General features: G+C 39.3%; 8 protein-coding genes across 13 annotated transcripts; 4 read left to right on the plus strand and 4 right to left on the minus strand.

The window, feature by feature from the left end:
- The first annotated feature begins 39,772 nt into the window (after window positions 1-39,772).
- On the plus strand, window positions 39,773-45,841 carry ric3a (RIC3 acetylcholine receptor chaperone a). Of its 2 annotated transcripts, none has more exons than XM_086288023.1 (6): window positions 39,773-39,983; window positions 42,040-42,257; window positions 42,378-42,453; window positions 42,598-42,694; window positions 42,844-43,052; window positions 43,216-45,841. In XM_086288023.1, the coding sequence occupies exons 1-6, from the start codon at window positions 39,866-39,868 to the stop codon at window positions 43,980-43,982; spliced, it is 1,485 nt and encodes a 494-aa protein (XP_086144149.1). In that variant the 5' UTR covers window positions 39,773-39,865; the 3' UTR covers window positions 43,983-45,841. The 2 variants fall into 2 exon arrangements, with proteins under 2 accessions (XP_086144149.1, XP_086144159.1); XM_086288033.1 differs by having other exon boundaries at window positions 42,895-43,052; window positions 43,216-45,837.
- tub (TUB bipartite transcription factor) lies at window positions 45,759-106,368 on the minus strand. 3 transcript variants are annotated; one of them, XM_086287988.1, is made up of 12 exons: window positions 106,113-106,368; window positions 65,984-66,035; window positions 61,367-61,529; window positions 58,693-58,830; window positions 56,555-56,710; window positions 55,627-55,748; window positions 53,455-53,646; window positions 53,163-53,275; window positions 50,031-50,145; window positions 49,147-49,245; window positions 48,847-49,018; window positions 45,759-48,211 (listed from the first exon to the last, which is right to left on the minus strand). In XM_086287988.1, the coding sequence occupies exons 1-12, from the start codon at window positions 106,166-106,168 to the stop codon at window positions 48,078-48,080; spliced, it is 1,512 nt and encodes a 503-aa protein (XP_086144114.1). In that variant the 5' UTR covers window positions 106,169-106,368; the 3' UTR covers window positions 45,759-48,077. The 3 variants fall into 3 exon arrangements, with proteins under 3 accessions (XP_086144114.1, XP_086144123.1, XP_086144133.1); XM_086287997.1 differs by having other exon boundaries at window positions 56,555-56,707; window positions 106,113-106,363; XM_086288007.1 differs by lacking the exon at window positions 106,113-106,368 and adding an exon at window positions 78,040-78,724.
- A 1,468-nt stretch (window positions 106,369-107,836) lies between these two features.
- Window positions 107,837-136,328, minus strand: rras2 (RAS related 2). The gene is made up of 6 exons (XM_086288046.1): window positions 135,773-136,328; window positions 114,132-114,219; window positions 113,838-113,940; window positions 112,187-112,295; window positions 111,399-111,517; window positions 107,837-109,897 (listed from the first exon to the last, which is right to left on the minus strand). Exons 1-6 carry the CDS (start codon window positions 135,872-135,874, stop codon window positions 109,810-109,812), a joined length of 609 nt encoding a protein of 202 aa, XP_086144172.1. The 5' UTR covers window positions 135,875-136,328; the 3' UTR covers window positions 107,837-109,809.
- Window positions 136,329-138,854: 2,526 nt separating this feature from the next.
- copb1 (COPI coat complex subunit beta 1) lies at window positions 138,855-147,347 on the minus strand. Its single transcript, XM_086288060.1, has 22 exons — window positions 147,194-147,347; window positions 145,592-145,744; window positions 144,954-145,183; window positions 144,621-144,790; window positions 144,425-144,539; window positions 144,216-144,308; window positions 143,980-144,117; window positions 143,720-143,839; window positions 143,399-143,506; window positions 143,136-143,282; window positions 142,872-143,017; window positions 142,617-142,713; window positions 142,372-142,532; window positions 142,146-142,266; window positions 141,820-142,047; window positions 141,159-141,338; window positions 140,679-140,823; window positions 140,452-140,571; window positions 140,185-140,330; window positions 139,874-139,963; window positions 139,434-139,589; window positions 138,855-139,098 (listed from the first exon to the last, which is right to left on the minus strand). The coding sequence occupies exons 2-22, from the start codon at window positions 145,680-145,682 to the stop codon at window positions 139,039-139,041; spliced, it is 2,862 nt and encodes a 953-aa protein (XP_086144186.1). The 5' UTR covers window positions 145,683-145,744; window positions 147,194-147,347; the 3' UTR covers window positions 138,855-139,038.
- Window positions 147,348-150,923: 3,576 nt separating this feature from the next.
- On the plus strand, window positions 150,924-153,525 carry LOC147339049 (uncharacterized). The gene is made up of 3 exons (XM_086298919.1): window positions 150,924-151,073; window positions 151,271-151,363; window positions 152,308-153,525. Exons 1-3 carry the CDS (start codon window positions 151,002-151,004, stop codon window positions 152,620-152,622), a joined length of 480 nt encoding a protein of 159 aa, XP_086155045.1. The 5' UTR covers window positions 150,924-151,001; the 3' UTR covers window positions 152,623-153,525.
- A 3,795-nt stretch (window positions 153,526-157,320) lies between these two features.
- On the plus strand, window positions 157,321-205,125 carry pde3b (phosphodiesterase 3B). Of its 2 annotated transcripts, none has more exons than XM_086288081.1 (16): window positions 157,321-158,374; window positions 190,692-190,742; window positions 192,615-192,863; window positions 193,065-193,216; window positions 193,871-193,971; window positions 194,075-194,294; window positions 194,409-194,494; window positions 194,648-194,808; window positions 195,350-195,484; window positions 195,886-195,997; window positions 196,121-196,234; window positions 197,251-197,450; window positions 199,568-199,771; window positions 199,941-200,102; window positions 200,457-200,715; window positions 202,217-205,125. In XM_086288081.1, the coding sequence occupies exons 1-16, from the start codon at window positions 157,487-157,489 to the stop codon at window positions 202,417-202,419; spliced, it is 3,297 nt and encodes a 1,098-aa protein (XP_086144207.1). In that variant the 5' UTR covers window positions 157,321-157,486; the 3' UTR covers window positions 202,420-205,125. The 2 variants fall into 2 exon arrangements, with proteins under 2 accessions (XP_086144207.1, XP_086144198.1); XM_086288072.1 differs by having other exon boundaries at window positions 157,322-158,374; window positions 194,645-194,808.
- Window positions 205,126-205,960: 835 nt separating this feature from the next.
- On the minus strand, window positions 205,961-209,650 carry cyp2r1 (cytochrome P450, family 2, subfamily R, polypeptide 1). Its single transcript, XM_086288093.1, has 5 exons — window positions 209,272-209,650; window positions 208,398-208,539; window positions 207,660-208,292; window positions 207,213-207,542; window positions 205,961-207,050 (listed from the first exon to the last, which is right to left on the minus strand). Exons 1-5 carry the CDS (start codon window positions 209,488-209,490, stop codon window positions 206,854-206,856), a joined length of 1,521 nt encoding a protein of 506 aa, XP_086144219.1. The 5' UTR covers window positions 209,491-209,650; the 3' UTR covers window positions 205,961-206,853.
- Window positions 209,651-218,692: 9,042 nt separating this feature from the next.
- On the plus strand, window positions 218,693-222,386 carry calca (calcitonin/calcitonin-related polypeptide, alpha). 2 transcript variants are annotated; one of them, XM_086298941.1, is made up of 5 exons: window positions 218,693-218,741; window positions 219,158-219,249; window positions 219,534-219,665; window positions 220,842-221,023; window positions 221,867-222,386. In XM_086298941.1, exons 2-4 carry the CDS (start codon window positions 219,164-219,166, stop codon window positions 221,002-221,004), a joined length of 381 nt encoding a protein of 126 aa, XP_086155067.1. In that variant the 5' UTR covers window positions 218,693-218,741; window positions 219,158-219,163; the 3' UTR covers window positions 221,005-221,023; window positions 221,867-222,386. The 2 variants fall into 2 exon arrangements, with proteins under 2 accessions (XP_086155067.1, XP_086155058.1); XM_086298932.1 differs by lacking the exons at window positions 220,842-221,023; window positions 221,867-222,386 and adding an exon at window positions 220,252-220,804.
- Window positions 222,387-288,358: the final 65,972 nt, after the last annotated feature.

Below are 288,358 nucleotides of genomic sequence, written 5' to 3' on the forward strand. Positions count from 1 at the left end.
TGCGTTCATGGTGCAGACGTAGTTGCAGTATTTTACATGTAGCTAGCTGTGGAGTGAGCATAACATCAGTAACATTAAGTATCAGGTGGTTTCAAGTGCAAAATCCTGAACTGTTTCTTCACATTTTTTCACAAAATGTGTCTCTTGGCGAAAGGTACGTCTGCTGTATTTCTCAGGATGACAAAAAACATTTATGTGACACTGATAGATGTAACAAAGGAGGAAAGTTACATTTTATATATTGCACATTTTAATCATACATGTAAGTAGGGACTGATGGGAATTTAGCGATTCCTATTCCGTCATCGATTGCACTTATTGCTTTGACCCCTTATTGATTTGAGTTTTCACTGGCTCTGCTTTAAGAGTCACCACCATCTCTAAGCATGTTTGTCAAAGAAATTACATTCATGCAAATGAACTGCATGCTGTGTGGTCAAATGTCTGTGCATATATTTTGATCAGTGGTCATTACTCGAAAAAAGCCACTTGTATTACGCATATATTACACAGAATACTTAAAGGTACTGCAGTACATTACTTAATTACTCTCAGGAGGAAGTAATTTGTTACACTACCTGTTATATTACTTTTGCCTTTCTCTGTAAAATGACCTTACCCATATGGAAAATATATATATAAATCGTATAAAGTTTGTATCTGTCTTGTGTGAAACTTGTATGAAAAGCATACAAGAGTAAAAACAGATATAAGACCCCTTGAAAAATTATATAATGAAACTTGTATGTTTTGGATACTTACTAAAACAATATATGAAAGTAATGTGAAAGTGGCCACTTTCATGAGTAAATCATGTAAGCCTTATATGATTTACTCATGAAAGTGGCCACTTTCATGAGTTAAGTCATATAAGTTTTTACTATTTCTTTTCCATATGGGTATTGTCTCATAATTACCATTTATCTGTATAGACAGACACACACACCAACACAATCCCTGTCCTAATGAGAACACGCATATGATCTTTCTTAGTACTTAGCTATGAACACAAAGCCGACAGGAAAAAAGCAACAATGAAAACCAGCACAAAGAGATTTTAAAGCGATCGCCACGGTGATTTTACTTTGGAACATGAACAGGAAGAAACAGAGGCTGCAGCCTGACTGCTCATCACTGCTTTTGTTACCTGTGAAAGTTGAAGTTCAGGTCATAATTGACTAAACTTTTAAATAGCTCTGGGCTCTTTGTTAGCTTAGCGTTAGCATGCTGTTTGTGCAAATGCTTGCAAAGAGCTGAAGTTCTGTTAGCAGCATAACATAGATGTTTCTGTCTTGAGTTTCCACCTTAACATCGCACTCTTGTCCTTTAGTGCAATAAAAATAAAAGTAATACCCATATCCACACTCTAGACTAAGGCAGTGTTTTCCTCGAGGCACACAGCCAAACTGTGGGAGCCAAATTTCTGGCTAGGTTGTAGGGGATCACATACTTCTTTCACTCAGTGACATGCAAATCCAGTTTATTACTTTTATGCAAAGTGTTTGTTCTGGATTGGGTAATATTCTGTCTCTCTGAATTAAAATGAAACTATCATAAAAATCTGAGCATGCTCATTTCTTTGTAAGTGAGCAAACATACAAATTTAGCAGGGGATCAAATAATTATTTCCTCCTCTGTACCTGATGTTTTGATTTATTATGTTTTTGTGAGATATCTTGCAAAACAAATTGAAGTATACTAATTCGGTGTTATTCAAATGTTGCATGGAAATACCAGTTTAGTGCAGACTACACTGGTTAGTATGCAGTGTTGTGATGAAGTTTACAGTTTTTCACTATGTTGGACTATTTGCATTTGGGTTACCGTTACTGGGCTACAATTTATATTTCAATTCATATTTTGGGTTATTAGATTGATTGCTTGATTCATTGCTGATTATATTTACTAATATTCAATTAATTCTACCTTTTATGCTAGCTATATAGTGTTTACAGTTTGGAAATTGACCATATAGTTCACTGCTTTTATCTTCTTGAATTTGGTTGGCTACATCCACAAAGAGCAGTAGATATCAGAGTAGCAGTGCCACAGATCAGTTGATCCCAGTCTGTACACAAAGAAAAATCTACTGGAGCTAACAAAACAAATTATTATGTCACTCCTTTCTAAGTAATTCTTTCCCCCAAAGTGCAATAGTGCATCTGATCTCCAGGTTCCCCCACCCACCAAATCCCAATTTAACCCCTTCTTGCAATCAATACTGTGCCCCAGATCCTATGCAGACATGTAGATAGATCCTATGTAGACATAGATGACGAGGTCCTGTGTGTCACACTCTGAACTTGCTATTTTAATCCTACAAATCAGTCCACAGTATCAAGTTATGTATGATATCCTCTATAACATACCAGGCAGCTAAACCGTGACCTTGTAGCATTAAATGTATTTCTCTTTCCAAGTTTTTGCATATTAAACAAATGTTGAATTCAATGAATAGTGACATTATGTAACTTTACAATTGAATAGATTGCATTATAATCAAAAACTTTATAGGGATACATACCAGGCCTTGAACTTTTCAGTCAAATTAAGGCTTTTATTGGAGAGATTTTATTGGTTTGGATCTTATATTTAGCACAACTAAGTATAATATCCTGCTCTACAGGCTGTCTGCCTCAATGCTACATTTTAGTCCATCGTACATGGTTGTTTTAATAACTATTATCTGTTGTAGTTCTGTTACTGTTTAATCCATCAGCAAACACAGATTTGTAGTTGTTAATGAAACTCTGGACAGGCTACAAGATAAATGAGTGATAGCAAAGTAGATTTCCCAGTCGTCTGAGATATACAGTATATTGCCTCAAAGTAAATACATCAGGATATATCTGCTTGTTAAGCAGCTAAACCCGGTGATCTTCACAGGAGGTTGAGACTGTTCTTTTTTGTTATTGAGGTCAATTTGCTGAGACATTCTTTAGAAGTATGATCATTTATTAATGTTGTTGGTTACAGTGCTTACAACGTTTATTAGACCACCTGTCATACACACACACACATTTTAGAAATCTGTCAAACATTTTTAAGCGGGCACACTGGACTTCTCTGAGAAGTCAGAAAATTAATAAAGCATAACATTCTACTAATAAAGCAAACGAATGCAAGTAAATAACTGTAATTTGGCACATTAATCAAAAAACAAGAATGTACTATTTTTCCTGCTTTCTTGTAGATCAGTAAAATTGAAAACTCATAATAAAGATATCGTTATCTATATCTTAACATTAAAAATATCTGTTTGATTAAAGAGCTTGTGCATACTGCTGGGTTTACAGAAACATAATGATGAAAATTATTTTGGTAATTACCAATACTGTTGATTTAGGGCAGCTCTGGCATTGTTACCCTCTGTACATGGTGCAGTTAAAATATACAGCACACTGAAGAAGTATAATAAACTTTAAGGGTTTTCTAACCCTACAGACATACACATCTCTTGCATCTCCGTATGTGACCTAGCACCTGTGCGTGTGTGTGTGTGTGTGTGTGTGTGTGTGTGTGTGTGTGTGTGTGTGTGTGTGTGTGTGTGTGTGTGTGTGTGTGTGTAGGTTTCTATCCCTTCTTGCTTTTTTCCCCAGTTTTTTGGGAAAGTGAGAGAAACATCAAGATCAAGTTCACACCTGCAGCAAATTTGCATCAGTCTCACCCACGCTTGTTGCCATTTTCATAAATTTAGCCAGAATAAATAGCTATTTACCCTTTTATGTTTCTTTCTGAAACATAAAAGAGGCTTCACAAGCAAAGACTTGGCTTCCTAAGAATTCTGTCAGTAATAACAGCGGCCCTTTACTCTGCCTCAGTGACAGTAGCGAAAGTTCACATTTTTTTACATTATATCCAGAACAAATTCCAAAGCTAGCCCTGCTCATAAAGAGCAATTATTCTGGTGGCACATAGTTACAATGAAATCCAAATGAGATCTCTGTAGCACTGACATACTTTCTGCTAGCAGGTACAGGATGCCTCATATATGATTAATTAATTGCGGCAGCCTGCCATCTGTGTTTTAACTGATTAAATAGCTCACAAAGTGGGATGCACCTTTTGATGTGAACCTTTGGGGAACTGGCTCTGTCTTTGTATTTCTACCTTGATTAAGCACAATACTCCAGCACTTCCTCCAGCCCCCTATTTCAAAGTCTCTTTAATTTGGGAGGAAAGGACACACGAGCATTTGGGATGCTTTAAAAAGTTGCCATTTCCAGCAGTCGAGCGGCCGTCTCTCCCTTTGCCGTTTTTTGTTTTTTTATAAAGTGAATGTTTCACACAGGGCAGGGCTGGTGAGCAAGCATCGAGCTTTCAGATAAAAATTGATTCCAGTAAATTCTCACCTGAGATCCATCATGGTGAAAGGCTTTAAAAGGTCACACATGTAATAAGTTCCTATGGTCTCAGTACCTCCAATAATAGGCCTTTAGTCTGCCATGGAAGGCTGGTATATAGAAATAATTGAGTAATCTGTGGACCATTCAATTCAATCGTAGGACTCAGTGACAGTGCAAGGCCTGCTGGTCTGTGAAGAGGTTGTTCTGGAGAGTCTTTCGGCTGGCAGGGAAATGGTTTGTCCCCTCAAGCCATGCACCTCCATCTTTGCAACAGAACAGGGGGTCACTAACATTTTAGAGGCTCTTTCAGGCCCAGATTCATGTCAGCATTTCAAAGGGAAAGAGGGAAGAATGTGACATGGCAGATAATGCCTGAGAGCAATAATTAAATTAAAACAGATCTCTAAGTGTTAATCTAAATTAACATGCACCCCCTGCATACAGTAGTAGCAAAGTGCATATAGGAGAGTGGAAATTTCTCTTGTGCAGCAGTACATACATCCTGAGTGCTAGCTAATGCAGTCTCGCTTGCACGCTATACATAAGTAAAAAGAGAACACCTACCACCAGTTTGAAGCATCAGTTTCAGCATTATTGCCATTGCTACCTTGCTTTTGGAGCCAGAAGTAACCCTATTTGAACAAGAGGGTATGAAAATCTACTAACGCTAGGAAGCTTAGTCAGAACGGTATATGCTTACACTGTATGGGTGCGTAGCACAGACACAGATTCCTCCAAGTCACTGTCTCTCTGTCTAACTGACCACACTGCAAATCAGATTATTTGTAAGATAACTGCATTATAAACATTTACATAAACACCACACAAAGGTCCAGTTCAGTGACTTCACTTTGCTGATCCAACCAACAGCTAGCAACCTAGTTAGCACCCACTTGTCACTAAAGCGTGCCTCTTATGACGCAGTTAGCTACAGCAACCAGACACTTTATTGGACCGCGCTGTAAACATATTTATTTTTGCTGCACTGTGCGGATTTACTAACTTTCGTGGCCTTTCGACATGATGCAGTTGTAAGTGCTTAATGCTGACTTTATTTTTCAGTAAAAAGTAAATACATTTTACAAAGTGAAGCACAAACTCCAACATCTGAACATGTTTGTCTCTCCAAGAATTCAAGGTAACAATATGAAAATGATTTCAACCGTGCTGATGGCATAAGCCTTCATGATAAACCGTTTCTATTGATCAAACTTTTAACTCCTATAAAGTACGAAGGCATACAGTAGTAATGATTTATCACAGCAAATTCTTAATGATTGTTGTGAAACAAAATCTATCAGCAAAGCTCAACTACCCAGGTGTCCGCTTCCTTGTCAGTCAACTCTTTAAGAAGCAGCCAGTTAGATCCACAATATGTGGATATGGTCTGCTAATTTATCTACAGTCTAGAATCTACAACAGACACTGAGAGTTTTGGATACTGGTTTAGGTTTATGGTTATGGATTGTCAACAAAGGAGAAGGGCACAAAACATCATACTCAAACCTGCCAGCGAGAATGAGATAGAAGATGATGCTGATTTGTACACAGGAGTGCACATGCACATGTACAACATCTGTTATCATGCAGATAACAGATGTTGTACAACAGGCAAAGCTGGTGTGAAAAACATATACATTAATTTTGATCAATTTGTTCAATAATGTATTACAAAATCCATTGTAAAATATTGAAATTCAATATAAATGCATGACAACAGCATTATGTTAAGGCTTCAGTTAATGGCATTCATTTGTTTTGTTTATTTATTTACTGTCACTTGAGTTCATGCAGGGAGAGGGGGCATTTAGGATTTATTCTGAGTAAATTAAATCTTTATATACTGATGATGCCGCACACTTCAGCAACAAAGAGAAGACAAATCTCTAGTCCACACTTTCAAATATAGTTCAGTCTTTAAGGCTGTCTTTGACACTTCATTCAGAACCCCCGATTCCAATGTTTAACTTTCTCTGTGTTTCTATTTATTTAAATTGTGAAACTGACTACAAAATGTCACGTTAGTAATCACTTTTATGTGTAATTTGTTTGAGGATGTCATCTTAAATCTTAATCATAACTCCACAGTTTTCCCTTCTCCTCAGGTTAAGAGCCTTGGTGTCATCCTAGACAGTTCACTTTCCTATAAATCTCACATCAATAATCTCACCCGTTCTGCCTACTTCCATCTACGTAACATTAACAGATTGCTTCTTTCTCTTTCCACCCAGTCTACGTCCATTCTTGTACATAGTCTTGTTACCTCCCGTATTGACTACTGCAATTCTCTTCTGCATGGTCTCCCCCAAAAATCCCTCCATAAGCTTCAACTGGTTCAGAACTCTGCTGCTCGCATTATCACCAGAACCCCCTCCTACCAGCACATCACCCCTGTTCTTCAGGAACTTCACTGGCTCCCTGTGAAATTCCAGATAATTTTCAAACTTCTTCTGCTCACCTTCAAGGCCATTCATAACCTCGCTCCTTCTTACCTTTCTGACCTGTTAACCACCACTTGTTCTGCCCGTTCACTTCGTTCTTCTTCTTCTATCCAGCTTACTGTACCTTCCTTCCGCCTCACCACCATGGGAAGCAGAGCTTTCAGCTGCTCTGCTCCCAGGCTGTGGAACTCTCTGCCCCCTGAAATAAGAAATATTGGTTCTCTCCCCCAGTTTAAATCCCAACTCAAAACTCATCTGTTCAAATCTGCATATTCACTGTGAATCCACTGTTTGTTCATTTTATCTTGTGCTTGTATTTTATTGTTCTTATTCTGCCATTGTTTTACTAAGTGTTTTATCCTATTGTAAAGTGTCCTTGGGTGACTTGAAAGGCGCTCATAAATAAAATTTATTATTATTATTATTATTATTATCTTTTTTTCTTAACTCATGGCTTCAAAGATTGAAAAAGGCCATTTTCATGCAATTTACTGGGGTTTTTTTTAGTGCAACTGTAAGTATTTTAGTATAGTAATAAATCAGGAGGTTTGGAGTAAAAGCTCCCGAAAAAGTCAGAATAAAGGGTTGTAAGCAATTGAATATACAGCAACATCACATCCATCTATCTTTGAGTATCTATGTAGCTCTGCATCCTTTTGGTATCTGAGAGAAAAATGGGACAAATCTTCCCGTGCACTGTGCTGAATTGCAAATGTGATGGCTGTCTTTTAATTAACATCTTTTAGAAGGGTAATTTGTTGACTACAGATATTGTAGTTTTCAATGCAGCCATATTACCATGCAGCAGCTTATGGCAAAGACTGTCCAATAAAGCTGCCTTGAGAAGCTTGCAAACTGCAACATTTCCACAATAGTCTTAAGACCTCATTTTATTTTCAGCAAAAAATTGGTTACCACCCATCTCTCTCTCTCTGTCACACACACACACACACACACACACACACACACACACACACACACACACACACACACACACACACACACACACACGACAGATTTAGAAATATGAATTAAACCAGAACAGATGGCCCTTAAAAGTAAAACACAGTAATTCAATCTGGCTAATGGGAGGAAAGCCACAAACTGCTCCATTCTCATTTCTTAGACTGAGAAACTCAGCTGAATTGCTTCTACAGCTTTAATGCTCAATTCCTCTGTCATAGTGTGTTTCTGTGTTCCCCATGCATATTATAAGACATTTAAAAGGAAAACAGTGTATATTTACTAGACATGCCTCACCATGTGCTCAGACAGGAGCTATTAGTGCCTAGACAAAGGGGGAAATGTATCGTAATTGATTGTTACAAAAGATTACCCTCTTCAAGAAAAACATCGAGCTTTTCAGAACTGCATTTGATGCCTCAAAGTGCTGTGCAAACAAGGCTCTTTCAGCGCAACACATTCATGCTGACATGCAGTTTGCAAAACAATTACCATGCGCTGTTGTTTGATCTTTGTCCCCACTTTGGTTCTTTATAAGTGTGACTACAACTCACTTGCCAACCATGCGGGCAATCACGACTTCCATCAAGCGATGTCAGTTATAGGAAAATGGAATGCATATTTCCTACACAACTTCGAAATATGCAATAAGGAGTTGCTTTCACCGCTGAAATGATGTAGTTAAAATGATAATGAATTGCTGTTTGAAAGTTCTGGATGCATGTGTTTCCGTAGTCATTTAAACCTCACAATGTGTCTCCGCCACTAGGAGCATTAAATATTAAATCTTAAATATTTTAAGTGTTCCAAAACATACATTAGGTTTGATGCAGAAAAGCTTTCACAAAAACAAACAACTGCTTAATCATCAGTATAGCATCCAGATGCAGGATCAAGGCTTTTTTAGGGACTCTTAGAGGATGAACGAACCAAACATTGCTTAAGATGGACCATGATTTAATTTCACTCTTTTTTTAAATAAAAAAAATCTTCACTTATTCTCGAGTAACCAAATATATTTCCCCTAATCTTTAAAAAATATATATCAAATCTTCATTATAGGAATTACAACAGTCTGAGTAGCTGATCTGATGGGAAACGATGAAGGGTAAGTACTGAGTGAAAAAGCGGTGATGGGTCATGAATCTGGAGTAAAGTGGCAATAGATTGGACACTTCTAGTCAGTCTTTGGAGGAAATATATTAACCTGCTGGGCTGCATGCAAACTTTCCAACCTCATTGTTGACAGGTTTTATGAGCCTAATGCACTTTGTGATGTATAGCATAATAACCCAGTCTATGACTGTAGGGCCTTACTCTTAATATCGGCCGCCGAGTGGATCAGGCAAAATTATTGTAATGAGACAAAATTTCCATACAACAGCAAAATGAGTTCATTACTCTAAGTTATATTGGTGAAGTAACCAAAAGAAATTGATGGTTTTATTAAGCTAGAATTGAGTTTAAGCCATAAACAGAATTAGGCAAACATGCACACTGCAAAATATAATAATAATTATATTCCTCTTATCCAAAAAGGTTATCAGAATGGCCCCGGCTGTTCCTTATTCACGGCTTTCAAACTGAGGTGCTGTTTTTAAGTGCGGGACAGCGCTAATTTCTTCTCCCCGCAGCTTCCCAGCGCTTCATCAGGACCTATGGAACATGCATTTGCATGCACGTGACACGTGATAACAGGCAAAGCAATTTAACTAAACTGCCGTGTTATTCGTATGCTACTTCATGACATCAGGCTGCCTGCGCCCCCAGGCAGTTCCAGAAGAACTCAAAGATGTAATCCCTGTGGTACATCACGGGTCTGTCTCCAAAGGGAGATCCTATAGGCATTCATCATCCTCAAGATTTATTTTTAATTCAAAACAGTTTGGGGTGAATTTGTGTGGAAATGGTTGAGCTTCAGAAAATAAAATCAAAACAAGCTGGCTTGATACAATGCAATAAATAATGCAGCGCGGGTATACAAATGTAATAACAATCACATAATTAAGATAACAATTTACTTTTGCAGTCCATGTATCTATTAAATAAATTATAAGCACTCATTCCTCCCATTTCTCTCAGTAGCCGGCTATAGTCTCTCGCTGTCCACAGAGGACTGCTTCAGTGCATCCTCTACATCAGCTGATTATGCTATCTATCAAGCACAGCTGTCACTGCCCCATTTAAACCTTTGTCAAGTGCATGCATGCAGTGCAGCCTGCACCAAACCAAGTAATTGCACTTTTGTAATCCAACACCTGAACATCTCTTACGCTGCGCATTTCTAAAAAACAGAAGCAAAGCCGCTCTTACAGACCAACATTTTGGGAACTGCGTTGCATTAACGAAAGCTCAGGGAGTAGCCGTGATGACTAACGCACGCTTGTATCAAAACATTCGGACATTGTTTTGTTTTTGTCGCGGTTACAGCGAGCTTAAAGAAGGAAAAACAGATGCCAGCTGCTTTTTTTTTTCTTGTTGCCAAGGCACAAATAGGATGCTGGCAGCTACAAAGATTCAATTATAAAAAGTACAGAAAATAATTAGAAAAAATAATAGCACTTGAAAAAAATCGCCCCTCCAGAAATTGCGCATAACAATAAATCCGTTAATTAGCTCATTAATATTCAATTGGGGTCAGTGGACTTAATGGAACCTTTTTCATGGGCCAAGGAAATGTTTAACACTCAGTTTTTCCTCTGCCTGCTCTCATTATCAACTATGCACAGGCAGGCCTTATCAGTCCCCCAGATGGCGAGGAACAATGCAACACCATTATCGTCTTACAGCAGCGTGTGTGCCTTGTAACCGGTGTGTGCCTGGGACAGTGAAGTATAGATACTGAGGCATTTAGTGTAATTGATATGTGGTATATATCGTATTGTTTAGGCCTGTTTGTTTGCTCTGCTGGTATTCAAGGCGAGAGAAGAGGCGAAGATTGATTTTCACCGCAGCCACTCCCGCTCTCACCACAGGTCACAGATAACTTGTCAACGCAGGTTTTTAGGCTGGTGTAAAATGCATCAAGGCTAAACTCTCGTGGGCATAGAGGAGGATGGGGAGTTTCATCTCTGCAAACACAAGCCCTCTCACTGTCGTTACCTTGTGCATGAGACAGATGTTTTATTCAACAAGTACATGGAATCGAGAGATGTCCGAGTAAGCCTTTTTGTACATCTGCTCTGTGAGGCTCCCGGTCCAAATGCTTTTCTGTTTAGCACACATTAAGAAATGTAATTCACAGCACTGCTAAATATGCTTCGTCTTACAATTGGAAAATGCCGGCTCATTATTTTGGTTCCAGTTTCAATAACCATCTCAAGGAATTTTGCCACATCTAAATCTACAAAGAGTTAAGTGTCAGCTTATATATTTTTTTGCTGTCAACAACAACAATCGCTGATTTAGTGACAATTACACTTTTAAATTCTAAATACTTACTATCAGATTAAATATACAGGTGTGAATCCCACTAATTTATACTGTTTGTTACCATATACTGCGCCGATATTAGCTATTTGCTGAGATATCGGTTTTGGCATTTATAACTGATGATAAATCAAAATTTAAAAAGTAAAAAAAGATGTGGGAGAAACACCCTTTGACCATGTTATGAGTATTCATTGCATAGTTTGTCCACTAGAGGGCAACATCTCTGTGTATTTGTTTGGAACGCTACTAACAACTAGCTGGGCCTTGTACCACAAAGCAAGTTCAACATATCCAGGATATCCCTCTATTATCTGGATTCACTTCACAGGAAGTCGTCAAACGAAGCTGGTTATTAACTCAATACCTAGCTTGGGTGTGCTGCTTTCCAAAGTAACCTGTTACTAAAATCACATTACATTGTTCAGTAACACATATTTTTATTGCACAAAAGGACAAGAGTGCGATGGCAATGTGCAAACTGCCTCCAGGATAGAAACAACTGAATTATAGAAAACAAAGCATGCTAACACAAAGCTAGCCAAGAACCACGAGTAATGTTAAAACTGCCATGCCCAGCCGAGCAGCCACAGCCTGATCTTCAAAAGGTAACAAAGGCAGTCATAAACAGAATTGTTGCAGATGTTTCACTGGCTCTTAGTATTTCAACTCTGTTTTGTTTTCACAACTAAACACTAAAAGAAAGAGTGCGCGTGTTCTCATTAAGACAGTTATTTGTGTTAGTCTAGTCTGAGGTTTATATTGTTAACTGGTAATTATGGATCATTTATGGAATAATGTGAAAATAATGTAAGAGCAGTGTAACAAATTATTTTTTCCAGTGAGCAAAAAGTAACGTAAGAAAATTAACAAGTAACATGTAATGTATTACTTTTTTAGAGTACCTAAGTAAAAAAATCTTGGTCAATATATTGGATATTTAAATACCCAAATATCTGCATAAATCTTAAAATCCTATCAGCTGGGTTTTAATTTAAACACATAAAAGCATTTCATCCTTTCTAAAAGCCTCTATGATTGATTTTATCAAGCCAGTCAATCTAATACTGCTCATCAAAAAACTCGCCATGTCCCTGGCTCTGCTCTCTTTCTCTCTCTCCATGCATTATATATATATATATATATATATATATGTATATATATATATATATATATATATATGTATATATATATATATATATATATATATATATGTATATATATATATATATATATATATATATATATATATATAAGTTTCTCAAACATTCAGATTACTTCAAGCTATTTTCACCAACATACTGCATCAACCTATCATCAAAAAGCAGGCGAAGATAGAACCACTCATGCATACACAAATGACTGTGTCAAAGTCTTTGCTAAAGCCAAGTTTAATTAACGTAGGTATGATGAAAGCGAAGTTGTCACTATAGGGCATTTCAGCCCAATGACATTTAAAATGCCTTTGTTGGGATCTCTTCCAGAAATCAAGAAATATGCTAGCAAGGATTTTACAGCTCTGTGATTTTCTGAGCAAAGTAAATAATGCAATCTGTTAAGAAATCTTCATTCACTGACAGTCAAAAGGGAAATTGATGCAACTTGTTACAAAGATTCAGTGCATTTATTTTTTTTTATCAGCGTTTTCCATAACACTGGTGGATTAATGTGCCTGAATTCGGAAGATGAACCGTGACATCGTCATTTTCCATTAACGTGCTCCATCTCATGTATCCATCATAATATCTACAGTAGTTGAATGTCAACCTTTTGAAAGCCAACATTTTCAGTCTCAGCCAAGGTTGTCCCCTTTTAAAAAATAAGGCAAAACATGAAAGCTGAGTGTTTGTTTTTGTCTCTGTTTGAAGCAAAGGTTGTAAAATTTCACAGAGATAAAGGCTATTGCATTTGTTTTTAACATGTCAGTTTATTGACACCTTTTTCACAGTGAATGGAGGTTATTAGAAAGGATATATATTGCTTGAACAACTTCAGTTCAGTGGTGCTGAAAAGTGAGGCTGGGATGGACTGGTATGGCTTAAAAGAGATTTTCCACATCTTTTTGACAACTAAGTGAAACCAAAGAAGGCAGCAATAATATTAAATTTCCCTGACAAAAACAATGGAGGTAGCAGGGTTTCACAGTAAAAGCATTTCTAAACAAATAACTGACAATGGCTTTCAGCTGTGAGAGCTAACAGAGCACAATGGCTCGGACTGAATGTGCTGAGTGTGCGAGGGCTATCCCACAAATGGAGGTGATCCTAAATCATGTGCTTAAAGGTTGCAGCTTGAGAGCCAAGGTGTCATGGATAATTCCCACTCAGATATCTATAGCCTTCACTATCTCACCCCCACTCCCTCTCTTCTAGCTTTACTTTACTTCTGTTAAACAGACAAGCTGCCATGCTATTGATCCCCAGCCTCCAAATGCCCACCCCCTCCTACTCAGGCCCACACATGAGGGCAGTCACTAAACCTGTGGGCAAAGGGAAAGAGAACACTCCCCACTGAGTGCAATTGGGATTTGAGAAAGTTAAACACTTCTCAAGCACAAAATTCCAGCCTGGGCAGCAGAGAGGGGATTCTGTCCGCAGGCCTCCTCACACTTACCTGATCAGAAGGTCAGCCCCATCATCATCGTTCTTCTTGCCCATCTTGCACTCTCGTCGCCTTTCAGTAACTCTTGAAGGGCTCAGCTTTCTCATTTACTTCAAACACTGCTGTCAACAGTTTTTGCTGCTGTCCTTGGCTCTAAAACCACACAGGGTTCAAATTTTGAGAATGACACACTTCGGGAGCAAAAGGGGGGATAAAGAGGGACAGCAGATGAGGTCTGACAGTTAAATATTGAATATAGTTTGACAGACAACACTAAACCATAAATAAAGCTTACAATAATTTACAAGAGTTATTACAAAGGGTAAAATTATTCACAAAGATCTAAAAAACAACCTAAATTGAATATTTCAAGAAACCTGGCACTGAGTTAAATATCTACTCAGCCAATCACCTGGTAGCAGCTCAGTGCATTTAGGCATGTAGAGAAACCTTGTTGATGGAGAATGGCCACACTGCCTTAAGCAGACAAGAAGACAGCAGTGATTCAAATAAGCCACTCTTTACAACCATGCTATGCAGAGGAGCATCTCTGAATGCACAACATATCGATCAGATTAGCTAAGGCAGCAGAAGACCACTCCTGTTTGCTAAGAACAGGAAACTGGGGCTTCAATTTGCATGGACCCACAAATATTGGACAACAGAAGGTTGGCAAAATACTGGCTGATCTGATTTCTGCTGCAACATTTGGATGGTAGGGTCAGAAGCACGGAAGCATGGATCTAACCTGTCTTGTGTCAATGATTCAGGCTGCTGGTGGTGTAATGGTGTGGGGGATATGTTTTGGTACATTTTGGCCTCCTTACTACCAACTGAGTATTGTTTAAACTCCACAGTACCGTATTGTTGCTGACCATGTCATCCCTTTATAACCACAGTATACCTATCTTCCGATGGCTGCTTCCAGCTCAACTCAGATGACCTCCACAGTCACCAGGGCCCTGTGCTTCGTACGTCGCTTACTACATCCAAGATCAAATGAAACATCCAAGACCAAACCATCGCGCTAACCGTGAGCGCGCTAATCCGGTTCCCCGAACACACCTGCTGTTGACGATTAGTACAGCTGGATGAAGTAATGTGCGATCACTGGGTGCCGTAAAAGGGGATACGCATCGATAGCAGAAACAGTGATCGGCAACCCTCTGATTGGTCGGCGAAAATGTCGAAGGAGTGCGCTCGGCTCGGTATTTTTCGGCAGCAGAGCAAGAACTCCTGAGTGAGGGATTTCAGGAGTTTCAGAGTTAAATCAGAACGCAAGGGAACACTGCAAAGGCTGCAAAAGCAAGGAGAGAGGGCTGGCAGAAAGTTGCTGACAAATTAAACTCGTAAGTAATTTAATAATAATAATAATAATATATTGGATTTATATAGCGCTTTTCAAGGCACCCAAAGCGCTTTACAATGCCACTATTCAGTCACTCTCACATTCACACACTGGTGGAGGCAGCTACGGTTGTAGCCACAGCTGCCCTGGGGCAGACTGACAGAAGCGAGGCTGCCATATCGCGCCATCGGCCCCTCTGGCCAACACCAGTAGGCGGTAGGGTAGATTTATTATATTACACTATATTATCCAATATTATATTACATTATATTATATTGTTATATTATATCCTCTTTCACATTAGAGCCACAACAGGACCCACTAGAACATGGGAACAAGTAAAAGTGAAATATAAGAATATTCTATAGAATGGTAATATCTATCACTTATATTGCTTTTCGTCTCTTGGAAAGAGACCCTGAAATAATCTGTTTGTTTGTTCATAACAGCAACCAAGAAAAGGGCAGAGCAAAAAAAGACAGGTGGTGGTCCTGCAACCCCTCGTCAACAAGTTGGTTAAGTGAATAATACCCTCACGGGGAAATCGATATCTCTCAATGAGCACACTGTCGCGCTGAGCTAAAGGATCCTGTCTGTCCCGCAATATACGCTGAATTCTGAGGACTCTCCTTATCAATCTTGCACCTTCCGCAATGGGTGGCTCGCGTAAACGGACAGGACATGGCTGCGACAGGCTTCCCAAATCCACCTTGGCTTTTATAGCCGTGGTCTCTCATCTTGATTACACGAAGTAATTTACAATTACTACTCTGAAATATGAATTACATCTGTAATAATCACATACATGTAATAGAATGTTAATAGTACATTTCCCTTTTTTAGGGAATGACCTGTATGTATCTGTGTGACATCAATAAAAGGATCAGGTGCTGCATTATCTTTAGTTACATTGATGTTATTTATTTATGGTGAAACAGTGGTGGAATATCGCTGTTGCTTTCGTATAAATGAAGCGGACATACCTGCGTGGCCGCGATCTAATCCTGTTTACATAAAGTGAACCTGCTCCCGAGCAGGTTTACGCTTACGGCTCTGTTGCTATGACAGCAAGTCCCGGATGAGCTTCGGGGAACCGAACGATCCAGGATCACGCGAAATCGTCAACAATCTAATCCAGCTAACTTACTTAGCGAGGTACGAAGAACGGGCCCCAGGTCTTAATCCACAACATGTTCTCATCCCAACGCATAACATACCGACGAAAGACAGGGTTAAGATTAGGGTTAGGGCTGGCATGGACGGCTGGTGCCTGTGCTTGAAGCGTGTCTTACCGCCACAAGCAGCATTCTATTGGATTCAATTGAGAATCCATGAGGAAGGGTACCTGTCGCATTGCTATGAGATGCCTAGCGGCGTGACAAATCGTTGGTATGTTATGCGATGGGAATGATAATGCTCTGTAATCCAATAGATTGAGCATAAACTTTGGGATGTAGTGGAATAGGATATTAATATAATGGATGTGCAGCTAACAAATCTGAAGCGACTGTGTGATACTATCATCATATATGGACCAAAATCTCTGAAGAATGCTTGTTAAATGTTCAAATCATGCTAATGCTAACTACATAGGCTTGCTAACACATAGTTACCATTCATTTTCTGACAGCGCTAACAAAGGGTGCTTAAATGATTCTCTGACTTTGTGAAATCTAATAGTTTAAGTCAGCTAAAGGTAATCAGCTGCAAAATGTGGGACTGCTATTCCTTCCAGTGGGCGCTGTTTTCCAGAGTTTAACATGTGGCACTCAGTCTCTAGGTAAAATTACTTCTATAGATGAACCGAAACCACCAAAAACACAAAAGATCCCTAGTTAGAGACCATACGGAGAAGGCAAACAGTGTAAAAATCTGCCTTATCAAATATGTAGATCAGTCTGCTGTGGCGACCACTTGAGAAAAGGGGAGCAGTTGGAATATTTTGGCAATTTTGGACTCTGGCTTACAAGTTAAACAACATTGACACAACCAGGACACAACACAAAGGCTAGAACCAGGAGGAGCCAAAATATTTTCCATAATAAATGATACAGGAATAACGGACACTTGAATATGAAGACTGTAAGGGCCAAGGATCAAACCCCCAACCTTCCGAATGGTGGTCTACCTCCTGTCCGTGTAGCACCCTTTATCTATGTAGACCTGTAGGTCTCAATGTGACACAACCTGCAATAGTGAAAGGAGAAGCATTTAAAGCTCTATCACCACTACAAAAACAGCCTCATGTTTACAAGAACAAGACAAGCACATTACATTCAAACAATGCAGCACTGCCTCCAATCCTGTGCTCTCTTTCACTCACTACATCTCACCCCCTCGGGGTTAGCAGACCTTCCTTCATGTTCAAAGATTATCTGTTAATCCAAAATGTGCAGGAGCATGAGACGACAGGAAAGGGACCAGTACCCTGGGGGGGTGAGGGAGGGATGCATGGCTTTATTTGTTTGTTGGCTTTCATATTAATCCATTGGAACACAGCGCAGTTTCCCCTCTTTTCTGGGCATGTGTAAATGTTTTAGAGCCATTAAATGGAAGATGAAATTTTCAATGGATAGCATGTAAAAGTATTAATTGTAAAGACCATTATTTGGTGTCCATGAGGCTGAATCAGCTTAGCCACTCCATTCCCCCATTTGCATACAAAATGCTTTATTTTGGCAATCAATGAAAGTGCTCCACTGTATGTGTGGCTTATCACATGCTTGCAGGAAATGGATTCCTTAGCCATCTCGTTAAATTCTGTTGATGCAGAACAATTTGAAACATGGCACAGGCAGCAATGACATTTAAAGATGCCTCGGCTTAATTATATTTTGCAAACATTTGGGCTGTTTGTCCTCAGGGATAAAGCGCCTCCACTACAAAGTTAACTTGTTAATAATTCAAAATGAATCTCTCTTTTTGTTGAGCACCAATCATTATCTCCTATTAGTGCTGGTTAAGGGCATTCAAGGTGCCTAAAACACACAGGGGAGGCATGCTGCTATTTAATACTTAAAATGAAGTGCATATATGCGACACAATGAACTTTGTAAATTTCAGCAGTAAAAATCAAACCACCTGAGTAACTTGAAATTTTTAACCTCTGGCAGCATGTTGAAACTTGTCTGCTGTTTTTTAGTTGTGATACTTCTCTATGCACACTAAGCAAAGAGGAGTAAACGTGAAGTCACAAAGCACTAATTGTAATCTTCATCACTGCACTAGTCTGCAGATCAACTCCATGTTATGAAACAACTGAAAATTGTGTGTTCTGCAGAGAAATATACAGAAAAAGGGTCACATATGAGAGTAAAGTCATTGCATTCAAGTGCAACATGAGTCCACATGCAGATGAATGACAAATTAAATAAAAAAAAAACAATGTCTTAGTGTCTTAGTGAAACACCACACTACATTAAGATATTCAGACATGCAGAGTCCCATCTAACACAAAGGTTTAAAGTCTCTCTAGACTTTGGACCTTTGTGTTCAGCTGGGTTGAGATGTTGTAACCGTGAAGGCCACAACATATAATTCTTGTAATTTTTAATTCTCAGAAAAACAGTCAGTTACCCCGCGTGCCATCTGGATGTGGATGCTGTCATCGTGGAAATAAAGAGACACTTCATCACCAGATAAAGGTGATAAACTTTGTACTCATGTGTGGCGACCCTTTCCTCTGAAAGGGACAAATGAACTGAAACTGTGCCAGGAAAATGGCACAGCTGTAGGATGCCTTCACCATTGGGGTCAAGGAAACTGCTTTTTTTTTTCTCCTTTCTTTCATCCCAGAAGAGTTTACAAAGAATTTATTCACATTTAATTAGTAGTTTAGTTATTATCATGCTTAAATCGTCTGCATGCTTTCTGACCACAAACAAAGAAAAAGTCCCTTTGGAAGAAGAAACCTGGTCTTGCTCCATTTCTTTGATCCACACCAGGTTTTGATCAACAACTTTCTCAAAAACACAAGCTGTTTCGTCCAATCACAAATTTTAACTGCATAAAATCACCAGTTAATTTACACCACAAAACAGCCAAAGAGAGAGAAATAATTTGTCACCCAAATGCAGAAAGACAACCCTTATGAACAAGAGAAAGGGATGTTAGCTAAACTTAGCAGCTTTAAAAATGCTACTTTGTACAGTGTGCTCTGTAGGCAAAAGTGCTCGAAGCCTCTTCACTATCTCCTTCATCCTGCCATCTAAGAGAAGGTTGACACACAATATATAACATACAGCAATAACAAGACCATTTTAAACATGTTGCAAAATGAACAATTGCCTACTTACTCAAAAGAAATTTAACAGGCACATATTTTGAAAGCTGGTTAATTTACTTTACCAAAATGTTATTACAATGTTGTGCTTTTACTTTGATAAAACAAGACATCTAATGATAGGGCTTTAAGAATTTTTGACGATCATCATTTTTCACACCAGACATTTTGGCTTGTCATAGCAGGCAAAGCAGAGGTCTAACATTAAAACCAACCTGAGTTGGTTCCAGAGTCCTGGTATGTGCAGTCTGGCTTACTGGCATGGCTTACCCAGACAGGAACTAAACCATGCTAATGAAATGCATTTCACTTGTGCCTTTCCCATTATAATAAGTAAAACTCTCTGCCCTGTTAAAAGTCTATTCACTCATATACATTTTTACATTATATATAAATGGCATACCATGATATCATTGCTATAACATTGCACCTTTGGATTCTGTAGTGCATTGCCCTTTGCTACATGTTATCAAAAAATAAATCTAGTATCTAAAAAAGGAGCTACTTCAACACCCTCCAACAAAGCACAGTGCTGAGTAGTACACAGTAGTGCAAGAAAAGTGTTCCAACTAAAGGTGTAAGGCCAGGATATAGCAGGACATATTAGCAGCTGGTGATGTGTGACCCAGATGTAAACAAATGAATCGACTGAGTGTCGCTGGCTGCACTCATATGACAGAGCAAACAAGAAGACAAGAAAGGTAGAAATATTTTCTCAGGTTTGTTGTGTGACAATATTATGCAGTTCCTGAAGAGTTACAAGACTAAGGTACTTCAGTTAGTACAAAGCTAAAGTGTTAAGCAATCTTGTTATACTTTTAATTACAATTTCCAGGAAAAACACTGCCTAGACTACTTTTGTGCTCACATTTGACTTATACCATGTCACTGTTATTGCTCTACTGCTAATTAGAAAAGGATGGAAAATGCCCTTAATTTACTTACAAGCTGGTGCCTGCATGCAAATGGAAAACATCAATAAAACATTGTTCAGTATTTGTTTTTCTTGCTTCATCAGGAATATAGTTATTGCAATTTTCCTGAAATATCATGATACAATTTTAGGTTATATTCAGGTTGCATTGCATGTATGACTCTCAATAACCATGAGAGCCATACATGCAGATACTATTGTTAAAATGTTCTCATGCATGTTAGTAGGTTTAAAAAAAAATAAGAGTACAAAACAGCTGTGAATTTGGGCAAAAAAAATAATTTGTAGGAAATTATTACTATTTATTCATTATTAATTATTTAGGAAAAAATAGGGATAAAATAGGGAAAATAAAACTGCAGCTCAGCCCACAGTGTAATTTAACTAAGATCAAAAATAACAGAGAATACCTTCGTGTTTGTTGAGCAGCAATTAGGCATGGCCCAATCCAGCATTTTCCAGTTCCAATCTGATATCTATACCAATACACTGTGTGTATGTGTGTGTGTCTGCAGTTATCAAGTACCCACGCAGTTTTAAACAAATAATCTGTATCTCACTGTGAGAAGAGACTGATATCTATTCTTTTATGTGCAAGGAAAAATCAAGCTTAACTTAAGCAGTTTTACTAACTTATGAAAAAGAAATGTATATAGTCAAATTATAAACATTTACTGAGTTTTGACATTGATTAGTGAACTGGCAAGTGAAAGCAGGCCGACTATAAATATAGTGATATAATAAATAATGCACTGGTGTTATTCGTCCAAGTTATTTACACTCGTCTTGCTCTGGATCAAAATGAGGATCATTGGAGAGCAACGTGTTGTTACTAAAAATCACAGTAGTTTTTTTTCTTCCTCCTCACCATAAAATTACACTAAACCAGCATCTTTCTAGCTTAACACCTTATCAATGGATACGGTCCCTGACCAAACATGAAAAGAAATAAGCTAAACGAGCCACGGAGTGAGAGAGAAAGTCTCATTAACATTGGATCTTTTCAGTTTAGACAATTTTATTTATATAGGTGCTTCACACTGTAAGGTAAAAGCCCCACAATAATACAGAGAATACCCCAATAATCAGAGGACCCTCTATGAGCAGGCTCTTGGTGACAGTGAGAAGGAAAAACTCCCTTTTAACAGGAAGAAAGCTCCAGCAGAACCCAGCTCAGGGAGAGGAAGTCTGGAGTTGATGGGAGGAAGACAGGACAAGAGGCACACTGTGGAAGAGAGCCAGAGAGCAATAATAACTGATGATTAAATGCAAAGTGGTGTATGAACAGACAGAGTGAAAAGGGTGAATGAACTCCCCAAAGGCAAGACTTATTGCACCATAACTGAGGGAGGGTAGAGGGTCGTCTTATTCAGCCCTAACTAGAGGCTTTATCAAAAAAAATAAAGTTTTAAGTTAATCTTAAAAGTAGAACGGAAGAGGGACCTGAAAGCCTCAGATCCACTTTATTTTCTACTCTAACCCTAGGGACCACAAATAAGTCAGCAGCCTCAGAGCGATGTGCTCTTTTCAGTTACAACAGCTCACTTTTCAGGGTGCAGCAACCAAAAAATAAAAATGTCAAATTGGTGTAACACCATAAAATTTTTCTGAATTGCTGTCCCTCTATTGTTAGCTTCTTTAAGTTATGTTACGTATGTTAGCTTTGCTAACGTTTGCTTTGCTGCTCCAGTGAGGAAGGACAACATAGAACTGAACGGAATGGATAAGATCCATCACTAATATATAATCCATCTTTCTAGGCCTGTGTTCAGCCAGTATCTGATCCAAATATCAGCTTGGTACATCCCTGATATGTAGTTGACAAAACAGAGCATTTTTGACATGAATACCATATGTTAATGTTATATTTAAGATAAAAAAAACCCCAACAAACTCATTATTTTCTAACTAGTAAACAGCTTAACCTGAAGACACTGCTTAATTCTGCTCAGCAGCTTTGCTACTCTGCTACATGTGCTGCAGAAAGTGATGAATGTATTGCAAACAATGGATTCAGAGCTCCTTCACTGAACAAGTAAATGCTCAGTAAACGACCTCCAAGGGTCTTCTTCTGCAATATTATACTATTATCCATAGAATAAATCCGTATTAAATGACACAACATACTCTATATGCCGAAATCATTATATCTGAAAAAAAATTAGGCAGTGCTATTTCCTCAAAAACCAAATGATGTAGATATAACTGTACCGACACCGAAAAAAATTAATTACTGCAAACTTAAGTGCATTCATCTGGCGTGCATTCATTAGGAAGGACTAACATTCAAATCTCCCAGAGAAAGAAGTTTTCTTCATGCCAGTCCATAAAAGCAACACAAATTTAAATTGCATCCCTTAGTGATATTGTCTGTCCTTCTCATACTAATAAATTAAGGTGTGCAGACTGGCAACCATACAACTAAAAGACAGTCAAGGTCTGGCCCGTATTGTAAAACATGTTTCGACTCCATTAATTCACTTCATTCACTTTTCACAACTGTCTTTGCTCTATGAATATACCGGATTCAAATTTGTAACACTGTGTCCTTCATGACACTCAAAGCCAGGTGCTTCCCCATCAATATCAGAAAAAAGAGGAAAAAATTAAACCTTCTCAAAATATATACTGTAGGAGTGCTGTGATTTAATATACTGCCATAAGCCCTTGCTCCTACACTCGACATGCAATTTGGAAATAAATTGACTGATTTAGATAGAGGCCCAGGGAGGAGTGAAAAAAACTGATGTAAACCTGGCTCGCTACTATTGAGTGAGGTGACATTGCGCAACAAATCACTTGCATGAATAGAGAAAGAAAACGATTTCTATTTCTAAAAAGTAATTTTGTTTGGGAAAGGTGTGTTGATTGCCATGTATGTGAATCTATTCCTCACTCGACTCGAGGAGCCTGAACATTTTATAAAAGTCAATGTTATATTTGCTGTTAGCATAATAATCAGAAAGGCCAGACTTTCATCCAAAGAATAACAGAATCTCATTTATTCCAAGTGCATAATAGAAGGCCAACTGCAACAGCCTATCTCCCATTCTTTGTATATCTTGCCATGCAAGAGCAGAAGTAGTTGACTTTTATAGCAGCAGAGTCCATTGTGTTTTAATTGAACCCAATGAAGAATAATTAAGTAATTAAAGGTTTGATAAGAGAGTGGCACAGTAAACAGATAAAAGACCAATGCTGGTATTAACAGTGCTGTCAAACTGGGAAGTGAATTGGACATACCTCCAGTATAGCTTCACCAAAAGAAGACAAAGCATCAAAGACACCACCCAAAATAGGCCAACAGGCTGTATGTCATTTCTTTAAAGAGCTTGTGGCTGTGAATATGCACATGGTCAAAGTTAAAATTTAATACTTCCCAGCTGGATTTTGGGAATGGGAGTGCACTCTGATATTTTCACCACTCTGACATTAGCGGGTTTTATTTTTTGAGTAATTGCACAGCTTGATGTGTACTCAGGGGTTTCCATGAGAACGATGAAAGTCTTATTTCAACAATGCTGCAATTATGGGGAAATATGGAAATACATTTTGAGTCAGTTCACAGCTGAGTTGCCTGGAATAATAGGAATAGAAAACAGAAACAGGGAACAAGGGTGAAAATGGCAAATCGAAACTCAACTGTCTTTAAAATACCAGCCGGTTTATGAGAAAGAATCCTTACAGCTAAAATCCCTAATACCCTCAATGTGTCAAATGCTGAAGCATGGCCACATTACCTTGAAGTAGTTTATGGTGCCACAATTTCCCAAACAGTGGTATCTGCTTTATTCTACATACAGCAGCCATAATCTCTGTTGGCATCATATGCTGGTTGGCAGTGATAATCTATAATCCATTCATCCAGAGAGGGTACACAAATGCATATTTGTTTCCTAGGATTAAAAGCTTATGGAGGGTGTATGGCATGGCCAATAATGTTCATCCATGCCAGCTATGTCAGAATTTTTAGCTTTACTGTTGATGCAGGATTCTTTTTTAAGTCACAAGTAGTATCTGAAGTATATGGACACAGAACAGGGACCAAACGGATGCAATACTTCAAATCAAAAGAAAATATTTTGTCAGGAAAATATTGCTTTTGGTGACAAATCTATGGGGATCTGCATAAGTGTTAAGGAAATAATCACTGCTAACTTGAGCTGCAGTTTGAAGGTCACCAGGACTTAGTACAAGATAGAAAAGATCTATGACCCTTCTTTGACTGAAATGAAGCCACACTACACTGCTGAACAAATACGATAGTGAGAACAAAGAAGACAACTGCAAACACCAACTATGGTTTCAACACTGACATTGCAGTAAAGTCAATCCATGTGATGCACTACAGGCTACTACTTGGGCCTTAATGGTCTGCTCTTGAGTGGTAGTAAAAGTACCTTTTCCTGGTGGCTTTTATTAGGAATTTCATTTCAAATATTTTCCTGCTGTGTTAAATAGTTTATATTTCCATGTCTGATGCTAGTCATTAATCTAATCAGGGCTCTAGAGTGCGACCAATTTGGTCGCAAATGCGACCAAATTTTTCAGTGGTGCGACTAAAAATAAATATTTGGTCGCACAGGTGCGACCAACTGTTCCAGTAACAAAAAAAAAATCTCTGTAACTCTCCGTGTGGTCAACAACAGACACACATTATGCCCCTGTCGTGGACTAAACCAATCAGAGATAGTCAGGGGCGGGACCTCTCTGATTGGCCGTGGTCCAGTTGAAAGTGCAGGTGGAAGAGAGAGGTGAGTAGCTTGAATAAAGCGATATCAATTCATTAACGGATTCCACACAAAGACCTAAACACTAGTGATGTGCGATACCACTGATTTTCTTTCCAATCCGATACCAAGTAATATTCAGGGTGGTATCGACGATACTGATCCGATACCGATACTTTGTACAAAAACGTATTTTATTTATTGTATCTCAAATTATAGCATCATAATGATTACAGGACATCAGATTACTTGTTCTTATCACTTAATAATGTAAGGTTCATTATATAGAAATAAAAAAACTGAAGTTGTGCGCTATTTGAACACCTTGCCTGCCTGCAGCACTAAAGGACTCCGTGAGAGACGTCTGTCTTGCCCTAGCAGCACCTGTCCTTCTCTTCAGTTCGTCTCAACATAAGCTCGTCATATTCTGTGATATGATTTACTCTGACGTGTTTGACAAGGTTAGTGATGTTGCCACAACCATACATGCCAACCCTCCCGATTTTTCCAGGAGAATACCGAATTTCAGTGCCCTCCCGAAAATCTCCCGGAGCCACCATTCTCCTGAATTTCTCCCGATTTTCCAGGACAACAAAATTGAAAAACCATATTGCAGAATTCATAGCGCGGCCAGCCAATTCCAGTTTCCAACAATGGTGGCAGCGATTTAGTTTTAATATTACTCTTATTTCCCTTTCTGGGTCGCAAAAAAACTTTTAACATATTTTCAGGTGAGAATGTAGCTGTGTAAACTTCAAATATCTGAGCCGACCGACACATCATCTTCAAACCGCCGTGGTCTTTTGCTACTCGGGTTAAACATGATATATAAGTCACTTTGATAACTTAAAAATGTTATTGTTTGGCTTTTTCAGTGTTTTATTTGTTCGTGAGTAAATGGGTTTGGCTGAGATTGAAGTTATTAGATTAGATTAAATTAAATTGAAATTTATTAATCCCTCAGGAGGGTTCCTCCGGGGTTTTCATACAGCTGAATAAACGTCAAACAAAAAATGATTAAACAGAAGTGTGAGACGGTCAAGAGATTACATCAGTGCCCGGTTATATGTTAGATAGCAAGGAGCAGACAGCAGAGTTTCACTCCACCGAGGGAGCCTGTGACGTACTACCCGGCTTTCTTTAGACCGCGAAGGCCGGGTCCTCAGGTGGAAGCAGCCTCTGAATTTGGACACCCCCGCTGTTTCCGGACCGGCCAATAATAACGGTGACATTTAACGTATTTTATCCGATAAATAAACCCTGTAAAATGTATTTAGCCCCCCCAACAGCCCTTTTCCCTAATATGGCCACAACACCTCACTCTTGGAGCACTTTTTTGCCACATGTATCGCAAACCACGTCTCAGCTGTTTGTGTAGGTAAAATACGTCCGCACATGACGCTCAGCCATTGTTGTGAGTGCGCACGCCCAGTGTTGCCAACTCCTCAGTAAGGAAAATCGCCATTGGTTGTCCTAAAAGTCGCTAAATTACGCCATCGCCTAATTTGCATAATTGGTCATGCTAATGTAATTGTAACCTACGCTGTTGGAGAGAGAAATAACATCGTGGAAGAAACATAAAGTGAGCAAAAAACGTCCGAAATGCATTTAGAATTTATTTAGAACTACAAATTAAATTTCTTTTAGCAATTATTGTTTTTTAATGTCACAATTCCAACCCTGCTCCTTTATCCGGGCTTGGACCGGCAAAAGTGACCCAAAATAGGCGCTCTGGTGGAGTTACTGTGTGTGTGTGTGTGTGTATAAGTAGTTTTAAATCTTGTGATCCACAAAACAGCATAACAGTAAAAGAAGAACTGACTGCATTACAGTCAGTGCGGGAGCAGCGGCTTCGCTCATGCGCAGTTCATTTGCAGTTTGGACGCACAGGTGTGAACGTCTCCTGCAGCTGGGGGAGGACTATCCTCCGCCCGTGAGCGCTTTAGCACGGGTGAGGTGCCCACGGCCGCACCGCTGCTTGTTGAGAGTAAGAGCAACACGCCCTTTCACGTCAAAAAGTCGTCATAAATAAGTCGCCAATAACACCAGAAAAAGTCGCCAGATTTGTCGCTAGTTGCTTTTTAGAAAAAAAAAAGTCACTAAGGGGTCTGAAAACTCGCTAAATATAGCGACAAAGTCGCTAAGTTGGCAACACTGCGCACGCCAAGGGGCTGCGAGACATTTATACAGCCGTATTTCGCACATGACTATGAAAGGCGGAAGAGGAAGTAGTTCCTTTGAATGTAGACAATCCGAATGTTATAGTTTCTTTCCACTGTGTTCCTGTTAATGATAAACTACAAATTTACTCTAAATTACTAAAATATCGATATTTAATGTGAGAATCGATTCTAGAACATAAATGGCTGGTATCGGAGGAATCGATATTTCAGGATCGATCCGCACATCACTACTAAACACGGAGCGGACCCAACACATCAGAATCAGCTTCGTCTTTCTCGGCTTTCTCACCCGACGGCCTGAACACGGACACGCTGTCGGAGCTTAGCGATTCTTCGGGTCCGCGCTGTGTTTACGTCTTTTTGCGCTGATTCTGAGCTGCAGGTTTTGCCTCTCTCCAACCAAAATTCACCGAGCCTGCAGCAAAAGAAGCAGCAAACTGCGCTTCACATTTGATCAATGTCGTCATGAATTCCCTCTGACTTTTGCTGTTTTGCTTCCACCACGATAAAAATCACACTTCCTGCACAGCTCTCTCTCTCTCTGTACTTCAGGAACAGTTTCCCGTCTCAAATCTGTTTTCTGCATTATTCATTCGCTTATTACCCACCAGTCTAGCGTTGTTTACAGCGCTTTTTCTTTTTTCACTTAAATGACCTCGGACAAGAAAGCCTAATTTCTGCTGTTCAATACTGAAGAAATTTAAATTTCTTAAAATTATGCAAAATTGCAGAATATTTTTAAGGTTATCTGCTATAAAAAGCCAGACCAGGAAAATCTCCTTCATGTTTTCCTGTGTTTTATTCTCAGTTACTTTCACACAAAGGCATCTGCTGTGATTTTCACAATTCTGATGAAGTCTCATGTGTATCAGTACTGATAAATGATCAGAATTATAATATTTCTGACTGTCTGAGGCTAAATTGAATCAAATCAGGACTTTGAGAACCGGAATTGAATGGATTATAGAAATCAGTGATGATACTCAGCCCTAGTGAGCAGCCTAGGCCTGAGAGAAGTGGATGTACTGTAGCTGTGGGTAATAAGAAAAGATGAAAAGAACTATTGATAACTTTTTTGTTAAGTTAAGGCCTGATCTGTCTGAAATTCATAGCCAGTGCTCTGACACGGTGCCATCAATATTTGAATGCTGAAAAAGCACAGTGTATCCAGAAAACACATTATATGCTGCAGTAAATGCACTGCCCAAGTGTCCCCTCTCCCCACGGCCTTTCAGCAGCAGACAGCAGCAAACAGGTCGTCAGAGGAGGCCAAGATGATGATTAAGTTTTTAACATTTTCTACAATATTGACAAAGCACTTTAAGCACAAGTTTGTTAGTTAATAATTTAGAAATTAATATTGTCTGTATGGACTTCCCCCCCCAAAGAAAGTGCACATGTAAAACTGCGGTGTTAAGCGATGCGGTTGAAAAATTTGAGTGCGCCTAACTTTTGTGCCGGTACGCCTAAATTTTTAAAGTTAGGCGTACCGGTGCGCCCATGTCAAAAAGTTAGTCTAGAGCCCTGCTAATATATAGGTCAGGATATCTCTACCAATGGCGACTGAATAACATAGATTGATAGATACACAGTAGATTCTTACTGCCTTTCTTATCAGTGAGACAGGCCTACTGCAGTAGCTGCAGTTGTTGTCATCATTGGCAGTATAAAAGATGGCTACCATAGCTACCATGACATCACCCTTTGGTTTCTGAAATGCTGTTTTTCAAGCCCCAAGTTGAGCATTTCCAACTGGTAGGAAAAAGAAAGACGCAACAAGAAAAGGGCAGATCTGACTGTGGCTAGTCTTTGGCTAATGGCTAGCCAGTGAATGTGCAGTTTCACATCACAGACAAACCTCCATGAGTCCATAAACTCAGCAGGAATGTATGTACAGAAGTCATGAAGTCATTTATCTTTTGACCTTAGTCTTTTTGCAACCAGAGCTAGAGCCATCTGATGGCCTTCAGACAGAATGCAGCTTTTTAGGCACTTCCAAAATGGCTTAATTTTTCCGACCTGGAAGCTACGTCCACGTTTGATGTTGTCTTTGATTGTCATCATCCATTGTTTTCCTGTGTTGTAGGTATCCTTCTTGTTGGAAAAGCAAAAACACTTATTTTTGCTGTAGCCATTTTTGTAGCTGCTAATTAAATGGCCTGTATTTGTATAGTGCTTAGTCCATAAGGACCCCAGAGTGCTTTACACTACATTCAGTCATCCATCCATTCACACACTGGTGATGGCAAACTACATTGTAGCCACAGCTGCCCAGTAGGCAACAGGGGAAGTGTCTTCCCCATGGACACAACGACTGAGACTGACCAAGCCGGGGCTCGAACCGACAACCTTCCGATTACAAGACGAACTGCCAACTCTTGAGCCACGATCGCTCAAGTACCAAGTACCATCACATTCTCAGGATTGTAGTGCTGTTCACATTCCTAATAATATATCACTAACAGCTAGGTCAACCTAACTTAGATTTGGTCAAAAGCTTTCACCAGAATCATCATTGGCAATCTTGATTAAAAATTTCTGGTAAACAAAACATTCATGACTAAAATGTTTTCACAAGTCCTCAAGTTGCTTCAGTCTATCATTTTAAAAGGAAAAAACGTGAAATGTTTACCAAGAGGCATCCAGGCAGAAGCAAAGAATGAGTGCATCACTGAAACTATTGCAAAGCATTTTTACACAGCTATAAGTAAGAGCCGGTGGACTATTTTATTATCATACTCATGTCAATCTCGTCTTGCACAGTCTGAAAGAAATGTTGTATTCTGAGGTTATTTGGTAGACAACTGGTATTTTTTCTTTGAACACCAGTGGACAAGAAACCCATATTGAAATAACTTGCTTTCTTTACCTAATCAGACGATGGCTTGTTACATATATATATGTATATAAATATATAAAAGCTGTATTAAACTTGTTGAATGTGAAGAGCATCATCTCAAAGATAAAACAGATAACCTTGCATCGCAAACAAGATGTAGGCCAAACTAGGGCTGCCACGATTATTCGACTATTCACGATTATGTCAACTATCAAAATCTGACTGATTTAATAGTCGACGCATCTAAGATCACTCTGCTTTGTAAGATCACAAAAGACGCAGGAATAAGTAGTAGAATTTTAGAGTGTGATAACGGGCTGAAACAGAAGATAGCAGCACTGCATGTACAAGGTTACCAGCTGCCGTTAAACCCTGAAGAAGAAGAAGTAGCTCTGTCCCAGAATTCATAGCGCAGCCCAGTTTCCAACAATGGCGGCAGCTAGTTAGTTTTAATATTACTCTTATTATTCCTTCTGGGTCACAAAATAAACATTTAACATGTGTTCAGGCGAGAATGTAGCTGTGTAAACCTCAAATATCTGCTCAGTTTATCAAGACACCACATATTTTTAAAAGCGCTCCGACGTTTTCGGAGACGTCTGTTACCCACTAGCTCGATAGCTAGCCGGGGGCAAAGCTCACTAGAGCCCGTGAGAACACCGGACTCCCGGCAAATCGTTTTCAAACCCACCGCCGTCTTTCGCTACTCAGGTTAAACATATATAAGTCACTTAGATAATTTAAAAATGTTATTGTTTGGCTTTTTTTAGTATTTTATTTGTTCCTGAGTAAATCGGTTTGGCTGAGATTAAAGTTATAGTTTTTACACAGCTGAATAAACATCAAGCAGACAACTAATTATCAGAAGTGTGAGATGCTCGAGAATATACTCCGGTGTCCCGTTATATTTTAGATAGCAAGGAGTTTATAAAACTTCACCGAAACAATCTGTAAATTTCATTAAAATTTAATAAACTATCATCTTGTCTTTATTTTTAGTTAGCACAGACCTTAAACACTTAAAGCTGTAAGCCAATGATCGTTATATAAGAGCAGATGCATGCTGGTGCAATAAGCTGTACGTTTTACGTCCAATGGATGATGATCTGATTAGTCGACTAATCGCAAAATTAATCGGTGACTAGTCGACTATCAAAATAATCGTTTGTGGCAGCCCTAGGCCAAACAATGCTTCAATCTGTACCGCACTTACAGCTAGAAAATAAATAAATAAATGAATATAGTGTAGCTAAAGGTTCACAGGCACAGATTCCTCTGGGTTACCAAGGAACAGACAGGACACCCAATTTTAAACACCTCTTAATAGCTTTTTAATTAGCAATTGGCTCCTTGCCAGCCGCAATTGCCACCACATATTCGTCAAACTTGGGGAGGCAATCTTTCACACTACCTCCCCAAGAGATGTGCTGGCTATATGGATCTACAACACACAAAAATCAATTCTCATTGTAATTCTAATCAATTGTATCCCCAGTAAAGGGATTCAAGAATTTGTAAGGGGTAGCTTTGTAAGTGTTTACCCCAACAATTAAAAAGCAGTGGAAACAGCAGCATCCCCATTTTTATAAGGGTGATGCTTAAATCTTGAATGTAACCTTGCCTTTTTCTGTGTTTTTTAATCTTGTCTTGTCCTGTCTAAATATGCCATGTTTTCCTCAGTATACGATCATACTGTGTGGGAGTAAATCAACATGTAAGTAACACATTTCTATTTTCATTAGAAATGACAAACACTGTATTTCAGTGCAATTTTTACCCTGCTTCAGTTCAATATTGAGCCATCCACTTCTGAATGTCTCCCGAGATGGTTATGATGACAGTCAAACCCCTGTGGGTTTTTAGAATTGCATAATAGGTGGAGCTGCATAACATCTGCATAATAAAAAGTACTGACAATAAGTCTATGCAATGGCCTAAATTTTCAACAGAGAACTGAAATTGGCACAGAAAAGCTTCATATGCCCTCAACACCCTGACCCTAAATGTTTTTAGAGCAAGTGACATGTCCAACAATAGTTAAAAGGACTGCATGATTAGCAGTGCAGAATACATTACTGAGGTCAACAAATCAGATCAAAACCTGTGCCGGAATCAAATTACTTTAAGCATGTTGCTCTTCTCCATTTGGTGAAGACAAAATTCTGAATAAATTAACTAAAACCATTATTTTCATTTTGCAATAAGTGATCCGCAATAAATGAAGTATGACAGGAAACTGAAACTCATCAGAGTTCTAAGATATTAACCCATTTTTCCATGCTAGAAATCAAAATGTTCACTGCTTCCTTCAACAGAAAGAGACATGGGGGCCTGGTGCACAACTGAGCAAGATGACAAGAACATGAGAGGCTCTAGTTTGAGAAAAAGTTGCTTCCAAGAGCCTCAACTGGCACCTTTATCAAAATGTTACCATTAAAAAAAAAACAAAAAAAAAAAAAACACACAGTCTCAACGTCAACAGTCAAGAGGTGACTCCTGAGTGGTGTAACAAGATTAATGGGTTACCACAGTATCTAGACCTACAGCCAGTTTTCAATGTCATGAAGGTGGCTTTTCTTTAACCTGGCTACATCACTATGGTAACTTCTCCTGAAGAGCTTATCCTCAGGGTTTTATTGAAAACTTTTATAAAATGTGCCATATTAAAATTACTTAAACAAGCTTCTGATCATTTTTTCCCACAGATACAGACCGACAGAATGTGTAGGTTAGTTTTACAATGAATGAAGCCAAGCAGAAAAATTAGAGCAGCACATATTGCTGGGTTACATCGATCCTGTGATGAATGTGCGTTTACTTAACGTAGAATATGCATAAATGTTTTTATGCATGTCCCCATTTTACACTACTGAGATCTAAATAAATGCACACAGATTAGAAAACTGACAAATTTTTATTAATATGTTTAATTAAGGAAATTAATTTCACTTTTATTTGTCCAAAAATGAAGTTTATGTCAATATCAGATCTGAATGCAGTTCTTTAATATCGTGTTTAACATGATCAATTTCAAAGCTAACAGCTCTAATGTGCAACTGTCACCTGAAAAAAAGACAGAGCAGTAAGAGTGCACTGAGTGCTAAAAAAAAAATACATTAATACGTGAAGTGAACATTTTTTGCTGCATTTCTCAGTTGCCTTATTTGCAAGCATGTTTATCTCAACATACTTGAGATAAACATACAAGCACCTTGTTTTACGTGAGCCCACATAGATACTAAAGCAGGAAACGTGGGTTAACAAAGAAAGCTGTTAACCACTGACGTGATGCCTAAAATCAGCCCAACTAGCGTGAATAAATATGCTGAATTTGCTTCATAGTACGCCCCACAGGATGTGTCAGAGAGAAATTAAGACAAGCAAAAGAACACACACAATGGGAAGACTGGAAAACCATAACATCAGTGACACAGGAGCTCATGCAGGTCACAATCCAGCATTATTCATAGATTACTGCCCATAAAACAACAAACACGACCTTGACCTTGAGCACAATGTGGCTGAAGATCTATTAGGTGATCAGTCTGTGCAAGTTTCACTAAAATCTGGTGAGTAGTGATTTGTGTGAATGTGGAAAGACTCCCATGGCATAAGCTCATCAGACGTTCACCTGGATAAGCTAAAAAAAAAGTGATGTTGCTAGAATAATATAAGTCTGAGGTGTTTGGGTCAGAAAGAAAAACATTTGTGAGACTTAAAACAAATGAAAAGATGCGGGAGGAGGTCATGACACCATCTTTCAAGGAAAAAATGTGATGGTTTCAGGGTTCTTTGGTGTTGCTGAAATGGAAGATTAGTACGGGATAAAGGGATACAGCAAGGACAGCTACTGGTCTGGTTTTCAACGCCATGCTATGCCATGTGGACGATGTTTGATGGAACTAACTTCCTCCTACAAAAAGGCCCAAAGCAAACCTCAAAAGTATGCAAGAACTAATTAGAGGAGACAGTCAGCTGGTATATGAATGTGTGGCCAGTGCCTTTACTAGATCTTAATTCCAGTTATAGTTTAGTTAGTCCAGTTATATATTATAAGTTATTATTTTGACTAAACTTTCCATTCAATTTGCAGCTCATTTGAGGAATAAAAGTAAGAGACTTAATGAAAAAGGTGAATTAAACTTTTGGGTATTAGTGTATAACATAAATCATTTATTTGGCCCCTGAAGGGATTAACACATTGATCACCATCTTAAAAAAACAAAAAAACCCTTTAAACTCTTGATCAAGCATTCTGTGAACGATGGGAAGTGGGATCATCTCCGCAATGGTCTTCGCTAATAAGTCCCATAGGTCCCTCCTACACTACTTGACCTTTGTCCACGTCCATTCAGTATTTATTCCAACACACTTTGCACTCTGCAGCCTTGTGCTGTTTGATTCTTGTTAACATAAACAGTTTGACTTCTGTGTGGATCTTATAGAGTGATATTGTTTCTGCATATTTTCTCTTTTTAACCCTTATTAACAAGGTTAGCCATCTGTTTTACAAAGTCGACCTATTCTTCTATGCACACACCGCGTACAATAATATCATCAGTCGGGTTTGTTGTCCTTGTTTTCAGCTGTGTGTCATTCCATCTTCTGAAAAAAAAAAAAGGGGGCCTGAAACTGTGTGTAAATGCATCAACAATACGAAAACATCCAAATCAACTCAAATTTATAACTAAACATGCAGCTCACACAACAGTATTCAGACAGCTGCACATATATTTGTTTTTCAGACACTTTCTTGTCCTCTGTATATTTAATCTGAATTGCGCCACAACTCAGATGTGTGTGTGAGCTTGGACTTTAGGTGTTGAGACCAAAGTGTACTGCCACACAGGAAGTCAAACTAAATGAGCAGTTATGTGTCATTCCAGGATTATTAATGACAAGCAAGGGCAAATGCCGGTGGAGAAAATAAGGAGATTATGATCAAAAGCATCCCGTGTTATTTGTCAAACATGGTGCCGTTATTGTTATAACTTGGACAAGTAGGGGACCTGGCAGACCAGCACCTACTGATGATTTTAACTAATTAAGAAAGCGATAATATGAATATAGAGGTACACAGGAGTATTGTGTTGAGCCAAACTCAGCAAGACAAACAACAAAGCTTTTCAAGCTAAAAAGGTGGAACATCCCCACTTGGTCCAATCAACTGCAAAGATTTCGATCAAATTGGGTGTCTTCAACTTGCTGAAGATCTGAAAAAGACAGAGGGACTCCATGACAAGCTAGAGCTGACAACGGCTGGTCTGAACATCACCCCTGAGCATACGCAGTGTTGGGCGATGTCTGTGGGATACAGACGGGTACTGACTAATGGTGCAGACAGAAAGTTCACACCAAAACATCGATGGTGTAGTAGCTTATCCAGTACATCATTCTTCAGAATTCACAGCTTATTTCCCGTAAAAAGAAGACCTACTAGCTAACCACTGTGTGCAAATTTTAACCAAAATCTGACATAGAAGTAGCATGGACTCTTTTGAAAATGGAAAAGTGCCCATAAAAAACAACAAATGTGACCCTGACCTTGTGCAGATTTCAGGTGATGACCCACTGGGTGTAAGTTTGAGTAAATTCTGACAAATACTGTTGGATGAGTAACAATTCTTATGAACTGCAGACAGATGGACAGCAGGACAACTCATCAAGGCATAAGCTGATTGGTGCCTTGACCAGATTAACTAAAAATGAAATTGCATTTTTCTTTACTTCGTAATTGCCTAGCAACTTTTAAAGCTCCGAACTTGGAGCAACATGTAATGAAAGGATATGTCTTTTACACAAATACTCGCCCAAACCTACTAATTAAAGCCTTCAATAGAGCCTAAATGTGCTTAAATACAGAACTGTATAAAAAAAATGTCAAAATACTTCTGACTACAGTGACTTCAAGAGCTAAACTGGTAAAATCGCAGTATGAATTAAACCTAATGCCAGAAATCGTTGAAAAATATTCATAAGTCAGTGTAGCTGATCATTGGCTAATAATCAGTCCTGCTTTTTTTCACACTTACAATCTTAAACCCAACAGACTGAAAGACTGAGACAAAAATACCCCCACCCCTTCTACCCCACAATAAAGCAGCTCTCTCACTATTAGAGTATAATATCACAGGATCTAATTAGAATACTGTGTGTCTCCTTGTGCTTTGTTTACTGTCATGTGAGTCATTAATGTTCAGTTTGTACTCGGTTGATGATGCTCTTTGTTTTATTTTTAGTTTGTGCTGCGCACTGCGGACAATTAAGTTCCCAATAATATAATTTATTAAAGGCATACAAAACAAAGCTATAATAAAAATGCAACGATTGCAAGGTTTCGATTAACACGGTCCTAACAGGGTTCCCAGTGGTGAAGCGATGCCCTGCTAGAGTCGGCAGGAGCACACGAGCTGAACCATCTGCACTGAGCTGCAAATGTGGTAAACCTGCACATGGACTTAGTGGGTGGAAAAAAAAAATCAATTTTGATAAATCCTCCTTAGTCACTACAAAATTACAAGACAAATCTGTTGAACAACATAATTATATATCATATGACAGTTGGGAGTCTGATCTCCTGTCTTACACGTACCATACCTTTGTACCTGAGCCTACACTGCCATCTGCTGCTTTATGATTTAAAATCACGCCAGAGGCCCTGCAGAGTGGGTGGGGTGATAGGTCATGTGTTGCATTCAAGTTCTATTGTAAAAACCTAACCTTCAAATTATTGATATATTAAATCCGTAAAGGACTAGCACCTCCTTTATTTACTACATTCGTACTTTGGAAAAACGACTTGGAGAGATTAAAAAGATCAGGAATGAGATTGTTTTCAAATGAAGAAAATATCCTTTAGCCAGCTTCCCAGTTCTGGAGCATCCTTCCCTTGTTTCATTGCCCGATGACCTCCCCTTTACCCTTAATCTAGAGGTTTTACACATCAGGATATATCAGCAAAGATGTGGTTTGACGGTCATTAGAACAGGTTCAGGGTCTTTTTTAGGGTAGCCCTGAAAGTAAGCTGTACACACAGAGATCACCCTCCCTGAGTTCTGATGTATACCCAATCATATTGGCCTGGAATGAGGCCTAAAGTGTAACAAAAACCACTCAGATCAGAAAAGAGAAACAAGGGTTACTGCTAGTAGATGTCCGAGGGTAAAAGAGGTTTTGTATGCTCCTCAAAGGGAATGAGTGGTTTCATTTACTTCAGTTTAAAATATAAATTTGTTTATCAAATGGCAAGAAATAACAGCTGTGCTTACCTGCAGAGTCACCCCTAAAGACCCATTTTAAGCCAAGAAAAACCCTGCAATGTAAATGTTCCCCCTTTGCTTTTACTATTTTTGCATTAAAAATAATGCTTGTACAATATTCTTGTTCAACAGTATCTACTATTTGCTGTTTGTATCATAAGTGTGTTTTTCTTTGCTCTGTTCTCTTAAGCTTTTTATCCTTGTTTCTCTTGGTTTCTCCAGTAATGGCTCTAAATGTTGTTCTTTTAAGTTTTATTGCTTTTAATGGCTGATTTAACATCTGGAACATTCAAAGTAATGTTGATAAATGATGTGAGTTGTCTCGGGAAAAAAGACCAAACAAATAAACTAATGTTTGTAAGTTTTGCATTTAAAGCTTTCATTAGGAAATAATTATTCAATATTGTAATAAATTGCATTTGGCGCTTTGCATATCAGGGGTGTAACCTCTTGTTGTGGTGAGGTTTTATTTCTTTGTTTTTATTCAACTCTTTACTTTTAATGGAATAAGGCACAGTTATTGAAAAATAGAGGGCAGTCAAGTGAAGTAAACATACCGATTCAGTGTCATTTGCCGCAGTGTAACACCATGACATGAATTTACTAGATCAATATCGATGATCAAGCGTGGCGCACCTGCAAAACACTTGTAAGCTTATGCTTGCTTCTCTCAGTCTGCCACTCTTACCAAATATGGGATACAAAAACATGGCTGGAAACACAAACTGAAACCATGATTCCTAAAACTGTTGGGATACTGCATAAAATTTCAATGTTAAAAAGGAATGGAATGATTTGAAAATCATTTGCAATAAAACAGAGGAAGAAATATCATGTGCTTAAAGTTAGAAAATGCACCATTTTATGAAAAAAATAAGGTCATTTTGAATTTGATGGCAGCAACATGTTACAAAAAAGTTTCGCTTCTTATACCAACAGTCGACAGGAATGCTTCCATTCTTCTCTGATATCAGATTCTAGCTGCTCTGCGGTCCTGGGTTTTCTTTGTGGAGTTTTTCATTTCACAGTGCACCAAATGTATTCAGTTGGTGAAAGCTCTGGCCTGCAGGCAGCAGCTGCTCGCTTCTATTCTGAAGCCATGCTGTTGTAATAGATGCAGTATGGGGTTTAACATTGTCTTGCTGAAATATACAAGGCGTTCTCCGAACACGTTGTCTGGATAGCAGCAGAACTGACGGTAAGCTCCCAGATGTTTAAGCTGCCAGTTGCATCAGCACTACTGCATACCCACACGATCAGACATGCGAGCTTTTGAGTTAAGTGCTGATAACAGGCCGGGTCGTCCCTCCCCTTTTTAGTCTGGAGGATGTGACGTCTGTGTTTTCCAAAACGAATTTAAAAATTTGACCCATCTGACCACAGGACAGTTTTCCACTTTGCCTCAGCCCATTTTAAATGAGCTTTGGCCCAGAGAAGATGGATCACGTTTGGCTTCTTTTTTCATGTTAAAGCTTTCACTTCCGTTTGTGGATGGCACGGTAAACTGTGTTCACAGACGATGATTTCCTGAGCCCGTGCAGTAATTTCCATGCCAGAATTATTCCTGTTTGTAATCCAGTGCTGCCTGAGGGGCCAAAAATCACAAGGACAGAGATTTCTCCAGATTCTCTGAATATTTTGATGATGATACGTAGGCCTAATATAAGTGATGAGATTAAATCTTCACATTGAGAAACATTATTCTAAATTGTTAGAATTTGTAGACACAGGTTTTTGAAGATTGATGAACCTCTGCTCATCTTTACTCCTGAGAAATTCTCTAAGATGCTGCTTTCACACCCAATCATGTTACTGACTTGTTGCCAGTGAACATAACTGGTTGTAAAATGTTCCCCCTGTAGTTACATTTCCAGCCTTTCATTTCTCCCTTTCCCAACTTTTTCAAGATGTGTTGCTGGCTGCTATTAAATTATTTTAAAAATTGAATATTTGTCATGAAATACTAAAATGTCTCACTTTAAACATTTGATATGTTTTCTATGTTCTGCTGTGAAATCATTCTGATTTGACTTCTTGGGAATTGGAACTGTAGTTTCCTGATATTCCTCAATTAGAAAAGCACTGACTGGACTCTCACTATACCACCAACAATAAGCAATGACATACTGTGTTTTCTTACCTTAAATCAGGTATTTTTTTTGTTATTAGTTTAGTAGGATTCAGATCCAAACCTAGTCTGTCAGTTTATGAGATCTGGGCCTATGTTTGAATGCTGTAGGTGAAGATACTCATATTTAGTCAACAATAACAACAACAATAACAATATTAATATTAATGAGAATAATAATAATAATAATAGGGGGGTTGTATTCAGTCTCTGGAGAATTTCAACCCATCTGCTGCTCACTTTTTCAAACAGCACTTGAATGCAGCTGCTCTAATCTGGTCTAATCTGGGCAGCAGCATCACCAGATGAGCAATAACATCTGTGGATACCAGCTTTCCCGTTCAAGTGAAATTAACGCGTTGCTGTCGTTTTCTGGAAGAAAATGTCGATAACAACTTGCCAGAAGGTTACTCTTATATCATGCTCTGTTCTCTGTGTTTCTCTCTTTCTGCCCAGGATGCTTTTGCCCAGAGCGAAACAGGAGATGGGGCAGCCTGAGGGTAAGACGGCTTATCAGATCATCATCCATCCCCATCCTGCTCCATCTCCAGTGTTTTTTGTGTCAGTGCTGCTGTTGTTAATGCCAGCTGTTACTCAGTACAGACCATGCCAGGCACAGAGGCCCTATCCTTCATAGTCCACACAAGTTAGCTGAAATCTTACACTGTACAGCGAGTTAAAAAAAAAAAAAAACTGCATTCACCATATTTTGAAGAACAAATAATTTGGTTGTTAAAACCCATTTGAATCAGTTTGACCATTTATCTAAATCTGAAACAAGTGATGTGTTTTTGTACGTTTCCCATCGTGTTAAGCATGAGCGGCTGTGTTTACAGAGACAGGTGTGCATTGACTCCAACAGACAGCGCCTTTTCAAAACTTCTCATTGAAGCAGTTAAAAAACATTCACAAGAAACACAGTATGTGACTTATTTGTTATTTGACTTTAGCCTGATATCAGTTTCACACAGTCACGAGCAAACACCCAGAGGTGCTGTCAAAACGGATCAGTCATCACAGCAGGGGCATCTTATCAGATATAAACTGGTAGTGATTTCACACTAGACCATAAACAACTGGAATTTTCAAATCTAATAAGAGGAAAATTGGTGACCTTATACGAAATGTGAACATACTACAGTCAAAAATAGAAAGCTACTGTGGATTGCACGTTATTCTTAGATATTATTTATATTATTATTATTTAGAGAACAAGGAATGTGGTTAGTGATTTGGTTTTAGACATTGGGGCACAGTTTGCTTTGCTTTTCTTACACATTTTCACAGCCTAATAACTACAACTTGCTTTAGGTTCACTGACTGTCTTCAGCTAAAAGCAGCAATGGGTGGTTACAACATTTACCCAAACAGTAACCAATGCTGGCCAACAAACAACCCAAGGAGACTAAATATTTCAAAATGTTCCCAGGCAGATATTGACATGGCAGTTTTCCAGACTACTCTCTGTGCTGTGTTTCGCCTAACTGCTGTAACTGAGCCAATTTATGCCTGCTAGCAACCACTGACTGTATAAAACAGTACAGTCTGTGCTAGCACACGAATATAAAGCTGCAAACTTTCCACACAGTTTCTTACCTTATTAATCCAAACAGAGACCCTCTCTCTTCTTTACAGCCACATTTAAATGTGCCCAGTGTTAGGGGACGCAAACATTTAGCTGTTAGCTAGTTTTTTCAGTGTGTTGTGGCCAGTTTTCACCTCTGACAGGTGAGACCAGAGCATGCTAACATCCTCATTTTCTTGGAACCAGATGTGCGCGCGCGTGTGTGTGTACCTTCTCACTTTGCAATTTTTTTTCCGCAGGCCGATTTTAACGAGCGTCCCAGTCACATCTTCCACTTGTAGTGCTAGTTAACTCCCAGATGGGAGCAGCAGCGAGCTTGATTTGACATAAATGCTGAAACATGCTGAGCATAAGCATCAGCAGGTCTGTGTTCCTGCACAGAGGAGTGTCAACATTCTCGAAACAGGCTTCTGAAAAAGCAATAACTATAAATAAAAACAAATCCAAATGTAGGCATTTCATTTTACCCAGGGCTTTCCTGACTGCTTTGACCTTCTTATGTTTTTGACATTGTTCTCAAATATTGATCTGATCCCCATGAATCTCTTCACTTTATTTGTTACAAATTGGATCTCTTTTATGAATAATAGTTAATATAGAGGAAAAAGTGTTCCCAAATGGGCTGGACCATCCAGTGGGCATCATAGGAATGTGTCCATGGGTCCATGCACAGTTAGGGGCCAATCTAAGAGGCATTAGACATTATCATTATAAAACACTGAAATGTTCTGGCTGCTTTATCTAATTACTAAAGAAAAAAAGAACGAAGCCTAACTATGAAAAAAGACACATTTTATGGATAAATGTTATCAAATTAATCCAGAGAATAATAGCATTTAAATAATCGTTAAGTAAAATCTAATTAAAGATACTAAAAGTTTAATGGCTGAGGATACATTCCCCGTGATATGTTTTCGGGGGAAAATTGCTTTATTGATTCTTATTAATTGAATGAAAGACTATTTTTGCAGTTGGACCTGGGTTCTACCCTCCCGCCATGCACAAGCTATCAGTGCCAGAAGACCCAGAACAGTGGGACGTGGACCCTTCGTTTTCAATGACACACAGTTTGGAGGCAATGGCAAAGGTAAAAGGCATCAGACGAGGCAAAAAGTACAACCTGATGACTCAAGTGATACCCTTATATGGCTTTGGGATCCTTCTTTACATCCTTTACATTATACATAAGGTAATTTTAATTTCTAGAGCTTCTATATACTATTTGTTATTAACTTCATGCAGAGCTATAGTATGGTAAATGTAACTGTATACTCAATTAATCTAATTATAATCATGTTTATGTTCACAGCTGACATGTAGGGGGAAGGCTAATAAACCAGGGAAGAACTCTGCAGTAACCGTGGGAACCAGGAAGAACACAATAAGTAAGAGAACTACGAGAAATGTAAAATCATTTTCTTCTTCTTAAGATTGAGGGGGATACGTTTTTTGACGTGTCCAAGTGTGCATTGTGTTTAGTGAATTATATTTTAACATCAAAACAATGTTGTCCCGTGTAAATTGTGTAGTCACTGCTAATGAGCTTGCCAGGCTGCAGGAGAGACTTCTCCAAACTGAAGAGATGATGGAGAGGATTGTGTCCAGGAGGAACAATAGTTCTGGGAGGTGAGACTTATTTATTCATTTATTTTTATCTGCTTGTGTTTTACTTCCAGTAGCACCACAACAACAAAGAAACTGTGATGAATTAACTAAGTAAAGACAAATAAAGAAGAAGTAGTCATAAAATACATTTGTATGTATTTGTTTTATAGAGCGATATACACAGGCAGGGTTACTTTACTTCACTCTGTGCTGCTCTCTAGTGGTAGACGAAGGAGGAGTAAAACCACCACGTCAAAAAAGGAGGAGAAATTACTCAGGCAGCTGAGACAGATCACACAGCTTATTCAAGAGAGCCGATTGGAGGGAGCCTCCCCAGAGATGGAGGCCGAGGAGGTCCCATACGGTGCAGACTGGGAAGGTGCATCTGAAATGTCGAACTGCTCCCATTTTTTGCACAATTTGCATTTGCTCAAGTTGTTACAGCCGTGAAATGAAGTGCATTTTAAATTTGAGATCAAATCTAATCTCTATCAAATCCTCACAATAAAAATCTGATGAAGTCTCTTTGAACACCAATGCAGGTTACCCAGAGGAGACCTACCCAGAGTATGATGAACCCTGCCTCAGACGTGGGTTTAAGACGGTTAAACTAGAGGAACCCCCCACACAGCCCACCGCTGAGGCCCTAGCAGAGAGGATGGAGCAAGAGGAGGAAGAGGTTATGGCAAGGAAACTTTCCATAGTGCGAGAGGAAGAGGAAGAAGATGAGGAGGAGGAGGACACAGAAGCACAAGATGATGAGGATGAAGAGGAAGAGGAAGAAGAGGAGGGACTAGAAGAAGCTATGGGAGTAGAGGAAGACATAGATGAGGAAGAGGAGGAGGAGGAGGAGGCAGAGAAAAGGCAGTTGCTCCGTCCTCCATCATCCCAGCCGGGTCCTGAAAGAACGACAACAAGAATTGGTTTGGAGGCGAAGAAAGAGCTGCAGTGTAACAATAGCGGGAAGAAGCAAATCAGCTTCAGCGAGCACAAGGATGTCTTCCACTACCCTAAAGAGGACACTTACGAGGATGGGGAAGAGGACAAGGAAGATCAGATGGAGGAGGAGGACGAGGACACAGAAGTGGAAGAAGAGGAGGAAGCTGATGAAGATGACCCAGTGATGGAGGCAGAGAGCCTGCAGTTCAGCTGTGATGGCAGTTCAAATCCAGAGGAGGAAGCAGAGGAGGATATAGAAGGCAATATTTTAATGTCAGCAAACGTGGAGGGGGAGGGTCGAATCTATGCAGACACACCCAAGGAAGTCGGGGTGAGCGGCCTGAGGATGCGGAACAGGAGGGAGACATAAGGACTTTTCCTGCTTCTCAAATGCGTTTGAAAACAGACAGTGAACTCAGACTTGTGTTACTATTACTTCCTTATATGTTTAAACCATAAAATCCAAACTAAACAGAGGCATGCAGTTATGTTCTTAAGTGATACTTTTGTACAAATAAATGTTTCCCTTTACCACAAGCACCTCAGATGACTGCAATGCATTTTGTTTTCTATTTACATTCACATTTCCAGAACAATTACACCCCTATGAAAGATTTAAAGAGGATAATGGTACTTTTTCATTCAGAATTTCACGGTTTCTTCTTTTAAAACCTATTCAGTACATTTGCAATATGTTAAACGCTACACTCAATGTGTTAACCTGTTATAATTTTAAAAGCTGTCCACATCCACGGTGTTCACCCTCACAGCTGTTTTCACTTCTTTGCCTGATTAAACCACTTTTTAGGTCAGCGGAGATCTGTATAACAGTGCTCACCCAAATGTTCAGTCAGTCAGGTTAATTTAATCATCTGTGTGGGTGTGAAAAGCCTTTAATTTAAAGAACTGAAGGGCAAGTCTCAATTAAATCTTGATCTTGGCACCTGAAACATTTTGTTTCGCACAGTGTGAAGCTTTCTATCTAAGTGTGTGTTTAGTTTCCACTGCATGTTTCCAGAATGAGAGTGTGCTTAATGACAAACATGGAGACGCACAGATGACAATGGGTCCAAGTATCATCCTGATACTAACAGCAGTCAGGGTGTCGTTACCTAGGCTGTAGAGGTCTGTCCATCCCTCCATGGATATGCCTCCCCAGACCATCACTGACGCACCACCAAACCAGTCATGCTGAATGATGCTACAGACATAATTACAGACAGGGCCAGGTTCGAAAAGGGGCAGCCAGCTGCCGTGACCTGTTGGTGATGAGGGGAAAAAGAGAGCAAAGCACACAAAAATTGAGTACATGATACAAGATTCAGTCATTTTACGATGTTTTATTTGTATTGACTGCACCTGTTTATGCATAATTGGGTCACTCTACTTTTCAGTTCCATCAGTAAAAATGCTAAATTTGGGGATTTTTTCTTAAAACAACTTTGTTAACTCATTCACTGCCATTGACGTCTATAGCCGTCAATGGCAGTGAATGAGTCAATGGGTTTAACTCATTCACTGCCAATGGCTGGCAGTGAATGAGTTAACATAAACTTCAAAAGACAATGTAGCAGGAAATCTCAGCAAGTATTTGGGGTTTTTAAATGTTTTTACTAATGTGTTTGATGATTTACAACGAAATATTTGGTGTGTACTCAGAGGTTTTATGGTTAGAGTATCTAATCCAGGTTGATTAGAATAAAAGTTGGTCCAATAAAGCAAGATCATTAGAAGAAACTCAACATCATTTATTGATATACACAATTCAATTATGGTATTTGCCAATTAGACTCTGATGGCCCTTTACAGCAAAATTAATGAAAGATGAGCAGTGCGACTTAAGGTATGCCGAAGACAGCAAGCAGAAAGATGATTGGACGACAACGTTTTACGGTACGGGAAGGTGGAAGTGATGTAATGAATAGCAGTCAGACACCTGAGGAAGCAGACAGATGAGTGAATGCAGATATTCCTTCTTGAACTTACACCTGAGCTTTATCACACACCTGGATTTGTAACCAGAAAAGTAAAGTATTGTAACAGTGTTTATTTCTTTGTGTAATAAAGACATGACCATGTTCTATGATCGCTGTACTAACTTCTGAAACATCTGGATTCTTGAGGAAACAGAAATCATATTTTGGAGTATTTTTATGTAATTTTATTTCTTTTTTCCATGAACAAAGGACTGTGTACCACCAAAGTAAATTGTACACCATTTACTGTACATTACAATGACAGCACTAAAAACAAAGTGACAGAACCTCTGGCTCTTGGACACATGTATGAAAAGCAGACTTTACAGCAAGAGTATCAACAGTTTTAAAATAGAAATTTGAAATAGTTAGAACACAGTTGAGTACAAGAATAGCACATTTGATAAAGATTTGCTCAGAACCCACAGTAACAATAGTGGAGATTATTCGTCACCTCCATTCAGCATTTTTTTTTAATGGTCGTAAAATACAAAATACCGTCATATATTTGAGAAAGGATACTGCCCCATAAGGAGCAAGAGGAATAATAGTTTGAGTAAAAATATGAACAGCAATAAACTACGTGATGTAGAAACTTACTGCCAGTCAGATGAGGAATGTATCATACTCCATCTCAGTGAAGCACAGAGCTAATTTAATACATAAAGCAAAAGATGGAAGATGCATCGAAGCTATGGTAGTTTCACATTGTACGAGTATGTCTGTTGGCAGTAAGTCAATTTCTGTTCGGTACATTTTCCAAGCAGAGATCAGAAGATACCAGCACAATCTTAGTGTCACGGCTGGGCAGCTGGTGTGTTTAAGGTATGGACCCAAAAAGCGGACGTGAGAGAACTGAACTAAAGTTAAACAAAAGGCGAGCTTTCATTTGGGCTGACACAAGAATCAAAGGCGAGAGGAGGACTACATAAACATAAATAAAGAAAAAAACTTAACTCGACAGCTAAGACTATAACTTTGACTAAGACTGACATGGGGGAAGATAGGCAGACGACCTGACAACGAACAGTAAGAGACAAATGACTTAAATGTGCACATGAGGTGATGAGGGGCAGTGGAGACACGTGAGGAAACAGGTGACTAGAATGAACATAATGATGCCACAGGAAAATGTAAACCTAAATACAACGGGCATGGAAACGAGACTTTCAAAATAAACAGAAAACATGACGAGACGCAGACATGACAACATGAAGGACTAAAACAAAGGTGCCAAAACACAGGGGGAATCTACTAAACAATGAACAATAACAGCAACCTAGCATAATAGAAATTAACTAGATAAGCTTAACTAGAACATAAAAACAGTGAAACTAAAAACACTGAGCCAGGACCGTGACACTTAGGCCTGAGTACCTCAGATATCTGCTATATATCTGTTGCCTGATTTACAGTATTATGTAAATAAATAGCCATCTATTTAGTGCAACATGTTCTGGACCCTAAATATAATTTTAAGTTAAAATCTTAAGATGCACACTTATTATTATCTTCTGAATGTTGTGCAACCTCAGGCATTGTTTTTCAGTCGAAATGAACTTTCATTAAAGAAAAAAAAATTCTAAGTAGCTACAGAGAAATCCTCTCGGTGTATGTGAGGAAAGCAAAAAACGCAAAGACCAATTCAAGCTCAGCTCCTTTTACGGCCAAGGTGTAACACTGGAATTAGTCTTCAAAGGCACAATAAAGTATGTACAGCTATAGCTCATCCACCACAGACTTCAAAGTAAAGTGCACCATCATCCTACACATTCACGTATATGACACTGTGACACAATATTGTATATGATACACAGCACTGTGTAACATGCCTTTCCCCTTTTCATACCTCTAATTTTTTTTTTGTTTTTACTGTGGATACAAGTGATCTTCCTCTCATGACATTTAATGTGCTTGCAGTTCCGTGGAACGATTACAGCAGAATTTGTTGCAAATGACAGCAGAGAACATAAAATGTGCAGGTAATAAATATGTCAATAAAATAAATACATTGTGACATGCATGTTATTATTAATTCAGTAAGTATATAAGCAGTATCCATGCTCGAGGAAGCGTGTGACTTTGTGTTGGTAGACTACATAAACCCAGTCAACTTTTTTTTTAAACTTACTGATGTATAACGGTTAGTTATAGTTCACAGATAAAGAAATGTTAAATTACTAGAACTACTACATAAAGAAACATATTTATAATGCCAGTGCAGTACAAAATGACTATAGTTATCAAAACAAATGAATCTGATTTGGAAAGTGGATTACTCTTTGTGCTTGTTTTCTTCCACTGACAAACACCATCCTGAGGTCCCACCCCACCCCCACACACATACGTACACATAAGTTAAGTCCCATAAAGCATTTCAGGATATGTGGGACTTCCAAGGTAACGGGTGATCTCAAATCAGCGATACATAAGCAGCCCTTGTTGAGACAACAGGAGGAGTTGTTATCCACTGAACTTCAGGCTGGAGTCTATTCACAAGCTAACTTGCTGTCAAAGCTGGAGAGGGCAATAGCAAAGGCTTGCAGGGCACACATTGGGTAGTTATAGTCCATGGTGAACACATCTTCTGCCACACGGCCAAACTGCATCACAATATAGTCAGCTGCAGAGGGGAAAACAAGTAGGAAACAGATTATGTCTAAGCTGATTTGAAACATTTCCCCTTTTTACTGTTTCTTCACAAAACTCATAAGTACCTATTTCTTTATAGCAATATTAATACAGATAACTGACAAAATAAGCTGTATGATGTAAAGTATAGTGTAAAATAATCTGCCCCTCAGCAACAGTTCCACTAACTTTCTATAGTTTCTCTTTGGCTGCTTTTTCACTCATTTTCAATCCAGTTTTTGTTCCTTTCTTTGGAACTATGAAAAAAGTCAAATATAACACAGTATGATGGGCAAAAAATTGTATTTTATGCCAGCAAGTGAAGCAGTGTGGGATCGTCTCAACAGAGAACAGAACAAAAGGCATCCAACATTCAAAGAAGAGCTTTGAGAGTCCTTCAAGAAACCTGGAAAACTATTCCTGAACACTCCTGAAAGAAATTCTAAATCTGTCTGACAAGTACCTATATGTAAAATAATACTGTCTAATTTAATAGCATCCACAGTATCAGGTTATGTGGCTGTCTCAAACAGTCATTGGGTAAAACAAGATTATAAAACAGAAACAGACCTTAGTCTTTAGCCTTTGTTTAGTATTTAGAAATGTTATGTGTGGACGAAAGCTTACGGTCATTGTCGTGAATAATTTGGAAATTCTTAACGGAAGCCTGAGTGACTCTGCCGTGGAAGTTGAGCACGTAGGACTGTGTGTCATCGTTCCACACAGGCGTCTTGTTGTGAAGTTCAATCACACTCTCTGTGTTCTTGTTCTGCCACCTGGCCAGCAGTGACTCATGATCCTGTAATGAAGAAGAATAGAAAAGCCTTGGACATGGACACCATATGTATCGGATCGATTAAATAAGTATTAGAAGAGGCTGAACTGGTCAGAGCAGCTGCGACTACTGAGAAATTGGCCAACACATACATTTCGTGGCCGAATAGAAACTCTCTCGTGGTCCATGTTCATTCCAGGAATGATGACACTCATTTTTCGAGGCCCTTTAAATCCTAAGACATTGGTTTCCTACATTTAAAAAAGAGAATTAAAAAAGATAAACAGATCACCTCTCAATGCCCTTTCTTAAACAAATGTTATCCTAAGGTGGATTACTGAATGTTATTTCTGGATGCAGTTACATAAAGCTGTACTTTTCAAAGCCTTAGCTTTAGCTAATATTTGTCGTTTTGCTCACTGCCATCGTAGGACGACCGGCTGACGTCCATGTCATTTCATTTTTGACCTATTTTTAAACCATGACCTGGCAAAATGTAGCTCATTTAGTTAACCTTTATTTAACCATGACGCTCTTTTTCAAGGGAGACATGGCCACATCTCAATTTTAAACACTGCATCTGAATTTTTGCAGTGCGTTGTACTGTCATGTATGAGGTTGTTGTGGGAGGTTTTTCAGATCATATAAGTACATTTCTCATGAAAACAGATGATCAGTTACTATGCTGACAGTTAAGATATTTGCTAACTATGGCTATTTTAATTTCCTGTTTATGTAGCTACTTAGAGCTTGAATCACAGCTTGTGCTGCAAATAAAGGATGCACAGTGGTTGTCTGCTGCCAGGGCTTAGACAGGGAGGACAGAGCTGCTCCATTCACAATTCTGCTGCAACTTTTTTTCCATTTCTGCCTAATGCAGTTTTAAACAGGTTACTGGAAAAATGCATTATTTTAAATCAGTAGTATTACAGCATATTTCTAACAAAATCTAAATAATAATAATAATGCTGTATCTTTTCAGCAACGTGAAAACACAAGTATAGTCAAGTATAGTCTAGCATTTTGATGAACTCACATAGCAAATGGCTGCTAGCTCTTGACGCAAGTTGCTAGCTTCGAGGCTGGTGGTGCTCTTCATAGGGTTCAGACCGTTGTCATATACAGTGAACTTAGTTCCCATGAGGTTTGATCTGCAAACAAAACATTACACATTAAGGAATATAATGACTCTCTAAAACAAACACCGGCGGTGGGGCTCAAACTACCTGCGTAAATTAGCAGTTTTGCTATAATCTGGCATGTTTACATGTTATATTTTTCATAATACTTATGCCCACTAACATGCGCTATCCCTGCTAAATATATAAAAAACAAATAACTGGAAATAACAGGTATCCAGGTTTAATTACATAATGAAAACAGATCGCATGGTTTGACACTTGAGTTTTGAAATATGACCTGAGCTCCTTTGCAACAATTGTCACTGGTGTAAAACTTGTGTTTTTGTGCTCTCCCTGGAGTATAACTCCCTTTATCATCTCATTTAGTTTCAACTGAAACCACACCTTACAAAATGAATTATGTTGAATTCAGTAAGACTTAAGGTAGCGAATGAGATCATAAAATCGTCAAGAAGGTGTTCACAGATAAAATCACAAGTGGAGTGATTTTTCCAGAGCCTTCTACATACTGTCTGTGGATACAAACTGAAAGGGAAATAAAAGCAGAGTACAGTGTTTGCAAACCACTGCATGCTTTTGACTTCATGCCCCTCCAAATATAATTGTGTTCCACTCGAGTTCGTCCTTGTTGGCTTATGGCTCAGCAGTGATTGATAGACTGGATTTTGGCAGGTGGGTGGTCCAATCTAAATCCCGACAGACAAGGCAAGTGGCTAGTGCTCTGTCTTTAAGCAAGTTCTTACACGAGGTAAACACTGGCTGAAAAGTTGACAAATTATGGCATACAACATCCTTGACTCGATTCCCAGCGAGAGCACCTTTGCTTAATTTCATACCACCTTCTCCCTCCCTACCCCACTCGATCTTTTTTTCTCATACCACATTTACTTTCATATGTTGCACTCGCTTTTCGCTTAGAAACCTTTTTCTATAAAATGAGGAATTAGAAAACATATTCTCCGCTGTACTGTAGCGCTGATGTTTGATGTATTGTGCTGTTCAATCAATCATTAATTAGTTCTTACACTTTTTAGACTGTCAGTCATTAGTTCTTGCACTGCACACCAGTAAATGGCAATAAAGACAGAATCTGCAGGAAAATTTGTCCAACTATACTCAATTCCAGCTATGAAATAACCATTTATCTAATATTGGAGAACAACATTTGCATTTCTCGGTTATACTCGTCCAGTGTATTTTAAACAACTTTGACTTGACACCTACCTGTGCGGTGTAGGTGGTGCCATTTAGAAATGCTTCTTAAAAGCCACATGTTTAGCCGTCTCATTTAGATATCTCATTTAGGCCAAGGACTGATGAAAGGTCACTGTTCGTTCCAATTTAGACCGCCATCATTCAAGCAGGACAGTGCAAAGCTTTGAGCGGTACATCGACCAGTGGTCCAAAGACTAAAAGGTTGCACAAGCCCATATTTGATTAAACTCTAGAGGGGCTTCCATGGAGCCTTGAAGCTGTTTCTAATGATTATGTCAATCATGTTTTGTTTTGGTTTGTTTTTTAAAAAATACAATTAGATTAGAAATAGTAGTTCGAGCACAAAAGTTAAATAAGAAATCCAACACTTAGCATAATTACTCAGATTATGTATTCTGATCTGGAAGAAATTATTCATCAGTTAAAGTCTTGCACTTCTTTACTTGACAACATCCCCAACAAACTCTTCAAATCTGTGTCTCGTTGTTTTACAAATCATATTATCAATAGCTCTCTCCAGACTGGAATTTTCCCTGTTTCACTCAGATGTGCTGTAATCACACTGCTACTCAGCAAGAACAACTTAGAGTCATTGGTAATGATTATGGAGCCATTTCTAATCTTTCATTCCTCAAAATATTTAAAAAAAAATGTTTACAAACAACCGGATGAATGCCTTTCAAATCACAGCATTTATGATGAGTACCAATCAGGGTTCAGATCTAATCATAGCACAGAAGCAGCTCCTGCTAAAGTCATCAATGACCTGCAGATCAACAGTGACTCACAGAGAGTTGCAGTTTTACTTCTGCTTGATCTCACTGCTGCTTTTGACACTGCTGATCATGACATTTTAATTTAAAGGCTGAATGACTCAGTTGGTTTACCAGGTCAAGTTCTTGATTTGCTATCATCATACCAAAAGAGGATCTAGATGTGTTCTTATGTTCTTATGTTCTTTCTTGGTACTATCATAAAGAATCATAATATTATCTTGAAATTCTTATACAGATGATACATAGTTTTACCCATTATCGTCAAAAAATATGTTCATATTTATCATCCCTTCCTCTGAAGCACAATGAGCGAGTCAGAAACCTTGGCAACATTTTGGACAGTGATCTCAGGTTTAATAAAAACATCAATAAGGTTAGTAAGAACTGCTTTTCTTATGTTAGAAAAGTTAGAGGATTCTTATCTCAAAGGGAAATTGGTCCATGCTTTCATAGAAATTAGTTTAGATTATTGTGGTGCTCCATTTGCAGGACTCTCACAAATAATCAGTAGGCCGACTCTCGTCGTATTCAAAATGCAGCAACAGAGTCCTTACAGGTACGCACAAATTTGACCAAGCAGTGTTGAAGTCACTTCATAGACTCCCAGTGCAATACAGAATTACCTGTAAAAGCTTTTTATTAGTTCATAAAGCTCTTAGTAGTTTGGCCCCTTGAGTACATCTCTGACTTGCTCACTGTTTATAACCCAGTCAGATCTCTCAGGTCATCAGGTCCAGAATTTGTAAATGTTCAGATGTAAGTATGCTGAGGGAGTGTTTGGTTACTGTGGTCCTGTTCTTTGGAACAAGCTGCTCACACAGACCTACACTTAATAGCTGTGTGTGTTTTTTAAAGATTTATTTTCACTACCTTAAGGTATTGTACCTTTTTAAATGCGCTTCTTTCTTCTGTGTTAAGCACATTGACTTTAGATATAATGAAATGTGCCATATAGATTAATATTGCCAATGCCATATCTAATTCCTAATGTAAGCTGCTAAAGTGTTTAATACAACAAAGCCACTGAGGACTTACCTCAGTTTGCCAATAAAACTCTCTCCACCTCGAGACAGATCAGTTGGATCAATGGAGATGAGGTAATTTGATGTTTTACTCTTTTTCCTCTTTCTCCCAGCTAACAGGAACACCTGTTACCAAACCATATTGTCAAACACCTACAGACAATCAACATGGTTTGATACCACAAAGCTGCATTATTTGAATATATAAGTTAGATTAGAGTCCAGATGTTAACAACTTACTGTAAAAAAATTCCCTGACAGATATCTTGTGTAATATGTTTTTAAACCTTAAAGACTCGTCTCACCTTCTTGCCATCCTCTCTCTCCAGGTGGAGATAGTAGGTCGGATACATGCCTCTGTCCATGCCCTTTTTGTCCCTGGTGATTCTGCACTTCACTCTGACCCCCTGCGGTGCTGGGCGCAGAGAAAACTCCTCAAGGTCATCAACATCAATGGCAGGTTCACTGACTGGTGGAGTGGGTGCTGAGGCCACCTCCTGTAGGATCAAATATGGCAAGAGCCCTCGTGAAATGGTGGACTGATGAGCATTAAAGCAGAGTAATGAGTCTGGAAATCAAATTGTCCACTGGGATTAAGAATGAGCACACTGTGTCTAAAATAAGAACCTGAAGCAGAGACAGAACATTGAAATGACTGAAGGGAAAAAATTAGAGTGGAAAGAAGAGCAAAGAGAAATTATGTTATCAAAAGGGGAAAGAGACAGCAAAGGCTGGGAAGTCCATAACTGTGTGTTTCATTCTGTGCTTTTCTACCTAGTTATACTTTTACTGCATTCGCAGTGTGTTTGCACTTAAAAAGGAAGTCATTGCCAATCAGACGCTTTCCAGATGGTATAACATATGGAATCAACATCTAATGCTACTGTTCAGTTTTGACTAGACCCCCTCTTTCCTGAACTCCTCCATATATGCTGCAGATGCAAATTTCTATTTTTAACTCCATAAGACATTTTGCAACTGATACTCAGTACAATTCTTGTGTACTTTGGGATACCTCAATCTTTTCTCCTTGTTTCCCTTCCATAAGAATGGCTTCTTGAAAGCCACATATCCACTGAGACTATTTCTGATGATGGTTCAGTGAACAAAAAGTGGATCAACTAAAGGGCCAGATGTATCTCTGTCCTGTGACATGCCTTTTCTGTTTTTCCCCCCATATCTTAAAGACGTGACATTTCAGAATTGGATCTTTGCTAAGTTGTCTTGTATGTGTGAATACAACACTGGTTAATCCCTTGAGTTTTATGCTTGAATGATTCATAGGCCAGGCTTAAACGGCTCAACAAAAAAGGGAAAAAAAACCTCTGATAATGGTCAGGTACAAGGACTGTACAGAACATTAGCAAAAAGCAGTTAATATCCAAAGAAAAGATGAAAGGCTAGGGCACTATGGCCCAATACCACGTTAAAAACAAAAAACTAGAAACTCTAGCTTCTTGGAAGCAAAGATTGCAAAAAAATGAAGGGTGGCTCAAGACTTTTGCACCACACTATATCTATAAACAAAGACATTTTTGTACTTTGGCTACTTTCTTACGAGTGCACTGCAACTCTCGTGTTACCTGAAAGAAGCTGTTGGTCCAGTTTATGACCAAACACTATCTAAAAGATTATCTGCATATTTTAAAAAATATGCAGATAATGAGCAAAATGCTCACTGAGGTAAGAAAACAACTGAGGAACAATCATAGCTTTAAAGGAATCACTTGAGCTGGTTAACATGGGCAGGGATAGCTCAGTAGGTAAAGTGGTCGCCCCATGATCGGAAGGTCGGCGGTTCGAATCCACTTAACGGCTACCCTGAGGTACCCCTGAGCAAGGTACCGTCCCTACACACTGCTCCCCGGGTGCCTGCTTAGTGGGCTGCCCACTGCTTCACTGAGTGAATGGGTCAAATGCAGAGAAAAACAAGTAATTTCCCCATGGGGATCAATAAAGTATCCGTTATTATTATTATTTCTGTTATTGAGTCTTCCTCAAGCAAATTGAAGTTGTATGTGTCCTCCCCCCAAAACATGACAGCACACCTGCATCCACAAGACTAGTAAGAAGCAAAGTACAATGTGTGGTCCTAGAAAAACATGGAAAAAATAAACCTGTTTCTGAAACCTGTTTTCTAAAACTACTTTTATTGCACCATGTTCATTCACTCTTGAGCTGCTGTAACATGAATCAAATGGCTGAATTGCCACATCAGCATACAGTCAAGTTCTATAGAGTCTTGCTAATGACCTACTAATTGTATTCAGGTTTGAGACCCCTGGCATATGGGAAATACTTAATTTGTTTTAAATTAAGCTATAATTGTCTGCAACTCTACTTTCAGCTGGGAAACTATCCAAACTGGTGATAAAATAGCAGATTTTTGTTTTTTATTAGCTACTGTCAAAAGGTGCTCGGTGCTGCGCAAAAAGACATGCAGAGAGCACAAATTCATGCTGTGAAATTAATTTTACCTTGCTGGACTTTTTACTAGTGGCAGAGCCTGGTCTTGTGTTGCTGTTGAGCTGTGAAGAGCTGGAGCTAATTTCATCATCATCATCCTCCTCTTCATCAAAATTCATGCTGCTCGATATACCTTCACAGGAAGGATGGAAAGAAGGATCGAGAGGAAGAAAGAACAAAAGAAAGAAATTAAATTGGAACTGTGGCTAAATACCAGACTTAAATACCAGAAATATGAGACTACCAGACTGATCCACTTGTGGCTGTGTTTTATCTGGTGTGTTTTCACTGATTACAGTCTCATTTAATGAGCAGTTTTGTTGTAGTTTTTGGCACATAAAACTTGCTGAAAATGTATCTTACTTAAAGCATTGTGATGTCTTACAAGAAGAAAGCGTAGCGTTCATGCTGAGACTGCTAAAACAACATTCTTGCCACTTAAAATAATCTTTTTATTTACTTTTAATTTTGCAAAGTTAAACCCAGTTAAGCACCTGAACTCTAACCCTCATCACTCAACTCCCTCTCACAGTACACTGTGATGAAAAACTGTCATAATAGATCAAGGAAGTACGTGCACTATTACAACTCTCTCTACTACACTGTTGCATCAGTGCATTTGATTGTAAATTACAGTTCACATTTCCCTTTGCTGCATATAGATTATACAGTTTTTGTGTTAATTATGTATGGAACAATTGATGTGTGTTAGCGCTGAGTGTTTACAGTACGAATAATTATATTATTTTTCATTCAGATGCTGGATTTTAAAATGGCCTATTTATTTGGAGTTGTGTGTTTTTTAACATGAGTCAGTGGTTTTCATCCTCCCACCAACACAACGCAGCAGCAGACCAGAACGCCGTGGGTGTAAATAAGGACTTGTAGTTGTGCTATTGCAGAAGCAGTGGCAGAAGCTTTCTTGAGCGCTGTCAGTACCTTTTTTGAGCATGGTCACGCGAAGATCCTGTTTACTCTGAGACTGAGTGCAGCTCATCACGGGCTCTGCCTCGGCCTCCTCTGAGGTGGGGTGACCCACTGTCAGGATCTGGATCTGACTGTCATCCTGCTGGGAAGCCAGGCCATCGATCGCTGCTGAGTCAAAATCCCAGAAAAGAAAAACAAACTCTTTCAGAATGACTCACTTCTTTTCCACTATCAGTATTTCATGCTGTTGTAAGATTCAAGTCTAAATGAACCACTGCAAAGTACAACAAGGGCAGGTCATTCAGCAATAATTTGTGCATTAATCACATAGTCAAACAGCCTGAGTAAATCTGACAACATTCCCATTTCTCCACTTTTGGGCATTTTGTTTTATGTAATTGTTTTGCTCTGTGTCTTCAATATTCAATCAACTTCTAAAGTGTGCATTCAGGCAAAAAGAACACGTCTCCACTTGTCCTATGAAAAAAAAATTTAAAAAGAAAAGAAAATATTGCATAGAGTTTGCAGGCATTCAGATTTACAGCTCTATTAAGGTCCCGCCACTGCATTTAAATCATGTTGTGCAGCACCTTAATTCTTTTCTTCTGTTGCATGAACTAATTTTGGGTGTAAGTTTTGGCTGCTGGACAGATGACCTCACATTTCACTCTAGAAAACCTTATACAAAGAAATTCATGGTCAACTAAATGACTGCAAGTTGTCCAAATCTCCCCTCCACTGCTGTGCTGCCAGTTGTTATGAGGTGTTCATTTTTCTCCAAACATCATGCTGTACATAATAACCAAACATCATCACTTTGCCCTCATCTGTTCAAAGGACAGTGCTCCATTCTATTGTCTTGTAGTATTTTTTCAGATGCAAACTTAAGCCATATTGTCATGTTCTGCTTTCCCCTAAGCAACCCTTCGAAACAAGTCATGCTTTTTCAGACTTTTTCTGATTGTACTGTCATGAACTTGAACATTGTTTTTATTTTGTCCAAGAAGAGCACAGTTTGACCTTGGGATGAAACTTCTAGGAAGTCTACCCAGGGAAGAGGGTGGCATTATGCTAACACACATCCGGAAGCTCCAGACTAACTGCAAAAAATGTTGGTTTTAGAAAAATGTTCACACTTGCTGATGATGAATGTACATAGCTGCATAACATCCTGTAACAGCTGTCATTTTGACGTGACTGCATATTCTACTCAGTATATATGTTATATATTAACATGCTGCTTTAACAAAATTAGGTCAGTCTTATCTTTTGATTTCTTATTCATTCCATGTCTTTCTTTTCCTTCAGAGATATGCGTGTAAAAATCAAGAATCCTATTTTTATTTTATGAAAGTATGTAGAAGGCTGCATTTTCATATCTTCATTATCTAAACTGAAAATGAACAACCTCTGATCTTGCTAGAGCTCATTTTCTAATGACTGCATCATTTCTGCTTATGCTTTAACGAATCAGAGCACGAGACAGAAGAAGAAGTGAGACAGATCAATAAGTGGTGAATCTGGCACTACTGGCCTGGATAATCTTTTACCACAGTTGAATCTAATTCACTTTCCTGGGACAAAGTCATTCCAAAGGCAAGCATCTGCTGTATTGCAGTATATCAGATGCCAAATGTCTCCAAAGTCAGATATTGTTGATCATTTTTTTGGCAAACACCTTAACTATTATATTTCATTGTGCTCAGTCTGCAATAACACACATTGAAGGTTGAACGGCATGGAAGCTTAAGGGAAACAATGACAGCAATTGTAGTTCTTTTAATCTTCTAATGTAGGTCTTCATTTGTGGTGTGTCAGTCTGTCATACATCATCACAGACACTGAGCTCTGACGACTTTGGCACCATGGCAGGGGATAAGAGGGCAGCCGAGTTTCACTCAGTTGTGCTGTTGCCAGCTGTGGCTCAAAAAAGTCAGTGGGGAAACGTTATCTGAGGAGGGCATACAGAGCTTGGATAGACTTCTGAAGCTGCTGGATAGTAAGGATTTTGGCTCCTCTCTTTTTCACACAGGGGACCGCTTCTAAAAGCTGATTATTTGGTGTTTAAAAATGGATGTGCAAAGCCCAAGAACAGTATGTTTATCCATTTTTCACACAGTTTAATTAACCATTTGAACCAGCACACTGACCTTTGTGTTTCCCCTTCCTCTCCTTCTTTTCACTGCCTGTCTGTGGAGTGGAACTGGCTGATGCTTTGCCCTTTTTGGCTGAGCGTGGTGGCTGTGGATCCGACATCACCTTCACCTCTTCCTGTTCAGCTTCTTGCACTGAACACAGGAATGAACACGACTGAAGCACATGATGGGTTATAATAAATATGTCTTTCACATTAAACATTACGTTATCTTCTAGTGTAATACACAATACCATTTAAAAGTATTTGCCCCTTTTAGATATATATTTTTTAATATAAACATAACCTGAGTAAATACAAAATGCCATTTTTAAATGAGGATTTAATTTATTAAGGGGAAAAATGCTATCCAGACCTACCTGACCCAATGCAAAAAAAGTTATTCGACCCCTAAAACTAATAACTGGCTGTGCCACACTTGACAGCAAGAACTGCAACAAAGTTGTTCACATCAATGTGAAGGAATATGAAGCAATCCTTTCTACAGAATTGTTTAAATTGAGCCACACCGGAGCATTTTACATCATGAATGGCCTGTTTAAGGTCACTCCAAAGCATCCCAATCAATCAACTTTGAAGCCATGAAAAAACCTTAATCTGTATTTTTTTAGTCAGTCAGAGGTGGACTTGCCGATGTGTTTTTGGGTCATTTTTGTGGTGCACTAGAACTATGCCATAGAATAAGAAATCAGGAAGGTGGAAAACACTTTTTCACAGCAACCTATTGCAGTAAAAATGTTCAATGTGTTTATTTGATCTTACAGTCACAATCAAAGTGACTGTAAGATCAATTTTTTACTCAATGTGGGACTAATACTGGGCTGCAAATCTGTAGCTAAAATCACTGCAGGTTTACAGTCCAGAGTTTCCAGCTTAGAAAAAGTGTGGAGCAAACTGTGAACGAAGGCTAGAATGTTTTTATTCATTTTCCCGTAGCATTGTTATGGTTTATTATTCTTTTTTTTTGCATCAGAATAAAAGAATATGGCAGAGGAACATCTTTCTCTTCTCTCTACAGGAAATTTGACAGTTCTTGGCCTTAATCCCAGAAACTGTCCCTCAAAAAATAATTAAATAAATAAAAATGCTCTGCCTGGCCTCTGTGTGTAAATAAGAAGACTTCAGCGGCCCCAGATATAACAAATGGTTATGTCTATAACTTCTGTTCCCTGAAGGAGAGTAACTAGGTACAAAATATAAAGTATTGCATAATAACTTTATTTATATAGCACTTTTCAAAACATCAAGTTACAAAGTGCTTCACAGTTCGAATAAAAGCTGCACACTGATGATACGTGTACATGAATGAAGTGAAGGGGAACGGATAAAGGAAACCCTAACCTATGAAAATGAGTTTCAGCATTCGCTTAAAACAAATAACAGACTGAGCCAAACTGATTGACTTCAGAAGGGTGTTCCACATTTTGGGCACTACAACCTCAAAAGCATGATCAGGTTTTAAAATCAGGCACCAGTTAGATGATCGGAGAGGCTGGATGCATTCGTCGTGGTCATCCCTCAGTTTAATAGCTGCTCTTCAGTGAGCCAGGCAAGCGGCAACCTTGTGTTGTACCTTGTTCCGCTTAACATATCTACTCATTCTGTTTCAGTCAGTTCACTCAGTACAACACACACAGCATGGGACATATGAACATACATAAATATACATTAATCAGAGGACAAGTTGGACAATCAGCACCTTAGTTCTTAACGAGCAACTGAAGGGGATGTAACGTCCAAACGATAGACAGACCAGATGATGGACCAACTAGCTGCAGCACAAAAATTAATTTAAAAATTATTTAATTTAAAAAGGGCCCATAAGTTTGCTATTCCTCTGGTGGAATCCCGTGCACCTTTGGTGACAAAACGCACAGGCTTTGGTTTCAGTAAACATTCTTATAGCGTGGACAATCCCCACTGTCCCCTGGGGACAGTAGTGAACAGAAAATTTCTGCTTTACTTGCTTTGGTTTTGGTTACTCATACCAAAATCCAAAGCAAAATTACTGCACAAGAAAACTCAAAATGAGTGCTCTGTGGACAGCCTATGCACCAACTGACCAGTGGAGGCTAACACAATCAGGCGCAGTTAAGCTAACTTCAAGCCACAGACAGCAGAGCTAACTAGCAGTAGCTAGCTAGCCCGACTCAGCAGAGGTTTTCTTGGCAAGGTAAAGAACGTAAGAAATAAGGGGTGTATGTGATAACACGGTGTATATGTACAGCCCCACGTGCACCTATGTCATCACAAGTCATGTGCCTTAAAGCAGTGAACAGAAGAGGTCTTCATCCAAGACTTGCGGGGCTGTGATATCCCACATTACGTGTAGTACTTCGAATCGACTGAAAGGGAACACAGTTTCTGCTCCTGTGTGGTTTGATTTGCAGCACTGCAGTAGATGATGCAGTGTGTTGTATTCCCTCTACATGATGTCTTATTTAAAGCTGTAAATTTTACAGCTATGCAACACTAATCATTTAAAAAACGGTTTCATGTCTGGTTTATAGTTCTAATTGGGATGTCAGGAAGAACAAACACTCTTTATAAATAAGAAAGACTTATTAAACGAACAGTGCGACTTCTTTATTTCTTCAGCTGATGTTTTTCTTTAATTCTCTGTTTAAGCTTTCTGAATCAACACAGCCATAGAGGAGTGCAAGCTTTACCATGGTAGATAGTGCTGCTGTTGCTGCTGAGGTAGGATTCCACCAGTGGAGCCTGTTCCTCACTTTGCTTGGCCCGACGGGTCCGTGATCTCCCATCCACATTAGACTGGACCATCAGGGGCTCTTGCCTCTTCTTCTTCTGCTTCTGTTCAAGGAGTGCTCGCTGACATTTCAAGCAAATGGAAAAATAAAGGTAGAGTTTCAACAAATAGAAAAAGTCACTATCTTTACTGATCTTCACTGAAGTAATGACATTAGAGACCAAATGCCGCCATGTTTACCGTGACTGAGTACCAGCATGCCATGTCTGAAAGTGGTAGATAATCGTTTCAGTAGAAGATTATCATTTGCAATTCATTATTAAATTGGTGTCAAGAAAAAAGAACCGAAGGCAAAAAGCAGGAATGATATGTTTTGTCAGTCCATCATGGTCTCAATGTGTTTGCGTCATCATTAGTAGTGAAATTTAACAATGCGCCATTTCAATTCATTAGCTTTCATTTTCTTTCCCTGCTTTCCGCCATTTTCCCTGCTGAGCGTCATCTTTCTTTTTTTTTACCAGTTACTTCCGTTCACTTTACCCTCATTCATTTAATAAGCACCACCACAAGGAGTCATTAAGTAGTGATTTCAATTGGCGAGGGAAATCCATTTAGAGTAGGCACATAGACATATCAATATTGGCGCCAGTGATTCAGTAAGAGCTATTATTGCCATATCGAATTTGTAGTGAGATAATTTATCTGAGTTTCAGGAGCTGGACCACAACTCCAAACACTCCTCTTCCGGCCATACGTCTATAAATGTCTACTTGTGCCACACATCCATTTGTTCTCATTTCTGCGACCCACCCTCCCTCTGCTTTTTCTCTGCTTGTCAACCTCATTCGAAGTCATCAGAGATATGCCAGGCCTGGGAGCTCGATGAGGCCTTCCTCAAACCGCAGCCTCCGGCCTAGCCTGTTGCTTCATAAACAAAAACATTTGCCATCGACATTTAAAGTTGAGGTCCTTGCTACTGCAATATAAATCAAAATTACCTCAGTTGACGGTTTTGTAAAGATTCAGCTGCTGATTAAGAGCACCACAAAGACAGAAATATATACCTTCATTCCCTTTTACAGTACTTGGCAGATATGACAGAGATTATAAAAGAGCATAGAAAGATCAGTGCTGGACATCTAACAGTGTGCTGCCTAAACCAGTATGACCAGAGGCTGAATAAAGCTATTCATTTGGCCCAACTGTCAGCTCTATGCAAGTCTTCAAACCAGAGCTCATCAAATATTAAAAAGGTTTCTATTAGTGGAAACTTCAGACTGCAGAGCAGTGGAGCGCTGTGTCCTGCAAAGCTCACTTCTTTTCCAAGGCAGTGGTGGTTAAGCTAGCAGAGGCATTTTACACAGTGAATTTATTTAATGATTAATGGTCTCACCTGTGGATAAAGCACTTAACAAACTTTCGCATAAAAGGTTTGAAAAACACAATATTGTGAATGCTTCTATCTCTTCCCCTAATATGTCCCCAGCATGTCGGATTTTTCTTTTTTTCTCATGTAGTGCACAGCAGGCTACAATTCACTTTAGGTGACTTCAAAATTGCTGAAAATTACTGAAATACAGGCAGACCTTAGGTGCTCTATTCCCATATCGGAGCAATCTGACATCACACAGACTTCTTTCACCTTTCTTAAATCGTGTATCTGTCCTCAAAGGAGTGTTGCGTATTCCTTATGCGGCGGGTTCTGCTTGTTAACTACACGTTTCTGCTCGTTATCCATGATGAGATCTGTTTGAACTCTGCTTTACAACCACCTATGAAAAATTTGTTTCTACAGATAAAAGCATGGCCATGCCAAGGCTTCACTAGTGTCAGCCATTGTAATCGCTACATGGGGAAAGCATGGGTCAGAATCTAAACTTAAGAAGAAGCCATTGCAGAATTATCAGTTCACTGTGACTGCAATATGAAGTTCACAGGGGAGGATGTCAGGTAAAACAAATTGCTTATTTTAGTTCATATTTTTTACACACACAGACCAGTACCTACATTTGGACTGCCACAGTTCCCTAGAACTGGAGAGGCACAGGGAACAAAGGAGCACAGACGTCTGAAGAAAGCACTTAAAACCTGTGGCTATCCCATCTGGGCCTTCATTAAGTCAAAGAACATCAAGTCAAAGAGATTTATGGAAAAACAACACAACAACATCAAAAAAGAAGAAAAAAGCAGGCATAACAACATTGTCATTCTGCTTGTGGCTAGAGTGTTTGAGTAACTTAAAAGGCTTTTCCCCCAACTGAAGTTCCTGAGACACACGGCTAGAGGATAAAACACTTAAACACAACCTGAGCAATGTTATATATGCAGCCTAATGCGGCAAAGGGTGCACAGAAATATATACAGCGAACACCTGCATCAAAAGGATTGGGGGCACTCTCCTGTGAGCAGCAATGTACACAATTTGGACAGCCATGGTTTGAGAGAGGAGAGGAAAAAAGCCACCCGTGTTAAAATGGAAATACCATCTCTAAACAGGAAATGTGATTTACAACAACGCCTGTCAGCAAATTACGAAACAGTCCTGGCAACGCTCCCCACACACGGTTTTGCCTTCATTCACGCGGTTATTTGTGTGAATTTTGTGCGAACGATAACTCGCTGGTAGCCTTAAATGAATACCTGGAGCTGCACACCAGCTGCAGGCACTGAGGAAGCCTCTAGCATGAGAGGCGAAAGGCAAGGACCAAAAACAAGTCCAGAAATTTTCTCCTTCCCTGGATAAATGAGACAGCCTCTACACGATGTTTCAATCAATAACAATTTGTTTAATGATGCTTACGTGCCTGAAGCCCTCAACTGAGTGACATTAGGAATTGTATTCTTTATTCATTCATTCATTCATTTAGTCACGCATGAATAAAAAGCAGTTTACTTCAGAGTGAATCAGAACACATAAAACCTTATACCCACTGATGAACTATGACAAGCTTCCGCAAGCTTCTGCTGCTCTGACAAGGGAACGAGAACCCGTTTGAAGCACTCCACTTACATTATCCACTTCAGGAAAATAGCAGGACGTCAGAAGCAGCAGACTGCACTACGCATAGATAAGAGCTGAAAATGCTTCAACTGCAGCCTGAGTGTTTGTTTTGTTTGGATACAGTGCTGCTGACAACAAACAATGGCAACGGCAGTATTAGTTAGCAGGGTGTGAAATGGCCAAACATCACTTTGACTTAAGGATCCCGAGGGCCGTGCTGCGAAGTAAGTTCTTTGAGCAAGCTGGCTTAACAAAACCTAAAACCCCAGTGAGAGATAATGGGTATCACAAAGGTGGTTATCAACTTTCTCTGTTAACCCAGGCTTTCTGCTTCAGGCTGTGTGCGCGCTCACATAAAAGGGTGCATTTGATGTGTCATTTCTTTTTTCTTCTGTACAGAACTGACCTACTTCGGTCAGAGACATTATCACAGAACAACTGGTGGGGGAAAAAACAACAAAGGGCAACACTGGTACAGAACAAGAGAGCAATGCTGCAGAAAACTTCGAATCATGTAAATTTAGAATTAGTATACTTAGGGCTCTCGGTGATGACGGTTTTTTTTGCTGTTTGGCACATTAGATTTTTGAAACTTTAAACAATTTCCATTTAACATTATAGTACACTCAGCATGTTCATGTCTGTCACTGACCCACAGCCTTATGAAGGAAATGTGGAAACCCCCTAGTTTGTGAAATTAATGTCGCTAATTTAATATTCTTGGTGATGAATGGACCAACTGGTTATCTAATTTAAACTGCAATTCTAGCAGTATAAAACAACGTCAGAAGCACATTAGGCCAAGTATGAAAACATAATTATACATTTTTCCTCTTACTAAACAAATACACACTGCACACAGTTTGTGCTGATGTAACTTTCCTTGTGTAGTGTTTATGAGGTACAGCTAGTTTGCATGTATAAAACTGCACAGAATCTATATTGCACTTAAAGCACCGTGCATTAAAAGAAAGTTAAGTTCAAACAAAGCATCAGAATGGGGGAAAAGGGGATTAAAATGACTGAACATATCATGGCTGCTTGTGCCTGAAAGGTCTACTCTGAGTATTTCACTAAATGCTGATTTAGTGGGACTTTCCTACACAACCATCTCTGGGGTTTACATATGTCCCTCACTTTATGTCCACAGTGTACCCGTGTTCTGGCACAAAGCTCATATCATCTCAGATTAGTTTCTTGAACATGACAATGAGTTCACTGTATTCAGAGTTCAACAGCACACCTTTGGGATGTGGTGGAATGGGAGAGTCACATCATGGATATGCAGTTGATAAATCTTCAGCAACTGTGTGACGCTCTCATATCAGTATAGACCAAAATCTTTGAGGAATGTTTCCAGCACTTTGTTCAAGTCGATCAAAACTGGGCCCAGCCTGGTACCAACAAGGGAGAACTAATAGAATACCACTTAGAGAAATAAGAAGTTCTAGCTGGCTATTTGTGGTCCCTTGATGCAGCAGCAGAAGTTAGTATCACGAAAAATTGCCCTCCCGTAATTGATTTAGCCTTGGTGTGACTCTTTTATCAGTACAGTAAAAGGCACAAAAGTCTTACCTGTCTGTCCAGTTTCTGCTGGCGGAGGTTGGTGCCCTCATCATCTAAAGTGCTTTAAGAAAGAGCAAAGAAAGAGGAGTGATTAGGTTAAACTGCTCTTCAGCTCTTTGTTATATCTGTAATAGAATAATGACATTACTTAAGTCAATTAAATTGTTTCCCTGGAATTTCGAAGAACATTATATACATGAAATCTTAAAGTCTTAGCTTGTTACCTAATAAAACACTATATGTTAATGAAGCTTCTCGCAAATTTCACAAAACAATGACTGTGTTTCTGCCTCGAGGTATTTTGTTTTCACATCATGTGTCACGGTCCTGGGTCGGGTCGACCCAGCATTTTGAGTTTCTTATGTTTTGGTTTATTTTTGCATTATGGATTGGTTATTCTCTGGTGATACTGTTTTGATTACAATTATATTCTGATTCTTTAGTTATCTGATGATGATGTTGGTGACGATGATGATTATGTCTGGTTTAGGTTTTGTTATCTTGCCCTTATGTGTGGTTTAGGTTGCCTGTGCTTGGTCTTCTCTGCCCGTATGTCCCTCTGTTTGTCCATGACGTCATTATGCCTGTTTACGAGTCTGTCTCTGTCTGGCGTGTGCTTCCTGTCTTATTTTGTAGGTCTGTGTCCTTTGTCAGTGCGTTCAGCTTTGTGCTCTCCCTGTCTCGTCAGTGTAATCAACGTCAGCCGTGTCTCCCAGCTGTTTCCTCTTTGCTCCGTTCACCTCTTGTATTTAGTGTCTGTGTCTTCCCCTACTCGGTGTCGCATCGTTAACGTCTGTTCACCCTCACTTGCTGCGTGTTTAGGATTTCCAGTCCTCCTGCATCTCTGTTTAGAGTTTTGTTTGCTTTTGTGAGTTTTATTTTATCTTGATGTTCTGCTCCAGCAATAAAGCTGCATTTTCTGTCTAAACCTCGTGTCCTGAGAATCCTGCATTTTGGGTCCACCGCTCCTGCCTGCCTGCCACACAGCCGACCATGACATCATGAGCTATATCATCCTCTCTGCTGTGATTACTTCTTCACAATAAAAATACATAATACAAGTCATTATTCTCTGAAAAGTAAAATCTAATCATTCATGTAAATAATTATTATGCTTTGGGCACCATTTACCAGAGAAGGATACAAAAATAATGCATACATTTTTTGTTATTGAAAACTGTTTTCACTTACAGTCACGTGGAAAAGAAAGCTTTGACAGGACTTAGGAAAAACTAAGTATACTCTGCTAATCAAATACATTTGATTAATTGGTCATCAGCAACTTCAAGCACCTCTTAAAGAAGAGGTTTTAGCAATACTCTGATATTGAGCTTGTTTTGCAGCCACAGGGTCTGGGCACCTTTTCAGTCATTGAGTCAACCACGAATTGCTCTGTATAACAAAAGTCAAATGTGAGGCCATCTGTCCAATAACAAAAGCTTGGCCCAAATTAGGCCATCTAACAGGATAATGCCCCAAAGTACAGAAGTACATCTACAACAGAATGGCTAAAAAAGAAAAGAATCAAGGTGATACAATGTTCCAGTCAAAGTCCAGCCCCCGATTGAAATGCTGTGGTCAGACCTTAAGACAGCCATGCATAAACAAATATATTTAAATGCAAATTAAGTGAAGCTATGATAGAAAGAAGAGTGGGACAGATTCCTCCACAATCATGAGAGAGACTGATAAAGTCAAACACAAAACAATTACTTCAAGTAACCGCTGCCAAAGGTGGCTCTACAAGCTACTAAATCATGCAGTGTACTTAATGTTTCACAGAACTGGAAAGAGTACTGTGAAATCGTTCTTTTTCACAGAACTGTATCTGCTGCAGATACCGAATATGGACACGGCCCAAATGAGAATGTGTAGAGTACATGAAAACAATATTTCAGATACAAAGCATAGTAACAATGCACCCGTCAGCAACACGAGTATAAAGGAGATGGCTCTGCTGAGTTAACAGTGTCATAGCATTTTAGATAAAGATACTTATATCCTCTGGGTGGTTTATCGTGATACACCATGCAGAAGTTAAATAACAGCATACTAAGCACTTAAATCACTTTTCAAAAAGGTTCCATACAATAATAACTGTCAGGGGAGTTATTAGAAAGCTGTCAGATAGTCTCTCAGCGAATACAGCAAAAACATAAACAGAGGTGTCATTTGAATATTGTTCAAAGTGATGTTGATGATGCATTTTGATTTTCCTAGCAATGGACAGAATATAAATGGCAAAAGTCCAATATAATCTCCATAAATTAATTAGCAGTAGCAAAGCTTTAAATGTTTTGTGACGAGGAAGCATAACACAGCTTGAGCGACTGAACGCACATACACACAGCTACTCCGCTCAGTCAACAAAGATTAAGTGCTACTGAAGCAAACAACATTTCTGTGGATATTTGTTGAATCCATGGCTCAAACTTAAGAACACTTAAGAAACTGTATCCTTGAGTAAATGGAGAGGAACGTCTGCCACAAGAAAAGTAAAAACAGACGAGTTAAGGATGATGGGTTTTAAAGGCTGTTTGGGGCATATTGATGATTTTTCTGCTACATAAATAAAACTGAAACAGAAATTGCTTCAGATCCAGCATTACATGTTTACCAGTTGACCCTTAAAGGTAACATAAGGCAGTCACCGGTACACTGACCACATTGTTCACAGTGGAGACAATCACTGAAACGTCTCTTGCTGCATGTGTCTGCCGTCGATAGCTTCTGGCAATCCAGAAGCTTTGCTGGAAGCTGGACACTAATGGAATCTACTAAATGACTTCAATAAAGTGAAAGGCTTTGTGTTGCCTGTATCACCACAAACTAGATAAAGAAGTCTCCATATTAGCTACAGTATTTTAGTCACAGTCCAATTAGTAGATGAGCCTTTCACCAGGGTATTGTGTTGGTCTTTTAGAGGATGCTATTATCCCCATGCTCACTGAAATGTTTTATATCTCTCAAAAGCATTCCTGTGTCCTTTGCAACGAATTTGGTATCTGATGCAATGCAAATAGACCCTAAGGACAAAAGGAAGTCGCACAAGCTCACTGCAAGAACACACCACACAATAACCTACACACTCGCCTGACCTCGTCCTGCACCAACGATTCTCTGAGCATGCTTTGCTGAACAGTCAGCTATCCTCAGCAGAGCCGGCGTATACTGTATCTCTGTCTGCACGAACGCCACTGTTCACTTGAGCAATATTTGACGTGACATAATGACATACTGCCATCTGCAAATGCCTAAAGGTCAGCATAGCATGGGCACCCTGGGATATTGTGTCGTTCTAAAGCACAAAATACACGCCTGCATTGTTAATTTTAGATTAAAGAATATGCACGATCACTTTGTCTGCAAATATATAAACCTTTCTACGCCCTGACTCCATAGCCCCGATAAAGATAATTGGAAGAGGATGGACATAAACCTTATTAATATTATATCTACCACCAATACTCCAATAACCACTTACTCATCTTTAAATAACCCACTTCAATCACAATCAAGTGTTTAAAATGAAGACTGTTGATAAGATGATAAGAGGACTGAAGCTTCCGATTAGTCTTTGCTAATCAGCCTGATAACATTTCATACTACGAATAGTTGGCAATACACATCATGATTTAGAGCTTAAAGTAATGACTGACCAAAAGTAGAAAAAATAATTGCCAGGTAATAATTACGTTAGGGAAGGCGATGTTTATTTGAACAATGTGTATTACTTTAGTAATCGGAAACAAAACCGATTCAAATGCTATTAACGAGCTAATACACTAAGTGACAGGCTGTTCATATCAAACAGCTGACTTCTCACTTATCATGATTATACTCGACATTTAGGGAGGGGAAAAAAGGAGGAGTGCTTGTTAAAATGTGGAGAGCATTGTTACACAAGTATGAGGAGGTTACGCAATACTGTGGAGATACAGAAGAATGAGGTTACTTGCAAGTCATCACTTTCCTATTCCTCTCCCTTATTGTCAGTAGCAAAAATGATCAATATCAGAAATTTGTTGTGCTGTAAATTAGATTTTAAATGGATGTTTCGTATTGCAGTTTTCCCTGAAGATCAATGTGAAAGGCCCATTATAACAAAGTGGAAGCTTTTGTTAAGAAATCTACTTAACAAGTTTACTTTATATTCTTTACTTTAAAGCTGAACTCTTTTATGAGACTATATTATCTTTGCTTTGACACTTGCTGCACTGTCAGTGTGGTGAACCCTGTTTATGCTACAGTCACGCTAATGGTTGGAAGCCACGGCACAATCAAAACTGTGCGATTAACTTTTGAGTTTGTTGCCTTTGAAATGGTTGCTTCTAAGATGGGGATGAAGTCTGTGACCATTTGCAGTTAGTTTCTTGTCAACGTTCAGGAAAAAATGCAGCTGAATGTGGAACTAAGGCAGGAAGCCAAACTCCACAAGGTGCAAAAATCCTTAACAGAAAACAAGTTGAATCCAAGAAATTCCAAAACATGACCTAAGAGACACAAGAGAGGTTGTACAGACATCCAGACAAAGACCAAGACTATAAATACATATTTTCCTGGATTTGTGACTATAGAAACAAACTTTGTAACTGATCACAAATATCCTTGGTCTGTGAGGTAAACAAGGACCCAACAGTTTAACCAACAGGATTTATGTTCTGGCTAACACCATTCCTTGGATGCAGCATTGGGCTGGCAGCATTGAGATGCTCTACTTCTCCACAGAAGGCTTAGAGAGGCTGACAGCATAGAATGAATTGAGTAAAATGGAGTACTTAAAGAAAACTCCAAGTTCTCTTATCATAACACTGTTGTGAAACTTACAACCAAAGCCCAGACTTACACAGCACTGCACATCTGTAAAGAAACCTGAAGATAGAAGCTCACTGATGCTCTCTGTTAAATCGAACAATGATCGAGGTTTGTAAATCTTGGAAAAGACTTGAAATTATAACTGCAGCCAAAAGGGGGTCTACGAACTTCTTGGTTAAGGTTCCTAATATTTTTGTAAATGAATACAGCTAGTTTTCATGTCTCGTGTACCCAGAACAGACAGATTAGTGTGCCATCAGCAATGATGTGGTGAAAAACGAGCTCTAGCTGAAAGTGAAGCTGTCAGTATCTGGATCGATATACGTTCCCACGCTCACCTATATTTACAAGCTTTAAAGTAGTGAGTGAAAGGATGAGAATGCAGATACAAGTGGCAGAAATGAGCTGCCGCCATAGAGAGACTGGGCTCAGCCTTAGAGATAGCATGAGGAGCTTGGTCCTTCGGGAGGGCTTCAGAATAGAAGAGCTATTTGACTATTGTATGGGCATATGCCAAGGGTCTGGAGGAAGATGCAATGTAACACTTTATATTCAGCCACATATTTTAAAATGTGTCCATTAGTTGTTGTTTTTTTAATCTGATGATTCTTTGAAATTAAGTCCACATGATGTGACAGTGCTTTTCTTTTAGATAAAGCTAAAAAAAAAACTTTCCTTTTGCGAGGAACGTGAAGTTGCATGTTTTATAATTCAGGTCATAAACTTAGCATTTATACAGCAATTAACTGTAGACTGCCTGTTTATGATTCGACAGCTTTTAATTTAAAGCAACCCGCAATGCTTGTGTCAGTGTTGTAGTCCGTCCATCCCCCTGTTACATAAAGCACTACGTAACTAGAGTAAACAACTACAGATCAAGAAAAGCAAAATGACAACAGATCCAATTATGAATGTATTTGTGACAATTTGTGTTCTACAAACAAAGTTATAATTTGACAGATGCCAGATTTCTCGGTAACATTGTTAAACATTGTTTCTCATAGCCGGCCAACAGCACTTAAATTCTGTTTGACCTTTCCTTTCATTTGTGCTCTTGTAAAACGTTTTTCTCCAAGACAGCGACAGGATGATTTTTTAATCACACATTTTTAACACTGTGCAAATTTGAGGCAAATTTTAGACAGGCATCAGGACTTCATACGTACTGCTGGAGAAGATCAAACCCCACTCAAGTTAACTTGTTACTCCTGCTGTGCTTCCTTTTCCTCTGCTCTCCAATACTCTCCAATACCAATAATTTATTAAAGTAAATAAAATAGTAGCTCCTACTAACAAAGCTACGGGATTCATTCAGCACCAGTGATTAGCTGGTTCTACTTTTTATTTATTTTCTTTACCACAAGAGCTTTTAATCACTGACCACAGGCTCACTGATTGTTCCTTCAGCTCTTGGACAGGCGTCTAAGAGACCTCTAACAAACATCCACGGCTCCTAATTCAAGGGCAATCGGAGATTTCCTGCAGCACAGCTTGAGAGAATGAGCTAAAGTAGAAGAGTAGAAGAGAAGAGGATGAAGGATAGAGAGAAAAATGTGCTTCTGATGTTTGATGAATCAAAGCTCAGATTTGGCGTTCCACTCTTGTGATTGAAATCGCTTTGTGTTATAAACATAAAAACATACTTCTTCTGTCACTTTATTCAAGCTTCCTTTTAATCTCTCCCAACCTGGAGACCCTGTAGCAGGAGCAAGTTCAGTTTGTCATAGAAATGACCCTGCAGCATTTTTCAAAGTATGACTACGACTATCATTACATGGTTATAAAGTTTGTTTCTGTTGAAAGGTTACACAAAATCAGCGTCTTTCTGATTGACATTTTTGATCAAGAAGAAGTAAAGTTTTGCTGGAGCTTTCGATTACACTCTGGCCTTGTGATAACAGTCAATACTGTGTTTCAAAATTCCTCGAAATGTCTCTAATGGCTTTAATAATACTAAAAAGGGAAAGAAAAAATCTGTTGTTGCTCTGTGACTACACTGAATCTGTTTGCATTTTTTGAGTGTGCAACACCCTCAACGTCTGGACGACCACTTTCCATTGCAAGGCAATTGTGCACATCCCCTGGTGGGAAACAACCTCTCTCTAAACATGTCTGACACAAACTGGCTGCAATCACTCTCAGACAGATTTGAAGGTTTGTAAATAACTGGCTTCCCATTTATAAGCACAGATTGCAAACATGTTGCAATTGATCTGAGTCAGTTTGCAAATCTATGAGGTTCTGCCCAGACTCTGAATGCAAGTAGTTCATGTGAATTTCTGTGTATGTAAAAGGTTACAGTTTAGTGCTTTTTAGGTCATTTCACTTTTCACAATAGATAGATAGATGGCTGCAATTGGCCGCAGACCTGGATCCCACCCATCTTCGAATCGTCATTCATTGCACACGGTCCCAATAATTTGGTTCTTGTCGAGGTCTGCACCACTATTTTCCCTACTGTGACAGTAACATTACCCACATTCTGACTAAATATCGCACTTTTTTCATTTTTAATTGTAAATTTTTAAAATGTCCAGTTTTCCTGACACACAACTAATGATGAGGCACGTATATTTGCATAATTTGGTTGATCTCTTCTTCAGTAGAAATTATTTTTTAGTTACAACTAGAGATGGACCGATCCGATATTACGTATCGGTATCAGTCCGATACTGACCTAAATTACTGGATCGGATATCGGAGAAAAATAAAAAATGTAATCCGATCCATTAAATATCACGAAAGCACCTCACAAAACTTGCAACACGCCGTAACTCACCTCAGAACGTTAGCATGTCGGAGCAGTATGCATCACGTGATAGAGCGGCTGTGGCATGCGGGACCTGTCGGTGGTCTGGATAGCATGTGGAGCTTCGCTAGCAACCCGGCATTTCATCTCCGACAAAGTTATCCCCGAGAGAAGTAAAGCAAGTGTGTAAGTCCATCTCTGAATGTTTGTAAAGCATTCCTGCGTTAAGCTTAACAAGCGATATATGGAGCGACTGCCTCCTCTTGCTGCTACTTCAATCATGAAACTGCTTAACGATCAGCTGATCGGCTTTTCTGTCGCGAGTCCGTCTCTCTAGTTTGCTTTTGGCCCACTTTGCACCAGAAAGAGGAAACCAGTGGATAAACAACAGCAGCACGTTTAAGCTTGATAAGCTGTTGTTAGAATTTATTTAATATTACTTTCTACACCAGGATCTTTTTCTACGCAGCTGACGGCTGTAACTGTGCAGGGGCGGATCTAGCAAAGTTTAGCCAGGGGGGCCGATAGGGCATGAACAGGGGAAAGGGGCACAAAGACACACTTTTCTTTATTCTCATTTAAAATGTCTAGTATTTTAAGTATTCTATCTATTTTATTTATTGAATTTTATTGAATTTTATTGTTTTATTTATATTTTGATATTGCTAGGGATGATGCAATGATCGGGGACCATTCTTAATTTCGTTGTTCTCATGACAATGACAATAAAGTTTCTGATTCTGATTCTGATTCTTTTAATAAATAATTATCCGAATCTTACACCCAAAGTTTTAATTTGATGTAAAAGGAATAGAAGTCCATTACTGTATATAGTAACTGTTGAGTCTACGGTAATAAATATACCCTAGTAAGCTATAGTACTTTTTCCTTTGGGAAGGTACCATCTGTGCAGTCTGCAATTTTGTTGAAGAAAGATGTTGAATCTATTTAATATTTCTTGAAAAATAATTGATTTCTGTGCATTTTTTTTCACACTGCATCAAATTAAGGTTGATTACGTCGATTAAGCATCATGAGGTGGAGCGTGAGGGGTGGTTCCCTATTTTTTATTTATTTATTTTTGTTGTTGCTGGGAGTTGGAACCCTATTAGTTAGGTTGCTTAATATTTACGCTAAGTACTCTTTAAAATACCAGAATAGGGAGGATGGTGTAGGTTTAAGTTTATTAGATTGATCAGTATTGCTGAACTATGAAACATTTTTTTTTGCATACAGGTATAACAGAATAGCTTTAGTGTAGTTGTTGTTTTAAACTTGAGTATGAACTTATACAAAATTCAGCAAGATATAAAAAAAAAAACAGTTTTGTTGATTAAAAAACACTATATCGGATTCATATCGGTATCGGCAGATATCCAAATTTATGATATCGGTATCGGTATCGGACATAAAAAAGTGGTATCGTGCCATCTCTAGTTACAACATTTAAAAGCACATGCAATCCTGTATTTCAGTTTAAATCTTTCGTCTCGTTTTTTCCCTAACCAATCTCTCAGATTGCTTACCAGAAACTTCAACGAAATTCTTTCCATCACCCACTATGACTGGCTGCATGAAGGTACAATAGAGTAATTGGGCATAAACTAATGTTCCTTTATGAGCATTGTTGATGAACCTTTTTACCTTTTTACACGCTTCATTCATGTGTCAGAATCATGTCAGTGGAGTCTTGAATGTGGACCATGTAAAATCATTCAATAAACTGATAGCGCTGTGCCACCGACTCTAGTTTGATGACAAATGCCCACACAGATGCAATAAAAAAGTATTTACCTCCCACACGCTGTCAGACATACAAACAAACAAAGCACTCCGTGTCTATTGATCAAGTGTGAATAGGCATCAGACTGAAAGATAATGGCATGAACACGTGCTTTTGTAGTGCAGGTCAAACATCTCATTATTATGTAGAGAGCCTGGTCATTCTTTAACACACCTCTGTAGTGCATACTGACCAGGTAAAGCACTGACATCCGGGCCTATCCATTGCAATAAATCACCTCTACAAAACCTATAAAATATCATTTAAAACTAAGGTGCAAAAAAAGCACCTCAGCAATTTTTGAAAAGAAATGAAAAGGTTATCCCTGAATACTTGCATGCAAGTTTGCAAAGTCTTTGTTGCCATATAAATTCAGTATTTTTATTGTGGTTTTTAAACTGACAGACTGGCTGCTGGACTGATTCAATACTAAGGTGGAAAAAGGCACCTTAGCTCTATCTGATGAATAAAGAAAACCTAGATTCATCAGAATTAATTGCGTCTGAAATCAAATGTATGCTATTTACATATTTATGCTGTAAAGTACTGTTGCTAACATTGTGGAAGTAGTGCCGAAATCATCTGTCGAGCCCGACCAATACAGGATTTTTGAGACAAATATCAATACAGATATCTGGTGATTTCCAAATCAAACATTCTGATATATCGGGACAATATTCTTTTCTTTCAGATGCACAAAACATAAACAGATTTCTCTAACATTTGTCATTTGTAGTTATTTATTTACTCCTTTAGGCTCTGCTCGGATCAGCTGTAGCAAACGGGCAAGTTGCAGAGTGCACTCTGGTGAACAGACAATGCAATGTAAGCGCTCATTACATGTTTGAAGGGTCTTTCTTCTTCTTTTCATTTATTAACCATTAAACATGTCAATACTGATAGAGTGGCAAGATAATATCGGCTGCCAATAAATCAGCTGGGTTCAAATCATCTGTACCAACATACCATGGTACACTGCCCAGGATTCTGATTTTCGTTGAAACAATAGCTTGCCTATTTTCAGTCTTTTTTAAAAAAAAAAAAAATAAACTGAATGACGCCTTAGCTGCTGTTGAATGTAGGACTGGATGGAGAACAGAATAGAAGTTATGAGACCCTCATATTTTTAAAATAGTTTTGCATGCATCATCAGGTTTAAAATATGTGACAGTAATTGGCTGATGAATCTGCAGTGTGCAACACTACAGGCAATCCATTATGGAGACACAAAAGCAAGATTATTTTTGTCCTTTGCATGGTGAAATGCATGAAATTCTGGAAAATTAATCTCATGAGCGTTGTGCAGATGTAGATTGACCTTGCAGGTGGGAATGTAAATAATAAAGCTTTTAAGTACTTTTGTGGTATAGGACACCATGTCTTGCTCTACTAAATTGGTTATTTCTGAAAAGGTCACGTAAAAAAAATAGAATCAGACCATTAACAGATTTTTGACAACATAATTTCTTCATACCCACATTAGAGGAAAAAAACTACAACCCTGATTTGATGAATAATTCATACACAGAGAAGAACAAATTAAGCATCACCAATTCTATGTGGATGTTTGAGCAACATGTTTCCTTGATTTACTTGCTTTCTGTGCGCTCTATACCTCGAACTAACAGATCTACAGAGTGCTGCTGTATCCAACCCTCCCTGCAAAGAGGCCCATGTATTTTTAATGTCAGCTTCATGAGATGAAATCAAAATTCTGCTCACTGGCATGACCTCTTTCAAATAGTATATACAAGTACTGTTACTGCTACGGATACTTTTACTGGTTAATATCTAGTTAGTATTTATTTTTGCTGCCTAGCATTCGTTAACAGCTTTTCTGGTCAAGGGATAAGGAGGCCATGGAGAGATAGTTGTAATTTGCGCTGCTAGCTATTTAAGTCTGTGCATTCACTGCATTTCATTAAATGCTTTTGTTTCAACTTTGCCATAGTAGGAGGAATCTTATTCAAAATAAAACCCACAGAGGTTGCTTCCTGCTGTTGTCCTGATGCAGTCTCATTCTGAAATTTGCGGATTGCCACCGTAACTTATAGCAACCATAAGCCAATGGTCTCAAAGCAAGCAAGGGAAACCATGGCAATGGGCATTCAATTAGAGGAAGGAGCCACCAGCTTTCGTACTACACTTGAAATGCTTATGTTTTATAACAGGAGATTTAGAGCTACAAAACGGCATGACTGCCACCAGCATGGCTCAGTGAAGCTCATACTGGCACATGCAGTAAGAAAGGAGACATAAAACATGCACATTTACACGTGAAGAACTTTCTCAGTGATTAAAAAAGTGGACATTAATAAATGTACAAATGTGAACGTGGCTCTATCTTTGATATGCACAGCAATCAAACTGGATCCAAACTGATCAGAGACAGCACTGAATCACATTATGGACAGTTGTGAAACAATATGAGATCATCAGAGGTTGATGCAGTTGACATTTTGGGATTGTTCTTTTTTGTTTGTTTGTTTTGGTGATACTTCAACAACTCGCCACCTAAACTAAAAATTAAAAAAAAAAAAAAACCCTGCACAAAAAAAGAAAAAAAAAACACATTACTGTATGCTTTTCTGTCATCATACCGGCTCGATGTTACTGTTAATCAGTCTGATCTCTGAACACCCGCTCAAATAATCACACATGCTTCAAAAGATGAACACTGTGCCCCCTCTGTGTGTTCTCAGGAATGTGGTACAGTACCTGTAGGGAATCCAGTCGGAGGAGTGCTTGGAGCTCATTCTGTATTTATGACTGTGCTGTCTAACTGCAAGGCTAACGGCCTGCAACAGCACCAGTGGAAGAGGCTATGGGGTCTGAGGACAGCGATCACAGCCAGCGAGCCCACACCGCCTGTTCATCCTCTGCACACAGCTCTATATTCCCAGCCTGCCTGTGTGCTTTTTGTACGTCCTCTAGTTGTGGGGCAGCAGATGACTAACAATCCAGTCAGACAGCCGCACTCTTCAGTCATGCACAGTGAACACATGAAATAGCCGTTTTCTTCTCTCTTCCATGTGTATGCTTCCAGTCAATGCCTCTCCTCTTCTCTTCTCCCATCCGCTGCCTCTGCTCCTTCTCTGTGCTGGCTCTCTTCCCTCGCACTTACTCTGTAGGCTCTATCTAAATCTCCCTCTGTTTCTTTCCCTTTAAATCCCCCCTCCCCTCCTTATTCTCGGTCCAAATCTCGATCTCTGCCTCTTTGCCCAATCTATCGCTCATTATTGCTCGTGCAACATCACCTACGCTCGCAGTGAGTGCAAAGTCAAAGGTGCAAAAAGTAAGAAAGGTTATAGAGAATCCCTTTTGTCTTGCATCTTTGATGTTCCTTTAGCGCTATTTTTGTGCAGTGCCACCCCCTCGTTCTAATGCAGCCCTACACATACTGTCTCTCTCGCTCTCTCTTTACGCAGACTCCCTGTATCTTTCTTGCACACTATCTGTGTTGTATGAGGCATGATAAGCAGGCATTCAGATTTTTTTTTTTCTGGCCCATAATTTATTTATTCTTTCAGAGTAAGAGGCATTAGCATATGACTGTGCAGACTAGTGTTAACAGCCTTTAATTCAACACTCTCTACGGGCAGACAAAGGCACCCTGTGATAGTGCCACAGCTCTGAACCTCTCTCACACACATCTGCTTCCGCCCTCCGTCTGCAGCCCCTCACTGTCAGCACACAAACACACATCACTGACTGTGCTCCCAGGGTTATTCAGGAGTCCATCGATAGACAGTTAAACCAAGTGGCTTCCTTGTTTCGAACCTGGTGCAGGAGTGAGTTTAGTATGAAAACGCAGAAATCTTCTTTTTAGACGCCATGTGGAAAATGACCTGCAGCTATCCTGAAAATTATTTTTTGGGGGGGAGAAAATCTATTTCCAGTGGGTACAAATGAAACCATTTTGCCTTCTGACTCCCTCCTAAATAGCCAGGAAGTGGGACGCACACAAACTTATGGCTGATGCAGGGCTCAGATCTTTGTTACATGCTCAAGCTCCAGTTCACTATTGTGCAAAGTGTTACTCAAAGACAGACAAAGAGCGCAGCTACTTTTAAAGGCTTTCAAGCATCGTCCCTCAATTATTCATTGCAAGTCTAAAAACAAACACCACACCGAATACTGGTAGGGAAAAAAAGCCAGCTGAGAAATAAGATGCGTTAAAAATAATCTTGACAGAATTTGGCTCCTTGAAAAATAAAAATGAATGACTTGGATTTAATATTCTTCAAACACAACACCCTGCTTGTTATTACAACATGAATTCTGCTTATGATTTCTCACTCTTTGTGTTTCTACATGTAAAGAAAAATTAGTTAGTGGGGTGACAGAAATCAGCATGTGTATTAACAGCATGCCCTTATATAACTAAAACTGACAGAAAGTCTGAAATACAACCGGTCAGTCAAATAAATGAATAAATACATATTTGATCCTCTTGTACAGCCAATAGCATTAAAGCACACTGCGGCTGCTTTACTGAAAGCACAATAAAAAGATTGATTATATTCTGTAACGGTATGGCCTTTCCAAAATGTCATGTTGCAAAGGTGGTTCACCTTGCCTGTTGTTTATGTTTCAGTAAACTAATTTTTTTTATATCAGCTTTCAGAAAATTCCACACATATCAATCCCTTATGTAGTCGTTTCCAACAGCGTCAGAAACCACAAACAATGTTTGAATAAATGGTAGACAAAACGTTTGTGTATGTTTTTTATGAAGGCCGAGAATATAAAGGAGAATTCTGGTTTCCTGTTGAACATGGAAGCTTGTTATTTGGCCCTGGAAAAGGAGTGACATGTTGCTATATCAAACCACCAGGTGAAACGTTGACTGTTTGAATTATATTGAATTGGGCAGTAAGGCTGCTGCTGTTTCTTCTGCAAATTACACAATCATCATTCCAAGGTCTTTTTCTTTTAAAGAGAAAAGAACGAGTAGTAGTAGTAGTTTTTCCTCACAGCCCACAAGACGCTGGGTTTTGAGTTTTGCAATTCATTTGAAAATACAATTATTGTAATTGCATTGGTCCCCGGTTGCTCCCAGTTTCCTCTCTGCCTTCTCCTCTCCTCTTTTTCTTTCTTCTTCCTTCTCTCTTTCCATAACAGGTAGCTCAAGAAAGAAAGAAAATATCCAAGAATGCCAGCCTGCATTATCTTCCTGGTAACAGTATCTTGGTGGAAAGACAACACAGTAATGGAACAGCTCTGTCTGAGCCCACGAGCAAGGCACTGACTCACATACACCTCGGGTCCAAGAACGACAGCACAAGAGATTTATAATGTATGGCAAACCGGCATTGCATTGTAAGCCTTGGTAAGGAGGTAAATGTCAAAGACAGTCAATAAACTGAACTGTTAATTCACTCTGTGGTTAATGGTGTGCTCTCTGCAAGTCAGCTGGTGTGATAAAAGTGGAAGTAAATAAAACAAGTAACCCCACTAAGGAACAGGTGTAAGCACAGGACTGTGATAAATATTTGATGCTGAGAGGAAGACTTTGAAGTCTGGCGCTGGTCCTGAGAGGCCTGACTTTCCTAGTGACTACAGCAAACAGTCTTTCTTTCTTTCTTTCTTTCTTTCCTTCTTCCATCCATTCTTCCATCATGTTCCTCATCTTTTCCCCCTGGCTTTACAACCATTACCGCATTAAAAACCAAATGATAAGATCCTCTTTTTAAATTAAATTTTTTAAGTCCAGAATTTGTGCAGAGTTCTTCCCAGAGGCATTTTTCTGTTGGTAACAGGAGGCCAGACAGTATCAGTAATTATAATAATGGTCCTGGCATAGAAGGCACACTGATGTGAAAATGGATCTCTGGCCTGTATCTGCTTGCCTTCGTCAGACTGGCTGAAGCACAGCTGCGGAGTGCACAGCCTTAATAATATAGTAGCCTGATCATCAGCCGTGCAGGTCATAAGTTAACTGATGAGTGACAGAAACAATCAACCAAAAAGCACAGTGCTCAAATGCAACAGTTCCATGAACCACTGAATGCAGTGAAGACATCGCCGCTAACGTGCAAGAGAATCGGGCTGTTTTCAGCACTTTTGAGATTTAAGTCCTTGCGCTGGCGCCAAAGTACACAACCATAGCAGTTGCATTCCTATCCTCCCAAAAATACAAAGTGGTTAGTGCACTGTACAACTTCCAAAGTTGGAAATTTATGAGTTTATTTGGGAAGAATGTGTAGAATGTACAGCATAGGTGATAGTTAATTGCCAACAGTGGACAAGTATTTTGACAAATTTATGCTTTTAAAGTTTCACTGTGCAAATCATGTCTCCAAGGTGTTGCACAACAGCATGTTACAGAGGTCACGCCTGGTTTCCATTATTTATAAACTGACGTGGTTTTGTCCAGCTTTAGAGGCGATCCATTCAGGAGTGGTTCATAACCTTATCACAAAAATCTAGCCCAGGACCTGTTTGATGCACCATTAAAAACAAAAAAAAAAAATGCTGTGCTGTGCAGCGTTTGTAGCCCTCCAGATTGTGACTAGAGAAAGCTATATTTTCCAGCAGCTTTTCGAGACTTTCATGACGTAGTCAGCCTTGAATCGAAGGCTCCGAAGGAGGTAATTAGGCCTCAGCTAAGGAGTGAGTCACTGAGTGGATCCACATTATGTCATCACACAAGGGAGCTGCCACATTTTTGAGAGCCAAGGGATTGTGTAGCCAATATGTTGGTGTAAACTTAAAAAAAAAACCCTGTATGCATCAGGATTAAGAGCTTTAATTATGCAAGATAAAACAGTAGAGTAACAAGCCTTCCATGGATGGTGCAACATCTTGTGAGTAAGTACAACTTGATGTTGCAGAGAAAGAAAGGGCTGCGGAAGCTCAGCCATGCTTGACTGTCAACCATTCTTTGTCAAGAGCTTCTGAATAATAGGACAATGCTGCATTTACACATGAAGGCATGACTGGCATAAGAAAAACAGCTCTACAACAAACTGATTTCTATTAGTGCATATAATAGAAAATCGCTCTAACAAAAGATTGCAAGAAAGCAAGCAGACAACCTTTTGTTCCCTCTTATCACTCATGGAAGAGGGCGGATAGCATAATCAAGCTACTTCCATGTACTTGAGAAAAAATCTCAGTCATAATCAGATAACATTTGATTGTTCAATTTTACAATAAACCCAGTAAAAAAGCGCTGGATAATTCCTGTGGAACACACTGCCGGAAAAGCTGACTACACGCGTTAACTAACTGAGAGAAAACTCCCACTTTGAGTCTGCAAGAGGCTGAGCGAGGCCTGATACGAATCAGCAGCAGTCTGACGCTTAGCTGCAATTCGCTGGATGATATAATTATTTATAGATGGATGTAGATGGAGACTCCTCAGGTTTTTCTTTTTTTTACTCCTACAGATATTCAAAGAAATCAAGAGCGACAGCAAGCGGCTAAAAACCAAAAAAGCTTGCCTCTGAAGGTTGCTGTGAGGCATTTTGTCTAAACAGTGGCATCTTTCTTTTAAGGGGTGTTGTAAATCTTTGAGGGAGAGAGGGGGAGAGAGAAACAGAGACTATGTGTGTGTTTGTGAGTGTGACTGAAAAGTAAATCTCACGGCTTCAGAAACACAGTGAGAAACTGTGTGTAAGCTTACACATGAAAAGAATAAAAAGTGAATGGGCACAACTGCTTGCGCCCAGCAGTGACTGAATCTAATATGCACCTTCAATTGATTCCCCAAAAGCAATAGAAGGGGAACAATGCAGTGTTTTTTTACTCGTAGATGTAAATGTAGGGGAATCTAAATTCACAATTTCATAATTTGGTTACATTTATAATAGCAACATTTTTAGTATTGGTTCTTCTGCGTCTTTAGAACTAGGGAAGTGTAAAACTGGGTACACACCGGGGAATCAGCATGTGGGACACACACACACACACACACACAAACATACATAGTTCTTGTATCAACATAAGTCCTTCTATCTCATTGTTCAGTGGCCATCAGAGGGCATGCATAAAACATGATTTGGATTAGAAAATGTCATGCTGGATGAAACAGTGTCCCAGTGTCCCAGTGAGGGAACCAGATGGACTGCTTCAATACACTAAAGTTTTTTTCCATCCTCCAAACCACAGAAAAGCTTTATTTGTGCACTCGTAAACTGTAAATACATGCACACGTGCACATTGTGGATGCAAATGGACATTTTAGAAAGAAAGAAAAAGAAGTCCTAAATAGTAGCTTAATCTATTATGTACTAAAAGATGTCTGTCTGACTAAGCATGGGTGGAAGCTGCAAATTTGCATCAGTTAGATGCCCCGTCTACTGTGCTTTTATGGAGCGAGGTTTACCAGCATCACCGCTGTGAAAGAAACCAACAAGAAAAATGTAACAAAAATGTTTTTTAAAAGCTTTAAGCTCCAAAGCAAAACAGACAGGCATTTGAGATGTTTGCTAAAGATCACACAAACACTGCCTTAATAAACCCCAGACATCAAACAAATCCCTCACACTATATGTCTCCAGCTTTGCTAAACTGTGTTGTATCCAAGGGATACAGACAGAGATGCACAGCTTATAAGAGGCACGAAACCCAGTGTGGACAGATGAGTTATTTCCTACATTTTTCCTCTGTGTGATTTTCCAGCTCTTACACTTTCAGTGCAGTCATTGAATTTTTCCCAAGCTGAGAAAAGCGTACTCCCAGGTATGACTTTGCTGTGATTTTTCCTGTCTGAGGTTGAAGCCCTGCCCTTGGTTCAAACAGTGTGATAGGAATTACATCCCACACACAGACATTGATGTGCGCACATACCTCACACCCTGCTGACAGAAAGACAGCAGAGAGGCAGAGATGTTAAATGAGAGTGTCATTTTGTCAGGTGCTATACAGTGTGTGAGTCCTGTATCTATCTTTAGCGGATTAAATGTATGTGACTCACCGTTTCTAAGCGATTTTTTGCTCGCACTTCTCTGTCTTCTTTAGGTTTTATCTTTCACTCACAAATTAGTTTTTGCAGTGCCATCACTTCTAATTCAGACCCACCCCCACTCCCCAGTAATTAAATACAGCAAGCAGGAAATGGTGAGCTACATGATGCTGCAAATCAAATAAAAAAGCAACTGTAGCTTTAAATGGCAGTGCTTTTTTTGTCTTCTGCCCTTTGTTCTGCTCCTCATAAGCAACACGTGAACAAACAGTCAGCTGATTCACATTGAATTCGTGTTCAAACTGAAATGCCTTCCCATGGAAACTAAGGCTGACTGTGTCACTGTGACTCCTGGCAGTCCTTATGAATGATTTTAATCTGTGTATGTAAACCAAAAACTGGAGGGACTACTGTGAACACATCACATCCTAACAGCCTCTTTATGAGGAGGCATAAGATGCTCTTGTTCTCTATTTGTCACACTGCCTCCTGTGACACACACACACACACCTCCACTGGTTCATTCCTGTGACCATGGCAACAGCTGAGACTAATTACCACTTAAAAGCTCACTGCTAGGCTATTTAACCACAATATCTACGTCAGGAAAAGACACACACGCACAAACTCAAATACAAATGCATTACCACCTCGCTAGTTGCCATAGCTATGATTAATTAAAATCTGGCTGAGCCTGCAGTGCACATTACTGAGATGCTGCAGTCAGTGGCAGGGTTTATTTTTCTTGGCCAACAGGGGGACTCGCCAAACTCAGACAGGAGGGTGTAGTGATGAATCGTGGACACATGGAGGTGCTGCAGAATAGCACAACTTTTTGAATTGCAGTTCCTGAAGAATCTGCAAATTTCCATATGGTTTTGACCAGCATCACATAAATTAAAAAAATTAATATACCCATTAGAAAAGTATTAGGGTGTCTTTAGAGTGCTGGAAAAGTGAAAATGTAATATCAACTATAGTCTGGAGTTGTGGAAAATTGTGGAAATGCAATAAAAGTCAGTGACATTAAATTTCAATCTAGGATTTCTATTTTATGAAGGTCATAAAAGTAAAAACAAAACAAAGGTCTTTCTCAACAGCATTTCAATGGTATCGGTCGTTGATAATGCAACTCACCATATCAATTTTGGGTCTTTCCATTCATATATCTTCATTCATCTGCTGTAATTACTCAATTTTCCCTACTCTTTACCATTTACAGCAGTTATTACCACGCAGGGGTACAAGTACAGGAGTGCAAGTGAAGTAAGTGTGGGTACTAATAACTTGACTTACCTGATATATACAAATTACAGCTTTTCAGAATTAGATTAATCTACACAAGTTAAAACAGACAATAGGAATGCACTAGGGATTAAGATACAAACATAAATATGAGATTAAAATGAGCAGCAATTGCTAGCTTATGGACAGTAAGTTGGGATTTCTTGTTACATAATTAACAACTGTTAGGTCTAGTAACTAAAGTAGTGAAAATGCTATTCAAGAAATAATCAACCTTAAAGTTAAGCATTAACAGTTAAAGCTGCTTACAGTGATTGTTGAATGTTTAGGTACTGTAAACATATTCATTAAGAGAAAATGATGAGCTGACATCTGAAAAATATTAGATATGGTAAACAGCTAAAAGTAGCAAAAAGAAGTGTGGGTATGTTATGTGAAAAAAGGTTTGGAACTATATTGGTTTACGTGAAAAAAATTGTTTTTTAATTAGCTGTAATTACACAAAAAAAGATGTGCTGGAGACCGAGCAGTATGAAATGCTGACTGGTCTTGTTTTATCTAACCTAATCACGTCAGTGGACCAAACACTTTTACATCCCTTAATCATTACAGAACAAAAATCATTCTGTACTTTGGACTTCAGCTAATCAGTACAGTGAGAATCTCATTAAACATTAAAAACATCATCACACATTAAAAACCGGAGTGAAAAAAACAAATCACTTGGTCTACGCAACATTCTGTGCTTCCAAGCAAGTTTCCATCTGTGTGTGTCAGGCACACAGTTAAAGACAGCTTAATAAACAAAGTGAACAAAGCAGGGTTAATAGAAATAAATAAATATATATATATATACATATTTTTAAAAAAGAATATAGTTTTCAGTCCACTCATTTCCACTTATCCAATTCAGCATCATGGGGGGCCGGAGCCTATCCCACCTGGCATACGTGGGGTACACCCTGAACAGATTGCCAGTCTTTCACAGGGCGACCACAGAGAGACAGACAACCTTTCACACTCGCATTCACGCCTATGGGCAATTTAGAATCACCAGTTAACCTAATCCCACTAGCTGAATGACTTTGGACTGTGGGAGGAAGCTGGACTACCCTGAACTCAGCTGGCACACATTATATAAGGACTGAACTCACTTCCAGTTCAGTCTTTTCATTCCCACATGGGGTGGCAGCTGAGGTGAGTTTGAGTTGGTCTTCTGAGTTAATCAGAAGACCAATAATTGCTATAAACAACTATATGTTGATGATGATGAAAGGACAGATCGAGATAAGACTGCGCGCTCACACTCGGTCTGCTCATGGATGAGGGTTGCATAATTACACAGTACCATGCCACCCATGTATGGACCTTTGTGGGCTTCAACCCATTCACCAGGAGCTCAGGATCACCCTGGAATTGCTATTACCAAGTGTTTGACCATGATTACCAGGGGCTGCCAGGGCTGCTGCCATCCCCTTGATGTCATTTTGAATTTTTCTGACTCCACTAATGATGCTAATTTCTGGGTTCTTATCTTTACTGTTTTTAAATTGGCTCTTAAACCTTCATTGCAATAAAACAGTGGAGAGAAGACAGAAACACTAGGAGAAACTAAACGGCCTCAGGGTGGAGTCAAACCTGGACCTTATGCCACATGGGTTGTCCACTCAACCCAGTGATAAGTTATACTGGCTCTGAAAAGCCCTATGGCATGTTCAAGATACCTCAGAACTCTGGTGTTAGAACTCGAGTTAGCACATATCAGAAAAAGAACATTTGGCTCTTAGTAGAGCCATTCAAATATCAATAGCAATACTTTATAAAACCTTTTTTGTGCTTCGTCATGGATATAGACTATTCAGTGCCTTACATATCACTTATTTAGTGAATCAAAAATACACAACAGTGGCAGTACAGATTTAAAACTTTACAGTACTGTTTATTTTCAGTGCTGCCATCTTGGATTGCTAACTCGGTATGTTGATGTGGTCCAACTTTCTGAGTTCTCATTTATTTATGAATACATTACTATTTATCATATACTGGATCAACTGAATAAAGTCATCATAGTTCACCTCCCTTTCTGACTAGTTGTCCTTTGAAAACATTTGGTTGCAGCAGCATTTGGGTGGTGCTTCTGTGCACACAGCCACTGTGTGTTTGAAATCACCATATTAAGGACAACTGTCCCTTTTGAAGTCATACTGATCAAGGAGTATAAAAGCTGTGGGGTCAAGCATTAAAACAGTGAAATTTAACTTACAGGAATTATTTTCACATATATGACGTCGTTTTTTTATAAACTTGGAAAGAGATTAAATGAGAATATACACAGTATATGTATATGACAGTACGTATGGATATGGCCTTAAAACATGATTTATGATTACACTGCTGTTACACAAACACACAAGCTTGTTGCTCAAAAACTTCATATTTTACGCCATGGTTTTTTTCCATAGCAACCAGCTCCAGGGCATATCCCACACACATTCACCAGTGGTGGAAGTGAGGAAGCATAAATGAATAAAGAGACCAGCTAGAGAAAGCAGAATTACCATATTTTATCTTTTTGGGCCTTTTAAACCAATTTGCAGGAAAAACTGCAAAGAATACAGTTCAAATGCAAACGAGAAAAAAAAGGTGAAATCCACAGTGCAAATGTATCTTTCCAGATTTTTCTTTTCTTCCCCTCATGTAATCACTGTTCAGAGACTCCACAGTATTAGACGTCTCTTTTAGTGTTCTGCTGTAGTGTATGTATGTATCAACTTCCAGATCTGATCTATACTGAGAAAATGTACTATAACTACAAAAACAAACACGTATGTTTATGTAATACTTTCAGCATCACATTCATATCATAACATGTAAATGCAAATGATAAAACCCATTTTAAAACCACATATTTAAAAAAAAAAATGAATAAATGAATGAAAATAAAAAATGCTGCACCGGGGTGGAAAAACTGTTCTGCAATGCCAACTGTTCTGTAGTTAAAGGCAGTAAAGTTCACCAACTACACAGCTACAACTACCTTTATTTTCTAAACACTATAGCAGGCTTTGATTTTATCCACAGTGCCTCGTGCAGCTGGGTGAAAAAAAGCCAATTTACTTGCAAGATCAATATTATTGGGGGCCCTAAAATGATGAAAATAACCTCACTGAGCAGAGGTGAATTACCGCTGCAACAAATTTCTACTGGGGCGATCTGGCATAACTGGGCAAAGCCTTCCCAGCTGGCAGCAGAAACAAGTAGCCCCTTTCAGGCAGCTGCTGATATCACATTGTTACCACTCCACAGTCTAAAGTCAATGGCTGGACAGAATCGTTTTGAAATTGTATCATAGCTGTTGCTGGCTGAAGAAGTGTGGTATTGTGTAAATGTTAAGTGTCCTCTATAATACTGCATGACAAGTGCAGTTGTGTTCATTCCCTTGCAGTTTGCAAAAGTAAAAGCAAACGCTATTGAAACAGTATGAGAAGAGGGGAAAAAGCCAGCAAACATCCAAATGCAAAAAGGTCACGTTTGTATAATTATGTGTTCAGAGTGGTTTTTAACACCAACATTTTTCACCTAAACACCCTTATCCCTTTCACAATGCATTGTGAATGCAGTTTTTTTTGTTGTTGTGTTTTTTGCAAATACAAAATGTGTGTCCTCCTTGGCACAATCTCCAAGACAATAGCATTCTGCAATTTTTTTCTTCTTCGTAGCAACCACCTTTTCACGCCCGGGGCACAGCTGGACTGTCATGCTGCTTCACATTCCTGCTCCAAAGCACACCTGCTGCTGAAAGGGTAATTCAACACAAATCCACTTTGATGTAAAGAAGTACCAGTAACGTCTCCTGTTATAATAAGACAGGAGGCGTCAAAGTGAGGAGGCTACAAACAGACTGGTGCCACTTAACAGTGATTATGATTTATGAAAGGAAAGAATGCCGTTCATTTCAAGAATGTGATGCTGACAAAGCAAAAAATAACAACAACCTCGATTTACATCAGCAGATTTAAAAATGAAGAACTTACTCATACGTGCATTAATTCCCTTTGACAATAAAAGTTCACATATTTAAAGGGTTTTTTGTACAAAAGAAATATGATCATAATAATAACATAAAAGATAATTATGAAATGTGTTTAGATGCTTCTAAAGGTTCTTTGTTTTACATTAGGAACCTTAAAATTAGAGACAAATCCATTCAAAATCAGATGCTGCTTTAGAGTGTATGTCAAACTAAAGACCTGCAGGCCAAATCTAGCCCATTGGAACATCTGAATCTGACCTGTAACTCTTCATATTCTACATTTTGGCAGGAGTAGTTGTAGTAGGCTGTAGTCACACTTGAAACAGCAAAACAGAAGGGCGCACCAACACTGAACCTTCACACTAACAAGCCAGCACAAAACAGAACAGTTGATGCCAGAGGCAGCCAATTTCAAGAGAGATGTGAAGCTGAGGTAGTTCTTCACTGAGTGTAAGAGTCGTCTTGCCACAAGACACTCTCTGTTTTCAAGGAATATATTTCATTGTCGTCATTTTGACATGTGAATCCACCAGAGGAGATGTGGAGCAATGAAGAGGGAAAAGAGCCTTCGGAAAGTTGCTGAAATTAAAAGTCGCACACAGCCACAACAAATTTGCTTCTTCAATCAAAATTTCAACCAGATGGAGCCTTAAAGGAGAAACTGCAACTAGTATATGCAGTCTATGTAGGGCGTGCATTTTATGTAATGTAAACATTCCTATAAGCTGTATATGAATAAGACATTTGGCCTAAAGGCTGGGAACCAATCTAATATTTAAACATTAAATATAAAAATGATCAATTTCTTTTTACATTAAACATTACAGAGAAAATAATGAAACCTTGTCAAACATTCAGCAGACTCTCGCTCTTTTTCGATTGGCTTCTTAAACACTTCAGAGCAAAGATTATCATCAAGCAGCAGTGGGGGAGGTTTAAGATGTTATATCCATAGCTTATAGTGTTTTCTAGACACACACACACAGACTGTGGTAGGACAGCATAGCGGGCAGTAAATAGAAGCGAATAAAAACATTTCTGATAGCATCACATCTTTGTGAGCATTTCATAAATCTCCATCAAGAGCTATATTTAACTGCACATCACAAAATGTCACAGTCAGACCATAACTAATCTATAAGATCCAATAAAAATGTATCTGTTTGCTCTGCAGATTATCAATAGTCTTGACCTAAATAATTCCCAGGCAGGTGAGAGATAAGCAGGAGGTATAGCTGGTTTAACCCTTGGAGAGTGTTTCAAGGGTTACTTTGGTTTTTATTTATCGAGTTTTGGTTCCAGTTTTGATTTTTATTTATATAGTTTCATGTTATTTTTTGTTTTTTCCTTACTGTAAATACCTGCCTTTCGTGTTTAGTTGTTTAGTGCTTTTCTGACATCTTGTTTAGTATCTACAGCATAGATACGTCATAACTGCAGACCTTTCTGAAATGCTACACACTAACTTTTAGCATAAACCGAGCTGGTAAATATGTTTACCCAAGGGGCCATGTAAGAAACTGGGACTGTCTTTGGCAGCTCAAAGAGAGAAACTCTGAGTGTTGACCACTTGCTTTAGTCTTTTAATTATTTCCTGCTTTGTATTTTTTCAAAGCTTTACTTTCTGCCAGGTAGCTCTCAGGCAAGAAACTAATGTCGCTGTGTTGCTTTCTTCAATGCTTCTGGTTGTATTTTAATGAAAAATGTTTAACTTCTAGTTTTTCAATTTTGGGTGTGTGCTCTAGAGCTGTTTGAACAATTCACCATCCACTCAGTCATCTTTCTGCATGTTTATATTGTATAACTGACCACATTTCCAATCAGATTAGCACCTCTTTGGGAATTACACAAGTTCCAGTAATTGCCAGATTGTCTCTGCCTCACATTAGGGCAATGTTTAAAGCTCCTAGCCTTGAAGCATCATCACCAGAGGACATGCTGACAGCTCTCCACATGTCAACAGCAAGCGAACACACAGAGGAAGATGTCAGTGGAAGAGCTTCTCCACCTTTGCACCCGGTGTCAGTCCTTACTTTAAGGTTGGTCAGCTGGCTTTACTATCACATTGGTCTGAGTTTCCTTTTTTACCTGCAGAGGAAGGAATAGGCTGGCTTTGTGCCATGCAGTCCTTATAAACACTCTCTGATCTCCACTGAGAAATTCTTTGATTTTCACTTCCACTAGAACTCTGTGTACTCAATTCACAATGTTATCTTTAAAATTAGTAAGACCTCAAAAACAGTTCACTTTTCAGCATATAGGCATGCACCAAGAAGTGCATAAATACCTTATAAATAAAGAATTTGATTGTATCACCCTGTCAGTACAAGTAGTAGGTATAAATCAATTCTGATATCAGCCCTAACCAGTGTTGGGCAAGTTACTTTGAAAAAGTAATTAATTATAGTTACTAGTTACTTCTTCAAAAAAGTAAATGAGTTAGTAACTGAGTTACAAGATTCTAAAAGTAATTAATTACTTGAAAGTAACTATTGTGTTACTTTAAAAAAATGTTTTAACCCTCTGGGGTCCAGGGCACTACTTTTGATTTTCCGTCTACATTTCACCTTTAAAAACTATTTACTTTGCCTTGTTTGGTATCATTCTTTTCAGCACAACCTCACGTGTCTGAATTTACAGTTATGTTTTCATTTTGACATACTGTCTTAACACAATTGATGTAAAATCAGACAAAAAACATAAAATCTGAGTAGAAAAAGTTATATTAAACATGTTTACTGAATCATATTTCATAACTTTAAATGCAAATATAAATTGTCAATTTTAAAAGTTTTGCAAACAAAGTTATTTGCAGCCATTTACCTTTTTTTTTTCTAACTATTTCAAACTATTTACATAACAATCAGGTGTTCTGCATTCAATAAGATGCCACACAAATTATTTGTGTAATAATTTCTGTCCACTATAAAGGAGAACATCACAGCCTGATGCCTGCAGGCCTGACAGCAGCAGGTGTATCACTCATCCTGTTTTTGACCTGGAGGCAGCAGTCGCCTCATTGTTCTGACACACAACACAAAACTATCCACAACACTACACACTAACTACACACATGCTAAACGTCACAAATCTCTCACATCTCAAAACTCGCTCACTCGCTTTTTCTGCCCCCTCTCTCTCTTTTGCCGTCTTCCCCCTCTTTCTAAACATCCAAATGTCATGTTGCCATATAATTTTTTGATTGGTCGACATGGTGCATTTTTCCACTAACATGAAAGGGCAGGGTTTTTTTGGTCATAAGCAGAGATCTTGCTAGTACTGTCCTTAGACACAGTAGCGGTTTTTGATACGGGCGACAGGGACGGTTGCCCGGGGCGGCATCGTGGTGGGGGGGCGGCATCACGGGCATCGGCAAAAAAAAAAATTTACTCGTACTCATGCTGCCCCGACATCATGCAAGCGTATATTAGGAATGGCACAGGCACCAATCGGTTTTCTATCGCCCATTTTCTGGGAGTAAGGGCGCCCTCTGTTTGCGAGGTGCGCCTGCTGCTTGCGGCACAGGGAGGAGAGGGCGGGGCGGCGGGGGATTTACTGGCTGGCTGGAGCGGCATCTAATAACCAACTCCCAAAATAAAACAAAATAAAAACAAACCAACAAACACCAGACATTATGATACAGACTTATAATTTGCATTGATGTTTTTTCGAAATTCTATATGCAAAAAGTGAGCGCGAGAGCCCTCAGTGCGCCTGCTTGCTGCTGAAGTCAAAGTAAACTTTATTGTCATCTCCGCTATATACAGTCCAGTATATAGAGACGAGACGACGAGGCTCCAGTTACAGCAGTGCAAGTAAACACACAATATATATAAGAAGAGTAAGAAAATAAATGTACACTTTAGGACTCGGGGTAAAGGGATCAAAGACAATTTAAAATGTATAATTTACAGTTTAATGATTTAAAGTCTCACACACAACCTGTCGAAAGGGAAGGGGGCCCTGCTGCTTCTAAATAGAGCACATTTCATTCATAATGTTGTAAATCCAAGCCCATTATGTATTCATGATTTGAATCCTGGGTTGTGTGAAATCCCAGAAATAAACCCTAGACAAAGTGAATCTGTGAACTAAGGTGTAGGTCTATTAGGTTATGTTGTGGTGATCCTCGAGTTGGGGGATGGGTGTTCATACTGGAGTGCAAAATCAAAACCAATGGAAGATGGACAAGAAAAGTTCAAAGCCATCAGGTGCTCAGTTTAGAAAAAAGAGAAAAGAAGAGGAGGAGAAACGAGCAAAAGATACAGGTAAGCAGATGTGTCACTGGATAATGGCAGGTCATGTGTCCTGAAACAATCAGAATCAGAATCAGAATACTTTATTAATCCCTAAGGAAACTATGTGGGTTACAGTTGCTCCAAGAAGAAATGGTAAAAATAGTAACAGTAACAGACTAAACTCCAAACAATACATTATGTTACAGATTTTACACATTTAAGAAATAGCACTAATATATACAGATCACTCAATTATAAATATCAAGGATTAACAGAGGTGGTTATAAATAAATATCAAGAAAATTGACAAGAATATTCCAGAGTAGAAAAGAGTGTGTGTAAAAAGGGTGTAACTATTGCAAGGTTCACAGTGTGTTAGATGGAGGAGTTGTACAGGGAGATGGCCACAGGCAGTCAGTGTCGGTCGGTCAGTGGTGCTTTTTGGTAATCTCAGTCTCTCACTGAATGTGCTTATGTGACTAGCCAGCATGTCATGGAGTGGGTGGGAGGTATTATCCAACATTGTCTTTATCTTGGACAACATCTACCTCTCAGACAAAACCCTAACAGAGTCCAGCTCCATCCCCACAACATTGCTGGCCTTGTGGATCAACCTGCTGCCCCAGCATGCAACAGCATAGAGGATAGCACTGAGCAAAACAGAGATACAACAAGATAACATCAATTAGTAGGGACAGTGAAAACATCTGTTAGTCTCTTGGCTATGATAGTAAACAGTAGACACTAATGTAGCTTACTGAATCTTTTGGACTGTGTTCAACACAATATTAATTAGTCATTGTCAATTCTTGATTTGTCCTATTCTCATTGTATGACGAATTATGATGGCTGTTTGGTAGCCGTTTGCATACTATGCATACTCTCTCTTCATATGTGTGTGTGTGCGTGCGTGCGTGCGTGCGTGCGTGCGTGCGTGCGTGTGTGTGTGTGTGTGTGTGTGTGTGTGCGCGTGTGTGTGTTTCTCTGCTGAAATTCAGTATGGTTCCGACAACAGTTTTATGTTAATGTACAATCCTTAATACGTTTATGTGTGCGTGTGTGTGTGTGTGTGTGTGTGGGGGGGGGGGGGGGGGGCACAGGGAGTGTTCGCCCAGGGCGCCAAACAGGCTAGGACCACCACTCCTTAGACAGTAAATGCAACGAAACTTTTGAGGAAAAAACACACGTATATATTGTTTATCGTGACTCTGGTTTTACGTGGCCTATCAACACAATTTAAAAGCTATATCACCTTGTTGCTTTGTCATCTTGAAGTGGTCATGTGATTGGCTTACGACGACTACTACATTCTTCCTCACTCAAACAACAGCAACATGCCATTGTTTTGCCCCCTTAGCTCCAGGTGTTGTGCTAGAAAGTGATCATCTGCAAGAAAGTGGTAGCCGTCCGCGGGAGAGCGCGGAGCTGCTAAAGCTGTAGCGCACTGATTACTTACAGTTACTTCCGTGCAACTGATATAAGATGCGGTAAGCTGAACACAGCTTCAACCGTCTGTTTGTTGAAAAATAGTAACACCACCGCACAGCCTTTTCTTGTTAGTAACGGTAACGGCGTTGTAACGATAGAAATGGTAATTAGTTAGATTACTCGTTACTGAAAAAAGTAACGTCGTTAGTAAAGCTGTTACTTGTAACGCGGTTATTCCCATCACTGGTCCTGACAGTGCTAGTCTGGTTTTGAGTCTGGTGTCTTTAATTACTCTGCTCCACCTGGCTGGTGAAATATTGCAGAAAGTGTGCAACAGTAAACACAGTATTGGTCATATTTTTTGCCTTTGCCTAACAAGCATAAATTCCCTGGTTTGATCCCAGGAGGAGCAACAAATCCCTTTGGGGTTGTGTCAGGAAGGGCATCAGGTGTAAAAATCTGCCAAATCAAACATGTGGAGCTACCTGCTGTAACGATCTCTTGTGAACAAGGGAGCGTCTTAAGGACCTTATCCTAAATTTGGAAGTCGTGAGTTGGGATGATGGCAGCCATGACAATAACCTGCTATTATTCAGCAACATACGGATCACTGATTTGTAGTATTTTTAGTATTTGCTAAATAACAATACATTTTTTCTGTCTGTGTAATACTTTCGTTCACAGGAAAATATTTCAACAAACACTGATTAAGGTGTCATGACAACCACTTTCACATTTTTCTCAATGCACCCTCATTTCCCGAGTTTGTTATATTTCTTTTGGTTTTTGTTATTATTATTGCGGAAAAATTCAGCCTTCTCACATGGACACTGATGAATCAATCTCAATCCTTTTTGTTGGCTTATTCGCGGTTCCCATGTAAAATGCATGCTTCTTTTGTGACTCATTTTTAAAGCCACCCACAATGACCCAAGCACACAACAGATTCCCACTTCAGAAGCTCTCGGTATATTTCAAACCAGTGTCATCTGGCACTTATCACAGACTTTGATTGCGACGAAGTGAAATCCATTATTGTTTAGACACTAGAAATTCATGGCATGCTTTCTACACTAGTAGCTTAAAAAGAGAGCACACATAAACACCGAGTGTCAGCATTTACTGATATGGGCACTTCACACTCCTGGCCACAAATTGATCAACTGCGATCGAACCTAGAATGAGCTGTGAATCAGTTACATTGGGGGTGTCACTGCTTAAACAATGCATTTCACATGAGTCTGACGTAGTTGTTTTAGTTTTGTTTGAGTACACCTCTGATAAACGCACCAGATCGAATACGGGCACAGGAATCGAAAACTTTCAAGAAATTCCATCACAGTATTACAATCTTTACAGTACTGTTCAACAATGCAACAAAGACTTCCAAAAAATACAGATTGATGGCACATTCGCGTAATATGCAATATGTTTTGCCAACTGCCAACAAAAAACAGAGAAACCTGAGGACAGCAGTTGCATGTCTGGTTGTGTTCTCAGAAAACAGCTGGTGGGATACTCATCAATATAAATAGAGCAGTGCTGCATGATCTGCATTTGTGATGAGTGATCAGAGATTAAAGGCAAAAGAAAGAGTCAACTTTACTCCTACGTGGCCCTCATCAACATTGTTTTTCAATGACACATACACGTTCATGCAGATGAAATAGGCTGCTGTGTCTGCTCTCATCTGTCCAACAGATAATCACCGACTAGACTGCCGTCGTTACCAGCTTTCAGCAGTGTGTTGAGGAGTCTTTCAAACTACTAGGAAATAAAATATCTAAGGAGCATTTCAATGTTACAACCAATTTTACAGACAAAATTGAAGAAAAAGAACAAAACAAGATGAGGGAAGAGCCTCCATGGCTTTAAATGGTTAAATGGGGAAACTAAGAAGAAATCTACATACACAATATAAGCTATTTTCCCCAATTTGCTATACCTAACTATTCAGCTCTATATACACAAGGGAGCTGAAAGGAAACTGAGCTCTGGAGGCTCTGAGTTGCATCTTATCAGGCCATCTTGACCCTTCATCTCTATGATAATGTTCAGTGAGTAGGTGTGAGAACAAAATGTGTCCTCAGCATGTAGGTCCAAAATTGAACAGGCTCCACCATGAAATACCAGCAGAAGCACGTGCACACAACACGCCTATACACCTACAAAATGTAGGAGAGCTGTAAAAAGCAAATTCAAGTCAATTGGAGTAAACACCCAAGTTTCTCTTCATCACCACTTACTCCTTCAGCTTTCAGTAGAAACGACTTGTTTAAAATGTAGCTAGATTTTCCCCGGCATACTATTAAGAGCAACAGCTACAGCTACAGAAATGGCTCCAAGATCTGATCTTTTTTGTTTTGTTGTGTTTTTTTTCTCTCTTTCTCTCTTCCTGTAACCACAGGCAATAATTGCAATAATGAAACCTATAGACTAGAACATGCGCTTAACCCAATTAGAGGTGTATATGTACGTCCTTTTCTTTCTTTCTTCCTTTTTTTTTCCAAAATATGTTCAACCAATCAGTGATGCAAAATGAAAACAGAAAATGCCCTGGGTAGCGTTATGGTGGTGTCCAAAAACACTGTGAGAAAGAAAGCTCTAGGAATGCTTTCTTTCATCTGCACAATTTGGACAAAATTAGGACCATCTCGTTTCAAAGAGATGCTGGAAAAAGTGGTCTAATTGATTAATTTTGAGGCTGAGCTTTTGAAATTCTTTATTTTGAAAATCTAAAAATCCTCCCATGGATGCAAAATTCGTTCAGCAATAGTTGTTCAACTGCTTGTTAATACAACAACAACAACAAAAAAGCTTAGTACAAAAAGTATGATTTCTTTATTATAACGACAGTTCTTGACAGTAGGTCTAATATCATTGAAATGCTTTTTATTTTCCTTTAAATGCTGCATTTGTAAGGAAAATGCATTCGTGGGTTGAACCGCAGAGCTGAGTATGTCGGTTGCGCCCATGAAAAACTTGCCAAATCTTCTCTGCCAATGCCAAACAGCTGATTCTGCTATTGACTTTTGTGTAGTATCATTTATTGGATTTAATGACTGAAGCCTGAAGAAACATGACATTTCGAAAGTTTAACAGTTTATTCCTTTAACAAACTGGGACTTCAGTTTTATGTGGAAGAACCATTACATGACCAGAACAGCCTGGCACCACCTCCTCATGGTGGTCACCAGCTTGGTAATATACTGCTAGGGCATGGCATCCATTCTTCAACCAGTATTTGTCACAAGTCAGCCAATGTGATTGTGTTGGTCACTCTGGCATGAACAGCAGTTGCCAGCGATCAGCAAAGCTCTCTCTACACCTTCTCTGCACCTTACAATCCAACTGCTGTAAGGCAGAATGTGGATGAACATCCTCCTCCTCCCCATGTTCAGCTTCCAGTGCACGTGTTGCCAGCCAAAATGAGCCTGATGGAGAAGGAGAGCCTTGGCAGGCCGCCTGGCAGCCCCATTAAACCAGAGATTGGCTGCGTGCAGTGTGTTTCCAGATTGTCCGGGTAGAGACCTGTCGGTCATCTACAAATCCACAGAGGAACAAACCCGTTACGTCTCATAGTACCACAGTATTCCAAAAGAGCACTTTGCTCTCAATGTACAGGCTTACTTGTCATACATAACTGGAGAGGCACATTAGACACCTCTTCTACTATTAAAATTAGATTTGAAGGGTTCCTTTATGATAAAGTTTGGAGTAGGGGCTGTGTTACGTCAGCCAGAACCCAACCTCAGTAATGCTGCTATAGGCTCAGGCTACTGTAGGACCTCCCATTCATACAGCAATCAAAACTATTTTCCTCTCTGACCGTCCTTCCCTCTCTTGGCTTTTATATACAACCATTGCATGTCATTAGGTTTGTCCTTTCTCTCTCCTGCAATTTGTGCTTTGCACTCCGCGCAGGTATCACTGACTCCCATGATGCATCTTCCTGATCTCTGGATAATGGTCCCACCAACCTGCTGAGTGTTTTATATTAAAGATTGCGGCTTTTTTCTTTCCCCTTTTCTTTGATTTTTAACCAATTTTGAGAGATGGGCTTCCTGAACCTGGTTGGATGAAGGTTTCTTCCTGTTACCGTTACAGGGAGTATTTTTATTTTTCTCCTGACTCTCTTTCCAAAAAGAAACTGTTCAGTTGTGAGATCTTTTGGGAAATGCATGCTGCACAAATAAAAACTGAATAGAAATGATAGAACTGAATCATCTACACATCACCCAGTATTAAAGTAAAAACACAGCGAGAATTAATTTCTACGTATCAGCATCTTTGTCACCATAAAACAATCAAATAAGCCTCATGCTATTATGCAATGTTTATTTTTCTTGGCAGCTTCCAAAATGGTAGCCCATATCATCTCTGTAATAATAAAACATTTATGTTGATACTGAAAATCTTTGTGTACTTACTTTTCTTTTCTACACAAACAAATTGATCAGAAATCAGTCGGAGAATTAATAATCCATCCCTCTTTATTAGGGAGTCTGTTCATAACACAGGTGCATGTCTCTTCTATTTTTCTAGACTAATAACCAGAAAGAAATGAGACTTGGGGTTTGGTGATTCAGCAATTATATTAGTGACCTAAATTTGACCCCTGATGCTGATGTCCTGCGCTGGCAAGAAATATCCACATCACACAAGCAATCACTCTTAACTGGCTATATCTCCTCTAGGGTGAACGTCAGTCTATTGCAGCAGTTCATTAGCAGAGAGGCTTCTCATTTGGGCACGCCCAAAACAATGCATTTGTATAATGAAGTAATGGCTTCAGGGCAGAAACACATGAGATGAAATTGCTGCAAACACACACAAAAAACCCCAAAACACATCCTTTAAAGCACAGACTCTGGCACATCTTATAAACCAATGATTTTAAAACACTATAAATATAATTTTACAGAACAAACTGTAGCAGGCTGAGGGACCAGTGGCTCTGACAACAGATTCTTGGGAGATCCAAGCACAGATTTAGAATACTAATTTCACTGTCTGAGCCCTACTGCTGTCACAGTATGACCTCGTCTGTGCCGCTTGTGATCAATGATACAGCAATGGTACCATTGATTTTGTATTTTAGATTGCTGGCTGAGTTGAACTAAAGAGGAATTGCTTCATTAACGAACAGCATAGAGATTTTATGTCAAATCACTTTTTTTTTTTAATCGAACTTTTAAAAACAACAGCAGTGCTTTCTTCCACGTGACAGACTGACGACCAGTCCGGGGTGAACCCCACCTCTCACCCTCCAGCTGGGATCGGCTTCAAGCTCCATCTGAATTGGATAAGTGTAAGAAAATCAGATGGATAGATGAATAGAGGGATGGATCATCTGCCTTGGCTGGATTAACAGTCCAACTATAGGAAATATACAGAACAGGTAGTGCCAACATTCAGCAGGCAGGACTCAGTTGTAGGACGCGTGCCAGGTAGGGGTGGGTTTTTATAATCGATTTATTGATTAAAATCGATTATGGCTTGGATAACGTAAAATCGATTCATTAAAATCCTGAATCGATTTTTTAATATAAATTTATTTTGCCCGAAATGCCAGAATCTCTGGTGACATCTCACAAAATTTCAACAACCACCAAACAGCTAAAACAGTAAATGAGAGCAGGAACATGGATTCTGCACAAAGACTTAGACACACAGCGCGACCCGCGGATCAGAATCAGTTAGATGTCGCCTTTCTCACAGTCGGGGCTGAAAGCCGACAGCTTGCTGATTCTGATCTGTCGGCAGGTCCGCGCTTTGTGTTCACGCCCTTTATGCGCTGATTCTAAAGCTGTTAGTTTGATGTCTCTCCAAACAATATTGACCGAACCAGCAGCAAAAGAAGATCCAAACTAAGCTTCACATAAACATCGTCATGGATTCACTCTGACTTTTGCTGTTTTGCTTCGACCATGATGCACAGCTCTCTCTCTCTCTCTCTCTCTGTACTTCAACAACAGTTTCCCATCTAAAAATCTGTTTTCTTCATTATTCGCTTGTTTATTAAGCACAAGTCTACCACAGCGCTGTCGGCCGACGTTTTTTTTTTCCGTTTTATATACTTCCGAAAAGAAAACCTAATTTCTCAATAGGTTCAATAGGCTTCTGAGCAAATTTAAACTTTTTAAAATTATGCAAAATGCAAAACGGCTAGCCGTGTCTCTAGTAAAACCTCTGTAACTTCAGAGGCAATGTTCATGTGTTGATTAATGGTTTTCTTTCGTTTTTGATGTACTGCAGAATATTTTTATAAAATCCCAGGCCAGGAAAAATCACCTTCATGTTTTTCTGTTTTATCCTCAGCTACTTTGACACAAAGGCATCTGCTGTGACGCTTACACCTTTGATAAAGTCTTGCGTGTGTCAGCTTCCTTTTTACAGATACAAAAATATGTAAATCTACTGATCTGAATTATAATATTTCTGACTGTCAGAATTTCCCAGATTCAAATCGAATCGAATCGAATCGAATCGAATTAAATCGAATCGTGGATCGAATCGATTCGGGACCTTGTGAATCGGAATTGAATCGATTCTAGAAATCAGTGACGATACCCAGCCCTAGTGCCAGGGACTATTACTGAAGATATGTGTAATAACTGTGCTTGTAGCTGATACACACTAAAAACTGCTGGGTTAAAAATAACTGAATTTGTAGCCCAGTGGGTCAAATTTTGGCCGAGCCACCCCTCGGTTGCTTCAACTCAACAGGGTTGGATTATTGGTTTGATCCAGCATACTGGGTTAGGATAACTATCCAAAAATTGGGTTAAATTGACCAATGTTTAAAGCTGAGGTTACAAAAAATCATAACCCATCACAAAGGTTATAATACAATTATTATTTGGGTAAAATCTAAAGATTTGTACCTACTTTAAATTCAGCATATAAAAAAATGAATTTAAGATAATTCAAGATAAAAAGTACTTTTATTGCCATATGACACATAGAATATAAACAGCAAAATTCATACAAAATATATCAAACAATAAAAGTAAAATACAAGTAAAACTTTTTACATGTAAAAACCTCAATCATTAAAAAAGTGGTGACTTTGGTTTTTTAAGAACATAAAAAAATCAACTCAACACTTTGGAAAAATGGCAACAGGTAAACTCCCTCTCAGATTATTTCATGTACCTTTATGAACACTGGTTATACTTACCACTGTAATGTAAATGTCACTGAGGAAACTGCTGATTTTCTCCAAAATGATGTAATTAGAATTCTATTATTGAATTTGAAAAAAAGTAGCTTTTGTTCATAGATCAAGACAAACACAAAAAGTTTTTGTAAAACCATTTACGCAAAATAATTTCCAATGTTTAAAAAATTCTACATCTTAAAGAAATGCAAAACTCATTGCTATTCTCCTTTCGCCGTTTCACAGCATGGAGGGGGTGATGGTCATCAATGGATTCAGTGTCCAGTGCCACAAATTCGGAAATAGGACACACTGAAGGCAAAGAAATGCCTTTCAAATCCTTTTAATTTTTTACAATAGTTTGGAGTTTACTGTCACAATGCTCTTAACGGTTCCGAACAGGGGCTCCCCATCTTCAGAGTGAGACAACAATAGTGTCATTCCTGATCTGTAGTTTGTACCCTTGCACTCAATCCAAGATGGCAAAAACCCTTCTGTGAAAACAGAAATTCCCTCAAATCCACTTGTCAGTTTTTCAAAATCATCTACAGCACCAAGCAGTCTGGTGCTTCCTGGCTCAACTTCAAGGCGATGAGCGAGCATCTGGCCGGAAAGAAGAGTGTAGCACATCATTATTTGATGTCTGTAAGCTTGGGTTTTATAAATCTTCGGAAAGTTGCAGTACACATGACTAATTAGCAGAAATGAACTACGCGCTCCAATTTTCTGATGGCTCCAGAATAAGGTAGCATGAAATGGTGACTGGGTTTCAAGTGTCTAAGAGGAAAGAGCTCCAAATAAAGACAGTGGTGTTCCTGAATAAGATGTCTCAAAAAGATTACTGTTCCTTGCGTTAATGAAGGAGAAAGAAATCAACTCCATACGGCTAAGCAATAAAATGAGTAACTCCCAGTATTGGTTTCCCTCTGGAAATCCCCAATAATGAGAGTTAGCAGTCTGAGTAAGCACCATGTCTATATCGCTGTTTGCCTATATGCAGAATCATATATTAAGCCATTGAGTTTGATAGCTGATGGCTTGTTGCGACTATCACAACCCCCATAGTCAAAACTGGTCAATCTATAGTTAAGTTGCTCAATAGTCAGGACTTCTTGGTCCATCAATGCATTTAGCACTAGCTTAATTTCCCAATCCCCAACTCCTTCAAGGATATCATGCATAATATTGGGAGCAACATTGTCAGTGACATGATAGAACAGCAACTTATTAAGAGAACAATCTCTTTTAATACCAGTTTGAAATTGGTGACGTAGAAGAGAGACTGAGATGTAGTTTTCTTTATCACACACTGCTGAAGGATCTTCAATTGTCTGTACCTTCAGAACATCTCTGTGTATCCGACACCATCTACACACACTGTTGCCAGCAAAACTTTCTGTGTAGCCAAGTATGCTGTTGAGTCCGACGCTGTACCCACAGATCTGTGCCATTCTAGCATTTACACTCCCTTCGAATTGTGGGATTTCCACCTGAAAGCCATTAATTTCCAGATATGTAATTTCATTCACAATTGCCTCCAATACAGCATTTATTCCATGGGTTTTTACATCATCAGTCTTGCTTACTGCCAATAAGAAGTGAGATTTTTAGACTAGCAAGAAACTCTTTTGGCATGCACTTATTGATATAGTGATATATGATACAACCCTAGTTTATGGACTGATAGTTTTGATCCAAGTGGATTTACCATCTCACAATCATCATTGTAAAGTGCTAATAGAAAAGACAAATTCTCAGAAAGAAGAAGAGTATTTGCAAAGAATGTTTCATCTGTAAAATCTTCAAGGGCTGTTTTTTTTAAAAATTTTCTCCATTGTTCCTGGACTTTCAAGAATGACTTTCAAAATAGATTTCAGAGGAACATACTAGAAGGTGTCTCACACTGCTACTTGTTTCACTGTCCCTGTCTCTCCATCGATTTCCTGCATATAGGAAAACCCAGGGAAAGGAACTGCTTCTGGCTGTATGAAGTATCCAGACTGGGTGAAATACTTCATTTGTCTATATTGTGATTCAAATCCTTAAAATGGTTCAGAGGCTAATGCAAACTCCTCTAAAAGTTTATCTGCGTTTGGAGTTTCAGACTGGCCAGTCTCTCTTAAGAAGATGCCCCCGCCCCCAATTGTTTATTATCCCATAGAAACAGCACTTTGTAGGATTATGCAAGGCAGCTTACAGACTAAAGTTTCTGCAGATATGTTTTTCAAAGGTCGGGCTGCTTTATGCTTAGTTTAAATCTTGTCTCAGCTTTACGGTGGTAGCGTATCTTTAGTGACAAAAACTCCTTTAACGTTATGTTTATCTTTTGCTCACTGCAAATTTAGACTGAGCCATGCTTGAATATTGTGGAGAGAGGTATGCTTGTAAGTGTGCTGTCTCGCTACAATAACTGACATTAACAGGTGTTGTGCTAATATCAAATGTAATTACATAGACGTCCTATTCGACTTAATTGTTATCATTCTATTATAAATTCTATTATAAACCAATAAACTGTAATTATCAAAAATAACCCTATCACTTTTAAACTGTAAGAATTCACCTTTTACTTACCATGTTTTATTTCATGGAAGAGGAGAAGTCCAGTGATATATTATCAGGTTGATAAGATAAGATAAGATAAGATAAGATAAGATCTAGTTGAAAATGATGGTTTGTGAAGAAAGATGTGCCTTCTTCTGATGCTTGTCTTCAACCCAACCAATTGGGTAAAATTTAACCCAATATTTGATCAAAGCTACCGAGTCTATGACCCAACAGAATTAGTCAAGCTGTAGAGTTAATTAAAGAACCCGGCACATCGCCAACCCAACTCCTGAGTCATGACTTTTTAACCGATATTTGGCCATACTAACCCAACCTACAACCCTTCAACTTCCCAGAAATTGAGTTGTGAAAATAACCCAGCATTTTTTAGCATATATAGATAAACATGTAACAGAGTGACACACTCAAAGCATGCTATGTTGGAGTCATTTTCATTGGGCAAGGCCATTCAGAAGGACTGACTCATTCACACTTACCACTGACATTATGGCAATGCCATCCCACACACACCAAATGAATGTTTTTGTTATTATGGCATGCAAATGTGTCATGAATCGCACACTTTCAAGCACATTTCATCTTCTTATTTGAGCATCTTATTAAAAACTGCTACGGTGAAGCTGAGAGGAACAGTGGCTGTACAGGGTGGGTGTATCTTTTATGCTTTCTGTGTTCATACTCCACATGCCTGTTTTAATTTTTAACAAAATGTGAGGTTTTGATCACAGTCACCCCTACTGGGACCCAGTCTGCCAACTTCCTGCCTAATTAAGTGAAGCTCTGGGATCACTGTAATGAACGAACACAGTCACGTTTCCAGCATAGCTAGATAGATAGGTGGACAGAAACAGCCTTAAGCATAAACACTTCAGCCGTTCCCAGGGGAATGTTTTGGTAATGGTGGGCTGCCTGGGAAGGTAGGACATTTCTGAATACATCATGACAACACAGAGTGAAGCAAACATCCGGTGTAGCAGACAGCAAACACACTACGATGCTCAGGCTACTGATGTACTCTTATCACATTTCTCATTTCCTGCTCGGTTTCACCTGCCAACTAACCTAATTCCGCAGGGGAGGGGGGTCCCCCAAAGATGTACAGCCTAAACCTTAAGAATATCGCCCTTGAGTGACAGTACATGCGAAACGCATCACACCTCATACTGGTTTAAACATACAATTGGCATTATGGGAAAGCTCGCTTACCTGTCATAACTCCATCTACTGTAAGACATACTCCTGTTGCTGCTGACTCCCTCCATGGCAGGGATTGGACTGGATGGTGAGACGGCAAAAAATAAAAAAATAAATAATAAAAGAAAGGAAAAAAATCAAAGCGCAAACGCTGCCCTCCTCTTCGTTGCCACGGCAAAGACGAACTAATGGAATCGCCGTTTAGTGAATGAGCCGGATGGCTCCGCGCAGCCAGACGCTATCCTATGGACTATACCACTACAGAGAGGGGAGCGAGCGCGAGCGCTGTCAGCTCCAGTGCACGCGCATCTACCAATTTCAGTCGTTTACGGCGCCGATTAGTTATACAGACTGACTGCGCCCTACATACACTTCACCCTAATTAACGAGTCCGCACCGATGTATGGCACTACGCTTTCTTTTGATTGCTGGCATGCAAGGACATGAACGCATAAGCATTTTTTTACTCATTTGCTGACAGCTGCACAGTAAAAGATACTTGTATGTATCAGCTCACTGCTGACTGATGCTTTTTTGTTTTAAATAAATGAATACCTGGTCACACACGTGGACATGCTCATTTGGCAAACTAATCCACGGAGTAAAGGTGCCAATTGGGGTGAAAGACAAGCAGGAAATCCTCTTGAGCTTCACCTGTAATAGCCTTCCATTTATGCCAACAAATAAAAATACAAACTCCTTCAAATTTCTCATTTTCTCGTATTTAATCTCAGGAGGAACGCGCCTGAGATTGCACTAATGAGCAACTTTCATTTTCCAGTTTCTGCTATTTTGCAGGCGCAAATATCACATATGCTCGAATTTTGACATTGCTGTTACTCTCTAGAACCTATTGCACAAATAGTGGCATAGTGTGTGTGATTATAAAATCAAAATATCATTAAATTATAGTAAACGAATGATGTAAATTCTTTCAGTTGACAAGGAATTATGCCAAGGAGCTGTTAAGATGTTTATGATAGCCCGTTATTTTTGCTAAAACTTATTAAGAGCTAAGTCCTTCCATCAATTTGTCATCGAGCTTTATGTCTCTGTATTATGTGCTCTCTATATAAACCCAGTGGTTCTCAAACAGTGTAGGCAGACCTCCCTTGGAGGCACAGAGCTACTATATGTAAGACTTTACTGATCCTATCTTACTGACCTTTATTTCAATAATTTACTTGGGTCATTTTTTTCTATCGGCGAAAAAAAAACTGTGGGTTGGGTGGTGTTTTGTATCATCTGATGTAAGGTATGAGAGAAAAATGAGAACCATTGCCTTGACCATGTTCTGGTACATGTACTTAATAGCATTTCCCTTTAGTCAAACAGTTACCCTGTGGTTCAAATACATGCATGTAGCTGTTTATGGAGGTTTGCTTTTGCACAGTTGTGTGAATTTAACTGGGTTCGGGGAGCTTATTAAATCATTGTCAGTAACATGTTTTGGTCTCAAAGACTCAAAATGAGAAGAAAGTATGAAAAGGCGACTGATCTGTCTGAATCTGGCCTTTTTTGGTCTGTTTTAGGTCTAGACTACACGTTTATTTCAACACTTATAGAATAAACATGTGTATTATTATGTAAGGTGTCTGGAAATTTATATGCCTCGGTTAAAGCATGCCAAAATGAAGTCCCCTGCAGATTAAAGGACAGTAATGCAGATCTGCAGTAAATAGTGAATTTTCAGTTCAATCTCATTTTTTAAAGCTAAAAAAAGATTCTCTACCCCCTCAGGCTCAATGACAGACTTTATTTTAGCACCAAAAGCTAGACACAGGGCAAAGGACACTGATGTTAAAGAGAAAAAACAAACAGTATGATTGGGGTTCACACTAGGTTTTGCAATAAGATGGGAGATTTCAGCAATTATAATAATCATTTGTATAATTTAAAGCTCCTCTGTAAAGTTTCCCAAACTCTCCTCCACTTGAACCGGCATTATTATACTCTGTGCTGGTAATGAACACCTCATAATAAATATACTCTCCATAACTAAGCCACATAAGATTTTTTTGAAAAAGCAACTAAAGAAAAAAAGCAAAAAAACCCTTCCTGGTCACATGTTTGTGACAAATCCAATTTTGCAATTTTGGGCCAACAGTCATCTTCAGTTTAAAATAATTGAGAGAATTAAATATTCTTCTTTACATATATACACAGCTGTGCTGTGAACATGTATTCACTTATAAACATATAAAAATACTTGTCAACTAGTCTGATAAGAAAATAATGTATAAAAGTAGAGTAGAAACATTTAATCAAGTCCGTTACTTCAATCGTCTAATTTTTGTGGTTTATATTACAAGATGATGAGTGAAAAACAAACTGCAGTACTCTGTTTGAATGCCTGAACAGAAGTACACAAGTGGGAGGGGAAGGCAGAACATTATACTGGGTATGTGGCGATGGCTGCTCCACAGGTGGCAGGTCCGTTGAGTTCATGTCCCACTGGAGATGGGTTGTCTTATGATGTGCATCTCAAAGCTTCCATTTGTCCTAATTTTCCAACTGGCAGACCATCGGGATGGGGGGGGGGGAGGAAGCCGTGTTACAGAATAATTCAAAGACAAAGGGAACAAACACATTGCCACTGTGTTATTGGAATGGTGAAACAGTTATTTGATCTACATCATGGACTAAATGTTTGACAGAAAAGATGCTTTGCACTGGAATGATCTAGATTGAATGGAGCTCTGAAAGCTTGATTTGCAACAAAGGGATTTGCTAGCATTGCTCGTCAAAGGCTGAGTATAGAACGTAGTTTTCAGTGTTTTGAGCTGAAATCGGGTTAGTTTTCAAGGCTACACAAAGCGCTACCAGTTATTTTATTTCTACTGCTTCTTAGAAATGTGAAAAAAATATGTAGTATGTCCAATGCTGACCTAACCGCCACCTTCGAGGAAAGAAATTCAGACAGATTTGCTACTTTTTGACAAGTGTAGGATTTTTAACAATCCTTCAATCTGTAAGACTTAAAAAAAAATACAGTAGACACTTCATTTTTGACTAAAATGAAAGCAGAAACCACAAAAAAGATCAAGAATTCACTGCAAAATGCCAGAAACCTCTAATCTCATAATAGCTTTAAGGGCTATCATTATATTTATATACATACTTATATATTCAGTTCATATATGTAAAACCAAACTCAATCTCACACACTGTACTGTGGTGATTTAATAGGTCATTAGAAATACAAAATCACAACAAATGTCACATATGTACAGTAGCAGATTAGCACATGGGAGTAAAGGTGGATATGGCACAACATACACAAAGCTTCATAAGATAATCTCTCTGCTCTGGTCAGACACTGGAAACTAAAGAAAGTCATTAACATTCTGGATACATAGTTTTCATTCAATCTCGGTAGCAAGTACAAATGTCACTACAAGGCAAGAGAAGTCCTTCAGAGTACGAAACATTAATTTGTCAGGCTGATTTAGAAGGCAATGTTTAGTGTTGGGACTCTCGTGTGAATTAAGATTACTGCTGAAGGTAGAGTGGTGTTAAATTTTGGCATTGTCAGTTGTCCATAGCGATGTCCTGGGGACAGCAGTTCCTGGTCAAAGTATTTCAGAAAAGGCTGTCTGAAGTCATGCACGTGGAGAAGGCAGCGGTCAGTCATCCACTTAGGATGTGATGTCAGGCAGAGTGGGTGGGGTGGTAGAGTAGCTGCATGAGTTACAGTGATAAGGCCAACTCAGACAATCACACAGTGGCAGCCGCTCTTGTCTTTTTCTTTCCTTGTAGGTTCTGGCGACGGTGGACATTCCTGTTCTTGGAATTTCCTGGGAGTTGGAAGAGATAGAGCATAGCTATAAGGACCCAGTGTGTACTTTTCCCCCTGTAATTATGGCCAGAGATACTTAATCGGTCTTTAAACTATCATCTATAACATGTTATCCACCAAAAGCACCTTATATCCCTTTAAATCTCCTTCCTTTTAACTCAGGGCATTTTAATAATAATAATAATAATGGATTGGATTTATATAGCGCTTTTCAAGGCACCCAAAGCGCTTTACAATACCACTATTAATTCACTCTCGCATTCACACACTGGTGGAAGCAAGCTACGGTTGTAGCCACAGCTGCCCTGGGGCAGACTGACAGAAGCGAGGCTGCCATAACGCAGCCTCGATATATGAACGATATTTTCACACATATCGTTCATTTTTTCTGGTCCGAATCTGTTGATGAGTTTGTAAACTTGTAGCTTTTTCACATGATTCACTTTCTTTTTACACAGAGAACAAAAACAAGCAAACCCAAGCACATCACTACAAACCACGTGAGAATGTTCAGTCCGCTTATTGTCCAGATGTGTTTGGGGTGGGAACATTAAAAGTAAATACAGGAAGAAGGTGCTGTGTTCTGAACTACTGGAGCATTTACGTTCATGTCACGGGTTGCTGGAAGTTGCTTGCTGTCACTTGGTTAAATTGAAAACCTCCTCAAGGGTGCTAACAGATTACCAGAGTCACCCACTGTTTCTAGTCAAGGAACCGGGCAGTTAGTTAGTTAGTTTGTAACTGATTTCACCTAGCGACAGCCAACAACCTCTAGCAACCACTTTCTAACTGGTTGTGGAATACATATGTGGACTGGTCTCTTGGCCTCTGTTACTGAGTACATATGGAAACTGTTTACATTAAATTTAAATTAACCTTGACTGTGACACTTCCATGACCACATACATTGAAATGTGACCTAATTAATAATTAATTTCTTCATCTTTACCACAATTATTGGTGAGCCAAAGTTTAAATTCCTTTGAGTTTTATCTAATATGATTTTTTCTTTTACACAGACAGAGATTGTGTGCTTAGTTTTAGCACTCCTTGTCAATAAATGAAGGAAATACTGTCCTATTGCTCCCTGCAGAATGCAGATACAGTTGTTTTATGCTAAAGCCTTCTGGAATATTTTCTAGGACTTTATACTTGAGTGGTGGGGAATTTATATTTTAAAATTCAAAGAATATAGACAGAAACAAAGAAATGTAACTCATCTGTTACAGCAACTGTTGACATAGCTTGTCCCTGTTTTTATAGTAATTTGCTAGGCAGGAAACAAAAGAGCTTAAGAAAAAAAAATGTTGCTCCTGTAAACATTCACCCTGAGATCCTGCAGTGTGTTTAACAGGGCACTCTGAGGATTAGACATATTATTTTTAAGCAATATGTGCAATATGCCTCAACACTAAAGCTTCCACACTGTTTACAGATACAACACAAAAGACTGACATGTGGACGATATGTAAAACAACACACTTTTACAAAGCACCTACCTGATTACTCTAACCAGCTCGTGGAAAGCCTGGTCTACGTTCATTCGTATTTTAGCTGAAGCCTCCATGTATGTGACCTTTAATTGTCTGGCCAGCTGCTGGCCCTCTTCCTGGGTTACCTGAGGCAAAAAGAAAGATGGTAATGATGACGTGAACCTTCAATGTAAACTGAAGTCCGGGAAGGATCATGCTCTACAATCCATCAACGCAATCACTGTGTTTATAAAAACAATGTTATTACTTACTGAAAAGCTACAAATGTCATAATATTGTAAAATATCAAATATGTCTGTCACATACTTGCCTTTATTCTATGAGTATAGTGTGCAACATCGACCAGTTCCTTTTGCTGCTCTATCTGTATTAATCAAAGTTGCATTCACAGAGGACAATACCTGCTTTAACCGTGACTCCCTTTGGAGTCAAAAAGGAGTCACAGGTCAGCGATCAAGATTCTTGATTTATATCAAGATTCAAGATTCTTTTTCACCATTAGGGGGCGGTGTGGATTTACCGAAGGGAGCGAGGCCTGACTGCACACCAGCGGCTGAAAATTCATCATTTCATCACACTCCTGTTTCCATCCATCCTCCCCTCGACACCAGCCTTTCTGCAGCTTCTTTTATTCTTTCACTCACATCCTGTTGTATCTCAGCAGCTACGCTGCAGCTGCTGCGCTACCACTTTCAAGTATGCAAATGCAAAATCCTCCCGACTGGTTCGTATTATCTCTTCAGCTGATCAAACTGGGTACATGTGAGCCTGTCAGTGCAATCTGTTGGACTTACTTGTCTCTGTAGTTCCAGATCTGCTTTGTTTCCTACAAGGATCATAGGGAATTCGTCTCTGTCTTTCACTCGGAGAATCTGTCTTTGGAATTTGTAGATTTCTTCAAAGCTGTAAATCATAGTATGTGGTGTTAGGTCGTGTTCCCTAAACAAACAGGTTGTGCAATATCTTCTCACATATCGATGAATGCATTCATCTAAAAATGTACATGAGACAGACTTCAAAGCAAAAGGAATGTAGCTACAAATGCCCACCATTACCACACCCACGCGAACAGAACGATCACCCAGAGATAAGGGTCATCGGCAGCGTGCATGAGACAGAAAGGCTAAAACATGTCAGAATATAAAAAATGTCGAATGCATTTATTTAAGGCTCTCTTCTGCATGCTGACTTGACTGCTGAGCCACTACAATAAAGATAGCATGTGAGGGCTAGTTTCAACCCAACAGAAAATAAAAATGTTAAAAAAAATAAGTAAAAAAAAGGAGGAGGTGGGGGGCCAGAATGGAACAGTGCACCCAGGGCGGCGTTCCAGCATCGGGCCCACAGACAGCTTGGTGAGCACATAGTAAATCTGGAAGGACTTCACTAATATAAATGGAGGAAGGAAAGGCTGTTTACAACATAAACATTGGGAGGAGGCTGTGGGGGCAAGGGGAATGCAGCTCACTGCACTGCTGGGCAGGGACGCAGGCATGAAGAAGATGAGTAGAAACACAGAGATCACAGCATAAACTCTATAAAGTTTCACATAAAACACTATTTTATGTGGCGTAAGCTGCGACACATACTGAGAGACATAGAGACATACAGAGACATACTGATGTATCTGCATATTTTTATTACTTTTTTGCTTCTATTCAATAGTATTAGTGAAGAGAGGAAGCCTAGATGCTGCTATATGGCGTCAGTTGGCTTTTACTGAAACTGGTGGAGCCTGCCGTTTCTGAGATTATCTACATAAACAGGAGGAACACCCTTTATTCTTTTTAGTTTCACTATTGCAGTAGCCTGTCTTCATTTTCAAAAGATGAATTTGCTTGGCGCTGGCTTAAAAGTGATTTATGACACTTGTTTTTACCAAGGTGACCAAATAAATCTGGCATCCTTTAAATGTTGTTTAAAATCAGAACCAATTAGAAAGTGTGGACTAAAGTTTAAATTAAAGGTCCGTGACAGTGTTACTTTGACTCAGGGTGCTATGCACCGGGGTTTAACAAGTTAAAGGACTCTCTGTGCCTCAGAGTGTTGTTAGTACATACATACGTGCATGTTTCTACTGTATACATGATGGAATTCAGCAGGGATTGCTACGGGATTCTTGTCAACTCCCTTAAGCGTCAACTTGTATAATGCTCTCTGAGCCCATGCGCTATTGTTTCAGCAGGCTTTAAATAGAAAGCTAAGGTGAAGTCAAGAGAACAGGATAAGGGGGTAAGTGCGAAGAACAAAAGAATATGACAACAAGAGCAACAACAAGGTCCGGAAGTAAGAGCAACAAGTGAGAGTATCGGTGCAAGATTTATGGTTTTACTTTAGAGTCGGAGATAGAGGAGGAGCAGCGCACAAGCGTATGTTACTGTAAACAGAAATGTGCAAGGCGTGTGTGCGTGTGTGTGTTTGCACATGATGAAAACTGTCACTTACCTTCCTCTGTCAGTGACTGAGAAGACGAGCAGGAAGCCCTCCCCTGTCCTCATGTATTGTTCTCTCATGGCTCCAAACTCTTCCTGTCCAGCCGTGTCGAGGACTAGAGAGCATGAACATGTGCGTTGACAAAAAAAAAAAGTACACACACACACACACAGGGTAGCTCACAGCAAAATAAACTTCTGAAATCAGTTCCTCAAGTGCAATAGACTTCAGGACAAAGGAGCTACGTGTGCGTCTTTGTACTTGCGTATTTGCACTGGTCGTGTTTATTCAGCAAAGTGCACTTACTGTCGAGCCTGGCCGGCCTTTCGTCGATCACACACTGCTTGGTATAAGAGTCTTCAATTGTCGGGTCATAGTCAGTGACAAAGTACGACTGTAGGAGGCAAAGAAAACGACAATAAAGGTGGATAATATTTTCTTTCTGCCTACTTCTTGTAACAAATGAAATAATGAATTTGTGAATGCATCCGAGGCCTGGAACTGCGTCGGGTTAGACATATCAACATTACATCCAACCTACAGTGCATTTACTTTGTTTCTCCATCTTTGTAGATTTCACATTAAAAACAAACATAAAATGAAATGAAGTGACGTTATTAGATGTTTTTTTGTGTACGTCTTTATACAAAAATGTGTTTATATTTCAACACCATTCATAAAGCATGTCCACAGCACGTTTAAAAATATAAAGTCTGAGTTAACTTTTTACCCTTTTGTTCCCTCCACTGTGTGCTTAAACGCTGCTGAAAAACGACTGTGTGCATTGATCAGGCGGCTTCAAAACTGCCCCTTCTGTTTGTCCTTTTGTTTTAGGTTTAAACACACTACAGTTCCACTGACCTCTACCTTTACTAGCATGCTGCACGCAGGAGGTAAGCACACTCTGTGCGGACACCTGCACGAAAAAAAAAAGCCGCTTAGGCTCTGACAGCAGCCTGCTTTTCACGCTAATATCTCATTTACAAGATGTTTCCTCCGTTACCGCTGTAGGCTTTGATTCTTTCACTCCGAGGCCAAAATCTGGTCTCTTAGTAACCTCAGCTGGAAGGGTGGGGCCAGGGCGGTGTTGGAGGTGGGGTGAGGCGGGGGGGTCGTGCATTTTTTACATTTTTCCCATGTTTTGTTGTTCTCGCTCTCCTCTGGGACTAGTTAAGCGGTGACAGCTGAGGGGAGTGCTCGGGGAATGTCAAACCAACACCCTAAAACGCAGCGCGATCACGAGGACATAAAAATCCAGACAAGTTTCCCTGTCATTCTAACAATAGGCCAAATTAAACTTTTACAGTTGCAGTGGCGTTGTTTGTGCCTGAAACTGTATGTTATTTTATGACTCACACACAATCCCACTTATTTTGGGGTTAGCTGGCAGCTGAGGAGACAGAGAGCTCTTGCTCTATGTGCTGTCAGTAGCACATCTCTGAGTAATACGGAGGCGGTTAACGCAACGTAATTTTCATTTGAGAGGGACTGAAACATTTTAGTCAATAAATATTAAGTGATGGTGGCACTGAAACTGCAAAAGCACATCACCACTTAAAGCTACGAGAAGCTCATATATGCTATCAAAACTCTTTTTAGCCTGTTGGATCATTTCTGCAGCTCCATCGCGGATGATCCATGAATATTGTATCTTGGGATGCTCAAATATATTCATGGGATCAAAATGTTTATGCCTTTAAGTCTCTGGTTGATACTGCATATAATCAGATTTCGTGCCTTCTATAGAGCCTTTCTTAGTCCTTAGTCAAGCTCTGTTTCAGTTATAGGGTACTTTATTTTTGTATTTATATATTTTTTGTCTCTTGCAGCTTTTTGCACATGCAGGTAATTTCTCCATCGCACGCTCCTGTCGTTGTGTAGCGTGGAAGCAAGACTGGCCTGTGTCACATCCGTTCACCGCTGTTCAATAATTCATCAGTATTACTGTGCATCCTAGAACTCGCTGCACACTGCAAACCTGCACTGACAGTGTGCCTTCAGACGACGAGACAGACAGAAAGCGAGAGAGAGAGGGAGAGGAAGGGGGTTAAGAAAAAAACCCCAACAACAAAAAAAAAATGCTGCTTATGTTTCTTGTCCCTGCCCACCACCACCTCTAGCACTCTCCCAGCTGTAGCTTCAGCATGTGACCTCGGCCTCACGTCAATCTCTTATTCCTATTCTGTCAACCTCGGGCTACGATGAGCATCGCTCTGCCCTGGCTGCTCCTCCCTTCTCCCTCCTCTGCGCGAGCAGGCGATGGAGATGCTGCACTCCACTCTGGCCGATTGTCTCATTGCCATTTCCCGTGATAGATGAGGCTGTTTTGCAGTGCCAGCAGCACCAGAGCCAGCACTAACAGGGCTGTAGCCCAGCCTGGCTGGCTTTCAGCTCGGCCACAGCAAAGCGATGGGCTAGGTGAGAAAGTGCAACATGACAGGAGGGCTACCAATAACTATATGACATGTGCCAGCATGAATCATGGGTAGTAATATGGCCTATAAATCCACAACTTCATCAGCTGAAACAGGCTCCTTATAACGAAATGAATCTGCTGCATGTCGAGTACGAGAACAGCTGCAGGTTTTGGGAAACAGTAGCTCCCAGACGCTCACCACACACCACAAAGGTAGTATCCTTAAGGTGCTGATCGCCTCTCGGCTCTCTTTTACTTTTGTGTTTTAGCTGTCATATTGTATTTCATCTAAAAATGTTAAACCTACAGCTATGAGCACAACGCACAATTAATAAATTAACTGATAAGCAAAATACTTTTTCAAGAATGTAGGCAGATTATGACTTGACTAGACAGAAATGAAAAGACTAGACGGATTCAGATGAGGTCAAAAGCTTTGACATTAAAGATTTTCTGCAGCAACATTGCAAACCTGAGATAAAATACAGTATACCAGCTTGTGTAATAAATCTTTAATAAACCAGAACAGGACGTGTGTGTTTGCAAGATATGTATTAGGGAAGATAAGGCTGCTGGAGGCGGGCTACAAGACCATCGACAAGAAACTTGGTGAGAAGGTGACAACTGTTGCTGTGATTATTCAGAAATGGAAGAAATATAAAAATTCCATCAACTGATCTTGCCTCATGGGGGGAGGATGATCATGAGAAAGCTGGTGGATCAGCCCATAACTGATACATGTGAGGAAGTGGTAATGATCTGAAAGCAGCTGGGACCACAATCCCAAAGAACACCATTCGTGATACACTACAGCGCAACGGATGGAAATCTTTCTGCACCAGCAGGATATTTAGTTTGCTAGTGACCCAAAGAAAACCATCCCAAAGTCAAGCACAGAGGTGGAAACATTATGTTTTGGACTGTTTTTCTTTCTTTTGCTAAAGATACAGGACGACTGCAGCGCACTGAGGGGCTAATGGACGAGGCCATGCCGTGTAAAATCCCCCCCCCCCTCAGTCAGAACACTGAAGATGGACCATCACTGAGTCCTCCAGTATGACAATAACCCAAACCATACTGCCAAGGCAAAAAAAAAGCAGCGGCTAAAGAATAAGCACACCAGGATTCATGGAGTAGCCTCGCCAGTCTTCAAAGATCTCAGTCTTTTAGACAATTTGTGGAAGGAACTGAAGCTTCGAGCTGAGAAGCAGCAGCCAAGAAACCTAAAGGAACCTACTCAGTTTCTAACTTCTATGTAATCCTGTCTTTTGGGGGGTTTTTCTCTTTAGGATTTTTGGTTTATATTCTGTCTCTCCCCACTACAATGACATAAAAATTAGAGACTGCTCATTTCTTCGTAAGTGAGTAAACAAACAAATTCAGCAGAAGAACAAATAATTATTTCTCACATTATTAGCAGCATGGTTTGGTTTCACCTCCACTCAGCAGCAGGACAAAATTTTGGTTTATTTGACACAAATTATCAAATAAAGGTGCTAAAGCTTAACAATATGAAAGAAAACCAGCACAACAGTGAGCACACAACAACACACTGTATGACGAAAAAATAAATCCAGTCTAGTTTAGCTGTCGGTGGTAAGGTGGGTCAAGCCACACTCAGCCCTGGTCAGCTCCACAGGAAGGAAACTCCACCTCTGCAGCACGGAGCTGGCCCGGTCGAGCTTTCGAGTGGTGGTGATGTCACAGATGACATCTTACCCTACCCCGCCTTTCCAGCAAAGTCTGATCCTGTGGCTCAGTCCTCCTCCAGCATTCTAGCTATACATCCCAGCCACACACACAAAGCACATGTACGCTCACACCAGGAAATCATTAAAGGCCACGAGTGGAGGCCCAGTTGATGAGGCTCAGCAGCAGTGCGGCTTTGTGTGCTGAGGCCGTTCTGTATCTAGATGATTGTGAAACAAAGACAGATTGTTTTCTGGGCTGAAACTAAGAAGCTGTCATATAAAGGAGAAAGTCAAGGAAAGGGTTAAAAAAAAATAGGCTACAACAAGGGATTGATTTCTGATCTGCTTATTTTATGATCAATTTCTTTTGTTTGGGTGCCGGTGATGAATGGTTTTCAATGTTCTTAAAATGCCTTTTTCTACCATTTCATATTATATTTTTTCAAAACAATACATAATGTATAAAAAATGTTCAAACAAAGCAGGAAGAAGAGAATCAACAGATTCTTAAAAAGAAGAGGGTTTTTTTTGTTGTTGTTTTTTGCATAATTGACAAAAAAGAGAGAAAAAGAATCCAAGTCTTTGCGCAAATTCCTGTAGATTAATTATCCTTTCAGAAATCCAAGAAATGCAAAAAAACAGAAAAACATGATGCACTGATTCATTTAGACGCACGTCTTCCCCCCCTCTTTGCTACACGAGCCACGCACAAAAAAAAGCGCTAATTCAGCGTGTAGGTGCTTTGTCGTCTAAGCCACTTCATTGCTCAACACAGGAATAAAACACCAAAGCACCTGGTGAAGTTTGTGCTCTGTAACAAGTGAAGAAATAAAGCAATTAATCCCGACTGTTACGACTGCTGGCTGCCAGCGACGCAAGAATGGGTGATATGTGTAGGCGTGTAATCAGCATAGTGCTTGCATTATGCACCCACTTCCTCCCCACACAAACAGCTATGCTAACACTAAATATAGACCCTTTTCCATCTCACTCAGTTATCCTGCTTGTTTGGTTGTTTGGTTAGAGACGCCGATTTGACTGTTACCATCATTATCTACGCGGAACATAAAACCACTGATTCAGCAGCAGCAGAGATGAAACTGAGATTTTCTTTTTACTACATAATAAAAAACTTCATTAAAAAACAAAAACAAAAAAAACACCCACCCAATGTAGGTTACATGGTGCACCCGCTCACAAGACTGTCATAATGAGAGGGAATGCTGAGTTAAAACAAATAGTCATCAACACAGTTGGGAGTTAATTACCTTCTGCATATGGCTTAATGCCCAATGAGAATTCCCAGACCTCAGCTTTGAGAATCATCAGCCGTAGATATTCTTTAATTAAAGAAAAAAATGTAGATTAAATACCATTAAATCTTGTTATTCTAGTCAGCATATGCAGATTTGCACTATTCCCCAAACTGCTCATTCCCCGCTCCAGCACACCGCAAGTCTACCACAAAATGTTCCCCAACTAAACATTTTACATTTTATAAGAAAACTATCTCTTGTGATATGTCTGGAATTGCGACCTCGCATGTAACAAACTGTTTATATCTTGAGCACGCCATTCTGTTTTTTTTTTTTTTTGTCAACGTAGCTGGTTTTGAGTTCTTAATGCTCACTAGATCGTCACCCAAACGCCTGTTTTGTGCTCAATGAACGAAAAAGTAAAAAAAGAAAAGAAAAAAAAGAAAGAAAAAGAAAAATAGCTCTGCACGAAGAGGTGGGCGTGAAAATGAGCCGCTCGTGGTTTTTGTGCATTTTGCAGAATGAGCTGAAGGTGAGCAGCAAACCTCAGGACTTGTGCAAATCCAATTGAGCAAGCTTTGTCGATTCAGAGCATTTGTGACCACAATTTGAGTGAATGAAAACAGTTCTTACTCACACTGCAGGACTTTTGCCAAATGTATCAAAAGTGCTTGGCCCAGAAAAGCTATATGGCACGGTCAAGGGAAAGCTATAGCTCTCTTTACAGTGAGCGTTCAGCTTACTTCACAAAACTGACCCATGCTCTTTGTTTTGCTGACAGAGCAAGCACAAACTGCTAGATGGACTGAAATATCAGCAGCGAGGAGTAGAACAGGAGTGGTCGCTACATGAAGCGGGGGCGTGCCCCCCAGCTGACAGGTGAGACATGCCATTTGTAAGACTTGTTCGGTGGGCCGGAGCCAAGTTCAGCAATTTTGATTAAGAACACAAACCCCACGCCAGACAGACTGGAGCCTGCCAAGTTACAGTCTGAGACAGAATGTGTAGATCCGTTTCTGACAGCACATCATAGCCAGACATGGTAAATTCATACACTGTACATGCTAATGAAAGGCTTCAAAAAGGCAAAACAGCATAAATATTGGGGGGACTCAATCTGACGGTAAGCAAATACTTGATCAAGCAAGTCTCGATTACCTCAAACCGGCAGGGCAACACTGCCGTCTAAGAAAAGAGAAATTTGACTGTGGGCATCACTTCCTGTCCGAAAAACCATGCAGGTTTAACCTTCTGTGGACCCTCCGGGGCTGCGAGCAGCTGTCTGCAATCAAATAGCCGCCATCAGTGTTTAATGTTAAACAGATGGAAATGAAGACCAATTCCTCTGCAATCTCTGCCCTGCCTGTCCCCCTCCGTTATCGCCTTTCTTTTCATGGTTCACAAAGTTTCACACAAGTGATACAAGAATTGCCGCGAGGAGCATTGTTCTGTCGAGTACCTGGGAGCGCCTGAAAAATAGGGTGGGAGGTGGGGGGGCGTTCAGAGCGAATGAAGAGGTTTGAGGGGGAGTAAGACTGTAAGCTACATGGAGAGGGAGAGCGAGAGAAAAAAGAGGGGGAGGGAAAGGCATTAACTTCCTGTGGAAACACCCACTTTTCCCATGAGCTCATACAAACCAGAAAGGTCACTTATTCAATACCTAATACACATGGAGAGAAAGAAAGCACACAATGTGTCCACTGGCTTAAAGGGCCACGGGGGAGCATTCTGTTATAGCTGGGAAAGCTTTAAGACCGTAAACAATGCTGCAGAGAAATACTCGAACATTAAAAAAAAACAAAAAACCCAGTGCTGGTCATTTCCAAAAAGCCCTACACCCCTGCTATAAAGTAAGCCAAATAAGCATCCATAGTAATGTGACTTCCATTGAATGTTTACAGTTGGAGAATGCGGTCTGGGTACAGGCGCCAAACGTTGGCATGATGCCGAATTAAATGAACCCCTGCACATCACTCCTACAAGCGCTCTTCCTCCTAATGCGCAACAGATCAATAGTCTTTTTCCTTTAATCATTGCCTTGTCCTTAAATGCCAGCAGGCTAGTGAAGCCCCACCCCAACAGGCAAACCCTCGACATAACACACACATCTATCCAGCACTGTGACCTTACTGGAAATTCAGATTCACTTCACTTCAATTTTATTTATTTTATTCATACAAATCACGACAACAGTCGCCTGAAATTGTAAGGTAGACCCTACAATAATACATACAGAGAAAACCCAACAATTATATGAGCCCCTATGAGCAAGCACTTTGGCGAAAGTGGGAAGGAAAAACTCCCTTTTAACAGGAAGAAACCTCCGGCAGAACCAGGCTCAGGTTCTGCCAGAGTTCCCCATAGGCAACTGAAATGATGGCAAGAACGATAAAACGTAAGGTCAAAATAAAGCATATAACATTGATTTTGTCTTTAATGGTGGTTCTTTTATAATTAGATCAGAAATATTCTAAGAGAGAAACATTACACAACATAGAAATTTACAGGTGACTCACGCTACAGTTGTCTAATGGCAAAAGTGGTGACTGTCCTGACCCGTGACCTTAAACAATCATCACTCGAGCTGGGAAAGCTAGTAATGTCGTTGCGCTGATGTATGACAGTCTTATATGGGTGGTGGCAGACTCATGCACTTATTATTTTAGTAAAGATGTAGGTGAGTGTATCTCTTGTTCTTCTTTTTCAAAACTCCAAACAAGTTCCTCTTTAATCTTTTTCATGTACTGTAAAGTCTTTTATAGCCTTGGTTCTGTGGCCCTCCTATAATATTTGATTACTATTATTATTATTCCTATATTTGAGCGTGTGTGTTCGCCTCAAGGCACTTTATATTTAAAGGTAAAGACCCTACGATAATACAGAGAAAACCCCAACAGTTAGACGACCCCTATCAGCAAGCACTTGACAAGAGTAGGAAGGAAAAACTTCCTTTTAACTGAAGGAAACTTTTGGCAGAAGCATTCATTTTGAACTATAATTTAATTATTTCATGAAAATGCCTTTATTAATTCCGTACTGTGATATTGAAGTCCCAACTTTCCCACAAAAGTACAATAGTAGTGTTGGAATGATCACTAGTCTGAAACTTATTTAACGAGGTCAAAACAGTCCCTTGCAAATATTAACTTTACAACCTCTATGTGCAACTTAATACCTATTATAATTTCCCAATGGCCACACACTCCACAGCAAAGATATCCACAAAGTCTTCACAATTAAGGAGCACACATAAGAAAGTAAAATAAAACATAAAACACTGATTATATTTTCAGAGAACTAGTTGAAGTCACTCACTACAACCCAACATTTTGGTTCGACCTCCTACATTTTCAATAAGTACAACTATTTTTACTTTGACATGTTCATTGATTTTTATGTAGGTTTCTTTCCCTGCTTGGGTTATTTGCACTGTTTGACTCCTTCTTAACTAATTCTTGTTGTCATCGCCCAACAATGACTATTTTCATCCAAGTAGCCATTAATGAGGCATAAATGAACGCTACATTGATTTATTACAACTATTCTGGACGCATTGTTAGGATAAAACAAGTCAAGTAGGCTATGCGAGCTGAATGACCAGCCTGCACTCATGGCTTTAGATATGGGGACAGCACCCATGCAGAGAATAAAGCACAGGATAAATGTCCCACCAAGTAGGCCAACTCCTGGTGCAGTCAACCCCCTGCTCTCCTCTAACCTCTCTGGCATTAAGACTTCAATCACTCTGCTAAATATCAATGCGTGCCGGACTGAACACTTTTGAACCCGCTCAAAGACGCAGAATCAAAGCGGTGCCATTTAAAGGCCTTTTTTCTACCAGATCACTTGGCACAAAGCCACCTACTTGCTCTATAGTGGCTACACAGCACACTGTTTCTTTATCTCAGTTTCATAAGCCAATTCTCTTGAATAAGCAGGCGCGTGGCAGACGCATGTGTCGTTCAGAGACGTTCTAGGTGATCGTGCGATCTCACTAATGTTCCTTCTCCCTCTGCATTAAGCCAACCCTAAACCCTAAAGTCACTGTTCATCGACGCCGGTTTTCTCTTTTCGGCTTTTTGCTGTTTTGCTGGAGGGAACAGAAAATAAAAGGCTCAACCGAAAAATATCTAAAAAAGACACAGTGAGCCCCTTTGACTGTTTTGACATTTCTTCCGTAATGTCTTCTTTTGTGGAGGCTGGGGAAAAAACTAGACCCATGCGAGGTTGCCTCAAAACTTACAAACGAAATTGGAAAGATCTGATCATTTACAGGTGAAAGGTGCTGACATAAATGTGCTTGACATCATGCATTAAATGACAAAAGAGAATCCAAAAAAAATCCTTTTTTTACGACTTAAAACTAAACAGTAATCACATAACAGTAATGAAGGTTATGATCTGTTTAGGCACAGACCCTCCTAGTTTAGGTACACACAAGCTATGTAATGATACACTGAGCGTGAGCCTTGCTGGTTACCCGACATGTAATACAGCTCCATGTTTACATATGTTCTTGCTTCACTCTGGGCTTTATTCAATTCTTCTTCCTCTGCTTGTGTTTGTGCAGAAGTAGCGCTGCACGCGTGCTCATCGACAAAGCGGCACTGTGACAACTCAGCGAGAGGACACCAGCTACCGCAGTGGCTACGAGGACAGAGAAACTACTGTGTGACTTTCAGAAACCCCACACAAAGTCATTCAGTGGAGTGTGTCTCGCAGTCTATGGTTCTCGGGAAAACCGTATGACTGACCAAATAATGGTAACGCTGATCAGTGATGTAAAATACACAGGCCGTAGTTTTATTTATAACTGAATGCTTATAGCTGACACACGATGCTACAATAAACATTTGTCTCTTATTATCTGCTTTAAAACAAGGCAGATACCTCTAAAACCCTTAACTGTACTGCATCTGAGTGTGTGTGTTATCATCTTCTCCCTTTTCTCCCTACTGGGACAAGCGCTCAGTGTGTATTTCTGCAATGGTGTGCTCTGCTGCAGACCATAATTCCTAGCATGGGGTGATATGTCACAGGAAATGGGTCCACTGACTGGCATCATGTCAGACGCCGCAGCATTAGTGCCGTGTGCTTTTAAACCAGCAGCCCTACATCACAGGCAGCAGAAAAGTTATTACTCCAACAGGCGCCTTCTTATAAATAAGTCCTAATGGATCTGCGCTTCACCTTCTCCCGGTTCCTCTCTGTTGATCTTGTCACCCTGTTGTTGATTCTGACAAACACCATGTCAGAATCAACAATTGTGTATCTGACAATAACTTGTTATTTATATATATATAAATAAAAGGGTGCAAAATGTCAGGCAGTGTGACCACGATATATGCATGCACCTTTTTAGTCATTTATGTTGGTAACTCCTCCCACAGTGATTTTTTTCTTCTTTTTTTGTTCAACTGACACTGTATATATTCAAAGTGCCATCATTAAAATCTTTTTTGTGTGCAGGGGGCAGAGTGTCACATTCGTTAACTAGTCCCCCAAAGTCCAAAGAGGCTTGCCTGTGAGACAACAATGTTTTGGTTAGACATACTAAGCACGCTGTTTTTTACACAGCTGTTGACTTTGTGCGCACTGGTGTGTGCCAAATAAAAATTCGGGTTAGTCGACACCAACTGGTGTCACGCACACGGTCGCATACAGTTGCTGTGTGTCAGATCAGCGCAGCAGTCACACAACAGCTGCGTCGCAAACCAAATTCAGATATTCCTGAGTGTATCTACGCGCTTACCTGACGCTCTTGCATTTTATCAGTGGCAGAAAGAACACGAGGCCCAATTGGCCATTGTCGCAGACACATTTGGACAGTGAGTAGTGCTATACCGTCACCTGTTGAGGGGTTGTCTCATTCCGTGCCTCACCTCCCCCTGATGGACAGCAGGTGCCCCACAGGCTTCTGGACACTGTCTGCTCGAGATGTGCCAAATGTCCACCAGCTGCCTGGCAGGCAGTTCAGAGCACGGCATCAGCGACAAGCACACGGACATAAAAAGAACCATTCAGAGCGCTCTGTTGACTAAGGTTCAGAAAAATGTCCCCCTCACTTTTGGCAAACAACAAAAGACGCTTCAATTAGCCGTGTAACTAGTCACGCCAATAATGAAATCAACACTGCTTACTATTTTAAAAGTCAGCAGAATTATCTGTAGCACCATTAATAAATATAAGCTTATCATAAAAAAGATGACTTACCTTTGAAATGCTAAATGTTAAAAGGTGTGGTGGAGTGGGATGCTAAAATAAGCAGCCTGCATGTTGGTTTCCCATAGCCAGAGCTGTTGTTATATGACTCTGAGATGTGAGACCTGATACTGTGAGTAGTTATTCTGAAACAGACAGATGTGTGAATACAGAACAATAGCCAAAAACAACACGGATGAACCCGCCGTCCTCTCTGTCTGTCTGACTATGTGAGGGGCTTCGACTAGAAAACAAGGGAGTATATTTCAATTTTTTTCCGCTATTAGAAGGACATCCAACAAAATATACATGGGTAACTGCATGTTCTGTAGAAAATTTAGGCTTGGACCAAACTGAAAAAGGAAAACTGCGATTTCTAGTTCCACATCATATCCGTCACTTGTTGGCTTTATACAATGATATTAAATTGCATGAAAAATAAGGAAAAATTCCGTTAACATCTTATGATATAAAGTTAAGAATGAATGTTGTCTTAATGATCTTCAGTACTGTAGAAATAAAACCTGGAAACGATGCAGCTTTTCAATCAATATGACAAACGCAAATGCAATTTTAAAAATGGTAATAAATCAAGGAAGTAAACAACTGAATTAGGGCTGTTCAATATAACGATTTATATCAGATGACAATTTTTTTTGTTTTGATGGTCACTGTAGTGGCTATATTAATTTCCTAAAGTTCTCTCTTTCTCTTATATTTAATATAACCACATAACAGACGGACAAGCACCTGTTTTTATGCGTTGTTAGCAAAAACGACGATAAAACCATCCCGTATCCGCTTATTTTCCACATAAACCTTTCACAATAAAGCTCAAGATCCTGTTGAGACTTTTCAAAATAAACGGAACCCCGTGAAATAGTATGCAGAGTATTTACGGATGAGAAGCAAAAAAGAGCCGTCAGGTGCTAAAAAATAAACCTTAGACTCAAACATTAGAACAGGCTTTTTCCTGCAGCACACCATATAATAAATACTTACAAAGAAAAAGGCGGCCGTTGAAACTTATATCTAAAAATATATAGTTTCACGCATCGGTTAAAACACTCGACTCCAGGTACACGACGCCCAGCTGGAAACACTAGATTCACAGAATTTACAGAAAATGTTAAATTTTTGTAATTTATATTGTTATCGGGCGATAGATGTCTTATATCGGGATATGAGATTTTGGTCATATCGCACAGCCCTAAACTGAATACAGTTTGTAAATGAACAAAACTAGAATCACACCTTAGACGCACGAGCCTTTTTGTCATCATTACAAACTTGACATAAGGCTGCAGGTGGGTTCTGTTTGCTCAGATCTCTCAGCGTTAAAACTGTAAGCCTAACAAAGGAAACTAGCTTTGAGGTGAAATCTGAGACAATGTTCCGAGCGTTTACTCGCAAAGTCCATGGGGGTGGACATGGTTGCCAACATACCAACATTAGCTGTTTTTAAATGACTGTCATTTATGGCACTGCTGACGGTGATGATGTGTGAATGGCTCGTTGCACACGTCCTACGCCAGCTTGATGCCCGGCCTACAGACAGTGGAAATACTAATAATGTATTCTGCATGGAGAAGTTACTTTGTTCAGCCAAACTTTGCTCTGATTTCATATTTACACCCTGCAAATTACGCTGACATGTTTTCTAACTCCTACTTGCTTTCATTATTAGTAATGATTAGTCAACAGTAATCATAGCTGTCACCTGCTTCATCCTACCCTCCTTGACTTTTTTGAACATTAAGCTGCATTTTCGGACTATTTGTCACTATATAGTGTAATTATCACCATTCAAAACAGCAAATTATCCTTTTTTTAACCATGAAATCATCATGCACTTGAAAGCTGGTTTGTCGTCCAGTACTTTTTAAATTCTTGAAGATATTCATAATAGATGTTGCCCTGACTGTAGTGGTGGAGTTAACAGACTAGACATCAGGACAGTGGCGCAAACTCAAGTGTGTCTTTATGGTAAGAGACTAGTCAGCGACCCCCTGGCAACCTCTAACTGCTAGGGAAAAATATGAAGTCCACAACTGGTTGGCAATTGGTCACCTGTAGTTTGCATGGAAACCAGCAATTTGTTTGGAAACACTTGGCAACTAACCACTGAGCATAAGTAAAACCTTGGAAGAGTGTGACACAAACCGGAATGTTTGCCTTCAAAGGAAAAGCTTCAGGCAACACATTTCAAACAGCACAACTTTTACTTTGAAGTTGAACACTGTTTTCCACAGTTATGCCACCAGCAGATAAGTCACAAACTATGGAAAACCTTGGCAATCTGCTAGCAACAAAAGCAGTAGCAAGGTGGTTTTTGGTCCAGCATCATAAATCCTTTTTTTAGCTGGCCACTACCAGCAACCAACCAAGTGGTCAGCAACTTTTCCCTAGCGACCTGTGGTGACCAGGTGTCACTAATTGTTCTCTAAGTCTGTGTGACATGGCAGTAACATCCTTGTGAGTAGGAAAAATTGGTTGCTCAGTGATTGCATTCAGTTTTTCATATTCGGCAACCAGCTGCAAGTAGTTACAGTGGCAAACTGGTTGCCCAGAGGTCAGATTGGCAAAATGTTTCCAAACAATCATGGTTCCTCTTGGATTGACAGCAACCATTATCAAACTTGCCAACAATTTGCAACGAGTCTGAATCAGTCTGTGCTGATGAGTGAAACTCATCTGCAATGCATCTCTTTGCAACTGGGGACTCGACTCAGGTGGTGGCAACCTGGTTGCATTCTATCTGCATGCCCATACCTAAATCAAGGTTTCTGGGTGCCTATGTCATTTTATAGTTAAACTGCCATTCTTAAATCACTTCCAGTCAAGGAATTTCTGTTTCAAATTTATAAGGTTCTGGCTGGACTCTGAATGGAAGTAGTTACTTTTAATGTAGCTTTCTCTGCACGCAGATGGCAACAAATTTGCGACTTTTGCATTTTTATCACAATCATTCACAGTTAGTTGCAGCTTTGTCCTGTCTTTCTCCCCTCAACCCAAATCTGTCGTGTCAGATGGCTGCCCTTCCCTGAACTTGTTTCTGACAGAAGTTTCTTCCTAGTTTTTCCTTCCCACTGTCGCACCAAGTGGTTGCTCATAGGGTTTGTCTAATTGTTGGGGTTTACCTTACAATATAAAGCAAACTGAGGCGTCTGTTGTTGTGATTTTGCATATAAAAAAAACTGAATTCAATCAAATTGACGTTAATCTTTATATTTTCACAAAAAGACTGCATATAATTGTCAACTTGACCTCATTCAATCACAAAATGAGAGAAGACTGAGTCCATCTTATTACCTTTTCAATAAAAAGGTAATAAGATGGTAACTGCACAACTCTGAAGTGACCATTTCAGAGGCAGCATCCACTGCGTACGGTAACAATAACTTTGGTCATGCTGCAGTCTCCAACCGCTGGTTTTCCTAATGTGACCATAACAGTAATTGCATGCTATTTTATGAATTACATTGTTGGAGTTTATGACTAATTCCCCCATAATTTCTCTTTTCCAATATGCATGTATGTATGTATGTATGTATGTATGTATGTATGTATGTATGTATGTATGTATGTATAGCTCTTTTGTTAGTTTCTACATTAATGGGATTTATGGTTTGGTTCTTGCTTGTTGCTGCTACAGAGAGACAGACATACTGAGGGAGACGGAAAGAAGAACTGTGTTATCTGATCTCAAATCTGTGTTGCCTTTTGTAGAACATTTTAAATCACACCTTTGCCTCCAACTAAAAAATGTGTGCAAAACAGGTACTTCCAAATAGATACATTGAGCTGTTTAATACAAATTCGATCACTGACGCAACGTTTTTTCCCACGTTATCGGCACAATGTAATATATTCTGTTGATTTCGTTTTACTGAGACCTTCAGCAGTGCTTCTTACGCAGATTTGCTCCGTTACTCTGACATTCAAGGCAACAAATGACTCAGGGTGTGACTGATCTCGGTTAGGTAAGAGAATGCTAGCATTTTTCTTGAACTCGCATCATATGTGCGGCCCTGAGACAAAGTTCTTCTTTGACTGAGCAGTAATTCGATGTCACACAATCAACGAGAACAGAGAAGCACTTTATAACAAACACATACTATATACAGAAGAAGCATGCAGAATGAGGAAGCGCACTTTCCATTGAAGATAAGTGATGCCCATTGTTCGGGGATATCGATGTGTGGAACATGAGGACGTGGATTCCAGCCAGCATGTGTTAAAAAGATAAAGGCCACAAAAACCTGAGCTAGAGAAAACTGTAAACTATGTGTGTGACCCATGTATGTAAATGTACTCCTGTTATTGTTATTGTAACTGACAACAGATCTTTCCTGACAATAATACAAAAGTGTATAAGTGCAAAAATAGAGGTTACTCCTATTGCTTTGCGCAATGCATTAATGACTGTGATGCCCATTTAATTTTTGCTGATTAACAGTGGTCTTCCTCCCTGGATAGTCATTAGGTTCTCATTAGCGTGGAGCAAAGGGAATGACCTACTAGTCTCTTGAGCTTTCCCAGATGGGTGGGAGTGTCTTTATGGATCCTGAACTTCTTCTCGTGTACATTCCTTTGGTGTGTTGCTAGGCATTTTGCCAGATACAGCTAAATTACCTCAGCAATGGGATTGCGTTCATCCCCTGCATTTAAAGTCTTACTTAGGGGATCTTGATGTTGAAATACTCATAGCAGCCTACGACACAAAGACAAATCGGACAGCACAAATCTGCAGCTTGACACTCAGCCATCGGTGAGCATCAGTAAAGATACAACAGTGCACTGCAACAACAACTGATGTTTCTCTGTGTCAAAGAACCTCTGGCATTCATGTGTACAGTTATGTTTTCTCTATACATTACAACATTTGTTCTTGCAGCGCTACAAAGGCACAAATGACATGATTTCCTGAATTCATACTTGGCTGGTCACATTAAAAAAAGCATTTATGAATTAACTGTATGCCTTACAGGTTATATCTGGATAGAGTTTAATATTCACTGAAGTGAGATACATTAAGAAGTATAATTAAGTATGTAGACTTGCATATTGTTTTCACATGAGTGAAGGAGAGCGGCAGTGCAGAATACAAATTGACCGCTTAAGATCAGCAAGGGATAGTGGATGAAGTTACACTGGAAGAACCTGAGCACATCTGGCTATGGTGCCATATTAGAATTGGTCCACTGTCCTTAAAAAACATGAAATCTGCCATCTTTACAGAACGACCCCAAGCAAGTGGAAAGTGTTAACAGAGAATTTGAGTGGAAAAGTGATAAAGACTGAGAATAACATAGCACCAAAAGATTCAAATACGGCAGAGAAGGTGGAAAGGAAACTTGCTTTAAACCCAGCAGTCTAAATCTTACTGGAACTCATAAACATGAAACAGGTATTGATGTGAGTGTAGCACTGAGCGCTTATAGTAATCTGACTCTCAGTAAGCCACCAGAATGACAACTACCCACTATTAATTTTTTTCTTTCCAGCCAGCTATGATATAGAGTGCACACCGCCTGCTGTTTACACAACACAAATATTGTCTGTTTGATTGATGATTCATAGACAAACAGGCTGTGAAACCGCTCGCAAAAACAGTAGGTCTATGGCAATTGTTTACAATTAAACTTCTGAGGGATAGTGCTGCGTGAAATTTGAAGTCCATAATTTTCTGATAAATTTTCTTTTGCTAATATTTTATACACATTTCTATTTTGTTTTAAAAATAAGAGGCATCATCCGGAGGCTGGAGAAACAATTCCAACTTGTAGTGACTAAACGGTTGCCCAGACCTTCTGCGTGTTGGACACTCATGACTACTTTTGATCGCAAGGAGACTGAACAGGTTGCAACATTCTTATGGCAGGTTTTAGTAATTCCCACCTCTAGCTTTGCTAACCAAGCTAGCAAGTTATCACAATCTTCTTCTGTTAATATGTCCACTTCAAGCTCCGAAATGGAGACTCCAGCAGCCAAAATGCCATCTCAAACCAGTGGGTGACATAAGATGACTCAATATTGAGTCTATGGTGAAAGTTACTGAGGGGCTTATTTGCTCTCACTGAGGCTCCACTCTGTGAGAAGCCAAGGTGTGACCACTCAATAGTGTTAAACAAACAGTTATTCTCCTCACCTACCCCCACACACACACATCTGCCACATCCTACACTTAAAATGAGTTTACTGTTATACTGGTCAGTTTTAGGAGAATGTTATACTTTCCCTGTATAAAGCACTTTTTTTTTTACTTTAATTAAGCAGTCAAAGAACTTTTTACCACAGCCAATGCAATCATGCACACATACAGCACTTTATTGCCTATAGATACTTCAATGTCTAGACTGGAGCAGCCGGGTATCAAACCGCTGACCTATCGATTTTTCAATTGATAAATGACCGCCTCTGCCTATGGAGGCATCCCAAAGTTCATAAAAGCAAAGCCGAGTGGAGTTTATTAGGAAAATTTCAAGCGGTCTTTGAAAAAGCAGACAGAAATAACTACTTGTCTGGTGTCTGCAGGTGTCCGTGTCTGCATCTGAAAGCAAATATAATCCTCAGCTTGCACGAGACATAACAAAAAGACATAAACTTCCTTATAAAAGAAAAAACACCAGTCAGAATATCCAGTGAATGGAGCTGTTTGCACTCATTGGTATGGTATTTGGCATATGACTAAGCCCTACAAAAAGCTACAAACCGCCCGTATTTAAAAATGGGCTGAGAGCATGCACTGTGTGGAAATACATAAAACAATCTCTCAAAACACACATTCACCAAAACATTGTTGCAAAGCCCAGACACCTGTGGCTGTTTCTGAAATGGCACCCTCCACATTTCTACTCAAACACTACTATTACAGCCATATCCTGCCTCCACATGCTCAACCAGGGCTGCTGCCCTCATAATCCAGCCTTTTTTCCCCCTACTGAGCTGCTACTTTTGGCAACATGTCTCTTGAAAGTTTTCATATCTGACTAATCAAATCCATTTTAGAAGTTATGAGAGATGCATGTAATGAGGGTGTGTATTAAAGAAACTGGAGAACACGTGCTTTAGCTGTAAATCCAGCTGAGGTCTACATAAATCCTCAGCTAATCTGTCTGGACTTGATCAGTCAGGATGTTTTGCTCTCATTTATGAATCTCCATGGCCAGGGGCTGCCATCATGCTAATATTAGCAAGCATGTGAGAAAACAACACCACGCTTCACCTCAACATTTCTAGAGCTGTCTCATGCTGGCGGCTTCTCTGGTAACCCAGAGTAAATTGAGAAGGGTTTCTAATATACCATTATTTCAGGCACAAAAAAGGCACAGACGCAACCCACATGCAGTGCTCACATGGCTAATGTGAGTCATCTTTTCCCTTACTTGGGATGCTTCCTGCCCCGCAGACGTCACATTAAACAACACGCAGTGTTCAACAACTTTTGTCAGATGACTCAATGTTATGTCATCCTAACGCTATTTCAACTTGAGTCTAATGCTTGGCATTAGGGTGGCCAGCAGCCAGGGACCTGCCACTCTTTGTTATTGCTAGCGACATCATCTTTCATGTTCTGACTCCCCAAAAAGTCTTTTATTTGAGCTGCTCGGGAACCTCAAGATCAACATTAGCTAATACACCTTAGGACTAGCAAGTGATTAAAATGTGCTCGCGGAATAAATATAAAAGCTGACATCAGATGATTGGCCACATTGACGAAGTGCTTTTAAAAATGCTACTGTGCTGGTGCATTGTGGTCACCCACAGCCACCCCAACACACGAACAACAACGATAAACATTTCAGCACACAAACAAAATTCTAAACTGTGATGCCACAAGAGGATGATCTAAATATATGGATCCAATGGAAGTAGATAACAAAATACCATAAATATCTCATTGTTACTGGTTTATTAGAAGTAGATCTTCTAGTCACAGTCTTAATCTGTCATGATCCCCAATCCTAACCATAACCCACCGCACTTTTCTAAAGAAATCCAAACTTTTTTTTTGTTCCCCAATTCCAAACACTTGAGGGAACAATTGTTTTTTGAAACCGTAGAACAACAAGTTCTGATAGTACAGGATGTGGGTCAGGGTTAGGGTTGGAGTTGTCACTGATGACGACTCTGACCTCAGAGGGTTACTGACAAGATAATAAATGACGTTAACCTGTTTCACCAGCAGCTGAGGCTAAAACTATGAGCAATATTTCATACTATGAAGGTGATTAAAAGCACATTAATGAGCAATGTAGGAAAAATCTATTAGTGGAAAAAGAGCGTTTGCTAAAGAGAAATCTAACCAAAGAAGGGTATTTGGGATATATTGAGACTTGAGACACTTGCAGTCACTTCATCGAGTATTTTATGTTTTTGGTAAAACACATAAAACTAAAATTAGTGCTAGTCAAAGTGACAACTAACACACACACACACACACACACAAACGCACACGTGCACAGAATTCCAGTGATTCAGGAAGCAGGTCATGTTTTTCCATACAGAACTAGGAGGCCCTAAGAGCAGCAGTAGAGGGACTTCCTCTGCCAAAGGGCCAAATTCCACATGGTCCGTGACCATTAACCCATCCAGGCTGACTCAGACACCCTCCGACCCCTCCACCCCCACCCCACCACCACACACACACACCCTCAAACTCACAACACTCAGCATAGTTCTGAGTATCGCCTCGACTTCACAACCAGCTGTCAGGTCCACCCCAACACAGCACAGCAGGCGACTTCTTGAAACCTCTGAAGAGTTTGTCAGTTCTCCCCTAACCCTACTATTTCTATCACCATCACGGCACAAGACATGCAAGCCGGCAGTAAGAAAAACACACACGGTGATTAACTGAAAAGGGGACATCCAAGCAAAATCCTCAGTCAGCAGTCAGTTAGCTGATTTGAAAATGAGTCTGTGAGACCTTAGAGAAAACTTTATTACTAAATATATGAAGCACGTTTTAAACGATTATTACATATGACAAGCAAAACTACAAATGAGAAAATTCACAATGACATTATCAGCGTTATTCCAGTGGTGTTACCATAACATCTCAAGTGTTTCCACCCAGTTCAGGTCTATCTGATCCCTTCCTACTTGGTATGCAGTTAATGAGCTTTTTGAACCCTCATTAGGATACAACTCTCCCCCACCCACCCAACACACACATTTGCTCACAAGCTTCACAATCCACCCCCCCAACTATTGTCTGTCAGTGTGGAGACACACAGCTGCCTGCCTGTCTTGTCTCCTGCAATCCAGAGCAAGCATCAGTAACACAGTGACACCATGGTGGGGACACACACACACACAAGGCAAAGGGCAAAGAATGTCATCTCTTTCTTACAGTGTGTGTGTGTGTGTGTGTGTGTGTGTGTGTGTGTGTGTGTGTGTGTGTGTGTGTGTGTGTGTGTTTGGGCCCTCTCCTAAATGGCGATTATGAAAGCCTGGAAGGTCAGAGCAGTGTCTGCACTGTGCTGGAATGCAACCAGGCATTACAGGGAGGTAAACTGTTTACACGCCTTTTATATGTGACACCCAGCAAGTTTTCTTCAAGCAGGCTGCTGTAAAACTGATTAAGAGTGGTGGAAGCAACCTTTCATTTCTATAGATTATCTATATTAGTGCGCTTGCTTGCCTTTGGTTTCAGCTTGAAACGAGGTTAACCAGCAGACCTGGTGAGACTCTGCATCAGAGCACAAAAGTTAATCATCTCTCACTGGACATTTTGTGCAGCTGCTGCTTATTTTACAGTCACCCAACCTGAACGGATTTTCTCTGTCTAGTTCACATATTTCCAGTGAGATCTGGAGGATCCGTTTTGGTGGCACTTAAAAAGAACTCAAACGCACTTTTTCCTCTTGAGAGTGACACAGAGAGACACCAATGTACCAACGTTGTACAGCTTTTGCATCCTTCTATTTGAAGTATTACATTGTGTGGCTTGGTGGGCCAGTGCACCCCCTCTCAAAGAAAATCACAGGACTTCTAACAACTTAGCACGAACTCTAAATCCGCTGCTTTACTTTGTAGGGAAACTTAGGTACAAGAAAATAGGACAACTCTTTAAGCTCCAAAGACCCACTTTCCTTTCTCTTATGACTAGCGGCTGTACAAACTGCAAAGTGGAAGTGGTCCTCTCGGAAATCGTCGCGTTAAAGTGACAGACGTTTAATTCTCCAAAACCTCCCCATCCGTCCGACAGTCGCAGGCCTCGGCAAAGTAGTGAGGAAAAACAGACCCCGGTGTCCGTTTACGGACGGAACCCGTGTCCGGCCTCTCCCTCCTTGTTTGGCCGTGTTTTTTCGGGCGAGCGTGGAAATCAGAGCGAGGCTTACATTCGCTTCAACTGCAAGGTTTACCGCTACTGACCTGAATAAACTGGATAGTCAGGGCTGATTTCCCGACGCCACCTCCTCCGACCACAACCAGGCGATACTTCTCCTGCACCGAGCCGTCCTTCCAGCCTGCCATCGAGGACACCACCGCCGCTGCCGCTGCCGAAACACCAGTGAAGCAGCAAACACCCACTTTTCCCCCTGTAAACTGAAGAGGCCCTCGTAGTTGGAGGCACCGGAACGCAGATACAGAGGCCAGCTACGTGCCGAAACAGTCTCGCCTGTGCAGCAGCCCCCCTTTCTCTTTTTATTTAGTTGTAGGGATGTAAACGAAGAGGGATCCCGATCGGAGCTACCACCGACTGTCCATACGCCTGACCGCGTTTCGGGCTCGCCAACACTGCACCGTTCAAGATGCTGATCCGATAGTTAAGAGTAATCAGCCAGGCTAATACTGATGTCTGACGCTAGGGGCTGTTTCTAGAGGCAGTCTGCAAACTGCTTCAACACCCTCCTGCACGCACACACACCGACGCAAGTAGACCTCAACCCACTCTGCAGCTCTGCCCTGACACTAATATCATGCACCCTGCAGTCACATTCCTGTCCTCAAATGGCTCTGCGCTGTCTGCTCGCTGTAATTACAGCCAATTACGCAGCGATAACGCGCCCCGTGGCCGTCGTCGTCGCAACGTAAATATGGTTTAAACATGCTGGAAGTTACTAGTTTCTTTACTTTTCAGTCCAATGAATAAAAAAATAAAAACTGTAAAAACAAAAAACAAACTCAGGGTGACGTTTCTTGATATGTTATCTACAATATTTCCACAGCTTAGTCGGATTTAAACATTTTATTTGTGCTGTGCGCGACATCCAATTTTAGATAGATTTAATTAGAAAAAAATCACTTATTTTAATATTCAATTATTTAAAAAAAAAAAAAAAAAAACCTTTTCCAGCACAGTGGGGAAAAATAGGTTTTGTGGACAGATAAAGCAAACGGAGGAAATGCAGTAAAAGTGATGTTTGCAGGAGTATTTCTGCACGCTGCACACACGCCTGCTGCTGCCCCGCAATTTACTATAAAATGCGCACATGTGTGCACTTTATATGCGGCGTCATAACTCATCACGCAGGTGGAAATTGAAAGTGGTGGACTGTGATTTGTGTTTTCTTTTTGTTTTTTCCCTTGTTGAAACGGACTCATACCAGTTCGTCTAAATTACAACCTTTTATTTCATTGCGCAAAAGTCCCTACTTGTGTTGTCAGCGCGTAAATCGTGTCTCACTTCGTGCTAAATCCAATGTTTAACTGCATTAAAACAACAACAACAACAAAACATAAAACACCACATGGCTTTGGGACCCGTGGCGCCACCCGGTGTCAGAAAAGAGAAAACGCGGGGCCTTAAAAAAAACTCCCTCCAAATCTCCAAAAGTTGATTCTGTTCATCTGGACGTAGCGTTTTGTGGGAGAAACGTTTCGTCACTCATCCAAGTGACTTCTTCAGTCTCAGCTGACTGCAGGTTTCCCCAATCTTATAAACAGTACATTTGCAGAATGACTGAAACTAGCCCACTGGATGATTGAGCATGCATCAAGACTCCCTCCAAATGGTTTACATGGTGAGTGCTGTCAGTTTCAGTCGTACCAGAGTGGTTTTAAAATATAATACAAAATATTATATCACCCAAACCTTCTTAAAATTTGGAGGAATTGTGACAGTGATCCTGTGTTTAGCATGAACACTTTGTGTCTACATATTGATGTGGCAAAGCAAGAAAATCACCCAAAAGCACAATGCCAAAGTCATGCCTTGTGTTAGAAGGTGTAGCTGTGATTCTCATAATAACTATACCCGAACCAGACAGTCTGTGCTGTGCACACGGCAGTTGGAGTTGGCTGTTTATTTTCACAGTTGAAGGTCTGACCTCAACGCCACCTTTCAGCCTTTATCTAAAAACCCTGGGGGGAGATTTTTACAGATACTGTAAATGTATGACTGGGGTGGTGACCCTTTAATCTGGCCTACTGCCAGAAATATCCCTTTACTCATAAATAATAAACTGGAGGACGAGTGGAATATGGAGGCCTGTGCCAGCACTAATCTATCTCCATCTCATTATCACGCTGACAGTGAAACTTGCAGATGGCTCAGAGTTCAATTCAAATCTTGGCAATATATTACCTGAGGTTAAAAGAATTTATGTTCTTGCCCAGGTTATGCATGTAGACAGACATTTTCAAGGTGATGTCGTCAGTTTAGAGGTACTGGCAGTACAAATTCCAATCAGTTACCCCACTGTGGGAGATATTGTGGAAGGAATCTGAGGAATTCTAATTAGATCCCAGAGCTACCATCACAAGCTAGACACTCTCTTCACTTTGGGGCACAACGTCCTTTAGGTAATTGTAACAGCTTCTTTAAAGATTATTACTAAACATCTACTGTCATGCACATTAAGGCAGGTACAGCACAACTTTCCATATTTTCCAAAAGAAGGCATACAGTCCAACTACATTTCTGGGTTACCGTTGTGCTGGAGATGCTCCCAGCTGTCACAGTGGGTGGGGTGCACCCTGCACAGGTTGCTAATCTGTCACAGGGATAACACAGGGACAAGCAGACAACCGGTCACACTCACACCTATGCCCAATTTAGAATCTTTACAATGAAAGGCTCCAGCCAGCTGATTCAAACCTATTACTAACCACTGCTCCTCCCTGCCATCTCCAAAATTCAATTCAATTTTATTTATAAAGCACCAAATCTCATCAACAGTCACCCCAGGAAGCCTTATACTGACCCTATAAAAAGGGTACACACTTATTTAAAGATCATTGTTTTAGTTTGGATGTTTTTCCGTCTTATGCCTTTAAGAATATCAAATTCAATATGAACCTTAGTGGTTCTGGGAGGTACTAGAGAATTTTTTTACCCTTTTCTTACTGAATTGAACTGGAATTCCCTATCTTTTGCATATACTGTCTTAAGTTTCATTTGTAAATTGCACTATTTTGAAAAAAATAAATAAATAAATAAATAAAAATAATGAGGTTTTAATAAGAAAAAAAGGCTCTTAACTCAATGAAAACACCACAGAGCATCTTTTGGACATTATTTCAATACATTTATTGAAAATGAAACAGGACAGCGAAAGCACATTGCTGAGATGTAGTTTTCAGAAAGAGGTGATGTTAAAAAATATAGAGCACAGAAGTAACTGACCATATAATAGTTCATATCTGCTATGACGATGATCAAACAGTAAGTTAGGTGACACAGAACAGCAGCTGTTTCAGACATTTGCCTTTTTTTGGGAGAGGTTGATCTTGTCACCCAGACTCAGGGCCATCCCCTGTGGAACAAAGGAAAGAGGGTTAGCTGCGACACATGCTACATATTAGCATATTTAAAATACAGTGAAATCCATCAGCATTTGGAGATTAATAAATGCAAATTTTTTGTTAACTGCGTGCATTTAAGGATGAAAGTCCACACTTGGGGTACTTTAGAGAGGCAAAAACTGTGTCACTGTGCAAATACTTGCAGAACTGATCAATTATTTCAAATCAAATCAGTCATGTGATATTTTTACAAATGGATGCATTGCTTTACTGAGGGGAAATAAAGTCCACCTAGCCTTTACCTCTCAGATTCTTAAGAGTTCATGGTGTGGCAGCTGTGACCTACCTGACTTTTAGCTCTAATGCGTATGTGTCCATTGACAGGTGCATCGGGCCCCAGGTGGAAAGGCTTCTCAATGCTGACATTAGCCAGGGCATCTTCTCCAAAGATAGAACGAGCATAAAGGTTGGCCGCCATGAAGCCACAGAAGCCAGACAGAGCCTTGTTTATGAGAGAAGAACGTTGGTTAAGAACAACAAACAACATCACAGTATCTGCACATTCATCTTATAAGGAAGCACTGGCATGTCTTATGTTTACATATATTCTTTATATAGTCAGCACAAGAAACTATCCTGCTATACGGCCGCTAATGATTCTTTCCGATGTGCACTGGTGCCAAAAATTTTAATTACCCTTGTTATTTGTATTTGGGAAAGCTGCCAAGATTTAAAAGGTTGTTTACTTTCCTTAGTCTGTGGTTTACAAAATGTTCTCATACCAACCTTTTCAGGAGTCAAACACTTCATGTTGGTGGACTTGAGGATATGCTGGAGATACTCGTTCAGCTCAGTGATGTTGGTGTTCACTGTCACCTACAATAAAGAAAGGACAATCAGTGCTCAATGTTAGTTGAATGTGCATCAACTAAACCCATTTAAAAAAAAAAGAGAGAGAGAGAGAGAGAGAGAGAGAGAGAGAGAGAGAGAGAGAGAGAGAGAGAGAGAGAGAGAGAGAGAGAGAGAACTTTTAACATGTCCCACTTTTTGCAAAACGAGTCAGCTTTCAGGAATGTGTTTTAACCCCTTAAGTTTACCTTGTTTTCCCACTCAAACTCTGCCCACATCTGTCTGAATTCTGCATCAGTGCAGGAGGCTGGCTGGATGTAGTCCATGATGTCAATATGGATGTCGCTGAGGACAACGCAGTTTCTGTCGCTAGCAGCTCCTGACACATCGTAGACTGAAAAGAAGAATCCAGACATCCCCACAATTAATTTAAAAAATGCATTTAGAGAAAAAAAAGAAAGAAAAAAAGGTGTGACTTGAGATGTGATGCTAAAAATAGTCAAAAATTCTTTTACCGATGTTTCCAAATATAATGCCATTCTCTGTTGATGCCACCTTCACATTGGCCTTGATGTTAGCAAAATCATGAGGTGCCAGAGTTAAAGGTGAAGGCTTCTCAACCAACTTAAGATCGCCTGCAGGACAGAAAGTTGAATTACATTATAGTAGAAACCCAAATGTGTACAGCCTAAATGAGAGAAAAAAAACATATTTTCACAGAAGTTGAAAAAACTACACTAACCTAAAGTGGCCAGCTCAAGTGTGCAGTTCTGAAGAGTATCACTGGTCTGATTGACCACCAGCACATCCAGCACAATGTCATACTGGTTCACATGAACGTAGGCTTCAGCATAGACTGGATCTGAGAAGCCCGTCAGCTGGGTCACCTAAGTTGGACAAAATGCATTCATTTAATGATTAATAAACAACCTAGTACAAGCACTCCCTAAACACTAGTTTATTATCTTTTAATAACCTATTAAAAGCAAAGCATGTGCACAAGAAGGGCTTCAGCAGCGGTTGCTGCCATGTTGCCAATAATATGAAATAATATGAACAGTAAATAAGTTAGACTAAGCCGTAAACTTGAAATGCACGCAAACAGCAATAATCAGTCCCTTTCCCTCTTTTTCTGTTCAAAAGCACTACTCCAACATTATCTCTCACATTAATTTCCAGTTTCCTTTTATGGAAAGGCTTTTAGGGGTTAAGTATGGTGCACCTTGTTGAGTTTCGATGCCAGAGGATCGGCGGCCTCCTTCCTCTGAGTGTTGCCCATAGCAGCCAGCAGGCTGAGCTGGAACTGGTCCTCCTTGGAAGTCATCTCATTTTTGGCCGTGAGCTGCATGAAGGATATTGGATCGTCGGCCTGGACCGTTACATTGCGTTTCTCAGACTCTTTCTGTAGTCAGAAGAAGAAACACATGTGGTTATTTTTGGAGGAAATAACAACCCCAATGGAACAACAACAAAAGTATCTATAATGTAGTCTAGTATAGTGAAAATAACACAGCATAGCAAGTTACAAAAAAGACATAAGAAACAGTTGTTCAACAGAAAGAGAATAAAAACAGATGTTATTGTGCAGAACTAAGAGAAACTGGAAAGACAGAGACAATGCTGCTGTCAAGAGAAACTGGTGCACTATAAAAAAAAAAGTTTTCCATCAGTCCCAAAAGTCTTATGTGTATACACATCAGGTTTAAATGATCATCTAGGGGTGTGATATTACTACACTCCTCCTTAGACCTATCAGGGTGCAGGCTCTTGAAAACAAAAGTTGGCTTATAAACATATCACAGGTTTCGTATTAAATTTGGCACCAATAATTTGCTCATTTTCTGTGTAACGAGGTTGGTGAGTTTTAGGTCAACTTTCATTACCTTCTGTGACAGCTTCTCTTCCTCCAGCCTGACAGCCAGCATGTGTGACAGGGATCTGCGACACTCCTTGTTGAAAATGTCATTCATAAGTGGTGAACACTCTGACAGGACCTTCAGGCACAGTGAGATGCGATCCACATCGTCGTCTGTAATTGGCTTCTTGGGCAGAGAGCACTTACCCAGGTGCAGCACAGTGACCATGATCAACATGGCCTCTGCAACAAAAGACTGCAAGGGGGGGCACCAAGACAGCAGGGGTCAGAAGAAGCAAAGGTAGGGCAAATTATTAAAAGTGCTTTTATTGAAATGAAGGAAGAATAACTTACATTTTGCTTCTTTTTATCTTGAACAAGAGCAACATAGCGCAAAGCCACTTTGGTCAGCGTTGTGGCCAAAGAAGCTGCCACATAGAAGTCTCCATCCATTAGGAAGCCTCTGAGTGGAGGTCTGGAACAACAAATTCTTAATGAGCGAGGTGGATGGAAAATTCAGCACAATGAAGGGTATACAGTGTTAGCAAAATGCTTTTCCTCCATGATGTCCAGTGTTTACCTGTCTTCCTCCTTCTTTGAAGGCCTGGAGGAGCTGAGGGCACTCTGTGTCACATAAGTGCCCATTTCTGTCACAAGTTTCTGAGCTGGAGCTGCGCTCACTTCATCTTCTGGCTTCACCTCACCGGTCTCCTTCTTAATCTCATTCTCCACAATTGGGATCTGTCCCGGGGAGAGACAATTATAAACGTTTTAATCAAAATAGCGTGCGTTACTTGTAATTCTGACAACAATGAACAAACATACCTCTCCCAAGGACCTGCGAACTTCTGTCATCACACTCTGGATGTCTTCCTTGGTGCTGCAGTATTCTCCTAAGATCCACAGTGCCCCCCTGTAAATCCTGAAACAGGACAATTGTGATGAACTTTATAAACAATCACAGTGCTACACAATCAAAGAGTAAGTAGTGACTTCCCTTTAGCAAGCACAGCCTATACAATGGTTTCTTAACCACGAATTGACTTTCATCTGCTCTTTAGACTCATCAGGATTACTTACTTGACAGTTCTGATGGCATGAAAGACTTCCAGCATCTTCTCGATGATCAGGGGTCTCAAGTTGTCAAACCTCTGAATGGCTTCCCGCACAAACTCCAGCACATCGGCAGCAGCTGCCTCATTAGTGTCACTCAAGAATTCCATCAGCTGTAAAACATCAACATATAGAAAATGTTTTATTTTAAAGACCATTTATGATAAAAATGTATATTTAGAAATCTAAAGATATCACGAGAATCTTAAAAGGAAATAAGAGGAAACTCACCACAGGTATGACATTGGCTGCCATGTCAGGAAAACGCACGCTACACGAGTGGAGGGTGCGCACCAAGAGCTGCCTGTACTTATCAGTGTCTTCATGCTCTGTTACGTTGTTTGTTTTGATCACCTCTTTCTTCAAAACAATCACCAACTAGCAGCCAGACAGAAGTCACTACTTTAACACTGTATTCCAGTTTTTCTAGGTGTCAATGCAAAAACAAAAAAAGCAACAACAAAAATACACAAAAGCTGCAAATGTCAACAGACCTCTTCTACATTACGGGATGAAACAAGGTCCAGCGCCAGCTGTAAGGTCTTCTTTCTGACTTCCAGGTCAGGAGTGCTTAGAACACGCAGGATGTCCATCACAAGGTCCTGAATGAAAACGTATTAGTGAGACCCAATTTTTAACACAGTTGGTACTGACACATAACAATTTTTGTATATTTTCTAATAAATTTTATGATCTCAAAAAGACTTCTTTTGGGTACCATTCCTTTCCTTTTATGGTTTCTGTAGTGAAAGAGCCACTAACAACTTTATTTGTTAAGTGCTAGAAAAACTAATAAAAGCCATTATGAGACGTACCTGGAGCACACGCTCATGAGTGGGATGCTCCTTCAGTTCGATGAGACGATCAAGAACGATCAGTTTCACATTATTGTCACTCTCCTTGATGATCAAATCAATGTAGCACTGGGCAGCAGCCTAGAGTCCAACAAAGCACAGAATGCATACAGGCTTTAATAAAGCAAAGATACCAATCTATCTAAACGTAATACAATGTATAAAGCACTGTATAAATGATACAAGACATACACACAACCACTGAAACACTGATGACGTACCTTAATGGCTGTGGGAGCGCTGGAGAGTGTTACAAGGGTGCCAGCAGCCTCATACTTAACCGCCGGGCTGGAAGACTGCAGCAGGTTGTAAATGCAACGGATAAAACGGGCACGCTCAGAAGGGTTAGCATGGCAAACCTAACAGAGGGGAAAAAAGAAAAACAACAAGAACTTGGATGTGAAATCATCCATTGTGCTAAAAGGTTTAGATATGACCACCACAAGCTGTGACTCACTTTGTAAATCAGCTCCACAATAACCAGCTGGAGGATGTCTCCAAAAGTGTGAACTTGGTCAATACATGTGCTGAGGTAGTCCAGAGCTCGATCCTGCAACATATAAATGCATGAATGACAAGGTGTGAGATAGACCTTTGGCATATTTACTGTATGACTAAAAGTAAAAGTAGAAACAGTAAGAAAAGAACAGACAATATGCTACAGACCTGGTCTGCATGAATCAGCATCATGAAAGCATTTCTCTTACAGCTGGCATCTTTCTCATTGACCAGGAAATCATGGATCAGCTCTGGAGCATCTGGGATGAGATGTTCAAAGTTCCTACAAAACAAACAGAGCTGGTTGTTGTTCATGATGAATACAGTTCAAAATTTATACGTTATAATATTTAGCAGCTAGTACCTGTAGATTGTGTAAATGGCCAGGACAGCGTTACGGCGCACATAACTGTGGCGGTGCTCCAGGCAGGCCCGGATCGCTGGCATGAGAGGCTCAAGCAACTCAGACTCCTTCAGCTTGCACAGGAAACGCAGAGTGGAGCCACGGATGAACTCATTGGGATGCTGCAGGTCCTGAAATAGAAGAAATATTTAAAATTAGAATTGCTGAACTGATTTTTTTTAACCTTTAGTTTTCCCCCATTGCTATAGTTATGCAGTAATAAATAGTGTAACCTGATGTGTATATTTAAAAATGCACTGTTTATAGCAGCTGATAGTATATCACTTAGATTACCTTCCTGTAGGCATCACAGACCAGGATCATCTCCTGAAGGAGTTTGCCATCAGGAGTTGTTTTGGGAACAATCTCCCAGAAAACCAGCAGCAGCTTCTTGATGGTGTGGTCTTGAAGCGGCAGCACAAAACGGATTATAGTCATCAGCAGTCCCGGCAACTTCTCGCCATTCAGGATCATGATGATGACCTTCTTCAAGGCTTCAGTTTTGGCCTTGATCTCTCCCTTTTCTAAAGAAAGATTATTATATTTAGCATAGCAATCAGTTATTATTTAAACTAGTCTTCATCGAATTAAATTCATCTGATACTAAACTTCACCAAAAACTCTCAAAGGACGTTGTGAGGTTTTACCCCCCAAAGGACACTGACTTATTTGCACGTTAATGCAAAAAAAGTTAAACCAATCCTGATCAAAGCTTGATGTCATACATCAACAATGCTTCTTTGAATCAAAATTAATCTATAAAAAAAGATTTGAACTGTTTTTCCCCTAAACCAGACATTATATAATGGCCTATAAAAATAACACTCATACATCACAAATGCATTAAGATGTAGAAAAAAGTGGAGAAAGGCTATTTTTCCCTTTGTACTGTATATTGAGGTAAGTTATTAAACTTTACAGCAAATGGTTACCTAGATCTGCCTTTAGGCTGACTTCAGAAGGGGGCTCTGAGTCTGAGGCAACATTGATCAGAGTGTAACAAACGTTCTCTGCAGCCGTCATTTTGCTGCTGTGCTTGTATCAGATTAGAAGAATCCAAATGTATGTTGCTCACTGGATAATACCTATGAAAACAGAAAAAGAACAGATTTCGTCAGTGATGGAGAAAACATTTACACTGGTGAAAAAATCTCAGTGAAGTCAAAACTAATCTAATCTCATGGAATACGTTTGCCAGTTCTTCCTCTTTGTTTATGCTAACTATGATCATCAACATGTTTCCACACAAGATAAAAGCACATAGATTTTATACACACAATTTGATAAAGTCCTATACTTATAATTGATCTATATCTGAAATAAAAGCTGTGGTAGTTTGAGTTAGTCAGATCAAGTTGTTGCCTTTTTGTACACATTTTTTTCTGTTTCCAAATAGCATTTCCCTGGTAATCTGTGGTAGGATAAATTTGTCCTAGAATTTCTCTTGTAGATATTCAGAAACTACAGCACATCAGTCCACTCCCTTAATAGCTCAGCTGCACTGGGTACAGTTTTGGATAAATGTTAAACTTATATTACACATTCTTAAGGCCCTCTGTGGATTTGGTTGCACTATATATCGAAATCTTTTAAATCTGTGATATTTTGCCTTCAAGTCATTGAGGTCATCCTCCCAACAACTGCTCAAAGTGCCATCTTCTCACCTAAAAACTTAAGGTGACTGGACCATCGTTATTGCCCCTAGTCGATGAAGCAGTCTGGCTTCCCGGACAAGAACCTCTAAGGTATACCCAATTTCAGCTGCTTTTAGTAGAGTTCATCATGATTTGGCCAAACGTATTGCAAATGTTTTCCATTGCTTTTTGTGCGTGTGTGGATGTTTTTACCAATATTGAAATCTAATTATGTTTTTATTCTTAGTTTCTCGCTTCTCCTTAACTGCAGTTTTATTTTGCCGTCTGTTTTTGTGAGTTCCATGTTTTTAGTTGGGTTCTAGGAGACCTGTATTACAAATGAGTGTGTCAGTAAAGCACTTTGTGCTAACTTCTGTTGCTTTAGAATTTAGCTATAGAGCTACAACTGAATTGCAAAACATACTACTAGCTGAAACCTGGAGAACCAGGTGATTGGTGTTCAGTCTACGTCTGGATTAAACCTGAAAACGACAATTACTTCTCAAAATTAAAGTCAGATCAAAGTTTTCAGCTGCTTTTTACGGAAAATCTTGGTTGCCTTCATCACAAAACAGCATAAGCTAACAAGTCAAAAAATAGTGACACGCAGCTAATAAGCTTTCTAACAGGTTAAATGGCGTTACATGCGTAAAGACAAAAATGCTAAAATAGCAAGGTTTTGCTCATTTTTATTAGTTAGTTGTCCCCAAAGCTGGTTTTTCTAGGTTAAAACACAGAACCAACTGCTGACTATCAAGAATTAGCTGACAGGAGTTTAGCTTTTGCTTCGGTTAGCAATGAAATGGAGGACAGTAACGTTAGCTAACGAGCTTATGAGTTACCACCAGACAGCGAAACAAATGTCACTCATGTTGGTTAAAAATAAGTCCCAAAACCTACCTATCTGCAGGACTATTATCCTCCCAGGTGACCTTCGATGTGCAGTTTGAGATATTTACATCTGTAAAATTTCTCAAAAGCTCCCGCAGGCGAGCTCTCACTCCCTCGGCTCTGCACTACTTCCTAGTGACGTGGAAGATTACTTTACCGAGAGCCACATCACTGCTACCGTGCGCCACAAGGCTCAAACCGAACGCCTGTGCAACACAAACGCAAAAAAATGAAAAAATAAAATAAAATAAAATAAAATAAAATAAAATAAAATAAAATAAAATAAAATAAAATAAAATAAAATCAATCAGTAAACAAAAAGAAAATCTAACAAGCTGGTCCTCTCTTTCTGCTTAACAATAACACGAGAAAGGCCGTTAATCTTATACTGCCAACTTTAAATGAATATATTGTTATGTATGTTGTCTGTCACCTTGTTTCTATGGTTGAGATACGTTTACTTTTTTAAGCTGTTTTGTAAGTAAGTAAGGCATTATAGTTAACTAAAATTAAACTAAAACAACACAATGAATAAATAATTCTTGCCCTCATAAACATGAAGCAATAATGTTGAGTGAAATGCAAATGAAATATATAAAATCAACAGTTTATGTATCCAAATAATGAATCATTAAGAAAAAAGTAATGGGTATAAACTGAATGCATACCAATCAAGTACATTTAATTAGACCATATTCCATTAAATTTTACATTTTACATTTTACAGTTATGTAAGAAATTACGCGGAACACATACTTAAAATCAAATTATTAAAGTTAGCATTTTGGGGATAAATATTTTTTGACAGTAGATTTGTCAACGAATTTAAAAAAATGAAAACTATAGTTTAGTTTTTTTTTTTAAATTACAATTATTTTGTCAACTTGGAAAGCTAACTAAAAATTTGGTTAAAAAGAAAAAAGAAAAAAAAGAAAAAGTGATGATGATGGCTTTGATAGACATGCTAATTGAGACTTTGGGTATCTACAGGTCTCCTTTCAAAAACATATGTGTTTTTTAATAGTAATACCCACCTGCTGAAGTCTGCCTAATCTCACCTTGATAAACCACCTACACTCAAAAAAGTCAACTAAGGCAGTTGTTTGATTAATTCAAACGACATTTGTCTATTTAACATGAACATATTGAGACTAGGTTTTTAAATCATTATCAGTTGTTGGTTTAACATAAAATAACAAAAAGTTTAATGAACTAGATTTGCATTCTTCAGTTCAATTAAATATAATTATTTTAAATCAACAACTCTAAAACCGATGCCTAGTGCGCATGCTCAAACTTCCCAGAAGTGAAGAGGCGGGAAAGCGGAGAAAGTTATATGTGTTCAGTGGACTGCCATTTCCCTCTGCGGAATCTTCCACAATACAGGTAAGTAATAAATAACTCAAAATATCTTAGTCAAACGAAGTTGTTCTGTCCGTTAATTGTTTAACAATGTTTTTAATTCCAAATGTGTAAGTTGTCATTAGACAGCGGGAGTGGAGCAAATACAGTGAAAATCTGGTATTAGACGGTGCCAATCGGTACTGTCTAATACCTGATTTCTAATCCGCTCTGGGTATATTTATACTATTATTAGCATTTCCACTTCATTGTTTTTCTTTTTTTTTTTTACCCGTTTTTGCAGTTAGTCTTATAGAGTTTTTAGCGGTTATTGATATGTTTAATTCAATATTTAACACGTTTCTAATTCACTTTCAAAGTAAATGAAGTTAGCTAAAGCTAGTATGGTTGTCTCATTGAACTTCTGCCTAGCTCTGTTAGCATTCACCTTGGTTTTAAATGACGGTTATTGCAAGACATGGTCTTTGTTCACTTCTTTTATTATCATTTGCATTTTTTCTTTCTTTCTTTCTCTCTCCTTTTATTTTAAGCATTCGGCCTCTGGCAGTAATGCAAGTTAAACTAGCATGCGCGAGTTGCTAAATATTAGCTGTGTTCAAATTCAGGGGCTGCATCCTTCGAATTGACTTGAACGCTAGTGCATGGGAAAAAGAGCATAAACACGAGGTCAGAGGAAAAGGCAATGGTGGATAGTTATGAAAATTGCCTGTCGGACCTTTACCGCAACTACCAGCATCTTTATTGCATAGTGTGAAACACTGCTATTACATATGGCAACAGATTGGATATTTATCTGTGAATTTTATATTGCAAGAGGTATTTATATGTATTTGTATTTTTTTTATACATTTGCAACAAAGTAAAAAAAAAAATCCACTGTGGAATTTTTATAAAATAATTTTGTCTGTTTTCTTTACCATAGTAACACCACAAAGAAAGCTGACCCCTTTTTCTGATTGTTTGTGCCTCCTCATGGTAAGCCTTTTACCATCATATATTTTTTATGATAGTTTTATGATTTAATCAAAGTGAAAAAAAGGTGCCAATAAAACCATCCTTAAAACTGCTTTTCTTTTTTTCTTTCAGTGACTTGTATGTGGCAGTGCAAGCGTTGTTCCATCAGGGAGAGTAGTAGGTACAAATTATTATTTTTTATTTTTTTTGTGTGTGTGTCCCGTTTGGATCTTTAGCCATCAGAATTGTTGTCTTAAGGCCAAGAAAGATGCCAAGCGGATTTATTTTACCAAGTGGATCATCATGGCCTTGCCATATTGGTCCATTTGATTGACCTTTATTATAATTATGAATTTATTTTATTTTCAGTTGCTACAAACGGGACAGACATGACTGGGGGATAGGACAGGGAGAAAGAATGAAAGAAAGAGAGGGAGAGAAAGAAAACCAAAGCAATATGACGAGCTAAATAACCAGGGCTGCACATAAGTGGTCCGCAGGTGCGCATTCGCTGTCAAAATAAAAAACGCACACAAGATAAGAAGTTGCAACGCGTGTTTGCGTACATAAGATTTTCTGGAGGAGGACAGACATTTGTTTAGAACTCTTAAAGATGTCGAAGAAGCTCCTTTAAGCAATTACTGTGATGTTCCTCCACCTCCAAAGAAATGTCAGAAGGAGTCCAAACCACAAAAGAAGCGCGTATTCTCGGAAAAGTGGTTGCAGGAGGTGAGCTGGCTTCAAACAAATGATGAACGCACAGAGATGTGGTGCGGAATGTGCCGTGAAAATCCCACTCTAGGACAAAAACACTGCGTTTTATATGGACGCAAACGCGCGCTGCAACTTCTTATCTGGTGCGCGACTTTTATTTTGACAGCGAATGCGCACATGCGGACCACTTATGTGCACCCGTGTAAATAACATAATGTTCTGCCGGGTGTGTTGTTGGTTTTCTCTCGATTTCTGAGTCGACAAGCGCCTTTGTTACTGGGACCAGTCATTTTAAGAAAGGCCCCCATTAGAAGCCATGAGAAATGCAAGAAACGTATTATTGGTCAGTCTGCAATATCTTTCCCAGAACAAACACCACTTGCAAATAATATACTAAAAATAAACCTGAAAAATCTGTTTAGAACAGCGTACTGTGTTGCAAAGAGTGAACTACCACTGGTGCAATTTAGCAGTCTTTGCAAACTTCAAAAAGCAAATGGCCTAGATCTTGGTTCCACTTGCCTCTTACTTGTGACTTTAGTGGAAATTTCAAATTCAGGATCTGACACAGACTGATTCATGTTCTACACAGACAGCACTGATGTCCGCATGGTCTTCTAAAAGCAGCTTTAGTCAGCTTAGATGTGAAGTGAGTGAAATATACAGTTGAGTTTTTAATCAATGTATTTGTTCTCTATTGCAGATTGACAAGGAGTTTCTGCGAATCACCACAAAGCCTCTGCTATCTACTTTCTTTGCCGAGCTTGACCAATACGCGCCACGCTTAATGGAAATCTTTCTGACCAAAGGAGGGACACGTGGAAAGAAAATAAGAGGTCTCATGCTTGCCATCTCCAAGGTTTGTATTAGGATTGAGTAGACTTTGTCATAGGCAGCAAAAATAACTTTTATTTGGAGATGAAGTTGTCAATTTTGTTTCGGCTTAACAACATGCCAGGTTCTAACCTAAAGAATAATTATGCAAGTTAACTGATTACCCTAGCTTTAAGAAAAACAGACTGGTTTTGGCTCATATTATCTCCTCCTCCTCTCCAGCATGACAACATGCATACCAGACGAGCATGCATCTTGAAGTCTTTGTGCATCCACCTAAACGAAGACTATGAGAAGTTAATAAAGGAGTACTTGGTGAGCCATTGTGACAGCATGTTGTCTGTAACATTCTCATACAAATTGTGACGTTGCCTCAAATGCAAATCATTAAAATTAAAATTTTGAGATTAGCAACAAGACACCTGGTATTGGGGAAAGGATGTCTTGAATACCAAACAGTATTAAGCGTTGCAATAAAGAATTTCTGGAATTTGGTATTGGAAGGAAAGAAATTTATGCCTACTTAAACTTGATACACAAACATACAATGCATTTAACATGCATCAAGACAATATTGCTTTTGAATCTGTACTTGGATTAAAACAAGTCCTGTTGTTTTTTCATTGCTATGGTCATCAGTATTTGTAAATAGAAATGTCTATGAACTTTGAGCTGTTTAGTACTAACACTTCTATACCTGTTTTATTTTAGCAGCTGAGTTAGCCTTTTCTCGAGTCCTGTCCCCCTAAGTTACTCTTGCTACGTCCGACAAACAAATGGTTTCCTCTGCGCACCAATGGGTACCCAAATGTGCAAGCAGACATGCTTCATATTCATATCGGTACATTTACCTGGGAGTGGGGCCATACACACTGTTTAATCCATTCATGTTGTTTTTGACTTTGTGAATGGAAAGAACACAACTCCTCCAGACACAATCTCTCGGCGTATCGGTGGGCACACTGCTTCACCATCTTGCTTGAGGTTAATGTTTGTCAGACACAGTAACGGTTGCTATAATGTGTAATTGGACAATGGCCCTTTCGGGGGAGGGGCCGGTGAGAGGTCAATTATGCCACCTCTTTTGACATGAGAGGTGTATTTTATAATTTATGTATTGGAGTAATTACTAACAACTACTTTAGTGGTGTAATTTTCTGTTTATTACTTTGACTACTTGGATTTTATGAACAGCATAGAAACAGTTGTTTAAACAATCTCTTAAATTTTACTTTGTTGTCTTATACTTTTTCATGTAGGATACGGACAGCGAGGGAAAAAGCTGCATGGAGCAAACTGTGATGGGGGTGTACGTCATCCAGAAGGAGGGTGCTGAACCTGAAGATGACCCAGAGGACGTTGGTGTCCTGATTGAGGGTGTGGAGGCTAACACTGATTTGGGTAACATTGCACAAGCATGTGCTCTGTTGTTTGGACTCATATACTGTTTGAACCTGAGCTACCCACCAGAACTTAAATGCACCTTTGAAGTCCTCCAGAAGATACTTTTAAATCTTGATGGACAAAAGCTGTCTTCAAAGGTACAGTTTCTGAAAAACAAGCTTATGGGGTGAGAGCACTTGAAAATGACTGATAGGTCTTGAATGGTTCATTGGTGCAATGGTGATTTCCAATATATAATGTTAATATTTGAGTTGTTTATATTTTTTTCTTTCATTTAAATTTTTTTTTAAGTTTTTGGATTCTCTCTGTTGGGCAATTCACCTTTTATACAGCACTGCAGATGATTTTTGTTTGTCCTTATATACAGTAGATGGCTCAAAATGGATCAGAAGTACTGACAGAAGTACTATGTTGTGTTTATGTATCAAGGGCCTGTAAAGTTTAAGACCTCTGCCACCTGTTAAGTTTACTGTATTATTGTGTCCATTTTGCTTGCTAGCATGTTTTAAAACACAGCAAAACTATATTGCTAGCTGTGGAGGACTGCAACCAAAATTTTAAAAAAATAAATACAGAAATATAAAAATTGGTCAAACTAATAATTATTTCAATGAGATACACCAAACAAATATAGATTTTCATCACCTATGGAATTTTTTGTTGTTGTTGTATTGCCCCCAAATTATTTCTAATTATTTTATTTTATTTTTCCAAATTCACACATTTCTATTTTGTCACATGTTTTAACTTGCCAAGTGGGAGATGTATTTTTATCTTTTAGTTTAATTTTTTAAAATGCAGTCGATATATTGAGCAAATTTTGCATCTGTTTTTAGTTGTGGAAGCTTTGGTTCCAACATATTACCTATGTAAATAAGTATTCTAACGTTTTACCTTTTGAAGTGGCATAATGCTTGCAGGTGTACAAAAATGGTAAGCTTTTATATTGTCCACTAAATCCAGTTAATAAAGATAATGTTATCATAATCTGATTGTGACTTTTTTTGTAAAGTAGTGGGTTTCTAAATGTGTAACAAATGTAAACAAATCTAATTGAAATAATTTGGTTGAAATGAGTGAAATCATTGCCTTGATTAACAAAGTAGTTGTTGAAACAACAATTTAATTCTGTTTTCCTAAACTTTTTAAATTGTGTAGAATGAATTAAAACAAATTTCACTCTACATACTTAAATAAATCACTTCAAATCAATGTAAGTATAGTATGTTGATCCAACGTAATCTGATTACATTAAACCACCAAATGCTAAATGTGTTGGTTTGACATGATCGAAAAGGGTTTATTGTACTTGGTTAAATTGTGTGCAAAAAGGGTGCCATGATTAAATTGTGTTCATCCAACAACAGATTTTTTTGAGTGTACACACTACACCTACAAGAGCTGCTCAGGCATAGATAATGCGTGTATGGATGGACCCCGAATTAAAACACGAGTACCTTAACAATAACAGTATGCAGCACCCTCCAGTGGAAGGTTTTAGTGTTTACTTTAGTAACACATTGGATGGGCAGAGACTTGAGTGAATCATATGAGTGCCTCAGAATCTTCCATCCACCCATTATTATCACTTTTCAGTCATGCATCAATCAATGGCCAACAGCACCAAAGCAAAGAGACTATTAGGATATATTTTTAAAAATCTGAATACTTAATTATTTAATTATTAATAATTTCCATGACTGAAAGTGATTTTATACGCACAGATGGTGAATAGACAAGTCCCATTAAAAGTCTGTTAAACAGCAGTTATTTGGTCAGTAGGTTTATGGCAGAATAACGCCCAGTAAAAGAATAATGCTCCCATGTACAGTAATGTGGCACTGTTATTGTTACTTTTTGAGGTGTCAGGTTCTATGTGTTTATACACCACTTATTATTTATCTCTGGCTCTCTTCCACAGCATGTCTTTATGCTGTCTTCCTCCCCTCACCCCCAACCAGTATGGCAGATGGCTGCCTATCCATCAGCCTGGTTCTGCTGGAGGTTTCTTTCATTTAAAAGGGAGTTTTTCCTTCCCACTGTTGCCAAAGCACTTGCTCATAGGCGGTCATCTGATTGTTGGAGTTTTCTCTGTTTCCTCTGTATTCTCTAAGCCCTTTACCTTACATTATAAAATGCCTTGAGACAACTATTGTTGTGATTTAGCACTATATGAATATAATTGAATTGAATTAAATTGTCATATCAGGCTTTCACAACGCTGTTTTGCAAACTATCTGTTGTAGACGCCACAGTAGGCAAAATTGATCCCAACACTGATTAATTCCCACTTCCACAGACCCGTTTATTGCGCTAATTCAAACTGAAGCTGATAAAGAAGATTTATGGCTCAAGTTAAGAGCAAAGTACACTTATCACAAAGAGCCCTGCCAGCCAGGGAACAAAATACATGTTTGCTTCATACAGATGGATGATGAGCCTTTTGGAAATGATAAGTAATCATAGGATTGGCATTTAACACATATCCTGTTCAACGGGCATGCTTACTTTTGGGGCAGTAACGTCATATTGTGCCAGACCATTCAGATTAGCTTAAGAAGGAATATAAAAGGTCATTGTTACTTATATTTCACATAATCGTAGTTGCCAGTATAAGCGCTGACTTTCATTCATTTTGCTTGTGTGTATTTTCATGCAAAGCACAGTTTATTAAATTAAACAAACTCTGTCTGCACCTTGCCCTTCCACTGAGCTCCGCTGCAGAGACAAAGATGTAACCAATCAGGGCTACATTACAAATGCCTTCATTTTAAGGGGAAACACTTTAAGGGCTCTGTGACTGACTAAAGGAAACTGCAGTCATTATTAATATTATTAATGAAATGTGATTTTCTACTGTGTCGGTGGAAAAATGACAGAAATAGCAGCTCTAAGAATAGTCTGTTATGGCGTCAACATACTTTCTTCTGCATGATTAAGGTAACCTGAGACTGTCAGTTTAATTCATGGGACTTCAGCAATGCTTAGCAGTGGAAAGGAGTTTTTTAAAGGCCAATTTCTTGGTTTCTGCCATTCTTTGCACATTTGGCATATTAATGAAAATGGGGAAATGCCTTCTGTGCAGTTCAGTGCAGGTGATCTCTACACAGTAATAGTAATTTAACCACAGCTCGCTCGAACCAGGAAGTCATTTTATTTTTAACTCAAAGAGATGTCTAAGCCTATCATCAGCTAAAAAGAAACAACAAAGCTCACAAGCTGGCTACAAAAAACAACCATCAGTATGGTTTTGTAACAAATGCTAAAACAGTTGAATTAAAACGTGAAAGGTTTTTAAGACCTAATCTTTTATAAATACCAGCAATCCTTGTCCCTAGTGAGACTTACAATTGTAATAACATAAAAAATAACATTAAAATAACATTTTTAAAAAACTACATTCAGCAGATTTTTGTAATTTTTAAGAATCTATATATGAATATAGATCTGTTTTCATCACTTGTAGTTTAAATCAGACATTATTTAAAATATATACAGTGAAATAAAGTACACTTGTATAAGCTGCACTTTGGAATTTGCAGTTAGGATTTTAACCTGTTTTGACTTTATTCACCATGCAGTAAAGGAGAAATTTACTGTGCAAAATTATGGTGAAAAATTATTTGCCCTTGTTCTGATATCAGTCTGGAACACTGACTAATGTCAAAGAACCCAGAACAACATCTAAAGAACTGCAGGCCTCGCTTGCCTCAGTTAAGGTCAGAGTAAGAAAGTAAGAAAGAGGCTGTGCAAAAATGGCATCTGTGGGAGAGCTCCAAGGGGAAAACCACTGTTGAGCAAAAAGAACACAAAGGCTTGTCTCACACTTCCCAAAAAACATTTCGATGATCCCCAGCACTTTGGGGATTTTTTTTTTCTTTAGGAGTGACTAGGTCAAAGTCTAGACTCCAATCTAATCAGGATGCTTTGGCATGACCTTAAACAGACCATTCATACTTGAAAACCCTCCAGTGTGGCTGAATTATAACAATCCTACAAATAAAAGTGAGCCAAAATTCCTCCACAGCAAACGCTTGATTGAGAGTGGATGTATCCACAGCTAAATAAATAAATAAATAAATAATTAAGGGAGTACTTAAATCACACATAAATCATAATGATTTAAATGTTCAAGATCAAAAAAAATGTTTTAACAAACGCTGTGTAATTTGTAAAAAATAAAATAAATAAATACATAATAAATGTTAAAAATGGTCCGAGTGCCCCTTAAATGTTTTAGCGGCATAATTTTGTATACGTCTACATTACGTCCGTGGATAATGGGTGATATTCACTGTTGTTTGGTTTAGCCTGATCAGATCGATAAAATCGAGAATCGATTGAGCTAAAGACAGGCAAACCAAACGATCACAGTGCAAGTCGATGGATCCAACGACTGCGAAAAGCAGCGATGACATTTTAACCAGAAGACCAAAACAATTTCGGCGTCGTGCAGTATCATTTTATTTAAATTAAATTACATTTATTTGTATCTAATAATAAGCGAGAGAGGAGAAAGAGTCAACACTACAAGAAACTCTGCGTTAGTGGGTTTATTTATGAAGCGAAGACTTCCATGAAGCCTTTGCCACACATATAAGATGAATAGTGAACTAACAAAGACTTCCCGTGCACACAAGGGATGCAGACAAAACAAGTAAACTGCATTGTGGGACATCCTGCGATGGAAATTTAACAGTTTTCCTCGCTATATTATATTCTAATGAGCTTCTTCTGTCTAATCGTACACTGCTGCTAATATTGGGTTATAAAGTCTCAGGATTGGTTCGGTCTGTGGGCTCAGCGCTCCACATCGCAAAAATAAGCCATGCAGTGTGAGTTGTGGCCTATAGCCGGCGACAGAGAGCCCCATTTCTGTAAAAACAACATCTCACCTTCTTTCTTTAGTCCAAGTGCTGGAGCACGTTTGAGTGACCATGGAGTGCGTTTGCTGTCATGTAGTTGAGCGTTAATACGGCGTGAATAGCAGGAGAGGGGGACTTTCGCGTGGATACGAGGAGCCACAGTCGAGCCATGGCTGCACGGGAGGAAGGAGAGGTTTTGCACAGTAAAACAAGGCACCACGACGGAGCTGGAAGTGTAAACAGCTCAGAAGGCTTCAGGAACGGCTATGTGAAGAGCTGCGTCACCCCCCTGAAACAGGACCATCAGAGGGGATTTTTGTTTAGCGTGTGCAGGTTTTGCAACGAAGACATTCTCAGCTCCAAACTGTTAAAGGTCTCTGCCCTGTACGTGGGCGCTTTTGTGATTTTCGCGGTCTCCTTTCTAATTTCCAGGAGCTTGCAAAGTGACTCGCTTTGGGATTTGCGGACTTTTTTGTCGGGCTTCTCCCAGTCCATCAGTCCTTTATTCAGCATAGGATGTGCTTTCTTCTTCCTGACACTTTACCTGAGGAGGAAAAAGAAGGAGAGCACCAAATGCTGGCTGGTGTCACTGCCAGCATCGTGTTACCTCGGGGATTTTTTGGTCTTGCGGTTTTTACAATGGGGAGAGGACCAGCACCAGATGCAAATGGTGGGCAGGTTGTTATTCGTGTTGGGATGTGTGGGTCTGCTCACGCTGATCCCAACGCTAAAACTCAAACACAGTGTTCTCATACTGGTTTTTGCCAGCGTTGTGTGGCTTGTTTCTTTCACAAGTTTGAGCGGTCTGCCCGCACTGCTCAGACCGCTCTTTGCCTGCTTTGCGGGGGTTTCTGGCTCCCTGTTGGGGCTCTGCTTTGACCGCTACTACCCGTCGAGGGAAGCACCGAGTGGGATTTCCAGCGCGGAGGAAAAGGTCCCTGTGATCAGACCTAGGAGAAGGTCCAGTTGCGTGTCGCTGGGGGAGACGTCGACCAGCTATTATGGCAGTTGTAAAATGCCTCGCAGACCTTCGTTGCCCTGTATATCCAGAGAGCAGGTAGGTCTCCCCCCTGCAGGACCACGTCTGTTGCTGCTGTTGTTGTTGTTGTTGTTGCAAAAGTAGGCCCACTGTTCATCCACAGCTACTCTGAGTGCACATGTGCACAAGTTGAAAGCACAATACTGTATCACTAAAGCCCACACAGAGCATTTACAAAAGTCACTTTGGTAGAATTTGTTTTCCAAATTCAATATGGTTGCTGCAGGTTGCTTCTAACACGTATATAATATTCTTATATTAATGCTAATAATCTGTGATCGATAATGTCAAGCAAATGGCCAAAACCCCGATTTTAACCCTGAAACACAATGCTACCATTGGTTTGAAGTGCACTCGGATACAAAACTTAGGCAGTGCTGTCTCTCCACATTTTCGTGGGAATGTCCTCACCGAAGAGCTCGTGTGGCACACAAGCCATAAAATGCAAGTGCACGTCAACATCCTCCTGGCAGCATAACAGCACAGCCAGCAACAAAGCAAGTGATGTGGGCTCAGTCCCACATGACAAACAGTCAACAACACAAAATGATGGCGAGCGCGCACTGGCATCTTTCAGTGTCCACAATCCCACAGCAGAGCCTGCGGTGCTCCTTTCCACTTTGCAGCACTTCTGAAAACTGATACACCCACATGGAGTGATATGCGTACAAAATGAAGACTATCAGGTTGCATGCAATATGTTGGGAGCAAACAGCTTACGCCGCCCGTCGCCTTAATTTAAGTGTAGGCAGTGTAGACAAATGCCAGCATTATTGTTGCCAGTGCTATTCTTTAGTGGATGCCAAGCCATCAGTTCACACACATTGTTTTGTGTCCTTCGAGGTTTGTTAGAAATGATAAGAGAACTAAAAATATATGTCCAGTTTGTCTCAGTTGTGCTATTTCCAGTAGTTGTTTTTAACCTCATTGTGTTGTGTGCCGTTAGAAGCCTGATAGTCACATTGCACTAGGCCTCAAACAGAGCACCGAAAAGTTGAATGCACCTTGTGTGTTGCTGAAAATGATGGAGAAGTGAATAGTTACATGGTAGGTTGTAATATCTGTGAATTAGGCTTTGGGATTAAGGCCTCAGCTCCAGCATTTGTCAGCTTCTCATTATTATTATTTATAAGAACTGACCTTAAATATTTTTGGGAAAAATATTTGAATAGAAGTGGAAATTTGCAAAGTCAACCCAACAAAAGCAAAGAACTGTTGCCTCGCTGTGTGCCTGCAGTTAGTTTTTAGGCTTTTTGCTGATAGGAATTTAATTTAAAATTACTGGGCAATACTGCTTTCAGCTAAAAAGTAAAAACGGGACACTGATTGCAAATTAACAAATTAATAATAAACTTTAGTTCCCACATGTTATCATCACAGTATCCTGGCCTCTCTTCCAGTGAACACTAAAGCAAAGAGTTTTTCTTTGTGACTAGAAGAGACAAACAGCTTAAGTGCTCTCCATCTGCTGCGTGGACACATGCCAGTCAGGTGAATTAAAGCCTGGATTGCCCGTTAGTTGTCAATGTGTGAGTGAGTGTGTAGTGAAGAGCTATCAGGGATGTTTGTGTCTGTTTTATATTGCACATAAGTAATAATTAATGATTTAAAGACCTGACCGTTTCTGTGTCAGATGCAGATTAAAAAAAAATAAAATACAGAGACAGATAAAAACACTCAGGGTTCATTGGTAATGTCAAACACGTTATTTATTTTCACATAACAGTTCAGTTCATAACAGTTCTGCATTTCTGACTAGGGTACTGGTTTCTGTCTTTCAGTTGCAAAGACAGGAGGTTGTTTTTCTGTTTGCAGCAACATGTGGTTTTCAATATAAAATGTCTATCGCCTTGGGAAAACCGATTTAAAGTTCAACCCCAATGCAGACACAAGTCAAGATGCTCTGGATCAGAACTACAGACATGAGTGTGCGACTAGAGTCAGACTAAAGATATTCAAATTGTGCTTTCAAATCTCAAAACAGAACATTAGAATCATTGTCAGATCACAGTTGCATGCTATCATGCTCCCTCATCGCACGCAAAACTGCATGTTGATTTGAACTATTATGTACTTTATTAGCGCTAACTTCAGCATCAGTGCTTTTTGCACCATCATGTATAACAGTTCCATTAATGAAATGGGGCTCGTCAGGGCTTAAACCCACGGCCAACAACCTTTAACAAAACAGATAATGATGTAAACACAGCTTCCCTTTTTTAAATCTCTGATAAAAGACCGTTTTATAACTGTGGCAGTGCAGAAAATAATGGAGCAGATAGAGGACATTCCAGTTGATGCGTCACATTTCTCCGTATGTTTTTTTTATTTGTATTTTTACATTATGATACTCCTTGTGTAAAAAAAAGAAAGAAAAGGATGTAGCGCACAACAGTGGCTGTTTTTTGTCATCAAGTGGAATTTTGCAAAGTTGAGACTCATCTATATCCTGTGTTTGGTGACTTTAGCGGGTTCTGTCAGAAAAATCAAAAACAGCCTTTAGTCTTTCTACAATACATCTATTCACAATAGTAGGAAGCTTTTTTTAAAGTCATGATTGAACTAGCAGATATGCTCTCAATAACGCGCCATTGTTATTAGTCTTGTTCCATCATGAATACCCTTAAAAAAGGCAGCTTCAGACAGTGCAACTCCTAAGAGACACCACAGTCAGATATATATTTATACCTTTTTAGGCGCATGTTTCTAACAACAATAAGTAGCAGATAATGAATAATGTTTAATTGGTGCTTACAATAAGTGTAAGTAAATCAAGGACATTTTCCATGTTTCTTTTCCACTGAGCTAATGTCACTGATGACAGACTTCCTAATTTGAAATGTGAATCTATTGAAACAAGATCCCAGCCGCTGTGGCATTATATTGCAATAGTAATGAGACAAGATTATATCCAGTGACGAAACATAGAATTAGAAGAATTTTCCCTGGAAATTTGAATTAAATGCATAAAATAACAACTTTAGTGCTTTTAAGTTAACAATAATTAAAATAACTTAACATTGTAACTTGTAGGAAGTCTGCACGATAATGTCACATAATACCACTGAAAAATGTATATCACTATGTAACCATATTAGTTATTTCCATCCACTCTTGGCTCTTCCTGTCACATGGAGCGCCACTAGCGAGTGCTCCGGCAGCGCTCGATGGGGTAATTTGTTTACATATTTCAGTTGCACGTCACCAGCGGATAGTATCTGCCTCTTCAAAGCCTGTTTGTAGTCAACGGTGTGGTTTTTCCTCAAGTGGGGGAAAAAGTGTGTCTTCACCCAGCAAAATTCCCGTGCTTTGTTAAAGTAGCTCCCTTTTTTGGTCCTAAATCATCATCGGAAGCTGACTCACAGCTCTTACGCTCAGATGTGCCTGGGCCTAAAAAGATAAAATATTAAAAAACAATTTGTGCAGTTTCCCTTTTCACCTTCTCCTTTTTGAGGAGTGCTGGATCTCCTCTAGTATGTAAAAAAAGCCAACCTTTAACTTGATTTTCATGGTATTGAGGTTCACAGAGAAGTGAATCTGGCAACTATGGCAACACGTCTGTTGATGCGGCCAAAAATCATACTTTAGTCAGCACCGTGTGTTTCCCTTTGCTTGAGATCGTTACTGCTGGATGTTCTGTCTTAGACACGTGAGGACCTCACAGTAGAAGGTATATGATTATAATCTGCCTCTGGGAGACAAATTCATGTACTACCTGATGAATGTTGAAAACAAAATGCTACACAGCACATGCTTGTGGCTACACGCCAGGTCCAGTGTGTTCCTTTTATCATTTGACTAGATATCCAGCTCTTATCACCAGATGTCGGGCGTGTTTATATAAAATTTCTTTCTTTGCTGTGTGTCCTTTCCAAGAGGTCCATGATGAGGTTGCAGAGTGCACAATGAAATAGAGTGTAATTGGACTTCCAGGAAGCAATAAAAAAAAAGCAAACGTTTCTAAAGTGAGAGATGTACGACGAGATGGTGTTGACATGGATCATTGGTCATATTAGAGTTATGTATGGTTTTTGACTTTTATGGGCTCGTTCCCAAAACTTTTTGATCACGCCTCATGAGAGGAGAGACATAATTTTGTGCTAAATCATTTTTTAAGTGTCTTTCTAGAACGTCTCTGATTTTGTTAAAGTTACACCACAACATATTTTCGTCAGACAGTAATAACTTCTTAACTTCTTTCAAATCACTGTTTATGAGCGAGAAAAATCATTTTTCTTTATGTTAGGGCATTTTTTACTGCCTTCTTTGCCTGTCTTCTCTTTCTTTAAGTTTTATTTTCAATTGCAAAGTAGTCAAATTACAAAAGTCTGTTTTTAAAAGTACCCTACTATTTAATCATTGATCTTTCTTTTTGGTATTTTTGGTATCACTAAGATAGAACTATAATGATGGTTTACAGGTGCCACAGATATATACTTCTATATCCATTTGGTTCATTATGCAAAGCCTTATTTTAATTTTACACCTCAAATGTATGTACATAACAAGTACTGTCTGTAATATGCACATTCTAGCAGATTTTCCTTAAATTGTGTAAAACAGTGTACATAGTTTTTTGGTGTGCAGATATTGTTTATGTAGCTGGCTCCCAAAATTTTATTTGTCTTGCTTTGCATTGTGTTTCCACCGTGGGCCTTACACTGGTGGAGGTGGAACAGTATGAGTAAAAACATGGTAATAAAAGCAGTTTTAACCTAGTTTTTCCCCCCCTAAAATCTCGTTTACAAATCACTTCTGTGAGTTAAATGTGAGGATACATTTATGAACATACTGTTTTAACCTTAAAGCTTTAAGATGTTTTTCTTTTAAAGTGTTATGTCAGCCACCAAGTATTGCTCACAAAGTCCCCAGTCACTTGAAGGTATTATTCCAATTTCTGGTACATTACAGTACCAGAAATTGGTTAACAATTGTGTAGAACTAGTATTTCTTTGATGTTTAGACAAAAGCCATCACCGTTGTTTCTTAAAGGTAAAGTTAGGAATTTTGGACTCCAGAGTTGCTGTAGAATAACTTGAATTGAACTTAGGGTATGCACTGCTATTACACTCCGTTGCAGTCCTGACAGAACCAAAGGCCGAGGAGTTATTCCTGTTCCTGTTATAGTTTTTTGAAGTCCGGTGCCTGGGGCGCATGCTTAATTGGTCCATTGCAATGTAAATTCTCTAGGAAAAGCCCCTAAAAAACCAGCAGGCATATCTGAAAGGAGTTTTGCCCTCACTGTCTGATGACAGAATCTATGTCGCTCTGACCGAAGCGGACCCTAGTGGACTGGGAGACATGGGTTTATTAGATAGCAAAAATCAGGATTTACAATTGTGTTCCCAATTAAATTTGGAATTAAAAATTCAATCATTCAGTCCCTAATTTCAGTTACCAAAAGTTGGCATTTGAAAATTAATGAAAAGGTTTGTAGTCATAAAAAATATTTGATGGAATACAATACAACAGCAAGTCAAGTATCATGACTGGCTAAAAAAGGAGCATCCTGGTTCGACAAATTGTTTAAGAATTGAAAAATCATGTTTGTGAATGGAAAATTGAATGTCCAGTCAAATATTATTACCTTTTAGAAAATCCGATCACCTGATGTCTGAATGTGTAATCTGAATCAGTTTATACATTTCAATACTGCATCTAAAATGCAAAGTAAAGCTTTCTAAATAAAATCAGGAAAAGCTGAAGCCTTCTCTGACTCGGTGTCCATTTATGTGGAGTGGCAAAGTGTCCTGTACGACGGAGTTATACAAAGAAAATGAAGGAAGCATTTTGTTTTAGTAAACTACTGATTTGTAATTACTGGTTCATTGCCATAAGTGACAGGCTTTGGAAGAGCTTTATTTTGAAAAGACTGAACCTCCAAACAGGTGTAATATGTTAGCTACGTAACACCTCCGACTCTGAAGACATTTAAGCACATTCACGGTTCCACTCGTGTCCACTCAAATCATGAACTTTTTATTTTAACTGTATACTGTTTACTACCTTTGTAAATTTTATCTGTCATTTTTTAAATACTCTCAGGTAGTGGGCAAGCATAAAAATGAAATAGACTTTGCCGTTACAGCCTTACTTAATCTTTTGTCAACCGCAACTCTACAATTTAAATAGAATTGTACCAACTGCACTAGTGTCAGCGCTTCTTTGGGCAAGAAGCAAATGCAAAAATGAGAGGACATCATCAGGATTTCACCTTGAGTCAAAAAACTACTTTACTATTCTTGAAAGCCAATTTCTCAGCTCTCGCTGCTTGTGACTGTATGGGAACAGTTTCTGTTGTTAGTTGAGAACACGATTTTTTGTAATGTGTGATCCTTGAATGTGTCAGATTGACAAGATAGGAAAACCCTTTGTGGTTGCTGTCACCTTAAATTCAGGCTATGAATTTTAGACTTAGTTTTAGTTTCAGTTAATGTTAACTTGTGCTCTCAGTTTTACGTTTTGTCACTCAAAATCTGCACAGCCAAAGCATTGTGGGTTAACTGCAATCGCAGAATCTTTGATTTACTATGTTAACTGTGTGTGTTAAATTCTTATTTAATAGATATTTTAAACAGATCAATGATTTCAATCTGACTTAGTAAAAACTATATTTCGCTAATTTCATTGTGGGATCAGTCTTGCACTTTGAGACTGTCTAATAGTCATAAGGGTCACCGGATGGAAAAAACAAACAAACCCAAGAACCCACAAACCAAGTGAAAATTTATATTAACCGCTCCATATTTGGTTATGGGCCTTTAGAATAATTTATCTCCAATGACTGTTTTTCCAAAACAGTGATTTTATTGTCCAACCCTCTCTGTCAGCGTGCGTCTGTGAGATCAACTGAGGTATTTTGAGACGGAGAGAGTAAAGTAGACTTAATTTTTTTTTAAAGTAGGATTAATGTATTTGGGCTTTCATGGCAGAAATCTAAAAGCTCTGCTTCATGACTAAGACCTCAGAGGCTGTATTAGCAGGCCAGTGTTGAATTCAGGGAGACAGCCCTTTTATGTGTGGTTACCACTTCACGGGGGCAAGAAGAAGTAAATAATACACTTAACTAACCCCCCCTCCCATCAGCGCAACCCCCACCATGCAGACAGGAACAGAGAAGCAGGCTGTAGAGAGAAAGGTTGGAGGGAGAGCAGCGAAAACGCAGAGCAGCTCTCAGCTGTCACGTTAGCTTGCTGTAAAGCCATGTGGAATGATATAACATTGACGTCACAACCAAGTGACGTACAACAGGGTTATTGCAGAGAAGGGGGGGGGGGGGGGGGGGGATTACAAGTCTTATTAATTGCCTGGTAGTATATAATGTCTGTCTCCAGCAGCGATGAGAAAGAGCGAAGCACTCAGTCTTTAGGCAGTGTGCAGTATGAAGTGTGTTTTGGTGGAAAAAAGGTGCCACAAAAAAAAAAGAATCTACTTCATATCAACTTATTCATTCAGAAAATCACATAAAGGTCCAAAATATATAGAAATTATATATTTATCTGTAATTATACTTTGCTTTGATATATGCATATATTTTGCTGGCAGTTTATTTAATTCTGTAAGCACTGTGTAAGTTAATGTTTACTTTGAGCAAATCCTGCCTTATCAGTATTTTCAGAAAAGCAGTCACGTATGTGTTGGAGAATCAGTGCTTGTAATCTGCTCGGGCCTAAATGCAGTTGATCTACAGATCAAATCGTGGTGAAAAACGTACGTTTTTACTGTTATGCGTCTTTAGCCTCTTCATGTGTTGTTTGTGGAGATGTAAACCCTTGATGCACGTTTAGTTTTCCCCCCCTTTGATTTGCTGTTATATCAAAACTGAAACACTGTCTGAGCAATGTATATTAAATTCAGGAGTAGTGTGTGTGTGTGTGTGTGTGTGTGTGTGTGTGTGTGTGTGTGTGTGGACTGCATGCTGAAACAAGCACTGTTTTGTGTTCCAATACACATTTAATCCTGGTCATTGCATCTTTTTCAATTTGGTATTAAGTATGAAAAAAGCATATATATCTCATATTTTAATTGTATAAAAGATAATCAAATCAAGTCTGATTGGCTGAGATTGGGCCACTCGGGGCCTGATATTTACAGAGGATGCATCGTGAACACTTAAGACAGCACTGATATGTAGTTTTATGTTGTTGTTGTTTTTTTTAACTTAGAAAATAATTTAAAATAAAATAGTAGACGTGTTTGTGTAGTATAAAAAAAATTTAATCATTGTTTTTTTTCCCTCTCAGTCCAAGTCAGACAAGAATAGTTTTCAAATATAGGAATTGTGTTTTTCTTGGTTTCTAAATTGAAATGGAAATAGCCATTTTTAGCGAAAGTGATAATTCTCTGGGACAAATTGTGAGCCAAGCTGAGCCTCTGTTGAACTGAAGGAGAGTGATACATGAGGGGTAAACTGTGTGTTTAGGAGGTTGTGTAACAGTTGCGATATCAAGACCAAGATGTCCCAATTCTCAACGTAGCAACTTTTCACTGATTCCACAGGTAGCTTTCATAATATAGGTAACAATTTTATAAATATTAAATTAATCAGTAATATTGTCCGTATGAGTGATGGAAATTCTTCAGGTGTTTCTGTTTGAAAAGTGTATAATTTGCAAGCCCCAGTTGGGAATTGCACTGGTTAAAACTCTTGCTTTTTGGGATTGGATCCAGATGGGCTGCCGTGATAGCTTCTGTGAATTCTGCTCCCAGCCCGCTTTCTTTAAAGTCAAAACTAGTTTGCGTAGCTGCTTTTAATTTCTCATCGCAGCGGCAGAAGTGTTAGAAAGGGTTAACTTGTGCGAGGCGCAGAGTGAAACAGGATGCAGCGACTGCATTGTCAGCCTGCTGGTGTGAGTGCAAACAGATGAGGAAATGCTGGAGCGGGTACTCCAAAACTCGGGTTGCCCTGGAAACGGTTTGCGTCATGATCACCAGCAATTAGCTTGCAGCTCTTTAGTTTTCATGATAGGTCTACCAGAGCTTAGCCTAATGACTCTGGTGTCTGAGGAGTCACTGTCTAAAAGGGGGCTGAAAAAAAATTATGAATTTATAGTTTTATTTTCTTTGGTTTTTGTTGTTGTTGTTGTATTTTTTTTAACATTTTGTTTACAAGACTAACAATAAATTACAGTTATTTGAGGGATTAGTTATGGCAGCATGTCCCCTGTTTCTTATTTGTCTCTAATGAGCCTTAATGTGCTGTCCCGACTTTGTCTCAGCCTGTATTATTATCTATACAAAGCTTATTTGTGCTGAGTTTGTGTGTTGTTGAGGCCCAGAATGTTGGACTGGTCAGAGCGATGCGGAGCCATTGCCATCAGATAAATCTGGGCCATTAAAAAAAAAAAAAAAAAAAAAAAATCTGCAACTGTTGTGCCAGCCTCCCATACTTTGCATATCTTGGCTTCTGCTCAGGTTTTCTTAAATACACCACGAGATTCCCCACAATTCAAACATTTTAGGTGGCGTTGCTTTTTAGGTTCAGGCTGAGGTAGCTGAACTTTTCACGTGCTGGCTGTTTGCTCAGTCCAGTGATGGTGTGTGAGCAGCGTGGTAGGGTTAAATTTGACTGCTGTGACATAGATGGTGGGAGCCCCCTGTGAGAATTTAAGCGTGGAGAAGGAGAGGTTAAGGATGTAATAAATTTCAGTCTAACGTAAAAGAGCACATGCCATGGGTTTTACTGACTGTTAATAGTCTCCAGACAACTTTATTGACATAACCTAATCTTTTCCTCCAATGTTCTTAAAGTGTTTTCAGCTTTTGCTGGTGATTCGTTCTTACAATTATCATTTTTTGCCTTGCAATCTTTCTCCCTCGTCTTTTCTCTCGCTCAGTATCTGTTTCTCATTCTCTCTGAGTTTCTTTCTGTCTCTCTGTGTGCGCCTCTTTTGAAAACGGTGTCAGCACTGCTGCTTTTACACCAAAAGGCTGTTGCTAAGTGACGGTTGACGTCAGCCGCAGCTACAGAGGAGGGCTTGTGTGTGTTTAGCAGCTGAGGGCAGATCCTACTGAAAAGGGCAAAACTGTGAAGCGCTATTAGTCACTGCAATGAAAACCCTAACTCCAACCAACAAGATCGTCATTTGCACTAACTGTGCACGAATTATTCAGAGCAACTCATGTTTAAAAGTAAATATTTTAAAGTGGAATGATGAGGTTTAGACTCATATATATTCTTTTGTAAGGGGGGGGGGGACTGCACCCGACCAATCCCCACCCCCTTTTCTTCACTTTTTCTTCAGTCTGTCACTGTCTCACTTTTTTTCTCACTTTAACCCCCACTCCTCCATCTACCCTTCCCCCAACACGCAAACACACACTCACACAGACACACACGCACGCACGCACACTGAAATGTCAGATCCCCCTTCCTCTCAAGTCAGATTTTGTAGGTAGATTTAGTGTCGGACAGAGGTCTCTAACTCGGAGCTTCAGGGTGATATCTCCCCCATCCTGTCAAGGCTGCTCTTGATCTACTGGCAGTTGTTCAAGGTAATCAATTCCTAGGGAACCTGTATCATTGTTTACATCAATGCAATCTGCTCTCCCTCCTGTGACAGCAAATTTTCAAATTTGAAATAAAAAGTGCAAACTACACTGCTAATATTTTTTTTTTTTTTACAACCCCAATTCCAAAAAAGTCATGGTGCTGTTTAAAATTTAAATAAAAAACAGAATGATTTTCTAATCTTATAAACCCAGAGTTTATCCACAATAGAACATAGAAAACATATCAGATCTGGCACATTTCACTATTTTGTTAAAAAAAAAAAAAAATCTAATTTTGAATTTGATGGCAACAACTCGTCTCAAAAAAGTTGAGATGGGATGGAACAAAAGCCTGGAAAAGTAAGTGGCACTGAAAGGAAACAGCTGAAGGAACGTTTTGCAACTAATTACGTCAACTGGCAGCAGACAAATAACACGACTGGGTATAAAAAGAGCATCTTTTAATCAAGAGGCAGAGTATATAAGAACTAAAGATGGGCAAAGGGTCACCAATTTGAAAAAAAAAATGAAAGAAAAAAAAGAAATACATTCACAATTTCCCTTAACATAAAATTACAGACACTCTGGGTACGTCATCACTTACAGGGCATGATATCAGCCAATTATTTAGAGAATCTGGAGAAATCTCTGTGCGCAAGCGACAGTGGCAAAACTTTGTATTGAATCCCTGTGATCTTCAGGCCCTGCATCTCTGCACCTTAATTTTAACAAAGGAGTAATATAGCTGACATTGTTTTAATCAGTAAATATCCCTGGACCCTCATTTTGAAGATAACTAATTTTTTTTAGAACTGTCCCTAAAGTTGCGTTGTTTAACAACTACAACACCCAGACGAAGCGCCGTCACTGTAGTGTGCTCTGTTTTGCTCTTACTGTTGTCTCGTTTGATCTCCTTGATGAAATCTTGTGTTTTACCCGGGAAGCTGATGTGGCTTCACTCTTTGCATATTACCACTAGTCTTGCAGGTGCAGTCAGTTTGTGTCATATCCCCAGGGTCCACAGCAGCTGGCGAACCAAATAACACTTTTGATGCATTGTATAACCTCACTTGTTTTTTTCCTCTACAAAATGTCTTTTGTTTGCCCAGGCACCATTGCCTGTTGTTTCCCCCTTTGGTTAAGGTTTCACTATCAAACCTAAGTATTTTATGTAAGTAAGTATTGCCTGAGTTTGTTCACTCATTATCTTATCTCCATATCTAAGAGTTTATCTTCCAAAGTTTTGTTTTTCATCTGTGATGCATGTACCTCCGTCTGCCGTGGAAGCGCATCATCCTTGGCCGTCAATATTCATAGTTTGTGACATCCGTCCAGAAGGAAGCATAGATACTATAAGTGCTACTATGATTATTTTGCAACATGTTTCCATCTCACAGTCTGTTTGCTGTTTACAGTTTTTGCAGAACCATATTTTCTCAGTCGAAATTATCAGAAGTTTCAGCAGATCAGTGCAAGGAACATCTTAGTAGGTGGCCTCTAATCTAAAAAGCTTGTGCTTTCGTGATGCTCACTGGGGAAAAATATTTGTGAGAAACATTACAGAGTAATGGCACAGGAGTTCATGAGTCTGTATACAGCAAAAGATGCAAAATGATTATGGCTAATAGAGGCTGCTGCAGGTGGAACAAGCACAACACAGAAGATCCATGGACAGGGTTATGGGGTTTAGCAGTCATATGGAGCTGACTGATGGCAGAATGAGTGAGCGTAGCGCACATGGTTTAATTACTGCAGCTAAGAGGTGGGGAGTTAGAGCTGGGATCTGCCCCAAATTATTACTGATCCTTCAGATGGTCTCGTCATGATATGTCCATAGGATTTTTTGGAGAGTGATATACAGGGATCAAGGCATGATGGAAGAGGAATTACTGTCAAAATTTTAATGTGTTTATTTAGTTAGTTTACTTTAGCAATGTGTAGGTCCCCTTGAATAACTCCTAAACTGCTCTGTTCTGTCTGTGCGTGGACCTCTGGGGTTGTCCGCTTGTTTCTCTTGCAGTCCGACTCTCCTTCTTTGTCCTTATCTGTCTCAACTGTATCAAAGGATCAACCGGATCAGCAGTGGACTTGATGCCACATATCAACAGCAGGCTCCCTGGCACGACTCTACAGACATGGAGCATTAGGCACGGCAGTAGTTGGCTGGATTTAGGCACGGATTAAAGATGAAATATGTGCAACATAAGCTTAACTGTACTCAGAACAGATCATATAGAAAGTTTTGTGGCTCTAAACACAGACACATCAGGTTGGTGTTTATACATTTAGCAAAAAACACAGGCATAAATTCAATTTAAAAATAGAGGTAAATACACTTGGCAGTTTTCAAAACTCGCTAGATGGCTGTAAGAGTTGTTTCCATTCTCTTTTGGTTTGTCTTTTTCATATACAATGACTTGGGACCAGGTTCAGAGCGCCGGCATGTCCACAAATTTACCAAAGGCTAGTAAATCATCAGCCATATGTAAAATATTTAAGGTATTTATTATAGGCATCAAGGCAAAGGGTTGAAGAGGCAAACAGGAGGGTAAAGATAGAAATGCGAGAGTCTCTCTCACCAACTCTGCTTAGACGACACCATCAGGAACGATGACAAGGACGGTAGTAAAAAAACTAGTAGGGGATGTTGGGTTGTTTGAAAGGAGTTATCAGGTCGTTAAGATAATGTTTAGAGACATAAATAAATCCACAGCACAGGTTTCTGAGAAATAAAAGGTATTTAAAAGTAGAATTTAATAGGATTTTTTAGTATAGTATAGCTATAGCTATGTTGTATGAAAGAGTTATATATGTCTTGAGCAAAAAAGGAAATAAATCCAATTTTCTGCTATATTGATGTATTTATTATTTTTCTTTAGAAGCGTTTTATACAACTTGACTCTTCCTTTTCATCAGCACCACAGTTTAATACCTAGAAAGAGTGTGTTCTACACATGTTGGTGAAATGGGTACACAAAGATCTTACCTTTGTTCTTCTTATCTCTGTTTAGTAAACCTACTTCAGGTTTGTTTGTGTTACTCTGACTCATCTGACAGTCCGTCAGAGTTCATGCTATGTTGCATCTGTTTCAGGTGACGTAGGCAATGCTCGCCAAGGTCTAATTTTATACTTTTCGATTTCGACTCATCTGGCCACAGAGCAGTATTCCACTTTGCCTCAGTCCATTTTAAATGAGCTTTGGCGTAGAGAAGACAGTGGCATTTCTGGATCATGTTCACATGCGGCTTCTTCATCGCACGATAGAGCTTTAATCTGCATTGTGACCTGCATTCACAAGTAATGATTTCTGGAAGTGTTCTCGAGTCCATGCGGTGATTTCCTAAATCGCTAAATCATGTCTGTTATTAATGCAGAATCACCCGAGGGCCAGAAGATCACAGGCGTGCAATAATTATTTTTTAAACTTGTCCCTTGTGCACGGAGATTTCACCAAATTCTCTTTTCATAATATTACGTACTATAGATGATGAGATATTTAAAGCCTTTGCATTTATTCTTAAATTGTTCCGCAACTCGTAGCTGCATTTTTCTGCAGATGAGTGAACCTCTGCTCATACCTAATTGTGTTACTACCCTGCTGCTAATTAACCTAATCAACGACAAAATGTCCTTTTATCGATACTTACTTTTTGAGCCTTTTCTTGCCCCCGTTCAAACGCTTTGAGACGTGTCATTAAGCTGAATTTCAGTTTAAAATGAGTCAGTGATTTTTAATTAAAAGGTAAAATTCCAGAAGTATTTATTTTAATTAAATCGAAATAAAGTTAATAGAAACATTTGTAAAGGTGGAAACTATATTTACTGGCAAAGATTTAACATTTTTGTTTTGTGCTTTTGGTCACTGTGGGGATATAATATATGTTTAATACAATATATATAGTCTAAATACAGCCTATTCAGAATCATTTCACCTTAAACTTTAGTGAACACATTTACTTTGACTTCTGCTGGTTTTCTTTTGATTCACAAAAGTTCTCTGTTTTCCCTCCAGCAGTTTCTCCACGTTTTGTCGTAGATAGCGTACCGGTGTCGTGACAGTTTCACTTCATTATGTGTGTACTAAACACCAGAGACTCCACACTGTGAAAGACGCTGCAATCACGTATGAAGCCAGGGTAGATTATTCTCATGCTTTTGGACAATGTAACAAAAGTAATCTTGAAGCCTTTTGCACTGCTGTAGGATTTAGTCCCTGACCTGCTACCCATTGTTCAGGCATACCAAGAAGTTGGGGGGTGGGTACATGGAAATTTTGAATGTGAGGATATAATAAAAATAGAGGTGCATATATCTTGGACTTGATCACAAGTAGAGAAAAAGCTTACACCCAGCTCACAGGCACACCGTTAACCATTACTAGGCCCTATAAAATTCTAATGGTTAAAATTTGAACATTTATCTAAACATAGAGAAGCACCCTCTCTCATTTGAGTCATATATTCTGAGGAATATATATTTCCAGTAGTCACTGTTCAGCTTTTATCTCTGCAGGGTTTCTGCCAGTGTATTGCAAGCCTGGCGTCCGGCTGCTGAGTCCAAGCATTTTTTAGAAAATGTAATTTTAAGATTTTTTTAACATGTAAGAAATACATTTAAAGTTGGCTAATTTATGTTTTAATTATCATGCTCACAATTTTTATTAAAGCAGCTCAGAAGTGCTGCTAAAACTCTAAAAATGTATTAAAAAGTGAAAAAGAAACCAATGTGTAATATTGTGTAAGGCTCAGCTGCTACACGTATGGCAGGTATGGTTCAGCTGATCCCTTGCTGCTATAGCATGCTTTGCTTTGCAAGTGGGGGATAAACTGTCCTGTGTCTCTGTCATCAGCTCCGGTGTGTCTGCACTGCAGCTCCACGTGTTACAGTGAGTGGATAGCGCTACATTAACCGAGCGCTACGTCGATTGCAAACAAGACGAGAGGAGTGAACCGAACAGACCGAAACATATAGTAAAAATATGTAGCTGTAAAACCACACAGGGGTGCTACGGGAGGCTTAGAGATATTCTCAGGGTATTAAAGAGTTTAGTGTATTGATGAATTCAGCTGTTAATGTTTAATGGCAAGTTTTCTATTGTAGCTCCTAGCTGGAGTTGACAAACTCACAGAGTGCTGTGAGGCATTTTGAAAAGAACATGTACAAGCCCTGTATGATGCTGACCTTTACTTCTGTGATCCAACCCAGACCTTCACACCACGATCAACAGAGTAAGAAAGAACAGGATGAAACATGCTCTTTGTTGCTATGGAGCAGCCGAACAGCCTCTCACTATGGATTTGCTTAGATGGATGAACTGAGTTTGGTCAAATTGTGCTCATACTGTACAGCTATTGAGTTATTTAACTGTGTTCCCAAAAAACTTTAACACCAACTTGCCTGCCCGATGTTGAGGTGCTTCATCGTGGCCCAAACTGTACTGATTTGAACTCCCCATAAGCTCCTCTTTTTGACATTTAACCTCCCTGTCGCCTGAATGTTAATGGCAGCTTTGTGACTGTGATACGTAAAGGAGAAATAAGACGCTTCCTAGAGCCAGTGTTGGTCACTTGCTTGTAAATGATTTACTTAATCGCAGTTGTGCTCTTGTCTCTCTGTTCTTCTTGCTCTGTCTCTGCTTCCCTGGGAACTCCTCCTACCACTGCTCAGCTCTGATGGATGGCGTTTGTGTTCACATGCTTGTTATTGGCCAGAGCTCTGGGGCTCAGGCGTTAGGTTGTGTTTATGAGAGGAGCCTGCACTGATTCCATGATAAAACCAGATGTTCCCTTACAAGGCTTCGAGCCTCCCTCATCTAGTTCTCATGTCCATATCAGGTATAACCTTCCTGTTCTGTACTCGGGCCTCCCAGCCTCGAAACTATAGCTTGCTCTTGGGCTCCGCAGTGGTCAAAAAAGGTTGTGTGTGAAGGGCATGGATCATATGTTTGCACTTTGATAGAGAGAAACAGTCCTTAATAGAAAATGCAAGGAATATGGACTAGTTGTTGTCAACACGGAAGTGTAAAAATATTAGAGTAACAGCTTTGCTTCCATGTTTTCTCGCAGTGCATCCAGTATTGTGGGCTTGTAATTTGCAATGAGGAGAGGGTAGCTAATTCTCCCACTGGAGACAGATTGATAAATGACTTAACTAGTTAATCAATTATCAGAACTGTTGCCTACTTCAGCACTAAATTATACCGTTAAACCAAAACACATGGCGCAGCTGCAGATGTTGCACGTAATGTTTTGCAGGGTTAGGACATACATGAAGGGAAATGGCACACGGATTAGCTGTTGTATTTAAGAGATTGTTACCTCACTGCTATCTCATCTGTTCATTGTTAGCATACGTAAGCCCTGTTAGATGCCAAAACACCGGACAGCAGGTTACAGTAAAATGAGGCAGGATTTTACAGCTCTATAAAGTTACCACAGTGGCATTATTCAGTCCTCTGTTTAGATAATTGTGACATACACACTGGAACTATGTAGTAATCCACCTGGAATGTGAATTTGCCCGTATTTGATTTTCCAATTTGCCGTACAGCATTGTTGTAAAAGTTCACACTGTTACCATTTCAAGAGTTTATGTGTCTAAAAAAGCGAAATAAAAAGCAGACGGTCAGGATACTGTGCAGTCAAATGGATCTGCCAGCACGGAAGCTCTGCGAGTACTGTCAGGTTAATTTGTTTATTCTACCTACAGGGCTTTCATTTTTTTTATACCTCTATGCTGGCATATGCAAAACAAGCATGTAACATTAAGCAGTAAAATATGCAAAATATATACTGCATGACTGTGTGTGCAGGATGGAAGCTTGTTGCCTTGGACAACAAGCCTACCTTTGTCCCTGGCATACATCGAGCCTTTGATAATGCAAAGTTTCAAACGGCGTGTTGTAAATCAAACATTGGACTGATATAGGGATATACAGCTGTAAGGTCTGAAAAACAAAGCGGCGCTGCTTATTGTGCCCCGATAAATAACTGCTGAATAGGTTTCATTTTTTTCACGACTTTAAGTGGCCATGACACTTTGATTAAACATTCTGTGTGTCAGAAGGTCATTTGCCTTTTCAGTAATTATGTGCGGTACTATTTGGTAAATCTAGTATTTTTGTATGAACCTGCAGATCAGAAAATCAATGCCAGCAGAAAGGACTTTGAGAAGCACTGTTTAGAGTATTTACACCTGGGCTCTCTGCCACCGCTCTTCAAAGGTCATACATGCCTATATTCTTGCCAATCTCTCGTGATAACGATGAATTGCAGCGTACCAGGTCAACAGAAAATTTAAGCTCAGATAAAATGTAACCTGGATACATATCGTCTACTAGAGACTACCTTCAGCTATTTATAGGGGCATGATTTACAGAGTGGTTTCCAGTAAACGTGGAGCCGAAGTCACGCATGAATTAAGTCCCTTTTGAGGAATATGTTGTGTAGAGTTAAAAGCTGTAAGACATTTTGTTCCCCTTTCATTTGACTTTTACTTGAAGCTCATCTTAACTTTAATCTTAACCAAGGTATAAGTTAGTACAGTGTGTTTTTTTTTTTTTTACAAGCTAAACTCTGCTTAGTTTCAGTGTAGTAGAGCACAGTCAAAAGGTTGAGGGCCGTTGGAGCATGAAACATACCATTGTGGGAAAAAGTTCATCATTGACGTAGCAGGGTTGACCTTACTCATATTGTGGCATTTATGTTGTTCCTGCATGTTGTGGTTGTCATTGTGCAAGCTCCATTTTGTCTGCTGTGCAGGCCACTGAACTGAATTGTCTGTGTCTTACCTTTTCTCACTTTGCAAAATAGAATTCAGAACGTTTTGAAATTATATACATTAAAACCTAAAGCCATATGGCTTAACAAAAATTGGATTATGTTGTATTTTTTGTGTATTTAAAATATTTGGATATTGAAAAATAACTCAGCAGAATTTTTATTTTATGCTTGACATTTTTTTCTTGGTGGTGCATTCGCTGCATGTTGAAGAATATATGGATAGACATTATCGTTATTATTAGTGCTACTAATAAGTAGTAATAAGAAATAATCCAATCTAAGCTTTCATGCTCTTTACACCGAGACTCATCAGACCAGACAACATTTTTTTCAGCCTTTTATTGACCTGTTTTGGTATCCAGTGTGGTCTTCTGCTGCTGCTCTGTTGTACTCTCAGAGATGCTCTTCTGCATACCTTGAGTGTAACAAGTGGTCATTTGTATGGAAGCCCGTTTCCGCCACACACAAAAAAAGTATCCATAACTCAAAATTTCAAGTTATTAACTTGAAATTTTGAGAAAAGTAACTTAAAATTGTGACTTACTTTTCTCGAAATTTCAAGTTAGCGCTGCCAATCAGTAATCTACGTGAATTACGTCATATTCTTGTTGCCCAGAAGGATATTCCACAGAGGGATACGCAACAAACTGGCGCTTTCGAGAGTATGTTTGCCATAGTAACGCCATGTGATTCAGCTAACAACACAAGGATTCATCATTTGTGAAGCCACGCTGAAAATACTCAGCAATTTGTGCATCATGACTGGCTGTAATACTGGTAGTTTAGCTGTAGTATTTGGAGCTGAGGGCTTCAGCTTACAGGTAAAAAGGAAATAATAAATAATAAGGAAGTAATTCACGTAGATTACTGATTGGCAGCGCTAACTTGAAATTTTGTGTTACTTTTCTCTAAATTAAAAAAAACAAAACTCAAAATTTCGAGTTATGGATACTTTTTTTTCAGTGGCAGAAACGGGCTTTCATACATTTGAGTTACTGTTGCATAAGTAACAACAAAAGGCATTTTCGCTCAGAAAATTTGATATTTTCTATTTTTGGAGTCTTTATCTCTAAATACTAGAGATGGTTGTGACTCAAAAAAATTGTTAACTAACAAACTTTAACCACTAGTTAATTCTGTTTTCAGCTCCTGTCTTATTGCTTATACACTTTTACACATAGCCTTGGACACTACACACCTTGTGAAGTACTTGTGTGTACTTTTTTTGTCTACATCCCCACAGTGTGAATTGATTTTATGCAGAAAAGTGGGGGGGGGGGGGGGGGGGGTTGTTTTGTTTTTTCAAAATCTGCTGCTGATAGATTCCTTCTGTGGATGTTCATCTCGAAGTTCATAGCCAATAAGATCGTGTTGTTGACAGAAACCAGGTCGATCCAGGATGAGTTCACAGATCCTTTTAAATAGCTGGATTCATAACCATCTTGCAGTATGTCCCAACTAAAACGTTTCATTATGGAACTTCTTTCACTTTTACATTTGTCAGTGCTTTGCTTTTTAACAGCTGAGTTAGAAGGTGTTGACAGTCCTATCAATCAGTATTGTCGCTTGTGTGAGTTGATGCTTAAAGTATTTTTTGGAGGCCTGTGCAGCCAAGCGAAGCTAAAATACAATGCTGTGGTAGCAATCAGCCTGTAACTGAAAGTGACTACAATAAGTTAAGCAAAAACATTAAATGAAGATAAATGGCTTGTTTCCTGTGCAACTATGAAATGCTTATATTGTCAAACTATGCTATAAAGCAGGAAGTACAGTTTTCATTGGAAAAACAATATGTGACCACGTTGGGTGCAAAAAAGTGACACTAGTAATTTTCTTCTGATTTTATTTGGTATTTGTAAAATTCTGGGCTAATGTAAATGCCAGGATTTAAAACAAGCTGCAGTCTCTGGGGTTGTTGAAGTGCCCTAAACGTAATATCCTTGAATGACCACTTGAGGCTGGTCCAAAGGTGAATCATTTCTTATGGAACCATAAAGACTAGTTTTATAGGAGAAATAAACATGTTTACGTGACTCACCTGTTAAATTGTACTAATGCTTATGCAGGTCTTACAGGGTCTGAGTGACCACTCCAGTCACAATAACAGTTTCTTCAAGGCACTTTATATTGTGAGGTAAAGATTCTACAAAAATACAGGGAAATCAGATGACCCCCTATAAACTAGAGATGGCACGATACCACTTTTTTATGTCCGATACCGATATCATAAATTTGGATATCGGCTGATACCGATATGAATCCGATATAGTGTGTTTTTTAATCAATAAAACTGTTTTTTTAAATATCTTGCTGCATTTTGTATAAGTTCAAATTCAATTTTAAAAATCAAACAAACACTAAAGCTATTTTGTTATACCTGTATGTAAAAAATACACTGCACCCAAAATATTTCATAGTTCAGCAACACTGATCAATCTAATAAACTTAAACCTACTCAATCCTTCCTATTCTGGTATTTTAAAGAGTAAGCAACCTAACCAATACGGTTCTAAAACTCCCAGCAAAAAAAAAAAAAAAATAGGGAACCACCCCCCACCTCATGATGCTTAATTGACATAATCAACTTTAATTTGATGCAGTGTGAAAAAAATGCACAGAAATCCATTATTTTTCAAGAATAATTAAATAGATTCAACATCTTTCTTCAACAGAATTGCAGACTGCACAGATGGTATCTTCCCAAAGGAAAAAGTACTATAGCTTACTAGGGTATATTAGACTTAATAGTTACTATATACAGTAATGGACTTCTATACATTTTACATCAGATTAAAACTTTGGGTGTAAGATTCAGAAAATGATTTATTAAAAGCTAGACATTTTAAATGAGAATAAGAAAGAAAAGTATGTCTTTGTGCCCCCTTTTCCCTGTTCATGCCCTATCGGCCCCCCTGGCTAAACTTTGGTAGATCCGCCCCTGCACAGTTACCAGCCGTCAGCTACGTAGAAAAGGATCCTGGTGTAGAAAGTAATATTAAATAAATTCTAACAACAGATTATCAAGCTTAAACGTGCTGCTGTTGTTCAGCTGCTGGTTTCCTCTTTCTGGCACGAAGTGGGCGATAAATAAACATGAGAGACGGACTCGTGACAGAAAAGCCGATCAGCCGATCATTGATCAGTTTCACGATTGAAGTAGCAGCAGGAGAGGGAGGGAGAGAGAAGAGGCAGTCGCTCCATATATCGGTTGTTAAGCGTAACGCTAGAATGCTTTACAAACATTCAGAGATGAACTTACACATAGGGCTGGGCCATATTATACCGTTCACGGTAATACCGGTATAATGTTAGGCAACGATAGGAAGATGAAATATTGCCATAGAATATGAGTAAAACGCGCATGCGCAGTGCCTTTGTTTTCATACGCACATGGCCGATTGTTGAGTGAAACAGATGAACCAGAATTGGTTTGTAAAAATGGTGCAACTTCAGTGATGTGGAACTGGTTTGGCGTTTGTCCGTCAGATACACGACAAAGCACATTTTTTGCAGAACATGCAAGCGGCCGTCGTTATTGTCGTATTTGTCGGACTAAGATGCTCTTAAATCTGGGAGTAATCTGGGTCCTAAACTCCGTCTCTTCAGGTCAAACGAACACTGCAGCATCACCGAGAGTTAAAAACTGTCTAAATTCTTTCATCTTTAATAAAATGATCAGCATTGCTGCTTTATCAGGTGTAACTATGAAGTTTAACTTCCAGGCATCCATGAAAACAAAATGTATTACATTTAACGGAGTTAGAAGTTAGCAGGAAGCCAGCGGAAGTTAGCAGGAAGCTAGCAGAAGTTAGCTCGCTAGTTTCGCTAGTTACCTAAGCATGATATTGCATGTTCTGACTGAGAGATTTCTGAAAAAAATCAAATGTACAGCTCTGCTATCACTTCCAACATAAATGAAGACAGGAAACTAAACAGCAGTGACGTTTGTAGGGTTACTGAAGTTGGCCTAGCTGGTATATAATTATGTGCTACGTGCTCGCTAGCGACACAGCTATGTTAGCATAACATAAACAGTGAAGCTGGAGGACGAACACTAACACTTTTCCACTTATAAAAGTTAACGTGAAGGTTCCTCATGGTTAGAGACAAATGCAATCGCATGGCAGGATGCTGTAAACGGACCAAACTTCAGTCAGGAGACTGAGATAATCCATCCACAATACGAGGTTAGTCATTAATATACTGCAACAACATGGGAATAGAACAGCTGCCAGAGAATTCAACATTAATGAATCAATGGTACAGAAGTGGAGGAAGCAAGAAGAATGAGTTTAATAAAGTTTGATTTATCTGACTGCTTTGTTTCGCTTAATGTGCCTTATAATCCCGTGCACCTTATGGTCCGAAAATACGTACTGCACACTGCAGTTTAATGTTGCAAAGCACCTCTTTTTAACTTCAGTGGATATTATACATGGTTATGCTCAGGATATGTCAGCCCATTTCTACTGAAAATGCCTTTTGGTTAAACTTTCAGCAAGGAATTTGCATTTGCACTGTTAAATTTTTATAAAGCTTTAATGTACATAAAAAACAGCTTCTTGTTTAAGTGAAAATAAATGGAAGGTTGTCTTTTTGCGCTAGTAATGTTGTGGAGTTGTATTTTGTCTCGCATCAATTATATCGTCAGTTATATCGTTATCGCAAATTTTCAAATATATATCGTGATAAATATTTTTGGCCATATCGCCCTGCTCTACTTACACACTTTCTTTACTTCTCTCTGGGATAACTTTCTCGGAGATGAAATGCCGGTTTGGTAGCGAGGCTCCAAATGCTGAACCAGACAACAGATCTCGCACGCCACAGCCGCTCTATCACGTGATGCATACTGCTCCGACGCGCTACGGTTATGAGCCGAGTTATGCCATGTTGCAAGTTTTGTGAGGTGCTTTTTTGATATTTAATGGATCGGATTACATTTTTTATTTCTCTCCGATATCCGATCCAGTAATTTACGTCAGTATCGGACCGATACTTAATATCAGATTGGTCCATCTCTACTATAAACAAGCACTTTGGCAACAGTGGGAAGATTAAACTCACTTTTAACAGGAAGAAACCTTTAGCAGAACCAGGCTGAAGGAGGGGCAGCCATCTAGCATGACTTGTTGGGAGTGAGGAAGGAAAACAATGGAAGACAGCATGAAATTAATAACTAATAATTAAATGCAGAGTGGTGTGCAAGCACATAGTGAGCGAAGAAGGTGAGTGAACACGAAACATTTGGTGCACTGTGGGAAGCCCCAAGCAGCATTACTGAAGGAGGATTCAGGGTCACCTGATCCAGCCCTAACTATATGCTTTGTCAAAGCGGAAAGCCTAATGGTCTAGACAAAACACTCATCTCTGGTGAATGCAGATGGTGTCTGCATATGAATATAATGCCGACTTCAAAGTTATGCTCAATTAAGTGCATAACCACTTTGAGTAAAACTTGGGTGGTGACACAGATGGCTTGCTGTGTGGTTATTTGTACCAGCAGAAAAGTAGTTAGCTTTCGGTGACAACTTTTCATTCCACCCTCTCCTGCAAATATGGTTACCCCAAAACCCTGGGTGCTCATAGGCAAAATGGCATATTCAAGGCTTTAAAATGGTAGTCTAGCAAACAATGTGGTAGATATGTTGGCTTTAACCATATTTTACGTGCAGTGTGTTTTATTTATTCCGCCTTGTGTGACAGGCAAACAAAAGCTGAAGCGTTCTAATGTCTTTCTGGTCTTTGATCAAATTATTTTAGAGCAATTACTCAAAATAAAACTGATGACATACAAAAAACAAAAGCCCCCCAAAAAGCCAGCAAAGACATAAGAAGTACTCGCTGTTTACTGACACTTCTTGCAGCAGCAGCAACACTCACACAAAGAGACTTCCTGTATCTTTTCTTGGGAGATCCAAGAGTGATCTTAGGTCAACTGTGTTGTACTGTAAATCAACAAAGTGGAAAGTCTGCCGGGACACTTAAGTATCCTCTACCGCCACTTTCTCTTGAATTGAGGACACACCTGCAGAAACAGAGCTGCCTGAGTGATTTCTGCTCTTGCCTTTGCTTCCTTAGGCAGCCACGTGTTTTTACTGTAGACTCCTCCAATGTGTTCTGCATGCTTTTGCTTGTAAGGCCTCTGTGTCTTTTGCTAAAACTTTATTTGATCAGCAGTTTCTTTGGCATCGACCATGTTGAACACAAAGTAACTTCTTAGTGTCGGCTCATAGCCATTTCCTTCACCACACAGGGGTGTAAATGGGTCAGTTTAGTACCTCAGATTGTGCCACATAAAGTTAAAAAAAAGTCATCTAATATTTTGAGTTGAACTATCTGACAAAAAACACCCTTTCCACATGCCTCAGGCTTGTCCAGTCTCTACGCCTTGACAGCAGTATCCAACTTGGCACGCATAATTTTCCTTCTACATTCCAAAAGTCAAGTTGAGCTTAGTTATAACTCTTCCATTCTCTTTCTCTGTTAGCCTCTGTCCAGCCCATCTGCTTTTTGTGGGGACACAGACAGCAGCAACAATTTTCCCCTGTGGAATTAGCGCCTGCGTGTGCACAGGCTGTGTGCCGCACATCTACAAACTCATGTAAACAAAGTGCCATAGTAAAATCACATGCTAGGCCTCAATGATAGAAGATGAGAAGATCAGTCTGCAGCTGCAAGGAGCGACCATAAGTGTCTTTAGCCTTAGTCTTTGATTAAACAAAGCTTTGTTGATGTACGCCAGACATGCTTGGATGTTGGATTAGTGTTGAAGCTGATCAATCACTTGGTCTTGTCCAAATTCCTCTGGTTTCCTGTTTTTCCTATTTTTGCTGCTATTTTTAGATGTAGTTTTAGTTGTATTTATTTAACTTTATAAAAACTCATTTTCCATTACATCTCCGAGGACAAATTCACATTCCACATTTAATTCACAACATACAGTAAAGTCTTGCTCTGCTGCTTCATCCCACATGTGATTTTTGCAGGACAAAATTTTATTAGTCTCATTTGTAACATAATCTTGACAAATGGGCACATGTGGTCACATCACATTTGGGACCACTTACGCTTGTTATTAAAACTATTATTATCTATAGGGCACGGAAATCTGGAAATGCTGCTTTTTAGGTGAAAAATGTGTAACACACCCAAAGAAAGATTCTAGGTCTGACCAACCGTCTCTGTCGTGGGCAAAAAGATGACAGTCAATAAAATTCTAAAAGATAATTTATTGACAAAAAAATATATCAAGAGATAAAAGATAAAACAGTCCAGTGTCCCATTTATGAATTGTATAAAAAACACACAGTCCCAAGGCCAGAGCCAGCTATGCCACACGGCCAGTTGCACTCCACGTGTTGCCTGTAACAGGGTTAGAAGTTGTCCTTGGAGACCCACCACCCTGCAAGCATATAGCCAGTGGTCACTCCAGCCTCTGCAACTCTGCTGCCTTTAGGCTGTGGCATATAATAGGCCCTGGCCTGCACAGAGACAAAACGACACTTTCACTATAGAATTCATAGCACAAAATCCATCCATCCCAAACATATCTGATTTCATCACATTACATACCTGCACAGAGAGACAAAACGACACAGCAGTGTTTGTAGTGTGGGCTATAAGTAGACCAGTGTATCAGTGCAATCAAGTACACCTGCCTCTAATTAGTCCAACCCCATTCCAGCCATTGGCTCACCAAAAATGTGACACACACACACACACACACACAAAACCACTCCCAACCCAGTGCAACTTCACACAATAATATGGAGCTGAATTAACACAGGCACATTGGTCTACCATGTTACAAATGGCCTGCAAACTGCAAAAAGCTCCACAAAGATATTCTAAATAGTTGTTACACATATACATTAAAAATAAACAAGCCCAGCACAAAACATGGCTGAACATGGTTTTGCATGCACATCTGTGGATACTTGCTCTTGCTTGTTGTTCACTTAAGTACACTCTGGAGCTGGTGGGGTCCCATGAAAAGGCATCTGTAACTTATCAAGGAAACTAGAGTAAACGAATTATACTCCTCTGAGAACAAACAACAATGTTTTTCTAGAAGGAGACAAATAAAAAGGAGGATTTGGAACTTTTCACGGTATCTTGGTCTGTGATAAAGGTCACGCGAGTGTAAAAGCTTTCTGTAGAACTGGTTTGAATGGAGTATATAGTTCACAAGATGGTAGCAACACCCATATGGAAATAGAAAAGAGCTATAGTAAATGTTTATGTTGTACATGACTTATCTCATGCTATGATTTACTCATATAAGTGTCCCCTTTAGGATTTTCTTAAACTATATGACTATAAAAATGAAGAAATAATTAAAGAAAACATTATGCAGCATGAGAAAAATGTGAAAGGACCTACTCTCATAATAGTGTGAGACAAAGAAATATTATTGGACTTATAAATGATCTTTTTTAGATCAGCTTTCAGTAATGACTCTAAATAGAGAGAAATAGCTACAATAACAATTATCCTCATCTGCCCTCCTCATTCTTCTATTTACGACACTTTTTAGGAGGTTATTTGTGTACTTGCCATTAGTTCCGGGCTGCTCCTTTATTAGCCTCCTAAAATATTGTGGATAATTATTTAATGGGGCTTATCTTATCGTATCATGTAGCATGTACCAGTTGTTGTAGTTTACACAACCAGTTCTTATAGTGTTAGTGCTAAAGACCAACTGTTTAGGCTTATCTTCATTAGAGATTGTTAAAGCCTTAACCTCATAAGATGGATGTTACATTAAGGATGGACCAGTGGATTGCCTTTACAGTTCCCAGTAGTTTAAAAGGTGTAATCACACAGTTAGATTTGCAGTGTACAGTTCCCAATAGGGTGGGAAGTGGAGTCTGTAGTAAATGTAACCAACCATATGGTGATGTAATTGGGAAGAGCAAAAACAAATTCATAAAAACTCACTGGTTACCACATGGCCATTAGTTGCATGGTACTAAAACTGGGTTGGACCCTTTTTGCCGGAATTCATCATGGAAACATTCCTCGTGGATTTTGATCCGTATTGAAGTGATAGCATCACACAGTTGTTGCAGATTTGTTGGTTGCACATCCTTGATGGGACTCTCCAGTTTCACCACATCCTGTATGCTGTATTGGATTGAGATCTGGTGACTGTGGCGGCCACAGTGAACTCATTGTTAAATGTTCAAGAAACCAGGCTGATGAGCTTTATGATACGGCTGATTATCCTGCTGGAAGTAACCATCAGAAGATGGGTAGATTGTGGACATAAAAGGATAGACAATGGTCAGCAATCGTACTCATGTAGGCTCTGGTTTTTAAATGGTACTCAAGTGGTACTGAGCCAAGTGTGCCAAGAAAATATCCACACCATTACACCACAGATAGATGGTAGGATGGATCCATGCCCTCACGATGTTATCAGCAGAAATCGAGACTCATCAGACCAGGCAATGTTTCCTCCCCCCAATCTTCTCTTGTCCAATTTCGACAAGGCCATGCAAACTCTTGCCTCAGTTTCCTGTTCTTAGCTAACAGGAGTGTTGTTTTCAAAGATGCTCTATGAACACATCACATGATACGTCAGATGATACGGAGGAAATCAGAAATCTCTCTTTGAAAGTCTGCCAATTTAAATTTTGCCATATCAAGGGGAAACCTGATAGAGAAATTTAAAAAAAAACCCACTTTCAATTTCTTTTTGCATTTTAGAATATTGTATTCAAATGCTTTCTTGTGGTGTAGTTTGTTAAACTCCAGATAAAAAAGTGCAAGTACACTCTTGAGGATCAGACGATAGTAGATGTTAGATGTTTTTATTGTGGAAAATGCATAGAGATAATGATGGTGAGGTGAAGTGAGACATTGAATTAACAGCTGCTGTCTTCTGTGTGTTTCTCTCAAATGTCTAGAGAGCATTTTTCAAATTTTGCACAGAGGTTTACTTGGATTCAAGTTCAGTCTGATTGGAATCAGTTGGTCAAAGATCAAGGTCGCTGTGAATTAACAAAAGCCATAGCTCAAGAAGTGATGACATTTGATATGCACAAGGTCAAGGGTCAAATTCACTTGCCTTCATAGCAATCTGCTGCAAAAACACACTCGCCATTATTTAAAGCTGCAGCTCAGGAACACAAGAGGGAATTGTAAAGTGTGCGTGTTAGTCCCCATAGGGAAATAGTTCCTCTGCATTTAACCCATTCACCCAGTGAAGCAGTGGGCAGCCGCCAGTGCAGCGCCCGGGGAGCAGTGTGTAGGGACGGTACCTTGCTCAGGGGTACCTCAGGGTAGCCGTTCAGTGGAGTCGAACCCCCGACCTTCCGATCATGGGGCCACCACTCTACCTACTGAGCTATCCCTGCCCTGAATTTTGACCATATTTCATCTTTGGTCAGACACTGAATTGGTGACGTCTGTTTACCAATTTAATTCTTTTAAAGTCTTTTCTGCATATAAAATATGAGTCTAAGATATGTGGATGCAGCAACTCTACTTGTATTCTTTGTAGTAGAATACAGTTTGTCTGATATATACAAATACCAAGAAACCAGTTTTATAGTATTTAAAAATACTCCAAAGGACACTTGCAGATGTTTGCTTGCGCAAGGCACGCGCTGAACAATTCCAGGTCCAGTGAAGTAGTAGATGAGTGTGAAAGAGAGGAATGACATTTTGAACGAGCTCCTTTCCACAGTCAAAGAATTTTCCATGGCCTTGCCAGGTCGCCCTGACAACACTGGTGACAGCCATAGGCGGCCTGGCCATCTGGAGGCCCCTGATTTTTCCCATTGGACTTGCTGATCTATGGGGCTGCTGTTGAGACCAGCAAAAGTCTTTGGCCCTGTGGGCTGTCCAGCTGAGTTTTTACAAAGTGCAATTAGAAAATCCGTCCTTGTGATGTAATGCATGCTAAATTTGAAGAATTTTAGTAAAGCAAAATATTTTATCACACAGGTTTCCAGTTTATCTGCGGTTGAATGTAGGATAAAGCCTTGTAGCAAGTCTGTCAAGGTCAGAAGTTCAGAGACAATTTTTAATCCCAGTCTGCTTCTTCCTTAGCCTGCCTGAGCTCTTACACTAAGCTACAGGCACACTTCTGTCAGTTCAGGATGTGCCTCCACCCCCCACCCCTATTGCACTTTTTTCCTGAATATAGTCTTAAAAACAATCAGGCTGTATCATCTTGTCCCCCTCTGCAGGTCTTGACAGCCAGAGCTTAGCCCTCATTATCAGCAAGTGCATGTGCAGAGGGCTGCTGACGCTGTGTGTGTCGCTGCACACTGACGTCAGCAGTGCCCCGCTCCTCTACATGCAAATGCCCTTCCTGTCTGGCTGCCATTGATACCGTTTCTCTGCCCTCCCCACGCACTCTTATTAGCATGTTTTTATCAGTTCTAGCACCTCTCGCGCCACACAGCCCAGCTAATATGACACACAGGTGTAACCAGCCGGAGGCCTAATGGCCCGCACAGTTTTATTGACTCCTGTTAGGAAATATTTATGACCTGTGAGAGGAGTTATTTTCACATTTCATGTTATGCCATGTTTATCAGTATTTGCCAGTGTGTTTTGATGTGTGTTCTTATCTGTACAGCTCGCTTTCTAGCCATCTTCAAACATGCAGAGAAGCTCAAAAACTCTGGAGACGTCAGTTGGCAGCTCCCTAGTACAAACTCCATGTGAGAACAATGCAAGATTATCCGGATAATTCACAGCGAGCAAGTGGACGTCATATGTCCTGCATTGCCCGTAGTTGACTGTTAAAAATGCGTGCGTCTGATAATTTCCGTCCTGGAGATAAAATAATCCTCATATAGGCGATATGTTCAGTTGTTAATGTGTCACTGCTCCTACGTAAAAAATGTGTTGATTAATTAAATTAATCAGATAAGCAGGTGGTCTGACATAATCGGCATCATGTCAGAAAAAGTCAAATTAAGCTGCAAGCATGTTTAGTTTAGTTTGATTCAAATCTAGTTTTTAATTAGTTTGAGTAAAAACAAAACAAAACTCTACCACAATGTGAAAAACTGTCATAGCACGTTTAAGTATAAGTTGTATCAAAATGTACTTAAAATTAGAAGGGAAAGTTGCATATTACCTATATTAACTATGTTTATTATCGGTGTATTACTGTTTCATAAGGATAAACATGTACGTGTTATATCCATGCTGCACAATACTTTTGACGAGTATAGCTGCAATGCTTGCACGATGGTGAAAGAGGTGAATGGCATTTCACTTGTGTTTTGCTGTGCCTGTGCGGCTGCTTGCGTAAAGGTGTCTACGTGTGCTGAATTGTGCTTCTTTCCCCATGCTATGATTTCATGACGTCGCTGGAGACAATATCTCGTGCTCATTGAAAGATTTTTATCGCGTCACGTGCACAAGGAGCACGTGCCTCTTGACACAAGCTTTACCGGTTGTGGCGCTAGCAGTGATTCATCCAGCTATTCCTGTTTCTGAGCTTAGCGAGAATCACGGAGGAGCCCGTGCTCTTGTGCGTTATGCGCTCAGGTAAGGCAGAGGAGAAGGAGAGAAGTGAAGAGACTAGTGTAACTGTGAGGTTTTGGCAGCTTTTGTACACATGTTTTGTTTTTTTTTTTGTCTCTCTCTCTGTAGGTCTCAGCCCTTTACTCTCCATCCCGGCTTTAATGGCATCCGCTCCTTCAGCTTTTACCCATCTCCCTCTCTGTTTCGGCCCTTCTATTTCTCTCTGTAAACAAGCAGAAGGCCAACAACTCTGTCCTCAGGCTGTCTCCCGCCATCTCGTTGCCATGGTGTATGGAGCATTGTTTGCTGGCCTCTATGTCGGGTTGCCATGGCAGGGCTTATTTGCCATATTAAATGTTTGGCAGCACTGTACAGATGCTGATGACAAACACCCATCATCCCACTTTGATCAGTGAAACAGTCAGTGATTAGAGGAGATGGCATGGATCTACTGATCTATTTATCAAGCTTAGTAATAGATTACTGTATGGACATAATCAACAAATGATGCTGCAGCTGGTAAAAAATATAGTGTAAAATAGCTAGTTTTGGCATTTAAGTGCCAAAACGCAAACTTTTTGCTTTTCAGTGTTCCTCTGCTCAGTCCCGTGTAACAGTAATATTTCAGAATGATAAAAATTTGCTTTTGATTTTGCTGATTGTGACCTAATTATGTCTGATGGTATCATGGCTGCATGCGTGTTTACATGATCAGATGAGACTTGTGCTGCTTCTGTGTGAGGCATACTCCCCTGCGGTTCTCCCTCTTGTGGAGCGGGGTGAGACTGCATGCTGGTGCTGCAAAAGAAATGTTTAATGTCTGGATTTTTACACATGAAAGTTCACTTTTTGGCACACATTTATCCAGTTCGTAAGCTTCACGTTGTGATTTGTTATGCTACCCAGAAATGCATATGCATATATTTTATAAAGTGCATGGCTGAAATGTTAGGAAAACAGAAAATGTGCAAGAGGATAACTAAATTCAAATACTTACAAATTGCTACATTTGTATATGCTGTCATAAAGCTTTAGGCTATTTCTGAAACATACTGTTAAACAACTTGCACAGCACTTTGACTGTGCAGCTCTGTAATATGTGAGAGCTCCTTTGTAGTTACCAACAGATAGCGCTTCTAATTGACGTAGTTGAGGCTTGATAAGATCTCATAGCTCTATTGTAGACGCACCTTGGTGGTTTTCGTGGTTTGCTTTTCTGCTTTTGCTTTCAGTGAGAGGCCTCTGTCTGCCGTCACTCAGGCAGACTGCATTAGCATACCTGTAGTAAAATTTGTATTTTGTGGCACGGGGAATCCCTAATGTAATCTGCGACTACACTGTTGTGTTTAATGTTTAGATAACATGAAGAACAGACGAGCAGAAGCTGTCTGTTTGTGGCCCACCGGCGCCTGCTCTATAAGGTCATAAAGCATTGTGCTCAAAGTGGAGCATAGGTCAGAGCCCGAGCTCCATCTGTGTAGATACATTTCATATTCTCTTTTATAAATAAACACACAACATACAAAGATGACATTTGACTGACGTTTCCTTTGTTTCTTCTTTTCAGATGATCTTATGGGACTGGGATCTGAAACACTGGTACAAACCACAGTATCAGGTCAGTGCTGTGCTTTGTTTAGCTCGCATGTTTATGAGGGTTTAAGGTTGTGGGTAATTCAGGAAACACACTGCCTATATAGTTTCTTTTAGATAGTCAGTCTGTAGTCCACCCACAGAGAGTAATTCAGGTTTAGTGCGTTAAGTTAAAACACGCATTTTGTTCCTACAGCAACCTTTTCGTCAGGTTTTGCTCTTGTGTCTCACAAACAACAGCATTTCATATGAAATCTGCTCTAAAAAAAAGAAGGGATAAAACCCTGTAACAGATTGCGCTCACAATTTTGGGGATTTCACTTTAGACAATAGCATGTCACTTCAATAATCCAAATTTCTGGTCTAGACAGTGTGTTTTCATCCACGTACACTATTTTTATTATCTTGCTGTGCAAAAGGCTAGAGGAAGAGAAGAGGGATAAGGAGACAAGAAAATAGAAATCATGTGGAAGAAGAAGTTGGAAACAATACATAGTGTTTAGAAACAATTAGGGAACACTTAAATTACACATCAGATCTGCAGTTCTGTGAAAAACTAAGTACACCCTTAGTCCATCCATAGGAACTAAGAGGGTAAGTAGCAGTCAGGTGCTGCTTATCAAATGTACTTGATTAAATGTAAACGCAAGTGTGAGCGGCACCAGAAACGCAGAAGTTTCTAGAAGAAGTTAGTTTCTAGTCTGGAGCATTCAAGTGTGTGTTACAAAATGCCACAAGATTTCCAGGAGTGGACATCCCAGGAAATTCAACCCAAGGTCAGAGCGTGAAATGCTTGAAGAAACTGCAAAAAACCCAGTAGCTACATCTCAGACTTAACAGGCCACAGTTAGCATGTTAAATGCTAAAGTTCAAAAAGACTGAACAAGTACGGCTTCGTTGGAAGGGTTGCAAGAACAAAGCATCTTCTCTCTAAGAAGAAAATTGCTTAGGTTTGCAAAACTGCATCCGAACAAACCACAGATGAGACCGAGGTAGAGATGTTTGGCTGTAATACATTTCACCACATCTGGGGAAAACCAAACACAAACACATCAACACAAACACTACACAAGCAACTGTCAAGCATGGTGGTGGAGGGTTGATGATTTAGCAGCCACATTATTATGGCACCTTGCAGTTATTGGGTTGACAATGAATTATCAGTGAATGTGAGACCATTTAACTGAGAGCTAAAGCTCAGCCTAAAATAGGCCAAACAGCAGAACAATAATCCCAAACAGAGCAGCAGCAGAATGGCTGAAGAGACAAGCATCAAGGTGTCCAAAATCAACCTGGTTGAAACGGTGTGACTTTGAAGGAGCTGTGGGTGCACAAATGCCCAAAATTCATTGAACTGAAGCAATGCTGTAAAGGAAGTGGGTAAAAAAAACAATGATGTAAGAGATGGATAAAGTCATAAAGAAAACGATAACTTCAAGTTATTGCTGTTAAAAGTAGACCTACGAGTGGCTGAGTCATGGGTTGTTAGTTTTTTACAGTGATGAATAGAGTCCTGTGAAAACGTTATCTTTATCTATCACGTGACTGTATATAAAGTTGATGTACATTGTGCAATTTACACAAAGACATAACAGTCAGTGGAAACCAAAATCGTCAAGGACCGGATTCAGAATCATTTAAAATGCCTTCTTCATGTTTTTGCACAGTTTATGTGTAATTTATGGGAAAGTGGAATTTATAAAAGAGAGCGTGAAGAAATAAAGAACGCGATTATAAACCTCATACTATTCCTGGCCACCTATCTGCCATAAACCAGTACTCACACTCCAGCAGGAGTCTACTAGACACCACAAACCATAAACTTTTAACTGTCATTTTATGTCTGCCTTTGCAGCTCTGCTCCCTAACCTGTGCAGTGAATGTGCATTTACAACAGGGTGCAGTGAGCGGCAACGGTGTGGACCTTTCAGTCATCAACGAGGCCAGGAATCTGGTGTCAGACCTGCTCATGGACTCGTCGCTGCCTCCACACACTATCTCAGTTCTGCGCAGCATCTCCAGCCTCATGGGGACGTTTTCAGGCTCATGCCGCCCCAGGGTCAACCCTTTTACCCCCTTTCCAGGTTTCTACTCCTGCGATGAGGTGGAGGACTCTGTAGAGAGGAGTGATAGGAAACCTATTAAGGTGGGAACAAGTGTTACTACTGCACAAAACTAGTCCCTTATCAGTTATTAATAGTTTTAACCAGCACTGGTTTGTGATGGGAAATAGTTCTGAAGCCATAAAACTGATTACTAGTTTCAAATAGTCAGCCAAGTTAACTTATGATGTTAATGTTACTGTATAAAACATATATTTATCACTGGATCTTTCTTCACCAATCAGGGTTTGAACAGCAGAAACAGCCTCCCCACCCCTCAGCCAAGGCGTAGCTCCACCTCATCTGCATCCTCCACACTCCCTTCTCTTGACTGCGCCTCTTTACGGTGGGAACGTAACAACGGCAAGAGACCCCACCCTGACCTCAACTTGATCAGGTACTCATCACAAACTCAACCGTCTACCTTACCACCTCGCAGAAACACAAGAGTATCTGTAGAGCTGCTAGCGCACGTTATTTATCTCTTACTTGAATCTCTCCTGTTTTGGAGCAGATAAAATTGCTTTTCTTGCAGGATCTAACGTGTTCCTTTTATTGCCAGAAAGTCATAATGAAAGTTATCATGAAAAGTAAGTGCAGTGATAGTTTTACCCAAATGTAAATAAATCACTGTACTTTTAGTACAGTTGTCACTTCTTTAACTAAGGCTACCTCGATGAACCAAGGACTAGCAAATCTATTCTTTGATGCACAATCAAGAAATGGACTTATTAATTATAGCATAACACTTCAGTGTTAAAAATGGGTTTAGAAGCTTTAAATAAATTCATTTCAAAATTGGTTTGAATTACCATAGTGACGGTGGGGTGCAGTGCCTGTTACCGTGTGTCTCCACTGGATGGCAGGAGAGGATTGGCTATGTTGGCACCTTTTTTTGTCTTTGTTTCTGTAGTGTAACGTGATTGGCTTGCCAGAGTAGCCTTGAACTGTTGTTCTTTGTCTGGATAATGCATAACATCTGATAAAAAGAAACCCTTTTTATATTTTCTTGATAAATCCCGTGTTTAATATATGTGTTTTTGTCCTGCAGCTCAGGTTTGTCCAATGGGCCTAATGCAAACCTGCTCACCATTCCCAAGCAGAGATCTTCCTCTGTCACCCTCACATACCATGCGGGGCCCAGGAGAGCAGGTGAGACTTAAATATAAAGCTCCTCGGACTCACTGCACGTCTGTTTATTACTCATGTTTGACTCTGTTTTTGTCTTTTCCTGCACTCCCTTTATTCTCTCTAGGCACATCACCGAGCCTGAGCCCCGTCACCTCTCCAAGCCACAGTCCTCCCACTGTAGGCACAGGTTCTTCATCATCCCTTGTTCCTCGATTGCCTGTGGAGTTCCCAGACACGGCTGACTTCTTGACGAAGCCTAGTGTAAATCTGAACCTGCATAAACCCTTGGGCTACACAGTAAACTCCCCTGATTTCCGTAGCTCCGCCTTACCTCTCTGCACCAGGTGAGACCTGCAGAACTGAAGAGACACGCCACACTGTCATCTTTTATCCAGTCTATCAGCGATTGCTGTTAAGATATATGATGGATTGCATTTGGTTATGTCTGTGATTATTAGCTGTGGTCGTCAGATGCTCAAGGGCAACAGTGATACAGGGGAATCCCATCAACCGTACACCACTGAGGCTCAGCGGAGACGCTCAGGTACATATAGTTAGATGTTATGGAACAATGGCACAGTTTCGAGTCTTAGGGTTGAAAATATAAAACTTCTATAAGCTGCGTAAGGTGCTAATGTTTTTCTCTGCATGTGATGCATTACTGGGTGGTTTTACATTGTGTTTTTATACATAGCAGGGGAAGGACCAGAGTTCATAGGAGAACCTCTGATCAGGGAGGAGAGTTCGGAGATGGATGTGTCTGAAGATGGGTGCCCAGACGATGGGGGGAACCAGAGGCTGACAGAGGAGGAGAAGGAGAAGAGCACGAGCACAGACCAGCAGACTCAGAAATCAGAGGTGAGCTTAATCAGAGGGCTTTTACTCACAGTGTGATTATCGACCGGAGAACAACCTGTGAAAAAAACATAAGTGCACTGTTCCCGTAGAAGTTAAGAGGGTGATTAGCAGCCAGATACTGCTAATCAAATGCACTTGAAGAACTGATCATCAACAAGTGTGAGACGTTTGGGGAGTTTTTTGGTCTGGAGCAGTCAGACCAAAAAACTGGTCTTATTGCTCAGGCTTTCGAGGATCAGATATCTCAGCAAATTCCTCCCAAGGTCAGACCATGCAATGCCCAAAGAAGCTGTAAAAAGCCTTCAATGACAACTTCCTGGGAGTTTATCGGAGATACGAAGCAAGGTGTTTAGCACCGTTTTAATACGCCATGCGAGGTCCTGCTATCAGCAGAAGGGTACATTAGCGGTGACCAGCAAACAAAATATTTGCAAATCTCTGATCAAACTGTCAGCAGGCTAGCTGCAGAATCAGAAGGAAAATACTGCATTGTTTTGTTGTTTGTTTGTCTATAGTGAGCCTAATGATCTTGTGTCATCAGGATGAACAGGAGTTTATGCTAGATCCTATGCTTGAGGAACACGAGACCCTCATGGAGAGGATGAACACCTGGAACTTCCAGATTTTTGACCTGGTGGACAAAACAGGAGGGAAGACCGGAAGGATCCTAAGCTATGTTAGTAACAACTCCAAACCCAATATGTACATATCTGATAAGCAGTTCTGCTAGTAGCATATAATGACCATTGTTTTCCCTGTTGGATAGACTTTAAACCTTTTAGTCTGAAGTGAATATGTCCAGTTTTTTCGTAAACTTTGATTACCAGAATTAGCAGAGGTGCCCCAGAGGCACAGCTTCATACATTTTCAGCAGTCTAGTGGAGCCTGGATGCTCCGGTACCTCCTCCCTAAGTTATGACTGATTATGATTATGAGTATGATTCAGTTTGAGCCAACTGTGGACTTTATTACTTGTGGAATCTACTTTGTTTTACTGTAGCACTAAACTGATGTGATGTCGCTGGCTTTCCTGTTTTCGGATGGGTGTTTTAGTAAAGTTGCCTTTTCTTTCCCCAGGTGACATACACCCTTTTCCAGGATATGTGTCTCTTTGAGATCTTCAAGATCCCTGTGAGGGAGTTCATGACATACTTCTGTGCTCTGGAAAATGGATACAGAGACATTCCTTGTGAGTGTTGCGCTGTGCAGTGTTTAAGACTTAAAAAAAAATCTTATACATGGTTATGTTTATTTTTGCAATAATCAAGCACAATAATTTTTAAGTTAAACTGTTATGGTTAAAAACACACAGATCATAATCGGGTACATGCTACTGATGTGCTGCACGCTGTTTGGTACCTGACCACTCGACCAATCCCTGGGTTCCAGCAGATCCACAGTGAGCATGTGACTGGGAGTGACACAGGTAAACAACAGTTTGTACTATTACATTATAATCTTATAAATCACTTTTCTCATGCATACCAGTTTCCTCCACTGGAAATACTGCCATTTGGTTTAGACAGAGGGAGGCACCGGGGTAGAGTGTGCAGGTGACAGGACACAGGGCCTGGATTTGCGCTCAGTCGGATATTATCCGACCTTTGTACTAATAGGTCTCGGAGTAAAGTCAGCGATTGATCTGCCTGAATTGAACATTTACATTCATTTACATTCACTCCGTGTCTTGAAAAGTTCAGGGCCGTAGTGCATGTGCGAAAGCTGCTCTAGACAATGCTGTTTGCAGTCCAAACACATGGTCGCACAACATTGACTCCCAGTGATTCCCTCACACTGTAAAAAAATTTCAAATGTCATTAACATGCAGAAACACTTTGGTCTTCTAAGTTTCATTTTTTTCTGTTCTGGTAAAAAAAAATACAGCCAACTAAACATAATTAGCCTTGTTGTGTTAACTTAGCTAAAGTGTGCATGCTTTGGAAGTGCCCGCACTGTTACTGCTGCTTGATGCTTTTAAGAGTTTCTTCCTCACGGGTTGGTTTAAAGAAAGCAGATGGTTTGGCTCAAATGGCAGAGATTCCCAGGCTCGTTTCTGCAGATGATATTTAAGCTCTATTAGAAATTATCTGAGGCTTATCCACTGACGTGCACCCACTGCTGCCAGAGCAGCTGTCATTTGATAAGGAGAGGGGGAGTGAGAAAATGGAAGTGATCTGGGAAATGAAATCTAAAACAGCGAATACGCTGGCATAGAACGCTGTGTGTGTGTGTGTGTGTGTGTGTGTGTGTGTGTGTGTGTGTGTGTGTGTGTGTGTGTGTGTGTGTGTGTGTGTGTGTGTGTGTGTGTGTGTGCATGTAGGTGTATGGAGACCTTTACATTAGCTCCAGTTTAGTTTTGCTTAATTACAAAAGAGCTAAAAGTGTAATCTGTCTGATTTTTTTTATTGCTGAGACTCATCAGTCTTGTTTGTTATGTTCCAGATTCAGACAGTGGAATCTCTCCAGGCAGGATATCCTACGCCTCGTCCAAGAGCTCCTCAATTTCAGATGACAGCTATGGCTGCCTGTCCTGGAACATCCCTGCCCTGGAGCTCATGGCCCTTTATGTAGCAGCTGCAATGCACGACTATGACCACCCTGGTCGCACAAATGCCTTTCTAGTAGCCACTAATGCACCTCAGGTAGCGTACAGTTTCTGCTTGTACTTCAGAGGGTTGCAGACATAACAGAAACAGAGGATAACAATATGAATTCAAAATATGGGTTAAGGCAAAGTGCCATTTTCATGGATTGCTAAAAATGGAGTGGTGAAGACAGAGTATACAAAATGTTGTTATTAGTTATACTTACTCAGCTTACACCCCTATTTAGGCGGATAAATCACTTAGTATTTGTCCTGCGCTTTGTTTGCTAGTACAGCAGTGTTAGATATGGTGTCTCACACTCAGAGTTGGTGGCCAGTCTATATAGTCCTCTAGGCTTCCTGTGGAAATTAACAGTATCTTCCATAAAACAAAGTACAAAATACATTTATGTCAAAGTCTGCAGGGTGAATTACTCACTGGCTGTTGATGGTCATTGCCTGAAAGGCGCTGGAACCTGTTTTCCCTGAAGACCAACAGCCCAAGAGCAAATATCAACACTTGGCCTGAGACAAGCCTCGTGTACATACAGAAACTCACATGGCTGTCTGTGCAGCATTGATTGGGCTTCCCTGAAGTGTCACCCGACGGATATTGTGTGGCTTTACTTTTACATTCCTCCGATTCCACCCCAAGGAATACTTACTGCCACTGGACATAAGATGTATGATTTATTATATTAACATTACTAGCAATATAGTAACATCAGATACATTAGGTTCCTACACTAGAGATAGCATTACAGCTAATGCAGCAATGTAAGCATAATGTTAAATTTTAACTTGCATGCACCTCGGTATCAGATTGCCTCACGTGGTATTTTTTGTGGTTTGTCTTTATGTAGTTAGTGTCCGGTTTTTCAGTTAATCTTTAACTTTTCTTTACATCACCGCTGCGTGACACACGAGCCACACTTGTGCTTGTCTGACAGGCTATTTTACGCTGAGGTGTTATTTGATTTCCTGAGACTTCCTTAGTTATCTCTACAAATGAAGATCATGTGCAAGATTAGCTTGTCACCACATGGCCAGTTAATGCTCCCTCATTGGTGGTGAGTTATGTAAATGAGCGATGAAACAGTTAACCACTTGCCCCAGTTTAAATATTGTATTTTGACGACATGTCCAGCGATAGCGCTCACTCTGTCTGGGTTTCGTGCTAGGAAAGTGAGTTAAAAGAAAAGGAGAAAAGAACCTTGGACCTATTGATTGCTAACGATGTTGACGACCACTATGTCTGTTGAAAGGATCTTAAGTATTTTGTGGTATCAAATGTTTTAACATTTGTTATCATTTGATACCTTTCAACCAGTAGATGTTTTCAGCTGTGTTTGCGCCTTTGCTTGTCACAGTAAAAGTTTTACATACTAAGATTGATCTAAGATGAAAATGACATATTACACTGTCTCATTATTTACTTAACAGACACTAGGCTAAAATGCAGAACCAGAATGTGAAAACCTAAGGTGACCCCACGATTCAGTAGCTGATAGAACCACCTCTGAATCATTGAATTTTGTCTCTTCTTTGCAGCATTGTGTCAGTTCATTGAGGTTTGCATTCATTTATGCACAGCTCTCTCAAAGGTCCTGCCACTGCATTTCAGTCAGGTTGATTCTAGACGTTGACTGCTCCATTAAACGCCTTGATTCTTTTCTTTTTCTTGCTCGTAACATTGTCCTGCTGCATGATCCGGTTTAGGCCAGGTTTTAGCTGCTTGAGAATGATGGCCTCACATTTGCCTCTACAATACTTTGTTATACGGACGACTTTATGGACGATTCATTGACTGCCAAGTGCACAAGTACTGTGGCTGCAGAACAAGGCAAAATGATCACTTCTCCATCACCTGACTTGACAGTTTGTCGACAGTTTGATGCAATAGGTGAATCTACTAAGAGTCTGGATTAGTTTGAATAACAATGACCTTTGACCTTGAGATCTAAGGACTTTGTTATTAAACAGTGAACACTATAACTCAAGAACGATCACCCGGGATTTAAAAATCAATACCTTTGCGATTTTATACACAATACAAGTTATGCAGCTCATACGCACAACACGAGCAACCCTATTATTAACCTTTTAGAACTTTTTAGGAATCATTTTAGTGTGCCACTTTGACACCTTGTGCTTTTGTCCTCCTGGGCGCTGTAGGCTGTGCTGTACAATGACCGCTCAGTGCTGGAGAACCACCATGCAGCATCTGCCTGGAGCCTCTACCTTTCCCAACCTGAGTTCAACTTCCTCGTCAACCTGGATCACATGGAATTCAAGCGTTTTCGTTTCCTCGTCATCGAGGCTATACTGGCCACAGACCTCAAGAAGCACTTTGATTTCCTGGCTGAATTCAATTCCAAGGTCTGAGATGAATTATTTTGAACAGACAGCTTACAAAAAGTATAATTTTCTGCAAAACATTGATTTAAGCATTGAGAGGTTGTTAAGTTAAAAAAAAATCAGTTGAGCAATACATGGCATAATGAGTCTACGATACAAGTTGTACTAAGGCATCCATCTTTGTAAACAGGTGAACGATGTGAACAGTCCAGGAATTGATTGGACCAACGAGAACGATAGACTGCTGGTGTGCCAAGTGTGCATAAAGTTGGCAGATATCAATGGACCAGCCAAAGTCCGTGACTTGCACCTCAAATGGACAGAAGGAATCGTCAATGAGTTCTACGAACAGGTACAGACTGCGTGCTAATGCTGCAGAGAGTTTTTAGTTATCATAGATCATAGATTTTTATCTCTGTATTAAACTTTAAGCATTTCCTTCTAGAAGATTTGAACTTTTTTGTAAAATGAGAATGCACCCTCTTGTAAAACTGATCCTGAAACCAGGAAAGAAGAAATATCAAGAAATATCAACACTCAAAAAACCTTTCAAATTTGTGTCAAATCTGCTTTTGTGTGCGCATGGTCATACGAGGAAAAAAGTCAGAGCTGCGCAACGCTTTCTGTTCCTCTGATTGTGATATAGTTTGTATCAAATATCAAATCTCATCTCTAAATGTCTGTAATCTGCGGTTTTAATCTGCAGGGAGATGAAGAATCCAGGTTGGGATTACCCATCAGCCCCTTCATGGACCGCTCCTCCCCTCAGTTGGCCAAGCTGCAGGAGTCCTTCATCACACACATTGTAGGACCGCTTTGTAACTCCTACGATGCTGCTGGCTTACTTCCTGGCCACTGGATCACTGAAGAGGGGTCGGATGATGATGACGAAGAGGGCCAGGTGGACATCGAAACAGACGAAGATGAAGATGAGGAAGATGAGCTAGAAGAAGAGCTGGCACCAAGTAAGATGTGGTACCCACAAATTTTAAATAAAGCCACTTCAGGTGTCGTTATGAGACAGGTATTCTTAGTATTTTGGGTTTTGTGGTCATGTGACTGTTAACGGCATGACATTGACTCGTCTGACATTTTGATATTTACCTCTCCCTGTTTTTAAGCTAATTGGTTAATTTAGTGTAACAGTCTAAAGTATTTAGCACTTTTGTACTATTTTGTACTCCTTGTGCAGCTTTGAGAAAACCTCAGTAAAAGTTATATCAAAGTGACTGTGTCGAGAATAGCACGCTATAACTCCTGGTACCGATTTGTTTGATAGTTTTCCTGAAATTCGCATAGAACTGTGTCCAAAAAAACCCCCTCCACATTGAAGAACAATCAACTCATTCAGTCTCCGTTGTCACTTTGTTATATATACAGACAGAAAATTACATGCTTCCATGATAGTTGTTACAGTTGAGAGCGATTTTGTTTGTTTTGGTCAAATTTAACTGCTTCCAACTTCCTCGGTCTGCTCAGTGTTTTGCACTAGAAGATTCCTCTTGCTGCCAATGCGTTTTGTTAGGCTGACAGTCCTTGTATGATAAGGCAATGATTTTTTTCTTTATTTTCAACGTCTTTACCAACCTAAACCGTCCCTTTACGCTAACCAGTGCTAAAACTTTTGCTGTACTTGGAGTTTATACCTACACCAAACTATACCAGCACTTCCACTTTGTCTGTCTTTCTGTTCTAAGCTGTTAAGCTGTTAACAGTATTGGCTGCTACTAACTCAAACCGTAATTATATAATTATTATATCAGTAATTATTATCTAATAATTATTATCTAATTGCACACTCAAAATTTTTTCAGAAATGTTCCTAGTTGACATTGATTGTTGCATTTATTTCTATTCCTGGTTGCACAGTCAGTTTCATACACTGTATATATATCAACAAAGCCTGCAGGTCTGAAAAGTTAAAGCAATGCAAAATATCTCATTCGTCCTGATAGCCAGCAGGGGCCGACTCTCTTAAAGACCATCTGTATGAAAGTAAAATGTAATTTATAGCACTTGTGAAACTTTTACAGTCTCAGTCCCAGGTTTCAAGTCATACGGCATGTTGATGTTTATTTAGTACATAATTTTATAATTAGTTGATCAAACATTGTTTTTATTTATGTAATTTGTTTGTTGTGATTTTAAAAAATCATAAGAGTGGCCAGTGTTTCTTGTTTCTTAGTTGGATCCACCTCCACCTGTGATGTCTGGTGAAATTTTAAAAATAAATAATCAAGGCTTATAAATGGGACTTTACAAACTAATGAGTGATGTCACTGTGCGTCCATCCTTTAATTACAGTCTATGATCAGGGCACCAAACTCTGACTATTTCCCACCCTGGTCAGACGGGGAGTCGGTTGATGTGTTGAGAAAATAAAGAATCATTTATGTTTACGTTACAGTTACACCAGTGTGGAATTCCCTAAACACATTTATTTTTTTATTTTTGGTGTTGTTGTAGGAAGGAGGAAAAAACGGCGCAGGTTGTTCTGCAGCATCATGCAGCACCTGACAGAGAACCACAAGGTGTGGAAGAAGGTCATCGATGAGGAGGATAAGAGCAAAGAGCTTGCCAAACAGCAGCAGCCAGACAGTTTGCCCACCTCTCCGTCAGATGACATCCAGGTCATCCAAGAGGAGGAAGAAGGGGAGGAGCGTCAGTAGCAGCAAGAGGAGCAGACGCGTGGACAAGAAAAGGAGAGGCAGTACAAGGGCACGAGGCCCTCAACCACCTGCCTTTCACCGACTTTAACATTTGACAAATGCACATAAAACACACGTTCCCTCTCTCTTACACACGCCCACACAAACATATTGAAAGATTCACTGTGCTGACACTCAAATGCTTAAGCAGTCACGTGGTTTTTGGAGAAACAAAAAGGCCTTACTACTGTGAGCGGATCCTTACTGCAACGGTGGGGGCCCAACTCCTATGCACTTTCACCCCATGGAGAGTCAAGTGCACCCAGAGAAACGCACCAGGACTGAGGAGGCAGAAGGTGCAGAAAAAGAAGAGCGTGGACTGACGTCCAGGATGAACTTGTCCTCCATGGTAACTTGGCTGTGATGCTGCCTTGAATGCAAAGCGCTTAACACTTACCACCTCCCTTAGGTACAAAAACAGTTTCTGTGTATTTCAAAAGGAAAGGTAGAGGAAACATACTGAAGCAAATGACATCATGAAGTGGTAGATACCCTTTACCAAAGGAAAGACAAGAGACTGAAACTGTTTCAGCTTCAATGTCAGGTATATTTTTGAATTATATATATGTAAATATATATATATATATATATATACATATATATAGCAAATGTGCCTGTCTGAACCTTTACTAAGTCCATATTGGCCCAGAGCCTAGGCTTGTGTAGTTCTCTCCTTGCTGGTGACACGAAACACTGTATCAGACTCAGTCACAGAGACAGTATTGAAATGTTGACTGATTAATAGCATTATATATGCATCATTTTTGATGCTTTTACTCATGCGTACCACCTGTCTTCTTGGATTTTGTTTTGTTTTTTTTCTCTCTCTCTGTCCTTTGTTTCGTTTGAATGTGTGAACATTTTTGTCCGGAATGTGACGGAGAGAATGAGCAGGGAGAAAGAGATCGCATTTTTAATTATTTTATTATGTAATTTGTATGTATGTTTGTTTGTCCTGTTAGCAACAGTTGATTTCTAATCAGTGAAATGTCGTCTGGTTGGTGTTTAACATGTCGCATTCAGATCAGGAGTGCCGATTCAATGAATGGATTCTTCATTTTCCTTTTTTTTTGATTCTAAGTATTTTTTTAAAGGTTACTCAGGATTCACGCAAAGTTGAATAATTATTTTGCAAGAGTTTATGTCATTAATATGAAATACACTTTCAAACGTAAGAAGATTAAAAATCTGGGTGACTGAAGTAGTTTGTAATCTCTCAATGAACAACTCGACTACAAACAAATTCAAGCAATCCTCGAGAAATCCTCTGTGACAGAGGGACATGCGGTATGCGCCGTCTCTTGGCCATCCATACACTGTTTGCGTAACCTTTTTACAATCTCACTGGAGAAAGGCCTTTCTTGGTTGTCAGCAGACTGCAAATGTGTCTTCTGTAGCAGCAGCACATCATGCACACATGCTATAACAGTGTGTTTGGGTTTTTTTAGGTTTTTTTTTAATTGAATTTTAAAATGATTTAAAATTCAAACTCTCATTTTAACAGAACAGTATCTAAATGCAGACCTTAGATAGACAAACTTTTCTCTTTTGTTCACACTTATGACTTGGCCAGTTTGCAAAGAAGGGATCCAAAGTTTCATGTCACTTTGGTTTTGTTTCTATATATATACATATAAATATATATTCTAACCTACCATGAGGAAGGTTAAAGAACTCTTGGCATTCCACTAGAATAAGACATTATATCAAAGGGAAGTTAGAACTGTCACCTAGCTCCTTTCTCACCTTATTGAATCATATTGTTTGGAGAAAATGTTAAGTAAGCAGTGCAAACTGAGATAGTAATATTTAAAGACACAAAATAGATACAGATGTGCACATTTTAATACCAAACAAGTGTTTAGCCGCTGTACAAAAGAGTATGTGCATATAAAGATATATTTTTAAAATAATCAAATGAATGCATCTGTTTTCTACACACAGCTGACATATTGTACATTGCGATCCTGTAATTACCTTTGTGTTTCCAAAGTTTTTATCTACTTCTATTTCCAGGTGTGGAACTGTGGGGCTTGGTGTTTTGATTTAGCTTTTTTCATTTTTCCAACTTCAGCGTCTGTCTGTTCTGTATCATAACCACTCTTATATTCTTCATCGTCTCTCTCTGTCCCTGTCTTTATCACCTGACCCAGCTAGTGCCAAACGTTACCTACATGGATTCATTTGTGTGCCGTGATGAGCTGATTGGCAAAACGCGCACACACACAAAAAAATTGCTCCGGTACCATTTGTGAAAAGAGAAGCAGCTCGTGTCAAATACTCCACTGGGATCAAAGTGGCAGTGACAGTGTTAAGAATAGCGGGTGGACTCAGAGCCATAAACAATATGACAAACGTGTCATAATTTTATTTTCTTCTTTTTTTCACATGGACCCGTGCTGGACTATAAAGCATCGGTAGCCCCTGATCTGACGTATTCCAGCTCATTAAGTTGTAAAAGTTTGTTGGCTTCTCGCTGTGCAGTCCTTCAAACCACAGTGTCCTCTGATGATTGTGCCATAAATACATCAATGAATGGTTGTTACCCTTATGTAGCATCAATATACGTACGTTTGTCTAATGTAACCATTCACCCTTATCTACACTGTGGAGGCAACAGATTTTTGTTGTTATTTATAGCTGTCATAAAACACCATCCCTCAAGTATCAGCAGTTCTCATTGATTTTTATTGGTGTCTGTGTTTGTCTGTGTGAGCCCAAAATATATACGCCTTTCTTTTCTTTTTTTTTATTTTCTTTTTTATTTTTTGTCCATGCCACCCCATAAAAACAGGAGAATAACCTTAAAGACATTAGATATACCAACTGTGTATTCACTTCCTCTTATGGAACAGTACATGTACAAACTATGCTTGATTTACGAAGGATCAGGTCACTTCAATTCCACACAAGATCAGTACACAAAATGTGAGCGTCTCTCAATGTATTGGTTTGATCTTAGTAGTTTGATTTATAATCATTTGACTCATGAGTGGATTGTCTCCATGGTTTCAATCTCTACACCTTTAACAAAGGGGGCATACTGTGCCTGTTTAGTTTTTCTACCTATGAGTAGAATTATAGGTAGAAAAACATTTTTAAAGGAGCTGGTTTCAGCTCTTGGAGGTTTATTCCTGTTAAAAGGGAGTTTTTCCTTCCCACTGTCACCAAGTGCTTGCTTATATATTCATGGTGGGGGTCGTCTGATTTTGCAGGTTTTCTCTCTATTTTTTTAGGGTCTTTTCCTACAATTTAGAGTGACTCGAGGGGACTGTTGTGATTTTTTGCTACATAAATAAAATTGAACTGAATTTAACTGCTCCCTTGTCACAAGGGGTAGTTGCAGCAAGTAGCTGTGCGTGTGTGATTAGGCAGATTTTTTACACTTGGCACCATGTTTATGTTCAGGTTCCTTTTTCACTCTCATGAACATGATTTATAGATTTGAAATGAATAATGTTGGGTCTTTTAATTTTTTAGAAAATACTTTATTAATGTGCATAAAGCTCCTTCAAAAACACCAGCATTACAAAACAAATAAAGTACAAACAAATGTTAACATTCCACTTAAATTCAGTACATACTGAGAAGCACCATTTCACCTGAGATTCTGGCATTTTGGGCAAAATAAATTTATATTAAAAAATCGATTCAGGATTTTAATGAATCGATTTTACGTTATCCAAGCCAGAATCGATTTTAATCGATGAATCGATTATAAGAACCCACCCCTAGTTGCAACGTCAGTTTCTAGAAAAAAACAGGGTTGCATTTGCTTTCTAAGAGAAAGATTTTCCACAGACCGTTATGCCTGGAGAAGGGGTCAGTGTCAGTCAACATGATGTGAATCTTGGCCCACGTCTATCTTCAGCACACAGTGTTACGAACGTTCTTGGAAAGTCTGTTCATCCCATTTTGTGTGACCCACATAAATTGCTGGTGTCTTCTGTCTGACCCAGTGCTATCCTGAACCGCCACAGGTGCACATACTGTAAGTCATTGACTGGCATATAAGCTACTCATTGCTACTGTCCCAGGGTTCACAGATATTTCAGTCTCTGAGCTCAGAGAACTGAATCAATATGACACTCATGTTCCCAGGATGTTCTTTCATCACTTGCTGCCTCACCAGTTGTTTCCAAAAAGAGCATTGTGCAAACATGCATATTGCTCATTTTAAAAAAAGAGAAGCAATAGTAATTAGATAAAGTGGATTAAATAATCAGATGTACAGCCGTATTTGCCATAAATGATGCTTTGGAAAAATGCAATGCATTGAAACTTCAGAGTGATTAAGTTATCACGCAATTGCATTGTTGTGCAAAGTAGTGTAACACATAATGGCTAAACAAGCCATTGAAAATGTTCACCTGACTACTTGTAAAAAGGAGTGTATCAAGAGCAGGGAACTTTCTGCTGCCTGCGGATCGCACAGATGTAGTAAGTTTTGGGCTGTAAGGTCATGCCCAGCTTGGGAGTGACAGTTGGGACAGTTCCTGGAGGGAACTGAAGATGAAACCTCTGCAACAAAGTTGTGAAAAAGAGGAACATCTCCATTCTAGCCAGCTGTTCACCCAGGCACCCACGCCTCCCTGAAAAAAAAACAAAAAACTGTTAGTTTTTCACACACACACACACACACACACTGCATCTGGCTAATTATCTCAAGTCTGCAAATAAACAGGAAAGTCTTTGAGGAATAATTTGGTTTAACCAATCATAGCTAATGCTGGTTTTGAGAAACGAAGCCTTACCCAAGGAGAATGGAAGGAAAGCCTCGCGCCTCACAAAATTGCCGCTGCTGTCCAGAAACCTCTCCGGTGAGAAAACACCAGGATCGTTCCAGTACTTCTCATCGAAGTGCACCGAGTAGAGGTTTGTGATCACCATGGTCCCTTTGGGGATTGTGTACCCATTGACTTTTGCATCTTGGGACGTGGCACGGAAAATCCCAAGTGGTACAATATTGCAGAAGCGTAGAATCTCATGCAGCACAGCCTCTATGTATGGCATCCTCTGTTTGTCCTCCAAAGTGGGCGCCCTCCCATTGGACAGCACGCTGTCGATCTCCTTGTGCACCCTCTCTTTGTAGGTAAAAACACAGATTATTAGGTGAGATTATATAACCATTAAATTTAGAGCAAACTCAGACTAAATAATTAGAAGTAAAAACATTTTTGGGGGTTTCTACTACAACTGACCTTGTATGTTGGGATACAGAGCCATGTAGAGCATGGCCCAGCGCAGAGTGTTAGTTGTAGTCTCTGTACCAGCAATAATGAGCTCACCCACTGAATAGATGAGATTCTCATAAGAAAAGGAAGACCCCTGAATGCCTGCATTCTGCTCCAACTCATCCAAGTAGGCATCAACATAATGGCGTGGTGCATGGGGCACTCTGCCCTGTGAGAAACCGTTTATAACCTCCTGTAGAAAGTTGTAAACCTCAGCAGCATTGCGGAAGAGCTTCTGGTGTTTCCCAAAGGGCACATACTCAATGTAAGGGAAGGCATTATAGAGGAGGGCCCAGCCACTCACTGCTAGTTCCACATTCTCACTGAATATCTCAATCATGTGCTGGAAGTTGCGATCATCGTAGGTAAAACGCTGGCCAAAAATGATCAGATTGGTGATGTTGGACACTGCGTTGGTCACAAGATGTTTGGGGTTGAAGGGCTTTCCCTTGTGTTCATCGATGGCATCAACAAAAAACATGCACTCCTCCGAGATCTTCTTCTCAAAGAGTTTCTGGCCGCTGCCGAAGTAACGAAAAGAGCTGCATGCCAGTTTGCGGTGTTCGTTCCAGCCTTTGCCATATTTGCAATTAAGAAGCCCTTTGGACATTGGAAGAGAAAAACAGAATTTAATCATTTTGAATCAAAATAACATTTTTTTAGATTGCAAAAAACGGCATTCACTGTTATATCAAAGCATCTTACCGCCCATTTTGGTCATTTTCTTGAACAAAGGTAGTGATGGCCGATCAGCAAACACCTCACCCTGATGGTAAAGGCACTCTCTGACACAGTCGTATCCATTTAACACCACAGTCAAGATGCCTCCCAGGTCAAGGCTGAAAATCTGAAAGGTGTGAATTCCATTATTAGCAGTCACTGCAGTCATTTAGATCTTCACACACATTTCTATCCACATTAAAGCCTCTGTTAGAGGAATGTACTATTTTTTAGACAAATGTATTTGCATTTGCAAGTCTTTGCTGGTCTGTTCTTTCCAAAGTGGCTGTCTGAACTAGAGAAGGAGTTCCCTGGTATTCAATAGAGAGACAAACGGTTTTATAATACACACACTCAGTGGGCACTTTTTTGGTAAACCTTGCCAATAACATGATAGCATCACACAGTTGCTTCTGATTTTTTGTTTGCACATTCCTAATGTCAATCTCTTGTTCCACCAAAGGAGCTCTATTGAATTGAGATCTGGTGGCTGTTAAGTATGGGGCGCGAGTACACTGAACGCACTGTCATGTCCAAGAAACCAGTTTGAGATGATCTGAGCTTTGTGACATGGTTTGTGTTCTGAAATAAACTGACGTACAAACTACCAGGTTGCCATTATGAGTTTTATTCACCTTTCCAAGAGAGTCATATAAGGTCGGTAGAAATAGCGCTATATATATTTATATACATACATATGTGTGTGTGTGTTTTGGGGGAGGCCCTGACTTGTACGCTTTCCAGCTGTTCCCAGGCCATTAAGGCGAGTCTCTTTTGTTCTCTTGGTGTGTGGGTGTGGGTGTACACGCTGCAAACTAGTAAAAGCGTTAGATTCATAAAGTGCGCGTAAGGGCATTACCTGTCCATGAACTTCACTCTGCTTCTTGAGAAAGACGTGCGGCTCGGTGGCTAAAGAAAAAATGTTGCCTATCACAGGGATGGGAGATGGACCGGGAGGAAAACCAGGAGGTCTTCTCTGCTTGACGAGCTGGCGAACCAGCATGAACGCGAGGAGGGCGAAAGCCAAACAGCCCACACCGAGCAGAGCCTGCGCGCAGGGCGATTTTATTGAAATCATCTTTTTTTTTTTTTTAAACCAAACAAACTTTTTTCCCCTAACAGATCAACTCTGCTGACTTCGGCTTCGTCTCTGAGCAACCGAAGCGCACATGTATCTTCTTTCACGTTTCTATCCCCCGCCTCTAAGGCTAAGATTGGTCAGAAAATCAGTGTGACTTTGGCTGAACTTTGTTCAACTATCGATCAATGATCCGAAGAATTTCGGTGGCTATTACACGGAGTTTTGGCAACTATACATTCACTTCCAGGGGAGGTAGCGCAACATACAACTGCAATTCATCCTCTCGTTACTGGTTGTGAACATGCTTTAGAGCTTATGGTTGTGAAATGCATTTGTAAATGTATTCGATTAGACGAAGATGTGAATAAAAGAGGATGTAAAACAGTCACACACTAATTTCATCTAAATTCATTTCAAATCTATGACGTTACAGTAGAAGAGACTAGTGAACATATGGACACATGCAACTGAATAGCTTGCAGATGTCTCTCAGTTATCGATATAGAATATGCTATAGAGCACGAGTATGATGTATCAAAATAAGACTTCTTGGTAATTTTCACCCAAATTACAATGAAGCAGATGTACGTGCTCTTTGTCAGCTTTTATTTGAAGTTCAGCATGTACTTTTTTGCGCCACGGACCGGTTTATGCCCGACAATATTTTCACGGACCGGCCTTTAAAGTGTGGCGGATAAATACAACAAAATAAAACTAGTACCGGTACCGAAAAAAAGAAGATTTATTCATAACACACGTGAAAAGACCCAGGAAAACCGAGTTAATGATAAAAACGATAACAAAATAACGCTAAAAACCGATAAAAACCCTGAAAACCATACATTTCACACTCGAGCCTCAACTCTCGCGGCCCGGTACCAAACGACTCACGGACCGGTACCGGTTCAGGCTCTGTGCAAGTTTCTGGGTATTCATAGCTGGGGACTGTGGCTATGGCCGCTTCCTTTAAATGTTGGGAGTACTTTAAAACACAAGGTTTTGGTTAAAAAGGCATTTCTAGGTGTAGCACTCTCGTGTGATGCGACGAGCCAATAATCACTCTCGATGTTAGTCCGCTGTAAAACTTTAATGGTACTCCAGCACACGACAAAACACACAGACCGCACCGGAAGAACAAAACTCCCCCCACCATACTATTCCGGTTGGACTAGTCCCCCACAGTTATGGCAGGTCTGCACAAACAAATATTGCTTGGTGATCAAAATGATCTACATCCTCCCCATTTAGCTGGTAGCACCTAACAAAACTAATTCACTCACAAGTTTCTAAACAGTGCTTCTAACACAACTTTAACTTAACAATGTTTTTTTGCTCGGAGTAACCCCACACCTTAACATAACAGCAGTTATGAAAAATGCAAATAGCAAGCATCATATTTCAACATACTGATAACAAACTGATTACACCTAAGGCATCCTAGTGTTTTCCATTTACATGTATCTTGGGTTGGGTCTGCAGATGCGACCTGCACGTGTAGTGTATGGTGTCTGGTTCACAATGTTCTGTCCGGGCACCTGCACAGCAGGTTGGGGCTGAGGAGAGGATGTGTTTTGTGAATCTTCGTTTGAGCGTGTGTGTGATTGTGGTGTGAGTGTGGAACTGTCCATTGTAGAATGGTTAGTGTCCTGGCACTCAGGGTCATAGTCATGGAGTGGTGGCGGAGGCGGTTCTGCCACTGGGAGGATGTGGCAGCGATTCCTCCGGTAGGTTCTTCCATCGACCTGAATGATGTAGGATCGTAGCTCCTTGCTCTTCCTTTCCACAATTCCCAGCTTGTCGTAGCCTTTCTCTGTCTGCACGCGGACCACTTGTCCGTCTTGCAACGGCTGTAGCGTGCGACTGGACTTATCATAGTGACGCTTCAGTCTGAGTCTTTTGTTGCGAAGTCGGTCACAGATCTGTCCTGTGTCTTTTGCAATGGGTGCCAACAGCTTGCTGCACACAGGAATGCCCGCGCGTGTCTGACGAGACATGAGGCGTTCAGCAGGGGAGCCTAGTTGTGTGTCACGGGGAATGTTTCTAAGGTTTAGGAGGTCAAGAAACACGTCGGTCCCATCTCGGTGAGATTTTTCCATGAGCTGTTTTGCACTGCGCACCGCTCTCTCAGCAAGACCGTTTGACTGTGGAAACTCTGGGCTGCTGGTTGAATGGGTGAAGTCCCACTGTTTTGCGAAATCAATAAACTGTTGACTAGTGTATTGTCTGCCATTGTCAGTGAGGAGCGTGTGCGGTGTGCCATGAACTGAAAAGTGTCTCTTTAGCTTGGAGATGACCGCTGCTGTGGTCAAGTCACGGAGAAGGTCAATCTCAATCCATCCTGAATAGGAATCTACAAGGACCTGGTATTGTTTTCCATGCCAGGTAAAAATGTCAGCAGCCACCGTTGACCTTGGGAAGGCTGGAACAGGGTGCAGTTGTAGCGGTTCTCTCTGCTGATGTGTCTTAGTGCTGTTACACACAGTGCAAGAGAGCAGCTCTTCTGCGATGTCTTTTGACATTGCTGGCCAAAAAATGACACTCCTAGCTCTGCGCTTGGTTGCTTCGGTACCTGGATGGCCTTTGTGTACGATGTTGATGTACTCTTTGTGCAGGGACTGGGGAATGACAGTTTTGTGGCTTTTCATGATGATCCCATCCTCCATGCTGAGCTCATCTCTATATGGAAAAAACGGAGCCAGAGCGGGCTGTACTTGGCTCTCTCTGCTGGGCCACCCTCGCTGAATGACTGTGCTGAGCGCTTGTAGCACATCATCTTGTGCTGTGTGCTGTCTTAGCTCCTCCAGGCAAGCAGTGGAGATGTAGCTCACTGTCATCACTTCATAATCAGTGTGTTCAACCGGGCAGCGTGACAGCGGGGCGAGCGGGGCTCTTGAAAGGGTGTCGGCTAGATACATGTATTTCCCCTTTTTGTAGACCAGACTGATGTCGTAACTCTGTAGTCGCAGTAACATCCTCTGGAGCCGGGCAGGGGCGGCATGGATTGGCTTTTTCATTATGGTCACCAGGGGCTGGTGGTCGGTTTCAATGATTGTTGCTTTGCCATAGACATAATCTTTGAACTTCGTGCAGGCAAACACCACAGTGAGGAGCTCCTTCTCTATTTGAGCATATCGCGTCTCTGTGTCAGTGAGAGCACGCGAGGCGAAGGCCACCGGTCTGCCATTTTGCAAACACGCGGCACCCAGCCCATAGCATGATGCATCATATGTCAGTGTGACTGGCTCCTTGACGTTGTAATACGCCAATACTGGCGGGCTGGAGAGGCATGATTTGAGGTGGTCGAAAGCCTCTTGGTGCTGTGGGAACCAGCACCACGCAGTCTCCTTGTGGGTTAGTTTCCTTAGGGGTGCGGCAATCTCACCAAGGTTCGGTATGTATTTCCAAAGGTAATTAACCATACCGAGGAAGCGCTGTAGCGACGTGACATCCGTGGGCACCGGCATTGCTCCTATTGCTGTGGTTTTGGAGGGGTCTTCTTTTAGACCGTCCCTTGTGAAGATGTGGCCCACATATGACACTTGATCTAGGGGAAATTTGCACTTGTCAGGGTTTAGCCTGAGTTTGATCTCTCGAGCACGTGTCAGCACTTTTTTCAGGTTGGCATCATGTTCGGCCACTCCATGTCCTCCGATGATGATGTCATCCACGATGACAGAGCACGGGTAACCGGCAAACAGCTGTCCCATGGAGCGCTGGAACACCTCACTGGCTGAGTTGATACCAAAGGGCATCCGCAGAAACTTGTATCGCCCAAATGGGGTGCTGAATGTGGTCAGCATTGAGGATTTCTCGTCAAGCCGTATTTGCCAGAAGGAGTTTTTTGCATCTAGCACTGAGAACACTGTCGCTCCTGACATCTGTGCTGCCACTTCCTCAACGCTGCGCATTGGGTGATGGGGTCTTTTCAGTGGTGTGTTGAGGTCTTTTGGATTTATGCACAGTCTGATCTCATGCTTGTTTTTCTTGTGTGCTGCCACCATTGAGGACACCCAGTCAGTAGGCTCGGTGACTGGTGTTACAACGCCGATGCGTTGCATGCGTTCAAGTTCAGCTTTGACTCTTTCTTGCATCGCGACGGGGATGCGGTGAGCTGGACGGACCACAGGCTGTACATCAGGGTCTAGCATCATTGAGTATGTGACTGGAAGTTTGTTGTAGATAACAGGAGTATTCCTTTATCTGAATGAGGGGGTACTCCTTAACCATGAACACATAGTACAGAGACATTATCAATAGCTTGATAGAGTGACTTTATCAGCAAGAAATATAAGCAAGGAAGTCAGCATTGATATTTTAAATCAATTGTAATGGCAACACTGGAATCCACATTCAACAAAGTGAAAGGAGCAGAAGAGGTAGGCTACTCGTGCGTTATTAAAAAGCATGAGAACAAATGATTGAAGTTGGAGTGTAAAACTTTAGTAATAATAAGTGCCATGATACAGAAATGTAATTTCCTGACACCACCAACTACTCATAACTATTAATAATAGTTATGATTATTATTATTATTCATTATGTTTTAGTTTGTATTTTTTGTTTTGGTATTATTTTTTTTTATATTTTGGTTGTTACCCATGTCCTCTTTTGTGCTAAAGCAGGGGTGGGGAACTCCAGGTCTCAATGGCCAGTGTTCTGCAGGTTTTAGATGTGTGCTTGGTCCAACCCATCTGATTTAAATGGATAAATTACCTCCTCAACATGTCTTGAAGTTCTCCAGAGGCCTGGTAATGAACTAAAGGAACAAAAAAACAAACAAAAACAAGAACAACAAAAAACCCATAAGGAAATGAGCAACTTCAAGTTTTAGGTTCAAGTGTCAACCTATTTGCCCATATTAGTACAAAAAATCATTTTGTTTTCAAAAATAAGAATAATCTTTAATCTTTTAATATTTTGATGGATTATTTAGCTAGTTGTCTTAATGATAGCTGCTGTACTAGCATTCTTTACATTTTCATTTTTACTTGTGTAATCATAACTCACTGATAGTAAAATTAACGGCTCACAGAGTGCTTCTGGATTCATCAAACTTACTGAGGAGTCCAGGTACGTTACCAGGTTTTAAAGCAAATAAACGTTGACACCCGTAATCTGTTGCAGGTTCTTTTACCTCAACCCATTAAAGGTTAGGTCATGGACTAATTCAAGAGGGTAAAGTTGAAGGCATGTGCCACTTTCCAAACTTGTGAAGTTATGTGTGATCTTTTCAGGATTACTGGATGTGTATGTTTTAGGACAGGACAATAAAACAATGATTGATGAAATTCTATTTAATAAAACAAAGCCCTAAGTGGGAACAAACAACAATAACCTACCTGGTAAAAGTACATAGGTCTCACATTATGTCATTATAGCTTTTATAGACACAAAATACTTCTAAAATTTGCTGGCCACACCGCTAGACAAGTTTGTCCTGATTGACTCCTCATTACACATGAAGTTGTTTACCCTGCCATTGCTTCCTGCTAAGACAGCTGGTATTTTTTTCTTTTATTAAAAAAAAAATCCTTTTTCTGCAGAGCTCTCTGATTCAGATCTGTTAGAACTACTACATAATAAGGAGAATCTTGCATTTTGTCTTTGCTTCCTGCCATCTCCCTGAATCAAAGACTAGTCTGGGTGTGTTAAACATCTGTCAAATCTAATCAAAACTCATGTTCTCTTACTGTACCTTGTTAGTGGATTAATCAAAACAGAAGAGACAAGAGTGGCCAGATGTTTAATACGGACACTCAAAAAGCCTACACTGGATTCAGACAAAGCAGATTCAGTTTTATTTCAAAGATATTTGTCTGAAATTCGAATGTTATTAGTAGAAAATGTAGAAAACAACAAATGCCACAAGCATACAAGCATTACAGGGTGCCAGTAAATATCTGAGAAGGAGACGAAAAGAAAAATGTCATAATTAGTATAGCTGCCCGTGTATAAACAGCCCCAAAATGACCACCAGAGGGCATAAAAATGGTTAGGTCTGGTTCAACAGTTACTTTCTCACACAGACTTGTAACAATGTAACAATACATTTTCTCACATCACCAGTTTTATAAAATAAATTAACTTTACTTGATATGTGAAGTCCCACAAAATTTTGGCAGAACCTCATATGAGTTAAGAAAAAAAGAGTTTATGGCACATTACCCAAGATCCTAATACTATGAAAAGTTTTTAAAGAGGTAGCCACCACTATATATACATATATATAAATATAGCCCTATCCTGGAGAGATTTTAGTCATGTCTAGTATACAGGATATCAATGCAGTTACCATATGTGCTGTAGGAAACATCAGTTTGCATATTATGAGGCTATTTGTGGAGTGCTCTTCCTGCTTTGCTATACTGTGTGCATGCATGCTAGTTTAATTGGGTGGGACTCTTGACTACTCTGGTTCTACAGTAAATTATTTACCATCTGGATGACCGGAATTATCAAGTGCATGTGGAAAATCTAATAACTGGCCTTCTCTGTTAATGCTAATACTGTCCAGAACCTCGTCTTTCTAACAACATAATGACGCTGGCAGGAACATCAAGAGCTCTTGTAATCCCTCTGCAACTTCTGGGCAGGTGTTTAAATGTTAAATTGAGTTTGGTTAGCTTTCTAATGGAGAGCAGCAGGTGGAAGTACCTCTGCTGAAGCATACTTCACTTCTTTGTGTTTATAATTCCATGAAGTTGAATTTTATGTTCCATTTGAAGATACGGAGCAATCTGTAAATGTCCTCCTCGGGCTGCTCTTTTCCCAGGACTTTGCATAACACCATTTCTACAGTTATATTTCTTTTATCCACTGTTTGTTTTTTGTTTTTTCACTTTTGAGCTCTTACAGGATAGGTTGACATTTGATTTCTGACCATGGGTTTAAAACATATTTAAACATGTTATACTCACAGCCTATTTAGTTGTGCTCAATGCTTCAGTGCAGCTTTACTTTTTGCATATAAGCCTATTATTAAAAAAAAAAGAGAGAGAGAGAAACCATCTCTTTAACAAAATGCATACATTCAAATTCACTTAATTTTTGTTCAGCAATTTTTGTTCATTATGTGGTCATTTCCTCATGGTGCCTGCACAAATAATGATATAAGCAAACATTAGGAGTTTGGAAAGAATAATTCTTGTGAAGACTAGAGTTACTTCTGTTTCCGAACAGTTACATTCACAGTGACTCTGCTGAGACTGTCAGTGATGAGCACCGCGCCGAGCCTAATGTTGCCCTAGCTGTCATGAACATTCTCCTGTGTTTCAATTAATCTTCCAGGCCAAATCATGCTTAACGTTAGCGAACGTGAATATTGTGAGCTAATTGCAATCTTGACAATGCACTTTTCCCTTTGGAATGTAATTTCTCTGCCTCATTTGGTGTCCCTGGTCAACCAGATAGTGGCCAGTTGGGGCTCTAAGCGTCAGTCCAAAACAGTGTGAATGATACTTAATTATACACATGCTAATACAATATGTATTTGATCTGTTTGGCTTATTAGAGGGGGCACCTTACATCCTTTTCTGAGTTGGGAATGATTCAGTGTAGATTTACATCATTATTACAAAACTCTTGGCTTCGGTATTAACTGTCATCTTTTGAGAAAACCAAGACGTAGCATCGAATTCCAGATTCTTGTATTTTCATGCCCTTCAATTTTCAATTATGTGCTCTACTTGGCTAACGCTGCACTTAAACTTGGGGATGAGCAGTTACCTAAAAGATAAATATATATATAATTAAAATGTCTTGGCAGAGAACAAGATAATTAACATTAGTCATTGTGAATGGGATTGCTTGCTTTAAAGTCTTTCGTTTTCATAAGCTTCAGCCTTTCAGGAGTAGTTTCTGACAGCATGTGGAGCTGGGGGAAACTAATTTAGTGCTTCTGGTATAAGAGGCTGCAGGTCTGCACAATAGTACTAAAAGGCTCATCTACTCTAATGAGTTTCCATGTGACGCAAAAAATAACTAGGAGGCAGGATGGTTTATGATACCTCATCCAATATCATTACATAAGAGGAATTAGAAGATGGCCAGAGACCAACAGCCCAGTAATTAGCTCGGAGAAACAGGATGGATACCAGGAAATAGGAGGTTTAGCTGATCGATGTATCTCACTGTGATGCTATTTCCATGTATTAAACAACTGCCTAACTAGCTAACACAACTAAGAAATTAACTCCAGATTCACTGATTTACAGCATTACATTTAAATTGTTGTCAAATGGGACATCATTGTGTTCAGTATTTCTCTACACCTCATGATGCCAGGTCAATCGTAAGATCAGCTAGAAGAAGATAACCTGATTGGCAGTTCAGGAGGTAGAAAAATAAATTACCGTGATAATAAATCAATTTAGACGCATATTATGCATTCTTACGAGTCTTAGATTTTCTTGCTATCAGTACTAATGTGTGAGGTTTTAACTGAACGTAAATTGTTTAGAATGTTTAATCAGCTGTGTTGTTAAGTCATAGATAATCAAGATGTATTTTTTAGAGGTATTTTAGCATTTTTCTGCAGATGGCATTCAAACCTGTTCACATTCAGTAACCAACAGTACGGGGGATCTATGAACACCACATTATCATACATTTGTGTCATGCACAGCCTGTTTCCTGTTTGTTTTCACTGTCAGTCTTCTGTTTGTAAGTGTCAGGGTTAGCTTTTCTCCTGAACAATGTCCAGTACCTAAAGTCGGAGTTCTTAGTGCCACAAAGGTCACTCTCCTTTGTCTTAGCTAATTCACAATAACAACTAGTACTAATCATATGTTGAACCTGATCTGGAGCGGTTTATAATTAGAGTTTTAGTTTAAAATTGGCTTCAAGAGCCATATTTTTGCTTTGATAATGTCTCTGATTGGCATAAGAAGCACTCAGTTGATGAATTTTATGCAGAAGAGTCACATTTCTTTTGGTTAAAGGTTGACTACACTGCAAATTCCACCACCAACAAAAAACAAATACTTGACAGCACAGTAAATTTGACTGTGTAGTGATGTCATTTGCACAGAGGCACTTTTGTTGGCTTACTTTAAGAGACAAAGGACTTCTGATTGGCTGGTAGTTTGAGGTAAAGCATTTGATTGGCCAATAAGCTACCGTTGAGTGCTCACTCACTTGATGCTGAAACCCATAGGGAACATATATAAAAGCGTGTACTGTGGGAGTGCTCAGCAGATCCACGAGTAGGTCCATCACTTGAACCTTCAACAGCTGAAAAATCTTGTACGGTAAGTAGAGAAAAGATTGCTTACTTTGGTTTTACTGAAAAATGTGCTGTCAGTCTTAGAAACAGCAGATTTTAAGAAGGTGGGTAAATCGGATAGTAGCTGGCACCCACTGGTGTGATGTTGTTAGGATGTCTCTGGTTTGCTGCTGTTAATTTTGCTAACACGGAAAGCTGGTGGTATAGTTTCTGGGGGAACATGCAGTTACTAATAACTCTCCTGCTTTCCTCCGCAACTTCAAGGACTTCAAGCAGAAAGGCAGTGAGTGTGTGAGAGAGAAAGGGGATTCATACAGCTGTGGATGTATGGAATAGAGAAAATCTTGTGAGCATATGTGGAAAACCCTCCAAAACAAATCACAAAACCTTTTCCTGATCATATTTAATTACCTTGTTTTGTATTGTATGTGTCTTCCACAGTGAATAATGATAATGTTCAAGCTGTGGACGCTTTTTCTTGCTTATGCCTTGATCATTTGCCAGATGTATGTCTCAGAGGCAGCTCCAACTAGGTGAGAACTGTGTTATTATTCCTATGAAAATAAAATATTGACCTTTAAAAAGTACGATAATCATCTGTATTTACATACATTATTACATGTTGCAAGCTGAATGAAATATTGCTACTTTAGTGTACTCCAGTAAAAAAACAAACAAACAATCACTTCACATAGTTTTTGGTTTACTTTGTGCGCTATTGTATTTACGCTGGACAACACCTATAATTTATGAGCAAGTGCATTGGCAGAGCCTGAGAGATCAATGCACTGTACAGTAATTGAATGTGTATTTTCAGAACCAGTAAGGAATCCATGTCAGATGGAGTCACACTATCAAATGATGACGCCCAAAGGTTGCTCAGAGCTATGAAGGAGTTCATGCAGATAACTTCAGAGGAGCAAGCCCAACAAACAGCTGATAGGAACAAGTATGACTCTTTTTAATCTATCTATCTATCTATCTATCTATCTATCTATCTATCTATCTATCTATCTATCTATCTATCTATCTATCTATCTATCTATCTATCTATCTATCATATTGTTACACTACACTTTTGGATAAGCCCAACAGCTCCAACTTTGTGTTTATTACTTAATAAGGTATAGAGTGAGATCTGTAAACATTTTCATTATCTGTTAATGCATGGACAGCAATTATTCATTCATCCATTCATTTCTTGAATGTTAAATGACATGCCTGGAACAGGAATAGGCCTGGAATAGGCGCAACACTGGAAAAGCATGATGTCATACATACAGGAACATGCATGATAGCCAGCCTTAGAGCAGATTATACCAATAGCATGAAAACATGCATAAGCTATTTTGGTTAATAAGATATCATTATATGCATTCAAAACCGTTAGCATGCCTTTGAAATATTAATTGAAGCTTTTCTGCTGGTGCATGACATTTCAGGAAAAAAAACCCATATGTCTGCATGTAAATAGTAATAATTATCTGCATGTTACTGTAAGCCTGTTTTTGCATGTTTGTCTCCATCTCTAACAGCTTGGATAGACCCATGTCTAAGCGCTGCACAGGCTTAAGCACTTGTGTGCTGGGAAAACTCTCCCAGGATATTCACAAACTACAAACCCATCCTCGCACTGACGTGGGAGCAGAAACACCCGGCAAGAAGAGAAGTCTATTTGAGAAATATGAAAACTACAGCAACTCTTACAATTGAAGCTCTCAGCGCTAGCCCATTTATGTTACATTTATCTGAGTCAACATTTTCTTGCAGATATATACGTTTACATGTATAGGATTGTATGTATTGTATGACCACCTTAAAACAAAGGGACAAAAAAAGCTTAAAGAGCTTAATGGCAGTGCTTACACTAGTTTTAGACAGCAAACTGAAGATTTCATCACCTATAAAGTTGTAGTAATTCTACAAAAAAATTTTCTTATGTAAATTTTTTTCCTGGCATTTTTCTCTTATAATAAATTCATATTTTACTTCAAAGCAGTTTTTCAGTGCCTTTAATTTGGTGTTCACAATTCCAGACTGTATTGTTTGCTTAATGTCTGTCACATACGTTTCCAGTCTTATCTTGAATACCATAATTTGCTGTCTTGTTTCTATTCCTTACAAGCAATGCAACAGCACAAAAGCGGGCATGCAACACAGCCACCTGTGTAACCCACCGCCTAGCAGACTATTTGAGTCGGTCTGGGGGACTTGGATACAGCAACTTTGTTCCCACCAACGTTGGTGCCCAGGCTTTTGGCAGACGGAAGCGGTTCATCTCTGTGTGAGCACATTGCCAGATAAACGGTATGTAGTCACTGGATACAATCGACTGCAGGTAAAAGATGGATAAAGCTCGCTGATCTGAAAAATGAAGTCAATAAAAAGTTCTTTAAAATCTGCATTCTTTCTAATTGCAAGCAGGGTGCAACTCTTTTGACTCCACAAAAGATATACAGTATGCATTATAAAGTCTATGTTAAAAACATTCAGTTCACCCGATGTACCATCTGATTGGTTTAAGGTCTTACTTGCAGATACACGTCTGAAATTTGGGACTTCACTGACCAGTGAGAGGCTATGTCCGTCTTTACATGGACTCCATGCTCTGTACTTCTTTTACGGCTGAACTCATCGGAGATTGAGCTGAAAATAAAGTATAAGAGAGGGAGTATGTCTGTGAAGGTTCTCAGTCATCCAGGTCATCGTAGTCTAAGGAGCTTGGAAAGGAAGGCGTCTGGACCTCTTTGAGTTGCTTGAAGACGTTTCACCTCTCATCTGAGAAGCTTCTTCAATTAGAACTGAAGAAGCTTCTCGGATGAGAGGTGAAACGTCTTCAAGCAACTCAAAGAAGTCCAGACGCTTTTCTTTCCAAGCTCCTTAGACTAAGAGAGGGAGTAAACAAATTTAGTGTGTCAGAATAATCGTATTAAAACTCATTAATGTATTAATTCCTCCAGAAGATTAACTTTTGGTGTAATCTACTTCTGTAATCTAGTCATATTTTATTTTATTTTGCACTCTATTGTTAAAGTCTGATATAAAATCCTAAATTCACCGCAAAAATCTGGATCTTATACATCGTGTTGTGATTCACTGCAAGTTCAGAAAAGATAAACTTTTTTGTTTTGTCTTCTCTTTTTTTTTTAGGACAAAGTGCCTCTTTCCTTGGGTGACATCAACTTCATCATCAATCCATTTACACACTTCATAAACACTGACTGATGTCTTGTTTTCAGGCTAACAAACATTTCCATAGTATTGATGATTAATCTGTGCTTAAAACCAGAGAAATAACTACAGTTACAGAAAGGTAACTCAATAGGATAAAATAGAGTGGATTTCTTTCTGTCTCAGCCTGTGGCTCAGCTGCGCTTCTATTTTGTGCTGATGTATCCATCTACATTAAAACCACCTTCACCTTCTTGTGGACTGCTGTAAAACACTTTAATTAAATTATCGTGAAAAATACAAATGTAAAATGCAGGAATAAATTGTATTTTAGCTACATTAGACTCTACTGTCTTACTGTGTTGTTGATCGACTCATGGACAAAGAAATGTACAAAGAAATGTTGATTTGTTTTTAAAAAGGTGCAATTTAAGTTGTATTAAAAATATGAAGTTGGTTTCTTTCGGAAGCTGCTCCCTGTGGTCGCCACAGCGAATGAATCTGCATGTTGAGAAAACGAAACTATGCTCTTGATTCTTAATTAAAGAGTAAGTATTGAATTATGAGTTATACATTATTATTTCATTTTATCTTGTCATGTGACACAAAAGCAAGCACAACACTTGTGTTATTTCTTTCCTGTTGGCGGTTCACATTTTATTCTGGTGAGAAATAACTTACATAACTACATTAGCATCATTTGCCAACCAATCAATTGCCTTTGAAAATGGCACCATCTGGCAAACGTCCACAATAAAACCGATTGGCCTTTCCTGATCATATAGATCTAATCCTCTGAGACTTCTGCCTTTTTCTTTTCAGACTTTAGCTGCAGCAACCTTTTAAAGTTTTAGTCTAATTGAGCTATATTACTAAATTCACAGATAAAGTTGTTGTAATATAATGACAGCGCTTTAAGAATAAGGAGATGTACTTTTAGTGAAGAGGGCGTTTCTGTCAGACCAAACCATCCAAAAAAAAAATTTATGCTTTTCCCTTAACAGTTAAACGGGTTGAGTAGGTCTAAGTGGAACGTTAGAAATTAAGTAAACATGCTTATAAAAATAAAGCTCTACATAAGTTGACAGACTTTGAGAAAAAAGAAAGAACTAGCTAACTGTGTGGCAATAAATTGCAGAAAAGCTTTTGTTTGTGTTGATACACACTGACTGGCCACCTCATTAGGCACACCTATTTAACCATTACTATCTAATCAGCCAAACACATGGTAGGGACTCAATCAATACATGTAGGCAAGCAGGCTTGGTCAAGATGACCTGCCAAAGTGGAAACTGAGCATTGAATGAGGAAAAAGTTGATTTAAGTTACTTTAAACAGAGTATGACTTTTGGTGCCAAATGGGCTGGTCTTAGTATTTAAGAAACTGAAACAGTGTACTGAAAAAGAGAACATATCCAGTGAGCAGTGGTTCTCTGGGTAAAAAGTCAGGAAAAAGAAATGACTGCTTCGAGCTGATAGCAAGGCAGTAGAATTCAGAAAACCACCAGTTGAAACCAAGATCTACAGAAAAGTATCAGCAAGAACCACAGTGACCATGTTCACTGAAAGCCTTCATTTTATATTATTTCACTTTCAATATGATAATTGTTACAAAAACCTTGAAGTTAACATGTGTAGTACACCCTATTACATATGTGCTTGCAGGAAATACTGTCTTAGAGGCCAAAAACACCTTGTCTTTAGCTCTACCTGAGCTCACCGTCTCTGTGTGTGTCTGTACATACTAGCCTTCTTGTAAACTGTGCCAGCGTCATCATCACTGCTGCTTTTGTGTTATCAGTCGGTTTGCTGAAAAAAATGGGAGTTGGGTAGGTTTATTGTTGTCAGACTTTTTATTCACATGCTACTCCTATCATCAAATTAATACTGGTCCACTGTTTTGAAGTCTTGGCTTTAAAATACGTGTTTATAAAAAAAAACCCCTCTTCTCTAGAATACACATTAAATTTGCTGTTAGCCAAATTTTGATTACTCATGCTGGTTTACTTGTGAGTTTTAATAGCATTAGCTAACATCTCGGCTAATGCTAACTAAATGCTCAGACAACATGACTGGTCAGGTGCAATGTTGATCCTTGACCTGGTATGAAGATATCAGAGCTGCCATCAGAGCCTATACTTATGAAGATGTTAGCATGATGCTACTGCTAAAGAATTAAGCTAGCTGCAGCAGGCTATGAAGTTTGGACCAAACTTCTGTTTGGTTTAGAGAAGTGTATTTTCCCCAGACAAAGTAAAAAAGTCTTAAGGTGAATATATATATATACAGTTACAAACCAGCTGTTCTCCACAGAACCAGCAAAGGTGTACTCTCAGTGGCAAGGGAACAATAAGAGAACAGCACCACCAAGGCTGGAGACGGAGCAATACTGGAAGAGCATATGGGAGAAGGATGCAACCCATAACGGCAATGCTCAGTGGCTAGAGGATCTGAGGGCTGACCACAGCGACCTCCCTGAACAGGGTCCAGTAACCATCACAGTGGCAGATATCCAAGAAAGGGTCTCCAGTATGAAGAGTTGGACAGCACCAGGGCCCGACATGGTTCACGCCTACTGGCTGAAGAAGCTGACTGCACTCCACGAGCGTCTGGCAGCACAAATGAACCAGCTGCTAGTTAACGAGAGACACCCGGAATGGCTAACTGAAGGCCGGACGGTCCTGATCCCCAAGGACCCCAAGAAGGGACCGGTCCCCTCCAACTACCGACCAATAACCTGCCTCAGTACTACATGGAAGCTCCTGTCAGGCATCATATCGGCTAAGATGAACAGGCACATGGGTCAATACATGAGCGGGACACAGAAAGGAATTGGCAAGAATACCAGAGGCGCAAAACACCAGCTACTGGTAGACAGAACAATCAGCCGAGACTGCAAGACCAGACTGACCAACCTGTGCACTGCCTGGATTGATTACAAGAAGGCCTATGACTCAATGCCCCACAGCTGGATACTGGAATGCCTAGAATTGTACAAGATCAATGGGACCCTAAGAGCCTTCATCAGGAACTCAATGGGGATGTGGCGTACAACACTAGAGGCCAACTCCAAGCCCATAGCACAAGTCACCATCAAGTGCGGGATCTACCAAGGAGATGCTCTGTCCCCACTGCTGTTCTGCATAGGCCTGAACCCCCTCAGTGAGATCATTAACAAGACTGGCTACGGATACCGACTACAGAACGGAGCAGTTGTCAGCCACCTCCTGTACATGGATGACATCAAGCTGTATGCCAAGAGTGAACGAGACATCGATTCACTGATCCACACTACCAGGCTATACAGCAATGACATTGGAATGTCGTTCGGACTGGAGAAGTGTAGTCGGATGGTAACAAAGAGAGGGAAGGTAGTCAGAACTGAGGGGATTGAACTACCAGAAGGCAACATTGCAGACATAGAGGACAGTTACAAGTACTTGGGGATCCCACAGGCGAATGGGAACCATGAAGAGGCCGCTAGAAAAGCTGCAACCACCAAGTACCTGCAGAGGGTCAGGCAAGTCCTGAGGAGTCAGCTGAATGGTAAGAACAAGATCCGGGCCATCAACACGTACGCCCTGCCCGTGATCAGGTACCCTGCTGGGGTAATAGGCTGGCCAAAGGAGGAGATAGAAGCCACTGACATAAAGACAAGAAAGCTCCTTACCATGCATGGAGGGTTTCACCCCAAGTCCAGCACCCTGAGGCTGTACGCTAAGCGGAAGGAAGGGGGCCGGGGACTGGTGAGTGTCAGCACCACAGTCCAGGATGAGACAACGAACATCCAAGAATACATTAGGAAGATGGCCCCAACTGACCGAGTGCTCAGTGAATACCTCAGGCAGCAGAAACCCAAGAAAGAGGAGGGAGACGAGGAACCATCATGGAAGGACAGGCCCCTGCACGGTATGTACCACCGGCAGATAGAGGAGGTGGCTGATATCCAGAAATCCTACCAGTGGCTGGACAAAGCTGGACTGAAAGACAGCACAGAGGCACTAATCATGGCAGCACAAGAACAAGCTCTGAGCACAAGATCCATAGAGGCTGGGGTCTATCACACCAGGCAAGACCCCAGGTGCAGGCTGTGTAAAGATGCCCCAGAGACAATCCAGCACATAACAGCAGGGTGCAAGATGCTAGCAGGCAAGGCATACATGGAACGCCATAACCAAGTGGCCGGCATAGTGTACAGGAACATCTGTGCCGAGTATAACCTGGAAGTCCCGAGGTCAAAATGGGAGATGCCCCCAAGGGTGGTGGAGAATGACCGAGCTAAGATCCTGTGGGACTTCCAGATACAGACGGACAAAATGGTGGTGGCTAACCAACTGGACATAGTGGTGGTAGACAAACAGAAGAAGATGGCCGTAGTGATCGATGTAGCGGTTCCGAATGACAGCAATATCAGGAAGAAGGAACACGAGAAGCTGGAGAAATACCAAGGGCTCAGAGAAGAGCTCGAGAGGATGTGGAGGGTGAAGGTAACGGTGGTCCCCGTGGTAATCGGAGCACTAGGTGCGGTGACTCCCAAGCTAGGCGAGTGGCTCCAGCAGATCCCGGGAACAACATCGGAGATCTCTGTCCAGAAGAGCGCAGTCCTGGGAACAGCTAAGATACTGCGCAGGACCCTCAAGCTCCCAGGCCTCTGGTAGAGGACCCGAGCTTGAAGGATAAACCGCCCGCAGGGGCGTGCTGGGTGTTTTTATATATATATATATATATATATATATATATATATATATATATATATATATATATATATATATATATATATATATATTTTAACTTTTTTTACTTGTATAGTAATGACATCATACCAGGAGGAGGCAAGTTCTAACTTAATTGCTGTACCATAAGTTAAAGATAATGCTGTGAAGAGGTGGGATAAAAAGGCCCAAGAAGACCCAAGAATAGTCCTTGCTCTTGTGAGGGAGGGAAGTTTCACCCAAAGGTAGTAAACTTATTTTAAATAGATTGCAAAAATGTGCTGCTAACAGAAACATGTTAACCCTTTATAGAAATACGTGGAATTTCACATTTTTAACCTTAGTGTGCTAGTGGAATTTATTGCAAGATTTGGTTTTTCTTTTTACTTTTGTGCCTTCCCGGGGGGGGGGGGGGGAGGGGGGGGGGGAGGCACAAGCTCAAGCTCAGCTAAGTTAACATATATAGTTCATGGCTCTGTAGAGTAAACATTTTTCTCCCAAAAAGTGTGTATGTGAAAATGTAGGACATATAAACTTAAAGGAACGTTTTGGAACATTTTTCTTGACTCACATGTGCAAGTTTGACAAATACAGTATAACATCAATAAAGAATCAAAGTGAAGTTCTGTCCAGTTCAAGGCAACAGCTTCATAGTGCTTTGTGAAGCTGATATAAGGTGGCAATAATCTCCAGTAAATTAATGTGGCTAAACATTTATGTACTTCTCTTCAAAGATTTAAATTCATTTCTTCAACATAGCATGTGTATATAGACCCAAATTCCAGTTGTGCTATTCTGTGTCATGGTACTTGATGGGCAGGCTTTCATTAAAGAGTCGACTAGACAGCTGCAAGAGAAAAGAGTACATTTTTGAGTCAATATCAATCCAACTTTGAAGGAAAACAGTAACAGTGAAGTGTAGATCTACTGAAAACAAACAAAAAAATTGACATGGAAAATCGTAAATGTTTAACAAGAAGTAAAAAAAATAGTGTTTTAACTACTGGTGTTAGCTGTTTTTTTCTTATACATAATTCAATCAAAACTAAATAAAACAGAAATATTGAACTACTAAATCAATTTTAGCAGTAAATAAAACTCACAAAAAATAAACAAAAAGCAAATACCAATATATGCAATTTGAGTATAATAAAAAAATACACATACATATGGTTATAAAACAAACAAAAGCACATATTTTAATATTTATAGCTTGACAATGTGCATAAGTGGATCCATATATAATTTTCTACTAACTTGTGGCAACATCAAATATACTGTTGAGTTCTACTGTAAACTTAAATAACACAAATGTGGCTTCATGGATCTGGTGTAAATATTGATTTACCATCATTTGACCCAGTTTTAGGTGAACAGGGCTTTCGATTAATATATAATGTTCCTTGTTATAAAGGCTATCATAAACATAAAGATGTGGGGTTAGGCATGGGCCAAAAACCCAGTTTCCTGAATTCTGGAAGGACAGTGAAGTCTTCAAATGCTCAGGGCCGCTGCTGATTGGTCAGATGCAATAATGTTACTATTTGTCATGTAACCTGATCGTTTTTTTTATTGGCTGAGATAAATCTATGTGGTACCACAACCTCACAGAGAGGGATGGGGAGGCCAGTTTTAATGTCCTTGAAGTTACCAAATTCCTTACCCAATAAAGAGTAGAATACATAAAAAAAATTAGACCTATTCTATGGCGGTTGGTGGTACATGTTGATATGCATTCTTGTAAAGGAAGTTGTTGTAAAGGAAGTTCAACATTGCCAGGCTCTCTTAATTGGTTTGACAAAACCTGAAACCTTGTTAAGCACACTTATCAACTTTTCTGTTAACCCAGGCTTTCTACTTCAGCCTGTGTGCATGCTTATGCAAAAAAGGGGGCGTTTGACAGTCATTTCTTCTTTCTTCTGCATAGAATTGATCTATTGAACCCTGCCTGCTTCAGTCAGACGTTATAAGGGAGCGGCTGATAGAGATCTATAAAGATTACAAAAAAATTTGTAGTTGCAAAATGCAACAGTGATGCTGTAAATAAGAGAGTAATGCTACGGATAGTGGTGTTAATCTTATGAATTCATGATCATCACAAGCCACTGTGCATAATGTATTTATACTTTACCCCTGAGTGCGCTCTCTGCTGCTGTTTATTTTTAACGCGACAGCTCTACGTTAGAGCTCCGTAACTTTAAAATGGATGCAATTTACAACATTACAGGTTACTTAGTGTGTTCATTTTTGACTCTGTCCCATAGCTTACTAAAGGATTTGGGCACCTCAACAGTTTTTCACCACATCAAAGTGAAATTAATTTTATTGATGGAATATTCTTGGTGATTAAATAGCCTAAAAATGTAGTCGATCAATTTTCTGATCTGTGTTTCTAGCAGTTGCAATTCCAGCGCTGTGAAACAGACTTAGCAGCAGATTAGAGCCAGTCATAAAAAAAACAAACACTTGTACACTTCCTGCTTTTTCTTTATGGTAAATTATCTAAACTTGGAAAAAAATTATAGGACCATAAAAATTAGCCTAACCACATTAATATAAAAAGTGAGCTCACATACTTTTATAAAAAAAAGAAAGTAATGCTTTAATAATGTGGCATGAAGCGCAAATTATTATGGATAGAGACAGCTTGAAAGGTCTTCTGACATAGAAACACCTGGATTAAATGATGCAGATCATTATGTCAATGTGGAGTACACACTGAGAGAATTACACAAGAGGAGGATCTAGGAACTAAATATCAATTCACCTTTATCACTAGAGTGCTGCCCCATTGATATGAGCTTCAGTGAATGTCTTTCTCTGTAGCGTTGCTATGTTTGTCAAATCATCGTTGTCATGTTCAAAACAATAACAAAGCAAAAAAAATCATAAAAACAGAAACTCCCAAAAGCATGACTTGCTAAAAGCGGTATCTTGCTAAGTATTCTCAGTTTATCTCTCGCCGGCAAATATTGATTTCAAATTATGACACTCTTACATAATTGTTTACAAGATAGTGAAAATGTTTTCTGTCTTGTCAAGATATGAGTGTACTTTGTATGTTCTGATGTCAGGCTAAGGTTGTGATAGTGCAAGGCTAGTAGGAAGGTGACTTGCTCTGAACTTGGTTTCGCTTGCCCACATTTAACGATGATGTTTGCTCTTTTTTTGTTGGTGTACGACTGGTGGCCGGTATGGTTGGAGCCGGGGCATGGATTACTGTGTCTTACTGTACCAGGATGATGCAAAGAAAACACTCCCAAAAAACAGTGCTTTGAATATCAAATATTGCCCTTTGGTTGTATAAGAGAATCCATGTAAAAAATATGCACAATATAGACGGATATATATGCGTGTGTATATCGCTATATCTAGAAAACAAACCGAAAACAAAATAAAGCCAATCCCTAAGCTTTTTCTATGGGAGAGGGCGGGACTGTGCCTCATGTACAGTAGGCATTGATTGGATAATTAACTCGTTTGTTTTTGTTAAACCAAAACATAGGGTCAGTAATTTTTGGTGGATAAGTGTTATTTAAAAAAATGAAAGTGTTTTTTTCATTTAAATAGATCAGAATGACTAAAGTTTTAGCCACTTGAGCAACCTTGACAAAAAATCTTATTGTCTCACCATTAGCTCTGTTTCTGCAGCCCTTTGTTCCAGAGTAAGAAGCATGATGTTGATTCATCATTTACTTGTGTCCTCCTTCGAGGCTAAATTTAGCCATCTTGTAATTATTAGTGACAAACTCAATAAATCTGACTTTTGCTCTTTTAGTCACATTTGTCTGAGATTAGGCCCTTGACTTTTACGGTTACTGTGTTGTAGCAGTAGTTAGTCTGTCCTTTTACTTCATAATGAAGGATATCCCCTGGAACCTGCTGTTCCAGACCTAACAGCACCCTAGAGTACTGCCACATTTCTCAAGCGTTCTTGTGTAACAGACCCTTAACTTCATGGCTGCTAGTCTTGGCTAATTGACATGTTTGTTGTACAAGTTGTTTGACTTCTTGATTCTAGTGTCTCTTTTGGGAGAATGTGCTTTTCTAAACTTGAAATATCAACAACAGGAGATTATTATGTGAATATACAGTGGTGTACAGAGACACTAATATGCACCGTGTATGCTGTCTGGTTCTGAACATTGTGAAATTCTAACTGGGTGTTATACAAAATGGAGAAAAGGTGGGTAACTCAGCTGAATGAAACTCAACCTAATCTAAGTGTTACTCACTGTTGTCTATCTGCAATCCATATTAAATGTATTTATCAACATTAAAATAAATATTAATAGTGGAAAATGCGTGTTTATGGAGAATAGCTGACAAAATGTGTGCACATGTTTTTTCCCTCCTTGTCTAAATATATTCTGGCATCATGTCAAGGTATAACATTAAAATACAAATGTTGAACTGCTAACATAATGTTAGGCCTGGATATGTGGTGTTTGCTGATTGTGTAGAGTATATATGAACAACTCACTACTCAGTGTTAATAATGGGATCATTTATAGCCAGCCAAGTCAATATCATTCAGCTGGAGACTTGATACATACTTCTTACTGGGAAAAAAGTACTAGGCCACCAAAACATTACACGTAAAGGAGCTGTTTGGCCTTGGAAATCTGTGCCATTAAACTCCTGCTTCAACATTTTTGTCCATCCATCCATCCATTCTCTTCCACTCATCCTTATCAGGGTTGTGATGGGGCTGGGCCTGTCCCAACTGCCATTGGGTGAGAGGCGGGTTCACCCTGGTAAGGTTGGCAATCTGATAGAGGGCTAATGTGCTGATATTTTCAGAGATTTGGAGCACTGGTGACTTTTGTGCACTGCACCACAACAACTATGCTCATAAATTCTATCTTGCTTAATGAGAAGTTTCTTATTTAGAACAACCAACGCTTTCACAAATATTGTTTGCTGTGCTATATGGACATCCTTCTTCTTTTTCTGGATGGCTTCTTCAGGATAGGCAAGAAAACTTGTAGTCATAGCCCCACCATGACGAAAAAAGTACTGCCATGTTTTCAGAATTTTGTAATCGAAGATGTCTAAATCAGAGGTTTTGGTTAAAAACCCTAGTATCGAAGAAGCAGGAAACCATAATGTTTAAAAAAAAGAAAGAAAGAAAGAAAGAAAGAAAGAAAGAAAGAAAGAAAGAAAGAAAAAATTAACATAATATACATAGAAGAGGAGAATTTCAGAATTTCTACATTTATAGAACCATAAATCTGAACATGACCTTTCTTACATTTAGAGTTCTCCCCTGAGCATTTATGAATCATACATATCTTGGTTGATTAGACAGAGGAGAGTTGGTCTACTCATAAATGTGAGTGGCCATGTGTAAACTCCCAATCAAAGCTAATGAGGGAGATGAGGGTGGGTGTGCGAGTTGGTTCAAAGTCTCAGTGGAGCTGAGATGCCACAACTTTTGAGCATCTGGGGACAAGCATCTGCCACGTTTGTCTCAACACCATCTGGATACAAAACTGGCACTCAGTTTTAATGCTGAAACAGTCACATATTTTCTTGTGTGTGCCAGCCAGTTGTTAGGTATACAGAACTGTTATGTAAAGCCTGACTGATACTGGTACTGATATTTGTTGGTTGATGGAATTATGAAAGTGTAAACACATTAAAGTATCATGAGACTTCTGATTGACAATGGCTGTATTTTTCAGCATGACAATGATCCAAGACACACTGCCAAAGCATGAAGTAAAAGGATACCTGGACAGAAAAACACAGTGTAAGATTATCAATCATGGATTGGCCACCCCACAGCCCAGACCTCAACATTATTGAAGCAATGTGAGATCATTCTGACAGAGAACTGAACAAAAAGCAGCCAACATCCAAAGAAGAGCTTTGAATGTCCTTCAAGAAGCCTGGAGAACTATTCCTGAAAACGGGTTAAAGAAATTACAATAACACTTTCCTAAGAGACTTCAGGCTGTGTTGACAAAAGTGGTCACACCAATTATTGACATTCAAGCTCAGCAGAATTTTGAAAACTATTTCTTGTTTGCACATGTTCCAATAAACTGCTGCACCAATTCCCATTTTCATAGGGGGTTGCTCAAGACTATGAAAATGTGCCTTAACATTACTGTAACAATGGTTGATAGTAGGCACACTTAAACCAGATCCTCATTGAAGTTGAAGTTACAGCTTGTCTTTAACGAAGCACAATTTGTCCTATATGTAAAAAAAAAAAAAAATCACTGATTTCACCACCTATCATATTCTTTTAGCAACTTTCTTTTGAAAGCACAGATTTGAATTGAACTGGCTAAGCAGTCACCAGTTTTTACTCTGCAAGGATAATATTCAAGGATGATCTTTTTCTCTCGCTGCAGGCTCGCCTCTTACTGTGTGTACTCTGTTCAGTGAGTGGTTGAGAGAAAATACAGAAAGCATCTGTGAATGTGTTGTTCTTGTACTTTGCACTCATATGAAGGCTTGGACTTCTGTGAAGGAAAGAAAATAGTGAGAAAATGATATACAGGACAGCTCTAGCACCTCGGCTCTTCAAGGGCTGTGTTGTGTTGACACATAATTTGCATACTCTGCCCTACTTTGCTGTGAGCAATTACACTTGACAGAAAATGTCTTTAGATTAGCAGTATTGCTATGTACTGGTCTAAATTGGCTGTAGGTGTGAATAGACACGTGTGTTAAGCTGGTGATTAACTAGTGACCAGGACGGGGTGTACATTAGATTTCGCCTCATTGATAGCTGTGATAGGCTCCAACTGGAATAACATAAGTGGAAGATAATGTAAAGATGATTGGATGGTATCACCGTATTTCTGTACTGGTTTTTAGAAAAACTTATGCTATAGTTTTTAATACTGTCAGAAAACCGCATTAACAGTATTGCCAGTCTTTTGCCAAAGTGAAATACAATGTTGTATTGAGGTCAAGTATTATAGTCCACATGCATGAAAACACCAGTCTGCTGTATCGGGAGCGAAATCCTTTCTGCTGTGTTGTGTCTTTGAAGCAACAACTAGAGGTTTCCCTAGTGACTAAATAGTCATTTTTACAAATAAATAACTGAATAAGCAATGAAGTAGTCTAAACTAAAACACTATAAGTGTGTATAATCTTAGCCTTAGTAGCACTGGCCTTCTTTCCTTATAGGTTATTGTCAACATGATTATAATTAATGTGGTTTTTACAGTGATCAGATCATCATACCATACCATACCACCATACCAGTTTACTCTGACATATCAATACTGAATATGATCCAATAGGAACAGTTCGTTTCTTATCTATGTTTTTTTATTTATAAACCTTTCTAGTAGTGTCCAGCCATCACTCACACTGCATCAGGATATTTGCGGACGTTGAGACGTTTCTTAACATTATGTTTTGTGAAACTCAATAGGATTATTGTCCTGGTTAAAAATTAAAATTCTTGTGATGTATTTTGGCAGTGGAGGAATCAACCAGATTTGCCCTGGCTTCTAACTATATAGTTGCTGGAATACAGCTGCCGCCTACTGTAGTTAGAACTAGACATTATGACATGGCTAAACTTTTAAAAATGTTTTAATTTTCTTGCCACATATTTGTATTTATACATTTAGAAATGTAGCAAATTTAATAGATCTTTTAAAATTGTTCTTTTCTTGATTGTTATATCTTTCCATTGACTGATAAGCGGTCAGGGTTTAATTTGAGGCACATAGTTTAACAGGCACATTTTCCACATGGATCACTGCATATCAAAATACACATGGCAACAAAAATCAGAGGGAAAAACACTGTCTCCTTCTCTTTGCAGTACAATGCCACCATGTGGCTCAAAATGTGTGTTGGTGCATCCAAAGTGCTTCACAACAATGGAGATGGCTGCTGTAATGTACATTTAGGATTATTGATGCAGAATGATATTTTTGAGAGGTTTAGCTGCCAGGACCAAACCTCACATGTTTGATTTCCAATTTATTTTTAAAAATGCTGAACAATACTAATCCAGCCAAATAATCTGATAACCTATGTGCAAAAGTTTTAATCTTTACTCATGTTACGTTCCCCTGAGGGGTCTAGGCAAGGAGGGGGAAGTAACAAAAGTGACCGGGTCAGAAAAAGGAGTCAAGGAGGCAAAAGGGTTAAATTAAAGAGTTTTATTAAAGTTTCAATTTATACTAACTAAAAGAGACGGACAAGCCGCTATCACCATTTAAGAAAACAAACAAAACTCAGGCGTTGGTCAATAAAGTAAAACGTAAGCCAAAAAGAAAGAGCAGCTCACTAGCTGAAAACCACCAAAAACACAGCTCACTAGCTGAAAACACAACAACAGCTCACAAGCTGTAACCACACTACTGGCACTCTGGCCCAGAGCTCACCTTTCCCTGGGCTTAAATCTCCTTGATTACTGACGAGAGTCAGCTGCACAAAAGGGAAAGGTGGCACCTCAGGCAGAAGAGGTAGTGTGACACGCCCACACAGGCACCTTCAGGAGGAGAGAGGCCCTGCTAGGGCCGTAACACTCAATTTGATTAAAATGCTTCGATTCTTCTCTGTTCAAGTCAAGATATTTCACATGCAAACACAACACAGGAGTAACGCAGTCAAATGGCATTGGTCAGGACAAATAATAATTAGACATACTGCAATTTTTCACATTTACAACAATAACTGTAAAACTGTTGGTAACCTGCACTTTGTTTCAGTCAAAGACTAAATGACCTTTATATGGAGTTGGCTAACCATCATCCTGTACACTTTATCATAAGCATATTTATCTTCATTTAAGGTTAATAGTGAGATTTTAGATTTCTACTAAACTCTTGTATTGTTAACTGCTGCTCCCACAGTGTGTCTTTTGGCTTGTCTCCCTCCCCTCACCCTCAACTGGTCAAGGTGGATGGCTGCCCCTCCCTGAGCCTGGTTCTCCTTTTTCTTTTTTCTTTCCAACTGTCTCCAAGTGCTTGCTCATAGGGCGTTTTGTCTTTATTTTGGTAGTATCTTTGCTTTACATATACTGTATAGTGCCTTGAGATGACTATTATTGTGAATTAGTGTGATATAAATACAATTAATCTGAATCTGTTACAGTGAGATAACAAATCTTTCTCATAAATTCTAAACTGCTCACGTAGACATGGACCACTGGGTCATCTGTGCATCAGTGTTACATGTGTGACACCTTGCGTTGGATTGAATTTGTCCTATCAGTGAGGTCTTGGTTTGCCAAATACACAGCTGTAAGTGTTCCCAGCTCCAAAAACATATTCTGCCAGCTTGAAGGGCCTTTTCAATAATACAACACTTTCATATTATATTCATAATGTGCTACAGTGAACAGTGAGCCCAAGTCTGCTGGGTTTAATTTAACGTAATTTTAGGGCCTAATTTGGCTTCCTACATGTCAGTGGTAATGAAACGTTTGTATTTGATCTAGATACCCTCCAGTTAGATTTTCAAGATTTCGAGATGAACTTTGTGCATAATATTAAATTCAAAGAGAAAAATAATCCCATGGCTTTTAATTGTGCAACAGAAAAATGAAAACTTAGATATCAAAGAGGTGAAAAAAATACAGGGGAGCTATTGTAAGATTTATAATGGCCTACTATTATTTTTCTTACCTTAATAATATAGTCTTTTTATATATGAAACGCTAATAACGAGTGCCACTTACATGTGTACTGTAAATCCTTATGGTCATTAACTTAAGTAGTCAGTGCTGAGAGTTTCTCCAAAGACTGAACTAACTTCATAAAAACTTATTGCTATACGTTTGTAAAAAGCAAAGCTTTTATTTTAATAGTGTAATGTATCTTCATGTACACTAGATGGCAGCAAACAGCCATACTACCCCACTTTTCAACTCATCAGTTTTATGTTTATCAAAGAGAATGAAAACAGTATTCTGCCTTTTTTTTAATATCCTAATTTTGATCTTATTTCGTTTTTGGATTTATACTTTACAGAATGGATAAAATGATTTTCTCTTCCTGAAGTAAAACTGTCCAGTCAAATAACCTATTCAACCAGAAAGGAGTGTGGTAACTAAATCAAAATGACAAAACTGATAACTGACATCTCTGTGATGAGCAAAATTAACATCAAACGGCGGTGTGTTGTTTCATTCAGCTTTTTTCATACCTCGAGAGTCGAGTCTTCATGAGGTATAAATTAAAAGCATTTAGCCAGTTTCACAAGAAAATCAGAATGAAGTCAGTTTATCGGTATAGCATTGAATGAGCGTATTGTGGTACTGCTGTTTAGGATTATAATACCTCTGAATGCCTATGATACTTAAGTATGACCTTAACACCGAAGTTATCAAATGCAAGTTAGCATAGCTCTTTTTAGGTTGATCTCAAATCATCAGTCATTCTTTCTGAAGGCCCCCTTTGTAAGCATAGGAATGCCCTGTGTATACTCTGAAAAGGAAAGCAGGCTTCCTGTTCTGATATGCACGCTCCTGCTGTTCATCTGTTTAATTGTAAGTGACAGAAGGATTTATAAAGAACTATGTCTGATAAAGATGCCTTTCTGATATTCCCTTAAAGAAGACACACACAACATGTAGTCCTAATTGTTAGACTTCTCATTAGGGCAGTGTCATGGGACCTCGCTGGATAATGAAATAGCTGTAATTCTTTGACAGTCGTCTTGTGTGTCTCCTGATCGTACGTGAATATTGAGCAGCTTGTGATAATTTTGCACCACAACTGGCTATATTGCCTCCAGCCTATATAAATATATTGACGACTTCTGCGCACCAGATTGTGTATAGAGATTCAGTGGTTGTCAAATATTTGGAGCAAACATCTGGAAAAATCTATCTTATATTGTGATATTTCAATAGTAATGATCAGTTTGTTATTAATTTTCATAGCGCTATACAAGTAAAATTATTATAAAATTAGGAACTGAAAAAGTTGAACTGCATGAATCTGCATGATCCTGAAATATAAATCTTTATAGCTCTTGCCATCTTACTCCTTAAAAGTAACAATATGTTTAAAGCCTGGATGGTTTAAAACACAACTGCTTTATAAATCAGCCATTGCAGATACATCCCTATTACCACGGTGTACTCACACTTCGCTCAATTGTACAGCAAGAACAACATCACTCGTCCCACCTTTGGCCTTAACATTACACAGCACACAGTACAGATAGATGTTCATATGCTGCTCATATTGTCTTCCAGCCACACTTTTAACTTCAAAGACTTGCTCACCCTTGTGTCTCAGGAGGAATGGAGGCACCATAGCAGCCAGCTTTCACTGCCTTGCCATGGTTAACTATGACTGCAGGCTGGAGCACCACCCCATGCCTTCTATACCAGAGTGGAGGTGGTGGAAGGGAGAGTTGGTGTCCTGTACCTCCACAGCACACTGGTTTGGGCCATACCACTGCAGAATCTGACCCCTGCATTATGCAACCTATTATAAGACTACCTCTCTGCTTGCAGCATAGGTAGTCTGCGTACTGAGTTGTTCTTGACGAGGCTGGCTAAACATAGATTTTTAATGAGAATATCATCCACTGTCTAATCATAAAGAAGACTAGGTTTGCATATCAGATGGAGAGTTTTTAAAAAGAAGGTTTTAATTGCATAACTTTGAAAGGGAACATCACACGGTCTAAAATCGATGAAAATTAAACTTTCTCTCTTTCTTTTTCGATTTTTAAAAGATGTCAGCGCCTGTGATGTATTTGTAGACACATTCATGCTCTGCTCAGGTCGGGAAAGTGTCCTCCCGGTTGAAATGGTGATGTTCAGCTCAAAGGAACAATGTGGTGGATTTACTTTATTATGAACAAAGCCTTTGTCTGAGGTGCTCACATACTGAACAGGGGTCCAGAGTCCAGGAGCAGCTTTGAACTATCAGGTCAAAGACATCACAGAACTGACGCACTGTTTCGCATTCATCTTGTACCTCACACAGGAGGCCCGTCACATTTGTCCTTTTGATTGTTCTCCATTTCTTTAAAGGTCTGGCTGGAACCATAGGTCATCTGGAGGCTTTTATGTAGAGAAAAACAAACGCTGCGCTCTTACTTTTGCTCTACATTTTTTGGGGTAAGAACTGCACAGGGGTGGCGGCTTCCACGTGTTAGCATCGCTCCCCACGGCAGAAAAACACAATTGCAATTACAGCTTTAAACCAAAACAACAGATTATCATTTCAAATAAAAAAAAGCCCACATTTTAATTGAAAAATAGAAAAGGCTTTGCTCTTATCAATAGAAAGGTGGGCTTAGATATGAAATCCTCCGCCATGAAATATGCAAAGCAAGCCCACCACAGAGAATAGCTGAAAACACAGGTTCTTTTGATGTTAAGTCCTTTGGTTGTGCATGTCTTCATTCAACTAGCCCGTGGATGTTTTAACCTTCTGTAAAACTTGCTCCAGCACCGCACTCTCCCTCTCTACATCAGAGTAATGTGGGTCTGCAGATCTGCCCATGATTTTTATTTCATGAACACTGTATTTCTCTTTGCTGAGGTTTATAAGTGCCCACCGTAGCATTTATTATTCTCAGTTCACTATCCCGGTTATGATTGTTGACACCAACAACCTGTTATGACTGCTGTTAACATTGCAGGCGCTTTTCCTGCTTTGGCTTTCTCGCACAATGTTTTGATGGCCTCATTTCTGTTTTATTGACTGGTTTAAGCTGGGCATGGTTCGCTAACTTAATTAATTCTTAAAATACAACAACAAAAAACCTATTGTGGACACTGAATTCTTATCAATAAAATAAGAAGTTAGTTTATCTGCAGCTAAAAATGTTTTCTATACGCAGACAGGCACATACGCATCCACTTGTCTCTCTGTCTCACATAAACAAAGTAATCCAAATGGGACTAATAATCAATCAGCCGTGGAACACGTATCCTTTGACTCCAGGCTATTATTGCTTGGGTGAGCCTATGTGTGTTGTGCAGTATTGACTGCTCGCGTTTTGATAATCCATTCTCAGATGAGAGGAAGCATATGAGGCCACTGAACATCATAAAGGGCTAGATGAAACACAATGCTTCACATGCTAGAGCAGATAATTACAGAAAACATCACCTTCACTCACTCTGTACAATTCCCTCCTCCTCCTCACTTCCCTTGTGATGTTACAGAGGTCTGCTTTGGGAACTGTAAGGACCAGACAAAGTCCCAGCATTGAACCAGACACTGCTGCTCTTACAGGCTTTCGACGCTCCCAAAGCAAAAACTCGGGATTAGTTAGTATTCACTGGACATAACAAGGCCTTTGATGTAGCCAGTATTCTCTTTACTCACCAGGAGCATCAACATTTAATGAGACCTGATATCAGCCATTTTAGGAGCTGTGAATATTTCAGATAAAAGCAAATTGTATTCACCAATACAAACAGACTGTGAGGTGGTCAGAGGTTCATTGTCACCTGTGTGTTCCAAGTGATATACTGGAGCTATGCCTTTGTGTAATGGGATATGTTCATTAAAACAGACCCATTTCACTCCCTCTTAATCAGCACCACACATGTCATGGGAGCACAGTGCCTGGAGCTAAAAACTAGTGCATAATTTATAACTCCAGGTCAGGCTGTGCAATGAGTGCATATTATCTCAACAAAGATGCATTACTCTCCCATCATTTCATATTTACAATTATGTCTTGATGCAAAGTCAATTTAGCACACAATAGTTCAACAATCAGGCAGACTAGATTTCAGCATGTAAATATTAAATGGCACAGCGCACATTTCAGTACAGACTTAAATTAGATCCTGATAAAGGCACCTTTCCTTTCTCAAAGTCTTCAGCAGCTGCCTAACACAACTTATCTGTGTGTGTGTGTGTGTGTGTGTGTGTCTGTGTGAGAGAGACAGAGAGTGTGCAAGAAAGTGTCACAGTGAGCTGTGACACTGCAGGTGTTTAAACTGTGGTGATGTAATTGGTCACAAGGGGAATAGAAACAAGAGCTTCACAGTCCTTGATTTGATCCCTTGGTTATTGATTTCTCAGTCTGCTTCTAACAGAAATAATTGCCACATGTAATGTATTATTCAATTACAAGACACTGCTCTCAAGTTTGGGTTTGATGGTCCTTTTTGAATCGCTGAGACCTATAGATAATTCAACACTGTCAGCCTATTAAGCAGCGTGAATATTAATAGGTATGCGTTAATCCTGCCTATTTATTAGCAACCGTGACATTCACCAGCACTCAAAATTTCCCATTTTCAGCCTTTGTATAGTTGAAGGGAGCAGGGTTAACTTTCAGGCATACAGTTATCCTGGCTGTGGTTTATAGGAAGTGAACTTACTTTAACTGTCCTTTGAAGACAAATCAGAATAATTAACACCACCCTATTGTTCACACGATGCGTGTGTATGGGCAGCCTAACAGCAAGAAACATTTGCAGTTCTATTTTTCTATATTTATGTGGCAATATTTATGAGGTTGCTACTATTTCATGATGATGGGGTGGGGCCTCAGTATTTGTTTATGGTGGAGTTGGTTTACGTTTTTAGCTGTTTTTTATACCCTCAACAATGATGCAATAAATGATAGATTTAATAGGTGAGAGCAACCAGTGGTGTTGACCAGCTTCCCTTCTGGCTGAGGATAATACCGAGTGCTTCATTCAGCTCTGAAGAAAAATCAGTAATCGTGTTGAAATCACTAGCTCGCCAAAACTGTGCAGCACTGTGTGACACAGTTTTAATGATCAGCCATCCAGCACTTGTTTACAGCTTGGCTTCCCAGTTATGTTCTGTTAATACCCACTCCTGTTAATATTTATCGTCAGTCTTAATTGGTTTGATGTCACTACACTGGCGCTGTTGTCGGCTTGCTTGTTGAGCTGGCCTCGGTGTTGTTTCAAAGTCTTTATTATCTTGACAGTTGAGTCCTGTTCATTAAACTTTCACTTTCCATTTTCATCAGTGTGAGGCTGATTCTGTAAATGCAAGAGGGCTGTGGAAAAGTCAAACCCTGCAAGCGATCACAGGGGAGGTGCATAGTCTGTATAAATTATCAGGAATATGAACCCGATCGAAGATGTTAATTGCACGAATGCTTAGTTATGTGGGGAATTGCCGTGCATTTCATGCAGCGATAATAAAAATGAATTTTTGAACAAAGGGATCTTAAAATAATATCTAATCTACAGAGAATAACCACATCAAACGAATAATTCAAAGCTTTGAATTTTATCTTTGTGGTCCGAAATGTTAAGCACTAGCCTTGTGAATATTGTACTCGATTCAAGTTTGTCAAAGGGAAAAAACAAAACCAGAGTTAATTAACAGTTATTACGGGCCTTTTCAACTTTAATTTGACTTTCAAATATTAGTTCTTATATATAAACTATGCTTCTGGCGTCTGCAAATTAGCTTAGTGTATCTCCTCTAATTAGGCCTCATTGAACCCAAGCTAACCCACACACAATAACATAAATAATTCAGCAGCATAAGATGCATTTAAGAGTATTCATTAGCTTGCATTTCATTCACATTATAATAATTTGAAACACTTCACCTTTGCAGTTTATTAAAACAATAATCTTAGGTCAGAAGAAAATTCAATGATGAGGTGATCATGAATATTAAAATGAGAGTAAATTTAATGGATTTCATTGGGGTTTGGAGAAGTTCTCGTTATGAAACAAGATGACAAGTTTGAGTTCCGAAACTCAGTTTGTTTAAGTCGTGATAATATATAAATAAAATATATAAGCCATAATATTTAAACTGTAATAATTAATTCTAAAGGTCTGTATTATTACTATAAATTAGATTGAGCTTGATTGACCCACTCACTTGTCAATGGACTCTGTCTCTCTGTCTCTCTCTCACTCCCTTTATACATATCTATCCATCCATCCATCCATCCATCTATCTATCTATCTATCTATCTATCTATCTATCTATATATCTATCTATCTATATATATATATAGATATATATGAGAGAGAGAGAGATGGATAGATATAACAGATCACTGTGACATGTAAAACAATGTTCACAATATTTAATCGATTAACTGACTCCTGTTGTTCTTGCCCAGTAAATAACCTCATATAAACGCCACTTTTTTTTTGTCAGTAATTAAAAAAAAAAAGGTTTAGAAAAACCTGCCCCTAAGCCAGCATGCTTTTGACTCCTCCACCCACTTGCCCTCCCATTTCCATCCTCCTGCCATCTTTTTCTGTCAACAGTGATTTTGCCTCTTGCCACTGATCAAACGCACCTGCCAAACCCTTCTAACATTCCCGAGCATGTTCACTAATTACCCACAAAGCCTTGCAGATTTATACTCCTAATGGGGAATTTGCCTCAAATCGGGGGCAGGGTTGTACTGCATTACAATGGTATTTATTTGCTCATCTGGGGGAGGGCCTCTAGGGATAATGTGATTATAAATGTTTTAAGGCAAATAAACTTGTTATTTTTTCATGACTATACTGTTCTGAATAAGTATCAACCCCTTTGTACTCTTCATTTTTCAAAGGCTAAAAACGACTACAGAACAAAAAAAAAGACATTGTTATAATTATGTCTTGATTTACATTGTTAAAGGACTTGAACCCTACAAAGGCATGGCAACATCATCAGGGAGATCAAGAACAAAGCTTAGCGCTTTTAGAGTCTTCTTGTTTCAGTGTAATTATAAAAAAGAGCCTTTTAACTGTACAGTTACAGGATACAAGATGGATTATGTATTTAGCAAATGGCTAATTACTTTTATGTTTAAAACACTGCAGTCGGTACAATGGATACCACACACACACACCCTCAAATAAAAAATAGCATCAAACCCACAGCCATCAATTTTAATGCGTTTTGTAAGAATCTGAAAGTTGTTTATTTCCTTCCTCTGAGTTATTTAATGGTAATATGCTTCCAGATTAATTTAATAGTGTTAACAACAATAAACTCATATTTAGTTGTGCTTGAACTTGAATTGTGCTGATAAAGCAAATAGTCCCAGCAGTTTTAATGTGGGTTAGGTTTACAACAAATATAGATTATTGGATGATATTAACTATATGCTGATATATTAAATCTGCATTTATGATAGCTGCTAAATGACCATTTAAAATGTAAAGCAGATGTTGGCGAAACACTTGCTGTGGTAGAAGTGACTCATCTGTCAATCAGAAGGTCAAGGGTTCAATCCCTGACTATTTCTGCCTGCATGTCAAAGTATCCTTGGGCCAGATACTGAACCCTGGGCTTCCTATGGATGCATCCATGTGTGTGCACAAATGCTAGACAGCTTGTTTAGGTATAGATAAAAGGGCTGTATGTGTGATTGGATGAATGAAGCTTTCAGTGTTAAATTATAATCGAAAAGCACTATATAAGAACAAGCTGAGTCAAGCAGAGCTTTAAGTAATCCACAACTTGCAGTGACAATAAAACAAGTGTATTGTCATAATGTCTTTGTAAAGACCTTTAATAAAAAACTTCACATAACAAATGTTAAATATATATGAAATCGGCAAATAGATCGCATTTTTAAATCGCCAAATCTCCATATTGATATCAGTCATAAAACTCCAATATGTGTCTGACTTAAGTGCGCACACTGTGTTTATCTGTTTGTTTCTGCATCCCTAAGCCTGGAGATAAATGTGGTTGTGGGTTTTTGTTACATTTTTTTCCAGCCACAAATACTTGTGCTGAACTGTTTTCATGGCAAGTAAATGCAAGTAAATTTTTGTTTTTAAATCTGTCACCTGGTCACTGTCATTAACATTCAGCTGGGCTTAATCGTTGTCTTGCAAAGACATTCCTTTGCAGTACATTTTTATACAAACTCAGCCATACCTAGACAGTAAAAAATGTAGGTGAATATGTGCGTACGATATGAAAATACTATTTTCCAGGTGTGCTTACTCATGCAGTTTATAATTTACATACTTTAGTAAGCTAAATTGTGTAGCTTATTGAACATGAAAGACTTATTAATGTTTGCTCTGAAGGGGTTGAGGTCAGCTGAACTGTTGCTTCACATGTAAAAAAATTAATTCATCTTGAAAAAAAGTCCAACTGAGCCCTGAGTCTGGCGGAGACCTCACTATTGAGGGCTTCATCTGGGTCTAGTCAGTTGGTATAAGCATCAAATATCATTTTGTCAGGAGAAAGCAGTCACTAGGGAGAGTGTTTACTGCCTATCCATTTAAAAGAGAAGCAAGTTTTCCTCAAGCCTGCTGCTTTCTGCATGGTTAGTTCCCCAATGCTGCTCTAATGGAAGGCAGCCCACTCTGCCAGTTCTCAGCAGCGGTAACAGCAGCATCGCGTGGGGAGAGCATGAACGTGTTTGGGAGAAGTGCTTGAATGCTCCTCAAAACAAACAAGCCTGACTTTCTGCTTCCATTGTTAGTAGAGAGGAAAAAGGAAACATGAGGGCATTAAGATACCCAATTTTAAGTCAGTATTTTTTTTATAGATTAATGTGCAGTTTGAGTCTATTCATCAGTCTGTTCCAATTATTACCAGATTTCCCAGTTTTAGCACAGTTTATTTTTTTTTTTACAAGAAGAGTAGAATCATAATAGATCTGAGGCCTCCTTTGCTAACTTTTATAAAAATTTTAAATCCAATCATAACGTTTTATTAGCATTTGTCCTCCTGTTCAAGCAGTTGTAAGACGTTCTTCTGTCTGTGGATGTCTGTAGCAGTTCCATCAAGACATTCAAAAAACACTTATTTTTTGCGAACTTTGCATGTTAAATTTTCACGACAGTCATTCAGACACTCATGTGAATGTACTCACGCTTTTACAGCATTGGACCAGCGTTTTTAATTTTATCCACATTGGCACTTGTGTCTAAAATGTTCATTGGATTTGGAGGAAATGGAAAGAAGAAGTGTGGACCAAAGGTGTTGAGCATGGGCACGTACTTACACATGAGGAATAGCAATAAATGGAGATATATATTTTCAAGACCAACCTATTAACATTGTGAGAGTGGAAGGGCCCAAAGTCAAGATTACAAACAGGTAATCAGTGTAAGGATCTCAGAACTATAGATTGAAAGTGGATGATCTTTAAAAATACATGATAAATTCCATTTATTTAATGCCTTCTTCAACCTCATGCTGTCCTTTTTTACAGCATGATTTTGTGTGATTTTCACAGAGCTCATATGCAGAAGTCTCTTTTTGGTTTCTATTTAAATGATGGAACATTATCAAAGAATGTTTTTGAACAAAGTAAGTCACATAAAGTAATTACAAATTGTTGGTTAAAAATAAGAGAGCTGGGGTGTTAATTGTTAAATTTACTCAAAAAAGTGCCTCAACAAAAACGTAAAAAATAAAATAAAACCAACATACATACACCTACCTGTATATGGCACACATACAAGCAGATTATTTTTTTTTTTCAAAGGATGTTGTCAGTAGGTGAATAAGCAATGGAGACACCGCATCTGTAACCTGCCATGACTGATCCCCCCCCAGCCTGTCTTCAAAAGCAAATGAAGAGCCTTAATAACAGCTGCCATAACATGAGGTCTTTTTAAGTGAGACTCCCCCCTTCCTTTACCAGCCTACTCCCCGGTGAGGATAAACCCGCTCTTTACCAACCAGCAACCGAGCAACACCACAGCTTTGTCTCCCCCCTCCCCTGCAAAATACAAGCAAACATTACACTCTTATTCATACCAGAGATAATAAATGCTATGCTAAACAATATCCGGTAATAATTTATGTGCAATTCCTTTGACAGTGGAACTGACAGTTGCAGGGCATTTACTTCCTTTCCTGGCCATTTAGGTCATTACATCCAAGGTCTCCAAAAAGATCTTCTTTTGCCTGATACAAAGTCAGAGTTAAACAATTAAGCAATTAATTCATCATTGAAATTATAACAGAATTTCTTCTTTCTTATGTATTTTTTTTCCATAAGCAAGAAGAAAATCTTCTCAGTTATTGTGTTATAAATGCAGCATAATAACATTCCTGAATATATTTGATGTATAAGCTGTAATGTTAATGAATAGTACAAGTGTTGGATCGAGAATTGTGTCAGCGTTGACCAGATGGTGGAGCCAAAAACTCAGAGGAGAACATGCCGGATTTCTAATTTGTCCTAATGCAAGTTTCTTGGATGGCTCTGTAGTTTGCAGCGACTTTGTGTGTGTGTGTTCGCGTGTGTGCGTAGGTATGTGTGAGTGCGCGTGTGTATAAAAGCAAGTGTATTTACCCTTGACTAAAAACACTCACTTGAGAAACAGAGAACAGGGCTCATTTTCTAACCAACCCCGTCGGCTGGTTCTGGGCTATGGATGAATAATGGCTGAATTCAACTGTACTGAAACAGAAACACATTCCACACACTCTGCAAAGCTAATAGCCAGAGCAAAACAACCACATGTGAACATTTACAATTAAGAAAGCTCAGTGATTGAATGTCCGGGTGACTGGTAAGTCACGCTTCGGAATGAAATAAAATGTTGCTCCTGAATATTGCTGAATGCTTCACAAAACCCTAACTATGTTTTAGATGTGCCTCAACATTGGGAAATGAGTCAATTTGACAAGGGAGCAGCATTTGTTTGTAGTGAGAGAGCACAGGGAACATAGGCATTGACATGTCAAGAACGAAAATTTCTGTGATGGTAGCACTTGGCTTAAAAATTGAAATTCAGACTGTATGTTACAATATTTCCTAAGATGCAACTCTAAATTTTGGAGTTTTATAAAATATATTCTTAAATTCATATTTACATATTTAGTTTTGCAACATCTGGACAATAACAGGTATTTTAATAGTGCTTTTTAAAAATTATTTTCCAGTTTATTGTACAACATTTGCTTTGGCTCCAGTGCATTTTTCCAGACTGCCCATATTATTGTCTGAAGCTGTTTGATGCACAAGACAGGCACAGAAAATGTTAAAATATTGAGGCGATGAGGGGCCAAAACCTCAAACTTGGCCTGCTTCCACTAGGGATGATATAGATATGTTATAATAGAACATATTTTACATTAAGACTCCCACCTGAAAGTTTTCACTTCATGGTGAAGAGGTTAAAAATATCCCTGAATGATCATGAATACCTTTAAATAAACTTCCTTTTAGGAAGGTGAAAGATATCCTTTCTGTGTATTTTAGCCTAAATGGTGACATGTATATATGCATATATACATTCTGATATCTAAAATAAGAGTTTCACATGGTAAACTGTTTTAAAACAGATAAGGACACTGTTTGTAGTGCATTTTCATTAAGTACTTATGCATAGTCTGTTTAGGTTTGTTTAAGAGGTTTGCAAACCCTCATGTAGTGCCATGGAGAGAGTGAGGAGAAAAATATTTGAGGCAACTGAAAAAGGCCGCACTGTTAACAAAAAAAGTAATTTAACCTCAGAGAGCACAGGCATGGGACTTAAAACACCAAAGTTACACAGCAGATCAGCACCACCTGTGTTCTGCGAGGTAAAATGACTGGCTTTGTCCAAAAAGTCTGATGGCTTTAAAGAGAGCAAATTCTTTTTTTTCTGTGTTGTTTTTGAAAATCAGCTAATTTTTTCAGCTGCTGCCACACTCGCACCTCTAAACATCAAGATATTTATTGTTGGACTGACACTGAGATTTAAGTGGGGCCTAATACAGAGTGGGGTTGTGTTAAAAAAAAAAAAGGATAAAGAGGTTTAATGCAACATTTAATTAGAGCAACAGCAGCATTGTATTATCCTTTATCTTGTTCGACGAAATGTAAGTGTATGTAAAAAATCTGTATACTGCCCAGCTGTTAATTGTTTGCTGCACATTAGAAGGAAAACAAATGCATTTTATGGAAATCTGCCATTAATGAGTGTCTTGTCAAAGCTATAAATAATAACTTGTTGAGATCTATGGGCAGAAATCTATGCTATCAGAAACTGAATTTGAATAAGTTAAATTCGAATTCGAATTGCTCGGATTGAATCTGAATTGTAACTTGAATAAATGCTTTTACAAACTGAATTTGAATTAGTCTAATTTGAAATTCAATTTATTGGTTTGAAAATGATCATCACTAAATTGAAATTGAATTTTATATTTTGAAAATGAATTCATTTGCTTTGAAACTGCATTTTATCCTTTAAAAATTTAGCTCTCAAATAATTTCAGATTCACTTCTCACCATTCAGTTCAATTTCAGTTCCAAAATTCAGTTTTTATGGGACTTACATCCGGTTCCGGTTCAAGAGTAGTCGAGCGCAGATTAATAGAACTACGTTTTACTAGCGGGCCGAAAGTGTTACTGACGGGAATCTACAGCGTCTTGAGCTGAATTAAGACTTCAGAAGTCATTCGTCATGTCGAATGACCAGCGGATAAACTCTCAGGTTGGTAATAAATGTATTACATGTATAAGAACAAGTGTCATGTTAACAAATCATGTTAACAAATTTCCCATGTGTAACAAATTTCCTACGTGTGGGACTAATAAAGGTTATCTTATCTTAAATGATAGCTGTACAGTAACTTTTATCCTTATTGTAGCTGTTAGCTAAAAATGCTAATTTAGCGTAGTTTGCACTGAATTCAGCTTTGACAAACAAATATGATCGACTGTTTCTAGTAGAATTCCAGAGTTGTCATCTTGTACCCTCTCAGAGCCCTGTATGCTTGCAGAGACCCCTACAGTAGGGAAACATGCAAAACGGTGTCCAAACCTTTGTATTTTAGCTTTATTTATGTCTTACACAGCATCCCAACTCTTTAGCTAACTTAATAACTTTAGCTAAAGTGAATAGTTAGTCTAATTCATTAGTGCAGCATTACTGGATCACCTCTGTTTGAAGTGTTATAATATGATATACAACTATCACTGAAACAGCAAACTTTGTAAATAAACAAACAACACTTCTCATTCTCTAAACGTTTGGCCACAGCTGTAGATTACACTATCAGTGCTTGTTCACTCTTGACAATAATTACATTTCTAAATTCTCTTTGTGCATTTACAGGTAAACAATATCTAATATTTTATCTAAATGACTGCTTTGTCTTTGAAAAGGTGAAGAGCCTGAGGCCGGTGACAGTCCAGTTCTACTCTAAGTACATCCTTACAGTGGCTCACAGGACAAGGCCACATTCCTGTCCTGCCAGAAGAGAAGAGAAACTTCAGAGTCTTCATGCAGTTCAACCACACCTGTCATATTCCGTATGACAAGGGTCTCAAACTCCAGTCCTCGAGGGCCGGTGTCATGCAACTTTTCCATGTGTCCCTGGTGCAACACACCTGAATACAATTAGTAGGTCATTAGCAAGAGTATAGAACTTGACTGCATGCTGAGGTGGCAACCCCTAACCCTACCTACTCAAGTAATAATAATAATAATGGATTGGATTTACAGTGGTGCAAAAAAGTATTTAGTCAGCCACCGATTGTGCAAGTTCCCCCACTTAAAACGATGACAGAGGTCAGTAATTTGCACCAGAGGTACACTTCAACTGTGAGAGACAGAATGTGAAAAAAAAATCCATGAATCCACATGGTAGGATTTGTAAAGAATTTATTCGTAAATCAGGGTGTAAAATAAGTATTTGGTCAATAACAAAAATACAACTCAATACTTTGTAACATAACCTTTGTTGGCAATAACAGAGGTCAAACGTTTACTATAGGTCTTTACCAGGTTTGCACACACAGTAGCTGGTATTTTGGCCCATTCCTCCATGCAGATCTTCTCGAGAGCAGTGATGTTTTGGGGCTGTCGCCGAGCAACACGGACTTTCAACTCCCGCCACAGATTTTCTATGGGGTTGAGGTCTGGAGACTGGCTAGGCCACTCCAGGACTTTCAAATGCTTCTTACGGAGCCACTCCTTTGTTGCCCGGGCGGTGTGTTTTGGATCATTGTCATGTTGGAAGACCCAGCCTCGTTTCATCTTCAAAGTTCCCACTGATGGAAGGTGGTTTTGGCTCAAAATCTCACGATACATGGCCCCATTCATTCTGTCCTTAACACGGATCAGTCGTCCTGTCCCCTTGGCAGAAAAACAGCCCCATAGCATGATGTTTCCACCCCCATGCTTCACAGTAGGTATGGTGTTCTTGGGATGCAACTCAGTATTCTTCTTCCTCCAAACACGACGAGTTGAGTTTATACCAAAAAGTTCTACTTTGGTTTCATCTGACCACATGACATTCTCCCAATCCTCTGCTGTATCATCCATGTGCTCTCTGGCAAACTTCAGACGGGCCTGGACATGCACTGGCTTCAGCAGCGGAACACGTCTGGCACTGCGGGATTTGATTCCCTGCCGTTGTAGTGTGTTACTGATGGTGACCTTTGTTACTTTGGTCCCAGCTCTCTGCAGGTCATTCACCAGGTCCCCCCGTGTGGTTCTGGGATCTTTGCTCACCGTTCTCATGATCATTTTGACCCCACGGGATAAGATCTTGCGTGGAGTCCCAGATCGAGGGAGATTATCAGTGGTCTTGTATGTCTTCCATTTTCTGATGATTGCTCCCACAGTTGATTTTTTCACACCAAGCTGCTTGCCTATTGTAGATTCACTCTTCCCAGTCTGGTGCAGGTCTACAATACTTTTCCTGGTGTCCTTCGAAAGCTCTTTGGTCTTGGCCATGGCGGAGTTTGGAGTCTGACTGTTTGAGGCTGTGGACAGGTGTCTTTTATACAGATGATGAGTTCAAACAGGTGCCATTCATACAGGTAACGAGTGGGGGACAGAAAAGCTTCTTACAGAAGATGTTACAGGTCTGTGAGAGCCAGAGATTTCCCTTGTTTGAGGTGACCAAATACTTATTTTTCACCCTGATTTACGAATAAATTCTTTACAAATCCTACCATGTGGATTCATGGATTTTTTTTTTCACATTCTGTCTCTCACAGTTGAAGTGTACCTCTGGTGCAAATTACTGACCTCTGTCATCATTTTAAGTGGGGGAACTTGCACAATTGGTGGCTGACTAAATACTTTTTTGCCCCACTGTATATAGCGCTTTTCAAGGCACCCAAAGTGCTTTACAATGCCACTATTCATTCACTCTCGCATTCACACACTGGTGGAGGCAGCTACAGTTGTAGCCACAGCTGCCCTGGGGCAGGCTGACAGAAGCGAGGCTACCATATCGCGCCATCGGCCCCTCTGACCAACACCAGTACGACCAGGACTAGGACGACCACAACGACCAGGACAGAGAGCCCAAGGATCGAACCGGCGACCTTCCGGTTACAGATACGCTTCACAACCCCCTGAGCCACAGTCGCCCAAGTAAATTTAAGTAAATGTATGTAACACGAATCAAATGGCTGAATTGCCAACTCAGCATGCAGTCAAGTTGTATAGTCTTGCTAATGACCTACTAGATGTGTTGCACCAGGGACACATGGAAAAGTTGCAGGACAGCGGCCCTCGAGGACTGGAGTTTGAGACCCCTGCTGTATAGTGTTCATGCAGTTTTCTACCCCACAGTTACAGCATGTCTGACTGCCTGTTCAGCATATGCAAAAATATATGATGAGTTTAAGCATGTGATGACAAAGGCCTTCCATTATGGTGTTTGTCATCATATTTGTTTGTAAAAGCTGAATCCAGGGCAAACTACGCTAAATTATCATTTTTAGCTAACAGCTACAAAAAGCATAAAAGTTACTGTACGGCTATCATTTGTAAACATGACACTTGTTCTTATACATGTAATACATTTATTACCAACCTGAGAGTTTATCCGCTGGTCATTCGACATGACGAATGACTTCTGAAGTCTTAATTCAGCTCAAGACGCTGTAGATTCCCGTCAGTAACACTTTCGGCCCGCTAGTAAAACGTAGTTCTATTAATCTGCGCTCGACTACTCTTGAACCGGAACCAGATGTAAGTCCCATAAAAACTGAATTTTGGAACTGAAATTGAATTGTAGACCTGAAACTGAATGGTGAAAAGTGAATCTGAAATTATTCGAGAGCTAAATTTTTAAAGGATAAAATACAGTTTCAAAGCAAATGAATTCATTTTCAAAATATAAAATTCAATTTCGATTTAGTGATGATCATTTTCAAACCAATAAATTGAATTTCAAATTAGGCTAATTCAAATTCAGTTTGTAAAAGCATTTATTCAAGTTACAATTCAGATTCAATCCGAGCAATTCAAATTCGAATTTAACTTATTCAAATTCAGTTTCTGATGGCACAGATTTCTGCCCATAGAGATTGTGATGTATCTTTGTGATTTATACTCATAGTGAAATGATTTAGAGATTAAGCGGAGGACATGAAGAACAAGATAAAATTTAAAAAATGCATGTAACATTTGCATAGTCTGTTTCAGATAACCTCTTTCCGTCCACATTTTATCTGTTCATTTTCTTTATATCTTTTGGATCTAAGGTACTCTTATCTCACAGGTAAACTAAGTAGCGCCTGGATCTTTACATTTAAAATTAACAGCGTAACAAAAGGCTCAGGGTTGATATCCAGGTCAGCGCACGAAGGATCACAAACAATCAACTTTGTGAAGAATGCTGAGAAACATCTGGGGATTCACTCACCCATGGCCTCTCAGATTGCCGTGGCTATCACAAGCTCTAATGGCTTTACCTGGTGGCACCTTCATTCACAGGACTGACATTTCATGTAGTTAGATTTGGCAGGTGTTCATTCCGCAGAGCATCGGTAGCTTACTTCTCCATTTTATCAGCCCCTGGTTGGAGAGCTGGCCAGAAAATAATTCTGCAGCAATTACCATATGTTGTGATTGTGGTCTTGGAGCAACACTACAACATCTGTGTTATACTGGCATCTGGGGCACCCTGAAAGAAACTTCCTCAGTCCACATTCCTTCCTTGTATCTACTGAACAGGTGCTCCCTGCGACACTGCTCTCCTATGGAGGGCTTTTTTAGCCAACCACATGGTTCCCTCCCTGTTAAAGCTTTTATGTACACACAGCATGTTTGTAAAAGGGTAATTACTGACTTGCAGAGTGTAAAAGAGTTGCACAAACAGCAGCTTCATGTTTTTATTGTTTAAACTGTTTTCATTGAAAGCACGACACAACAGAGCGCTAAGTATATCTTATTAACTATTACAGAAGTTTGGATTGGCAGGGGCTGATCAATGTGGAAAATAGATCGCTCAAAATAAAAGATGGAGGCCTGTCACGAACAGATAGACAAGAACCTACAAACACACATACACAGAATTAAAGGGCCAAATGGCAAATTGGCAAATGACAGTAACACGCCATAGGTAAATGAAGCCTGCGTATGGGGATTCCCTAGCTTAAACAATCAATTATCTCTATAAACTTGCAACATCTATCAACATTTGTCACAAACCATACAGCAGAGCAGGTGGTGACTGAACACTGGGGACCAGTGAGAGCAGCCAGCAGGCTCCTAGTCAGGGTGGTGTATATTCCAGTGCTAAGTGATGCCTCCTACTGCAGGGCTGTGCTGCTCTGTCATACAACCACTCAGAGCCTCAATGTACATGTTATTATTGTGCAGCAGAATGGCAACTGTCACAGAACCTGGCAATCTTTCCAAACTGGCTCTGTAGGTGTTTGTAAATGTGCACTTTTATTTTCTTACCAAATCAAAGGCCTCTCTCCGCTATTCTGTTTTTCCACACCTTCCCTGACCTGCAGCCAACAATGACGATGAAAGAAGTTATGGCAGCTGAAGTAGTTAATCACAAACTTACAGGGCGTGACCTGGACACAGGCTTATTTCATATTTCAGTTTCTGATTTATTACACATGACAATTATACATGAATGGGGCATTTAATTCAATCATTCCAATGATGTCACCTCACTAATTGATAGGAGCTGGAGAGATTAATCAATTGTATTCATAAAACCACTGACTCCATGAAACAGACGGATCCTGCTTTGCCTTCTGCATATAAATATATGTCAGTGACAGTCATTTGGAAATTTACATTAAAATGAACAAACTCCCTTTCTATAGTGTTTAAACAGTCAAGTAAAAGTAAGCAATCGGTAAAGAGAGTGTAAAACCAAAAAAAACCAAGAAGTGAGTTTTATTGACAAATTAAATGTTTTCCAGAGGTACTGTGTGTATATTGCCTGCTCATTTGCAAACATTCCTTAATATTTCCCCCTTGCTTTCTAACACTGTAACTGCGTGATTTATTGTAGATTTGGAGACAGAGATAATGCTTAATGTGCACAAAGCAGAGACAAAAAAAAATTAAATAAGCCAGAAAGTATGAAGTGAAACACTGCCAAGATGACAATCTGTTTTCAAGAAGTGTGTAATTAGGAGACCAACACATTTTAACATCAATAGAACAGCACTTGGCTCTTCAGAGGAAGGAAACGGAAAGAATTAAACACTTAGAGCATGACCACAGCATCGTTTTTGAATAAATGGGAAGAATAAGTCAATTAAAAGGAGCTATTTCAGTTCATAAAAGATGGGGTAAACACTGGGTTAGCTGCAGAAGAATAATCAGAATCACATTTTGTAGAGCTGTAAATTTGTCAAGGGACTGCAGAGAAGACAAAGACCTAGAAATTATCTCAAAGACTATTCAAGAATAATTAAACTTTCATGGTTTGCGAAATAATTGAATTATCCATAGAAATGCAGTCTTTATAGCGGGATTTTTACCACAACAGCGTTCATTACAAACACATGGAGGCATGCTCAGGCATGCTCATTCTCTTCAAAATATGTTCACGTCCCTGCTCTCTCTTCACAACTTATATAGATAAATGATGCGCTTCTGCACATTTTACCTACTTTAGGACAAATATATCAAGAACTCTTGTATGTTTGATCATTTTAAGAAGAGTGCTTGAAGAAAGTGTGCTGAATTTAATTTTCCTGATATGGAAAGTTATATTCTTATTAATTTATGAACCTGCCACTAAAGCTTGTTGGAAAAAAATAGTGGACTGAAATGTAGTGAAAAATGTAGCAGCTGTATGAAGTTTTAATGTAGTAAATCGAACATGTATTTGACAATATATTTCAAACGGTTTTGTTGCTGTTGTTTAATTAACTTTGCACTTTTCCTTTCGAGAACCAATGCTGTTATACGCAAAAATCCCTTTTACAGTGACAAAGGGAAACATAAAAAGCCAGCAGAGCATAGAGAGGATGACAAATTATATTCAATATTCAAATTCCTATCAATGTGTCTGTGTATGTGCTCGGCGGTCGCAGCGTTACCGATTGCTGCTTGAAGTACTGTAGATTGCTGGCTTTGACATTTTCCCATTGTGCATGGTGGTGCAGCAGGCAATAATTAAATATCAGGTGCATAAGCTGCTCTTTAATTTGACATGTGTGCTTGAGGCAATAAACACATGTGGTGCAGTGGGGGCTGCATAATTGCAGAGGAATAAAATATCATATCAAGAGTGAGAGGATCATTGTATCAGGTACCCGATGACAGCTCGTTTGATCATTATGCCAAGGCTAAAGAGGTTGGCTAATTAGTTGTCATTAAAACTCACCCTCTAATCAGGGCTCGCTCTTGGATAAAAAATGTCCCTATCACACGATAAGTGAACAATGCCCTTAACCCTTTCAGCCCAACCTCAGTGATTACAGCTATCAGCTATGGGAATAATGAAACACGGGAAGATAGATATGACTCCGTTTTGTATTTTTGCAAAAGTTAAGATAAAATGAGCCAGTGTTGCTATGTGATGGTTGGATACAAGTCCCTTTAAATGGAATATCCCACGCTAACATTCACTATTATTTTGGCCCGTGTGAGCTGTGATATTAAAAGTCTTACAATCATCAGGCCAGTGGTAACATGCAAGCCAATGCACTGAACAGAAGAAGGGAGCAAATCAGTGAACAGAGATAAAGAAGCCAGGTCTCAATGCACAGCAGCATAGGTGCATTATATCAGTTTAAGTGGGAATGACTTCTTTAGACAACACCCTGGTGAAAGGACCCTTGACGTCTCAGGAAACCATGGGTGCCTCTTGCCATGACTTTCAAATATGGCAGAGAGTGCTCTAGTGAGAGACCCATGCATTATTAGCTGACAGCCCCATATAAATAATAAGGTACATAATGCCAAGTGTGAGTGCATGTGTCTCCGCAAGGACGCTCAACAGGTGCACCTCTCATTGCTGCATTTCCATTTTGTTCAACAAAGAGCCTTCCTGCGCGAACAACTTCTGTCTGAAAGCTTTGCCTGATCATTCTTTTATGTGCCACTTCCCAGAATGCACAGCATTCACAGGACCTCATGATAATAGGCTCGTCGGGACACAGAGAAAGGAGCGAGACGCTTGTCAGAGTGGATACATCCGTGCCTTACCCGAGGGAGATGGTTCAGTGCACGACACATCAGCTACAGGACACTGAGAGACCCTCCCACCCCTCCTCTTCCCCTCCCCGCTGCCTCCTCACAGACTAATGGTTGTCAAGTCGGTGAGGGCCTGCGCTCTTGTCTGGCCCAGGCCTGTTGTCATGTGAAATCCATTAGAGGTCGCAAGCACACAGGATGGGTGGTCGATTGATAAGGCAGGGGGAGAAGTGAGGCAGAAGCAGGGGAAGAAAAGAAGCTTTTTATCTCCCGACTGTACTGTACTCCCCATAAGGACTTGTTAAAGCAAACTGAAGTAGAGTGGAAAATTGATGGAGATGTCTTATATTATGATTGTACTTCTGAGGCATGGGTTGTAAGTTTTTATTCTGAAATGGCAAGAAAATTGAAAATAGTCTCCAGTGTAATCCAAAACATGTCAAATGGAAGCTGTCTCACTGCCCACAAAGATATATAGCACATTCTCAAAAATGGCAATAGACTGATATTCACTTTGCTTTTGAAGAACATTACAGTGCTCGCCAATTGCTACCTAAACACGTCTATTGTATATTTGATCTGTTTATCATTGAATGTACTTATTCTCCCTTTACTGTCATTTTTCTTTACAGGTTTTATAGTTCTCATATTTTCAAAACTTCTTACAGATCTTATTTTTTTAAATACTTGACACTGCTGCAAACTATGAAAGACTTGTTAGTCTCAGTGACAGCACACTGAGTCACACTTTGGGTCTCCTAATTAGATTAATTTACAAGTAATTTACCGGGGAGCTACGAGAACCAGTCCATATGCTATTCACTTACAGCGTTTCTTTTTTCTCTCTCTTCATTTATTAAAATTTTGCATGAGAGACAGAGAGAGCGGCTCATCTTCCTTACAAATCAGTCAAAACAGCAGCATGTTTTTGGGTCCAAGCACATTAAGTGTATATTTTTTTTTAAGTGTCGAACATGATATTAATAATGTATTTTGCATTCTCTTTTTTATGCTTATTTCACATCATATATGAATAATGATTAGCATCTTGTGCTGTGAGGCAGGACAGTTTCCCATATTTTGAAATGGCGAGAACAAATATTTTTTTAAACCAAAGCATACTGCTTATTCCTCCATTAAAAATTTATATTTAGCACATCTACTTTTCAGCTCTTGTGGTGCAGTTTATTTATTTATTTTTTAATACATTTTTTTCATTAGGAGCGTGTTTGGTAATCATATTTGGTGATGGCAACAATGGTGTTCCAGTTAAGGTCGTAGCAGAGATGCTTTCAAGAGTGAGATGATATTCGCTTCTTCCTGTTAAGATGTTGTTACCTTTTAAATATGATCAGTAGCCTTCAGATTTTTGAACGGATTTTTTGTGTTGTTTTTTGTTTTTTTACAAACACATTGACACCTATCTTGTCAATGCATTTGTATTGTTTTTTCTTTATATGCAACTATTCAGCTTCATCTAACGCCAAATATATCTATATATGTATAGATATATATATATATATATGTCTATATTTGCCCATTTGCTAAGCTACAACCAAAACATTAGACTAGCAGTTGCTGAATTATGAAGGTGATACTTGCTATCAGTGAGTAGTTTCTGTCGCTTGCCTTATCAATTCCTTTTAAGTTTAGTAACGTTATCCTCGGATGTCTTATCGTGTAAATTTCAGGTTACATACATTATTTGTTGTGGACATGAACAATCTTTACATTGCGTGTTTGTCTGAATATACATCTTTTCATCATTGAAAATGTTTTTATTAGCATTTTTCCAAGCAGGTAACCAACAAATATTGACTTATATTGATTGACTTAAACATTAATTGGTGGTTATTTTTGAATTTTTGATTGTAAAGTGATCCTTTTGTTTACATGAGTGGTCTTGTATTATGACATTTGTATGGATCTATCTCATTTGTATGCTAGGTGCATACAGTCAAATAAATACAGGGTTAAAATAAGTAATTTTGTTAGTCAAAGTCTGTGTTTGCTTACATATAGTGCTAAATGTTGTTTATTGATTCCAGGTTTGCTAACATATGGGACCGAATATACAGTAGGTGTTTGTTGACGTCTGTGTTTGCTTACACATGCAACTGAATATAGCTGTTTCAGAATATTGTCTGAAACCGGTGCTCTCCTGGGGTCTTTTGAAGGATGCTACTGAGCTACCTATGATAATTAGAGAGCTATGACCTTCTCATTAGTGCCAGGAGGCTGCTCTTTCTCTCTAGCCCTCCTTTCTACCACCACGCAGGCCTGCCACAGGACAACTAGTATATCAAAGGAAAAATATTTATTAAAGCTAAAATTACAAAATACACAGCACTGCCTTTGAAATACGGCCCCTCATATATGCAGAGTCAAATGAATTGCTGTGCTTAGCCTACCTAAAACCCTTCCCATCCTGCTCACTTGTAGCTTAAATTTTTTATTACAAATTTCCAGGGCTTCAAAGTACCATCTCAGAGCTAATCCCTTTCTTTTCCTCCGACAAAGACAAAGACCTGTTTTGGGCTTGCTATACTACTTGCTTTATAGCTAAATGTCAGAACTGCTGAATTAAATAGTCATCTGGTAAGACTGGCAGAAGAGAATAAGGGGTGAATGTAGCAGAAAGGGTCTAAAAGCTATTTAATTAATCTTCCAACTTAATTAGTTTGTCTTTTTTGTGTACTGTACTATATAAGTCATTAGCATCTCAGTGTTCACAGAAAAACCATTTAACACTTTAAACTTTTAGTAGGTTTTGTAACTCTCATGGCTGAATAATAGCCTTGAGGTTTGTGTGTGTGTGTGTTTTTGCATGTTTGTATGTGTGTATTAATAATTTATTTTTTCAAGCAGATGAAATTGGAACAGGGAATGGAGACAAAATGGTAAACAATGATAAAAATTGCACCTCTGTTTCTTGTGAAGGCTCAGTTGAAGAAGACGGGATGAATTGTGTTAATACTTCAGTGTTAAAAGTGCTGTAATTGTTAAATGTGCTGCAAGTATGTTGTAACTGCAAAACCTTTCTGTAACACTATGCCTTAACATATGCTACAACCTGACGTGCACCTCCCTAAAAACATAACTAAAGATATAAATGCTGGCAGCACCACTGGTTATGCTTCATGTACTACATAGATTCACCATAAAAATACCATATAGGGATGTCAATAGACCATGCACTATCAATACCTTTCAATACCAGAAATCACAAAATGCAATGGTACTTATTGGATTTAGTGCAACTCTTCTGGAACTGGTGTGGGCAGGATATATTTATGTTTAATTATATATCAAGTATCAAGAATTCCACTGGTATTACCTACTAAATTTCTATTATGGTCACATCTGTGTCTGAGAGCTATTCTTATGAAAAGATTAATGCATTAGCCTGAAGTCTTAAGAAATGTGCTGAACTTATTATCAAAAGAGCAAGTTAAAGTGTTCTCTCTTTTATCTTAAAGCTACACCCCTTGTCACTGAACAGATATCTTAGGCATTTTGGGTTGTTGCTACTGGATTAAGCCAAAAGCAGAAATCTATTATCGCGTACACATATTAAAGCACTGGGTATTGCACACAGCCCTGTTATTACAGGTCAGAACTAACCAAATGATCAGCAATTATTTTTGGAAGTTAAAAAAAGAAGAATGTTAGAAATGAGTATATCAGAGGGACAGCTCAGGTTGAGCACCAGAAGCAAGGTTGTGCAGAGGAGTGATAGTAGCCAGCTGAGACTACAGGACTAGGATGACCAACCTGTGCACTAACTGGATTGACTACAAGAAGGCCTATGACTCAATTTTTATTTATTTATTAACCTTTATTTAACCAGGAAGATCCCATTGAGATTAAAAACCTCTTTTTCAAGGGAGACCTGGCCAAGATAGGCAGCAGCAGATGTCTCACAGTTACAGAAATTACTCAAACACAGGCAGCAACAACACACATGCAACAATAAGTGAAAGAATACAAATAAAATAAAAAATAAAATTCAATAAAATTCAAATAAAATAAAAAAGTCAGTTAAAATGATAATCAATCTAATTGAAACAGTTGCATGTTATGGACTTGGCCTCAAGGATTCGTAGTTTAGATTTAAAATCACTTAATGAAATGAATTCAGTCATTTTCCATTCCTTCTGCAGTTTGTTCCAGGCCAAGGGTGCTAAATGGACAAAAGCTCTTTTACCAAGTTCAGTTCAGGCAAATGGAACAGAAAGCAACAAGTAACCATGCGGACGAAGAGAATACCGACCAGCATGTTTCATTACAAGCAGGGAACATACTGTATATAAGAAGGCAGCAACCCAAGTATCGCCTTATATATAAAACTGTATAAATGACAGTTCCTCCGACTTACCAAAGCAGGCCCCAAACCTGGATCCTGGAATGCCTAGAACTATACAAGATCAACAGGGCCCTAAGAGCCTTCATCAGGAACTCAATAGGGGCATGGCATACAACACTGGAGGCCAACTTCAAGCCCATAGCCCAAGTCAGCATCAAGCCCAGGATCTACCAAGGAGATGGTCTGTCTCTGACTCTTGAACGGCCAAGTTGAACAGCCACAAGGAGCAGTACCCTCCATGGAGAAGGAGACTAGAGGCTAAGATCAAGGTAGCACGGAGGGAGGTTAGCCAACTATTGGAGCTCCAGAAAGGTGAGATAAAGAAGGTGCCTAAGAAGTAGAACAAGTTGTCCATACCTGAGGCCTTGGAAACTGCCATGCAAAGACTTACAGTCTTGGCCAGCTGCTTGAAGAGGTAGACCAGAGAGATAAAAGGCAGGAGAATAAAGCAGCTGTTCTCCATGGAACCAGCCAAGGTAAACAAACAGAAGAAGACAGCTGTAGTGATAGATGTAGCGGTTCTGAATGACAGCAATCAGGAAGAAGGAACACAAGAAACTTAAATACCAAGGGCTCAGAGAAGAGCTCGAGAAGATGTGGTGGGTGAAGTAAACAGTGGTCCCAGTGCTCATGGGAGCACTAGGTGTGGTGACTCCCAAGCTAGGCGAGTGGCTCCAGTAGATCCCAGGAACAACATTGGAGAGCTCTGTCCAGAAGAGCACAATCCTATGAACAGCTAAGATACTGCGCAGGACCCTCAAGCTCCCAGGCCTCTGGTAGAGGACCCGAGCTTGAAGGATAGATTGCCTGCAAGGGCGAGAGGGGAATTTCTTTATATATACAGTGGCTTGCAAAAGTATTCGGCCCCCTTGAACTTTGTTTTGGTCTTTCACATGGAATTCCAATAAAATTGATTCATGTTTGTGGCTATAATGTGACAAAATGTGGGAAAGTTCAAGGGGGCCGAATACTTTTGCAAGCCACTGTATATAATATGTATATATATATGGACAGGAGGGGAAAAGGAAGACCTCAGAGAGGACATGCAGAGGGTTGGTGTGACAGAAAAGAATGCTAAGGTTAGTTAAGATGGGCAGATGATCCTCTATGGGGACCCCTAAAGGGAGTAGCCAAAAGGAGAAGAAGTAGTAGTAAAAGGTGGTCTATTTCATCTTTGATCCATAACTTTGGATTTAAGTGTTTTAGCAGTATGAGTTTGTAAGTGGGTCTATGTATGCATTATAAGAATGGGCATGCGAGTGCATGAGTATCTATGCATAAGGTTGTGTTTATGGCAAAAGCACAAAAATAATCACATCACTACGCCATGAAATATGGAAACAATGTCACTTGGTAGCTTCTGCAGTTATTTTGGACTAAGCTAGACCAACCAACTATCTAAATGGATAAGTATATTTTGAATGAAAAAAAAATATTGCATTTATTGAATCATGTGAATTCTGGGGAAGAGAAAAACAGCTTTTTTTCCACTTGTAAAGTTTTTTGGGGAACTCATCTATTCCATCCCCGAATGCATGACGTTTTGAAATATGAGAAAGCCAAACACTGCGCTTCCTCCACACTTCACTGTGTTTATGTTATGCTAACATAGCTGTGTCACTCTCGATCACATAGCACATCATTATATACCAGCAAGTCCAACTTTGGCAACCCTAAAAAAGTCATTTTTTAAGGATTTAGTTTAGTTTAGTTTTCTGTCTTCATTTATGTTGGAAGTGATAGCAGAGCTGTACATTTTAATCTCTCAGTCAGAACATGGTATATCATGTTTAGGTAGAAACTAGTGAGCTAACTTCCTGCTAACTTCTAACTCCGTTAAATTTAATAAATTCTGTTTTCATGGATGCCTGGATATTAAACTTAATTGTTACACCTGGTAAAGCAGCAATACTAATCATTTTATTAAAGATGAAAGAATTTAGACAGTTTTTAACTCCCAGTGATGCCGCAGTGTTCGTTTGACTTTGGGACCTGAAATCGACTGAGTTTTGGACCCAGATTGCTCCGCGAGGCTCCTGACTACGGTAGCTCCAACAGTCCATCAAGCGGTGCAGCTTCATGGCTTACCAAAGTCATACTAAAACATTTTCTGACAGATTTTTGAGCACCGTGTACCACGTAAAATCGGTTCGAGGTCAGTAAGCATAACCACAATTCAGACCTAAAGCTTACCGGATTATAAGGCGCACTGTCAATTTTTGAGAAAATTAAAGGATTTTAAGTGTGCCTTATAGAGCTGAAAATATGGTATACAGAAGAAAAGAATATATCGTGATATATGTCGTTACCGCACATGCTTCAAATTATACCGCGATACGGATTTTAGGCCATTTCGCCTACTCACATCTATGGGCAATTTAGAGTTTCCAGTTAACCTAACCCACTAACTGCATGTCTTTGGACTGTGAGAGGAATTGGAATGGAATGGAGAGAACCCTCACAAACAGAGAGAGAACATGTGTGGTTAGCACAAGGGAACAGTGCTAACCACCGCGCTGCCCCTTTTTGCAGTTCTACAAATCGAATTGCGAAAAAGTTGGAACACTGACAAAAGTGATAATGCCATATTATATTTACAATCGATCCCAGAAAACATGTAAAATGTTTAAAATGAGAAAATCTACCGTTTTAAGAAAGATATTAGCTGATTTTGAATTTGATGACAGAAACACATCTCAGGGCCATGTTTACCACTGTATATCTTTTCCTCTTCATTTAACAACAGTTCATAAGCATGTAGGAAGTGACCAAGGGAGAAATCTTGTCCCATTCTTCTTATGGGAAGATTCAGTTTCAGTTGGTACAAGGATTGCAGGCAGTTTAGCACCCAGACTGCTCTATGTGGTCTAACATTGTTTTGCTGAGACATGCAAGACCTTCCCTTAAAAAAACGTTGTCTAGATAGGAGCATGTATTGCTCTAAAACCTTTATATGCCTTTCAGAACTGTTGGTGCGCTAACAAAAAGGCAAATGGTCCCTCTCCTCTTCAGTCTGGTATGTAGTGCCTCTGTCCACTTTAAATGAGCTGTAGCATAGAGATGACAGTGGTGCTTGTAGACAGAGATGGGCAGTAACGCGTTACTTGTAACGTGTTACTGTAATCCGATTACTTTTTTCAAGTAACTAGTAAAGTAAGGGATTACTATTGCAAAAACGGTAATTAGATTACCGTTACTTTCCCGTAGGAACGCTGCGTTACTGCGTTACTAAAACCGTGATTTTTTTGCGAGAATGTCTCATGACAGTGACGTAAGCGAGTGCCACGTTCGTGACAACAGCTGTGTGCAGATCAACAATGGATCATATATCGAGTGCGGGAGAGAGTATGAGCGTGCAGCGTTTAAAGCGTGGAAGTACTGACCTTACTTTGAGTTTGATTCCATAAAAAGTGACAAAAACATTAGCGTCCATTAGCATTGTGCGTGGGAAGAAAACTTCTTTTTACAGCGAAAAAAAACCCTAAACTTCCAAGCAAGCTCCGAGTGCGCAACGACGTAATGGGAAACTCACAGAGAAACTGCCGTATCCTTCCACTGACTGCTGCGGCACACCTGCACCAGGGTAAACCTCCGCCTACCCAACTCCTGCTGTACAGGTGAAAATAGAGCAACAGGACCGCTAGTCTTTGATTTTATTTATTTTCTGCTGTGTTTTACTTGCATCTATTTGAAAGAGTGAGTGTAAACACAAAAAAAAAAAAATTTTATGTGCTGGAATGTGCAGAAAATAGGTTTAAATATTAAACAAATTTCTTCCAGTCAGAGAATGTTGCATATAATTAAATTTTTGCTTGATGCATAAAGTTAAAAGATTAAAATTAATAAAACTATAAAAGTTTTAAAAAGAGACTTTTCCATTTGATTACATTTTGTATGATGGATTATGCAGAAAAAGTAGAATTGGGCTGAAAGATCTATCACTTTATCACCTATTCAGGTTGTAAATTGTGTTTTTAAAAAGTAACTAAGTAACTAAGTAATTAATTACTTTTGAAAATAAGTAATCAGTAAAGTAACGGGATTACTTTTTGGGGGAAGTAATCAGTAATTAGTTACTGATTACTTTTTTCAAGTAACTTGACCAACACTGCTTGTAGATCATGTTCAGATGTTGCTTTTTCTTTGCATGATTTGTGGATGGCACGTGTTTACACACGGTGATTTCAATGACAGAATCACACAAATTTTTAATGGACTGCTACCTGAGGGGCTAAAGATCATGGATATCCAGTAATTATTTTTGGCCTTGTCCTTTGAACACAAAGATTTCTGTAGATTCTAAAAATTTATTGATGATTTTATGTACTGATATATTGAAAGCCTTCACAATTTTACATTGAGGAACACTGGAACACTGAAATTCTACAGTTTATAAGGTTAGGCTTCCATTTCTTTTTTAATTCCTAGTCAGTTAGCACCGCTTACTTTTCCAGCCTTTTGTTAAACTGCTTCTGCTTTGTTGAGGTGTGTTACTGCTATTAAATTCAAAATGAACTGATATATTTTGTGAAATAGTAAAAATGTCTCAGTTTAAACATGTTCTATGTTCTGTTCTGTCAGTTCGTGACATTGTATTCTGTTTTTATTTTCATTTTATTTATTTATCTTTTGGAATCAGAGTTTTTCTTTAAGATACTGCAAATTCAAGCACTTTACCACCATTCATCCCAACACATTTATCACACTGTAAGACAAAATGACATCTTTTTTACCTATAAGAAATATAAACTGTAAGTAGAATAACTGGTACTAATTGGCTCTTTCTTTTTTTTCATTGCTCAGATGTGTGCATTTAAATACTGATGACCCACAGTGTCCACATTGTGTCATTAACTGGAGCTCTGTGAATAAGTGAGACTGTAAATGTGTAATTATTCTGTGATAAACGACCATTTTCCTTCTTAGTTCATAATTTTTATTGTGGCTTCATATGTTGATTGGAATTGACATGAGGTTAAAACCATTTATTGAAACTAATCAGGTCAGATTGTCATTATGCATAAGATTGGATTTTTTTAGTTGTTTTGGACACTGTGTCTAAGCGTGTAATCTTCATCCTCGGGTCCTGTGAACCTCTGCTGGGATGACAGACACATGCCAGAGCTGACACCCAGCACACTGCATTGAGAATGAGACCTCATTGTAGCGGTGCCACCCAAACCAAATCATTAGGCTCCTTGGCACCTGCATTTTCCTCCTACGTAAAGAGCTGTATAAATTAATCACACACACCCTTATGCACTTTGATGCAATTTATAATGCACATTAATGAGGGCTGACAGCTGTAACTAAAAGGCAGAATGATCACTTACAATTCAAATAAAAATCACAGTGCAATAACAAAAGTCATTTGCATGACTTTTTTCCTGTCATGCTCTATTTTCATCTTTATCCAGCTTTGATTCCTGCTGTTTTATCAAGGCCGAATGCATGTGAAAAGACTAAATGATCTGCAAATTGATGCAACACTTTGGCTGTGTCTCACTCCAGAGTATGAGCCCTAATTGTACATTGTGTGAAGGTATGGCACTGGATGATAAAAAGGCTTTTCTCCACACCTCATTTCAATCTCAATGTCTTATCAGTTGCCTTTGTTAACTTGCTGCTTGTTGATGGCCATTCATAAGTTATATAGTTAGCACTTCATTACTAATTACATTTCTTTTGCATATGTTTCTACACAGGGGCAACTTTGCTTTTGTTGTGCTATATTGCACATGCAAAATAAAAGTGGAAATAAATTTACAACCAAACATTGTGCTCACACGAAAACATCACGAGGAAAGCATTTGAGCTGACCTTCAGAGGTGCTAATTAAATTTTGGGCATGTGGTGATGGTATAACTGATTTCATTCTTCATTATGGCCTGTAATGACATTTCTCAGCTGTCACAAGTATTGCAGGCGCCTCGCTTTGGGATGAATTAACTATTATACCATTATAGAGACAGCATAACCATAAAGAGAGAGAGACCGTGTGGAGGAAAGAGTTAAGAATTCAGGCGCCGGAGTAAAATGTTTACTCCCAAAGCACATTTGGCAAAGCTTTCTAGAAATTGATACAATGTGCTTTTTGCCATTCGGCTGCTTATAACAAGAAGACATATATGTCTTCCCCGACTGCAAAGCAAACCCATATGTCTCTTCCCCCAGTAAAAGGTTTTAACAGGATCCTAAAGATTTAATTAAGATGTCAGTATGCGTAGGTCAGCTGCAGTACAGAATCTGGAGTGGAAGATATACCACCAACAGTACAAAGAGCCCAGCTGGGTCTGTGAGGACATGCAGAGAAGAGAGATCTCCCCGGCTCAGATTTACATGCAGAGCTTTGTTGTAAAAGCAATGACATTTTAAATACTCGTTCATTTGCTAGAAGTATAGCAAAGCTTCCATCGGTTTTGGACTGGAGGAAAAGAGAAAAAGCTAGAGTCATCACACATCAGCTGGTTTTTAGTGTCAACAGCTGTACTGTCTCATACAGTATCAAATAAGTAAGTATCAAGTCAGCAGTGTGTGCTGTACTAGTGAAGTTAGAGTGAAGAAGAATAACTGCCCAATACAATAGTGCAAAAACAGATTAACAGATTACTATTTTTATATAGCTTATAATATGTACTAACATAGTACATAATGAGCACTACTATATGTAAACAATTTAACATTTAATCATCAACTAGCTAGAGTGCAGCACACTCTAATTTTACACGATAAATATAAATATTAGATCAAATGCTTTCCTTTGATTTAGTATAAGATTGATAATACTGTAGGTGGTCTACACCAAAAAGTAAAAGTATTTTCTGACCCTAAAATACCTATTAAATGAAATTAAAATAAACCTAAAAATATATAGATTTAACAACAGAAATTGCTTGTTTTCTCATGTTGTCACTTCTGAGAGCCTTTGTACAACAGATAAGATCTGAAGAGCCCCTCATCTACTGAAAGAGTGGAGGATAAGTAGATGGGATGTAGGCTGAGAAAAGAGAAGGCTGACTGACAAAGTTAAATGTTTCATTCCCTGGGGGTCGGATGTAGTCTTGTTATTTCTATTTCCCGCCACCTCTGTATCCATCTGACTGTTGGTCTCGCTCTTTTTTGATTACACAGACGATCTGATCCCACAATGTGCAGTGAAAAGTGGTCTGCCTGAGTTCTGTCAGACAGGCAGGATTTCAGTAAAAAGGACTCATCCATTAGATCTCGTGGTAGTGAAGAAAAAAGAAAAGCAAACATCGCAATTGAAACACCCTGATTTAGCTGAAAATTGCACAGCTGGTAAAGGACATTCTTGCAAATTAAAGTTTTTCTTTCTCTGTTTTGAAAAAGGAAATAACATCTTCTGGCTTTGAACATCAGACGATGCAAGTAACCTAGTATGCAGTTATCAGCTATTTCTCCTAAACAATTGAAGTACATAGTTTTCTTGTCACTGTGTGTATTTTTGCATGTGCTTTGTGGTTATTATGAGCTTGGTTGCTTTCAGGTTTCTATGAAACAATAACTGCATCTTGACAGAGCACAGAAAAAAGACATAAACCATCCAAACAAAAAGAGCTTTAGATGTCCTTCAAGAATCCTGGAGAGCTATACCTGAAGACTACAATAATGCTTGCATAAGAGAATTCAGGGTGTGTTGAAGAAATAAGGTGGTCATAACAAGTTTGTCTTGACTTTCAAGTTTATTAGAATTGTTTAAACTCAGTTTTTTCCTTTTATACTTTGTTTCCATGTTGTTTGGGCATTTTTTTTAAATATATTGCTGTGCCCATTTCTCATTTTCACAGCATAATTTAAAGATATGAGGGGTGGCTCTTGGATATTGATGGATATCTAAAAGTAGTGACTTAAATATGAGATCTACTGGAATTTGGGGGTAGTTTCTTGGTCATGGGGACAGCTTGTCCTTTTTAATACTACTCCACTAGAGGCCAATGAAGTGAACCACCAGTGTCTTTGTTAAATATTCATCTCCTGTCAATAATTAAATGCTCATTATTTGAACCTGAAGAGTGCTGTGATTCTAAATTTAATGTGCTTCTAATGCATGGGGCGATAAGGCATGCCTGGTAGCTATGCTGCATGATGAAAGGTATGCATGTACAGTCATACCCATTCTTTTTCGGCTGAACAGGTAAAAAGAATCCATGTTTCAAATGAAAAATTTACATTCGTTGTCCAGATTTTTTGAAGAACATCTAAGGTTTTGTATTCTGTGACTGTACAAGATTTTGAACAAATGTCAGAGAAAAGAAGCTTGTTATCTCAGACCTTTTAAATTGAATCCTTTCTGAAGGCAAAAAGACTTTTCAGGAGATCTGTTCCTAGAACTGCCACAGCACAATCAACCACCCACACAAGAAATAATGACACATGAGCCAATTTAGGTGATAAGAAACAGGCAGAGCATAAATACACAAATACACAATAAATATGCAAACAGCGAGATCTTTTACCCAAGGGCAAGGGGCTCACATGATAATACAAGTATTGTCCTGCAGCTATGTAGCGCACTCACAACCAGTAGTGGTATCAATTAACTCTAGCAGGAAACCAGTGCATTTTCAGTCTTTTTGCCTCTTTCCTAAAACTTTAAAGGATTTTTAAATACATAATAACTTCCTTCTTTGATGTGAGGCATTTCTCATTGTTTGTTGTTATTATGATCTGCACTGTGAACAACTGAGAATTACCATAGCTGTTTTTACAAATCTCTCCGAGTGTGTGTGTGCGTGTGCATGCACGTTTCTTTGCATATGGCTCAAGGACCTGTCTGTGGTGTAAACAGAAGGAGGGTAAACACACAGGCAGCTTGTAGTCTCCATTGTTATTATCCTGTTTGTATAATTAGCCTTATAAATTGCTCACATCAAAGGCACTGTCCCTTGAAATACTGCTGGGCTTCTTTTCAAGTAAAAGAGAATAGAGTGGGGAGGGGCAGCTCTGGTCCCTCAACTGAGACATGTTTAAGGCATAACGGGAAACGTAACCTAGTGCAGCGATGTCCGGTGGCACTTTTAAAAAAAAATTCTGTTTTTCTAATCATGGTATTTCTGGATCTATTAAACAGTGGAAATATGAAAGCTCCTCCTTCTTTTGATCGACCTCTCCTAGCAACAACCAGCTACCATCAGCAACCAGTTGCCAACCAGTCAGCCAACCGGATGTTGCAAGTGATTTCACTGACTTTTCTAGGCCTGTGTGGCTAGGGTCTAATGTAGAATCACTCTAAAATAGGTGGCCCACTGTGAGCAGAGGCATTATTGTGTGGAGAGTTACAAATGAAGGTCATCCCAGACTAGAGTCTAGTTATGTCCCGCCAACACAAGAGTGGAAAATATTTGGTGGCCCCCCACTGATTTTGTTTTGATTGAAGATGCATTCTCCTCAATTGTGACACCATTTTTGTTTGTGTTTTAAAAACTCAGTTGGATGTAGGGGGGACTGTCTTTTCCTCATCACTGTGTGAGAGGATAAAGCATTGAACTCTGTCTCTGATGTTATTAAGATGCTATTATTAAGCTTCAACTGTTTGGATCAAGCTTAGTAATGCCTGTAACCTGTATTCATCTCAGCAACTGTACTGTGCACAAATGATCACTTCACGAGTTGATCATACTTTGTTACATTTTTTTTCAGAATCCCGTCATCACAGACAGGAAGGAACATTTTTCCTGTTCCCTTCTCCGCCGTGTCCACACAGTGGCAAAATAGTTAATATTGCTAAGCCTCCAGTTTAATTGCTCTCTCAGTAAAAAAGAAGAAGAAGTTTTACAGTATATTTAACGTGCCAGAGAGTACAGTATGTGCTGATTCTGCTGCACTCTGAGACGCTGGCGTGAACAATGATGGCTTGGCAGCTGGAAGTGATGAGAGACAGAAAGTGTCAGAGGGGGTTTGTGCAAATTTGATTGACAGTACCAAAGCTGCCTCTGCCATCAATTTAATGGGAATTATTATTTAATGCTTATTACTTAAAAGCATATGCAAAATTAAGATTAAGGCACAAAAACACATTTTATATGGTATTTAAAGAATAATATGCATAATATATTGCTTGTTAATATTTATGGCAAAGAAGTTCAAGCATTTCTTGTGTTGAACTAGCCCTGCTGAAAGCGTTGACTCTCATGATTTCAATTAATAACTAACAAAGTAAGAAAAGGAGGAAGAAGCACAAAACTGGAAGCTTTTTACACAGAGGAGAAAAAACTGCCAAGGGGAATTTATCTCAGATTCAGATTCACTTAAGTGTAAGAATAAGAGGCTGGCCTCCTTCAGGGTAAGATTTAAAAAAGGGAAAAAAAAAAAAGCACTCCGGAAGAAATATTCATTGCAGATTTCAAAAGAGACATTATCTGTTGAACAAACGTTAAATTATAATCTATTAGAACCTCCCCTACTTAAAAAGAGAAAAGAAAAGAAAATCACAAGTCTAATTCATCTGACAGGTGAATGTACATATGTGCTGCATATGCTTATTCAGGATTTAATCTTAGTTATTTGTAGTAGTAGCTTTGAGAAGTTTTAAGTGCAAGGTTAAAAACGTAGGGTCTAGTGGTACAATGACTGCAACACATGCAGGTGCACAATCTGAATATAGAACATTTGGCCCTCACAAGACTGGTGTGTTAGATAAAAGAGGCATAAAATAAAATGAAAGGAAGTGAGCTTTCCTTTTAAATATTTTGGAAAATGTGCATTCAGTGCATAAAGAGAGAGGATATCTTCTCCTTAACATGGGTAAAAAGCATTTGACCACTTACAATGAGTCATGATTGTTTTCTTTATCAATTATTTAATTACAAAAGTAGTAGTACTAATAGGAGCAATGGTGCCCAAGATTAGCATCCAGTTGTAGTTTTAGTGACAGTTATGGGGCAAATACAGAAAATCAGTTTAGTCAAATATAAACATCTAGTTTTAGCCAGGTCAGCGGGTCTTAAATGTGTCTATGGTCCCTGAAGTGCACATTCAGGACTTGGCACATTCTAAAAAAAATAAGCAGGAGACAATAAAATCATCCCACCTAGTAGCTTGTAAATATTTTGTTGTTTCATTATATCTTTGTTCTATTATTGCAGAGATAAATATCCAACTATAAAGTGTGATTGACACTTAGATAAGGATTTGATGGCCTGTCATCACTCAGACTGAAACCCTGTGTTAATATAATTAAATTATAAATGGGAGCATGAATATTATATCGAGATGGGAGAGCTGTCAGGGAATTCAGCATTGCTTTCCAACATTAACAATTCGACCATTTTAGTCATCTCTGTCGGTGAAACACACTACTAAAACACAATACAAGAGAGTTCTAGCTTAATTCACTGATGTGACTGTGAATTGATCCCCGAGTCCTAATGTAGTCTCATTTACAGGATGGAGGTCACTGTGATTGCAACAGGGACCAAAGAGAAAACCAGTTTAGAAGAGGACAAGGACTGAGGTTATAAAATCTGCTTAGCTTATTTTCTGGCAACCCCCTGAGGGAGAGAGACCATGAACTGACAGCCTCTATGTAATTCCTGACAGAGGAAAACTTTGTATACAGACAGTCTCAGCAACATGTTATTAAAAAGATGAGCATGGCTGTGGAAAATAAATAAATAAAGAAAAAAATACTGATTAAATTTTAAGCAGCCGGCGGGCCGATAGTTTGCCCGAGGCATATTTGTCAGTTTCAAAGGGTGTTTTTATTAATTTTGTATTTTGCATTTTGTTAGTGGAAAGAGCTTACTCCACCGGGAGCGCCACAAGCTATAGCCAGCAGAGCCTATAGCAGGGAGAAAGGAGACGCAGAGCATGCCAAGCAGATCCTGCACACTTAAAGAAAGAAATCAGCTCTAGATCACCAGCATAACACACAGACCCCCTACCCTACACTCAAAACACACCCAAAAACACGCAGACATAGAAGTAGTAATAAAATGAGCTAAGTACACGCATACAAATCTTTACCTAAAATTTACTTTTTATTTACATAACAAGTTTATTTTGCCAGTTAGCTGCTGGCATCGGAGTCAGATTGTTTCCTCTACATCTTCTTGTCCTTGTTCACCTCCTTTGAACTTTGAGCAATGTACTGCAAATTGCAGTGCTGCCCCTTAAGTCCCTAGCCATTCACATAACTCATCAACTCACAAGGATGCTGACTTTTTGCCTGGGAACACAGGTTGTGGTCTTTTCAATGCTGAGTTAGCGTTACCACCCATAACCTTTCAGGTATTCTAGGGAGAAATTTGATTTAAGTCTTTAACCTATTGTCAGCACAGATTGTCTTCTTGCTTTCTTAATTGTAGGCAATAAGAAAAATGTGTGAGAATACTTTGTTCAGTGTTCCTCATATTCCCTTCAAATCAATTAAATTGAATTCACTTTTATTTATATAGCACATATACACATTGTCTTCAAATCAGAAGACATTTCTGCTTTAATATAATAGATACAGTTAACTATAATGGCAGTACATCCATGCCAGTTTTCACACAAGTAGAACACTTATGAATGTTAAATATTTTGCCAAACTTTCAGACATGAGTACACTCTGAACAGACAGATTTTCTGCCTTCTATCAGCTCAGTCTAAGCCCAGTGCTCAGATGCACTCAACTAAAATTAACATTCACAACCAACAACGTCTGAAAGCTATACTTCTTTTGGCTTTGGCAAAACATGACCTGGAGTTGAGTGGCAAAACATAGTAATGATCAACGTCATTATTCATTTCTTTTCTCTTTTTGTGTTTCTTTTGTTTGTTGTTCCATCAATCTTTACATTTTGCTCAGCTGTCTACGAGGTGAGGTAACGTGGGGCAAATTCCCTGGATCATCATTCAACTGTGCGTGCGATCAAGAAGCCAGGTGGGCTATATAATCCCTCCAGGGTGTTCTGGTTCCACCCTGAGGTCTCCTCACAGTTTGGATGTGCCTGGAATATTTCCAGTATGATTTTATTGTGATTTACGTTGTCACTGATACACATTTGTAAAGTTTTATGTTAGCTTAAGACCTTTTCCTTGATATTCACTGTTATATACGATACAAATAAATGGTAAAACCACGTATAGGTTACAAAGAAATTATGAAAGACAGCAATTAAATATATGCCAATAAAATAAGAAAAATGAAAATATAGCTACAGTTTGATACCACATGTAATCTGTCAGAAACAATCACTGCTTTGCCTCAGTTCTTGTGGAAAACAGTTAACACGAAAAGACTAATAGGGAAAAAAACCCTCAATAAGAGAAAGTTGGATTTTCACAAACTGCACGCAGACAGTATCAAACAGCATCGAACACTGAGCAGCAAAGACTGCCCTCGGGCTATAATTTGCAGAAGTTTTACCTGCTGCTGGCTCAGAGTGAACACAAGTGTGAAGACAAAGCTTAGCCAGTGTGTGTATATATTTTTGTGTGCGCAACTCACAACACACACGGTTTCATAGAAAATTGCCGGCATTTGGGTCAGGTAAGCCTCCCAAACCCACAGACAGCTTTAATCATTGTATAAAAGGAATAGCCGTTGAGGCATTTGATGACTATTAGTGATGTATGTTGCATCTTCAAAATCAGCTTTCATTCCAAAATACTCATAAAGCATTTGTGTCAAATCAATCAGGCAGAGCAGTTTGAAGTAGATACTTTGTTGTGTAAAGGTGAAGAAGTTAATTAGGTGATGGGAAGATGACTGATGCTATCTATATACAGCACATACGACAGGGACAGAAGCCAAGTGGGCTGCTAATCATGCCCTCCACCCCCTTACTCCTGCATTCATCTCCAAGCACACGCTTTTGAAGTCAAGACTGTCAGGAGTTCTGTGACATGCACTCAGTTTTATTGGATTTCACAGAGAAAGTATGCTTTGTTTATTATGCTTGATTTTGAATAAATCTCAAATAAATCCCCAAAATACATTTAAGTTAAGTGTTCAAAGGAGCTTACTCTAAATAGGACAAAGATAGAGGCTTCCGTGCATTTCTTTCTATGCTTCTGGGGTAAATTAATGCATGTTTTGTTTAGTAGCATAGTTTAAATGATATAAGTTAACGTGAGCAACATAAATGTATCAATAGGGATTGATCACTGAGTAAAATAATGGCTTTTTCACAAAGCTGAAATAATTAAGGGATCACATACTAAGATTTTAACAGCTGGCTGCATTAACCACATACAGTTCAGGTCCCTAAGTAAAGCTAATTGTTTCACTGCAGGTTTTGCTTGCCTAAGTAATAAATTAAACGACGTTCAATTATTATTGAACGTCATTTTAAAAAGCTAAAGAGTTTAGGTTAGACACCAGTCATCCAACCTGTAGACTTGGCATTAATGTGGTCACCTGCCAACACTGAGTAGCATGGTTGCTGTTAACCCAAAAAAACATTTTTTTAGTGCTGCTTTTCATATTTATTATCATTATATAGTCCTTCAGTATTTGATTTTTGTTTAATTTCTAGTATCTTTTTCAATATTTTGTTTCCAGTAGCTATAACTAAACCCTCATTGTTTGCCTTTGAAAATAATTACGTTGCAATGCCTCACAAAGCGATAGATGGCTGCTTGTAGAAATTAGTTAATTGATCACAGGCTGTGATCCAAATCAAAATCATAGCAAGCAATTAGAATCAAATCGCAAAAAAGATACAAATTAATGCAGAGGGTATTAATGAATTATTAATGACAAAGGAATTGTAGGCCTGACACGTTGTGTGTTGTTAATAGATGGATGTGCAGAGAAATGAGGTGACTTCAAGCGTAAGTGATAATCTTCTGTAACTGCTGGCTTCTGAACAGAATGAAGCAGATGCATAATGAGATGAAGGATACCCTTTTTCACAGTATGATGTTACTTTGAGAATTAACTTTATTTTTTACATGCAGTTTAAAAAAAGAAACAAACAATAAAACAACCAGAACCTCACATGCATGAGCAGTTTATAGTAAGTTTAATTAATGTGTAAACCCCCTAAAACTATTCACTCATTTTGATTAACCTATCTTCCAGTTTCTCTGCAAAAATTTGAACACTCATCATTGATTGGCTTTGTTTTTCCGTTGTGGGCTATTGACTCTAGAAGCAAAGTTGTTGGGGAAAAAAAGACCACGCTGACCTTTTATTTGGTGTTTGCTCATGCCTTCAGGATCCCTGGTGAGAATAAAGCAAATTTTGAGCATGTAATAAAGAGGTACAAGACCTTGTTTCTCTCCCATGTTTCCCAAAGCCCTTTCACTGTCTGTCGAGCTCCCCTGCCACCATTCGTTCTTAAACATATAAAAATAAATAAAAATCCACAGATAAAGTGCAAGGGTTCAGAAGGAAATACATGAGCTTGATAGCAGCTTGCAGTGCTGCTAGTGGCTTAACTGAGCAATTTATTTGAAATAATAGGTTTCCATTTTTTTGTTTAGACAACAGTAAGCTACAGAGAGGAATCACAGAAAAGAAAAAGGCTGATGGTGCAACACTATCCAATCTAATATGATACACTACATGTTTTTCACGTTCATCACTTGATAAGCATTAAAATCACAAATGTTCTTTCTATTTCCGAGCCAAGGCTTATTTCAATTTTGCTCTTTTTCTTTCTTCTTGTCTCCTCTTTGGTAGATGGTGGAATTCTTTACTTAATTCCATTAACTTTGTATTGCTCCTCAATCTTTGGTGCCATGGCCATCAGTGCTGTTCCTTGGCTGTCTTTTAGCAGTTCTGCTTCAGTGGTCTTGGATAGAACATGACAGTTACATTAATGTCTCCATGTAAATTGCTGTCTACATGGAGGAAACAAGGATAAAAAAAAAGAAAAAAAGAAGAAAGCACGGAACATTCATCGCCCCATGACAGGAGGAATTACAACAAAATTCATTGTGTAAAGCCCCAGATGGCCAAGTCTATTATAGTGCAGCATTTTCACTGAGAAGCCAACCGGAAGGTGCAGTATACAGTGAAAAAGCAATAACAAAAACCCCACAGTGCTTTATGCTTTTATTATGTAAGACGATAGAGGGAAACAGGAGTCAAGGTGCTTATCACAGAAGTTTTTTTGTTATATGGTATATTATAAGCTATATGGCAATCTTTTGGTATTAGCATGTATAAAGGTCATCAAATAAAAATGTAAAAAGTAAAAAAGAGATGGCAGAAACACCCTTCAACCTTGTACTGCTGTTGTATAGTTTGTCCACCTGAGGGCACTAATGACTTCCTCGTCGACAACACCAACCCGCTGATTCGAGCAGAGTCGAGTTAGCAAATGTTAGGGAAACCTGTTTATGTTTCGTGTGTCTGAAAGAAAAATAAACATACAGATGCATTTTTAAGCATTAAATAAATCAGTTGTAAAACTCTTATATTGGTCAGGGTCTAGACGAAGACCTTGTCGATTGTATTACTTGGATTAGAAAATGATACTCTGATAGTCATTAGTTGATGTGTTCATTTTGAAATACCTTGATTGTATCACTTTGATATTTTAAAGTGGACATGAAACACTATATGTATTGAGGCTAATTTATATCATGAAGCTCCACTTTAAAAAAAAAAACTGTCACAGATTGAACATTATGAAATTATGAAAAAGATGTTTAAAGTTTTCAGAGCATGTTTAGTGCCATCTTGTGCCAGGAAAGAATGTGATGTCACGGGGGTGGTTACAGCCGGGGGCAGTAACAGTGATCCCCTTAGGTTTTCTTTCCCAGTGTCAGTCAACCAGCAAACCCAGCGATGTCACGTTTTTTACTAGCACAAGATGGTGCTGAACGTGCTCTAAAAACGTGATAAAGCTGTGCAGACAGTATTAAACATCAGGGTGTAAATTAGCCTTAACACATGTACACATGTGGTGTTTCGTGTCCACTTTAGGTTGTGCTTGTATTTGTTGTTAACTTTTGTTTTTATTGGCTGGTTATGGTATGAAATAAAATGGAGCAGTTACTGCTTTTTTTCATGGTTGCAATGTTGACCTTACTCCCATTGAATTGCTACATACATCGTTAAGACATTAAACATTTTTCAACTGGAAATGTCCTAATTTCGAAATTGCAAAAGAAAGTGCACGTTCATTTGTTTCCAAATACATTTTCAGGACTATTTCATATTTTGCCAAGAAACCAGGCTGGATAGTTCATGGTCTATATGTTCATAGTTGCTTGTTATTGCTTTTAATAGACACCTAAATGAGGTAGTCAGATGAAGCGCGCCTTGTAGAATCTTAATATGTGAACAAATATGGATAACCTATTCTGTATATGTGATGAAGCCAGTAAAAAATTAATATGTGGGTAGCTTACCATAGCTCCACTAAGGCTGGTTAACTCAGGAATTTGTTGTACAGTGGAGATTTTCAAAACAGGAAGAAGAGACCACCTTGTAGTTTTGACTGATTTAAGTTTGACCATTGGTTGTATTTAATATTCAAGGAGACAGACTAAAATAGAAAAACAAATATGCTAAAAATTTTCAGTGTCCTCTGCCAATCAATAAAAAAGGCCACTATATTTATCCAGTCACCCACCCATAAGTCACAGATATAATTTTTATGTGCTTTCACTTGAGCCATACAGTAAGTTTTGTTTTAATGCAGTATATAACAATATAAACAGCATATATTATTTGGGATAAAAAAGGAAAATGACACGACTACTTCTACTACATCAGTTATTTATGTCAGCACAACACTTCTAAAAGTCAGTGCAATAAGCTACATGAAAAAGCTTTGTTTAATAACTGTAAAAAAGAAACATCTATGCAAACAAGCTGTAAATTTTTTTTTCAAACAACTTTACCTTTTAAAATCATACATGCTGCATAGAACTTGTAGATGGCCATATATTATTTGTATCTCATTGTAAATACTCTTTCTCTATATATATCCACACAAATATGATCTATGACAGAAAGGCTTGTACAAACTACATAGTGTTCCTGTGATTTACACCATCTAGACAAAGTAAAACAACTCTGTGTGTGTGATCTTATACAGAGAGACACTAAGGACCATGGGCTTTTCTGAAGTGAGGTGGGCATTCTAAGCTTGAAAGTACATCTAACACAAAAGTTGTGCTGTTGAGACGACAACACCATGTCCTGAAGACATAACAGAGATGAGTGTCTCTGCCTTGCCTCTGTTGTACTGGCATTTTTTCGGGCATTTCTGGCTTCACACTAAGCCTTTCTGTCATCTTAAAAAAAAAAAAGAGTTCAGGGAAGAAGAGTCTGCTTTTTTTTTTTTTAACTATGTCAAATCTAAGTAGCAAACAGTGCAATTTTCTGTAGTTTGGGTATTTTATAAGAATAGGACAGTTAATTTTTTCATCTTTATTTATGTCTTGACTCATAAAAAATGTGCAAAGCTATAATATATAAAACTAACTTGATGTGGTAGTTTTAATTTTCGCAGATTGTTGTTTAAGTGTTTAACCAAATGATTTGGTTTTGTTGTCCTCGGTTTGAAATATAACATGTTCAGTGCCGTGAACGTGAGAGGTGACAAGAATAAGAGATATTTCTATTATTATGCAATTGCTACGGCTTTCCTACAGGGACCTTAACAATATTCCTTTTACACTGTGCTATCCATCATCATAATGAATGGCAGTAACTTATCCCGGGACATAAATCTGGCAAGCTCCAACAACACTGTGACACAGCATTTAATTACAACGCATGTCTAATTGAAAGACCCCCGGAAAATAGTGGGATGTCTCTTTGGCTAAAAAAAAACTTAATTAATTATGAGGCACCTCCCTCCCTCTTTATTCTGAGTCACTGGCATCCCTGCCTCAGTGAGCTGATGACATTTTCAGCCTCCCTTTCATCCTTCAGAGAAATGAATGGCGTGGCAAGAGCGTTATCAAATGAGCTGTAGAGCCAACCAGTGAATATGTCATTGAGTGTGACATATTCCCTGAGTGTGACTGCTCCCTGAGTGAATTGTGATTTATCTGTATGGCTCTCTCGTCATGTTAACTGACTTGAGACCCAGCACCCCTCGCCCCACCCTGTAGTTGACAGCCTCAGTAGATCATTTGGGGGATCTCTAGGTGAGGTGCTGGCTAATGTAGTCAGGGATCCTCCTCAATAACAATTCCCTTGTATCTGACCCCATGTGCCCCCCTCTACATGGGACTGTTTGCATTCACTTCTTCACAACCCCAATCAGTAGCACCTGAATTTTTACTTGCACAACTAATGTCTGCATTGGTATGCTTTCGTTAGAGGTGGAGATTATCAGCTTCAATATAACACAACAATCTGCATATCAGTTTTTTTTTTGTTTTTTTTTGTTTGTCGCATTATTGTAAATGAAGATATTGCTTGATGGGGATTCAGAATTATTAATTAACGCCTCTTTTTATTGGTAATGTGAATTCAAACTTAAGAAAACAGGAATGCAGGGTAATGACAGAAAGAAGAGCCGGGCTGTGGGACGTGATGGAAATATCAAAGCTTTGCAGTCACAAGTTTTAAATATTCTTGGAAGCTACGTTGAAATCTTGACCATACTTGTGCTGCACTAATGCTGAATCCAAGCTGTGCATAATTTGGAATTCACTGCATGTCCCGCAGCAACTTAAAAAACGAGCTTTTCTTCAAATGTTGCTTTTTTTTATTAACTGAAAAATAATAGTAAACTAGAAAAATTTGCATTTCCTGCGAAAATGCAGTGTGGATGCTTTAAGCTGAAGCTGTCTGCAAAAACTAGCTGAAAAAGCTGAAAAGTTGCAGAAATTGTAAAAACTTTGCAGAAGCAAAAGAAGTTTGCTAAAATGTAATAACTTAGCAGAACTGCAATATCTTAGAGGAAACATAATACTTGGCAGAAATACAATAGCATAGCAGAACTTAGCAGAAATATTGTGATTTACCAGAGACACTGTGATGAACTATGAATATTGTAATTTTAAATTAATACTATGTTTTAGCACAAATACTATAATTTGACAGAAATACTATCATTTGGCAGAAATACTATGTTTCAGCACAAATACTCTGGTTTAGCACAAATATTATAACATAGCATAAATACAATTATATAGCAGAAATGCTATATTTAGAAAGAAAAATATAATATAGTAGAAATAGTATGATTTAGCAGAAATACTGTATTTAGCACAAGTACCAAAAAGTAGCAGAAATACTATGATTTAGCAGAAATACTATGATTGAGCAGAAGTACTAAGATGTAGTAAAAGTACTTTGATTTAACAGAAATACAATTATAGAGGAGTAATACTTTAAAATGGGAGAAATATTGATACACACACACATACACAGAGCCTAAAGGGAAGAGTATTTGTGCCATGGAGTGTTAAGAATGTGAGGTCCATATTAGAAAAGCTGGTAAAATCATAACAGTTTGCAGAATTGTAATAAATGATGAATATGAATTACTGGTCTGTGACAGTGTATTAATTTGTAGGGAAAAAAACATGTTGACCAAGGTGGAATCGAACCCACGATCTTTGGCTTGCAGACCCGTGTCATTACCAACTGCGCCACTGGGAAAGAGAGGAGCCATCTTGAAAAACAGGGTGATGAGGAGTCAGAATTAGATCGCGGTGAGAGGCGAAAAACGCAGTTTTTTGGAGTTACAAAACGTTGTGTAACTCAAAAACTAGGTGGACTAGAGGCATATTTCTTGTGCTGGGTGAATCAGCGGACTTTGGTGTACTTTGACTGCGATTTTCATTGCTCTTTGTACAACCGTCGCTGAGATATGACGAGAGAGGAAACGGAAGACCTCAGACATGATTGGCTGGCTGGGAAGCCGTGCAGGCCCTGATATGTGATATGTGTCTGAGTCCTCACAGAGGATTGGCTGCCTGGCAGAAATATATAGAAATAGTATGATTAAGCATAAATACTACATTTAGCAGAAATACTATATTAAGCACAAATCCTATAAAAAGCAGAAATAGTATATTAAGCACAAATCCTATAAAAAGCAGAAATACTATATTAAGCACAAATCCTATAAAAAGCAGAAATACTATATTAAGCACAAATCCTATTAAAAGCAGAAATAGTATATTAAGCACAAATCTTATAAAATAGCAGAAATAGTTTGATTTAGCACAATAGTAATAAGTTAAACAGAAAAATTGGAAAAGCAAAATGGACAGCTGAAAAAATGCTGAACATGCTGAGAGTCCCTCAAATATACTTGTTAAATGAAAAAAATCAGCAAAAAAAATATATAACAGCCACACAATCAGAAATATGTACACAGAAGGAAACACACATGCACAGAGAGACACACACACAAGATCCAATTCAGTCAACCAGTCTAAATATATTGAATTTGAATCTTAGAATGAGATCATCCCATTAAAAGCCTTTCTCTCTCTCTCTCTCTCACACACACACACACACACACACACACACACACACACACACACAGGGAGAGAGAAGTAAGTTTCTAGGTCAGCCTGGGAGCTGCTGAATTTGAATCCACCAATCAGAGTGGCTGTTTACGTTTTCCCGCCAAAACAGGTGCATCTGTTTACACAGGCAGCACAGAGAGGCACAGGATTATTGCAGTCTATTTCTCATAGTGACGACTCCCCTCAAACAAATGACCATAATTTCCTAACCGTAGGGGCTAGAGCGGTCATTCTTACACCGTTTTGTTCAGAAGAGATGGGGGAATCTTCCAGTGTTAACAATTTATCATTAAAATATGAATTATTAAAGATATTTGACTTGTAATGCACCATAACTGAGTAGAGTGAAGCAAAAACTGCCTTGACTTGCCCTCAAACAACGCTTTGTAACTCGAAATCTATTTGGAGCATTGATATCATTCTTTCACCGTAAGAGACAGCAGGCTTTGGTGAACAGTCATGGAAATTTTCAGGTCTCTGTGGAAATCCAACAAAAAGTTATGACGAGAGAAAAAAGTGGTTCATTTCCAGAGTTTGAAATCTGAAGAAATCTGTGCGACGGACGAATTTCCTACCCTCAAACAAGTCCAACTCATTTCAGAACGGTAATAGGTGAGAAAGAAATTCTTGAATTGTGAGCGTCAGGAGTGTCTGAAGATATACCGGGACAAGCCTCATGTCTTAAAGTCGCTTCGTTAAGGAGATATGACGATTCAAATATGCCTCTCATTACAGAAATCCAGCGATGATTTTGAACAAGCTCTCCATTGACTTTCTATGCAGAGTTTTGAGAGTTTGTGTTGGTCTGAGGAGATTTGCCAAAATTCTATAAATCCCACAACAATGATAGTGACATTTCCTGAAAGCCAGCAAAAATACCTACGTTTTGATGTATAATTTGTGGAAGTTGAGTGAAAATTGAGCAAGTAGCAAACAGTTGTTCGGACATGAAGAGAAGACTGCAAAAGCTTCAGTGGCACACTGGAAGCCAAGAGCATAGCAACCATAACAACGCATGTATTTTGTGAAAAATCACAATTGTGCAACTCAAAACTTTAAGAGGCATAAAAGTAAAACGGTAAAAGATTTGAAAAAGCTGAATCACACATGAATAGCCCAATAATTTGTGAACATTTTAAAGTTTGAATGCTTGTTCTACGTGAAAATATGAGGAAGTAGTTAAGTTTCAGAAACAAGCAAATTTTAGCAGAATTGCAGAAGTTTCCCATTCATTTCAATGGGACAAATTAAGCTTAATATTTTAAAAAGTATAATAGTGAAAAATACCAAAAGACATAGCACACATTAGCAGAAATAGCAGAATAGTTTAAAATTTGAACGGTGAAAATCGGCTGAAAATTGCGGAAGTAGTTAAGTGCCAAAAAGTGTACGGAAGTCCCAAGAGGAACTCAATAGTGTGGATGCTTAAAGCATCCACACAATAAACAGTAAGTCATGATGTAGTTTTGTCAGCTTTATCACAGACTCTTGGAACCATGTGGTAAAAATTCAACTTTGCAGCTGATTAAAGATCTGGGGGTGCTTGATGCCTGCAAACCAAGAGGAGGCTACAGCAGAGCAATTTTTAGCTTGTATTTTTGCATCTGTCCGAAGCACTGTAGAGATGGGGCAATTAAGGTGAATTATTAAAGTCAAGTCGTGCTTTTACTGACCAAGAAAACTTTCAAAGTGTGCGACTTATTATTGTACGATCTACTGTACAATATAAAGCGCCTTGAGGCAACTGTTGTTGTGATTTGGCGCTATATAAATAAAATTGAATTGAATTGAATTCTGGCCAAAAAAGACAAAGCAAAACTGCTGTATGAGTGACGCTGCATCAGTTTAGATGAAAAAAAGCTACCATGTTGTTGAACACCAAAGTCTAAAAATCATTTTACAGCAGATCTCTCAAAATCTCTACTCACTGCACCTTTCCTTTTTTTCTGACTGTTTTGCAGGACACTTTGTCTGAATGTCAGAGGACACTGGTTAGAGGGAGAATTGTAAAACAAATAAAAAGCGGAGATGACACAAAGTCTTGAATGACTTCCTTTAACATTTCATGAAAAAAAGTTTTAAATTCAAGTAAAACTTCTGATCTTAATGCAATTGTAAACACCCCAGTAAGTGTTGTTGCATAAATAACATCTTTTTTCTACAAGAAAACCAGAAATTATAAAAACCTCCAAAAATATTCAGTTACTATCCATCATACTTACTTAAATGATATAGTCCTAATTTATTAATAAGCTTCAAAATATTTTACCAAATAGTTCCACCCTTCTCCTGACATTATCCAGAAGAAAGCTTTTGTCAAAAGCAATGTAACTTTTACAATTTTTGAGAAACTTTAAAAAAAAAAATTGGAAAGAATATAGTTGTTTACAAAGTAAGGCAAGGTCCTGATGTTTTTGTGGGGGAAAAAAGACTTTAAACTTGTGTATCTCAATGCAATTTATGTGAGTAAGCAATATTATTCATCACTCTTCCAGTACCTCTGTTTGGCAAAAACAGCAGTTACAGGGTTTGTGGGGTAACACAGGACAAGCGACGGGACTGTGGAAAACTGTCTCGACTGAAAAGAAAAATGTGTTCAAGCTTCTCAAATAATCCTTTTACCAGCTTCATACATTTGTGTCATCTACACTCACGCCCATCCCATGCCCCACCTGAGCTTGATTAATGAAAGTGTGAACCTGAGGTGCAGTGTTGAAAGGCTGCCAGCAGACACTCACTTCCAAATCAAAAGCTTCACTGTAGAATCAAAAGAGTTCAGTCTTTCCCTGCATAAACATGAGAGCAATGGAGGTGGTGGGCTGCAACTGGATGTGAGCCAATTCTGACACCCCCAAAAGGTTCCTGCACACTTAGCTGCATGCGCCGTCAAATTCAAGTGTCATTTTAAGCCAAGTAAAATAACTTGCGTGTACTTAACCCTCACATTGAGCTACATTTATTTATTTCGTTTATTTGTTTATCTTTAAATAGGGAGATCAGATCTCACAAGAGACAATAATATTACTGTTTTCTCTAAACAATACTTTCATCTTGTTGAATGACATGGTAATTTTTGGAGGATGGCTAAAGACAGAAAATATATTTTCTTTTGTAGTAAGGAACTAAGGAGCAGGTGAGTCAGTGTGAAGATGAAATCTCAGTGGGAGTATAGGAATTTAATGGCTTATCACAAATTTGACATCTGCATATTCAAGATGTGGAAAACATTGCATAGTTACAAGTGACAAGCAGTGACAAGATTAGTATGATTATTAAAATGCTTCAAATTATGTACAGTTTTAGTCTTTTATGGAAGCCCGATACACTTCAGTCCTGTTAACAACCTACAGAAGAACAATTTCTCGCTTTATTGCATAGCTTCATTGTCAGTCAGTGGCATGACTGCATACTTTGTGTTCCCCTGTCCTTATCTTTCTTGCTGTAAACCTTTTTTTTTGCATCGGATAAAAACAAAAGGTGAAGCGCACACATCTATCTTATCTCACGAGAGTAATGGCCATCATGTGAACATGTGCTGATGTTCACTGTAGTATACAGACTTTCGTATTAGCGCCTGCTCTGTCTCTGGTAACTGTCATGCAAAGAGACAGGTCATTTACATTTTTGATAAAATGATCCTGCATTTTTTATTTGTCTTTGAAATTAAAGACTCCTTTAATCATTGTGGATGGAAGGGGGACTTAGCCGACGTAGTCATGTGTTTCTGATGGCATTAGAACTGATGTGGCGTGGCATGATGGATATTTAATAGTTGCGCTGTCCCTCTGTATCATGTCAGGAGTCTAACACACACAGATGCTTTGGAGCTCTCCAGCCCATACAGAATTGCTTTAATTATTAGGCCTATCATCTTGGCTTTCAGATGAGAGGAAGGTTGAGGAGAGCCAAGCAGAGGAGATGGGCAAAACAAGGCCGTGCGAGACAAGTCAAAGGTTGTTGTCAAAGGTTCTAAATGAGTTTATCAGACGTTTGTGCGTGGTGATATGGTATCAAACTGACATGCCATATCCTGTTTGTCTCCAGTACTTTCTTCTCCACAGGCCTCATAGTGGGGCCTAATTGCTGTGTGTATCTACAGAGGGCTGCTGAGAGCCCACGGCAGCTCTGTAGTGCCCCAGGCAGTGTGCTGATCAGACCTCTGCCTCGGCTGCGCTAAACTGTCATCTTCTACAGCTATGTGTTTTTATATTGCAGCATAAAACTGATTTTACTTGATTAAAACGATCAAATGCTGGCCGTGCCAATACGAGTGACTCAAAAGAAGCCTCACAATTGCGTCACCACTAACCCAGAAACATTCATCAGAGCACAGGCGCTGGCAAGTCTGTTCTTGATAATCCAGAGCTATAATGAAGGAACATAAAAACGGCCATACAAATTTTCCAAGAATTCTTTTTATGGAAATAAAGAGGACAGATGAGAGCAGAGGCCAGAGAGTGATTATGTGAGGGAGAACAGCCACTCTTTCATTGGCACCTCCAGCATGCGGGCCATCTGCATAGAGGGCCTGGAAATGAGGATGACAATGCTAATCACTGCCATGGAGGCCTGACTGGTGTGGATGAATGGCCATCCCAGGCTCTAAACACACTGAGTAGCGCTCATCACACAATGTTTTTGTCTGGGCATGCCAGGTCCACAAGCCTCCACCAGCCCCGCCCTTTTCCTGTACACACTCCATCAGTCAGTGGCAACATGTGTATGGCTTCCTGTCAATTCAGGAAGTCTTGGTTCATGTCCCAGCCACATTAATGGACTAGGCAGAAGATACTTAGTAATTTCCTATTTCCCTATTGAAGCAATTGTTGTTGGCTATTCTCATTCATACCATTCAAAAAAACCCTACTTATCTGTTTCTTGTTTCTTTTTTTTCTTATTTTCAATCCTTCATTCTAGAAATCCTGCATTTACCCCATTTAACGACTTTTCGTCAGGCCAGTGACTTGAACAAGAGGAAACTTTAGGGTTGTTAGGAATGTTTGCTCTGAAGTTGAGTCTCTTACATTGGTCATATAAGGGGGCCCGAGGTCAAATCAGAAAATCAAAGCTACTGAAATTGTCTAGAGAATAAAATCAATTTGTGTAGCATGTATTTTCATGACATGTCCCTCAATAGGGTAAATCCAAGAAATAAGGGTTTGATTTAGAGAAAACATTTGTTGAGTTTCTTCAGTTGAGGAAAATGGGAAGAATACATTAGAATACAAATGAAATCACAGATTTACATTTGCAAATAAAACACTGTCTACCCAAAGACCAGACTGGCTTTTGGCACATGGGGCGTTTAGCCAGGGAGAGAAGGCCCATAGTCTAAACTTTTCATCCTGATGGCTTCCAGCTGTAGTTGGGGGATATTGTCAGCATCTCGGGGCTTGCTTTTGGGGGTGTCCCCATAAATGAATGTGAAGTGGACCAGCTGCCTGGCAGTCAGAATGTCTATCGCCTCAACTCAGGGTAACCAGTAAAACCAATGCTTTTACAACAGAAGGGCCCTCTGACATAAGCTCTCAGCCTTCTGTTTGGCTGTATTAATTTTAAATGTAACATCATATAACAAAGCTTAATTGACATTAACAATCTGTTGTGAGAATCCATACCATAACTCATCAAAAATAAAAGTTCTGTGTTGTGAAACATGCAGTGAAATTTCAGTATGAATACTTTGGGAGTGTTTGTGTTGAAATGAATAGTGAAATTATATATATGTTGGGCAT

This window comes from Aulonocara sp. 'chitande type north' Nkhata Bay, linkage group LG1 (assembly GCF_057382095.1).
Source record: "Aulonocara sp. 'chitande type north' Nkhata Bay isolate Kocher_YH1m ecotype deep benthic linkage group LG1, A_spYH_male_GT1.1, whole genome shotgun sequence".
Taxonomy (NCBI): domain Eukaryota; kingdom Metazoa; phylum Chordata; class Actinopteri; order Cichliformes; family Cichlidae; genus Aulonocara; species Aulonocara sp. 'chitande type north' Nkhata Bay.

Excerpts from the sequence above, each read along its gene's own strand:
- ric3a (XM_086288023.1), top strand. The coding sequence starts at position 39,866 with ATGTCGATAACAACTTGCCAGAAGGTTACTCTTATATCATGCTCTGTT. Across the intron at positions 39,984-42,039 it reads GGAGATGGGGCAGCCTGAGG|TTGGACCTGGGTTCTACCCT; the intron begins GTAAGACGGCTT and ends CTATTTTTGCAG. Across the intron at positions 43,053-43,215 it reads ATACGGTGCAGACTGGGAAG|GTTACCCAGAGGAGACCTAC; the intron begins GTGCATCTGAAA and ends ACACCAATGCAG.
- tub (XM_086287988.1), bottom strand. The coding sequence starts at position 106,168 with ATGGAGGGAGTCAGCAGCAACAGGAGTATGTCTTACAGTAGATGGAGT. Across the intron at positions 55,749-56,554 it reads CGTGACCATGCTCAAAAAAG|GTATATCGAGCAGCATGAAT; the intron begins GTACTGACAGCG and ends CTTCCTGTGAAG. Across the intron at positions 53,276-53,454 it reads AGAGAGAGGATGGCAAGAAG|GTGTTCCTGTTAGCTGGGAG; the intron begins GTGAGACGAGTC and ends GTTTGGTAACAG.
- rras2 (XM_086288046.1), bottom strand. The coding sequence starts at position 135,874 with ATGGCAGGCTGGAAGGACGGCTCGGTGCAGGAGAAGTATCGCCTGGTT. Across the intron at positions 114,220-135,772 it reads TGACTATCCAGTTTATTCAG|TCGTACTTTGTCACTGACTA; the intron begins GTCAGTAGCGGT and ends TGCCTCCTACAG. Across the intron at positions 111,518-112,186 it reads ATCTGGAACTACAGAGACAA|GTAACCCAGGAAGAGGGCCA; the intron begins GTAAGTCCAACA and ends TTTTTGCCTCAG.
- copb1 (XM_086288060.1), bottom strand. The coding sequence starts at position 145,682 with ATGACGGCTGCAGAGAACGTTTGTTACACTCTGATCAATGTTGCCTCA. Across the intron at positions 143,283-143,398 it reads CATCCCGTAATGTAGAAGAG|TTGGTGATTGTTTTGAAGAA; the intron begins GTCTGTTGACAT and ends TCTGGCTGCTAG. Across the intron at positions 140,331-140,451 it reads CATTATATTTGGAAACATCG|TCTACGATGTGTCAGGAGCT; the intron begins GTAAAAGAATTT and ends TCTTCTTTTCAG.
- LOC147339049 (XM_086298919.1), top strand. The coding sequence starts at position 151,002 with ATGGAAATCTTTCTGACCAAAGGAGGGACACGTGGAAAGAAAATAAGA. Across the intron at positions 151,074-151,270 it reads TCATGCTTGCCATCTCCAAG|CATGACAACATGCATACCAG; the intron begins GTTTGTATTAGG and ends CCTCCTCTCCAG. Across the intron at positions 151,364-152,307 it reads AGTTAATAAAGGAGTACTTG|GATACGGACAGCGAGGGAAA; the intron begins GTGAGCCATTGT and ends TTTTTCATGTAG.
- pde3b (XM_086288072.1), top strand. The coding sequence starts at position 157,487 with ATGGCTGCACGGGAGGAAGGAGAGGTTTTGCACAGTAAAACAAGGCAC. Across the intron at positions 195,485-195,885 it reads CCGGAAGGATCCTAAGCTAT|GTGACATACACCCTTTTCCA; the intron begins GTTAGTAACAAC and ends TTCTTTCCCCAG. Across the intron at positions 200,716-202,216 it reads AGAAGAAGAGCTGGCACCAA|GAAGGAGGAAAAAACGGCGC; the intron begins GTAAGATGTGGT and ends GTGTTGTTGTAG.
- cyp2r1 (XM_086288093.1), bottom strand. The coding sequence starts at position 209,490 with ATGATTTCAATAAAATCGCCCTGCGCGCAGGCTCTGCTCGGTGTGGGC. Across the intron at positions 208,540-209,271 it reads AGAGTGAAGTTCATGGACAG|ATTTTCAGCCTTGACCTGGG; the intron begins GTAATGCCCTTA and ends CACACCTTTCAG. Across the intron at positions 208,293-208,397 it reads GAAAATGACCAAAATGGGCG|GGCTTCTTAATTGCAAATAT; the intron begins GTAAGATGCTTT and ends CAATGTCCAAAG.
- calca (XM_086298932.1), top strand. The coding sequence starts at position 219,164 with ATGATAATGTTCAAGCTGTGGACGCTTTTTCTTGCTTATGCCTTGATC. Across the intron at positions 219,250-219,533 it reads TCAGAGGCAGCTCCAACTAG|AACCAGTAAGGAATCCATGT; the intron begins GTGAGAACTGTG and ends GTGTATTTTCAG. Across the intron at positions 219,666-220,251 it reads CAAACAGCTGATAGGAACAA|CTTGGATAGACCCATGTCTA; the intron begins GTATGACTCTTT and ends CATCTCTAACAG.